A 288,358-nucleotide genomic window follows, 5' to 3' on the forward strand; every position below is an offset into this window, starting at 1 on the left:
TTGGGGTTTTGGTCCTCTTTGGGGCTTTGTTAATAGCCTCATAGTTGAGCCCTCCCAGAGCTAAGCTGGTTCAGCATCTGTGTTGTCAAGTGGGGGGGCTACTACACCAATTCTGTGGATTTTCTGGGTGAGACCAGACCGTTTTGGTCCAGCAAGACAGGGTAGTGGGGTGCACCAGAGGACAGGTAGACAGGCTCAGTGGTATGATCAGCACGTCAGGTGACAGTCTTAAGGGAACCCCGGTGATCAAACCCATTACATTCCCACTCAAATCAATAGGAACTGAGGACATTTGGTACCTTACAGCAGTGTGATTAACAACCTCTAGCACTGAGGCATAAGAACATGTTTTCCAGAAATGCTGAGCACTTAAAACTCCACTGGAAGTCAATGGCAGTTGCAAGTGCTCAATGCCTTTCAAAATTAGCAATTAATTTTGTAAGGGCTTCCTATTCTGCAGAAGAAAGGACATTTCTGACCTGGTATTAAGTAAGGTGAAGCCTCACTCGGGTGTGTGTGTGTGTGTGTGTGTGTGTGTGTTTGTAATTCACCAGTGTCTCTCTTTCCTGCTCCTGGAATGCTGGGGGGGAGGAAAACAGGACATCAGAAATATTTATGCCTGACCAAAATATACCAGCTTATGACAAGTCACAGCATTAAATTATTTTCTTCAGCGAAAGCTACAGGACAACTGTAAAAATGGGTTCCACCATTATTAGGGTAGTATGAGGCTTGCCGAAAATTGCAAAGCTCATTTAATAGATATACTTACATGTTAAAACATCAGTTTAAAACTCACATATTAAAAATGTTTCCTTGCCTGCTTGATGAACCCCATCTTAGATATTTAACACAAATTTGAAAGCAAACATACTTTTCACCATTCACCGTTTATTTATTTATTACACTTTGGACTTAAAATGAAAACAGCTTATCAGTTTTTTGTTTGGTTTTTTTTTGTCTTTTTGTTTGTTTGTTTCTAGTCAATTTTGAAGCATCAGTAAATTCTCCAGTGTTTGGGTTGCAAACCTCCTTTTCTTTAAATTAAAAGTTTGAACATTTCTTCACTAAATCTTCCTGTAAAACCAGTGCCTCTGAAAAAAATGAAGCCAAGGTGCAAGATCCAGGCCTAAATTAGAAGCCCAAGGCTCCTGACACCATAACAAAACAAACAGAAGAAAAGATTTATATCAGATATTTAAAAAAAAAAATGAAATATTCTGAATTCTATGCTCCAATGTAAGCACAAATTTAAACTTTGACTCTTACTTATGAACTGTTCCCTACAATAGCACCAAAGATTAAGGTGTTTTCTAGGGAATTAGCAAAATGTCTGATAATTTGCAACTGAGTTTGAGATAGAACTTACCAGTCATGAACTTACCATGGGATGCATTGATTTTTTTTTTTAAAAAAAAAGTAGAATATATAGAGAATTTAAAAGGAATATCTATCTAGTCTATGTGAAAAATAACTTCCAGAAAGGTCCAGTCTTTGCTAAAAGAAAATTATTAGCAAATTAGAAATCCTCTGCCACCCTAGATAACATATCTTGTTGTAAAGGAATAAATGTATAATTAATGCTAAGTCAGGTCACCTACCAGATGAATAATAAATCCAGCACATTTCAGTACATATACTCTAACCTTAGAGGGGTAACAAACAATAAGGCTGTGTCTACACTTCTTCCTGAAATTGCATGGTAATGAGCCATCCGGAAGATGCTAATGAGGCATGGATGTAAATTTCCTGCACCTCATTAGCATAGGGGCACGTGGTTCGGAGTCCAGAAGCAGCTCTTCCGGCTTCCGAAATACACGTGTGGATGTGTGGCCTGCAAGGATCTTCTGGAAGGAAACCCTCCTTCTGGAAGCCCCTTCTTTCCCAAAATTTTGGCCTCTCCCTCCTGCTACATGGCATGCTGGCGCTTCAAAGTATCACACTTTGAAGTTGCCGTGGGGAGTATCAACCCCTAATTAGCCCCCCAGTATTAGCCTCCATTAGCATTCTCCAATCAGGCTGATTCCCTTGCCCCCTTCAAAGAAGGGAGCTAGTGTAGACATAGCCTCAGTGAGCATCATCCTTCTGTGCACTGAATGGGGTGAGGTGCTCTGGAAAAAAACTACAAGGTGAAGCGTGTTTGCAAAGACTGTACAGCTGAAGGCAAGGCAACTTTAATTCTGACATTTGCCACTTTTTGAGTGCTTCATTTTGCAATGTGAATAACATCATTAATTAAAGGAAGGTTAATATAACTGCAACAAGGACAGAGCCTTTACATATGTATGACCAATGCGATGTTCAAAATTCACATTGATGATTATTTTCTTCATGGGACAGTTGCTTGTGCTCATTACTGTCGTGTCTGCGTGCTTCACAAACACATTAACTTTTATACTGGGCTATAAGGAGATTATGGCCAAAAAAAGTCCCAATAAGTGTTGGGTTTCTCACAGAGTGGGTACCCAATTTGACAAATTTAAGGACTGATTTTTAAACGTAGTTAGCATTTGCTTACAACATTTTGTTCGGTCAAAGGAAGATGCATGTTACCTGACTTTCACAGCTGTGGTTTTTTTTTTTTTTAATGGTTTTGTAATTTCTACCTTCAGTGTAAGTATTCCATACAAGTGGGTGGGAGCAGGAGAGGCAAGAAGTCTGTGTACGTCTCTTTACTGTGAGGAAGAGATTGAACCAAAGCTTACCTTGTATAAGACTTGCTATAGAGTAAGACAGCTTTATCTGGAATTCAGATGATATTCAGGCTGTGCATTTGGATGCTGAAGCAAGTCCCTTTGACTGAGCCTTCCCAGAGCTGATCTGATCTCAGTGACTGTATTACACTGGATAGGGCTCTGATCCTCTATCTGCGTCAGTGCTGGAAGAATCCCGAGGGCCTGGCTAAGCAGGAAGGAGTTGTGGGAGCATTCCAGGAGTACAGGAAAGTAGGGTCAGTGGTATTTCAGTACATCAAGTGACAGTCACAAGCATTCCCTTTAATTTTTTCCATCTGTGCACAGGATAAATTTTGTGGTGTGCACTGAGGTGTGTGTGGATGTGCACCACCAACAGAAACACATGCTGCCAGCTGTGGACACTATGGGCAGCATCTGAATCTCTCCTGGATGGCTGCCCAAGCACTGAGCTTACAGGGAACCCTGGTCACAAGAGCCGTTTCTACATAGGCCACTTCCTTCAGAAGTGGCATGCTAATATATGAAGTGAAAGGTGCTAATGAGGCATGGATGCAAATTCCCCGGGCCTCATTAGCATAACATCACGTGATTTGGAGTCTGGAAGACTGTTTTTCTGGACTCCAAAATGCCGTGTAGAAGCGTGGCCCCAAGGGGGCTTCTGGAAGGAAGTCCTTCCTCCGGAGGCCCCTTCTTCCCAAAAACTTTTGGGAAGAAGGGGCCTCTGGAAGGAGAACTTTCTTCGGAACGCCCAGGGCCGCGCTTCTACACAGCATTTTGGAGTCCAGAAGAACGGTCTTCCAGACTCCAAATCACGTGACATTATGCTAATGAGGCATGGGGAATTTGTATCCATGACTCATTAGCATCTTTTGCTCCGTGTATTAGCATGCCACTTCTGAAGGAAGTGGCCTGTGTAGAAATGGCCAAGGTGGTCTCTTTCTTTGTCATCAAACCTTTTACACCTCCCATGATTGTTTACCACTCCATTTGCAGATTCAGTCAGAAACAATCAGGATATTGAATAATACCAGGCCAAGAACTGATCAATACAGGACCCTAGTAGAAATACTCTCTTTGTATTACTCCTCCGCATTTGCAATTACTTTTTGAAATGAGACAGCGAGAGCGAGAGAGCATATTCCTTGTTTCATAAAAAAAACTCACAATAGTTCATTGCTTTTTAGTAGGTATACAAAACAGCTCCATCTTATTTAAAACTTGATGCAAAATTACTGGCCAGAACTGAATCAGGTCAGCCCAGTACACCAGGTTTGCCTTTTATGCTGTCTCTCAGGCAAATCTTTAGTATTTTCCCTGTTATTCACAAGGATGTGAAAAGGGTCTTGTTCTTCTTATCTCAGGGGTTTATTCTTGCCATATGCAGATCGTGTCATTCTTTAGGTGTTGGTTAATTTAATTCTCTAGCAATCAGGTTAAAATCTTGACAAAATCACTTTCATTAATTAACACTAGGAAAATTGTCTTTGTGAATTTGATTTTACCAAGAGATCTGAAAGACTACTACAGTTACTCTTAAGATAGATTCTTTTAATCCAGCTTCAGTGCTCCAGGACATGTCCAGAAAAACAGGCAATCCGTTTAGAATGAATACGTGACAACTTGGTGGGGGAGGGTTATTAAACCAGTTTCTGGAGAATCCAAGTTACTAGAGGAAAGTGACCTGACAAGAGAAGAGCTATTTATACATAAGAATGTGTCCTATTCTGCCAGCAATGCCAAGTGCATTGTGTACAACTGCAGAATTATGCTAAATGAAAGGGCAGACCTCTAGAAAACAGGCTAACACATATTTTGGAGCATAAGCTTTCATGGGCAAAGACCCGCTTCCTCAGATGCATCTGACAAAGTGGGTCTTTGCCCACAAAAGCTTATGCTCCGAAATATCTGTTAGTCTATAAGGTGCCACACGACTTCTTGTTGTTTTTGAAGATACAGACTACCTCGGCTACACCTCTGATACTAGAAAATAAGGTTTTGATTAAACAAAGCTATTCTTTTTTAAATATCTGCTTTAACATAGACTTAAAACAGGACAGAATTTGTTGTTGTCCTTTGAACTCTTCTTAGGCCCAGCTGTGCCCACACTAAGCTAAATATAGGGACTGGCTATGGGGCTGCTGAGGTAGAATATTGGTAAAGGGGTTAGTCAGATGTCTAACATGTCAAGGACTGGGCTACAAATTCCAATTCATCACCTCGAACTGGCACCAGGCTTAATGGGGCCATAGTTTGGACCTATGTGTGTTTCACTGATATTGTGTTTAAATATTTTTGGCCTGCCTGTGCAGCCGCCTCTTACTGTTACAATCTGGTGGAGTTACTTCTATGAAGTTCTTGCAGCTGTCTTCCGTTTCCCTTCCTGGTCAGAACATCACCTGTTCTGTGCTTAACTTTGCTCACATGAGTAGCCTCAGTGAAAATAAATACGATAATCAAGTTAAGCACTGGAGTCTGGTCTCTAAAACAGGCCCACCAAGAGCTTCACTGAACACTATAGGCAAAAGAGAATACTTCAAAAAACTGGAGCTGTCATCTGCCCTATTTTTCAGCCTTTTATAGATGGCTGAGTGTCACACCAGTCCAGAAACCCGACGACACTGATAAATATTAGATTTAGAACAATTTGGTCTTGTCCAAATAATCCCTTTCCAAAAGGAGAATTTTACATTACAAAACAGGCCTTTTAAAAAGTTTATCACTGTATTTCCTAAATGTTTGTGTTGGATGCACAAAATTACAGAGACTACTTTCTAATGTTACCTTTTTAAGGAGACAATTCCCCTACATTGTTTAATCTTGCCACAAAATTTACTATCCTATTTACTTACAAAGGCATTCGGGAAAAATGCAGAAGCTCCAAGTACTTTGTCTACGCAAAAGAGCAAACCTCAGACAGATCCTGTACTGTAATGAAACCAAAAAGACTTGTGTATGTGTTGAATTTTTTCTAAATTAATCCTTGCATTTTAAACAAAGACTTCCATATTTTCAATAGGGAAACCTATTGGAAAAATTCTACACCTTACATAAATTAACAGTCACAGTATGCATGGTCAAATAAAATATTTCTTTTGTATCAAAGATTATAATGTTTGCTTCCCTAACTGCCACTTAGCTGCTGATATTATGTCATTCTCACTACATCTCCCAGCCGTGCTATCATACCAGTCATCATAATTAATACATACGCACAATCATTCTTCCAGGTGATGAAAACAACAATTTCTAATACAGTCACTATTAGCTAAGAGTGGTGCAACACCTCCCATATCGTATGCCCAACTTTTTTGCAAATTTCTTCCTATTCAGTATTTATTTACATATGGGGGGAAAGGGTCTGCCCTTTAGCAACTCCATGTCACACAGCTTGACACAAATTATTTCTTTTTCTAGAAAGTGCTGACACACAGTTACACCATTTATAAACCCACGTATAAGTATAGTTATGCCATATATGTTGAAAATCCAGCAAGACATTCCCTCAGGAAAACTCTTACCTTATGCAAAAGAGCAGAATTAACCTCCACTGTGCAAGGTGAGAATTTGTTTTTCTTTTAAGGAAAAATTTATATCCCTTATGTCTCTTTTTAGTTTGGAACCTCTATGTTCTCTTCCAACCTAATTTTGTCTTGATAAATGCCACACTTCCAGCAGAGTCGCCTGAGCTGTGGTAAAGGAGGAACTGAAGTTAAAAAAAAAAAAAAAGAGTGCACTCAGTCCTCCCTTGACAGATTGCTTGTCAGGATACTAAAAGCCTTGAAAGCCTATAGGTGAGGTAAAGCCTTAGAACAGCCATTCTTTAGATTAAATTGGATTCTAGTTTTTTTTTTTAAACTAATTATTCTGTTCTACGAAAATAAAGTTAAAGCTCATTCAGACTAAATAATTCTGTAAATTACACAGGTCTGATATACACTATATCTTACAGATACATTCCCAGAGGTACTGAGTGACTAAAGGACATACACAAGCCCAACATTTTGTGTAATTCTAAATTAAAAATACATGCATTCTGCTGAAAGGTGCTACAAAGCGAGCAGGTCCAAAGATATTTCCTATTTTTGCTAGTTTCCATACTTTCTTAAGCCCATTACTCTATCCTACTGGATATGTCTCCTCTTCACCATTGAAGACTCAGTTTATGCACAAAGGAGCACTTCCACTCCTGTTTCTGCCAAAACAGTGGGGCAGGCAAACTGCATTCACAGAATCATAGGGTTGGAAGAGACATGGAGAGGTCATCAAGTCCAACCCCCTGCTCAAAGCAGAACCAATCCCAACTAAATCATCCCAGTCAAGGCTTTGTCAAGCCTGGTCTTAAAAACCTCGAGGGATGGAGTTTCCATGACCTCTCTAGGTAACCTAATCCAGTGCTTTGCCACCCTGCTCAGGAAATAGTCCAGTAACATTTTAAAGACTAACAAAATAATTGATTAGGTCATGAGCTTACGTGGGACAGACCCACTTCTTCAGATTTTCGTGGGTCTGTCCCACAAAAACTCATCACCTAATCAATTATTTTGTTAGTCTTTAAAGTGCTACTGGACTGCTTTTTTGTTTTGATAGTATATAGACTAGCACGGCTTTCTCTCTGTTACTGCTCGGGAAATAGTTTTTCCTAATATCCAAAACTAGACCCCCTCCCACTTCAACTTGAGATCATAGATAACAGAACAAGAAACAGCCAACACCGAAAATATCCTCTCTCCAAAAGCTACCAAAGACCTGCAGTGGGTAGATGCAGGTTTCTCCTTAGAAAGCTTCCAGAAGGTCAGCATGGAGTTGTCGCCCCTTGGTTGTCCCTATAAGATCTAGAAAGAAATAGAAAAAAAAGAGAGCTAGCCAATCATGTACTAAACTATGAACACAGCCAAGAATGGGGATGGGACGGTAGCTAAGAAGAAAGCAGATATAGAAAATCAGATACTCATGTGAAATTTTATATTTAAATAATTTGATTCCAGAGAACATCATATGGTCCATAAACAAGCCAACAATGAAAATGAACTGCTGGCGGAGCATGTGCCTTTATGTATTGTTTCAATCTTAAGAAAATTTTAAAGATCTTTAATAGACTTTTCGAAGACTAGCTCATAATAGAATTTGCCAACAGATCCTGATCTCCAGCTGTGTTAATTTATCATGATTAACAGTCTTAGCATTGTACAAACCACTCCAGATATCAGAAGATAGAAGTCATGCCGAGGAGGAGAGGGGTATAACCAGCAGTCTGTGGTCTCAACGGGCGAAACTAGCAAGCATTTATGCAGCTGGGAGCTAAAAATGGCACCCACTGAAGTATTTGTTCACTTGATTTTCTCACTCAGGTTTGGACTCAGGTGCCCTACTTGTACCAAATAAGTTTGAAAATTGGGTTGCCTGCATTACTGGTAAACACTCATTTTGACACAGCTTATTAACAGAACAAACAAGCCATCATGTAGCACCTTAAAGGCTAACAAAATAATTTTTAGGATTCAGACTAACACGGCTACCTCTCTGTTACTTATGAAGGGATGTTTTCAGTAAAACACCGGGCTAGCTTCAACTCCTTTGTCTGCTGCAAATGGCCTGTTTCCCCAACAATCCTTCAGCTTACAGAGTTCTAAGGAAAGGTCACATTTCTTAAAAGCAACAGCCATGCCGCTTAGTGAACTCAGACCCAAATACCTCACAGAACACAGGGCAGTTTCTGAAGCCTACTTAACAAAATTCCACCAACTCTTAAAAGCGCCCTCATGGCGCCTTTGAAATGCCAATATTTAATAATACATATTAAGCCTGACTGTCAGTTAGTCAAGTGCTCATTTCTTACCAAAAAATCAATATTTAAATGTATTATACAGACAGTAAGTTATGACTCCCTGGCCTTTCCTTAATGCTATGAAGAGAGCTAAACAAAGTGTTTCCATTAAACTGTGCACATCCATTAATAATAAGACACCAGACAAAAGTCAGCAGACCCACAAAATAGAGGTATGTTTGGAGTTAACCTAAGTTTACACAGTTCATGTACTTGTTTGGTGTAGAGGAAGAATTTAGTGTTTAGGTTCTTGGTTGGTTTATTGCTCCCCCAGACCCCAAATCATTTGTCTGTTAAGATATTTTGGTTAGAATTTTCAAAGTGCTTAAAGATATTAGGTGTCCCTGCTGTTAATGAATTTCAGTGAGATTTTCATGTTTAACTCCCTTAAGCTCCTCTGAAAAAAACAAGCCTAAACTAGCAAGGAAATACAAACTATTTTGTAGGCCGACACCACAGTCAATACTCTCTCTCATCCTCCATTCCTTTACAACAATTCACAAAGGGTCACATTTTCAAATGTGCCCAAAATCACTTAGGGTTTTGAGTCCTATTTACAAAAGCAGCTAGACAACTTAGTAGGTCAGTCCATCTTAACCACTTTGGAAAAGGGAAGAAAAGGGGCTTTTGAAAATATTACCCTATGGTGCATTTCAAAGGTGACTTAGGCACATATGAGCCTAAGTCACTGAAATTCAATGGACCCCAAATCCCAGAGTGACTAAATTACTTCTGAAAATGGCACGGGGGGTGGGGGGGGTTGAAAAGTTTGCCCAATTGTTTATTTTCTCATTGTCACTTTCCTAAAAGAAATCATAAGATTAAACAAAGGATTAGTGATTATGAGAAACAAAAACACTTGAAATATATCTTCTAAACCTCACATGGATCCTTCTGATGCTGCATTATATTAAACATCTTAAAAATCCTTTCCAATATTCATTCTTTAAAAACTTATCAGCACTGAATCATATGTGCACTGCGGAAGGGGTCAGCATATGAGAAGGCTCTCAGGGGAATGGAGTTTTCTAGGAGAAGAAAGACACTAATCAGCATGGTACACAAATGGTCGGCACCCTCCCCCACTTCCCTATTGATCTTTTGGAATAGGAGAACAAATCTGAAGCTCCCGAGACATTGCCCCTCAATGTCATGTAATTTTAAACTCAGGGAGGAACCAAAAAAGGGTGGGCAGAGTATGTCCAGGACAAGACAAAGAGGAAGCATCAAGCAAACATCTATCCTATCCATAATAAAGCTTCTCTTTTAAGCTAGTGGGAGCAATTAGTTTAGCATCATGTTAATGGCGGTGAAGGCAGCAGAAATGTCGCTTCATAGTATCTCAGCACCACGGCAGCAATCTAGTCATGAGAGCACGCTGGGTACTGCATGTAGTATTGCCATAGATGCAAGGCAGGAAATCCATTTATGCAAGTTCCTGCAATATAGAATTCCAAGAATCTACAAAGCACTCTCCAGCAGATCCTTCCTCCTTCCTCTGTTCAGATCTCCTCTAGCACCAATCTTACTCTCAACATAGCAAGACAGCAGTGACCCAACTTCAAATCTGCCGTTATTCCACACCTTTTAAAGCTTAAAGGAAGAATTAAGCTCAGTATAGTTATATTTTTTCGTCCAAGGATTGCTTTGAATTGTACTGTGTTGTTGTGATCTGTATGGTCATGAAAGACACACTTTCCACTGACTGCAAAAGGGAGAAGGTTTGTCTGCGTGAAACGAAATAAGGGCCCAAAAAGTTTGGTCCTTTAAATAGCAGTCACCATCAAATGCTTATCATTTACCCAAAGGTATGAATGTATTGGTATTTGACATACTAGTTATTCATGTAAAAAGTGATATAGATATAGAGCTGTCCTGGAAAGAAACAGGGTTGAATCCAGCTATGACACATTTTAGATGTGCAGATTTTAATAAAGAATGTGAGTGTACAGCTTGTTGTTATTCCACACTCTCTCGCTGAGTCTGGACAGAGTCGTGGCCGCTTTTCCGATCCTCCTATTTAGCTCAGTGTCCAACGACAGGGTGTCAATGATGGTGGACCCGAGGTACATCAACTCGTGGACGACCTCTAATGTATAGTTGTCAATGCTGATTGATGGGGATTCAGCAACATCCTGACAGAGTACATTTGTCTTCTTTAGGCTGATGGTAAGCCCAAAGTCCTTGCATGCTTTGGAGAACTGATCCAGCAGTTTTCGAAGCTGGTCTTCTGTGTGAGACACTACAGCAGCATCGTCTGCGAACAGCATGTCTCTGATGAGGACTTTTCCCACACCTTAGACTTAGCGTTCAGCCTTGCAAGGTTAAAAAGTTTCCCATCAGATCTTGTGTGCAGCAAGATGCCCTCTGTTGAAGATCCAAAGGCATGCGTCAGGAGGAGTGCGAAGAAGATCCCAAACAATGTCGGAGCAAGCACGCATCCTTGTTTGACGCTGCTCCTGATTCTGAAAGCAACCGATAATGCACCATCATATTGGATGGTTCCTCTCATGTCTTCATGGAACGACTGGATCATCTTGAGTAACTGTGGAGGACAGCCTATCTTGTGGAGCAGTTTGAACAGACCATCCCTGCTGACCAAGTCAAAGGCCTTGGTCAAGTCAATGAAGGCTATGTAGAGTGGCTTCCTCTGCTCCCTGCACTTCTCCTGCAGCTGCATTAGAGAGAAGACCATGTCAACGGTAGACCTTTCTGCATGGAACCCTCACTGCAATTCGGGGTACATCCTCTCATCAATCTTCTGGAGTCTGCCAAGGATGACGCGAGCCAACAGTTTACCAGTGACGCTTAGGAGGGAGATTCCACGGTAGTTGTTGCAGTCGCTTCTGTCTCCTTTGTTCTTATACGTTACAATGTTAGCGTCGCACATATCCTGTGGAACCTCACCCTCTTTCCAGCACAGGCACAGTAGCTCATGTAGGGGTACCAGGAGTGTGTCTGCGGCACACTTGATTACCTGTGGTGGTATACCATCCTGGCCAGGGGCCTTTCCTGCTGCAATGCTGTCAATGGCTCTCTTCAGTTCATCCACAGTCGGTTCTTGATCCAGTTCATCCATTACAGAGCCTGCATCCTCAGCACCCTCCTTTATGGCAGCGAGACTTGGACCCTGTATGCCCGCCAGGAAAAGCAGCTGAACGCCTTCCACTTGCGCTGCCTCAGGCGCATCCTTGGAATATCATGGAAGGACAAAATGACCAACACTGCCGTCCTCGAGCAAGCTGGAATCCCAACCATGCACACCCTCCCCAGGCAGCGTCGGCTCCGCTGGCTTGGCCACGTCCACAGGATGAATGATGGAAGGATTCCAAAAGACATCCTGTATGGTGAGCTAGCCTCTGGCAAAAGACCTCCCGGACACCCCCAGTTGCGTTACAAAGATGTCTGCAAGAGAGACCTCAGAGAGGTAGACATCGAGCTGGACAACTGGGAAGAACTAGCAGACGACCGTGGCAGATGGAGGCAGGGGTTACACAAGGGCCTTCAGAAGGGCGAGATGAGGATCAGACAGCTAGCAGAGGAGAAGCGAGCGCACAGAAAGCACACTAAGGACTTGCCAGACACCCACCACATCTGCAAAAGATGCAGCAAGGACTGTCAATCTCGTGTGGGTCTTCATAGTCACAGTAGACGCTGTAAATGAAGTCCTCAACTGAAACTAGAAAGGGTGCGATCCATAGTCTATGCAGACTGAAGGATGCCTACTACTACTAATAAAGAACGGCAGAGATTGAAGACACAGACTTCCACACAGTTTGAGTTCCACTTTTGTCTTTTTTCTTTACTGGGGCCACACCCTACCTGGAATTATGTACAGCAGACACACAGTTAGTGGCTGAAAAATATACGGTAGGTAAACATATAATTATACTTAAAATGCAATAGCAACATAAGTATGAATTTTCAACAATACATATAGTATACTGCACAGAGCAAACATCTCCTTACAATACCTGTTTTTAAAATGAAACTGCAGAAACACTAAACATTTAGTTATTTACATTCTAGGAGCTCTCAGGCCAAATAGAAGGGCATCGCTACATTGTGCTGTTTGCTTTCACTACATATAACTGAAGTTGTTGCACGTGATCCTTACTTAAATAAATGTCTTATTTTATACTTGTCATTTTTCTAATTTAATTTTCAAGTAAGGAACTTAAAAACTCCATCAGCATTATTTTAGAAATTAAAAAAAAAAAAAAATCCAACCAACCCAGGATCTTGGAAAACTTCCTTTTACTCATTCTTTGGGTGATACTGTTTGTAAAAGACCACACATTTTGAGCCAGACAGCCTGGTAACTAGCTTTCAGAGGAACAAAATACTTATCATCCAGACTCAGCCAGCAACCCACAGGCATGAGGTAATGTTCAAAGCGTATTGACAAGTCTGTAAAGCTTTTCTTCTTCCACTGGATATATAGTGCAATTGATTTTTTCCTTTGCGGATCAGACATCAGTTTATAAATGATGGGCATGAATCACTAGGAGAGTGAAGTATCAGAGGGGTAGCCATGTTAGTCTGGATCTGTAACAGCAACGAAGGGTCCTGTGGCACCTTATAGACTAACAGAAAAGTTTTGAGCATGAGCTTTCGTGAGCACAGACTCACTTCATCAGATGCTGGTCTTGGAAATATGCAGGGCCACGTATAAATAAGCCAGAGCAAGGGTGGGGATAACCAGGTTAGCTCAGTCAGCAAGGGTGAGGCCCTGACATATCACCCTGATGAATTCCCTCATTGAGCCTGAGGCAATACAACCTTTGTGCTGTTCCAGTGTTCCTTGTAATGCCTTGTAAACAAAGGCAGGTGAAGCAATGAGATTTCATCTACTGCAAGCAACCTGTTGTTGTAAAGTTACAGTTTATGCTCTCACACAGTGTAAGAATTGTGGAGTCTCACCAATGCTTGAAGTTGTTGTGGGTGTACAGGGCAGTCACCACTGCTGTGTAAGACATGGATTACACGGGGCTCCCTCCATCTAAGCATTGTGAGGTGGAACAGGGAGGGGTAGTGGTTGAACCAGCTGGCTGGGAGCCTTTTAGCCATACAGCTGTAAAAGAGTGGTTTGACCAGGTCTTCCCTGCTCCCCCTTCAAAGATAGATCTCAAGCTATTTGTGAGAATCCACCGTGGTGGACACTGAGGTTCTGTGGCTAGGCCCAGACCTGAATACAATGTGAGCTGAAATCACTGAGAGCTGAAGCCACAGAGTGCTGGAATAATAGGGTTTTGCCTACAGCTAAACATACAAGACAGCGGGCAAACAGCTCGCAGAGCACAGCAGACAGGCAGCTGGCAGGAGCAAGCGGTGGGTGGCTGGTGAGAGAAGCCGCAGGTGGCTGGCAGGAGAAGCAGTGGGCAGCCAGCAGTGTGGCTGGCATGAACGACTGGTGGGGCAGCTGGCAGGGGCAAGTGGAATGCCGGAACAGCACAAAGGTGGTATTGCCTCAGGTTCAATGAGGGAATTCATCAGGGTGATGTGTCAGGGCCTGCACAGACTAGACAGAGTTGTAGGTGGGGCACTTAAAGGGGGCTTACACAGAAAATCTGAGTGTGTGGATTGGATCTTTACCGTACAGGACTGGTGAGCCTGTGAAGCAAAGGGCACCACTCAAGCCATTTGAGTTGGGACAGTTACTTGAGGGTTGATTATGAACTCTTGGTGCCGTATTTTCCCAAGCTTGTGCGATACGATTTTGCTGCCTCTTTCATTACAAGGTTTTTTTCTACACTCAGACTGTGCTTGCAAGTGGGGAAGCATTGCCTCTCTGAGGCATTCAGGGGAGTGTGAATTTCCCAGACTACTGGGATGGGGCTCAAGCTGGTTATATGAGAGACGGATGAAAAGGAACCCCTAGATGTTGAACTCAGCCCTGGTTGCTGCCGACTTCTTCCGGCAGCAGGGTTACAGTCTTTATTGTATGTGGACACTGTTTTGAAATAGCTGAGTGCTATTTCTAAATACACTTTGTGTGTAGCTGCACTATTTCAGAATAAGCTATCCAGGAACACCTCTTTGGCCACATCTACACTAGCATGTGCTTTTGAAATAGTTTTCAAAAGGAAGGCTTTCCCAAAAGTTCACACAGAGTGTCTAGACAAAACGCTCTTTCAAAATGAATTTCAAAAGAACGCAGCACTCCTTTCAAAATCGCTCCGCCCCTCCCATATCAGGAAGACCACCTTCTTTCGAAAGGATCTCTTGAAAGAGAATGTGTGTAGATACTCTGTGGGTCACTCTTTTGAATGAGAGGATCTTCCATGGCGTTGGCCAGCTGGCACACAGAGACGCCCCTGCCTTCACAAGCGGGGCTCTGTAGTCTGTGTGTCTGGCTGTGCTTAAAGATGCAGGGACCCAGAAATCCCAAGGCAGAAAGCTGACAGTGTGCTGGCAGCAGGGACAGCATGAGCTCCCACCAGCACACCCTTCAGTGCACCCTACAGCTCCCTGAGCCAATCTAGCAGCCTCATGGCCAGTGCCTAAGACCCCCACACCTCCCACGGTCCCCCCTCCAACCCATCTGAGAGGTTCCAGGGGCTGAAGAAGAGGACCCCCCCTCTTGGAGCAAGGCCAAGGTGAAGGACTTACTGGCTCTCTGGGGGGATGAGGAACTGCTGCTCCACGTCACCAGCTGGTACCAGAATGCCACAGCCTTCAGCCACCTATTGACTGACCTGAGCTCCTGGGGTCACCCCGCCCTGCCCACACAGCAGACCAAGTGTGGAACCAGGTTAAGGAACTGCAGCAGGCTGACTGCCAGGCCTGTGATGCAGCCAGTCAATTTGGGGCAGTAGTCACCATGTGCCCCCACTTCCAGGAGCTCAACTGCCTCCTGGGGCCCAAGAAGGTGGCACTGCCCACTCACATGTGGGACACCAGCCAGGCCAGACACTGAGCCCAACCCTGGGCCTGTGGAGATGCTGGGAACAGTGGCAGACAGTAGCCCCTGCCCAACAGGTACTTACACCGAAGCCCAGAGTGATAATGGGGGTTTCAGCGATGGGTCCCTCATCATCGTTCTTCCTCAGAGTTTCCAGCTGGGTCTCCTCCACCTCAGCCTCTCCCAGGTTCCTGGAGGGACACCCAGGTAGGTCTCATGAGTGTCAGATGCCATAGCGCATGGGGAAGGGGCACCTGCCTCTGCCACAGCTGGCAACAGGCCACTCACATGGCTGCCAGCTCCATTCTGGATGTGCCCTGGACGGCTGCACTCCCTGGGCCGTGGCGGTGGCTGCACATGGCATTCAGCACCTGCCCCCATGGACAGCAGGGCAGGTTGCACAACGAGGGTGGGGAGGAGCTGACCAAGGCTTGTGCATGCTCCACCCACTGGGGGTACCCCCAGTACTCAGGATCCCACAGGGCCCCCACACCATTGGAAAGGGGTGGAGGGAACAGAAGAGGGGAGACACGGTCCCTGTGGCCAGGTTGTGGTACTGATGGCCCATCCCTCTGTCCCCTTTTGTCTCCACAGCTCCTCCTTTTGGGGGCTAGCTGAGCACCATGCACAGGTCTGGGAGCCCTGCAATGGAGGGTGAGGGGATCTGGACTGCACTCCTACCAGCACCTATGTGGGGATGCCATCGAGGCATGCGACAATGCCACCATGGGGAGGAGGAGGAGGAGGCTGCTGCTGCTGCCACCCATGCCACCACCCTGTGGGACATGACCACTGTCATGCAGAGGTGGCTGGTGATGGAGCAGGAGCCCTTGGATTGGGTAGCAGGCAGCCTGGACACACTCACCCAGTCTGTGACCACCCACCTGACCCAGCCTCCTACTCTCTCATCAGCCACTCCTGCACACCCCCCACAGCTATTCCCACAACCCCCTCCCCTGCCACACAGTCACTGACCTTGCTGCCCTGCTTCTGCCCAAACTCCCTCCAGACTGGTGCTGGCCCAGTGAGTAACAGATCGTGCTGGCCAGGGCAAGTTTGTCCCCCATTCTCCCCTGCCTGTCCCTCCCTCCCTGTAGTCCCTGGGGATCCTGAGCCTGAACCTCCCAGGCTCCTATCTCCCCATGGTCCTGGCCCCATCCCACCCCTGATGGGGACCCCAGACCCAGGGCAGTAGGGCGTCCCACACCCAGTGCAGACCCTGGCCCTCCACTGTGGTGGAGGAGTAAGGCTCCCCACGCCTGCCCCAGGATCTTCTCTGACTTCCATTGCCCCCATCCTCACCCCAGGACCCAGTTGTATATAATTCCCAGCCCCCACCACCTTTGTAAATAGTTTACTGTTCTGTTTATGCAGTTTGGAATCTTTTGCCATGTTTTGAGAAGCTTATTTGTCACCCTTCCCATTCCCTAGTGTATGTTGGCAGGGCAGTGGGGTATGGGGGTGTTGGAGGGGGTTCATGGTGGGGGAGTGGAGAGGGATGGGTGTGCAGAAGGGGGTTGTGGTTGCACATATATGAAAGGGTCACAGGGGCCCCCAGGTGAAGGCTTCCCAGAGGGCTTCCCTGACCCATACCCCATTCCACTGTGTCTGGTTGCACAGGGCAGCAGCTGGCTGTTCATAGCCATGGCCAACCTCAGCAGCCCACCCCTGCACAAAGGGCATGTGCTTCATTTCCACAATACTGTGGAGTGTGCAGCATGCATCCACCACAGCTGGCACAATGGGGAGGCCAACCTCTAGCGTCGTGAGGAGGCAGCAAAAGCACTCCTTCAGCCACCCAAATGCCCACTTGACAGTGTTGTGAGCCCAGTTCAGGTGCTCATTAAAAATGTCCTGTGTGGGCTTAGTATATCCCATGTAAGGCCGCATCAGCCATGCGTGCAGGGGGTACATGGGGTTGGCCACAGTGCAGGGGGGCATGGTGGTGTCCCCTATTGGGTGCTCCCACAGAGGGGTGTAGGTACCTTCCTGCATCCTGTGGCTGAGCCATGAATTCTGAAAGATACAGACATTGTAGGCTCACCCTGATCACCCCCCACACACATCTGTAAACCACTTCTTGGGTTGTCCATGAGGGCCTGGAACACTAGGAACTGGTACCCCTTGGAGTGTACGAAGGCACCTGTACTGCGCCATCCAGACTGCTGAAGAAGTTGGGGGATTCAAGCTCCTGGAACCACACAAAGGCAACATCGGAAGTTCCCGATGTGGATGAGCTGGGGAAGTAGGACATCATTGATCACCCAGGTGACCTGCATGGGGTGGAAGGAGAACACGCCTGTGAGTGTGTGGCAGGGTGTTGCACACATCCCTGTCCCCTCCCCCACCACCTGGTCTTGGCCCCCACCCCACTGTCCCCCCTCCCTCTCCTCTCTTCCTGTCCCTGGGTCCTGAGAGTCCCCCTTGCCCAGGAGCCCCCTCTCCATGGTGGGTGACCCAAGAATGCCTTACCTCCATGAGGTTGGCCCCAACAGTGGCCTTGCCCATCCCAAACTGGTGGCCAACTGACTGGTGGCTGTCTGGTGTGGCCAGCTTCAGTATGGCAATCACTACCCTCTTCTTCAGGGGAAGTGTGGGCCACATCTGGGTGTTGTGGTGCTGGAGAGCTGTGACTAGCCAGTGACATGGCCCAGAAACATCTGCTGGGTTATGCATAAGTTCTGGAGCCAGCGGTCATGGTCTTAGTCCCACTGCACTAGCCAGTCCCACCACTCAGTGCTAGTAGGGTAGCCCTACAGACACTGGATGACTGGGGGGATGGGGTGCAAGCATTACCCCTCAAGGGCAGCCTGTACCAGGGCAGCCATCAGGGTGGCCCCCCAGAGCCCCTGAAGGATGACATCTAGCAGTGTGGCCAGCGGGCTGACCACAGCCTGAGAGGTAGGGCTTCAGGGAACTGCTGCTGCTCCAAAGTGGCTCCTCCATGTGGCTGAGGTCTGTGGTGCTCTGCCTGGCCAACTGGTCCTCAGCGTGTACAGGACAAGGGTGTTGGGGAGGGGAACTTTAAAGGAGTGACAGGCTGCAGCCTCCAGAAGGACTTGCTCATCATGTGACCCCATCCACAGCGTTTTCTGGCCCTTTCTTTCAAAAGAGCATCCTGGAAGATGTGGATGCTCCCTTTCAAGAGAGGGGACAGGTCCTTTGAAAGAGTGGATCATAATCTCAATCTGCTTTTTATGTGTTGGATGTGTGCTTTCGAAAGGTGGCTTTTGCAAATTCACCTTTCAAAATTAAGTTGTAGGAATAATGCTCTTGTCTAGAAATAGCTTTACAGTGTACACTCACCAGTGATGCTCCCTTTGTGTCAAGAAGCACCACTGTAGGGACTCCTCCTATTTAGGAACCTCATGTGTCCTGGCTCCCCACTAGCCTGTAGCTTCCATGGCCTAGCTCTGCACTCAATTCAAAATAACCATTGGGGCATGGAAGTCAATAATCAAAACACTAGGCCTTTGTACAGGTCTAAAGCTAGTAATGTTTAGATTAAGTGAGGACCACTTTTGGTGGGTTGCCAGCTCATTGTGTGCCATATTCAGACAAATGCAAACCCTCAAAATGAAACTTGGGCAAAATAATTACATTTTGTTTCCACCAAAACAACGCTGGGTCAGCATTTCTCATCCGCTTGCACAGGCACCAGTCAATTTGCTCAAAACTCTGGGAGCCAAGCTAAGGTTGAGGTGTATTAGCAAGCTATAGGCTTCACAAAAATAATTTTCACAATTCTAATTAGATGCTCTTCCTGCAGGTAAATAAATAAGGGATCACTGGGGAAGAGAGAAGTCAAAGCACTGGATGTAAGGAGATTTGAGATCCAGTTCCACTTTGCATATCCTGTTTGAGTTTTGCTGTGCTGGTTCTCTCTAGAGGCTTTGACATGCCCGTGTATAAATAATGGGATCAATGCTGCTAGTATATTTTGGGAAAACACTGAGATATTGGAGTGACAAATGCTAAATATGCCAGTAGCTATAGAGTGATACTACCTTCTAACACAGTGGTGTGAATGGGGCTGGAACATGCCTTGAACTGAAGGCTGTTGTAAAGATTTCAATTTTCCATGAATCTAAGGGGCAGAGTACGACAGCAGGCCCCAGAAGGCATGCAGTCTCTATTAGTAAGTTCAGGAGTTCAGAGGATTATAGCATGTGGAAGATCAAGAAGGTGGTAGAAAATATAGTAAAATCAAAACATGAGCTTATTTTCAAATACTTGTTTCTGTGTCTGCCATGAAAAGCATCAAAGTGCTGTGTGAGTTCAAAATGCTCATCATGCCAGTCACTAAGTAATTGACTTGACTTATCAATGGCACAGCCATGGCAGGCCATTTACTACCGCAGAATATAAACACTCCCCAAGGTGCAGCACTCCACATCTACAGATACAGGATTTCAACAGCAAAAGGATTCAGTGTCAGCAATTCAGGGCACGTTTTTATTTGTTTAATTATTTTCTCAGTGGTGCATGAAAAACTGACCCTGAGAAGTGCAGGTCCATTTGAATGAAATGATAGAAGAGGGCTGTTTGGGAGGTGCATGGCGTTAAAATACAGGCAGGCAAATTTTGTTTCTGCTTATTTTAAAAAAACTGCTAAGGACAGGAAGAGAGTTTCACCAAATAGCTTGAGGTGGCGGTGGCAAATAGTCATTGGGCTAGAGAGAGAGAGAGACATGACTACAGTAAATTCTTTCACGCCTGGCAGCCCTGGGACCGAGAGGTTGATGGATACTCATACATTCTGGATAATAGAGAGGTATATCTAGCAATGCACGATAGCACCAAATCAAAACAATATTAGATATTAAGAATCAAACAAAAATGTATGCTGAGTGCTTTATTTACCAACTAGAGTAGTAGTATACACTGTAACCGTATACTGTATCTGCTGTATTTATTTCTATTTACTCTTACTTCACTGTACTTATAGAAAACATAATTAACATTTACTGATGGCTAAAATGCTGGTTATTTGAGAGTTCCGGATGACAGAATGCCGGATATGAAAGATTTTACTGTATTATGACTCTATAGCCTCGTAGATAAGGGCACTCACCCGGTAGATGAGAGACCCAAATCCCTGGTCAAATAACTGTCTAATTTATACAAAATGAAACACCTTCAAAAGGAGAGAGACAGACCCACACCAGATTGGCCCACAGACAGGGGTTATGGCTCCCACTCTCCCACAGCCCTAATGCTTGTGAGGAAATCAGACAGTAGGGCAATAGTGGCCACAGAAAAGCCAAGTCACAAAATGAAATAGCAAAACCAAAGGGAGCACATCAGGCAAATAAGTGCAGTGGGGAGAGACTGCAGGGAGAAGGGGGTATCATTACTTTCTTCCTTCACCCCATGTCCTGTACTGGAAAGCTAGGCCGTCTCCTTAGCAACAAGCAAACCAGCAGGTGGGTACCATTGTAGGAGAGAGACTTTATTGCCCAACGTTACTTGCTCTAGCTCTGGAGCTAGAGTGTCAATTGCCTGATCCCAGCTTGCTTTCCTGAGCCTTGGATGCCATAACAAATGTCCTAAAACGTCACCCTCCTTTTCGATTTCCACTCATCAGGGAGTAAATCACCCTTATCTTCTGCTTCCCACCCTAGTGTCTGAAAATAACAGTCAGCTGAAATTAGCTCAGCAGCTGCAGAAGTACCATTTTAAAGAGCCTACTTAAAATATTAATAACTTTCATCACCTAATTAAATAGTCTAATTAACTAGCTAATCTTCAGTCTCTGCACTAAGTTTTAAAACCTTAATGAATTCAGAAAAGTAAGTGCTAACTTTTGCCATAAAAGGAATGAAAACCACCCTCCCGCTTCCGAAAAAGAGAGGGAAGTTGTGTTGATCACCCTTATTTTTCAGCTGCTGTGTGTCATGAACGCCAGGGAGAACTAACTCAAATTCTATTGAAAAGCATTACTTCCACCACAGACCCCATGTACTGCATGTGAGGGTGATGGCATGTTATGTGTGGATTCTAGAAGGGACAGGAAAAGAGGGAATCCATACTTTATGGACTACAATTGGAACTTATTTGCAGCCTTAACTTTGATGCCACCATCACTGGTCAGACCTAGTAGATCACATTTCCTCCAAATGGTGAACATTAAAATGCAGTAGAACCCTCAGTTACGCGAGGGTTACATTCCTGGGCAACCTCGCATAACTCAAATTTTGCACAAGTCAAGAGGGGAGCTGGGAACCAGGTGGCAGCTACCTGGCTCCTGGCTCTCCTGGGCATTCAGGAGCCAGAAAACTGACCAGTGCACTAGCATCGGTCAGTTTCCTAGATCCCACAGTAGCTGGGAGCAGGGGAGAAGGCACGGCAGAGCAGCTGTCTGTCCCCCGGCTCGGGGAAGCCCAGAAGAAGCCTTGCTGCCATGGCTGTCTGCCCGCCAAGCTTCCCCAGCTGGGGGAGCTTGGTGGGCACACAGCTGCAGCAGAGCAGCTTCTCTCTGGTTTTCTCCAGCTGGGAGAGCTGCTGGAGCAGAGACCTGGCAAAGGAGATGCCCTCCCGTCAGCCCCCAAGCCCTTGGGAACCCCAGGATTTCAACTCATGTTAACGCAAGTTAAGCGTGAGTCAAAATCAGGTATAGTGCAGGGTTACCATATTGTGTGAATAACAAACTGCAGCATTTTCACTCCTTCACTCCCATTTGTGCAGGGAACTTTTCCTTCGTTGTTTTAAAATAACTATGCCTGTGTGGTAATATAAACATCTGACTGGATTTTCCTGGACAGTAGCAAAGGCCTGACATTGCAAGGATCTGACTGCCTGTGGCACTCTCTATTGTCGATGAAAGTGAGTAAGTCTCTCCGTCTACCAATATTAGGTCCAAACTGTCCTGTGGCTGATGTTCTCATTCACAGTACATTACATTCTGATTTGCCGTCTCCTGTAGCGACAACTTGCACAAATCTGTCAAAATCCTTTCCTAGATCTGAAACAGCCTCCTACACAGGGCTTTCTTGCCCAGTTGGAATGTACCAGAATGGAATTCTGGCATCTTTATTCTATTAGAACACCAGGAAAAAATTTTCACTGACAGTCTAGCAGCAGCACAAAAACCAGGGCAGGAGCCCCCAGTGGTCCTGCAGCAGCACGGGCACCGCAGCATTAAAATGAACCACCATAACTCCTATGAGGAATCATCAAACTTGCCTTCTGGCACCCTTTTTTCCTAGGAAAAAAGCACTGCTTCTACCCAGCAGCTATTCCTGAGCCCCATTTAGTCCCAAACCTCAGGGTGCGCTGAGTACAGAACAAAACATAGCAGATCTACCTTGAGAATTATTCTCCAATGTGCAAGAACTCTCCCAGTGGGCGATCCGTAGTTCCAAGAGGCTGAATCAACTTCCTGGGAGCTCGGTTCATGAATTCGATTTTCCTTTACAGATTTTCTATCCACTGGCAAATCAAGGCAGGAAGTGAGTTTCAAAGCCAACACTCCTTCATTAAAAACGCCAAGTTACCAACCTCCTTCTTTAAATCAGAGAACTATTTGAGGGCTTCCAATCATCACAATTGCAACAGTACAACTCTGAGACAGAAGTGGTCTGTCATACCCTTAACCCATGAACCACTTAGGACTTTGCAGCTTAAAACCAACGACTTAAACTGTACAGTTAGTTTCCAATCTATTCTATTGTTGCATGAAAAAAGAGAGAAACTGTGCATGAAAAAATTATTTTTAACAAATGGAGTAAAATCCTGATTAACTTGAGTATGGCTAGATACAGAATTGACAAATCAGAACCCAAAGTACATTGTTGTCCTTGAGATTCTGAGTCTTTTCTCTATCATATGTATTAGCTAGTAAGAGGTTAAATGATGAATAAGTAAAAATTCGTGGAAAGGTGCACTAGATTTTATTTCATCAAAGACTTTGCTATTCATTCATTAAACATTAGTACATTAAAAGCACCCATGTGTCACTCCCATTAATTTGGAAAGAACAGGCAGTGCATCATCAGCTTTCTGCAACTAGGCAGACAGCAACACAGCAGAACAGAGCTCTGCATTACACATCTACTTAAGATGTAAGTTTTTTGTTATCTAGAATAGTTTTCTGATCTTGAAATACCCTAAAAAGTAACTGCCGCATTTTGTGTATCTCCTGGTGGAAAACTAACATGTTAGCCCCACTGGATGTCACTCTTGCTGCACAGATGTGCAACTGGGAGATGATCTCTTCAGAAGTGCTAGGGATGGGAGCTCCTGGATGCTCAGTGTTTTTGAGAATTGAGCCTATACTTGGGTATCTAAATGGGAGTGGACATCTTTGAAAAACCTGCTCCCAGTTGTGGGTGCTGAACACTTAAAACAAAACAAAACAAAAACAAAAACACGCATCCCTGGAAATTGTCACTGTTTAAACAGATCCCCTTGGAGACCTTCCAAAGAAATAATTGTGTGGATTCCAGACTCACAGCACAGCACTTCATGTGCACACTGAAAAAGGAGAGGCTGAGGTATCACAGGGTGTGCAGAATTTCTCCAGTGCAGTCCACAGTCCAGAACAAGCTCCCCCCTTGCCTGGATCTGGACCCCAAGGCTTGGGGCTCCCCTCTCCAGCATATGGCTGAAGTGGAGGAAGCCCCGAGCCTGCAGGCCAGATCAGGCAAACCAGGGCTGGATCTAGCCCATGGGCTCTGATAGGACACATGGGTGGGCACAAAGTGGCAACACTGCTGCTCCTCCTTCCCTCCCCTGGCTGGGGGAACGGCAGCATAGTACTGCCAGCAGCAAGGCTTTCCCCACCACTGATTGGCTGGAATTCCAGCCCATCAGAGCTGCATGGGGTGGAGGGGATGCCTGGCAGCAGATGGAGAAAAAACTCCCTAGGGAGGCTGTGCTCTGCCACAGCCATTTCCCCAGCTGGGGAGGGGTGGGGGTGGCACCAGCGCTGTGCAGAAATAAAGCAACCTCACCCCAGCTCACTTTTGCCCTCCTCCTTCTGCCCACCCCCAACACCACCCTGTTTCTGCTCCCCCCTCGCTGCCCAGAACCCCAGCCTGAGACCACTCTTGCAGCCCATTCCTTCCCAGATCCTCCTGTCCACCCTCAGCCTATTTCTGCACCCTCCCTTCTGCCCAGACCCCTCACCTCCTGACCCCCCCAACTGATGCCCCCAGCCCACTTAAACACCATACCTCACACCCAGACCTTCCAAACCAAACCCACCCCTGCACCTTCCCTCCCACCCAGATTGCCACCCCTGAACTCTACCTCCCACTCCGACCCCAAACACCCACCCCTAGTCCTCTCCTGCAACCTTCCTCCCACCCAGACACCACACCTGCTCCCCAGCAGCCCCCTTCCACACACTGAACCCTGGACCCCTCATTTTTGCTCCCATCGTGAACCCCCAAAAGGGAATCTGGCTTGTGAGAAACCCTAGACCTCAATCCCACCCACACGCTTCTCTGTACTCCTGCCTGGGGTGCTGGAGTGTGCAGTGTCTCAATCAGGAGCCACAACAGTGAGGGTTTTGTGGTGTTTTGTCTAATTTTTATATGGCCCTTGACTGATTTTTCTGTGGGTCAGTAACCCCCCCCAACTGAAAAAAGGTTCCCCGTCCTTTAGCTATTCCCAGAGCAATAACTAAGTTTCAGCAGCAGAGGTCCCAGATGAGGAATCACAAACTCATGATTAGAAACAAGAAACTACCTAAATGAGTCATCAAACAGCTTCAGACTTCTAGGTGGGGGCAGAAATAATACGGCATTACCCATTCTCAAGCATTAGCGGATTTTTAGAACTTCCAGAAAGGATAACAAAAACCAATAGCTACTTTCTTCTGCATTGTATAAAATACACAGATCAAGTTGCAAATTGTGATATTTGGAAGTAAGGAAGAATGGTAAATGATACATCACAACAGTTTTATATGTTTGCACAAGAAAAGCAGCCCACAATATGCTCAGTTTTAAATAATTTTACTCATAGGCCTTTTGAAATGCTCAAAGAAATGCGTAATGCAGGTGCTAAGTATTACTGAGCCTCACTCTGATAGCCAGTTGTCAGGAATGAGTGGAGGGAAGGGGTTAATCTTCCTGAGGTAACCTGAATCTCAGGTGAGCCAATGGGAGTGAAGTAATTCTATTTAAACTGAGAACAATTGCAGTTCCCAGGGCTTTTTCCCCTCTGCAGAAAGGAGGGAGAAAGACCCAGAGGGAAATGTTGCCCAGGTAATTGGAGTAAAAATCAGAAAAATACTGACCACAGCAGAATCAACCAGAGAGGTGTAAGTACAAGGAAAATCTATAGTTGGACACATTCAGGTTTCTGGGTATTTTAAATTTGGATGAACTGTTGGCTTGTTACCTTGTTTTGTTCTGTTTTTTTTTCTCTTTTGTGGTGTTGTTTGACTGGAGATCTTCCCCCCTAACTTTTAAGCTGGATCCCAGGGAAATATTTTTCTCTGAATGCAACTCATGATTTACTAGTCTCCTACTTTGTGAAAAAATTACTGTTGTAAGCAACTGATGTGATTTCTGTGTCCTAAGAAGAGTCTGTGCCTCAGACCAAACAGTCAGCTACTGAATTACGTTTTTGTGTTCAAGCTCTCTCTTGAAGGGGGCTTAAGGTCTTGGGGTACCCCCACAAGAAGACGTATGAGTGCATCTTCTTGGGGTAGGTGGTCTTTTCTCATTTGGTGGTGGCAGCGAACTAACCCCAGGGCTAAGGAATCTGTGACCCTGGGAAGTTTTAAGGTAAAGCCTGTTTACAGGCCAGGTGTTTTTAAGTCTCTGTGGGGCCCCACTTTCTGCACTTGCAGCATGGAGTGGGGAGGAGCCCCTGACACCAGAATATTGGGACACATGCCAAAACAAAACAGAAATGGGATCAATTTGGGGTAACTGCCTTACTCAGATTTTTTCCACATTTGGAGAAGTGAGTGAAGTTATTGGAAAAAATGTCCTATATTCCTTTCTTATAATGAAGGTGCTCATAGCAAATGGAAGCAACATTTCACGAACTGGCTACACAAATGCAATTTGGATAATTTCCAAAGAGATAGGACTTACTGTGTACGTTTCCTGGCCCTGATTACTTGAGTGACCTGGCAAGGTCTTTATGGAATATATTTTCGACCCTACCAAATATTCCACTTGTGAATCAGTGGAGTGACTTTGACACCATGAAAGAGAGGTATTGGGACCATCACAAGACTATGTGTATATCCTGAACGTTACGAAGAAGAGAAGATTGACAGGATAATTGTATTAGATGTTTATAAGGTCTACAAAAATTGCGTAATTAATAATTGTGAGTGTGTTTTTCTGAAATTTGTTAATACCTGTGTTTTCAACTTACTGACGTTGGGCACTGGATCACCAGGACATAAAGAGTTGAATTACTTTGTACAAAGTTTTAGGAGTAAAATTTTCTCCACTAAAGATGATGGGAGAACTTCTGCTGACTTCAGCAGGACCACAATTCCATCTCCAATATTTTATCAAAAGACAAAACAAGCGTACAAGATACAGTGATGAGAGGCTAGTCAGACTCTGAAATCTTACCAAAACCAGATATTCTCACACTGACCACCACAGAATGAAAGTGGTGCCAGCAAACTCAATACTATTTACAGCCACCCCAAAATGACACATGGATCTTATGCCTTCTAACAGTGTAATTCCTCTTCACTCGCTTTTGCTGATACAACCACCAGCCACTTCTCACCAGTAATTGCTGGCAAACTACAGCACCAAACGAAAACCTTAACAACTCACTCTGAGAGGTGTACAGGCATCTGCAGTAGGAGAAGCAATAGAATTTCTTCCAGGGATCCACTTGGGGTAGGAAGGTTTCAGTCCCAAACTGTTATTGCAGGGCAACAGAATTAAAAGCATTCGCATTCCTGTTGCAGATGCAGCCTGGCTATTAATTATGTAAGTGCATCACTTAGTTTCTGAATATTCCACTCTAACCCTTGAAGAATATTGGCACACTGCGTCCAACGTGGGACAACTTACATTTACCCCGACAAGAGATCCACTTTTGGTACTGTGATAGCCAGAATGTAAGCAGCTGGACTGGGGTATTAAGGAAAGAGAAGTTACTCACCTGTAGTAATGATGGTTCTTCAAGATGTGTCCCCGTGGGTGCTCCACAATAGTTTCTCCTGGATCGCACATGCGCCGGAGCGCGCCACTCCCCCGCGCGCCCCCGGCCACGTGCGCGATCCGGTCCCTGCCAGTTCCTTGACCAACCGCCTCGAATGCTCCTGAAAAACACTAGACAGATATCCGAAGCGGGGAGGATGGGCGGGTGGTGGAGCATCCACGGGGACACATCTCGAAGAACCATCATTACTACAGGTGAGTAACTTCTCCTTCTTCTTCGAGTGGTCCCCATGGGTGCTCCACAATAGGTGACTACCCAGCAGTAACCCAAATAAGGAGGTGGGTAATCGGTTTATGTACAGCTTGCCCCCAAGAGGACTGCTGTCGACAGACGGGTATCCTCTTCGAATACCAGATGCAAGGCATAATGCTTGGCGAAGGTGTCGTAGGCCGACCAGGTCGCCGCTCTACAGATGTCTTTTAACGTGATGCCCTTGAAGAAGGCTGTTGACGCCGCCACCGCCCTGGTGGAGTGAGCCCCGGGCGGGGCCAGCAAAGAAGTCTTTCGAAGCTCGTAGCACATTTTTATACAGGACACAATGTGCTTTGAGATTCTCTGTAAAGAGAGACCTTCTCCTTTGATCTGGGAGTGAGAGAAACTAGAAGCCTGTCCGTTTTCCGGAACGACTTAGTTCTGTCTATGTAGAAGGCCAACGCCCTCCTCACATCCAGGAGATGCAGGCATGCCTCCCTGCTGGAGCTGTGAGGCTTTGGGTAAAACAAGGGTAAAACTATTGGTTCGTTAAGATTGGACTCCGAAGAAACTTTTGGAACAAAGGCTGGGTGCAGCCTTAAGGTTACTGCCTCCTTTGAGAATACTGTGCAGGGCAGCGTTGGCATCACTGCTGCGAGCTCACTCACCCTGCGGGCTGACGTAATTGCAAGGAGGAAGGTTGTTTTCATCGTAAGGAAACGTAGGGGAACTGTGGCTAATGGTTCGAAAGGTGGACCCGATAGCGTGCTGAGCACCAAGTCCAAATTCCACGATGGTGGAAGCAGTTTTCGAGGACGGTACAGGTTTACCAGCCCCTTCAAGAACCTTGTAACGATAGGATGGGCAAATACAGTGGGCCTTTCCTCTGTATGCCGAAAGACTGATATAGCGGCGAGGTGGACCTTTAGCGAGGATAGAGAAAGCCCGCCTCTTTTGAGGTCCAGTAAGTATTCTAGTATTACAGGTATAGGAACATCAAGGGGCGTTAACTGCTTGGCGGAACACCAGGCTGTAAATAGAGTCCACTTCTGCTTGTAAGTCCTCCTGGTGGAGGTTCTTTGGCTACATTCCAGGACTTGTTGTACTCCCTCTGTACACATGCTCTCTAAGGAGCTGAGCCATGGATTAGCCATGCTTGTAGATGCAGACCCTGAGGGTGCGGGTGCACTATGGACCCCTGAGCCTGCGTGAGTAAGTACGGCGCCACTGGTAGAGGAAGCGGTGGGCAGTCCGACATGCACAGAAGCAAGGGAAACCATTGCTGCTGATCCCAAGTTGGGACTAGGAGTATCATGCGAGCTCTCTCCCTTCTGGCTTTCTGCAGAACATTGTGGATAAGCGCTGCGGGGGGGAAACGCGTAAAGTAGGGGGCCCCTCCATGAAATCAGGAATGCGTCCCCCAGGGACCCCCACCCCACTCCTGCCCTGGAGCAGTACGGGGGACACTTCTTGTTGTACTGGGTGGCAAACAGATCCATCTGGGGAAACCCCCATGTACGAAAAACGCACCGTAGCAGATCGGAGCGGATCTGCCATTTGTGCGTGAGTGCGAAGCATCTGTTCAGCTGACCTGCTTTCATGTTGTGAGCGCCCGGCAAATACGAGGCTTTCAACGTTATGTTGTTGGCGATGCACCAGTTCCACAATCGGACTGCTTCCGCACATAGGGCACGGGATCGTGCTCCTCCTTGTCGATTGATGTAAAACATAGTGGAGGTATTGGTGGTATTGATCCCGACTACTTTGCCATGTAGGTAATCTCGAAAATGTTTGCAGGCGTTGAACACTGCTCTGAGCTCCAGTATGGTTATGTGCAGTGTCTGTTCCGCAGGGGACCATAGCCCTTGCGTCACCTTGTCGCTGATGTGCGCTCTCCATCCTATGTGGGAGGCATCGGTAGTAAGAAAAATAGAAATTTGTGGTTGGTGAAAGGGCACCCCCACTAGCAGATTCCTGGGGTTTTCCCACCACGCCAGGGATCTGCGCATCTCTGTCGTGGGCGACACCACCCTGTGGACAGTGTGGGATGCCGGTTTGTAAACGCTCGCCAGCCAATGCTGCAGGCTTCGCATGTGTAACCTGGCATTCTGTACCACAAATGTCGCTGCCACCATGTGGCCCAGCAGCTGTAAGCACATTAAGACCGGCACCGTGGGGCTGTATGTGATGACTTGCACCAGCGAACTGATGGTGCGGAAGCGGGCGTTGGGTAGGTACACCCTTGCTGTGATAGAGTTTATGCGTGCCCCTATGAACTCTATATCATGTGTGGGTTCGGTCTTTGACTTTGCGAGGTTGATAACTAGGCCCAGTGAAGAAAACGTGTCAGCTGTGATGCGTATCATGCGTAAGGCCTCTGCCTTCGGGGCCCCTTTCAGCAGGCAGTCATCCAGATATGGGAAAATAAACACCCCCTGTCTGTGCAGGTAGGCTGACACCACTGCCAGGGTTTTGGTAAAGACTCTGGGGGCCAAGGAGAGGCCGAATGGAAAAACCCTGTACTGGAAGTTCTCCTGGCCGACCGTGAAGCGGAGGAAGCGTCTGTGTGCCGGGTGGATTATTATATGAAAGTAAGCATCTTGTAAGTTGAGGGCTGCAAACCAGTCTCCATCGTCCAGTGCCGTGAGTATCGGGGCAACTGTGATCATCCGAAAACGTTGCTTGCGCAAGTAACGGTTGAGGCCCTGAAAATCTAAGATGGGCCTCCAGCCTCCTCTTTTCTTCTCTGTTAGGAAATAGCAGGTGGTCCACCTCCTGCTTGAGCCTCGCCTCATGGGCAGCGTCCCTGAGGTGAGGCCTGGCGGGAGGCTACGTCGGTGGGAGTGACTGGAAGGGGATCATGTAATCCATGGCTATGATCTCCAGCACCCTGGCGCCCTTGGTCGTAGCCCTGTTGATACTGAGCACGCTGTGGTTGGTAAGTGTAGTGTCTTTGCTGAGGATAATTTTTTTTTTTTTTTTTTTGTATGGGGGAGTATAAATGCCCAAGGTTCTAAGTGTAGCTCTCGAGTCCTTACTGGAGTGGAGGACCGAGTCGGTTGAGTCTGCACACAGCTTTGCGTATCAAAGGGAAGATCCACAATCTTTGCCTGTAGGTCCCTAGGGATACCAGACGTCTGGAGCCAGGATTCTCTACGCATGACCACTGCTGTAGCCATTGAATGTGCCGCCGTGTCTGCCACGTCCAGGGCAATCTGGGCTCCCGTCTGCGATGCTCCGTAGCCCTCTTGAACAATCGCCTTTAACACCGGCTTTTTGTCTTTCGGAGGTGAATCCATGAGGGGAGTAAGTCTGGAGTAATTATCAAAATTATGGTTTGCTAGGTGTGCCGCATAATTTGCCATTGTCAATAGCAGGGTAGAAGAGGAATATACCTTCCTGCCAAACAGCTCTAGCTTCTTAGCATCTTTGTCCGATCCCCCCGATTTGTACTGAGAAGCCTTCGACCTCTGCTGCGACGATTTGACCACCAAAGAATTTGGTTGTGGGTGACTAAAGAGGAACTCCATGCTCTTTGCCGGGACGAAGTACTTCTTATCCACTCTCTTGTTCGTAGGCAGGATAGAGGCCCGAGTCTGCCATATGGTAGTGGCTGACTCCATAATGGCTTCATCCAGCGGAATAGCAATTTTGGATGAAGCTGGGGGTTTCAAATTTTTCAGGAGTTTGTGATGTTTCTCCTGCACCTCTGCCGTTTGAATGTCTTGCATGGAAGCCACCCTTTTAAACAGCTCCTGAAACTGTTTAAGGTCATCCGGGGGGGAGACATCCCCGGGGGCCATGGCCTCATCTGGGGAGGATGAGGAGAAACCACTGGGGTAAACCTCCCTCGAACCCTCAGGCTCCTGCGGTCGATGATACACTTGCTCCCTGGAGGATTGTGAAGGAAAGTCTCGGGGTTCTAAAACTAACTCCCCTTGAGACAGCTGTGTTTCCGTCCCCGATCGAGAGCGTCCACGGGGGTAATGAGCAGCCGGCGGGGACCTGCCCCTGGATGTAGGCCTGCAGTGTCTGTGTCCAGCATGATGAGGACGACCATAGCAGCATGGGCAAGGGTCCAGTGGAGACCTGGACCACCCATGGAGTGTGTACCCCCGATGTCTGGGATAGCGAGACCTCCGCGACGACACAGATAGAAGTGAAACTGGCTTGTGATAGTACTCCAGGGGATCCACTCCCAGAAATGGTGAAGGTGGCCCAAGCCATGGTGACATTGGTTGGAGGAACGGAGAAGGAGGTTCCGGATGGGCCGGTGGAGACACAGGCCTTCAGTGCGGCGTGTGTATCACAGGGGGAGGGTTTGGTGCTAACAGCAGAGCATCCCTGTCTGGAGATGGGCTGCGGTGCCAGGTTCTTGATTTCGCCTTGCCCCTCCCCTGCGAGGCCAGCACCGCCCCCTCCCGTGCCGGGGATCTCGGCCCCACTGTCGGCGCCGCGCTCGGCACAATCAGCTGCAGTGCCACGCGCGTAGCTTCCTCCGGCGCCTGCAGGCTCCGTGCCTTGGTGCCCCTGCACCATTGGTGCCGCCAGGTCCGGCGCTTGCCTCGCTTACGCTCTGGGCGCCGCGTGTGCCGGCTGTTGTGTAACCAGAGGCTCAGCCTCTGCCACGTGCGCTGCCGCTTGCCTGAGTATGCGGCTGGGGGCTGTGTGCTCCGCTCATCCTGCTCGCTGAACCCACCGGCAAGGATTGAGCCGGGGAGAGTTTCCTCCATTTCTGCACCGAGGGGGTCAGAGAAGCTGCCTTCCTCTTATACAACCCAGAGGGCCCTTCTGGGTGAGGCTTCCCCAGCAAGTCTGGCTAGAGAGCCTTATAGGACAAGAGCATTTTAAGCCTCATCTCTCTGTTCTTCCTGGCCCTGGCTGTGAGCTTAGCACAGTGAGATCACTTCTGGGTAACGTGTAATTCCCCCAGGCAGCGGATGCATTTGCTATGCCCATCGGAGGCCGGCATAGCTTCGAGGCATGACTCACACTTTTTAAAACCTGAAGAGGCCATTGCGGTGAGTCCTTTACTGTTAATAGGGTACTTAGCACTTAATCCGTGCCTTTCCACCCCAAATAGCGATCACCGGCCTGCGGGGCAGTGGGCAGCCTAAATAGCCTTCATGTCCGCTCTTCTCTTCTCCGCTCCTCTCTTTTTTTTTTTGCTGATATTCTCTTTGTCTTTGCTTTCTCTCTCTCTTTTTTTTTTTTTAAGTAACCAAAAACAACAAATTACACGTAGAAAACAACTATCTAATCTGACTCTGGCCTTAGCCTGAGCAGATTCCATCTGCAGCCGATGGCGGTTGAGAAGGAACTGGCGGAGACCGGATTGCGCATGTGGCCAGGGGTGTGTGGGGGAGCGGCGCACGCCAGCGCATGCGCGATCCAGGAGAAACTATTGTGGAACACCCACGGGGACCACTCGAAGAAGAACCACAATATATGCAAGACACAGCATTAGCAATAGCATTTCATATTTGGCATGTCTTGGGAAAAATGATTCAGTGGCTGAACAGTGATATCTTGCTGCCTGTACTAAAATAGGTTTAAATGCTTTATTTAATTGGAATTCAATGGGTTCTATTTGGCATAACAGAAACTAAGCTAGTCCTCACTGGACAAGGAAAGATGGAAGGAAAAGGTGAGAGAGGGATCAGACACCAACGGGCGCTGAGCCCACGTTTGTTGATGCTGATGATGACAACAACAATATTTGGCACAATATAAAAGAAAATTTTGGTTTTGCTTTCGCAACCCTCCAAACTCATTATGAAATTTTGCTTATAATCGATGTAAGCACCCTTTTCAGCTAACAGGACTTCACAGTGATTTGCACACACAAAACAAAGAACAGAGTCCACAAACGACACAATGGACTGCACAAGGAAAGCTACGAACTGGTCACACTAATGATATTAAAACGTTAGTGCAGCCTTGCTAGATGCAAGACCAACAATAATGCCCTAGAGAGCAATGTTCCATTTGTTTTTTCCATGGGCACAATAAATAGTTATGTGCCGTGAGGAATGTATGGATGGGCACTACCATGCTGATGGCTGTGGGTGCTCTGCCAATCGTTTGGGTGGCATTTGAACCTTTCATGAGCAGCAGCTTACAGGGAACACTGCTGTTGAGTAGCGTTGCTTCTGCATGTTTGCCTAATTAGGAAGTAGCCATTTTGAAGCTTGTTAAGCACTGATTAATCCTAATTAATTACATCCTGATTAATAACATCCAGTTATTTTTTTCACCCAACAAATCTGACATTACAGTCGTTATATGGAATTACAGTGACAATTGACAACGTGGGAGGCAAACAATTTCTTTTTAATTTCCCTGCCAAGATCCTAAAGTTCTGCTTATTGAGATAACATTCGGTTTTGTGTCAGCCTCGTTTATTGACTTGATTGATTTCCAGTGTATAAGACAGAATTACAATGCTCCGGCTAAAGAGAAGACAAACATATTGTAACAGGGAGGCCAGCAGACCCTGCTAGGAAGTAGCAAAAGGCAGCTCAGGCCTGCAGCCTGAGCTAGGGAAGCAGCTTGTGCCGCAACACAGGTGAGAGCAATTGGAATTAACTAAGGAGAGCCAACTGACCTGACTGCTGGCAGGCTGAAAAGTAGCTCCGTCAAGCAAGGAGGGGAAGAGTGAGGGGAGGTGGAGGAGTTTGGAGAGCAGTTGTGAAGGAGATAAGGACAAGGCAAAACAGATAAGGAGTCCAGGAAGTGCCTTTAAGGACAGCTAGGTAGGGAAGTTATGGGGCTCCCCCCACCCCCCAGCAAGGCCGACAGTCCTGGCTGTGAGTAGGGAAGGCAAAGAAACAGACCAACCAGCCTCAGCAGTAGAGGTAGATGCAGCCTAAACCTTACGGATAGGGGTAGAGGTGTGGACCTGAAGCAGACAAGTGGACACCTTGCCACAGTATGAAAAGTCAACGAGGTACAAAAGAAAAAATGGCAGTTATTTCTTCCACAAAATGAATAAAAAGTCCTCATGGGCCCATTTTTCATTGCTATGGGGAAAACAGCAAACTAATGGCCAATTAAAAGAACAACAGTTCCTCTAGGGGGTTGCAGACAATGTCTAGCTGAAGGCTAGTGCAGTAAGGTAAGACAGCAGATTTTATCAAGAAGGAATAGCACCAAGGGAAGATTAAATAAAGCAGAGGCTTATAGTTTTGTATTCAAGTATTCCAAGACATCCTTGTTTATTGGCAATATAAGCTAAGACAAATGATTAAGCATAAAAGGGATCACACAGGTTATAGGAGGCCACTAAAAACAATGTGGCCAACTAAGGGTTGGTATGTACAGCAGTGAAGTGTTTCCAACGTGTTGTAGACAGCCGTAAAACCAGTGTCTCTGAGTCCATCATTATTGGTGTCGAGCAGAACTGTGAATTTACATTTCCAGGCTCACCTTCTGAAAGCGTTGGGCAGTTTTCCCTTGAGGACCATGTCACCATTGACATCTGAATTAGAACCCACTAAAAGGAATGGAAGTCTCGGGCAGATGTTGCTGCATCAGTTACGTTCAGATCACACTGTTGAGGTTGTCTTCATTGTCATAAGAACGAAAGGCTTATTTGAAAAAGAAAGCCAGCAAGCTGAGATCCCGGAGGACAACTGAGAAGGAACAGTCCTTGTCTATTGATCCATGAGCATGTCCTACAAATAACAGTTTAAAATATATTATATTTAAGCTTACTTGCTCTGATTACCTTCCTTAGACCTGAAGAGATTTGTGACACTTGCGAGCTTGTACCGTCCACCAACAAACATTAGTTCAATACGAACAACAATACATTACTTCACCTACCTTACCTCTCCCAGTCATGAAACTGCCAATTCTGCAGGGCTAGCTATAGGGCTAGCTGAATGCCGGATCTCTTTGATGTATTGGGTCTTCTGCCTTCACTTCTCCTGAGATGAAATCGCACAGTTCTTCTACTCATGTAGTCCAGGGTTTAGACTACAGCAGCCTGTGATCAGCTGCATCTCTCTCTGCAGGACTGAACAGGACAAACACAGTGGCCGGGTAAGGGGAAGCAGCGGGTCGGGGGGGCTGTGGATGTTGGTGGCCACTACCCGCAGGTAAAGTTCCTGTGCTGGTGCTGTGCATGGCTGCCCCACCCCACACGCTGGCCTCCATGCCCCACAGCAACAACTCAATCCGTTCCCTCTGTGCCAGCCCTCAGCCCCAGACATGGGGCCAGGGAGCATGGGCAGGCAGTAGAGCCCCCACTGCTTCTGCTGGCTCTGGGGAGCCACTGACCACCCAGCCACTGCAGTCTCCACCTCCACTTGGCTATTGCAGTGACCAGACAGTCTTCTTAAACCAAAGGTCTGTGTAACGTGAAGCTGTCATTTTTATCCAGCCAGAAGTCCTTTGTGTCAGGACTTACTTATGCATAAAATGCTGCAGCTGTGCTGCTGTAGGATGCCCATGGACATACTTACATCAAAGGGACTACTGCCTGCATAAGTACTTCACCTCCACAAGAGGCCACAGCTATTGCTTGCAACCATGGATTTTTCACACCCTGAGCAGGGTAGTTATTCCAGCCTAATTTCTTCGTGTATGTCTACACTACAAAAGTTATTCCAGAATAGCTTATTCTGGAGCTGCTATTCCAAAATAAGCTATTCCAGAAAAACACATTTACACTACAGGGAAGCCCCATGATAAGCGAAACCTATTCCAAAAATGTGCCCTCATAGAACAGAGCCTATTTTGGATTAGAGCCCATGGAAGAACTGCTTCCAGAGGCTCTATTCCAAAACACTATGTCTAAACAACAGCTTTATTTCCAGAATGGCTTATTTTGAAATATACCCCATTCCCTGTCTACACAGCTCCTATTTTGAAATAGGTGATATTCCGTGTACAATGAGGTTTACCAAATTCAAAATAAGGCATCTGCTAAAATTTCAAAAGTTATTTCAATATAGCAGCCATTATTTCAAAATAACTTTGCTGTGTGAACGGACGCCCCATTTGTGACCAGGGCTCAGTTTCGCAGTCCTTTTGGGCCTGCTATCCCAAGCCAGCCCAGTAAGTTAAATGGGTATTGGAGGTATAACATCAAAGTGGTAGCTCTGGTATTGTTCCCTAAGTGTGGTTTTGCAGGGACTGTGACTTGCAATTCTCACTTACTGAAGTCCAGGCTGGGGGGACCATCCCATGTGGAAGGTGCCTTCTTGTGGAATCTCTCAGGAAGCAGGTGGGACAGCTACAGGAGGAGGTGGTTAGGCTAAGGAGTATCTGAATCCACAAGCAATTCCTGGACATTATTCATATGGAGACAGCTGCGGGTAAGATAACTGTCCCACCACAAAAGGCAGCTGACACACCATCGTTGGCGGAGGACACTGGCAGCTGGTCACTTCTGGCAGCAGGCAATGCTCCACTCCTGTTCTCAACCCTCCCACCATGGTACTGGGAAACCTTTATATGGTTCTGGGTATGGGAGATACAAGAGATAAGGAATCACCTCCCTACACCAGATGCAAAAATGCCTTGTACCTCCCAAGCTGGGAGGTCTGCTGCCACCACTACAAGGAGGAAACATACGTTAGTGGTGGTCAGAGACTCTCTTCTGAGGGGGATGAAAGTAGCCACATATCACCCTGACATGTCCTTTTGGGACCCCGTATCCAAGACCTGCTGACTGCTATCCCATGCTGCTCATCCATGTGGGCATGAATGATACAGAAAGGTGTAACCTTAAGCAGGTAAAACATTACTACAGGACTCTGCCATTATGGGTGAAGGAGTTGGGAGTGCAGACGGTGTTCTCCTCAACCCTTCCTGTCAAAGGTCGGGGCCCAGGCAGGTACAGGTGAGTAGTTTCCAGAAGACTGAAAAAGAGAAATATAATGCCCATCTATAAAAAAGTTAAAAAGAGCAACCCAGGAAAATACAGACCAGTCAGTTCAACTTCTGTGCAGGGAAATAAACTGGAGCAAGTACTTAAAGAATTTATCTGCAAACGTCTGGAAGAAAATAAGGTGATAGTTAACTGCCAGCATGGATGTATGAAGAACAAATCATGCCAGACCAATCTGATCACTTTCTTTGACATGATAGCAAATTTTGTGGATAAGGGAGAAGCAGTAGATGTGGTATACCTAGACTTTAATAAGGCATTTGATGTGGTCTCACATGATTTTCTTACCAATAAGCTAAGCAAATAAAACTTAGATTTGGCGACTATAAGGTGGGTGCATAACTGGCTGGATAAATGTTCTCAGAGAGTAATTATCAATCGTTCACAGTCATGCTGAACGGGCATAACAAGTGGCGTTCCACAGGCATCTGTTTTGGGACCAGTTCTATTCAGTATCTTCATCAATGATTTAGATATTGGCATAGAGAGTCTGCAGATGATACCAAGCTGGGAGGGGTTATAAGTGCTTTGGAAGAGAAGGTCATAATTCAAAATGATCTGGACAAACTGGAGAAATGGTCTGAGGTAAAGAGGATGAAGTCTAATAAGGACAAATGCAAAATACTCCACTTAGGAAGGAACAATCAGCTTCATACATACAAAATGGGAAATGACTGTCTAGAAAGCAGTAATGCGGAAAGGGGTTTAACCTTGCAAGGCTGAAAGCTAAGTCTAAGGTGCGGGAAGTCCTCATCAGAGACATGCTGTTCGCAGACGATGCTGCTGTAGTGTCTCACACAGTAGACCAGCTTCAAAAACTGCTGGATCAGTTCTCCAAAGCGTGCAAGGACTTTGGGCTTACCATCATCCTAAAGAAGACAAACGTACTCAGTCAGGATGTTGCTGAATCCCCATCAATCAGCATTGACAACTACACGTTAGAGGTTGTCCACGAGTTCGTGTACCTCGGGTCCACCATCACTGACACCCTGTCGTTGGACACTGAGCTAAATAGGAGGATCAGAAAAGCGGCCACAACTCTGTCCAGACTCAGCAAGAGAGTGTGGAATAACAACAAGCTGTACACTCACACCAAAATGCAAGTCTATAGAGCCTGCATCCTCAGCCCCCTCCTTTATGACAGCGAGACTTGGAGCCTGTATGCCCGCCAGGAAAAGAGGCTGAACGTCTTCCACTTGCGCTGCCTCAGGCGCATCCTTGGAATATCATGGAAGGACAGAGTGACCAACACTGCCGTTCTCGAGCAAGCTGGAATCCCAACCATGCACACCCTCCTCAGGCAGCGTCCGCTCCCCTGGCTTGGCCACGTCCACAGGATGAATGATGGAAGGATTCCAAAAGACATCCTGTATGGTGAGCTAGCCTCTGGCAAAAGACCTCCCGGACACCCCCAGTTGCGCTACAAAGATGCCTGCAAGAGAGACCTGAGAGAGGTAGACATCGAGCTGGACAACTGGGAAGAACTAGCAGACGACCGTGGCAGATGGAGGCAGGGGTTACACAAGGGCCTTCAGAAGGGCGAGATGAGGATCAGACAGCTAGCAGAGGAGAAGCGAGCGCACAGAAAGCACACTAAGGACTTGCCAGACACCCACCACATCTGCAAGAGATGCAGCAAGGACTGTCACTCTCGTGTGGGTCTTCATAGTCACAGTAGACGCTATAAATGAAGTCCTCAATTGAAACTAGAAAGGTTGCGATCCAGATTGAAGGATGCCTACTACTACTACTACTATATATAAATTCATTTCTAAACTAGGTTGGAGACACACAACCATGGGCTAATTAGATTTTTTTTTAAATGCAAAATGGGGCGGGGAGACAACTGTATTTGTTCAAACACACAGTACTAGGAAGCAGTGTCTGGTGGAGTCCCCAGCTCTTCAAAACCTTGAATTACTATTTAGGACACCCTACACAAATGGTTTTCTCAATTAGCACAGGAGATGGAGCCAGGAATCATAAAACAGCTTAAAAATATAGATACTTCCATTCCCTCTCCGGAATCCCAAATGGAAGGAGATGGAGGGGAATGGTCACCCCAGAATCAGATAGTTGGTTGGCAGTTGGTACCTTTTTCTCTACTGACACAATGTTTTCCCTGAGCTTAAGTTCCTCAAGCTACATGGTTACTTGTGCTCCATGCCACTTGCAGGAAGTGGGTGGCCATACATGTTATAGTTTGACTGAATTCCGTGGGACAAATTCAGTGTTAAGACTAGAAGGAGTCTAAACTGGAATAATATACTTTTTCTTCCGGCATCTCTCTCTCTCTCTCGCACTCGCACTCACACACACAAATGTAAATGGAGTTTTTGCCATTTCATATCGACTCTGAATTTGGCCTACATGCTGGAAGGGAGCCTACGCTCATGTAATACATGTATTGAGGAGCCAGAAGAGAGGAAATTAGCAAGTAATACAATGGCATTCGCAGGTGTAATTTACATCTTCCTCTGGATCCCATTGTGGATATTAAACTAATACCAGCTTACTGATGTGTTGGAGATCTAACTTATATGTCCCTTTGCAATTGTACCAAAGGGTCCTGGGAAGTTTTATTTGCACAAGAAATAAAACAACCATGCTGTTAGTTGGAACAAGAACATAACATAACACTAGGGTTGGAACAAGAACATAACATAACACTAGGACTGGAAGGGACCTCGAGAGGCCATCGAGTCCAGCCCCCTGCCCCAATGGCAGGACCAAGTACTATCTAAACCATCTCTGATAGACATCTATCTAACCTGTTCTTAAATATCTCCAGCGATGGAAATTCCACGACCTCCCTTGGCAATTTATTCCACTGTTTGACTGCCCTGACAGTTAGGAACTTTTTTCTAATGTCCACCCTAAACCTCCCTTGCTGCAGTTTAAGCCCATTGCCTCTCGTTCTATCCTCAGAGGCCAAGAAGAACAAGTTTTCTCCTTCCTCCTTATGACTCCCTTTTAGATACCTGAAAACTGCTATCATGTCTCCCCTCAAACTTCTTTTCCAAACGAAACAAGGCCAATTCTTTTAGCCTTTCTTCATAGGTCACATTCTCTAGACCTTTAATCATTCTTGTCACTCTTTTCTAGACCCTCTCCAGTTTCTTCACATCTCTTTTGAACTGCGGTGACCAGAACTGGACACAATATTCAGCTGAGGCCTAACCAGCGCAGAATAGAGCAGAAGAATGACTTCTCGTGTCTTGTTCACAACACACCTGTTAATGAATCCCAGAATCATGCTTGCTTTTTTTGCAACAGCATCACACTGTTGACTCATATTTAGCTTGTGGTCCACTATAATCCCTAGATCCCTTTCTGCTGTAGTCGTTCCTAGAAAGTCTCTCCCCATTCTGTATGTGTGAAACTGATTGTTCCTTCCCAAGTGGAGCACTTTGCATTTGTCCTTATTAAACTTCATCCTGTTTACCTCAGACCATTTCTCCAATTTATCCAGATCATTTTGAATTATGACCCTATCCTCCAAAGCAGTTGCAACCCCTCCCAACTTGGTATCATCTGAAACTTAATAAGTGTACTTGCCATGCCAATATCTAAATCATTGAGGAAGACATTGAAAAGAACCGGTCCTAACACAGACCCCTGAGGAACCCCACTTTTTATACTTTTCCAGCAGGATTGAGAACCATTAAGAACTACTCTCTGGGTATGGTTATCCAGCCAGTTATGCACCCACCTTATAGTAGCCTCATCTAAATTGTATTTGCCTAGTTTTTTGATAAGAATATCATGAGAGACAGAATCAAATGCTTTACTAAAGTCTAGGTATACCACATCTACCGCTTCTCCCCTATCCATAAAGAAGTCCATAAAGAGCCACATGCGGCTCCAGAGCTGCAGGTTGCAGACCCCTGCCCATATTAAAAGCAATCATGAGTGGGCTTCTTTCCAACCTTCCAAGTCCTGTAACAGGGACAGGTTAGTGAATCTGCATGTAGGGCAGCAGTAGTTAGATGGCCATCTAGCAAGTGGACAAAGATGTGTGCAATTTAGTAGTGCTCTTTAGTAACCCTTCTGCCCACCTCACACAGGGAGAAGGCTAGAAAAGGTGCCCTAAATTTAGGCTGTCTCATACACTCCTGGATGGATTAACACTTCCCAGTAAGATCACTTGGTCTGTGGTCAAAGCTATAAAAAAAACAAGTGACTTCTGCTACATGGAATGTTCACTCCAGAATGGATTTGAAATAGAGATCCTTTGCCAATTGTCACGGCTTCAGATACAAAAATGATACACGTTGAACCTCTCTTATCCAGCACCTTCAGGACCTGACTGGGTGCTGGACAAGAGAACCCGCCAGACCATGGGATGTCAATATTGTCTAATACATTACCAACACTTCCACCTATAAACCGGGCTCCCAGAAGACATGTGGGGGCAAACCACAGCCAAACAACAGCACAAAACACTGAGAGCCAGGACAGGTAATGTTTCAGTTTACACAGAAAATTTTAAGTCTTCTAGTGAAAAAGGAAATCTGATGTACTTCCTGCTCTTATTGGTCAAGTTCCTTTCAACAGCCAAGCAAATAAGAAAGGATAGTCAGAGGTTGATAGTTTTGTATGGTGACTATAATTGGACTTTATACACTTGAACTGCTTTAAACCAGCAACCTTGGGAAACAGTCCTTATTTTTATATGAGAGCGGAGGAAAAACAGGGTTACGTTTAATTATAGCTATAGGTACTCTGGTAAAGAGCTTGGGTTCACTTCCTTTACCCCTTTCTATGCATACGTAGTTATAAATTGAGATGATTCGATGACAGTCCAATGATTAATGTAGAACAGTGTAGCCAGACAAAGTCTCCCCCTTACAAGCCAGCTTGCTCGCTGCCCCCCGCCACTGAGAAGCACACAGGGCACGGAAACGGCTGCTGACAGCACAGTCTTTGATGCCCTCATTGAGGCCCAGATGTGCTAGCTCATTGTGACCCTGAGAAGCAGAAAGTACAGATAGAAGGCTAACAGGCCAAACTGTCAACAAGTGGGGGGGGGGACCCCCAAGAAATCACCCCAGCTGGCATTGATGAATTTGATGACCACACAACCATCCCAGAAGGGGAAATCTCCGCCCACACAAAAAGAATGTCCTGTACTCCTAAATTGCTTATCTCCTGTCTTACAAGTGCAAATTAAGTAAGAATTGCCCTTGTAACAAGCTGGCGTCACAAAGACAGACCAGTACGATCTGGCACCATAGATAAGAAAGAGAATACGTAACCTAAAAGGGGTATAAACGATGGGCCCAGCAGAACTCTAACTTTGAGTGCATTCCACCAACTACCTGCTGGTCGGGTCAGGTGATTGCCTCCCGAGGTCCGCAACTGGGGACGCCCAACCTCGTATTCGTCTTTCCGTGGAATTGAGTGACCGATCCGGCTTGGCTACACTGGTATCAAGAGACGCAGAGAAGGTAAGATATACCCATGTTAGGTCTCCGTTCTTTTTTGTGCACAGCTAAAGTATTAGAGCTCTGTAACTAGACGTCGTTGTGTCAAGATATCATTATGTTAGATGGCAACAGATATCTTTGTATTGGATTGTAACGTAACTTGTTAACACCTGTACTTTGCTAGCATATAAGAAGTAGACAATAGCCTTTTGTAACCACACGCTTCTAACTGTAGCTTAATAAACTTGTAATTAGTTAAGATCTAAGCCTGACCCAGTTATCCTTTTGTCACTGCAACACAGCCGGCACAACAAAAAGAACTTTAACCGTTTGGTTACTACAGCCTGGCCGTAGGAGTGCTAGCAGCTCCCTGCTCTAACAGTAAGAAACTGGATTGTTTAGGACCCAGGGGGGATACTTCACCGCACATTACCCAGCCACCGGCTAACAAACAGTGAGAATGCCTCACTATTTCTGTCTCTATCATTTACGATAATAGTATTACAGTGCTGATTTTTTAATAATATTTTAGGGCTTACCTAAGGTCTGTGAAACCAACAGCACGCAACTCCCAACATCAGTTCTCTTGACCTTACAGATTTGTCAGTGCAGTTTCACATTTTCCTCACATCTCCTGTAACTGCTAAAGCTTTAAATTCACATAAGGATGAAAAAATGCTTTTGACGACATGATCTTCTGGATCTAGATTCCAAAATGCTTTACAGATTGAACTTCTCTAGTCCAGCAAACTCTCCTCTGGCAATGTCTGTAATACAGCATGATTTTAGTTAGCCAAATAACCAATTATCATGGGTGTGACCAAGTTTCCCCGGATCCCATAAAGTTTGTTTACAGTCACCAGCCCTGCTTCTAGGTTTTTTGTGCCATTATTTAGCTGTAATTTATCCCAAATGTCTTCTCAGAGCTCAGTAAGCAGTTTAAGTGTTGGTTATGTGCTAGACGATATTGACCTCCCACGGTCCGGCCAATTCTCTCATTCAGTAGTGGGCAGGTCCCAAGAGTGCTGGATGACAGAGGTTTTACCTGTGTTAACTCAGCAAGTACCCAAAGGATTTTTTTTTCCAATAACATAAAGGTATTGTGTTTCAAAACTTTCCTCAGTGAAAATGAAACCCGCAGTACTGACTATGATAGGTGAAAAAGCATAAGATATTTCAGTGAACAGATGGCCAAGTGAGTGAGGAAATATTGTAGATAATTCACCAAATAAACAATTGTGTTTTACCTCTGTTTGCTCCTTTTAATGTATAAAAGGATCTTGAAATTCATCTCTTCTCCCAAAGAGAGGGATTTTCCCACTTTTTCATTTGAAAAACTTGGAATGTCTTGTCTTCTATATTTCATCCAAAGTGGATGAAAAATTCAGAGGGAATAAAAACAATCAATCACATTCAGGCCCTTTTTATATACTATAAAGGCAACTTACCATTTTGAAAATGGAACTATACAATCCGTGATTCACTTTCATCTATGTTATTGACAAGAAAGCTTTTCAGTTTTGCTTAAATCTGTCAGGTAGAAAGAACAGCATAACAATGGCCATACTGGGTCAGACCAAAGGTCCATCTAGCCCAGTATCCTGTCTCCTGACAGTGGCTGATGCCAGATGCCCCAGAGAGAATGAACAGAACAGGTGATCATCAAGTGATCCATCCCGTCAGCCATTCCCAGCTTCTGACGCACAGAGAGTCTAGGGACATCATTCCTGTTCATCCCAGCTAATAGCCATTGATGGACCTATCTTCCATAAATGTATAGGCTTGGACTTCACAACAGCCTCTAGCAAGGAGTCCAAGAGATTGACTGGGCATCGTCTGAAATGCTTCCTTCTGTTTGAAACCTGTTACCCATTAATTTCATGTGGTGACCCCTGTTGTTGTGTTATGGGAAGAAGTAAATAACTCTTCTTAATTCACTTTTTTCCACTCCTGTCATGATTTTATAGATCACTATCATAACTGCCCTTAGTCATCTCTTTTCCAAGCTAAAAAGTTCAAGTCTTATAACTCTCTGTTCATACGGAAGCTGTTTCATAACCCTAATTATTTCTATTGTCTTTTTCTGAACTGTTCTCAGTGCCAACGCTTTTTATAGATATGAGCGCCCCATATGTCCACAATATTCAAGATGTGGGTGTACTATGGATTTTTATAAAGGCATTGGCTACATCTACACTTACCAAAGTCTTTGAAATGGCCATGCTCGTGGCCAGATCAAAGAATACTAATGAGGTGCTGAAATGCATATTCAATGCTTCATTAGCATGCTGCCGGCCACTAATGAGCTCATAGGAATAAGGGGATTTCGATGTTTGTGGGGTCCTTTCAAAAAGGACCCGTGTAGACGAGCCATGCGGGAGTGAAATGTGGCAATTTTGAAGTGCTGTGGCCAGTGGCAGGCTAATGAGGCGCTGAATATGCATTTCAGCGCCTCATTAGTATTCTTTGATCTGGCCACTAGCACAGCCATTTCAAAGTTTTTGGTAAGTGTAGATGTAGCCATTATGACATTTTCTGCCACATTCACTCTCTTTCTCAATGATTCCTAATGGTTTGTTTGCTTTTCTCAACTACTGTTGCACACTGAGTGGATGTTTTCTAAGAATTACCCACAAAGACTTCCAAGCACTCTCGAGTGGTAACAGCTAATTTAGTCCCCATCATTTTATACATATAATTGGGATTATGTTTTACAATACGCATTACTTTGCATTGGGCAACATTAAAATTAATCTGTTATTTTGTTGCCCAGTCACTTAGTTTTGTGAGCTCCTTTAGAAGCTCTTCATGGTTTGCTTTGGACGTAACTGTCTTAATTAGTTTTGTATCATCTGCAATTTTTGCCACTTCACCGTTTACCCCTTCCTCAGGATCATTTATGAATCTGTAGAATAGGTGTGGACCCCTGGGGAACACAACTAGTTACCCCTCTCCACTCTGAAAACTGACCTTTTATTCCTAGCTCTTGTTTCCTTTCCACCAGTTATCAATCCATGAGAGGACTTTCCTTCTTATCCCATGACATCTTATTTTGCTAATGAGACCTGGTGAGGGACCTTGTCAAAGGCTTCCTGGAAATCTAAGTACATTATATCAACTGGACCCCCTTTGTCCACATGCTTGTTGACCCCCTCAAATACGTCTAATGAGATAAGATTGGTGAGGCAGGATTTCCCTTTACAGAAACCATGTTGATGTTTCCCCAATATATTATGTGCATGTATGTGCCTGACAATTCTGTTCTTTACTATTGTTTCAACAAGTTTGCCTGATACTGAAGTTAGACTTACCAGCCTGAAATTGCAAAATCTATCCTAGCTCTTTAAAAATTGGCATCACATTAGCTATCCTCAAAGGATAGGTTACAAACCACAGTTAGTAATTCTGCAATTTCACATTTGAGTTCTTTCAGAGCTCTTCAATGAATGTTACCTGGTTTTGGTGACTTACTACTCTTTAGTTTATCAAATTGTTGCAAAACTTCCTTTAATGACACTTCAATCTGGGAAAGTTCCTCAGATTTGTCACCTAAAAAAAACAGAGCAGGTCTGGGAATCTCCCTCATGTCCTCAGCTGTGAATATTGATGCAAAGAATTAATTTAGTTTATCTGAAATGACTATACTGTCCTTGAATGCTTCTGTTCACGTCTTTATCATCCAGCATCCCCAGTGATTGTTTGGCAGGCTTCCTGATTTTAAGTACTTGGAAAAAAAAATGCTATTAGCTTTTTGAGGTTTTTGGCTAGCTGTTCTAATTCCTTTTTAGCCTTCCTAATTATACTTTTAGTCTTCATTTGACAGAATTTATGCTTCTTTCTGTCTTCCTCACAAGGGCTATATCTACACTACAGTATAATTTCGAAAGGCAAATTTCTGGAAGGTATCTTCTGGAAGATCAGCTTTTGAAAGAGAGCATGTAAAAAGAGTGCATCTACACACCAAAAGCAGATCGAGCCTTTGATCTGCTCTTTCAAAAGACCAGGACACTCTTTTGAAAGAGCGTCCACACAGGAACAGGTGCTCTTTCGAAAGTATGGGCATGGAAACACTGCACACAGGGTCATGTGGCAGACAAGCCCTTCTGGGCCCCGCAGCCAGCCACTCCCTTAAAGGGCCCCTCTCGAGTACGCCTGCCCCGTACATGCTAAGGGATGCTTCACAACACACAATACTGCAGACCCGATGCATGGAGTGAAGCATGGATCCCCTGCAGCTCCCCAACAGGGACATCCCTGACGCCGTGGTTTGAGTGCTGGCCACGATGGTCCTTGCCATCCTGTACCTACTCAAGAACCCCTCCCACTGTAGTCCTGAAGGCCCTTGCCCTGGGGCACCTGTGGAGCTACCCCATCAGCACCGAGTGATGGGACCAGTTCATGATGGGTGAGTGAGATGACAAGCACTGGCTCCAGAGCTTCTGGATGACGAAATAGACTTTTCTGGAGCTACATCACTAGCTCATCCACTCTTAAGCATCACAACAACTGTATGCAGCCCATGCTCCCCCTGGAGAAGCTGGATACCATTGTGATCTGGAAGCTGGCCACCCCGGACAGCCACCAGTTCGGGGTAAGCAAGGCAACCGTCGGGGCCATCCTCATGGAGGTAAGGCATGCTCGGGTCACACACCCACCACAGGAATGAGAAAGGGGGTTCCCAGGCCAGGTGGACATTTGGGGACTAGGGGCCAGGGCCCTGGAGGAGAAAGGGGATGGGGGGCTCTGAGGCACCCCGCCACGCACTCACAAGTGTGCACACCCTCCATCCCATGCAAGTTGTCAGGATGATCAACACCACCCTCCTGAGGAAGGTTGTTCACATCGGGGACCTCAACACTGCCGTCACGGGATTCACAGCCCTGGGCTTCCCCAACTGCTTCATCACACAAGATGGAACCCACACTGACATCTGGGCCCTGGACCACAGCAGAGGGAAATACATCAAAAGAAAGGACTACCACTCCATGTTCCTCAAGGCCCTCATGGATTCCAAGGGCCGGTTCATGGACGTCTGCATGGGCTGGTCCAGCTGAGTCCACGATGCCTAGGTCTTTCAGAACTCTTGGCTCAGGAGCAGGATTCAGGAGGGGACCTACATCCCCCCTTGGGAGCTCCTGGTCGAGGACCTGACCATGCCCCCCTCCATCATGGCCCCCCCCTGTATTGTACCCTCTGCACCCATGGTTCAGGCACCCGTACACAGGACATACCGATCCGACCCAGGACCTTTTTAATGAGCTCCTGAACAAGGCTCACAACATAGTGGCGCAGGCATTTTGGTGCTTGTACGAATGCTTTCGGTGCCTCCTAATGCGGCTGAGGGTTGGCCTCCACAAAGAGAAGCACCAGGTGCTTGTGTAGAGGGGGGCTGCTCAGCCTGGCCCCAGCTGTGAGCAGCCAGCCCATGCCCTATGCTGCCAGGCACACTGGGATGGAGTGTGGGTCAGGGATGCCCTTTGGAGGCTTTCGCTCAAGGGCCCCTAGGACCCTCCCCCAGCTTCCCCTACCACAACCCACCAGGCACACCCACCTCTCACTGCTCCCACACCAATCACAAGGGACACAGGGTTGGCTGAAAACAAATTGTTGAATTATATAATGGAATTACAGACTATACAAGGGACTATGAACAGGGGAAAACGAGGGACTATGTAAAATGTGGTGGGCGGGGTTGTCAGCAACTAACTTGAAAAGGGATCCTGGAGTGGGGGAAGGGGAGGCTTAGTCATCCATGTGGGTGGATGGCAGTGAGCCATGCACGCTGCATGAGCCCTTACCATCTCAGGTCCCCTGGAAGGACTGGGATGGAGGGCGGAGCCGGTTCCACATGGTCTGCCCTGGCCATGAGCAACTGGGCCAGTTCCATCAAGGTGGCTGGGGGGAGGTCAGGCAGGGTGAGGGAGGAGGCCAGGAGCTTCGGCAGGAAGCAAGGGGGTGGGGTGGTCACCAAACCATGTCTACCTCCTCAAGCTCCAGCCAGTGCTGGAGCATGGTAGTCTGTGCCCAGATGGGTGTGGTGCAGGCAGCTGCTTTCTCCTCCTCCCCGTGGCAGCGGTCTCTGGGCAGGGTCTTGCTTGGGCATTGGAGATGGGGGCGCCCTGGCCTCTGGTGCAGGGCTCCCCTGGCCCTGGATGGGACTCGCCCAGCCCTAAGGTGGCAGAACTGTGGAGACAGAAGGGGAGAGAGATGTGACCCATCAGTCCCATGACTTGGCCCCGAGGGCTGTGCCCCCCACCCCCTGTGGCCAGCTATCTCCACCCCCGCTGTCCCTTGGCCCAGCTGTGCTATGAGATCCCAGACACCTGAGGGTCCCTGCACTGGTGGGGCACATGCTGGGTGCAGTCTGCTCCTCTTCTCTTTCCCTGGGCATGTGGGTTATAGTGCTGTCCACAGGAGCAGGTGCTGAGTGCCATGCACAGCCCACTCTGCGGCCTGGGGGATGCAGCAGGCCAGGATGTATCTGGACGGAGGCTGGTGGCCATGTGGCCAACCCACTGCTGGGTGGAGCCAGTGCAGGCTCCCCTCCCCCCCCAACAGCTCAAGGTGTCCAAATCCCCAGTTACATACCAGAGGGTCCCTTGAGGAACTGGGGGGAGGTCCAGGTGGAAGGTGACTGGCTTGAGAATCCAGACGCTATTGCTGTGACCAGGGCCCCTTTCTCCTCAGATGAGGGCTCTGGCTCCTGGTCCCAGGTCCTGCCTAAGGGTCCTGGCTGTTCCTCAGGCTCCAGCTGGGGCCCTGCCTCGGGCACCGCTGTGTCCAGTGCCGCATCTGAGCCAGATACGTACTTTGGCCTCAGGAGGTGATGTAATTCCTTGTAGTGGGGGCAGCCAGTGGGTGCTGCCCCCAAGCAGCTGCCACATGCCAGGCCCGGTAGTATGCCTGCTGCAGCACTTTCTTGCATACCTGGTCAGGAGTGCGAGGACATGGCCCCAGGAGGTCAGTCCAGTTGAGAGGCACTTGAATGCTGCAGTGTTCCAGTGCTGACTGTTGGCATGGAAGAGGACCACCTCATCCACTCACAGTCCCAGGTCTTTTAACTCTGTCTCGCTTCAGGCTGGGCTACTGGGAGCCTTCAGGTAGGTCAGAGGGGGACTCCTAGGGGCTGCAGGGGTCCTGGCACTAGCCATGGAGGTGATGGAGTGCCTGGTGCCACTCAAATGTTGCTGGGAGGCCATGTTGGAGGAGGCTCGTGTTCTCCATGTTGCCCACATGCTCTCAGCTTCCTGCCACAGGGTTTCTGGCTCCCTGTGTCTTTAAACGTAGCTGGACACAGAGACCATAAAGCCCCACTGGCATTGGCAGAGGCATCTTTGCGCTCCAGCTGTCAGGTGCCATGGAGAACCCACTTTTTCGAAAGAGCAGCCCGCAGAGCAGCTACACATTTTCTTTTGAAAGTCTTTCAAAGGGGGGCACTCTTCCTGAAACAGGAATAGAAGAGCGATTTCAAATCTTGGGCCGCATTCTTTTGAAATTCCTTTCAAAAGGATGCGTTTTGTGTGTAGACACTCCACGGGGTATTTCAAAAGAAGACGTCCTTTTGAAAAATACTTTGAAAGAACTTTCTGTTGTAGACACAGCCTACAATTTAACTTCCACTTTTTAAAACAATGCCTTTTTTATCCATCACTGCTTCTTTTACATGGTTGTAAAGCCACAGTGACAGTTGTTTATTCTCTTACCTTTTTTTTTTTTTTTTTTTTAAATTTAAGCCTTTATAATGTTCTCTTTGAAAAGTTTTCATACAGCTTGCAAGGGATTTCACTTTTGGCACTACACCTTCAATTTCTGTTTAAGATCCTAAGTTTTATGTTGCTCCCCTTTCCGAAATTAAATGCCATCGTTTTGGGCTTCTGTGGTGTTCTTCCTACCACAGGGATGTTAAATTTAGTTATGTTATGGTCACTATTTCCAAGCGGTTCAGTTATATTCACTTCTTGGACCAAGTACAGTGCTCCACTTAGGACTAAATCAAGAATGGCTCTCCTTGTTTGCATTCCAGAAACAGCTGCTTCAAGAAGCAGTCATTCAAGGTGTCAAGAAACTCTCTCTGCATTCCATCCAGAGGTGATGTATACCCAGTCAATATGAGGATAGTTGAAATCCCCCATTATTTTGAGTTTTTTATATTTATTGCCTCTATAATCTCCTTTAGCATTTTAGTTACTATCACCATCCTGATCAGGTTGTCAGTAATATATCCCTACTGCTATTCTTACCTATAGCTAGTCAATACTGTATATCTTCAGACTTTTATATTTGTTCTTTCCTGGAAGAAGAATTTGTGTGGATTCCAGGCACTATTGTAGTATATTATTTTGCATATTTTTGCAAATGGTTAATATTAATTTTCATATATTTTGAAGACAGCAAATAAATATTCTTTAATAGATTGAAAAACTGTGTGCCAGCGCTTTATATATTTCAGTCGAATACATAGTAACAGGGCATCCCAAAACATAATAAATAAGAAGTTAGAAGGTTGTTGAAGTGATTTAAAGATAAATTAAGCCACTTATTTTTGTGAGATCCAAAGTCAGACCCATTGTACTGCCAGATGTGCAGTGTTTGAGCTTTATGCACTTTTTCCTCCTCTGTTCACTATTTTACTCGTAATAAAAGGAAGAAAAAAAAGGACAGAACCAAACAGCACTAATGAGTGTCGCTCCAATAAACACATACACAAATATTTACATCATTTACTGTTCTACCATAAAATGTTCTTTATAAAGATGAGGAATCAAAATATTTTCAGGTAACAGGATTACCTAAGGATGCATTAACTCCTTTTCACAAAATAATCAAATTTCTTCATTAAAATCATTCTTTCAGTTCTACAAAACAAATTCTAGAGAGTTCTTCATTTACTTCTGAGATGAAGTAAATTAGGCCAGCTATATTGTTTCTGAAATCTTTTACTGTAACAGTACTAGCAATGAATTTCACAGCAAAAGTTAGTGGGAGCTGACATTTCTGAGCTAAACTAATGTTTAATTTAAATAATTAAAACACAAACTTTATAAAACAAAAAATGTGTATTTAATCTGTGATGGAGTCTAGTCTTACATATTTCACAGTTACAAAGCCCCCATTTAATTTACTCTACTCAATTAAATCTTTTTCTTTTTTAAATAAATCTGAGAGCTTGCTGTATATAATATAGCTTCTAGTCCTATGGAAAATAATGTATTTTTTTTAAAAAAGGTCTTCTATGAATAGAAGAAAGGTGCAATTAATTTTTGTTTCAGAAGCAAGCCTATAACTTCACTTGAAACCCAATGTAGCTTCAAAATAAATGTGTTCAGATGTATTATTATACAGATCAGTAAGGAATATACAACAAGTAGGGTGTGTAGTAATACTGTGACAGATTTCCAATGTGCTGACATACAGTAATCAGTGACCATCTCTAAAGAAACTAGCCATATCCTGAAACACCATGCCTATCAACTTTATGACCAACATATTGCATCCATACCTTGTCTAAAAAAATAGCTATATAATACACTAATATACAATGTATCTTCTTGCAAACATGTGAATAGCCATAAATAAATCTTTATTCTTCCATTTCATTTACAAGCTACCAAGTACCATGTATTTACACAGCACTGGACACTTAAAATAGCTGCAGTCACAGATGATCCAGACTGAATAGGAAAGCTGTTGATAAAGTAAAGGATCTTAAGATAAAAGCAAAGTAATGCTGTAACAGACAATGGCAAAAAAGCGGTTCTGTAATGTTGCATCAATGCTGGTTGAAACAAAAACCGAGCCCCATGCGATTCTCAGCTTTAATTGTTTGTAGTCTGGCTAAAGTCTGTACAGTCATTTTGTCTTTTGCAATTATTAAAATAAAAAAAGTTAAAAACTATAGCAGCAACAAGCAAACCTTGTGACAGGTAGGTGAGGGTTAAGAACTAAAAAAGGTTTATATCATGTGCTTAGGAAGGTTTGCAGAGTTTATCTTCCATCAGCTGGCGTTCGACTGAGAGACAACATGATTCGGGCAAATCGCTCACACAGTTCATGTGTTGAATAGGAAGGTAACTTTGGTGGGTCATTGAAACCTTTAATCTCCGTAGAGCAATCTAGAAGTTTTGGCAGGAAGTCTGTCAGCTTTTCTTGCAAGTTAGCTGCAAATATGAAAAATAAATATAAGCACTTACTGCCTCTGGCTGCAATAAAGCAAAAATTGGCTTCACAGCATCAACCTTTTTTTTTTTCCCAGTTAGTTTCATTGTTATAAAAATCTTTCCTTAGTACTTTATACTTCAACTAGGAGTAAATAAATGAGTCATTCAGGAGGAAAGGAACAGGAATACACTGCAACAAAGATTAATTATGCAACTGTATTAATTTGAAAGCTTTTCCCCTTTTCAATAGACTTCATACAATACTTGGCCCTTTTAGGGCCCAATAAAAAGACCTAATGACATTTGCGATTTGTGGATTTCAAAGCATATTTCAAAGGAACAAAAGAATTATCTCTAACTTGAAGATAAGATACAAGCAATTACTGACTAAAAATCAGAATCATATTGTCTACAAGCTTTGTGTGTACAAAGAAGCTTTTAATTCAAGAAATACATGTGACTTACATTCCATTTCTTGTCCAAGATACGAACACCAGCGGTTTCTCATATCTTCCACAGCAGCAATATCTTTTTCTTCCATTTCATCAACCAGTAGTAATGGCAAACATGGAACTATAAGCTCATTCATAATGATCAACCCATTATTTACTTCCTGATCATCTCCAGATTCAAAGAGTGCCGCAGCATGTTCATTTAATTTCTTCACACAACATAAGAAAGGAAAGCCTATAAGTATATAGCATTTCACATTTCTCCAAATACCAGCTTTTTTAATATGTTTTTTTAAAGATTTATGTCACATTAAAAAAAGGCCATTTTGAAAATCAGCAGTGACCATATCACAAGTCATAAGTCAGGACAATCCTTGAAAATGTTTTTACTAAAGATGTCAGGTCTTTGGTTACTCTCCCCCTAACAGGTCCTTGAATGCGTACCTGGCAGCTTGTAATTTCTGTAGCTATCCCTGCCAAAGGCTAGATCCTCACTCTGTTCTCTTTTCTTTTTATGACTGATTAAAATCAAATGGCGGGTGGGGGGAGAATCTATTTCTACTACTGCCCTTGCTAGAATTAGTCCTCTTGTCGACTAGTCCTACTGTGGAAATATGGCAGCTTGTTGTCCAAAACTAGGCTGTGCTTCTATTCTTTGCCAGGCTACGTGAAGCAGAGGACATGCCACAGTAAAACAGGCAGGTACACATTCTGTAGGAACAACAAAAGGAATTATACCTTTTTTTCCCCCTTTTAATCCTTATATTTTACATTGCTACAATCCTACTCCACTTCTGGCCCTGTTCTTACAGAAGGGTGAGGATCAGCCCTTATCTTGTTACACTGATACACAAAGGGATTTTCAGTTGTAACTGTATAAAAACAACCTCAAGTTTTCCACTATTTCACACATACAACAGCTCCAAAATTATGGTCGTATTACACTTACTAGCAAACATTCTCTTCTGTAATGGGATATCAGCTCATCATCATGCCCTCTATACAGGCCTTTGGACAAGAGTTCTTTGTTAGTCTGATAAGCATAGATAAGGTAAAGCAAGGCTTCCATATAACTAAAAAACACACAAGAAAAGCATATATACACATTAGATTTATAATGCCCCTTATTCAGTAGGTATCATTTGTTTCTGTATCTTTTCTAAAGGTCAAATCAATAAAAAAAGCATGCAAACACTCACACCTAATTTTGTGTCTCTGTGTAGAAGTTAGGACATTTTCTTCTCAATTCACCTCAGTACAACTTTCTTGTGCAACCATAAACCAGATCCAAAGCTGAAATCAATGGGAAGTTTTCCATCGACTTCAAATGGCTGTGAATTAGGTCTTATACACACAAGAAAATTTCCTATGTATCTGTGTTACATTGGGTCTGATTCCCCACTATACAGCAACTTGTGGAGTTGTGTACCTTTGCCAACTGTGAGTGGAACATATTCCATTTCTCAAGTGCAAACTTCTGAGAGAACTTATTTTCATTGTACATTAATTATAGATTCCCCAAATTACCACTAGTATTTAGACAGATGTAATTATTCACAGATATGTGACTGGCATGACCTCCTCAAAAGCAAATATTTGTGGTATCAGTCTACTTCCAATTTTCACCTCCACAGACACATGTACACAACTGTTGGAGGACAAGTAACAAAGAACCCAACAATAAAATGTGATGATAGACAAAACGGACCTCCAAGTTCTGACACTGGTTGTCCAAAAGGATTAGTGTTATATCCTTTAGTGAACACATTAGGAAATCTCAGCATAGTATGGAGTAACAGAAGGAGAAAATGAAGGCAAACATCTTCTGAAGAGTCCTTGAAAATGAGTGCATATTTAAAGAAAAATACTGTTTTGTGCAAGCCAACAGCTTAAGGTGTATGCCCTAATTTACAAAGTTTTATTGCAATATAGCACCAAAGTATATTACTGTAGGTACATCAGTGAGAATAGGAAGCTTGATCATATTTGGACCTTTTGTCATGAATCAATGCCTGTAAAAGGTGAGTAGAAGGCTCTCAGCAGGGAGTGGTTAACTAAGCCAACGTGAGGAAGAAAATCTTTTTTGAACTGAGAACAATTGCATTCTGAAGAGGTCTTTGTCTGTGTAGCTGCAGGAGAAATGGTTACTCCTAAGCAGCTGGAATGAATCCTGGCCTTCTCATAATCAGCCACAGATATGTAAGTAGAAGGGAAATGTGTAGTTAGACATGATCAGGATATGGTTATTTTGAATGTAGTGAGGATTGTTTTTTCCAGGGGATCCGGTTAATGACCTGATGCTTTCCCCTGAATTCTCTACCTTCTAAGCTGAATCCTAGAGAAGTAATTCTCTGTGCTGCAACCAGTATGACTGCGTTACTCTCTTGGTTTGTGAATAAATCACATTTTCTTTTAGCAAATTATCTGATTCCTGTGTCCTGAGAAGAGTCTGTGTATATTCATGCCTTAGACTGACAGGCCAGCTATCGGAGTACAGCTCTTTGTTCCCAAGCTCTCTCTGAAGGAAAGGATAAGAGCTGGGTCTTATCCCACAGGGAGAAATTCCAAGACTGTCTTCCTGAGTTAAAGTTATTGTTTTTAATGTGGGTAGTGCCAGCTACCTCCAAACTCCCAACTCAGGAAATCTGAGACCTTGGGGAGTTATTAAAGCAAAGACTTTTACAGGCAAGGTTTGTTTTTTGTTTTTGTTTTTTTTTTTAAAGGTTTTGTGGGCTCCCACTTTCTGCACTTGGAATGTCAAAATGGAGAGGCACCCCGATGATTATTTTTTAACAGTCCATGGACATGAAAAGATGTATCAGGGATTTCACAACAAAGCAACACACAAATTTGCATGTCACAGCAACAGTTATTTTCATTAATCCCTAAAGGCATGACCTTGCACTATTACATGTCATTTCATATCATACAAGGCCATTCAGAACTTCTTGTCTGATACTCTGGTCCTCTTCCATATTGGGAATACTTCCAAATTTTGTGTTGTCTGCAAAGATAGTGGAGTTCCTCAGGGATCAGTCTTGGGACCAATCTTGTTTAACATTTCTTATACTGACGTTGGCACAAAAACTAGGCATGCGGTAGTTTGCAGATGACATAAAGCTGGGAGGTATCAATATGTAGGAGGACTGGGATATTATACAAGACTATATGTATGAACCTTGAAAACTAGAATAATAGAAATGGGATGAAATTTAATAGTGGGAAATCATGCATTTAGGGACTAAAAACAAAAACTTTTGCTGTACATTGGGGACTTATCAGTTGGAAGTGACAGAGAAGACAAACCTATACATATTGACTGATCATGGGATGACTATGAGCTGCCAAAGTGAGGTGGCCTTCAAATAGGTCAATGCAGTCTGAGGATGGATGAAATGATGTATTTAGACAAGAGACAGGGAAGTGGGCTAACAAGACCAAAAATGCTAGCAGCAATGACTGATGACTTCAGTTCTTTCAAGGCCAGTTCTCAATCAGTTCTCAACTACCTTATGGCTGGTAGCTGCCACTGACACACACATGAAATGCCTCCAACCTCTCCTGTCTTCTTCTAAGCACCCTCCATGTATCAGAACCATAAGATAAAGTTTTACTTTTGTATATACTTTCACCTTCTTTTGGCTCCATACTCTATGCAGCTCTTTTATGGGTCAGACTGTTAAACTGACTCTCCTCAGGATGTCTCGATGGCTGTGACCATGTGATGAAAAACTACTGCTGAGCTAAAAGAAACAGTCTGCTACTTCTGTCAGCACAGATATCTTGTATCACAGCTTTTGCCCTGTGAATTTTGTATTTTGCCCAAGAGACCAGCCTGGTAAACAAAGTGAGAATCATATTGGTATTTATGGAGACTTGCTCAAGGAGCCAATCTATTGCAGTACATCAGTGGGGTGAAGACACATCCCAGTATCACTTGGGATTTAGTATAAAATCTGTTGGATATATGGGTCCTCTACTGCAGCTGTGTCCCTGAGTTATGAAGATCTTTAATTCACCTCAAGAAGTTACAAGAAAGAACAGTGCTTTGGAAGGCCCTTGACACACAAGCTCCATTAAACAGAGCTGAATGCAGAATTTAAATGTCCACATGCTGCTATCAAAGGCTGAATGAATTCTTGATGGATCTCACATAAAAGATGAAGAGCAAGTACAATGTCCATTGTAAATCATCCAGAAGTGAAGCCTGACTGGTCAGGGTGATAGCACTTTGCAAGTTTAGGCTGGATCTGGGTGATTAGAACAAGTATAACTACTTTTCTGGTATCAAAGTTATTGGCCCATGTTTGCACACTGAGCTAGGAGGTCTTTTCCCGTAAACAGTAGGATGGTTCTCTCTTTCTTCTACCCAGACAGTACAATCGCTGTACAGACTTGGAAAAAAGAGTTGGTTTAATGCTACAATTATGGACTGCATGAAGCACCCGAGAAGTTTGGGATTATGCCATCAGGTCCAGCATAAGACCTCTTTGTAGTTTCTTTATGGCAGAGTAGGCCTCACACAAATTAGGTACTCTACAAGGGTTTGGGGTGCTATAACTGCATCTACTACTGCTCTTACCAGAACTGAGCTTGGAGCCACTTCAGAATGGCTAAGGGCATGCTCATAATATTCTTTTAATCTTTGCAAGACTTGTTTGTGGGCTGAGCATGTTTTACTTTCAGACATATTTATCCACATAAACACTGCACAAAGTCCAGTTTTGCATCAATGTGATAGAATAGCTTTGTATGAAGGTTGTAATGTTAGACTTTATTTCTACCTCTTTTGCCAAGTTCTCAAAGTAAGCTTAAGCGCACCCCTCCCCCCATACAAGAGGAGGAGGTTACTGGCAGGTCATTCTTACTGAAAGGCTTTTGACTTTGGAAAATTCTCTTCATTTTGGTCTTCAGAGTTGAGATTTATTAACCTACCGAGCATTTTGGACAAACCATTCCATCCTCCTTGCCCAGATAAAACCACTGAAGATAGTGGAGGTGATTACATTTATGGGTTGTTCTTCTGCATTGTCTTATTTCAATTTATGCAATGTTTTCAAATACTTCCATCTGCTCATTTTAATGGATTCCAAGCAATATCAATCATTCTTAGAAAATAATGGTGTATTTTCAATATACTTACCAATTATTTTTTTCTTTTGCATTAATCCAGTTTCCATTGCTTTTTTTCCTCCCTCAGAAACCATCTGTTTAATTAATTTAAAATAACTCCACTCTTAATTGCATGTCATTTCTTACCTCTTTTTTTGAAAAAGTTCCAATCCTACTATGAGATACATGGTTGTTTCTCTGAAATTTCTATATTCCTGATGCCATCTCTGCACATAAGAAAATATATTTAGAATGTTCATTGATAGAAATGAGATCTACATTTTAAATTCTTCACACAACACTGCATACACATAATAAGGGCTGATGAATTATTTGACTGGGGGGATAAGTCAAAACATTCCAAAAGTATTTTTCACGTAAAAGAAAATATCTTAAATTGTCTAAGTATTTATCATGTAGGAAAAAAAATATGTTTAAAGTGTGTACAATGACAAAACAACAATTAGATAGGAATACAGTTACAGAATTTGCTCCCATCTGAAAAAGAACAAACAGTATTTTAAAGGGAGCTCCAGGCAACATAATAAAACACCCTTGTTTATCTCCTGGAAGTGAGAAGGAGAACAACAAAAATGGGATTAGCCATTTTTTGGACAGAGACAGATAAGATGATATAAATAGATATAAATATCAGGCTCCAAATTTCAACAGGGGAAAGGGGATAGCAAAAAGGTAAATGGGAAGGGATAACCATTGTGTTATACTGGAGGCTGAAAATGATAACCCTGATCCTGAAGCAAAAAATGTTACAACACTGAAGACCAAAAGCAATATAGCTTGTACAGGAGTTACTTATATTTAATAGGTAAATTAGTGTTTTACTTTAAGTCTGCAGTATATTTCTAATCCAGTTGGTTAGAATGGCAGTTCTTAGTTGCTTGCAAATGACAGAACTTAAACCCCAACACAGCTTGCCAGATATCCATTTATGGTAAAATTCACCACACCACAGAGAGCCTGTATGAGCTTCCATAAGACAATTATTGATAAATCCTGACATCTTTGTAGATGGTGATGTCTCACCCCCATGTACAAGAAAACCCTGTTTTCCGCGGGGGAGGTGGCATGCATGAATAGTGACAGAGCCAAGATGCATACCACATACCTACATAAAGTTATGCAGGAATGGGAAGGAACTTGAACCCATAACAGAAAATAAGTATGGCAGAGAATCTGCCACTCTGACAATCTTCCCTCGGACTAGAGAAGCAGCACACACTGTAAGCCCACTGATTCTATTTCAGGTTGGTGAAGAGGTACAGAGCGTTTCTGTCTTAATTTGCTGGGGGAGGAGGAGCAGAGTTGGGGGTGAGGATCACTTTCTCTTAGACCTCATCAGAGTTAAAAAAAAGATGAGGTTCAAGTAATGCATAGAAATCTGTGTGGGAATTAACAGCCCATGAAGGATTTAGGACCCAGTTCATTTAAAGCACATGCTTTAATTTCAAATGTGTGACTAAAAGCTTTGCTAAACAGAGACTCTTGATATTAAATTAGGATGTGACCAGTTTCTCCAAATCAACTTGTCCAAGTTTAATCCCCGAATAGTATTTGTAAAATAAAGATGCATCAATCAAATACTCCAAAACCTCAAGGAGAGCACAGAGCACTGAGGGAGCAGGGGTGTCTCCTGAAATAAGGTCGTTTTGCTACCTATGCTTGTGTACTTAGAATTTATGTGGCAGGCTGACATGAAACATAGCAGCTCTGTGACTGCATGCTGAGGAAGTGCATACTTCTTACAGTCAATTTTAACAAAAACAACAAGAAATCACGTGGCACCTTGTAGACAAACAGATGTTTTTGGAACATAAGCTTTCGTGGGCAAAGACCCAGTTTGTCAGATGCACCCATGCATCTGACAAAGCGGGTCTTTCTCCACAAAAGCTTATGCTCCAAAATCTCTGTTTGTTTATAAGGTGCCACAGGACTTCTTGTTGTTCTTGCAGATACAGACTAACATGGCTACCCTTTGATACCGCCAATTTAAGTGCATCCAGCACATGCCTCACTTCATGTGCATGTCCCTTTAGTAATACCAGTAGAAAAAATACCCACACAGATGAAAACCACTGGAATCTGGCAACCCTGCATGTGGGCAGCCATAAATAAAATGTCTTGTGGGCCACAAAGAGAAGCCTGATGGGTCAACATGTGGTCCATGGACTATAGGTTGCTCACCAATGAACTATGCATTGTAAATGAACACAAGATCTCTTCTGAATTATTTTAGTAGATCATTATTATGTTACAATTTATAAGAACAAAAAGAAGACTGGCCTCATACTCTTCCATGTTTACTTCATCAGGCTTTATCATTTCAAGTTTGGCTTGAGCCACTTTCATTATGTTACGGCATCTTAAAAACAAAGAAAGAAAAGTTACAAAAAGAAATTAATTGGAGGTAACAGAAAACTCAGACTCATGTTAACATTGCAGAAACAACTAGCCCAAAATACTTCAAGTAAATACCATTAGAAAACTACAACACTGTACAAACAGGAAGCATGGTTTTCTGTATACGTATTGACTTCTCTGCCATGTATTCACAGGCAGAGGGTATTATAAGACCTACTTTAAAAACTTACTATTTAAATTCACTAACTTTCATCCTTTGCCAAAATACTTATTTTTTCAAGTTAAAAAATCAGTTAAAAACAGGTGTCTCATATCTCTCAGAACTTTTAAAATATTTTTAATTGTAATTTTGGAGAATGAGGATCTGAAGCTTCAAGAGGTGATATTGCGAGGGGGTCAGGATGCAGTTTTATTGTTTTTGTTTCCATATAGGTGAACAAGTGGAAATAGTTGGGGTGGAGCACAGAAGTTGCCATACTGAATTAGACATGTTGTCCATTTAGTCTGCTGTGCTGCTTTTTATACTGACCCCAGCAAACTATTTCTCAGAAAGGAACAAGAATATGTAATGGTACATTATGAATAATATTACACCCATAGTGAACACGTCTTTCTAATACTCTGATTATTTACACCATCAAACATAAGGATTTCATGCTGATTTAACTGTGAATGTTCCTATTATCCATATTAATATTTAATTCTATCCTGAATGCTACTAAGCTCTTGGATGCACTGGTATTTTGCAGCCCCCAGTTCCACAACTTTATTTTTTAAAGTAGTATTTCATATTGAAAATTGCGAGATTGTACAAAGAGAAATGGTACTAAAGTGCTGGCTAGACAAATCATATTGTTCGTAGTGGATATCTAATATCCAGGTTATTCATACAATATATACAATAGTTAACTAACATTTGAGTAACTAATTTGATTAATAAGATTAGCAAGTCTCATTTTCATATTACCTTTCATCAAAGCTCAGATTGTGATCTCCAAACTGTTCCAGTAATGTTCTCTCAATTATTTTCTTTGGTGCCTCATTCTGCACGAAGTACACAATTGCATGATGCAAACGATAATCACATTCAGGTGGTGGATCATCCTGAGCCAATTTTAGTAGCCGTGCATATTCCAATTTAATTGCCTACATAATTTAACAAACGTGTCCGTTATTTTTTCTAGTTAATGCTTCACAAGTGAATTACTTTTCTGAAGTTAACATCTTCATATTGCAAGCCATGCTACAAAATACTCAGTAATCCCACAGATCTATCCTTCTTAAAATCATATCCCCAAAGTACCCTTGTACTGAGAGTCATTCAACATTTTAAAAACAAAACTGAGGAAGTTCCTCTCTCTCTGATCAGCTAACCCTGGCAATAAGATAATACTCTGGTACCCACATGGATAGATCTTCAACACTATTTTCTCACCTGTGTTAAAACCCCCTCAGGGAAGATTCAGCTTTCTGCTAACCAACCACTTCTCCAACTCTCCTATCTTTTTACCTAAGGTAAGGATATCTGGGGCCATCAGAAATACAGAACAACTGCAGCTATTTTAGCTGTGAATTATTTTGAAAATGTACATGTTGAAATATAATCCTTGCCTGGGTTAAAATGCAAAACTTATTTTAAGAAAATTTAATGAAGGTGAAAAACTATATATTTAAGTATGACAAATGGTTTAAACTAAAAACCTAATTAGCTGATTTCTACTGAAAACAAATACTTTAAAACAAGTTTCTATGCTGCCTTACAAGGCTTTAACAGCATAAACATTTACTATTTTACAAAGTTTTTCTTTTATGCTGGTGTCATAAAAATACTTTTCTCTCTATGCAGGCATTTTTTTTAAAAACAGAAATTCTAATTTTCCATGAAAACACTGACTGTGCTCCTTAATTATTAACTCTGACCACTGGGTGGAAAAGAGACAAAGAGCTTAGAGAAATGGTGACAGATCTTAATACATTACAACTTGTTTCCTAAAAAGGTACAAAAATGGTCAGACACTAGGATAAAATAAATGTCGACTTGAACTAAGTGAACGTATACAATGTCTCTGCACAGAATAAAGAATATACACCTATATACTATAGCAACTCTTGAACACAACAGAAAAACAACATTCAGTTTTAAAGCATTGAGTAATAAACATTCAGTTCAATATTCCAAATTCCTTTCTTCCCAAACATGTGGCAGTGGTACGCATCTCCCCAAAACTTATTGCTTTTTCCTTCACTTATCAAAATTGTAACTAGCATTTAACAAACATAACAGTATGTTTCACTAAATAAACTGGATGAGACAGGGGTTCCTCTTTCTACTTAGGAAATGAAGGGTTTTCTTCTCATCCTTTCCAAGATACTCAGGCTGTGTCTACACTATAAAAATAACTTCAAAGTTGCTTACTTTGAAGTTGAGTGTCTACACTCACCCTACTTTGACGTTAAACTTTGAAGAAGGCCACTTCTCCATTACCGGGAACGGAGTAAAGACTTCGAAGTTGAGCTCCCTACTTCGAAGTTAACTTCAAAGTAAGGGAAAATGTGTGTCGACTCTCTGCTGGCTACTTTGAAGTAGTGCTTAACTTCGAAGTTAGTTCCTAGTGTAGATGCACCCTCAATGCACAGATGAAATGCCACATGAGTGACGTGAAGAAACCTTCATTGTGTTTTGAAGGATCGGAGTTTAAGTAGCCCAATGGAAATTGCATGTGAATGTGTTCATTTCTATTCTTTTCCTTTGACATACCAAAATGCTACTGACATGCTTTGCATGATCTTGTAATTCAAAGGATCAATTATTGCAAGCAAAGAAAGGGTCTAGTTAAGTCGAGGTAATGATAATAGCAGAAGAGTATCCCCAGTAGTGGTCTTTGCTGGTCCAAATCATATTAGTATATCTACATTGCCAGAACCCTGTCTAGCATGGACATGTTCCATAGACAGGAGGGAGGGGAAGCATTTGACTGTTCCAACAGTGGGAAGAAATTTTTACATATACTTTTTGACTTGACCTAGTACGGCAACAGGCATCTTATCTCAGTTCTAAGATTTTTAAATGCTCAGCAAAATAAGAGTTTTCTTTTTCTTTATACAGTATACTGAAATTGGTATTATGAGACGACCAATATACCAGAGAAAGAATTTGTCATAGAAAACAATATATAAAAATCCTGAAGAATAGGTTTTAGTAAGCTCTGGAAGCTAAGGAAACTACACTTTAAAGGCTTCAGGGTTTACTAAAGAAAGGTTGACACATTTTAAGTATGTTTTCAAGAAGAACAATAGCAAAGCAAACATACCCTGAGGAAAAAAACAAGAAAAACTGATTATCTAAGCACTCATTTCCAAAATTCCAAGCAAAATAAAAAGGGAATAAAATTTTATTAAGATTATGGCAAACTAAACTGAACTATCATGAAGTTATATCTAATGTTCAAGTTAAGAAATTCACTACCGAGTCAGCAACTTCACAGCAAAACAAAAAAAAGTATAACATTTTATTAAAACTATGGCAAACTATACTGTATTATCATGAAGTTATACCTAATGTTCAAGTTAAGAAAATCACTACAAAGTCAGCCACTTCACTGTCAAATTGTTCACTTGTTAAGAGTTAACTCAAAAATATTGTACATAGGGTTTTTATTTACAAGTATGACCTTATCAACAGCAGAAAGGTGAGTACAGTAGATCTGAAATCCCATGGAATTTTTTTGAAATTTAGAATACCTTCCCAATCTCAAATCCAAATAAAAATGATAATCTCTAAAGTTTGTGTGAACTGAACAAAACTTCAAAATCAGGTCACAATGTTTAGTTTCCATCTTATCTTTTCCATGTATGTTTCTTACAATATATTAATTTGAACTTCAAAACTGAAAGTTATTTCAAACCAAAAAGTGGAACTTTTCATACGAATTTAGGAAAAAAAATTACTCCCTCCAAGAACTGCATTGAAATTTCCCATAAAAAAGGATTTGAGTCTGTGTTTTCCAATGAAAAATGTCTAATTGAAAACTTCCTGACCAGCTCTATAAATAAGGAATAAGCAAACTCCCACCACACTTTCTAACCAAACCAATTTGCTATAAATGGAAAGATTACAAAACGTCCTCTCTGTCTCACAAGAAAATATGCATTTTTAAAAAGGTAAAAAATATACATGCCACAAAATAAAAACTATTTTAAATTTTTTTTCTTTTAAAATAACAAATATACATTCTGACTGGAAAAAAAGAGAGAGAGAGAGAGACAGAGATTTTGCACTACATCATACTGGCTCTTCCACTGGCACACAAAAGATTGAAAAATTTATGTTCTAACCAGGCAGAAAGTTTACATATTAAGGAAAAGTAGTAAAATCTGAGTATGTTTTTTTATTTTCATGTTACTTTGACAAGTCAAAGCATGGGCACACAAAACAATTGCTCCTAATAAATAAAGAACACTGTACAATAGGGATAAAGCAGACACTAATAGAAACAAAAGAAAACAAAAAACTTTCAGCTTGTTGTTTCTGAACAACAAGGAAGACAAGCATCAGAGCAGTATTGCTCTAAAAAACCTTTAATGAACAATACACAGAACTTAACAGTAATGTTTGTATGTGAAAATGCTGCAATTCTTGGAGACGTGATAGCAGAAGTTTCCATTCAGGCTTGGTCTACACTAGGAACATATGCCAGTATAACTACAGTGGCTCAAGGGTTTGGATTATCCCTGCCCCCTATCCAAGTGATGTAGTTATACTAACCTAACCCGCAGTGTTGACAGAAGGGGCTTCTCTCATAGACATAGGACACAGACATGGCCTCTCGGGGAGGTTGAGTACCTATGCCAACAGATGGTTTATCATCAATATGGCCCTAGCAAATGCACAGTCCATTTCATGGTCATGTGGTTTTAAATATGGTAAATTTCATGATTTCAGGTATTTAAATCTGAAGCTTGAGTGTTGTAAGGGTCCTGAACCACAAAGATGTTGTATGGAGGTTGCAAGGTTATTGTATGGCAGTTGTGCCACATTTACTTCTGTGCAGATGTTGGAAGCAGTATTGTCTCCAGAGCTGGGATGCTGCAGAGCAGTAGGTGTTGGCCAAGGGCCCAGCTCTGAAAGCAGAGCTACTGCCAGCAACTGAGCAGAGGAAAGGATGAAATGGTATGGTATGGCCAACCCTTAATTCTGAGCTGCTGCCTGCCGAGCTGCGCCCTTGGTTAGCAGCTACCACTCTCTGGCCACGCAACTCTGAAAGCAGCAGTATAGAAGTAAAGGCAGCGCAGGTATGGTATTATCATCATTAGTTCAGTGCTGCTGCTGGTAGGGTGCTGACACCACTCTCTGGCTGCCCTGTTCTAAAGGCAGCAATGCAGGATGGCAATACCATGCCTCTCCTAAAATAACCTTGGGACATGCCCCCCACTCCACCCCCGCAGCTCCCTTGTGTGTTAAGACTCCCAATTTGAGAAACACTGGTATTCCCCCCTGTACCTGCTCAGCCAAAATCTGTATAATATGGGGTAAAAGCACATACAAGGCCAGATTTCCTAGGAGGACACTATACTTCTGGAACTAGGGGAGTGGTGAGGCCGTGCTACAGTGACCCTTAAATTCAAGGGGTTTCCATTATATGCAAGAGATAGTTTGTTTAGTGACTTTCAACACCTCCGCTTTAAAAACTGTTCCCGTGGAGGACATCAGACACCATGCTCTGTGATACATTTTGCATGGCTATGAATTTGGCAGGGCCCTACCCATCAGCATTGGTAGTGTCTTCACTGAAGCACTACAGTGGAGCTGCCTCAGTGTTGTAGGTATAGACCATCCCTTAGTTACGAAAAAGTACACAAATACCATCCTTACCCAACCTCACACAGAAAGTCTTAGAAAACGTAGAAAACTGACTAGTGGTGTCAGAAAGTATTCCTGTTAAAACATACCCCCTATAAAAACAAAACAAAAAAAAACAAAAACACACACACAGTACGATTTCTATATGCTTCTGTCCGGACAAGAATATCACTGAGGACTGAATCCAAGAAAAATAAAACAGACAAATACCAGAACAATCATAATATGCATTAAAGGGAAAAATATTCCAATACTGAAAAAATTAGAGAAGTAAATATTGAAGTATTAGTTGTACCTTAAAGAACCCTGCTTCTGGCCCACACCTGTCATAAACATTCCTGGCTTTACCTATAGCCATGATAATACCTTGCATGTTCGGGGTCAGCATGACCTGCCACAAGGGATTTAAGGTAAAAGTTTTGAATGATTAACATTTTACTGATTCAAGTCAATATGCCTTTAAACTCATGCAAAGTAAAGAACAATCTACTGCATGCATACATTAGAATGGCAAATGCCTCAGGATTAAGAGCTTGCGTTCTGCACATGAAAAGCATTTTCCCCCACATGTACCAAAGCAACAGATGTAAGCACCTGTTCGAAAAAAAGTAAGTACTAATAGTTATGCCAAATTCACTGACTGTAATTGAATAATTATATGGGCAAAACGTTGAAAAAGAAAAGAAAAGAAAAGGAAAAAGAAAGACTGTTCAACATCGCAACAGAAGTGAGTCTTTATGAAGAGAGGTCATAGAGCTTTAGGGATAGTTCACAGAAGGTAATCCATATGTCAGGGCAGCATCAAAAGGCACAAATACATTATGAAAGAAGCAGACAAATGGACACATGTTTAGCACCACTGGGAAAAAGGGATATGGAATGGCATTGCTGTAAGATAAAGGCAAATAGGCAGGAGGGCCTGAGTTGTGAATGTTCTTAGAATTTGAACTTTAAAAATAATTCCCTTGGAGCTAGTCAGGATACCATAAGCACTTTCTTTAGAGCTGTGTTATGTACAAGTAAGAATCAAACTAACAGAACCGCAGGAGGTCATCAAGCCCAGTCCCCTGCCCTTACAGCAGGATGAGGCACCATCTAGATAATTTCTTACAGATGTTTACCTAACCTGCTCTTAAATATTTCCAAAGATAGCGGTTCTACAACCTCACTAGGCAATTTATTTCAGTGCTTAACCACCCTGACACGGTTTTCCCTAATGTCCAACTGAAACCTCCCTTCGGTAATTTAAGTCTGTTGCTTCTTGCAAAACCATCAGAGGTCAAGAAGAACATATTTTTCCCTCCTTCCCCTTGGTCATCAGAGCACAGATATATAACTGTTGTATTCAGATCACAGCGGGTCTGACTTCGCACAAATGCAACAGTACCAATTTAAGATTTGTTTTCTATCCCATTCTTCCAATTAAAGTTTTTTTCACAATTCATGGACAGATTATGACCTGACCTACTCACTGCTGCAGAGAGATAACCTCCAATACATGGCTCCATGAGTTATTCAGAGTATAAGTCCAGATGCCTTGCATAAGTGTGCACCAGGCCCCACCTATATTCCCTCTCTGAGCAAAGAGGCAGGAAGTAATAAGGAATAGGGTAGAGTCTTGGCTTTGTGTTCCCACACACCAGCCAGAAAATCTAAACTAAGTGTGGGAGCTTTGTAGGTTGCGGCTGATCTAGGCCAGCAGGAAACTACTATAATTCTGGAGGAAGGGGAAAACAGGAAGGAAGGTCTCTCGTATGGGTGGCTCTGAGGTTCCATGCCACTCTTGCCTACCCCTCCAGAGGTGAAACTGAAGTTGTGCCACAAGGAGTATCAACCTTTAATTTCACATTTCTAATAGTGGTGTCATAGGAATGCAATGATGAAATAAATCAAAATTTTTAACAATCTTTCTATATGCCTTTGTGTTACACTTTTTCCTTACCTATTACCATAAGTTGGCACTCAAGCACAAAAGGAAATACAAGAGCCAGGTAACACAGTTGGCTGCTATGCAATCTTCTGTGTCTAAATATTTCAGCTTGTATCTAGGAAAATTTGGTTCCCTAAATCTAAAATGTCTAAGTTTGGCAAATAAGATATGCAGTTTGAACGTTCACTTTATTCAACTGACAAAAACAAGGAAATTCAGAATGTCAATCGTTATTCTCACAGTTTTCTAAAATGATATGGCTGTTCACAAATATCTTACACAGACTACACATGGCATAAGATAATTTTCAACTTCCAATAGCTTAAAGGCATAGGCGCCTTCTGATAATCATTTCACATCACACAGAAAGTATCCAGTTAGGGTAACTGCTCCTATCTTTTTCTACTTTTGTGGTAAATTTCAAGAGGTCATTATCATCATAAATTGCTAATCTTTTAGTTATGTTGGGGTCTGTTAAGCGTCACATTGAGCAAACATGCCAAAATATTCTCACAGCAGGCAGCAAAGAAAACACCAGTGCAGAAACTGCACACAAGGCTGCAATCGAAGGTACCTCATCATCATAACCACCCTCCTCTGACTCAATCACAAAAGTCCCTACATCAGGAATCGCCACCTCTACAACTCGCTGGTTAGGAGCTGGTTGAGCTGGGGCAATATCAGAGCTCTGCAGGAGAAAATCATCATCAGTACGAAAGAAATTAGTTAAAACAAGACAAACGAAAAAAATAATAAAATGACAGATTGATAAGTAAAATGACCTGTGTTGCTGGGATTTGCTAAAGCTTATGTTAATAGACCACCGTCATTTTCTCACTATTGGGATTTTTAATGGACCACCATCATTTTCTCACTATTGGGATTTTAGAAAGAAATTCAAAGCTATGAAAAATCACAAGCAGTGAATTCTACACTCTGAAAGCTTCCACTTCAATTTGTCTTAATACCTTCCTAGCAAAGTGACTTTCCTTTTTGCTGTAGTATTATCTGACATTGTAATTTTCACACCTTTTCTGTTATTGTACCACTACAGTAATCTAAAATGTTTATGTGGCAATTTTTTTGACAGATCTTCAGTTGGTGTAAAATGTCATAGTCCCACTGAAATTAAACTGTAAGGGCTCCATTGACTTGAAAAGAGCTATCACAGTTTATGCCAGCTGATTATCTACCACATGACTAATGCAAGCAATCATGTGGCAGAGAAACAAAATCCTGTAACATCTAGATTCGGTTGGAACCACTTTAATAATCATTTACATTCTATTAGCACCTAGTAGACCCAGTAAGAAACAGGCCCCATTGTCCCAGAGACTGTATAAACATTAGACAACAGAGTTCTTGTCCTGAAGAGCTTACCATTGGAAACACAGAAACAGATGAAGTGTAGGGAATATGAATAGAACAAGTAAATGATTGTGGTGATGACTGGCACATGGCTTGTCAAAGGAGGAAGTGCTTGGGTGAGAAGGTTAATATGGGAAATGGAGCAGAATAACAAAGGAAGGGGCAGATGGCTGTGAGGAGAAGGGAAACTGAAAAAAGGAAAAAACGACAGCATAGATCTGTCTGAAGTGTACATGCTCATGTAGCAGATTATTGAAACCAGTTGATAAAAATATGTTTGGACAAATTAAAAGCTGTTTCTAGGACCTAATTTTTTGAAACTACAGTACATTTAAACTAGGCATTTAAACTGAAAAGTTTCTTAATTTGTGGTAGAAAAGGTTCAAAAATATTACCAAATACTTAATAATCTCCCAATGCTTTTATAAGGGAGGGGAGGGGGCACAAGAAGCTGCCACTTTGCCTGTTTATGCACACAGAGAGGTTACTCACCTCATGCCGTTACCAGAGTTCTCAAAAGCGTGTCCTTAACTGTGCTCTACTTCAGGTACATATTCATCCCTATACGTCTGACCGGAGATTTCTAGTAGCATTGTTTGTCCAGCTCATGCATGCGTCCTACAACATCCTTGTGCCCCATACTGAGGGCATACAAAGTTGAACAGGTAAAACATACAGGGAAGAGAAGGACGTGTAGGGGGGACATATCTTTAGGTCAGTTACTGCACTAGGTGAGTAAACTCTCTCCCTTTGTACAATAATATCCCTATGGGTGCTCCACTTCAGGTGACTCTCAGGTAGTATTCTGAGAAGGAGAAGGGAGCTTAGAACAAAGTCTAATATTAATGACAAAACTGAACTGACAACTACACTAACACAACAGTAACTAACTCAGGAACCAATCCCAGCAACAAACCTCGGTGCCAACTCTACCCACATATCTACACCAGCGACACCATCACAGGACCTAGACACATCAACCACACCATCACAGGCTCATTAAACTGCACATCTATTAATGTAATATATGCCATCATTTGTCAGCAATGCCCTTCTGCCATATACATTGGCCAAACTGGACAGTCTCTACATAAATGAATACAAATCAGATATCAGGGATAGCCTCATACAAAAACCTGCAGCAGAACACTTCTATCTCCCTGGAACTCAGTAACAGATTTAAAAGTAGCCATCCTGCAACAAAACACAAAAAACCCTTCAAAAACAGACGCTAAAGAGAAACTGCAGAGCTACAATACGTTTGCAAATTTGACACCATCAATAAAGGACTGAACAGAGACTGGGAGTGGCTGGCCAACTACAAAAGCAATTTCTCCTCTCTTGGTGTTCACACCTCCACATTAACTGCTCAAAGAGGGCTATGCCCTCCCTGACTGAATTGACTTCATCAGCTCTGGACTCCCTCCTTTTCATGAGCCTGTATAATTAGACCTCACGAACCTCTACTGTGTTGCATCTGATGAAACAGGTCTTTGCCCACGAAAGCTTATGCTCCAAAATATGTCAGTTTATAAGGTGCCACAGGACTTCTTGTTGTTTTTTGTGGATACAGACTAACATGGCTACCCCTCTGATACACCTTCATTACCTGAGCTAGAGGTATGAACCAAAGTACAGTGGTTAGAGAAAGTAGGTACTGAAATCCTGACTGCAGTTCTGCACTCTTGGTCCACTGGAAGATTCTCGAACAATGTCATGAAAGAAAGACTGCGTCCTTGTAAAATGAGATAATGCTCTAGAAGAAGGCTGAATGCTGGCTAAGTTAGAATATAAAATAATACACATATCTGCATCTTGAGTGTAGACCCTTTAGACAGGTCTGCAATTGAAAATAAAAAAAAAAAACTAAATAGATGGCATATTCCTTTCTGACATCCAAGGTACGCAAGGAAAACCTGACGATACGCTACCCTGAGTGGCAGTGTCACAGAGGAGTAGCTTTTGCTACTAAACAGATGAAGATGCTTTTGTTCCTTGCTGAATGGGATAGCCTTGATGTTGTGTGGCAGCCTACGCTTCAACTACATCCATCATGAAGGAATTCGGTGTCACGTGGAAAATAAAAGTTTTGAATCCTTGGTGAGAACATATGGTATTTTTGTTACCACATTTGCATGCAAGGAGTACTGAGGCAGGAATCTGTCAGACTGACTTGGTTGGCTCTAGACCAGCCTCATTATTGGAAGTGCCACACGTGTTGAAGACGAGGAACACAAAATATACAGTTTATGATGGGAGACCTGCAATTGAAGAGTATCTGCCATTTGTTCACTGGCTCCTGGAACTGTCTGAAGTCATAGTGATGGAAGCATTACCCATCAGGAATTATTTATGCAAGGTACTATATCGGCATGAGCCCTGGTCTCCTGCCCGTCCAGCTGTAGAAAGATGGTTTCATCTTTTGTCTCTTCTCACTAAATGAGGAATAGAGTAATCTCTCCCTGGGTAAACATAAGACACTTAAAAAGAAAACCGTGAAAGGAATCACACTGCTCTTGCATACGCTGTAATGGAGACGAAAATTGTTCCTCTTGGATAGGGTTAAGTCCGAGAAGTAGAGGGTCCCAGTTAGAAGTGACTCGGCAGTGACCCAGAAGACGTGTACACTAAGAGATGTGAGGTACTTGTATCTAAGTATCCGAACTTCTATGTTGTTGGAGGAATTCTGGAGTGCCTGACCCATCTGAACCGAGAGATAAGGACGCCCAAGCATTTACTCAACTGTAAAAGTCTGGGGCAATTAATGAAGTACAGAGTGTACCAAAGATTCTGATGCCACCATCTGCTTGCATGGATGTAACCACCAGGAGGAGAGATTTTCTGTACTGGAGCCTTCTTGGCAGAGGGAAGACTTTTAGAATCAGTCAAACATCTTCATGATACCAGAAGTACATGGAGGCTCAGCAGCCCCCTCCTTGGTGCCTGAGGCATCCAGTGACTGAGACATCTTTGAAAATCTACCACACACACTCTTTGTCAATACCATGCATTTAGAGTGCACAGCTTTCAGTACTGCAGACACAGAACAGGTGTCTCAGTCCCAGAGACTTTCTGTTTACCAGAATCTCAAGGTAGCCAAGATAGCATAAATCTTCTCTCCTTTGTCTGGGGATCCTGGCATACCTCAGAAAATATAAGTCCAAAATGCCCCTGCAAGTTGGGAAAACACACACAAAAGGGAAAAAGACAAAAACCCTAAACCAAACTATGTATTACAAGTAAGTATGTAACTATGCTAAGGCAGTCTGTGGAAGCAGGTGTGTGCAGCATTCCATCTCAGGGCAAAAGCAACTGAGACAGAACCGAGAGCAGCTCGCCTGTGCAGCCCTACATTCCTTTGGTATGGGGCATGAGTATGTGTACAGAGCCTAAAGGTCAAATGCACACTGCTACCAAAAATCTCTACCCAAGCGTGCTGGGGTACCTAAATTGGTGCACCCATAGGGCCACTACTTGAAGAAGAACATGTTACAAACCTAGCATAAAGACAAAAGGTTTCTCAAACATTCACATGATTTCTGCCTCTCCTGCAATAAACTCCTTCCCCCAGCCACAATCTTGTAAACCACTGGGACTGTTAACTCCAAGCAATAAACCTGAACTCAAGTCTTTTGTTCTCTGCAACCAGGCTGGAATGCGTGTATCTGGAGGAAAGCCATCAGACTCATTGCACAGGCCAAGAGTAAGCAGGGTCTCATTCAGGACTAGAGGAGTTTCACATCCTCCTTTTGGGAGAAACATAAAGAGGTACAAGCACAACATATAATTTTCCCATTCTGTTTTGCTATGTTGCCACTGATTTTTTCTAATTCAGGCTCTAATTTGTGAAACATGAGATTATTTTTTCAGAATACAGAAGGCTCTCTGAACATTAGAATAGGAATATCAGTGTCAGTGTGTCTTCATGTCAAGAGTTAGATTAGCTTCTCTATTGATTTTAACCACAAATTGGCAGTCTCTCTGCTCTCTTGACATCACAATAGTTGAGAGATAGGAAAAAAGCACTTCTGCTTTGATTACCTAACAATCCAGGATTCCGTTTCCATGTGGAATCAATCCACAGAAGTATCCTAATTCTTGGTAGTCCCACGAAAACCCATCACCGAACAGATCATTTTGTTAGTCTTTAAAGTGCTACATTTCTGCTGCTTTGTTTTGTTGGAGTACAGACTAACGTGGCTATCTCCCTCTTACTAATTCTTGGTGTGAAATATGAGTATTACTAGTGTACATGCTAGCATATTAGGTCCTGGGTCTAGGTGGGCAGGTTTAACTCTGGACAATTAAGACCAACGAAACTTTATTTTTAAGGAAAAATGCTTATGACCACCTTGTTCATACGCTGCTCCATGACAATTTAGCAAGCCACACTAAAGGAGAAAATCCCAAACCTGATACCTATTATTCTTTTGGTCTAAAAATTACCAATTATTATTCCAATAAGTGCTTCTACTTTCAAAACGCACTTCTATTCATGTAAGAGTATTTGATCAAATACTTGTACGCCAGCTGGTGAAAGAATATCTATTGAATGTAGAATTGATAGAATTTTAGCTTTATAAAGATAAAACAGCCTAATGATTTCCAATTCTATTCACTACTCAAAATTACCTGAAAATCTGAAGTGGAGTACTGAATGCCTTTGAAGGAGTCACAGAAAAATCATTACACAGTATACTGGCTGGGCTAATATATGTATTCTAATATATACATTTGATGAATCATGAAGACCCATTTCAAAGCTATGTGAATTCTAATACTGCATTCCAGAATAGGATCCTAGTTCAGACATAACTGAAGCACGAGTACGGCCAGGATATTCATGCTCCCTCCACCCCGTAATTCAATTAACTCTAAATGTACCCTCCTTAAATACAATCTTTAACCTTAAAAACTACTTTAACTGATGCAGCCTTTCAAGAATACTAACAACTCCAACTAGTTTCTCAAAATCCCCAAATAAAACAAAAAAACTTAATATTTTCTGGTGTTCTGGGAGGAATGCTACTGTATTTATTCCTGTAACTAGACTATTCACAATTTTAGAAAAGTACTAGTTGTAGGTGGATGAAGTTATCTGTGACCATTATTTAAGCAACAAAATACTGTTCTTTGTAAAATATCTGATAATTACATAAGTGTATGTATGGCACTAGTTTTATTCTATGATCAGCCTTTAGGTATACACACTCCTTTTCTTCTGGACACAGTATACATGCTGAACAGTGCCTAAGGAAAGGGCAAAGCTGTCTTGAAGAGAATAATTTGCTCTTTTATCAAATATTATACTGGTCACTTACAAGATGTGGGGGGTGAGAAGTGGTATTAAGAACGAGAAAATATCCTCACCGTTTGCATGACAGTTTCAGGACTTCTATCTTCTTGTTCAGCTAAAGCTTTAGTGATGGCTCGTACAGAATCTTCTTTCAAATGCTTTGAGAGATTGGTTCTTGATGGCTGATCTAAATACTCTGGTTCTCCTGCTTGAACTTAGTGACAAAAAACATGTAGGATAAGCAATTCCATATTCTTAACATAGCTAAATTTATCAGCATTATTTGGATTAACAAGTGACTGCTAAAGAAACTTGCACAAAAATGCAAGTAATGTCAACTAATTCACACATTGCTGCTTTAGACCCGTGTTCAAAGTTAGTTCCATTTTTTCTTGTCTAGGGAAGCATTCAAGTAGATTAGTGAATAATTTTAGGATTAGAAATGTTTAAAATCATATTTAATGTATCTGAATTGGCAGTAAGACCAGCTGAAGGAAAAGCAAGTATGCATGTTCAACCCGGGGCTTTGTGTGACTGTAACTGTGTTACTGAATCTCTTTGTGGGCCTGTGGCCTAAAATATCAAGCAACTTAAATCTAAAAACGATACTGTAAAACAAAAATGTATTTCAATTAATATATTTTACTTTTCAAACAACTAAGACAACACAGATCTCTTTCCATTTAAATGTAGAATCTTCACAAGGGAAAATAAAACAGACTTGTGTATTGCTTGGAGTTAGTAAAACCAAAACAAACCAAACAAAAATAGATGTAAAAGCTTGCTCATAAATGTCAAGAAAAACACATTAAATGTTTTGTATCACTAATGCTATGAACAAAAACTAGACTGTTTAACTGAAAAACAAGACATATAGAAGATGAAATACAATTTAACATTATCAGTACACTGATTTTTCTAGACACCCTTGGACAAATTATGATCTGTATGTCTGTTACTAAAAATGAACAACATATAAAGAGAAGTTACTCACCTGTAGTAACGATGGTTCGAGATGTGTCCCCGTGGGTGCTCCACAATAGGTGTCGAGCTCGCCTGGCGCTGCAGATCGGAATTCTTCCAGCAGTTTCTATTGGATCGCGCATGCGCCGACACGCGCCACTCCCTTGCGCGCCCCCGGCCATGTGCGCGATCCGGTCCCCGCCAGTTCCTTGACCAACTGCCTAGGATGCTCCTGAAAATCACCAGACAGAGATTCCGAAGCGGGGAGAATGGGCGGGTGGTGGAGCACCCACGGGGACCCATCTCGAAGAACCATCGTTACTACAGGTGAGTAACTTCTCTTTCTTCTTCGAGTGGTCCCCGTGGGTGCTCCACAATAGGTGACTACCCAGCAGTAACCCAAGTAAGGAGGTGGGTAATCGATTCATGTGCAGCTTGCCCCCGAGAGGACTGCTGTCGACAGACGGGTATCCTCCTCGAAAACCCGATGTAGGGCATAATGCTTGGCGAAGGTGTCATAGGATGACCAGGTCGCTGCTCTACAGATGTATTTTAATGCAATGCCCTTGAAGAAGGCTGTTGACGCCACCACCGCCCTGGTGGAGTGAGCCCTAGGCGGGGCCAGCAAAGGGGTCTGTCAAAGCTCGTAGCACATTTTTATACAGGACACGATGTGCTTTGAAATTCTCTGTGAAGAGAGACCTTCCCCTTTTGACCTGGGAGCGAGAGACACGAGAAGCCTGTCCATTTTCTGGAAGGACTTAGTTCTGTCTATGTAGAAGGCCAACACCCTTCTCATGTCTAGATGTAGGCGCGCCTCCTTGCTGGAGCTGTGAGGCTTCAGGTAAAACGAGGGTAAAACTATTGGTTTGTTAAGATGGAACTCCGAAGAAACTTTTGGAACGAAAGCTGGGTGTAATCATAGGGTTGCCGCCTCCTTTGAGAATACTGTGCAGGGCTGCGTTGCCATCACTGCTGCGAGCTCGCTCACCCTGTGGGCTGACATAATCACAAGGAGGAAGGTTGTTTTAAGGAATCGGAGGGGTACCGTGGCTAATGGTTCGAAGGGTGGTCCCGATAGCGTGCTGAGCACCAAGTCCAAACTCCATGATGGCGGAAGTGGTTTTTGAGAGGGGTAAAGGTTTACCAGCCCCTTCAAGAACCTTGCGACGATAGGGTGGGCAAATACAGTGGGCCCGTCCTCCGTATACCGAAAAGCTGATAGAGCAGCAAGGTGGACCTTTAGCGAGGATAGAGAAAGCCCGTCTCTCGTTTGAGGTCCAATAGGTATTCTAGTATTACGGTTATAGGAATGTCGAGCTAACTGCTTGGTGGAACACCAGGCTGTAAATCGAGTCCATTTCTGTTTATAAGTCCTCCTGGTGGAGGCCCTTCGGCTACACTCCAGGACTTGTTGTACTCCCTCTGTACAGGTGCTCTCTAAGGCCCTGAGCCATGGATGTAGCCTCATGCTTGTAGGCGCAGACCCTGAGGGTGCGGGTGCACTATGGACGCCTGAGCCTGCATGAGTAAGTCCGGCGCCACCGGTAGGGGAAGTGGTGGACGATCCAACATGTGCAGAAGCAAGGGAAACCATTGTTGACGGTCCCAAGTTGGGAATATGAGTATCATGCGAGCTCTCTCCCTTCTGGCTTTCTGCAGAACCTTGTGGATAAGTGTTGTGGGGGGGGGAACGTGCAGAGTAGAGGGCCCTTCCATGAAATCATGAATGCGTCCCCCAGGGACCACCACCCTATTCCTGCTCTGGAGCAGTACTGGGGGCACTTCTTGTTGTACTGGGTGGCAAACAAATCAACTTGGGGAAAACCCCCATGTACGAAATATGCGCCGTAGCAGGTTGGAGTGGATCTGCCATTCGTGCATGAGTGTGAAACACCTGCTCATCTGATCTGCCTTCACGTTGTGAGCGCCCAGCAAGTACAAGGCTTTCAACGTTATATTGTTGGTGATGCACCAGTTCCACAATCGGACTGCTTCTGCATATAACGCATGGGATCGTGCCCCTCCTTGTCGATTGATGTAGAACATAGTGGAGGTATTGTCGGTATTGATCCCGACTACTTTGCCATGCAGGTAATCTCGAAAATGTCTGCATGCGTTGAACACTGCTCTGAGCTCCAGTAGTTTATGTGCAATGTCTGTTCCGCAGGGGACCATAGCCCTTGCGTCACCTTGCTGCCAATGTGCGCTCCCCATCCTATGTGGGAGGCGTCGGTAGTAAGAAAAATAGAAATTTGTGGTTGGTGAAAAAGCACCCCCACTAAGCAGATTCTTGGGATTTTCCCACCACGCTAGGGATCTGTGCACCTCTGTTGTGGGCGACACTACCTTGTGGACAGTGTGGGATGCCGGTTTGTAAACACTCGCCAGCCAATGCTGCAGGCTTCGCATGTGTAACCTGACGCCATGTGCCCCAACAGCTGCAGGCACGTTAGGACCGGCACCGTGGGGCTGTATGTCATGACTTGCACCAGTGAGTTGATGGTGTGGAAGCGGGCGTCAGGCAGGTATACTCTTGCTGTGATAGAGTTTATGCGTACGCCTATGAACTCTATATCTTGTGTGGGTTCGGTCTTTGACTTTGTGAGGTTGATAACTAGGCCCAGTGAAGTAAACGTGTCCACGGTGACGCGTGTCATGCATAAGACCTCTGCCTTTGAGCCCCCTTTCAGCAGACAGTCATCCAGATATGGGAAAATAAACACCCCCTGTCTGTGCAGGTAGGCTGATACCACTGCCAGGGTTTTGGTAAAGACTCTGGGAGCCCAGGACAGGCTGAACGGAAGACCCCAGACTGAAAATATTCCCTGCCGACCGTGAAGCGGAGGAAGCGTCTGTGTGCTGGGTGGATTGTTATATGAAAGTAAGCATCTAGTAAGTCGAGGGCTGCAAACCAGTCTCCATCGTCCCGTGCCATAAGTATGGAGGCAACTGTGATCATCTGAAAGCATTGCTTGCGCAAGTAATGGTTGAGGACCCGTAGACCCAAGATCAGCCTCCAGCCTCCTGTTTTCTTCTCTGTTAGAAAGTAGCGTGAATAAAACCTTTCCCCTGGAATCGCTCCAGCACTCTTTCCACCGCCCCTATAAACATAAGGCGATCCACCTCCTGCTTGAGGCTCGCCTCGTGGGCAGCGTCCCTGAGATGAGGCCTGGCAGGAGGCTTCGTCGGTGGAAGTGACTGGAAAGGGATCGTGTAACCCGTGGCTATAATCTCTAGCACCCATTTGTCTGTGGTGATCTTTTGCCATTGGGAGTGGAACGGTTTGAGGTGATGATGGAACGTGAGATGAGAGTGGCATTGAGCGATGGTGTTGATAGTGCAGCCCCCAACATACCCGTAAAACTTGTTGTCTCTGGGCCTGCCCCGAGGGTGTACGGCTTTGTTGAGAACGTCGCCTGGGAGTCCTGTACTGCTGCTGCCGTTGACAGTGCCCTTGGTCGTAGCCTCGCTGATATTGAGCACGCTGTGGTTGGTAAGCATAGCGTCTTTGCTGAGGATAAAATTTCTTCTTTTTGTATGGGGGAGTATAAATACCCAAGGTTCTAAGTGTGGCCCTCGAGTCTTTGCTGGAGTGGAGGACTGAGTCAGTTGAGTCCGCACACAGCTTTTGTTTATCAAAGGAAAGATCCACGATCTTCGCCTGCAGGTCCCTGGGGATACCAGACATCTGGAGCCAGGATTCCCTACGCATTACCACTGCCGCAGCTGTTGAACGTGCTGTGTAATTTGCCATTCTTAATAATAGGGTAGAGGCGGAATATACCTTCCTGCCAAACAGCTCTAGCTTCTTAGCATCTTTATCCGACCCCCCCCCCCCCCCCGATTTGTACTGAGACGCCTTCGACCTCTGCTGGGACGATTCGAACACCAAAGAACTGGGTTGCAGGTGACTAAAGAGGAACTCCATGCCCTTGGCTGGGACGAAGTACTTCTTATCCGCTCTCTTGTTCATAGGCGGAATAGAGGCTGGGGTCTGCCATATGTTAGTGGCTGACTCCATAATAGCTTTGTCCAGTGGGATAGCAATTTTAGATGAAGCCGGGGGTCTCAAATTTTTCAGGAGTTTATGATGCTTCTCCTGCACCTCTGCTATTTGAATGTCCTGCGTGAAAGCTACTCTTTTGAGCAGCTCCTGGAATTGTTTAAGGTCATCCGGGGGGGGACACATCCCCGGGGGCCATGGCCTCATGTGGGGAGGATGAGGAGAAACCACTGCGGTAAACCTCCCTCAAATCCTCTGGCTCCCGAGGTCGATGATATACTTGCTCCCTGGAGGACTGTGAAGGAAAGTCTCGGGATTCTGGACCTAACTTCCCCTGAGACAACTGTGTTCCCGTCCCAGAGCGAGAGTGTACACGGGGGTATTGATGAGAAGCAGGGGAGGACCTGCCCCTGGATCTAAACCTGCGGTGTCTGTGTTCAGCGTGATGAGGACGACCATAGCAGCATGGGCAAGGGCCCGGTGATGGAGACCTGAACTACGATCGGGGAGTGTACCCATGATGTCTGGGAGAGCGGGACCTCCACGACGACATAGATAGTGGTGAAGCTGGTTTGTGATAGTACTCAAGGGGATCCATGCCCAGAAATGGTGAAGGTGGCCCAAGCCATGGCAAAATTGGTTGGAGGAACGGAGAGGGAGGTCCTAGATAAGCCGGTGGAGTTACAGCCCGTCGGTGCGGCGTGTGTATCTCGGGGGGGGGGCTAGGTGATAAGGGCAGCGCGGCCCTGCCTGGAGATGGACTGAGGTGCCGAGGTTTTGCTTTTGCCCTGCCCCTCCCCTGCGGGGTGGACGCCGCCCCTTCCCGTGCTGGGGATCTCAGCCCCGTTGTCAGCACTGTGCTCAGCACAGTCAGCTGTGGTGCTGCGCGGATAGCTTCCTCCGGCACCGGTAGGCTCCGTGCTGGGTGCCCCTGCGCCATCGGCGCTGCAGGGGCCGGTGCTGCCTGCGTCGGCGCCGCTGATTCCGGCGCTTGCCTCGCTGGCGCTTGCGGCGCCTTGCGTGCCGTCTGTTGTGTAATCGGAGGTTCAGCCTCTGCCACGTGCGCTGCTGCGCTGCCGCTTTCATGAGCTCGCAGCTGGGAGCTCTGCGTTCCACTCATCCTGCCCGCTGGCAAGGATCGAGCCGGGGAGAGTTTCCTCCTCTTCTGCACCGAGGTGGTCAAAGAGGCTGCCTTCCTCTTATGCAACCCAGAGGGCCCTTCTGCGTGAGGCTTCTCCGGCGGTTCCAGCTGCAGAGCCTTATCAAACAAGAGCATTTTGAGCCTCATCTCTCTGTCTTTCCTGGCCCTGGCTGTAAGCTTAGTGCAGTGGGAACACTTCTGGGTAACGTGTGACTCTCCCAGGCAGCGAATGCATTCACTATGCCCATCGGAGGCCGGCATAGCTTCGCGGCATGACTCACACGTCTTAAACCCCGAGGAGGCCATCGCGGTGAGTCTTTACTGTTAATAGGGTACTTAGCCACTAATCAGTGCTTTCTAACCCAAAATAACAATCACCGGCCTGCGGGGCAGTGGACGGCTTAACTAGCCTTCTTGTTCACCCCCTCTCTTTCGTTCCTCTTCTTTCTTTCTTTCTCTTTTTTTTTTTTTTTGATAGTAACAAAACAAACAAACTACACGTAAAAACAACTATCTTATCTGTCTCTGGCTTTAGCCTGAGCGGATTCCATCTGCAGTCGATGGCGGTTGAGAAGGAACTGGCGGGGACCGGATCGCGTACATGGCTGGGGGTGCGCAAGGGAGCGGCGCGCGTCGGCGCATGCGCGATCCAATAGAAACTGCTGGAAGAATTCCGATCTGCGGCACCGGGCAAGCCCGACACCTATCGTGGAGCACCCACGGGGACCACTCAAAGAAGAATTTGTTATTATCCACATAGGAGAACACGAACAACAGTGTTCTACGATACAAGTGTGTCCAGTCATCTTAATTAGAGCCATCAAAGCTAGAAATGACCTAGCTTATTAATTCTATTTAGTTTCTTTCTCTATCAGTGTGGGACTGTCTATACCAACTGTCTGTTCAGCTCAAGTCTTGAACAATGGTGTTTCTACCACCGCTCTTCGCAGTCCAGCAGACCACCTCCAACATTTATTCAACTGACGCGGTACTGAAACTTCACAAGGGCAGAAAAGTTCTCAACGTTAATAACATCATCCTGTAAAGCTTTTTCTTTTTTAATTTAAAAAAAAAAAAAAAGGTATTTCTGTGAGAAAAGAAAAAGCCCAACAGAAACCAATGGCTATTTAAAAGCCAAACGAACTCCAAATATGGTTTTGTAGAACTCACTGCCAAAAACAATTAAAATTTGAAGAAAGATAAAAGCAGCATCTTCACAGATGTGTACATTAATGCCAGGTGTAAATTAGCATATGGAGTTTTCCTCCGAACATAGAAACATGCATACCAACCTGGAGCAGAGGAGGGTGCTGGCATCCTGGATGTCTGAGATGCCAACAACTTTTCCTGTTGTGCTTTCTGAGCAAGTTCTGCATCCCATTCTTCTAGCTCTTTTTCAAAACGCTTATTATCTTCCTTTACGTAGTCCTTTAAATCAGGAGGTAACGTATCCATTCCAAGGAGCATCTGACCAGTTTCCTTATTAAACTCTTCTGTAAAACCACACAGTTTATGTTTCAAAGAATAATGAAAGGCAAGGGGCACATATATATATGGGTGAAGGGCATTCAACATGAGCATACTTGAAAGCGTGCAATGTAGCAGCGACATTAAAAGTTGCCTCACATTTATGAATCCTCTCCGTTTTCTTTTTGTCATATGCAGGAAGCTTACCTGGAGATGGAGTTCATGAATAGTATTGCTTCTACAATTTAAATGATGCACTTTGGCACCCTACACTCATTACCACTTAAAGAGACAAATCTCTGGGGCCATGTGCACCTTTACCAATTAAAATGTTCACAGCAAAGACATATACAGGGCTGTAGTCCAATTGCTTTTCATTCTACATGGTCATAATGTTAAGCGAGTCTCCAAAGAAATGGAGAAGAAGAGTGGGCCTGTGTGGATCTGCAAACATAAGGCATTATGAACCTATCAGCGACTGGGAGTAAAGAGAAGTTACTCACCATAATAACGATGGTTCTCCGAGATGTGTCCCCGTGGGTGCTCCACGATAGGTGTCGGGCTCGCCCCGGCGCCGCAGGTCGGATCTTTTCAGCAGTTTCTGCCGGACCGCGCATGCGCCGGTGCGCGCCGCTCCCTTGCGCGCTCCTGGCCGCGTGGGCGATCCGGTCCCCGCCAGTTCCTTGACCAACCGCCTCGGATGCTCCTGAAAAATACTAAACAGAGATCCGAAGCGGGGAGGATGGGCGAGTGGTGGAGCACCCATGGGGACACATCTCGAAGAACCATCGTTACTACGGTGAGTAACTTCTCTTTCTTCCTCGAGTGTCCCCGTGGGTGCTCCACGATAGGTGACTACCCAGCAGTAACCCAAGACAGGAGGTGGGTAATCGGTTTATGTGCAGCTTGTCCCCGAGAGGACCGCTGTCAAGAGACGGGTATCCTCTTGGAATACCCTATGAAGGGCATAATGCTTGGCGAAGGTGTCATAGGATGACCAGGTCGCCGCTCTGCAAATGTCTTTTAGCGCAATGCCCTTGAAAAAGGCTGTTGATGCCACCACTGCCCTAGTGGAGTGAGCCCTAGGCGGGGCCAGTAAAGGAGTCTTTCTAAGTTCGTAGCACATTTTTATGCAGGATACGATGTGCCTCGAGATTCTCTGCGAAGAGAGACCTTCTCCTTTTGATTTGGGAGCGAGAAAGACTAGGAGTCTATCCGTTTTCCGGAAGGACTTAGTCCTGTATATATAGAAAGCCAGTGCCCTCCTCACATCCAGGAGGTGTAGGCGCGCCTCTTTGTTGGAGTTATGAGGCTTTGGATAAACGAGGGTAAAACTATAGGTTTGTTAATATGAAACTCTAAAGAAACTTTGGGAACAAAGACTGGATGCAGCCTTAAGATTACCGCCTCCTTGGAAATTACTGTGCAGGGTGGCGTTGCCATAACTGCCGCAAGCTCGCTCACCCTGCGAGCTGACGTGATTGCAAGAAGGAAGGTCATCTTTATCGTAAGGAGATGGAGGGAAACCATGGTTAAGGGTTCAAACAGTGGTCCCGTTAGCGCATTAAGCACCAAGTCCAAGCTCCACGAAGGTGGAAGTGGTTTCCGAGGGGGGTATAGGTTTACCAGCCCTTTGAGGAACCTGGTAACCATGGGATGGGCAAACACCATGTGCCCTTCCTCTTCATGTCTGGAAGCCGATATAGTGGCAAGGTGGACCTTCAAGGAGAATAGGGAGAGTCCGCCTCTCTTGGGCTACGTCTACACGTGCAGCCAACATCGAAATAGTCTATTTCGATGAATAACGTCTACACGTCCTCCAGGGCCAGCAACGTCGATGTTCAACTTCGACGTTGCTCAGCCCAACATCGAAATAGGCGCAGCGAGGGAACGTCTACACGTCAAAGTAGCACACATCGAAATAGGGATGCCAGGCACAGCTGCAGACAGGGTCACAGGGCGGACTCAACAGCCAGCCGCTCCCTTAAAGGGCCCCTCCCAGACACAGTTGCACTAAACAACACAAGATACACAGAGCTGACAACTGGTTGCAGACCCTGTGTCTGCAGCATAGATCCCCAGCTGCCGCAGAAGCAGCCAGAAGCCCTGGGCTAAGGGCTGCTGCCCACGGTGACCATAGAGCCCCGCAGGGGCTGGAGAGAGAGCATCTCTCAACCCCGCAGCTGATGGCCGCCATGGAGGACCCAGCAATTTCGACGTTGCGGGACACGGATCGTCTACATGGTCCCTACTTCGACGTTGATCATCAAAGTAGGGCGCTATTCCTATCTCCTCATGAGGTTAGCGACTTCGACGTCTCGCCGCCTAACGTCGAAGTTAACTTCGAAATAGTGCCCGACGCGTGTAGACGCGACGGGCGCTATTTCGAAGTTGGTGCCGCTACTTCGAAGTAGCGTGCACGTGTAGACGCAGCTTTGGGGTCCAGTAAATACTCTAGTATTACAGGTACAGGCGCAGCAAGGGGGGCTAATTGCTTGGTAGAACACCATGCAGTGAATCGAGTCCATGTTTGCTTATAGGGCTTCCTGGTGGAAGACCTCCTGCTACTTTCTAGGACTTGTTGCACACCCTCCGTACACGTGCTCTCTAGGGACCTGAGCCATGGATTAACCATGCTTGCAGTCGCAGGCCTTGGGGGTGTGAATGCACTATGGACCCCTGGGCTTGCGTGAGCAGATCCGGCGCCACAGGGAGGGGCATCGGTGGACGGTCCGACATGCGCAGGAGTAAGTGGAACCATTCCTGTCGATCCCACCTTGGGACTACTAGGATCATTAGGGCTGTCTCTCTCCTGGCTTTCTGCAAGACTTTGTGGATAAGCACTGTGGGAGTAAAGGCGTAGAGCAGGGGGCCCCTCCACGAGATCGCGAATGCGTCCCCCAGGGACCCCGTCCCAGTCCTGCCCTGGAGCAGTATTGTGGGCACTTCTTGTTGTGTTGAGTGGCAAACAGATCTATCTGGGGAAATCCCCCTGCATGAAAAAATCGGTCATAGCAGATCGGAATGGATCTGCCACTCGTGTGTGAGTGCGAAGCGCCTGCTCAGCTGGTCTGCCTTCGCATTGTGAGCGCCTGGTAAATACGAGGCTTTCAAGGTTATATTGTTGGCGATGCACCAGTTACACAATCGGACTGCTTCCGCACATAAGGCACGGGACCGAGCTCCTCCTTGCTGATTTATATAAAACATGGTGGAGGTATTGTCTGTACTGATCCCAACTACTTGCCTTGTATATGGTCTCGAAAGTCTCTGCAGGCGTTGAACACTGCTCTGAGCTCCAGTATATTTATGTGCAGTGACTGTTCCGCGGAGGACCACAGTCCTTGCGTCACCTCTTCGCCCATGTGCGCTCCCCACCCTATGTGGGAGGCGTCTGTAGTGAGGAAAACCGATATTTGTGGTTGGTGAAAGGGCACCCCTGTTAGCATGTTCTTGGGGTTCACCCAGCATTGCAGGGATCTGCGCACCTCTGTCGTGGGCGACACCACCCTGTGGATGGTGTGTGCTGCCGGTTTGTAGACGCTCACCAGCCAGTGCTGCATGCTGCGCATATGCAATCTGGCATTCTGTACCACAAACATTGCTGCTGCCATGTGGCCCAGCAGCTGTAAGCACGTCAGAACCGGCACTGTAGGGCTGAAGGTGATGACTTGCACGAGGGAACCAATGGTGCAAAACTGGGCATCTGGTAGATAAACCCTTGCTGTGATGGAATTTATACGTGCCCCTATGAACTCTATGTCCTGTACGGGGTCTATCTTTGATTTGCCACACTGATGACCAGGCCCAGTGAAGAGAACGTGTCTGCTGTGACGCGTATCATGCGAAGTACCTCCTCCTTCGAGGCCCCTTTCAATAGGCAGTCGTCTTTTTTTTTTTTTTTTTTCCCCCAGATATGGGAATATAAACACCCCCTGTCTGTGCAGGTAGGCTGACACCACTGCCAAGGTCTTGGTGAAGACACTGGGGGCCGAGGAGAAGCTGAACGGCAGAACCTTGTACTGAAAATGTTCTTTGCCTACCATAAACCGGAGAAAACGCCCATAAGCCGGGTGAATAGTTGTGTGTAAATACGCGTCTTGTAAGTCGAGGGCTGCGAACCAATCTCCATTGTCCAGTGCCGTAAATATAGAGGCGACTGTGATCATCCGAAAGCGTTGCTTGCGCAAGTACCGGTTGAGGCCTCGAAGATCTAGGATGGGCCTCCAGCCTCCTGTCTTTTTCTCTGTGAGGAAGTATCTTGAGTAGAACCCTTTCCCTCGGAGTTGCTCTGGCACTCTTTCTACTGCCCCTATAAGCATAAGATGGTCTACCTCCCGCTTGAGTCTCGCTTCGTGGGAGGCGTCCTTTAGGTGGGGTCTGGGTGGAGGTCGTGGCGGTGGGAGTGACTGGAAGGGAATCGCGTAACCCGTGGCTATGATCTCCAGTACCCATTTGTCTGTGGTGATCTTTTGCCACTGGTCGTAGAATGGTCAGAGGCGATGGTGGAATAGGAGCTTCGGATGACACTGCGCGATGGTAGTGATAGTGCAGCCCTCGATCTGTGCGTCAAACTTGTGGCCTTTGGCCCTGCCCCGAGGACGCACGGCTCTGTTGAGAACATCGCCTGGGAGTTCTGTACTGTTGGTGCTGTTGATGTCGCCCTTGCTTGTAGCCCCTGTGGTACTGGGGATGCTGTGGTTGATACTGCAAACAGCTTCTGCGTGTCAAAGGGGAGATCAACGATCTTCACCTGCAGATCCCTCGGGATACCCGATGTCTGGAGCCAGGACTCCCTGCGCATGACCACTGCCGTAGCTGTTGAGCGTGCTGCTGTATCCGCTACGTCTAGGGCGATCTGAACTCCTGTCCTCGAGGCTGCGAAGCCTTCCTGCACGACGGCCTTGAGCACTGGCTTCGTGTCATCTGGAAGCGAGTCCATGAGGGAAGTCAGCCTGCAGTAGTTGTCGAAATTATGGTTCGCTAGATGCGCTGCATAATTCGCCATTCTCAACAGTAGGGTAGAGGAGGAATAGACCTTTCTGCCGAACACCTCTAGTTTCTTGGCATCTTGTCCGTTCCCCCTGTCTTGTACTGAGAAGTTTTTGACCTCTGTTGAGACAGTTCCACCACCAGAGAATTTGGTTGCAGGTGGCTGAACACAACTCCATGCCCTTTGTCGGGACGAAGTACTTCTTATCCGCTCTCTTGTTTATAGGCGGAAGGGACGCAGGGGTCTGCCATATTGTGGTGGCGGACTCCATGATTGCTTCATCAGCGGAATAGCTATTTTGGAAGAGGCCGGAGGTCTCAGGTTTTTAAGGAGCTTATGGTGTTTCTCCTGCACCTCTGCTGTTTGGATGCCTTGTGTGAAGGCCACCCTTTTAAACAGCTCTTGGAACTGTTTGAGATCGTCCGGAGGATGGACGTCTCCTGGGGCCGTGGCCTCGTCAGGGGAAGATAGCGAGGAACCGCTAGGGTAAACCTCTCTGGACCCCTCTGGGTCCTGTTGACGGTGATACATCCTCTCGCTAGATACTTGCGAGGGAAAATCTCGGGGTTCCAGAATCAACTCCCCCTGAGATATCTGCGTTTCCGCCCCCATCCGCGATTGCCCTCGGGGATATTGAACCGTCTGGGGGGATCTGTCCCTGGGAATATGCCTATGGTGTCTATGCCCTGCGTGATAGGGGTGACCATGGCAACACGGGCACTGTTCCGGAGGTGGAGACCCGGACCACTCTAGAGGCGCATACCCCCTGCGTCTGGGGGAGCGAGATCGTCTGAGTGATTGAGATAATGGAGAGACTGACTTGTGGCAGTACTCCAAGGGTTCAAAGCCCAGGAAGGGCGATGGTGGTCCGAGCCATGGTGATGCTGGCTGTAGGAACGGGGATGGGGGCTCAGGGTATACTGGAGGTGACCCCTGCCGCCTCGTTGGGGTCCGCAGCATGAGCGGAGGGCTTAGAGCGAGTAGCCCTGCAGCCCTGTCTGGAGAAGGGCTGCGGTGCCGGGTTTTCTGTGCTGCCCTTCCCCTCCCCTGTGGGGCTGGCTCCGCCCCTTTCCGCGTCGGGGATCTCAGCCCCGCTGTCTGCGCTGCGCTTGGCACGCTCCGCTGCGGTGCCGCGCGGGTGGTCTCCCCTGGTGCCTGCAGGCCACGTGCCTGCAAGCTCTGCACCGCCGGTTCCCCGGGGGTCGGTGCCGCTAGCTGCGGTGCCGCCGGTTCCGGCGCTTGCCTGGCCGCCGCCCTGCCCTCGGTGCGGGGCGGCTGTTTGATTGTCGGAGGCTCAGCCTCTGCCACGTGCGTCTCCGCGCCACCGCCGCTCAGCTGTGACTGTGGCTGGGGGCTATGCGCTCCACCCGTCCCGCTCGCTGTGGCTGCCGGCAGGGATCGGGTTGGTGGAAGCTTCCTCCGTTTTTGCGCTGATGGGGTTAGGGAAGCAGCTTTCCTTTTATGGGCCCCTGCGGGTCCCTCCTGCTGAGGCCGCTCCAGTGCGTCTGGCTGGAGGGCCTTTTCAAAGAGCAGCATTTTCAGCCGCATCTCTCTGTCCTTCCTTGCTCTGGCTGTGAGCTTTGCGCAGAAGGAGCATTTCTGTGCCCATCAGAGGCCGGCATCGCTTTGCTGCATGGCTCACACTTTTTGAATCCGGAAGAGGACATTGTGGTGAGTCTTTGAGTTGTTAATAGGGTACTTAGCACATTCTCTGTGCCTGTTCCCCTCTCGGACTCAGCCTGCCACGGCAGGAGGCCTAATGGCCTTACGTCCCCGGGCCTCCGCTGCTCTGCTTGCTACTAAGGCTGTAAAACTTTACTTTTTACTCTCTTTTCTTTCTTTCTCTCTTTTTTTTTTTTTTTGAAAACAACAACAAGCTAACTTAAGCTAAAGACTGAAAAAGAAGCTCTAAACACTTTAAAAACATTGAATACGCTAACTCTGGCCGTAGCCTGAGCGGATTCCGTCTGCAGCCAATGGCGGTTGAAGAGGAACTGGCGGGGACTGGATCGCACAAGGGAGCAGCACACGCTGGCGCATGCGCGGTCCGGCAGAAACTGCTGGAAAGATCCGACCTGCGGCGCCGGGGCGAGCCTGACACCTATCATGGAGCACCCACAGGGACACTCGAGGAAGAAGCTTGCTTCCTGCTTTGACAATGGTCTCTACTGTGGGGTTAATCAGCTGTAATTATGCCCTGAGCCAGAACCTAGAATTTATCCTCGCAGAGCCACATTTCAAGATCAATGAAGCCCATGTAGGTAGAGTGGAAAGGTTCCTATCAGTCCCCTCGGGGTTTCTGTGCTTCTCTTTGGTTTCTTGTTTGCCTCAGAGACTCATGGTGGCCCCTCTGCTGCCCTGGGTTTCCCACAGGCCTGGGCCCCTGCTCACTGAATCATTCTTACCACAGGCAAGTCCTATGTGAGGGGGACACAAACCCTTTTCAGCATGCTCTTGGGCTGCTCTTGCCCATAGGACAGTCCTCAAAGGGAAGGGTGGTGGGAGACCCACGCCCGCCCACTCCTCTGGGCTCCAGCCCAGGTACTCTAGGAGAGAGGCAGCTGGAGGGGCTTTTACCCCTGCCCTGGTGCAGTAACCTTTCCCTAGGCCTCTTCACTTACCCCTTCACACTGGAACCATTCCCCTGGTACCTCGCTGGTGGCCTGGTCTTTAGGCTTTCAGCCCTCCCACCCTTCCTCTTCATGCAACTTTGAATTCCTTCTGCCTGGGGGGAAGCATTTTTATAGTGAGCCAACAGACCTTCCTTGACAACGGGGGTATAATTGGCCCTTCCCTGCCAGCTGGTCCTTAACGAGCCACAGCTGCCTCAACTGGCTGCTGCACTGCTCTCTGAAAACCTAGCTGGTTAACAAGAAGGCATTAATCCAGTCCCAATACCACCCTTCTACCAGGCTCTTGCAGCCTGTCAGCTGTGGCCTGCCACACTAGGCCTCTTATGAATCTGAATCTGGGGCTCTAGAAAAGTCAAGACTAATCTTAGTTGTCGTTTACAAATAAATTGTATTTCTTTTTACCTTATGAAGATAGCCTTAAAAATGTAAAGCTTGGGAGCCTGTCACTAAGTTCTAAACAAAAGATTACAGTTCTTCCTCCTCATTCTATAAAGTGAGGTTTTGCAAATGCATGAAAACCATAACAAGTGGTACCAGAAATCAAGGGACTAATTCACTGATGTCTGCACGTGTAGAGAATAGTGAAGGCCCTATCTGCAGGTGATAATACTCCAAATGTAAGAAATTCTCTCCTCCTGTCTGTGAAATGAGCAGTCAACTTCCACTGAAAATTCAAGTGTATGTAATCTATGGCCACAAGAGAGGACAGCAAAGGAGAATATATGTTTGCTCTTAAAACACGTTTGAACTACAATTTAAGCTATTTATAAAAAAGGACGACTGAGGAATACATGGTCCATCACCACAATTTATTCAAAACATGGTGTAAGGTACACCTGTCTACCGTGGTCATGCAAGAACTGTGAACAGTGGGCCTGTACTCTGTTATGTATCTTTGCAGTGAACATTTGTATTTTGTGGGATAATATGGCTTATCTCCCCAGTAATTGACTTTTGGTTGGCCATGATTTAATGCGACAAGAGCTACACTCCCAAGGAACGTTATCTTGAGAGACAATTTTCAGACTAGTTAAGTTTTATCTGGTCTAATTGAGACTGACCAATTGGGGCAAAACAGACAACCAAAACTATGGATAAACTGGAAAAATAGAAAATACAGTGCTGCAGCACCATTTAACAGTCATTTCTGGCCCTGGAGCCATGGTTGTTTGGTAATGCAGAGAGCCAGTTAAGGGAGGGTTAAACAAACAGGTTGCTACTGCTTTCCTTTGTTTTGTTTTTCCATGAGAGAGAACTCAAACTGTAAGATACATAAGATGTACTTACATCAATAGTTCACAACCAGCCTCAGTTTTTCACACCCCATGAACTACATTAATTATATTAAGTAGAAGAAAGCAAGAAAATCATATTGCTAAGAACAATCTAAAAGAGACCTATTTTATATCTTTCAAAATTAAACTTTTTTGGTTTTACTGTCTGATAGTATGATAAACCTACACCGTCACCATGACAAATTTGGCAAATATTTTATTGTGCTATTTTAATAATACTGAAGCACTACATACTGTGACATTACATTGCTTACTACTCAGAAGATGGGTAGTATTATTTGCCATCTAGAAAAACAAGCACTGATACATAATTACACATTTCATGTACCACTCATGTTTTAAACACCAGTGATACTGATATCACTCCAACCAGTAACTCTGTCCTTCGCACTGTAACTTGGACAGTGCTTTATTTAACCACCTCCACTATTTTCTAGGTAGTATATAGTTAAAGCAACGTTCAGCTGTAAAACTGTATAAAAGCAGGATATCATTGCTAAATTCCTATTGAACTCCATAGGAATGTGGGGATTTGAATATTGTAACATATAGCCAATCGTAGGAATTAAAGCAACCTGACTACTACTTTGCTTGTAAATAAAGTATTAAGAGTTTAAATTTCAAGCTCTTACATTCTGGTAGAATACTATTAGCCACAGTTCAGATATTTCACAAAGCAACAGAATGTCTCAAAGAGTCACCAGCTTAAGCACAACTTCCACTTATTGTATTTCATGCTGAAAATATATCCCCAACATTACCTTGTATCAAGAATTGCTCCTTGTCATTGATGTACATTAAACAGTATGCACTGGCGTTCCTGTAACCGCCAAAAGAGTCACGTTCCAACTCCTCCCAAGTTGATTTTGTCACAGAAATATCATTATATTTCATCCATCTCCTCTGGTGGTGGTCATATATGTACGCCCAGTAGTGTCCTGCATTAGCTTGGCCTTCATGAACAAGTACAGCATGCAACCGATAAGGAACCTAAAAAGAGAAGGCATGCATAATTTAAAATGTTATTGACATTACAACTGGAGACTTCTTCCTGTCACTGGACATTCTTTGAGATGTGTGGTCCATTTTAGAATTCCAGACAGGATGTGCACGTGTGCCATGTGTTGGAGCCCTACACCTATTTATAAAGGTATCCACTGACACTTATTTTATGCATTGGCTGTGTGTCTTGTCCAAGGCTCTAACAGACTGTGAGGGTTGGCACTGGCCCCTCTTCACAGTAAGTGACATGCTTCCTCCAGCCCACCACATGGGAGACGGAGGACAGGTGCTGAAATCCAAATAGGTACCATACATCTCAAAGAACCTGCAGTTTCAGTAAGTAACTACCTCTTTGACAGCAATGAAGGGTCCTGTGGCACCTTATAGACTAACAGAAAAGTTTTGAGCATGAGCTTTTGTGAGCACAGACTCACTTCATCAGACTCTTTGAGTGATGATACTGCTGTCAGATGTGGGAAAGTAACAAGCAGTGCTCTGAATATTGATCTGGGCACAGGAAAAACATCAGATAAAAAATAACAAGGGTTATAAGGAGGTGGCAAATGTAGTCTCTTAACTAACAATTAACTGGGTCAACCTCTACTCAGATGGTTATTAAAAACTTTTCAGAAGCAATCAACTAAAGAAAACAGATGTCCTCCTCAAATATCTTTTTTTCATTTTTCTGTGTGAAGTACACACACAGAGACTATTTACATCAGCCCCACCCCAAAATGAACATTACTCATCATTCAAACATCACAATGATTCTACTACCAATGTCATGTTTAAATACCAAGTCTAGAATGTCAGGCAGTCAGCTAGCCACAAACTATGAATTTATCCTTCCTTTTCTCAATTCTGAAAGGCGTAAGCTTCAAACTCTGGATTATATCTGTTAAAAAGCTTTAAATTAAATATATATTCAGCTGAGTCCCATATGTTTCCTGGTTTAATCAACTCTTTCTAAAGCATAAATACAAGAGTGTTAAAGCAGAAATACATAAGACAATATTCTGACATTATGTTCCCATTGTATGATCATGTTAACTGCATCACCAAGCAATTACATAAAGCATTACCTGTTACATAACTGGTGCTCCTGAAGATGTGTTTCTTGGCACATGCACTGGAGCACACAGTTCTTCAGCCCAATGGTAACCATAGGGGACTGGGTCTGGCACCGTGTGGGCTGGTGCCTCTAAGGTGCAATATGAGAGGTTGCCATTGGCTCTCTCCACGCTAAGCTCCTTCTTGCCAGAAATCTGACAGGAGGGATGGAGAGAGGGTCATGGAATGGACATGAGCAACACATCTTAAAGGACATCAGTTACAGAACAGCTGTCTTGTCTTTTCTTCTTCTAGTGCTTAGTCATGTCTATTAAGTGTTAGGTGACTCTCAATCAGCATTACTGGAGGTAGGTAGGAGTTCTTGGACATGGAGCTTGAAGCACAGCTCTGCCAAAACCAGAGTCCTCTCTGGCCTGCTGGGTGACAACATATTTCACTATAAACATGTGGACCGATGCCACATCGCAGCTCTACAGACATCTTTGGGAGCTACATGTGCCAGGAAGGTCGTTGTAAAAGCCTTGGCTCTCATGGACTGCACTTTCAGCAGAGCAGAGGCAGTGTTGGAAACGAAGCTAACTCGTAACAGGTCTGAATCTAGGATGTAATGCAACTAGAGATCCTTTGGCAGGAGACTGGTAGGCCCTTCATTCAGTCCACTATGGCAAGGAAGAGCTGTGTAGACCTGCGGTAAAAGGTGAATGTTTGGCAGACTTTTAAGACATGCAGGTCCTGTCCATGCTAAAGATATGCATCTTATGAACAAATACCTGTAGGAAGATGTCCTGGTTAATGTGTGAAGATGAAATTACCTTCGGAAGAAAGGCTGGAGGAGGCTGTAATTGTACTTTGTCTTTATAAAGGATCACGTATGGAGGTTCCAAGATTAGCACTTTAAGTTCCAGCATGTGTCTGGCTGACACATAACTGCCAGCAGAAAAGGACGCCTTCCATGGCAGGTGGGACAGGGATCAAAAGCCCACACATTCAAACTATAAGCAGCGACAAGACCAAATTAAGGTCCCATTTAGGGAGAGGATCCCTTAGAGCTGGAAACATCCCCTCGAGTCCTCTGAGGAATTGAGCTGACATCTTGTGAGAAAATACTGAGGACCCTTGGATAGTGGGTTGAAAAGCTGAGGTGGTGGCTAAATGGATGCTGATGGAAGAAAGGGATAAACCCTGTGTCTTCAGTGAGAGACAATAATCCAGGATATCCTGTACAGATGAAGCTGATGGGGGTATGCTGCTCTCAGAAGCTCAGTGACAGAACCCATGTGGATACAAATTTTGCATTTGCGCAAGGCTCCAGAAATCAATCTTCAGTTGTAAACTTTTGAAGAACCACTCTATTTTTGTTCAGTTATGAACATTTCAGAGTTACTATCAGCCTCCATTCTAAAGGCAGTTATAACTCTGAGGTTCATCTGCAAAGCAGTTTCTTTGAGCTCTGAGGCTATTCAAACTCCTCCTAACTGCAAGGATGTTTCACAACTAACCAGCAACAGAAGCAGAAGAGGAGCAAAGGTGGCATTAAGCCCTGAGATAGGAACATTGGCCCCTCCAAAGCCACCAAATGCTGACAATGCCAGCTGAAAGAATTTTGACAGTCCTGTGACATGAGTGCCCTGGGCACATAAGACACTGTTCAAACACAGCTGAGTTTCTAAACCAGTTTCGAGGCATTTTTAAAAGGAACATAAGTACACAAATCAATCAGAAAGACTAATGGAGGGCCTTTGTATGCCTCTCTCACGACATTCTCTCCACAGCATAGCACAGTATAACCCACAGGGACTCCGGTTTTAATTGAGTTTTAAATAAATTTGTGCTAATTGGGTTAACTTCAATCCCTCTTACTCTACACCTCAGGCAAACTAGCAATCAGAACTGTTTAATCTGATCAAGGAATGTTAATTGCAACCTTCCATAAAAAGAGAGCTACATAGTGCTAACAAGTCAATTCTGTACCAGTAGCTCTATCTCACAATAAATCATTACATCAACTACAATTAATGCTACACACAACACACAAGGTATGTAATCAGCCTTAACCATTCATAAGGTAATGGTCAATGTGTGCAACAAGAATAGAGCATTCATAGAAAAAGAAACTTTCAGAACCATGTAAACCCCACCATCTGTCACCCTCTTGTTTCCTCCCAGCAGCAAACTGAGCTAACAAACAAAAAAAAATGAAAAATGTAATGGCATAATCTTGATAACTGAAAAGGCACGTGTGATCAAGATTTTCAGATATGACTAGGGATTTTGGATGCTCAGATTTGAGAAATCTTCTTACTACTCCTCTTTTCAACATACCAGTTAACTTAATGGTGGCATATGCAAGATGATAGACTCAAGTTCAGGTTGCACCTTCCTGGTCCAGCATGGTAGGGACTTGACAGGACTCAAACAAGAAAATTTGCTGAATGAGGGGAGGTCCAGAGCTTCTGCCCTACGTGGCCTCAGCTTCCTGTTCCCCTAGGACTCTAGTCCCGCCCAGGCTCTACAGACTGCCACAGGGCTCCAGCCTCCCGCTGCTGTGGGGCAGGTGGGGGCTCCCCACTGCCCTCCAGTATACTGCTGTGTGGCAAGCAGTGGTTCCAGCTCCAGCCCCATGAATGCTGGCCCCAGCCTCAGTCCTGCGTCATCTGATGGATGTTGCCAGATGAAAGAGTACCCAGTTTAAGAAGTGCAACCTGTACCAGTAATGAGCAGCTCTGCCTTTCATATATCACATATGAGCACACTGTGACTTTGCACTGCAAACTTTTATGGAAATATGCTTATGAACAGGAATATGCATAACTGGAAGATGCTTTAAGCAAAATGCAACTGGTAACATATGCAGCCAGAAAAGTTACAATCTGCTGAATATGTATACTCTATTTGTGTGCATGTATCATTCCTCAGAGGGGTAGCCGTGTTAGTCTGGATCCTGTAGAGCAACGAAGGGTCCTGTGGCACCTTATAGACTAACAGAAAAGTTTAGAGCATGAGCTTTCGTGAGTTAACTCACTTCTTCAGATGCTGGTCCTGGAAATCTGCAAGGCCAGGTATAAATAGGCCAGAGCAAGGCTGTAGCAGATTTAAAAGTAGCTATCCTGCAGCAAAGAAATTTCAAGAACAGACTCCAAAGAGAAATTGCTGAGCTACAATTCATCTGCAAATTCAATACCCTCAGCTCAGGATTAAACAAAGACTGTGAATGGCTGGCTAAATACAAAAGCAGCTTCCCCTCTCTTGGAGTTCACACCTCCAGATCTACTGATGACAATACAACTCAGCCTGCCTGACTGAGCTAACCTCGTTATCCCCAGCCTTGCTCTGGCCTATTTATACCTGGCCTTGCAGATTTCCAGGACCAGCATCTGAAGAAGTGAGTTAACCCACGAAAGCTCATGCTCTAAACTTTTCTGTTAGTCTATAAGGTGCCACAGGACCCTTTGTTGCTGTATCATTCCTGTATCTGAAGTAAGAAATATGAAGTACAAACTAATGTTCTGATTTAGACATACTAAGTGAGGGCCATATTAAGGGCGTTTCAGATATCTGATGACTCATGGATAAGGACAATTACTTGTAAATGGGTTTGTTTTCCCTACAATCCAGCCATTAAGAGGAGCTCAAATTCCCCACAAGGACATGTGTTTTAGTCACCTTATACTGGAACCCATTCTGGATGCTGTACTTTTCTAGTGGAAGCTGAGAAAAGTTTGAACTGAACACAGTGGATTTCCACCTTCGGCAAAATCTGTATAAAGGTAGGAAACCAAAGAAGTTGCTTCCAGATGCCAGGACACCTCTGCCTACCATCCAAAATAACTGCTGTTACCTGGCGGGGTTCGGAGGGCAACTGTGGATCTTTTTCACTGATGAAGGGGGAAAACAAATTTATGAGCTTGCTTTGTATAGAACTTCATACAGAGGCAGATGGATTTATCTGGTGTTCAGGTCGCACTGAGGCTGTGCTCCTGGATGCTGTGTCAAGTCCTTTAGACTGAACCTTCCATGTTGTTCTGCTGTGGACTGTGACCCCAATTCTGCCATCACTGGAGAAGACAAGAGGGTCTAGCTCAGCACGACAGGGTGCTGGGGCACCTCGGAAGGCTGGTAGGGAGGATCAGTGGTATGTGAGCACATCAGATCGTCTTAGAGGGACCTCTCTGACTGAACCTACCGCACACCCGCTTAGCGCCAAAACAATCCAATGCTTGAACAAGATTAGCTGATGGGTAAACAACAAATAACTGGAGCTGAACGTAAGCATGGCAGAGGTTATGTTGGTGGAAAGAAGAAAGCATTTTGAAATTTGCATCCATATTGCAGTCTCCTTTGGTTGAAATTCAAGAGGTTTAGCATTCCCACAGACATTAAGTTGTCATGTAGCTATGTCCACAAGCAATGCTTTCCACCACCTGTCTGTCTGTCTAGAAAATTCAATCAGAACATTGCACCCAATCATCTGGCCTCAGTTATGCACTACCCATCTGAACTATAGCAACATAGCACGTCTGAGCAAAAAGACATCAGCCGTTAGGAAATACTATCTAACACAAAATACCTCAATATGTCTGTTCAGCAGCATAGCTCCATAAACCCATCAAACTTTTACCATTCTCTACAACGCCATCCCATGAGGAATACTGGGACAAGTTCAAGGTCTCAGCCTCCACCTTCAAGGCACATAAAGAGCTGGAACCAGGATATCTAAAAGATCACCTAAAGAGCATGGCTCAACTCTTTTTAGGCAATGCAGCACTCTACAATAAAAGTGAAGTTCATCTGCACAGTAACTTTCTCAGAACCTAGGCCAACAGTGTGGAATGCACTTCCACAGGAACAAAGGACCATTACAAACTTCAGTTTCCAGTTTCCCAAAGTTCTTCACACTTGAAGAAATGTATTAAATATTGATAAATCCATTCATGGTAAAGGTGGTAAAGCAAGATAAGAATCAGCTACAAATATAACAAGATCATTTTGCTAGGGCTTTACGAATCACGGCAATTTCCCCATATGATATTTTGCCTTACAATAATGTTTCAGAAGGCTTATTTTTTATACATGCAGAGTACGTATTACAAAGTTCACTGGTCAGCAAAACATAAAACAAATACCATAGTTCCACCAATGCAAGGAAATTGGTTTTAACAAAAACCCAGTAATCATTCAAACTCTGTATGGTCTTCTGTTTAAGGATCTCATCAGGTTATACACCACTCTCTCATTTTTAAAAAATAACTAAGAATTAAAGGAAAATATGACCTAAAAAGGAATCACTGTGGCAACTGAAAAGTCACTATTAATAGTGCAAGATTATTATAAAAAGTACTCTCACAGAAGGAGTATACAAAAGAAAAATGAGATGTCTCTATACTCCCGTAACTCAGATGCAAACGTTGGTAGCTAATTAGCTATAAAGATTTGCCTCCTCCCAAGAACAGCAGCCTGAAGTGTTGTGGAGCAATCTCTACTCAAAATATCATACCAGGCTGCTTGGATGTTTGTGAAGTCTCCAGGACCTGAAGTTATCACTTTAAACCTTAATGCACAGACTACTGGTTTCAGATAAAGAAGTGGGTATAGTGTCACATCAGGTACCAACAAATCAAGTGGGCATCTTCATGTTCCTTGGTTTATGGGATGACATATATTCAGGAAGTAAAATGACATCTGGGACCAACTATATTGGCTAGATCTTGACTACAAAAAGCAGAACTCTTTCTCTGAATTACAATCCTTACTCCAGTTAAATATCAGCTAACAAAATTTAGGCATTTAGAACTAAATGATTGGGAAATTGTTTTTTCATGGTACATGTACATCAACAACTAGCAGATCGTTTAGGATTGCATTTGAAGTCTGAACGCCTTCTTAGCAGAGAACTTAGGTGTCTTTACTGCTCGTTGTCTCTCATTTTCAAAAAACGACTGCACCTACTAGTGAGCTTACAAATTACCTAATGTTATTACATGTGGAAAATCTCTCTCTGGCCCAGCATCCTCAGAACACTGTCTAGTCCCCAAGATAGGAAATTTGCTGTACCAGGTGAGGTCAATGCCAAGCCCTCTGCTGCCACCACATGCAGGCCTTCACAGCCACTTCACCTCTTTCTGCCCCCATCCCCACCTCCCTCCCTGAGCTTTAACACCACAAATCAATCATTTGCTGATTCTTCCCCTGACGACTCTAGCCCCAGAGCACCCACTGACCTACCCAGGGCAAACTATTAATGTGAACACAGTAAATCCTCAAGATGCGTGTAATCAAGCTGCAGGTGTCTTGGGTTAATGTGACTACTGCTCTTGTAAGGGGCAGCAGCCTTGAGTCTTGCTGCCATCCCTGACAGTAACAGTTTCCCATCCCCAGAATGGCAACCTGGCTCCCGGCTCCCCTCAGCTTGCAGAGCCAGGAAACTGAGAAGTATGCTTTTTGTGTTTTTATTCAAACTTGTTTTCCACATTTTAATATGGTATATCTTAATTGGACTATCTCACCCAACAGCCTATGTAGCTTCTACCGTGCAATGCTAAAATTACAATTCTGCACAGAGACAAAAGGTATTCTGGGTTTTGCCACCAACTTCTAGAATGACTTTAGTTAAGTCACTTCATTTCTAATGCCTGACTTCCCTATCAAAGAGGATTTACAGAGTAATACTTTATTTAATTTGGTGGGACTTAACTCAGTTCCACAAAACTCTGTATGGTCTTCTGTTTAAGGATCTCATCAGGTTATACACCATTCTCTCTTTTTTAAAAAATAACTAGGAATTAAAGGAACATCCTTCATTAAAAATGTTAAAATGACGTATTTTTGTATTATCTCATGTGGACATTTTCTTACCTGGACCATTGATTTGTCAGAGTACATCAATTCAATTGTCCGATGTATTCTAGATATGCTTTCCTGTAAGTCTAAGGAAATGAGAAACTAAGTCATATCCTTGTATACCATCATTGAGGTTCTACATCCTTCCAAAAATAAGATACAGCTTCACTTTTCTGACTTACATGTTTTAATAAGAATATTTCTAATGTTATTTAAATGTTATTTAAAACCCAATGTCAATCATTCACATGTCAGACACTGGAGTTTCTCAGGCCTGAATGCAAATCCACAATCCATGTTTGAATAGTTGGCTTCCTTCCTTGTATCCCACACCAAGGGATCAGGCCATACTCTCCCAAATGAAGGCCCTGTGATTGTAAGTAACTTTTGCAAAGAAGGTTACTGCACTCTCCCAAAAGAGTCCAGATTGTGTACCACAAAAGGGCCAGACACAATCTGGCATAACTCCTTAAACTGCCTGTCACACTGACAATGACAGAAGAATTTACCAGTGCAAGTACCACTTCTCTTTCGACCACCCTCTCCATATCACATAGCACAGCAATGCCTCCATAGGGTACAAACCCAATTCCACTGTGAAAATGCAAAGTCTGGGCCAGAGGTGGATGCTTTACCATCTGAGACAGACTGACATTTTTATTAGTACTAGATTTTCTCCCTTCCTCTTCCCCTACTGAAGACAAACCTAAGTCAAGTAAAAATTGTGAAAAATTATTGAAATGAAGCATAAAGATTTTTTTCCCCTAGAACAAAAACATTTTTAGTACTGCTTTTCAAAAACAACTGCAGGTCACAGCTTTCTCACAGTACCTCTAGTGTCATTTTCTACTTCAGTCCTCCAACGATGTAAACAGCCCTCTAACACTGAAAGCTCTTCTTCGGTTATGTGTCTTGGTGCTGGATGCATTGGCAGATCCGGAGGAATACGGGACTGTGTGAATGGTTTGTGTATTACTGATCTTTGTACAGGTGATGTGCTTGGTATGTCTGAAGATGAAGGCCCCTGTTGCTCTGCTGTGCTGTATTTGTTTAAAACATGAAACAAGACATTAAACTTCCTACACACAAGCTATAAACCAGCGAAATTGACTTCACAGATACAGTGATTAGAACTGCAATTTAAGGCAACCAATCCCTATATTTTTGTTCTTTTTAATGAGCCATTTTAAGTACTTTAAAGAGAGCAGTTACCAAGTTAAAACAATAAAAAACAGAGAGAATACTTTACACATGAAACAGAACCACTGTGTAACTTCTGTCCTCATAGAATGCCATGTGACAACCAGAATTACAAGAGACTCAACCACAATTAAACCTGTCAAGTCAGAATTTACTTCATTCAAAACTGATCAGAACTTCTCGGTAGTATTACAAAACTACTTAACAAATCACAGTGGGTCAATCTGTGCACTGTTCATCTCAAAGAGGAAACAGATACGTGATTTCTTCAAGGCAATTTTTTTTCCTAATGTAAATTAAAACTGCAAATTTTAAGTACTATTTTTTGTTTGTTTGTTTTTTGTTTTACACCTTGCTCATAATACACTTTTTCTTCAGATTTCCACCATTCCTACAGGTGATCTTAATCCAACAATGCTTGCAAGAATGAGAGCTTTGGTCACCACACCTTCTGGTACTTCATAGCTTCTTGGAGCAGAGTAAATACCTGCATTCACACTGCCACACTTTACTCCCAGAGGAACTATGCACCACTGTGCACACACACAATTTGCATTCCCCACAGATTCCACCATATAGCAGAATGTCACAGCAACTACATCTTTCTCCCAGCAATGACTGCTGTGGTACCAGAAGAGCAGCCAGCTCAGTACCTGAGCACTCAGCTGCAGAGAAGAAGGGAGCAGAGGCCACTTTCTCCACGGCATCTTGCCCACAGGGACAGCAACGAGGCGGAGTGGACAGGAACAGGGTATCAGGACAGGGTACCTGATGGGGTCCCACAGACTGAGGTTCAGAAGGACTAGTGGGGGGGAGGGGCAGACTGGGGTAGAAGCACAGGAACTAGTATTGAGCTAAGACTGATTGGCAGTGGAGGGTGATGGCGAGTACTCATAGGTAAAGTACTCATTAAATGAGGGATGAGTGTATTGTGCAAAAAATTCCCCCAGAAGATACTATGACTATTGCCACTGATAGCTATGGTGGGAAATTAAAAAAACAATCTAGTGTATACACAGACTCAGATACCACCTTTGCCCTTTTATCTCTGCATTTTGGCATCAGCTGCGAGGTTGATACCTTGTTTCCAGATCTGTATGTATGACAGAGCTCATATTTCCTCACCTTCACACCAAAACACACATCTATTTACTTGGGATTATGCCTTCTCAGGATACCTGAGGAAGGCTGGAGACTCCTGTGAGTTGGACAACACAGGAACCACTTATAGCCAACATTATGTTCATCTGTTTGTGTTATATTTCAACACATGGGCCTAAAAGTCACAATACTCACATCTCACAAAATTAATTCAGTACACAGCACAATTTTAAACAGCAAAGTACTTGCTGCTGTGTAATTTAGGAAAGCAGTGTTACCTTATTGGAGTCTATCATCTGTTTGGTTAAAAGGAAGTTTCTATATTCATGGTGATCACAGAAGTATCAGCAAAGCATTTGAGCACTTTTAAAAAACCTTCAATTCATTTACTTCAGCAATTTACGCAAGTCTTTAATTGCTTTGCTGGATGGGGACCTACTTTCATAATGAATCAGTTGGTATAAAAGCATTGATTCATTGTCACGGAGTTCATAGCGCTATGTCCGATCTAAGTGAGAAATCTTTCAACTCCGTTTACTTCAAAGGGGTACAAATAAGGGCAAAGTTTTACCTCTGCCAGCATAGGTATACCAATACATACATAAAATGAAGTAAAAAAGCAAATCTGTGTGAGTGACTAAAATGATCAAACAACAATTTTAAGTAATGCAGTACAAGAAGAGCAGAACGCACACAACAGACTTAGAAATGCAAAATGATTGCAACACTGGAGGCATGTGCAGGAGCAAAATTCTGGGATTCTGCTAATGTATTTTTCCAGTGGTGTATAATTTATTTACCTATAAAATCTTGTATATTGCCACTCTTAATAATCTACTTATAACTTTTTCCATTTTTAGGAAATTTTTGCTTTTACATTTAGACATATTAACAGAGAACATATGTGCTCATAAGATAACATTTTCTTACAAATAATTCATAACATATATACCAATATGGCTTCTAGTTTAAAATTGTCAAATCTCTACCAAAACAAAAATCTGAGAATAGGGTCTTATAAATACATAACAAAATATTCCATATATAGCAATTCTGAGTTACTGAAAAATGTTAATGAGTAGGAGCAGCAAATTCTAGGTCTTCACATGTTAGTCGCGAACTCTGGCTTTTAAGGGAGGAAAAGGTGTTATTTTTACTATTATTGATCAATACATATATATTTTAAAATTACACTCATAGCCTCCTCTTCCTACTCCTTCAGAGTGGAGGCACACTTCTTTCCTTAAAACAGATCCATAATTTGCCTAAAAATAAACTCTTAAAACCAGAAATGCTAAACAGAGAACACACAAATATGAGGTCTCATTTTTACCTTGGTATTGTCTGTGTTGTTACAGTACCACTAGATGGAGCAGTAGCATCAATATCATCAATTGGAGAAGTGCAAACCGGTTTACTTGAGGCAAACTCCAGTGCATACTGTAGGACGTCTACCAAGGGGAATCGTTTGGGACCAGAACCATAGCTTAAGTATCTGTTAACCATAGAAATGTATAAATACATAACGCTCAAACAAAATAGTGTTTCTGGCAGACTACAATGAAGTAAAATAAACCTGTCATAATAAATAACATGCACTTAACTATTTTGCTTAAATAAACTTTCCACAGAAACTGCAAGTGGAATGGAAAATAAGGTATGTGAGAAACTTCGGAACACTTACTTATATATAAAAAAAGACAATGAATTATTCTGCATAGCCTACAATTCTATGTCATTTTCATTTACGTATTGAAAAATCATCTATAGTACCGTTCTAATCTCTGCTGTAACACGGTCAGATACTCTTTTAGTCTCTTGATCTCATCCCGTTTAATTCTTGTGATTTCTCTGTTTTTGTGCATGTATCTGTTAGGAAAAATGGTAGACAAGGAGTCACCTTTCTGCATCTCTATAGTGACACTGAACTCTATAAAACTGTCATGCACATTCACTATCACCTACTAAGTTTCATTCACTACGACCATTTCTCTTCCACTTACAAGCCGTGTCTACACGTGCACGCTACTTCGAAGTAGTGGCACTAACTTCGAAATAGCGCCCGTCACGGCTACACGTGTCGGGCGCTATTTCGAAGTTAACATCGACGTTAGGCGGCGAGACGTCGAAGCCGCTAACCCCATGAGGGGACAGGAATAGCGCCCTACGTCGACGTTCAACGTCGAAGTAGGGACTGTATAGTCGTTGCGCGTCCCGCAACATCGAAATTGCGGGGTCTGCCATGGCGGCCATCAGCTGAGGGGTTGAGAGACGCCCTCTCTCCAGCCCCTGCGGGGCTCTATGGTCATCGTGTGCAGCAGCCCTTAGCCCAGGCCTTCTGGCTGCTGCTGCCGCAGCTAGGGATCCATGCTGCATGCGCAGGGTCTGCAACCAGTTGTCGGCTCTGTGGATCTTGTGTTGTTTAGTGCAACTGTGTCTGGGAGGGGCCCTTTAAGGGAGCGGCTTGCTGTTGAGTCCGCCCTGTGACCCTGTCTGCAGCTGTGCCTGGCACCCTTATTTCGATGTGTGCTACTTTGGCGTGTAGACGTTCCCTCGCTGCGTCTATGTCGATGTGGTGCTGCGCAACGTCGAAGTTGAACATCGACGTTGCCAGCCCTGGAGGACGTGTAGACGTTATTCATCGAAATAGCCTATTTCGATGTCACTATATCGAAATAAGCTACTTCGAAGTAGGCTTCACGTGTAGACGTAGCCACAATGTATTAAAAAACACATAACAAGAGACACTAATTATAAGGTCATGACTACACCATAAGTACTTCCAACAGCACGGCTACAATACTACAGGACTGTAATAGATACTCTCTACAGTTTTGGAAGGTTCCCCCCACCCCAACCACCAACTTAATGTTACTAATTTACCTCCTCAAGCAACGATATCTAGGCCAACAGAACAAATTTTGGAATCATCCTAACCATGTGCCTTCTGGACAGGTTTGGTCAGATTAACCACAGTACTCAGGAGTGTGAATTTTTCATCTTAAGAGCCTATATCCACTTAAGTTAAGCACAGACCAGGCCTAAGATAGTAACATTTGTGTATTCACTATTCAGAGGCATATTTTTAATTAATTTAAGTTTGACTTGAATTACTTCTACGAAATACAAATTTACGATAATCTTTGGCATTGTATTTGAAATTACAAATCTTTCAAAAAAGTGTGATTCCCAAGTTCTGTCTACACATGAAACACAAATACGTTAATATAACTACATCTCAGCATGCCTTTTGACAGGTACAAGAAGCACAGTTTTAGTTATGTTCAGACAGCAGCTCTTCTGAATTGCAAAAATGCCCTGTCCTCATAAACATAAGGTTGTTTTACACCATGTCAGCAGCAGTTTACAGTGTTTCACCCCTTCACCCTGTGAACTAGTAGAGCACCTTTATTGGCTGGGTGGATGTAGCACTCAAAGAACCACTAATTGGCTTACTAGTCAATGCAGTAAGGTATTCCACATGCATGTCTCAGGTCAGGTCTACCCTAAAGGGGAAGGTCAAATTTAGATGTGCCACTCCAGCTATATTGTTCACGTGGTTGGAGTCAACATACCTTAATTTGAGCTTCGTGACATCTCCACTTTGGGTGACTGACGGGAGCAAACACTCCAAGCAACTTCCCTCACACTTTGCGAGGAAGGAGCAGTCCTGCTGACAGAGGTGGGCAAAGAGGGCAACTGCATGGAGACCCATTGAATTTAAGGAGGCCTAGGGCTGCTTCTGCGCTGGTCCTTTTGAACAGCACTGCTGTAGCTGTGCAGTAGGACTGTGGGGAGCCCCATTGCTCAGATCCACAGAGCTGCAGGGAGGGAGGGAGGCCTGAATGTTGTAACCGTGTGAGTGAGCAGGGATGGGAGAGCCAAGCTGGGAAGAGAAGGAGGGAGCGAGGGCTGAAGGGTGTGGAGAAATCAGGATGGGAAGAGAAAAGCTTGATGGAGTAAGGGAGAAAGTAGGTAGAAGTGACTGGAAGAAAAGAGCTGAGCAAGGGTGGGGCGCAGGACCAGTGATGGGGTAGGAATGGGCTGGGCACAGGGCAGAGCGGGGAAAGGGGCCAATCTAGGCACAGAAGAACTGGAGGGCAGAGTTGGACTAAAGGGTGGCAGAGGAAGAAGCAGGCAAGCTTGGCACAGGAATACTGAGAGGCAGAGCTGGGAAAGGGGTTCTTGGGGGGCCAGAGAGGGGAAGGAGCTGGGAACAGGACCCTGGTGGGGGCAGCTCTCTCATTAAGGGTGGCAGAAAGTGGAAGCAGGGTGGAAGGGGCACCTCCAGCTAAGTGGGAGATAGGGTTGCAACCAACCAGGGGTCCTCTGATTGAGGGATGGAACTTGGGATTTCTCTGGGCAGGACATCTGGGGGGAGGCCTGGGGTTCTGTCCATGGGAGCAGGACAGGAGACCCATTGATTGTGCTGGGGCCCAGAATTACTGTCAGCAGGCCTGGTGAGGAACAAGAGTACCAGAGCCAAAGGGGACACCTTGTGAGTTTGATTTTCTATGTTCCTACCAGTATACAATTCTGTGGGGTAACACTGTTCAGAGTAATCATTTAGCTGACTAGTTATAAACGGGGTCAAAAACTAGAGCGAGTTGCAGTAATTTTAAAAGCAGCATACCTAAAAATTTTGTAGTGTATGTGAATCTAAAAAAAGGATCATAGCAAACCATTAACAGGTAAGCAATTCTCTCTAGAATGAACCATTATGATTTAACCCACGTAAGGAAAACCAACAGCTTAACCAATTCCACATGATTTCATCCATCAACCTGCTTTAACGCCCAACAGACTACATCATACTGTACCTGTCCAGATATAAAATGGGAGGAAATTCTAATTTGTTGTGGATCTTCTCTGGCCTTCCCAAAGCCTGATTAAACTCAAATCTTGAGAGCTCAAAAGTTAAGACAGGAGGAAGTTCAGTGAACCAATGCTGAATAAACAAACAGAAAAAGCATACAGTGAATTCTTTTCAACCATACAGTAACAGTTTGGTCATACGGTTCCAATGATATCGCCAACATTGTGAGGGAAAATATGATTTTGACAACAGACTAGTGTCACTTCCTACTTCACTTCACTGCTAGTTTAAATGAGACTATTTCTAGTGAAACTTCATATCATTAGAGCCATTTTGTCACCAAAAGAATTCACTGGGTTGACCACATAAGCTAAACAAGAATTCTCAGTATATTTCCTAACCCACCTGTTTAGTACAGAACTAATCATCATCAGAAACAATGTCACAGGGTAAATTATGAATCACCAGTGTTTGCAACCTCGTAAGTTTGTTACCTTCCAAGACCTCCCAGCTGCCAAAATTTGTTTCCTTACATCACCAACTAGGACAAATGTCAACATGAAGAAGTTTTAAAGCTATGAGATATTCAGCCTTCTGCAACATTTCCAAAGACTTCAGGATCTGTTGACTATGTCCCAAAGCAAATTATATGTGACTAATTTACCGTATGCCTGACGTCTTCTTGGATTGGCAAATGTGCAACGTTATTTTTCTTTGCTGGGACTTGTATATACTATCTTCCTGGTTTTACCAGGGTCAGTAGCTCTTTAGAGTTTAGTGTAGGGTTGTTTTGTTTCTGCCTTCATGAAGACAGGTTTATTAATTTACAACAGGTAAAAAGGGATACTCCAGAGCAGCATCTGGTTATTTTTCTGTTTGCTACAAATTATTATATAATGTGTTCACAACACACATGCATGCACGCACACACAAAAACAGATTACAACTTTCATTAAAAAACTGTGCTTCATATTGCACTGGGATATTTGAGTAAAAATCTTTGTTTGAATGTTTGTCTGCTTCAGGAAAGTTGTTACCCTAAAGCTTTATCATAAAAAACAAAAAACAATTTATGCTGAAGTTGTTTGAATGCAAATGACCAGAATCAAAACCAAAACCAAAACAAAAAACTAAACAAGGAATGCCAGCTGAAAAGAAAGCAGCCCAGATTTGGGATTGGTAGGCAAATCTGAAACTTAAACAGCTAATGGCAAAAGGAATTGGTGCAGAAGAAAAATTTTAAAACTTCTGTCAGCATTAGGAAATTGAAAATTACAGCTACGACTTGGAGGATGCTTGTATTATGTTTTGTAATTAAAAGATAATTTTTACATCACTTTAAAAGGAAACAACGTTTTATTATTTTAACATATTTATACACAAAAGGAAGATCTCCATCTGAACTTAGGGAGGCAACACAATCCTTTTAGGAACAAGTTCACATTCTTCAGATAGCTGTGATGTACAGTGAGCTTGTCTTTACTACCAGCCAGATCAACTGTTTCCACAGAGGTCAATTTACTGTGTCAAGTGTACACTCAATAAATCGACCGCTGATCACTCTTCCATGAATTTGGATATCCACCTCAATGAAAAATGAAAAGGGAGTCAACAGGAGAGTGTCAGTGGGACAGCGTCTCCTGTCAAGGAGCTGTGGCAAAGACACCATGGTAAGCAGATCTACCTATATCAAATTCAGCTACGCCCTTCACATAGCTGAAGCTGCTTAATAACCCCCTGTAGCACACACCTGCCCACTGAAAATACATAAACTGAAAGAATGTGGCATAAAAAAAATCATTCCCTTACCTTATACTTTTGCATGTGTATTGTATATTTAGATCCTAATTTATTCAAATAAAAACAAATTTCTAACTATAAATTCTTAAGTAATCCAGCCCACTCCAGAAAATGGAGTGTTAACTATATGTTAAAAAACAAACAAAAGAACCCTTAAATCAGAGTTAACATCTATAAGTGCGCTACAAAGAACATTGTGCATTTGTGTAATCTGTATGTTAAATTCAGTCCAGAACTGTTATCTGCAAAATGCCAGCTATTGTTATGCAGAAGCTTAAAGTCTGCAGAGGCAAATAGCAAGGCATCCATAGCCACTGTCTATATAGTCAGAGAACGCAGTCCATCATAGCCTATGCATTCTCTCTATGACAAAGTGGTTCAATATGCAAACAAGGCAGGGAGCAGTCATGCAAATGAGTACTGTGTTACAGCCTCCCCCACCTTTTACCATTACAATTGTCTATTGTCTACCCTACCAACTGTATGCAATAAAAGCAGAGAGGCCCACACAAAAAACGATGGTCGTGTGACCCTCACTGTCATCTCAGAAACAAAGAGATGGACCCATAATTCAGCAGTAGGACATCTCCAGCCACACTCTTCAGACACAATGCACAGTCAGGAGCATAAGAGGATGTTCACTTAGCAATTTTTTGCATCAGTGTACACATCTCCAGAGCCTGATGCTGAAACAACTCCTTTCACAGGATTTGTCAGATGCGCAGCAGCCATTTGCATTCCTTTCACAAATAAATGCATGCTACTCATGCATGAACTAGGATTGACTTTCACCACTACAGAAGCAGCCTGTGCGATTACCAGCACAACGCTGTGTGGGAATCTACCCTCTTGGTTAATAATCTTACTCCAGATCTACATCCTAATAAAAAGGCACTGTCAGCACCTACAGCTACCAAACGTTTAACTCACCTCCTGGCCAGACTTCCCAGAATTTTCTGAATGTAAAGATTCAATCTCCCCTTCAATCATGGCTGCTTCTAGGCATTCGTGCAGATCTTTAAAGCCATTAACCTGGAGCGGATACTGGCCGAACATTTCTGTGTTTTCAAATTTCTTACCTTAGCAGGAGAGAGGTGTTAACAATTATGGCCTCACACAAAAATATTTATCATTTACGCTTCTAGTCGGTCATGTGTTAGAATCAAATATGTAGAAACCTCGAGAGATCATCAAGTCCAACCCCCTATGCTTAGGCAGGACTGAAGAAAAGCTAGTCCATCCCTGGTAGATGTTTCTCTACCTTGTTAAAAGCCTCCAAGGGAGGTCGCAGAATCATCACTGCGCCCTCTTACTCCAGAGTTAACTACCACAACAGTTACATTTGTCCACATCATTCCTAAAGCATGAAACCCAAAACTAAAAACTGCTGACAAATTTTCCAGCACTGAAGACAGCAGCACAATTACTTCCTGCACATCATGTTATTCCTATTAACACACCCCAGACCAACAACAGTCTTTTGTACAGCTACATCACATTGCTGACTCATTCAATTTGAGATCCACTATAAACCCTAGATACTTTTCAGCAGCACGACTGTCTAATAAATTATTCTCCAATTGGTAGTTGCACATTGGAAAACAAAGGACATGTTGATGCAGGGATCAAAGTTAATTGGCAATATCCAGTCAAGGGGTCATTGTTTAGCACAGGCATGTCCAACCTGAGGCCCGCGGGCCGCATGCAGCCCTGGACAGCTAGTAATGCAGCCCCACAAGATCATAAACTTTTAACATTATTATGTGGTTTATATACATTAACTATATTATATATTTTGTACGCGGCCCAAGACTATCTTCACTCAATGCGGCCCAGGCAAGCCAAAAGGTTGGACACCCATGGTTTAAGAGTAAAGTGGGGACAGCACCAGATTGATTTTCATTGTAACAGACACCACTGAACCTCTTCCACCATAACATCCCAAGTCTACAGCATCATAGCTTGAAGGAAATTTATTTAGAAAGTAATCCTAATGAAAACGCATTTCAAAGGGTGATGAGACTATAAAATGAAAGGGCAAAAATCACTCAAAGAAATTGTTCTCTACCTTGCTCTTTCACTTGAGAAGACAAAGGAACCAGTCTTTGGACTTTGAGAGGGACTGTGGCCTGCTACTGGAAACTGTTAGCAAGTGTCCCCTTGAAATCTAAGTTTGTTAAATTTTAGTTTTTATAAAGTGTTCTCTATTTACTTTTCTTGTAAGTATTTCTGACTTTAATGCCTTATACCTATACTTCACTTAAAATCTCTTAGTATTTAATACAAAATCTTGTTTTTTCTTTAAATCAAAACTAATCTGGTTTTGTATTCAAAGAATAAACTAAACTCTCTGGTAACTCTAGTCTAAGTAGTGAATTGTACACTGACCTCTTTCAGGGGCAATGGAATGCTAATAACTGGAGAGGGCTAGAAGGTGGAGAACACTTTGGGGGTGGAGGGGTGACTTTAGGATTGGGAGTGTATTGGGGTCACCTTGCAAGTGGAAACCACGGACAGTTTGTGACAGAAGTCACTGGCCGGCAGCCTCTAAACATGGACTCTCGGGGTGTGACACGTATGCACTCTGGCTGTTCACAGAGGGGCGCCCAGTTGGCATTATAGCAACAAAGCACTATAAGGCACCCAAGGCTGCAGGGCAGATGACAACAAAACAATTCATTGCTCTGGACTGCACCCTGGAATGTGACTGCTTTTAAAATTTTCACCAACATGTTACCACACTACTAAACATGCTGAACAATAGGACTGATATGCTATGGGACCACATTAGGGAGGGTCGCCCAGTTTGAAACTGAGCCATTGATAACTGTTCTATGAGTATAATCTTCTAACCTGTTGTGTACTTAACATATGGTAATTTCACCTAGGACATGTTTCCCACTTTGCATATGAGAATGTCACGTGAGACTGGGTCACAAACCTTACTAAAATAAAGCTATCACTGTCCTGCTTTCCTCCTATCCATGAGAGGAAAGTAACCCTGCCAAGAAAAGAAATTAGGTTGGTTTGGCATGATTTGTTCTTGACAAATACATGCTAGTGATTCTTTAAAACCCTATTATTCTTTATGGGCTTAGAAACTGACTACTTAATAACAAGAACATCTTTTCCAGGTATCAGAGTTAGACTTACCAGTGCATAATTCTCCAGCTCTTTTTTAAAAAGTGAAACAAGATAGGAAACCTCTTGGAGAATTTTAAAAGAACATATCAACTGACTTTTTTTTTTTTCTAGTTCAAGTACAATAAAATGCTTACCTTCAAGCACACCCACTGCTAGAAATCTTCCATAAAACAATTCTACCATTGGGTTCTTTGGCTTTTCTCCATCCCTAAAAACATAAAATATTTGACTGTATGATCCAAACCAACAACGTGTCACATAAGTGAACAGTTACAAAATGTAGCAAGTGGTTGCATTTATTACATACATGTAGTAGCATTATACATTTTCTATTGTAATTCTCAAGTTTTGTACTTTCATCTATTCACTAACAGAAAAGTAGCTGTGCTAATCTGTATTCTAATAAAAAAAGCCAGGAGTCACGTGGCACTTTAAAGACTAACAAAATAATGTATTAGGTGATTAGCTTTTGTGGGGCAGACCCACTTCCTCACATCTGGAGATATTCTATTTACATATTCACAATGGTCAAGTAGATTCACAAAGCAAGTATATTTTATTTTGCAAATTTCCATGCATATCTAAACTCAGAATTGCAGTCAATACAAAACATTGCTTATACTCATACAAGCTCATTCCCTCCACCCTTCTAAAATATTCATTGTTCAAAAGAACGTACAGCTGTTGAGTGACACAGTGAATAGTCATCTTTTGTAAGAAGAAACTGAAGAGTTTCTGAACTACTCTATTTAAAAACAAATTTCTTTAAAGAGAAAACGCCTTGTTCCCCACATTTACCAAGATGAAAAAGATAAGATAGCAAAATATATAAAACTTACTGACAATACCAAGGAGGTATATGCTATTTAAAAAAAAAAAAAACAAAAAAACAACCACCAGCTTTTGTATGATCTCCTATAAGAGGGTGTGTTCCAGTAACAAAATAAATAAGTTTTGAGAAACAGGGGTGAGGGGCAATATTAACAAGAAAACAAATAAGACTACGTTAAGATCACATATAACTGTCACTGAGTTCAACAGAAGTCTTCACACAAGCAACTTGACAGGGCTGTTACTGTAGGTAAAACACGAAAATTCTCACGGATACATAGATTCAGTAAAATTTACGTTCAGTAAAATAGCCAATTAGCATTTATACCTGAAAGATTTAAAAAAAAAAAAAAAGTTCAATGAAAGATGAACAATACCTCCGAACAGGATTAGATAAGAAGTGATAAAATATCTGGAGCCATAAATTACACTACAGGCGCTACTGCACTAAATATTATCAGCCCCGTTTCTTTCCACATAGATAGGACCTAACCTATCTCCAGTCTTCAAAATTCTTTTTCATAATATGGACGATTGGTTGACTGAAAGGACAGAGGAATCAGTTATCTTTTAAAAATCAGTTTAAATGTTCATGGTGATAGAAACTAGATGATTTATATGAAGATCATTTTTGCATATTAAAACACGCTTACCTCTCCTCTTCAGCTTTAATTTGGAAGGCATCTTCTAACCAATCTAGTAGTTTATGAGTGAATTCACTCACATCTTGCTGTTAAGAAAATAAAAAATGATAATTACATATTTATGAGTATTCTTGAACAGTAAGTGCGAACAATGGCCGTTACACATACAAGAAGTCCAAAATCAGTGTTTCAAGGCCATAATGATTTTCCGATCTGGGCTTTCAGAACACATCATGTTCCTCAACAGTCAGTACTGGTCAGTCATCCCTATTGCCCTGGCAGATCTCATAGAGCAACTGCTCCAATACATCTCTAAGTACTTAGTTACGTGGCCTGTAGTGACTGATGGAATGCTGAAATCAGCGTATTCTAAACAAATGACTCAGACATCTAAGTCCACATAGATAAAATGACAGATTTAAGTAATACAAACAGTAAAATATAACAGCCATGCGTGGGCCAGATACAACCTCTGCCCCAGACCCAACACCTCCACCACAGAAAGGTGTAGACCTTAACAGCTTACCAAAATCTTGTAGTGGCTTGCCATCAAAATCTATTGCCCACCTCTGATTTAGACAAAACATAAAAGCCCCTTAAAAGAATAAGTATCTATCTTCTTCTCACAAATCTGGGAAACCAACATGTCAAGGTTAATAGAGCCAATGAGTTGTGAAGTCCTGCACAGCACTCATGAAGAGGCCTCAAATAGGACCACAGACGCACTGCCACAATAGTGGGAGTGGGGAGGGATGTGTATTGTGTGCTGTAATGAGGATGGGATTAAAACTAATCCCACTCAGGGCTCTAGTGCAGTGGTGAGCAAAGATGGGGGTGGGCCCTCTCGGGGGGCATGAAATTTCATTGGAGGAGGTAGCCCAATCGACTGCTGGGTCTCAAGCTCATCCATCTCATTAAAATGCTGAAATATGCTATTGTTTTTCTGTATGTGTATTCTCATTTATATACCCATTAATAAAGTTTTTACATTAGACACATTTCTTACACATGCCAAAAGAATTTTTTTATATATATATGAGCACAAAAATTTCCATCAGTTTGGATTATATTAGATTGGTTGGGGACCCTGTTAATTGCAGGGATGAAAAGTGGGGCCCGACATAAAAAGTTTGCTCACCCCTGCTCTAGTATATGCCACAGTAAGGCTCTGCCAAAGAGCACTAACTCTGTTTAACTTCTGAATCTTACACGTGAGGCTGGAACACAAGAATATGGATCTACTAATAATCATCATAAAGTAACAGTTACCATTGCTTTGAAGTTGTTGCTGTATTGTTTGGGAATGGGAGGACAGCACGGACTGTGTTAGCAACACTCAGCCACAAGCCTCTTTCCATTTGGAAAGTGGATTTATACCTTGTTTATGACAGCAGAACTCCAAAGACAACAGAAAATGTTGCATGTGGATAACAATCAGGTGAACAAGGGAGAATTAGCAATCTCATTATCAGCAAATGTAAGTAAGCACAGTATATTTTGCTTTTCATGTAAGTTAAATAGTTGCTACTATTCAGAGACCATAAGGAAGAGATCCAATTTTAAATATAAACCTTACGAATGTTACCTGCTGAGAGTCATTTGACTTGAATGCATCTTTAAGAATTTCAACTGCTCTAGATGGATCAACGTACTTTCTCTTTGAACCAACGAGAAGTGCAAACAGATACCTCAACTCACGCATGAAAGGCAAATTCCTATGTTCCTGAATTTAAAAAGAACATAAACAAACATTCAACAATTTTACATGAAGTACTTTGTCAGTCTTGTAACTATAAAGACAGTATGTGAACTGGAGAACATTTTCTAGTACATTACCAACACTTATGTTGCTTACTGGGCTCTAAGAAGACATTAAATAACAGCACAGAACACTAAGAACCAGGACTGGGGGGCTGGAAACAAACTTTATGGGACCATGGGAAACTTGGCCATAGCTGGATGACCACTTATCATAGGTAACTAAAATCATGCTGAATTACAGAGTTTGCTGGATGAGAGTGTTCCAGATTAGAGAGGGTCAACCTGTACCAACAGACTAATATTTAATGACAATAGATGTTAAGAATCACTTGTTAATACTTGAGATACTGTCCAAGCACAAAAGTGTCAATATCACGTAAAAATATACAAGATAAATATCGTTGCAGGAGCAAGCCGTATCTATTTTTCACTATTCATTCACTACTCCAGGTAGCCTTTTTTTCTTTTTCTCCCTTCCTCTCTTCTCTGTTTTTCCTTTCCATTTTTCAAGTGAGGAGGTAGGTTTTCCCTATGAAATATCTTGACCTAATAAATGTGTTTCTAAGGTGACTCAGGACTGCTTGTTATTTGTGAATCTTTAGACTAGCACGACTACCCCTCTGAGACTAATCCATTTGTGGTGAGCCTAATTTAAAAGTGCAGAGATTTAAAATTTTCAGGAAACATTTATTTTGCCTATCTCTAAACTTCTATGTTGATGGATGGAATTATTTTTCCCATAAACTTGGGTGTTTATGATGACACTGATGACATTTGTAAACAAAATTTAGGAATTTCATGCCTAACTATACAGGCTAAAGATACTTTTTGCTTACAATTAAAGACCAAGATATTACTACCTTTCAATACAATAGCATTTCACTTCATATAAAGTGGAAATCCTACATGAGATCAAATGTAATCCATGACTGCTTGAATATTAACTATTCCTGTATACAATTTGATTAACTATAATATTCACTTTGCAATGAGATTTAAAAAGATTTAAAATGTCCTGGATAACTCATAATGGGCTGTAGTGACAATATAATTGCCCAGAAATATTTAGTGCTTAGGCACACTGAGGAGAGGGAGGAATTGTTTAGAGCGGATTCAAGAAGAAACAAAGAACAAAAAAGATTAAATGTTAAGAAAAAGAATTTAAACAGATCAATCTCACTGCTGAAAGTTTTGAGTTATTGGTCTGTAAAAGTCACCCAAAGAAAGCAGAAACCCTATCAGCAGACATTTAAAACTGGTCTGCAAAAACCCTAAAAAATATATATAACAGAAACAATCTTTTCTACCCAGATTTTTAGCTTCTCTCCTGATGAGCTCACAGTTTCAGCAAACTCACTGGAATACCGTGTGCTTGAGGAGGGCAATACATTTGCAAAAATGGTGTCTAACATTATTGCTCCTTTGATGGGACTGGGGCAAGATCACCTAACAAAATGGCCGGCTCTACCTCCTCCAATCCTATTGAGAATGCCTGGTGGGTAATATGTAGTTCTCTAACTTCTAGAAGAGAAACAAAACTAATATGAGGATAGGGTACAAATACTTCTCACCTGCAAAATCAAAACCAACTAAACAACAAATGTTGAAGTTTAATTTAACCCATGCTACAGCCCATGTTTCAGCTAATCTTTTCTACCTCCATCCAGAACATCTACCTCCATCCAGAATGTACACAAGGCATGTGCAAACATGCACCACAAGGAGAAATAAAAACCTGTGAGCACTCTGCTAATCAGCTGGGTAGCATGTGAATCTCTCCTGAGTAACAAACAGCATGAAGGCAAAAAGCTTACAGGGAACATGGGAGGTACTGAACAACATCGACCATACCTCTCTGGCTGATCATCAATTATGTGCATTAAGACAGATGGAAACACTACTTATTCTGAACATAAATTAAATGTACCAGCACCCTAACATGGTATAGATGTCAAGTTTCTAGTTAAACTGGTATTGATTGCTCTGCAATCAACAACTGTATAATCTAATCAAACAGCAGACTAGTTTAGGCAGGTCTATGGAATGCTACCTGGTATGTTAGGATTCATTTGTATAAAAATTGACACACTTTTTTTTAAAACAGGAACTAGAACTGAGAATAAATTCTGCATGTGTATTAAGTATTTCCATATTCATATAGGTCTCCAGGCAGACATAACTTCTCTTCCAGCCTATATCACAAAAAGTCAAAAAGGTAAGAGCAAAGTTCACAGAGCATCATACTACAGTCTTCTTTCCAAACTTAATAAAAGTAATTATTTTTGAAGTTTAAAAACTGGCTTTTTGAAAATTAAATCAGATTTTTATTTAAGTATTCATAGCTCCTATTTTAGACTCTTAGACAGAAATTCAGATTTTAATGGTGTTCTTCTGGCAGGATACTTCCTTTTTAATGCTCATCTTTTATATGGTTTATATTGTAGACTAGCCTGCAGGTGCTATCTTTTGGGAAAGCATTGGGAAGGAGGGCATTGCTGTTTTACAGGCCCTCCAAAAAGAATTTTGCATTAGAAAAAGGTAGAAACAGTGAATGTCTACAAGACAAAGTTCATTTAGTACAGTGTAAACTCAGTTTTAACGAATTTGTGTCTACGACCAAAAGGGAATTGCAGGTATCAAAAAAACTAGTTAGAAAGAATTAATAGAAAAATAATTTATATGTTTTTGTCTATAACAATTCGTAAAATTCAAAATTATTTCAACATGACTCCTGGCACAGTAAATTAACTAGTTTTACACAAACAAAGCGAAGTTACTCACCATAGTAACGATGGTTTTTCGAGATGTGTCCCCATCGGTGCTCCACAATAGGTGTCGGGCTCCCCCGGCGCCACAGATCGGAAACTTTCCAGCAGTTTCTCCTGGATCACGCATGCGCCGGCGCATGCCGCTCCCTTGCGCGTCCCCGGCCACATGCGCGATCCGGTCCCCGCCAGTTCCTTGACCAACCACCTTGGATGCTCCTGAAAAATACTAAACAGAGATCCGAAGCAGGGAGAATGGGCGGGTGGTGGAGCACCCACGGGGACACATCTCGAAGAACCATCGTTACTACGGTGAGTAACTTCTCCTTCTTCTACGAGTGTCCCCGTGGGTGCTCCACATTAGGTGACTACCCAGCAGTAACCCAAGATAGGAGGTGGGTAATCGGATTTATGTGCAGCTTGCCCCCGAAAAGACTGCTGTCGACAGACGGGTGTCCTCTTGGTATACCCAATGTAGGGCATAATGCTTGGAGAAGGTGTCATAGGATGACCAGGTCGCCGCTCTACAGATGTCTTTTAATGCGATGCCCTTGAAAAGGGCTGTTGACACCGCCACCGCCCTGGTGGAGTGAGCCCTAGGCGGGGCCAGCAAAGGAGTCTTTTGAAGTTCGTAGTACATTTTTATACAGGACACAATGTGCTTCGAGATTCTCTGTGAAGAGAGACCCTCTCCTTTTGACCTGGGAGCGAGAGAGACTAGAAGTCTGTCCGTTTTCCAGAAGGACTTAATTCTGTCTATGTAGAAGGCCAACGCCCTCCTCACGTCCAGGAGATGTAGGCGTGCCTCCTTGCTGGAGCTGTGAGGCTTCGGGTAAAACGAGGGTAAAACTATGGGTTTGTTAAGGTGGAACTCTGAAGAAACCTTCGGAAGAAAGGCTGGGTGCAGCCGTAAAGTTACCGCCTCCTTTGAGAATACTGTGCAGGACGGCGTTGCCATAACTGCTGCGAGCTCACTCACCCTGCGAACTGACGTAATTGCAAGGAGGAAGGTTGTTTTTATCATAAGGAGACGTAGGGGAACTGTGGCTAATGGTTCAAAAGGGGGACCGGTTAGCCTGCTGAGCACCAAGTCCAAGCTCCACGATGGTGGAAGCGGTTTCCGAGGGGGGTGCAGGTTTACCAGCCCCTTCAGGAACCTGGTAACAATAGGATGGGCAAATACCGTGGGCCCTTCTTCTGCATGCCGAAAAGCAGATATAGCGGCGAGCTGGACTTTTAGCGAGGATAGGGAAAGCCCACCCCTCTTGAGGTCCAATAAGTATTCTAGTATTACAACTATAGGCACAGCAAGGGGAGCTAACTGCTTGGTGGAACACCATGCAGTGAATCGAGTCCATTTCTGCTTGTAGGTCTTCCTAGTGGAGGTCCTTCGGCTACTTTCCAGGACTTGTTGTACTCCCTCCGTACATGTGCTTTCAAGGGAGCTGAGCCATGGATTAGCCATGCTTCTAGGCGCAGACCTTGAGGGTGTGGGTGCATTATGGACCCCTGGGCCTGCATGAGTAGGTCCGGCGCCACCAGAAGGGGGAGCGGTGGGCGGTCCGATATGCGCAGAAGCAAGGGGAACCATTGCTGTCGATCCCACGTTGGGACTACTAGAATCATGCGGGCTCTCTCCCTTCTGGCTTTCTGCAAGACCTTGTGGATGAGCACTGTGGGGGAAAACGCATAAAGTAGGGGGCCCTTCCATGAAATTGCAAATGCATCCCCCAGGGACCCCCGCCCCAATCCTGCCCTGGAGCAGTCCTGGGGGCACTTCTTGTTGTGCTGAGTGGCAAACAGGTCGATCTGGGGAAACCCCCATGTGTGAAAGATCAGTCGTAGCAGATCAGAGCGAATTTGCTATTCGTGCGTGAGTGCAAAGCGCCTGCTCAGCTGGTCTGCTTTCACGTTGTGAGTGCCCGGCAAATACGAGGCTTTCAACATTATATTGTTGGCGATGCACCAGATCCACAGTCAGACTGCTTCCGCACATAGGGCACGGGATCGGGCTCCTCCTTATCGATTTATATAAAACATGGTGGAGGTATTGTCTGTATTGATCCCGACTACTTTGCCCTGTATGTGGTCTCGAAAGTGTTTGCAGGCATTGAACACTGCTCTGAGCTCCAGTATATTTATGTGCAGTGACTGTTCCGCAGGGGACCATAGTCCTTGCGTCACCTTGTCGCCAATGTGTGCTCCCCATCCTATGTGGGAAGCGTCGGTAGTAAGAAAAATAGAGATTTGTGGTTGGTGAAAGGGTACCCCTGTTAGCAGGTTCTTGGGGTCTACCCACCACTGCAGGGATCTGCGCACCTCTGTCGTGGGTGACACCACCCTGTGGACAGTGTGGGATGCCGGCCTGTAGATGCTCGCCAGCCAATGTTGTAGGCTGCGCATATGCAATCTGGCATTCTGCACCACAAACGTCGCCGCCGCCATGTGGCCTAGCAGCTGCAAGCACGTTAAGACCGGCACCGTGGAGCTGTATGTAATAACTTGCACCAGCGAACTGATGGCGCAAAAGCGGGCGTCGGGCAGATACACCTTTGCTGTAATAGAGTTTATACATGCCCCTATAAACTCTATGTCTTGTGTGGGGTCGGTCTTTGACTTCGCGAGGTTGATGACTAGGCCCAGCGAAGAAAACGTGTCCGCTGTGACACGTATCATGCATAGGACCTCTGCCTTCAAGGCCCCTTTCAATAGGCAGTTGTCCAGGTATGGAAATATGAATACCCCGTCTGTGCAGGTAGGCTGACACCACTGCCAGGGTTTTGGTAAAGACTCTGGGGGCCGAGGAGAGGCCGAACGGAAGAACCTTGTACTGGAAATGCTCCCTGCCAACCATAAAACGGAGGAAGCACCTGTGTGCCGGGTGGATCGTTATATGAAAGTAAGCATCTTGTAAGTCGAGGGCTGCAAACAAATCTCCATCGTCCAGTGCCGTGAGTATGGAGGCGACTGTCATCATCTGAAAACGTTGTTTGCGCAAGTACCGGTTGAGGCCCCGAAGATCTAGGATAGGCCTCCAACCTCTTGTTTTCTTCTCTGTAAGGAAGTAGTGTGAATAAAGGCCTTTCCCCTGGAATTGCTGCGGCACTCTTTCCACCGCCCCATGAACATAAGATGGTCCACCTCCTGTTTAAGTCTTGCCTCGTGGGAAGCGTCCCTGAGGTGGGGCCTGGGCGGAGGTTTCGGCGGTGGGAGTGACTGGAAGGGGATCGCGTTACCCGTGGCTATGATCTCCAGTACCCATTTGTCTGCGGTGATCTTTTGCCATTGGGGGTGGAACGGTCAGAGGCGATGATGGAACATTAGCTGGGAATGGCATTGCGCGATGGTAGTGATAGTGCAGCCCTCGACCTGCCCGTCAAACTTGTTGCCTTTGGGCCTGCCCCGAGGATGCGCGGCTTTGTTGAGGACATCGCCTGGGAGTTCTATACTGTTGCTGCTGTTGACGTCGCCCTTGGTCGTAGCCCCGTTGGTACTGAGCACGCTGTGGTTGGTATGGGTATCGTGTTTGCTGAGGGTAATACTTTTTCTTCCTATATGGAGGGATATAAATACCCAGGGTTCTAAGTGTAGCTCTGGAGTCCTTACTGGAGTGGAGGACCAAGTCGGTTGAGTCTGCAAACAACTTCTGCATGTCCAAGGGAAGAAGATCCACAATCTTCGCCTGCAGATCCCTTGGGATACCCCATGTCTGGAGCCAGGATTCTCTATGCATGACCACTGCTGTAGCCGTTGAGCGTGCCGCCATGTCCACCACATCCAGGGCGATCTGGACTCCCGTCCTCGAAGCCGCGTAGCCCTCTTGCACAATCGCCTTTAGCACCGGCTTCTTATCTTCCGGAAGCGAATCCATGAGAGAAGTAAGCCTGGAGTAATTATCAAAATTATGGTTCGCTAGATGTGCTGCATAGTTTGCCATTCTCAATAGCAGGGTGGAGGAGGAATATACGTTCCTGCCAAACAGCTCTAGCTTCTTGGCATCTTTGTCTGAACCCCCCGATTTGTACTGAGAAGTCTTTGATCTCTGCTGAGACGATTCTACCACCAGTGAGTTTCATTGTGGGTGACTAAAAGAGCAACTCCATGTCCTTCGCCGGGACGAAGTACTTCTTATCCACTCTCTTGTTCATAGGCGGAGCGGAGGCCGGGGTCTGCCATATGGTAGTGGCTGACTCCATAATGGCTTCGTCGAGTGGGATAGCGATTTTGGATGCAGCCGTGGGTCTCAAATTTTTCAGGAGTTTGTGATGTTTCTCCTGTACCTCTGCCGTCTGGATGCCTTGCATGAAAGCCACCCTTTTAAACAGCTCCTGAAACTGTTTGAGGTCGTCAGGGGGAGCGAAGTCGTCCGGGGGAGCAACGTCCCCGGGGGCCATGGCCTCGTCAGGGGAGGACGAGGAGGAACCACTAGGGTAAACCTCCCTCGAACTCTCAGGTTCCTGCGGTCGATGGTACACCCACTCACTGTAGGCTTGCAAAGAAAAGTCTCGGGGTTCTACAATTAACTCCCCTTGAGATAGCTGTGTTTCCATGCCCGGCCAGGAGTGACCACGGGGTTATTGGACGGCCGGGGGGGACCTGCCCCTAGGTGTATGCCTGGGGTGTCTGTGTCCAGCATGATAAGAACGACCATGGCAGCGTGGGCACGGGTCCGGGGATGGAGACCTGGACCACTCTCGGGGTGCGTACCCCCGATGTCTGGGAGAGCGAGATCTCCACGACGATTCAGATAACGGTGAAGCTGGTTTGTGATAGTACTCCAAGGGATCCAATCCCAGAAAGGGCGAAGGTGGCCCAAGCCATGGTGACGTTGGTTGGAGGAACGGAGAAGGAGGCTCTGGATAGGCCGGTGGAGACCCAGATCTTCTGGGTGGCATGTGCAGCATAAGGGGAGGGCTTGTAGATAGCAGCATTGCAGCCCTGTCTGGAGAAGGGCTGTGGTGCCGGGTTTTCGCTCTCGCCTTTCCCCTCCCCTGCGGGGCTGGCACCGCCCCCTCCCGTGCTGGGGATCTCGGCCCCGCTGTCAGCGCCGCACTCAGCCTGCTCAGTTGCAGAGCCGCACGGATAACATCCTCCGGTGCCTGCAGGCTCCGTGCCTGTTGGCCCTGCACCGCTTGCACTGCAGGGGCCGGTGCCGCCTGTGGCGGTGCCGCTGGTTCCGGCGCTTGCCTGGCCGCCGCTCTGAGTGCTGCGCATGCTGGCTGTTTGGTAATCGGAGGCTCAGCCTCTGCCACGTGCACTGCTGCACTGCCGCTTGTTTGAGTATGCGGCTGGGGGCTGTGTGCTCCGCCCGTCCCGCTCGCTGAGACCGCCAGCAGGGATCGGGCTGGAGAGAGCTTCCTCCATTTCTGCAAAGAGGGGGTGAGGGAAGCCGTCTTCCTTTTGTGGAGCCCAGGGGGTCCCTCTGGTTGAGGCCTCTCCGGCAAGTCAGGCTGGAGAGCCTTATCAAACAGGAGCATTTTCAGCCGCATTTCTCTGTCTTTTCTGGCCCTGGCTGTGAGCTTAGCACAGTGGGAACACTTCTGGGTAACGTGTGATTCCCCCAGGCACCGAATGCATTTGCTATGCCCATTGGAGGCCGGCATAGCTTCAGGGCAGGACTCTCACTTTTTGAAGCCTGAAGAGGACATCGCGGTGAGTCTTTTTGCTGTTAATAGGGCACTTAGCACTTAATTCATGCCTGTTTACCCGTTGCAGACACCAGCCTGCAGCGGCGGGATGCCTTCTGGCCTTCACGTCCACGCGTCTTCTCCGCTCCTCTCTCCCTTTTTATTATGGCTTTTTTTTTTTTTTTTTTACTCTCTTGCTTTCTCTCTTCTCTTTTTTTTGAAAAGAAAAACAACAATTTACACGTAAAAACTCTATCTAATCTGACTCTGGTCGTAGCCTGAGCGGATTCCGTCTCCAGCCGATGGCGGTTGAGAAGGAACTGGCGGGGACTGGATTGCGCACGTGGCCAGGGATGTGCAAGGGAGCGGCGCGCGCCAGCGCATGCACGATCCAGGAGAAACTGCTGGAAAGTTTCCGATCTGCGGCGCCGGGTGAGCCCGACACCTATTGTGGAGCACCCATGGGGACACTCGTAGAAGAAACATATTTATAATGTAGGGCACTGTAAATTTTAGATTAAAATGGAAATACAGTAAGGTCTCAGAGCACACAACTCAGAGTACGTGTCCTTGCTCTTACGTGTCCGACCACGATTCCTATTGTAAACTGTACCATGATTTCCAGTTCTGCCTAACTCGCTCCCCCTTCCCTGGCTCAAACTGCTTCAGCTCCGCATGGCCCCAGATCAGCTCCCCGCCAGCTCCAGTCACCACATGCACAACCATGCCTGGCTCTGGCTTACCACTCTCACATGGCTGCAGCTCAGCCTCCAGCCCGGTTTAAACTGCCCGCAAGCGGCTCTGATTCAAGCTGCCGCCCCGTGCAGCTCCAGTACAACCCCCCTGCTGGCTCACAAGCCTCCCGCCTCCCCCACTCTCCCCACGCCTCCGGTGCAACCCCCTTGGCTTACAAGCTGCCCGCTTGTCCCCCCGCCCTGCATGGCTCTGGTGCAACCCCCCTGCCGGCTCACAAGCTGCCTGATTGCCTCCCTCCCCCTGAGGCTCCGGTGCAACTCCCCGGCTCACAAGCCACTCACTTGCTCTCCCCATGCCCCGCACAGCTCTGCTGCAAACCTCACTAGCTGCTTGCTCGCCTCTCCCTCCCACCCCATGCAGGTCCTCTCCAACCCCCTGCCGGCTCACTAGCCACCCACCTGCCTCCCCACCCCTGCGGCTCCAGTGCAAACCCTCGGCTCACAAGACGCCCGCCCGTCCAGCCAGCCAGCCCCGCCCCACCCCGGTGCAATCCCCTGCCAGCTTACCACCATGCACAGCTCTGGTTCCTGCTCAACTCCCCGCCCCCTGCGGCCCAGCTCACCACCTGTGCTCAACTCCACACCACACCCCCCTGCAGCCCTAACCAACCCCAGGCTTAACTGTCCCCAGCTGCCATCTCCAGCTCAGGGCTTACCTTTCTGTGGCTTCCCTAGCTGCAGAACATGTGTTCTGCCTGGAAAAAAGCTGGACCCCCACTTATGCGAAATCCAGCCCCCACTTACATGAAACCCAGATTATGCGAGGGTGCGTGGAATGGAACCCTTGCCTACTCTGAGACCTTACTGTACCACAAATTTTCATAATTATGGAGGTTTTTCAATGTATTAAGACATATTATTTAAATTCTGCCAGTGTGCTTCTTCCTAACATAATGTCGTTGAAAATGCGTACTTCGTGCAAATATGAAAATCAGTATCACTACCTTTTTTACATTAGTTTCAAACTCAAATATGTGCTCACACAAACATAGATTTAAGACTATAATAATGTCTCATTTATAATCCATAAGGCTGTGTCCTCTTCTACAGGCCAAAATACGGCACCATGTAATCACAGTAGACTCTGTTGCCTCCCCATCATGCCAGCAGCAAAACTATGACGATAATAGTGGATTGCACAACTCTTTGAGTAAGTGCAAGTGTCCTAAAGCCAACCTACTACTTAAAGCATTTGTTAAACTGAGCAAAGCTAGTTAAATAACTGGACTGGGGGACAGTGTTGAAGAAATGCTTCAGTGCTGCAAGAGATATGCTCTGTTGTACTATATAAAGGGAAGTTTATGTCAATCTGCACATCTCTTTCATCAGTGTTAAGAGTTAAAACCAAGGTTGAAATCACTTTCCCAACCACACCCATTCACAGAAAGTCAACAATAAAAACAAAATTAAAACATGGAGTGCCTACTACCCAAGCCTACTTTCAAACCATCAAAGCACAAGGATATATAGAAGAAAGATCTTCAAAATCTGTGGTAAGGCCTTGTCTGCAATAGGAGGAAAAAGATGCGCTCTTAACTCATGCTACCTAACAGATGATGGCTAACACAAGATACAATCCTAATGAAGACGAAGAGATTAGCTCCACTGCTAGCTGATGTTAAAAGTATACATACCATTCCATATTCCACGAAGACTGTATTTTGTTTTAGGTCATCTATACACTTACCACCTTACAGTGGCATCACTGTAGCAATGAATGCTGCAAAAATGCTCAGAGAGCTGAACTATGACAATGGGAGGGAGCTTGCCCACTGACATCATAAAACCAGCTTAAAGAGCAGAGGTAGCTAGGTCAACAGGAGAGTGCCTCCTGCTAGCAGCACTGCACTTAAGTGCTTATGCCAGCAAAACATATCACTCAGGGACGTGTTTTTTCCACAGGTGGAAAAAGTACCGAAAAAGTTACTTGAGATCAAGTGCAGCTGCTTTTGCTTCTAGATACTTGAGTACAATAAAGGGGTGGGTTGGTGCGTGCACACATACTTTTATTCAAGCAGTTTTCCAGAGGGGTGCCGGTGACTTGTACTCCCACTCCCAAAGCACCTGTATTGTTACTCAAGTAACTTTTTTGGGGCACCTTTTCCACTTAGTTTTTTCACGCCTTTGAATGACGAAATTTTTTCCAAATTAATTACTAGCATGAACATGGCTTTCATTATCATGTTAGCTAATACAAATTTAGAAAACACATGTTTCCTAGTGAGGATGCATCCTAAAAGGCAAGGTTCTTTGCTCTGACATTTGTCCAACTGCTAAACAGTAATTTTTCTGTTTCCTCCCTGCAGTTTCAGTTGAGCATGGCCCCTTCATTAGTCCATTGCTGAGAGAAGAAGAAAGAAGCATTTCAGCAAAGAGATGGCCACTTTTCAGTGATAAAGAGATGAATGTACATCAATTCGTTATTTATTTCCCTTGGAATGGTCTATAAAACAGGGTGGATAAATATATATTATTTTCAGAAATGCAAAAAAAAATTACTCATTTGAAAATAACAGTTACAAATCACATCACAAACATGATACGCATACACTTAAGCTGGGTCTACACTTGCCCCCAACTTCAAAGAGGGCATGTTAATCAGGGCAATGGGAGATTACTAATGAAGTGCTGGGGTGAATATGCAGCACTTCATTAGGCTAATTCCCTCCCCCCTCCGCCCTGGGTGACAACTTCAAAGTGTCAAACTTCAAAGTAGCCATGGGCACTTCTCAGTGCCTGCACTACTTCGAAGTGCCTTTACTCCCCACATCGAAGTTGCCACAGGGTAGAATTTGCCTCATGAAGTGCTGCACATCGCCCTGATTAACATGTGACTTTCAAAGGTGGGGGCATTGTGTAGACAAGCCCTTAGAGTCTCATAAAATATGAATTAATGGCTGTAGTCTGTCCAGCCTAACTCTAGCTCGTCTTTCTTGAAAGTTCCAGGCTTTCAGTAACATGTAAAGAAAGATGCAAGCTGGATGGGATCGGTTTTGTTCTTTGCGCATGTGGTGGTGTACCTTTGCCAAGCAGGGCAGAGTAGAGAGTTATGGCAATATACAGGAAAGGATGGAGGCAGCACAGAAAGGAACAGTGGAGTGGACTAAAAAGCCAAAGGGAAGGCATTATTCAGCACACACACATACAACTTCCTGTGTTCACCCCACACTTTTGCCACAGAAAAACTGTCATGGCTTCTGGGTGTAAGAAAGACCCTTCTGGAATATTATGAAGAAATTCATTCCTGGGGTAAACAAAGGAAACTGTGTCAAGTGTTAACAGTGCAAGATGATACTGCAGGGCCTCATTTCAAGAATGAAACATAAGGAAAACTGCTTACTAGAAGAAAATGATGCGGATGAAGATGTGGATATGGCTGAGTCAAGCAACTGGCTACTAACTGCTAGTATGAATGCAGAAAACCGAACTCTCAGGGGTCTCAGTCAACCCCCTGTACTCCTCGCGAGTTTAGACAGACAAGTTAGCCAACCACTGATACACTGATTTTAGCTACACAACTGGTGTAACTAGAATTGCATGTTTGCAGTTGACTTTCTTAATCTAGTATAGATATAGCCTGAGTAAGTTCCTACATGGTACCATCTTTGCACCATCTTGTGGTCTTACTGAAATGATTCATAGAGAGATATTGTGACCAGAGGTCCCTAACCTCTGGAAAAAAAAAATGAGACCATAAACAGCTCCAGGCTTCACTTGCCACCATTTTACATCGCTGCAAATCAATCTTCTCAACTTCTTCATTCATTGGTGTGTTTACTATTATCTCTATTTTGTCAAATTGTGGGCTGAGTCACAGAGAAATTAAGTAATTCATCCAAGATGACACAGGAAGTCTGAGGCAGAGCTCCGAATTCCACCTTGAGTTGCACTCTAGAGTTATAGGCACAAAACCAACCTTCCTCCGAATTACCTCCCAATTATGTTGTGAGAGGATGAGTCAGTTAATAGTACAGCACTCAACAACAAAAGAGTGGTAGAAACCTTTAACAAGTGCAATATTACTGCTATAAGGTGCATATATACTGGACTTATTTTGCCAGCACAGTATGCTAGCATAAATGAGCCATCTACGCCTTCCAAGTATAGAACTGTCAGCAAAAGCCAGATCTCCTTCCTCCCAGTACTACATTCTACCAGGAACTTACAATGTTTCCAAACAGCCCTTCTTACAAAAAGTAAATATATTTCGTGCCTTTGAAGTCAGTAAAAATTAGAAGTCAGCCAATATAATGAGTTAGTACAGAAATGCCATATTAGTCACGGGAAATGTATGTTTCTAATTTTACCTTTTGGTTTCGAGGCAAATCTTGAGCGCTGGCAGGTGGGTTGTAGTTCAAAACTAATCTTCGAAATTCCAGAAGGTTAAATAATGACTGAAAAAGAAAGAAAACAAAAAAAAAAAAATCAAGTGTTTTTGCAGGTGAAAGCAAAATCTTTCAAATGTACCTTAGCAAAATAAATTCATTGTTCAAAAATGCCATTTTGAAGTTCCTTTTATACACGTTACTAAGATTATTAAGATTGAAAACTTGGCTTTTTGATAAAATGGCATAGTTTAAAATGTCATTTGAATGATGTCTTTTAGAGGCTTCAGAATATAAATAAAAAAATTAAGATGATAGTAAAATAAAATTTCCTTTTAATAATTGATATTTAAGCTGACATTTCCAACATAAGAAATGGAATATCTTTCAGTCCTAAAGGAATCCTACCCTCTGTACCAAATATGCTAGGTTTCAACTTACAGCAAATGCCTTATGCCTCAAAATCTTTCAGGTACTTAGCTTCACAACATTATTGATGATAGAAAAGTACTATTATCCACAATTTCCAAAAACTCTTGCTGACTTGTCCAACATCACACACAAAGTCTGTGGTGAAGCTGGGAATTGACCTGAGGTCTCCCAAATCTTTTGCGCTGCTGCAACTTGAGCTCAAGTGTCAAGGCTCTCCAAAGTTAACACAGGGCAAGGCTCTGCTGCTCTTACTTATAGTGAGCAGTACTTTGCAAGCAGCCCCAGTCATTTCAGTAGGACTGCTTGTGCAATAAGCAACTATTAAATGTAAGAACAGCAAAATCTGAACCTGGATATATTAAAAATGATCAGCAAGAAGAGGAATGGTGGAGACTTCTTGTGCCCTTTGTGACTTTACGACAGATAAAGAATTACCTGAATGTTACGTTTTTCTGCTGGTATTTTTCTTAATTTTACAGAGTCACATTGTTTACCCAATAAACATCTGAGATATTGCAACTGATTCCATATGGGGTAAGTGACCTAAAACTGCATGGCCCACTGAGAATCAGTAGGCTTATAATCAAATCACAGGGGAAGGAAGTAAAACCTGATTGCAACAGCATTTTATTCTTATCCTGAATGTTTAAGACTCTGAAGTTTTTCAATATAAAAACAGCTGGAAGGAAAGATCATGGTATTCAAGTTCCAACAGTCTCTCTTTCAATAAAGGGTTAAAAGAGCTGTTTTAAATATTAAAATCCTTCCCACATCCTTAAGTACCTTAATAGAGGACATTCCTAGTATTTCTCAGACAGTGCAGAGGAAGAGATTGAGCTATTCTATAAAGACTTGACAAAGACACTGGAAGAGATACCAAAGAGAGATGTACTGCTCATCAGAGAAGATTGGAACATGAAGATCAGAAAAGATAACAAAGGTTAGGAGAGAGTCATGGGAAGGTTTGGATACAGAGAAAGAAATGAATGAGGTGAAAAACTACTAGAGTTTGCTGTGGAACATGAGATGGTGATCTGCAACACGAGATTCCAACAGAAGGACTGTAGGAAGTGGACAAGGCGATCGAATGATGGGAAGTCCAAGAACATGATAGACGTGATTTTGATAAGATGCGTAACATCAGTGCCGAACTTTCCAAGGACTGGATATCACCATCTAGTGATTCATCAAAATGAAACCCAAGAGAAAGTTTAAAGACACAGTTTAAGAAAAGAAGAGACATGGTGAGGAAGAAATAGGGAATGTGTACACAGCAGCACTCCAAGAGAAGATTAGGAATGCAGTCACAGAGAAAGACCTAGATAAGAAAGTTGAAGGGAGAGCCATAGTGATAGAAGAGGCAATTGAGCAGGCTGTTCCAGAAGAAGAGAAGATCACTTCGCATGATGTTATATATTTTGTTGACTGACTTTTCAAGTGAGATACAGCACTGCTATATGTACGCAGAAAATCATTTGACAGATAAAGTCCCAAGAGTGGCGTCTTGCCATAACTAACTGAAGTGCCATCATACAGCCAGGCCGATGAACTGGCCAAATTTCTCTCTCTCTCTCTCACCCACCCACCCACACAGATGTTTTGACAAATTTGAACACACCCCTTTCTAGGATTAACAAGCTCTTGGCAAACTAGTGTCTTGGGCATATCACCAGAGTACTTGCTACTTTACTAAGGTAAGCCTCGACTTCAAATCCAAGGCTATGTTTAGACTGCAGACTTCTGTCGACAGAGGTTTTGTTGACAGAGCACACGTCCAGAGATCTTCTCGTCAGAAGCATTCTGCCGGCATCCGTGCACACCTTGTTCCATGAGGAAATAGAGGGGGCTTGACACAGGGGGTATTTCCAACATTTGGCACCACGTGGATGGGCCAAATATTGGAAAAGCCTCTTGTGACAGAACTTGCATATCTTTTCTTGACCGTTCTTGCAAGAGTAATAAACATCTGTGTCTAAAAACTTATTTTATACACTTTATACACTTTTATGTTTTTAGAACAGATTTATCCAGGTTTGTCATCAATTTCTCATACAAGGTACCCAAGTCCAGAACCATCAACTTATTGTAATTTCACACCATATTTACAGCAGCCCATTCTCAGCATTTTACTGCCTGCAGAGTCTTATGGAAACCTGCACAGAGTAAAATACTAATGGCATGTGACTAAGAGAGACAGAAATTAAGTACCAAAAGACAAATAACAAAGAGCCAGAGTTTGTCATACTGACTCTTGCCTTGACTATTAGAACTAGTAAGCTAAGTAATGTCTGTGTTACCGTAGAATTTCTAACAGCAGAGAATTTGATTGCCTGTTTAGTATAAGAAATACATATCCTTCTAAGATGAGATCGTGTCATCAGCCTGTAATAAAATTCAGCTTGTTAAAACATACAAATTTTAACATATAAAGAACATGATGCCTAAAAAAACCCTAAGAGAACTCAGGCTGAATGAATGACTTCCTAAAATAGCACAGAGAATCAATCAGTATCCAAATTTTACTATTAATGAAAGTTTTCACTGATATCCTGAAATACAGAAACAATCACTCATGTTTGATTTGTACCAACTTTTTATACTTTTCATTAAATTTCCCATCTGTCTTTTCCTGGGGTCCTGACTCCAAAGCTGGAAGGAGCAGAGGTAACCGTGCATATTTCTATTTCTGACAGGCCTAAATAGACCTGCAACCTGTAAATGCAGAACAGGTGTCCTCAGAATGCAAAGAAATTTCAGACAGCCTTGTACTAGGTCTATAAGAAACTGGGGGGGGGGGGGGGAAAATCACCATAATTACGTCCCCTCTCTTTTCTGAAATGTTATTTTTAAAGACTTTTCTGTCCTTCAGCCAGCAGACTGAGTTCATCATTCGAAAGTGTGGTCTAAAAAGCCATGTCTTATCCTCTTCCCATTCATATGACAGATGTGTACATTTCCCTTTCAGTCCAATTGTATGCTCTATGGCTCCTCACACAAGCAGACAAAGTCCTTGAAAGCAAACATTCCTGAGGCCGTGGATTCTAGGGTGACCTTTCATGCCCTTCTGATCAGGAACAACCTGTGCACCATCATTTCTTACCAAGTGGTTTAGGGTGGCTTAGGCTAGCTCACACCACAGCCTCCTGTTGATGTCGCATAGTGCTAACATTTCAAATGGGTTGCCCCCTCCCTCCCCAGGAAAAAACACATACTTACTATGCGCTACTGTTTTCATGAAGAAAGGACATGAAGATGATCTACTATTGGTCTGTCTTCCCCTCTCACTGGGCACCAGCACAGGATAAGATTGAGTTTTCTCCTGTGAAGTTATATTTCCATTTTATGTGTTGATGAGTTGAAACCATGAAGATCATCACCATGATGCAGTGTTCTCTACAAGCTGTGTGCTTGTGTGTCTGCTCAGGAGAGATTTAAATGACACCCAGCTGATTGGCACAGCACCCTCAGTTTTTTGTTTTTTTTTTTAATTTCTACTGATGGTGCGCATTCACACAACTCAGTGCACATAACACTTATTTCTGCACACTGATGGAAAATATTTAAGGGAACATTTTTGTAATGCCATGAATATAATTTACAACATTATGATTTCCTGCCCAGACAGAAGATGAAGTACATATTTTCTGGGCTGTAGAAAATCCCAGTTGTTTAAGCAGCCATTTTATTTCTTAAAGTTAATTTCCAATTCTACTGTTGCTATTAAAAAGTTTTTAAAAACCTCATGTTTTAATATATATTTAATCACTCAAGCTCTTATGAAAAAAGTCACTATAAAGATTATTCACATCATTTGCCACAATTATTTTTCTTTGCCTGTATTAGCTAAGGGTCCCTACTCTAAATCCAAACAGTACACAAATGGAATGATTACTTGAATCTTTTCTTCCCCACACGCATTTTTGCCACATAAATTAGGGTAGGAGTGAGCTTCCTTTGTCGCCATGTTTTGCATTCGAATACTTGTCATGCATACTACATGAAGAGAATTAACTCCAAAGTCAAACTTGTAGGACAGGGGAGAAATAACCCCCAAAAAGCTAAACAAGCAATTAACGTGGATGAAAAGGAATCTTTAGTATACCCTGACTCATATCATGATAAGTAGTCATTAAAAACATTTTAACAGAAGGCAAGTATATTTGTTACTATATATAGCCCTAAACCTGTAACAATTAAATATTTGCTCTAAGAGAGATGAATCCTTGGTGAGAAAGCACGGGTCCAGGTGGTGGTCTTCCATGTCATAGGAGCTAAAGTTGCAGTGGCCAACAACCAGAAATAACTGTCCTTTTTAGGGACTTTAAAATCAAACAAACATTCTTACTAGTGAGTTTGTGTTCTTTACTGTATATTCAGAAACTTTTTGCAGTGATTTGTGATACACAGCACAAAACCATTTTAAGGAATACTGAAAAACCCATTCATTCAAAAAGGCCTTCACTATTACATTTTTACACATTTGTGGATTTTATTTTGTGAAGCAAGCACAGTATTCTAACTTTTTAGAAATTAATTTATTTCCAAACATCTGACAAATTACATCAGATGCACCAGAGAGCAATAATCCAGTCAGAAAGGGTCTTCTAGCTGCTGGGGAAACAAGGCAGGAGTCCTGTGGCGATCAAGTCTTGACCTATCCTGACACAGTCACCTCTCATCCCCATTGCTTGTTAATATAGTCTCCCTCAGGAACCAGCAAGAACAAAAAGTGACCAATGTTACAGAGATGAGAATTCTCAGGCAGGCAGGTAAGCCAATGCTCCCAGCTTGGGGAAAATGGGAAGAAAATGAGACATGTCATCCAGCTCTTCAGAAGGGAGCAAGATTTGACTATATTCACACAAACTATAAGATTACACTGCGTGTGCATGCGCGCGCGCACACACACACACACACACAGACTTACTGTATGACTCTACTTTGGGTAGGGATCACCTTTTGTTTTGTTTTTTTTTGGAAGTGGGAAGTAAAATGATGATCCTGAGTTTATGGATGGTTTCTAGGTGTTAAAGGATCATAAATAATATGACACATACAGCTTTCAGTGTATAGTAAACCCTTGATTTAATGGACTTATGGGGGGAAGGGATGTCCGTTAATGTAGAAAGTCTGTTATGTTCAAATGGTTGTACTGTATGATGGTGCACTGACCTTCCCAGAACATCACTCACTTCTGTCTTCTGCTCCGCCCTTCCCCTCACACCTCTGCTTCCCTCTCCCAATTACCAGGACAGGAGCTGAATGTCAGCGTGGACTCGTCTACCTTTTGCAGCTCTCAGCTCTGAGGCTTCTCCAGCCCCCAGCTCTGAGCCACCTGTGCAAAGGTAGAGCTTGGCCACCCCCAGCCTGCCAGCAGGCAGCAGTCTCCTACACCATGGTTGCTGCTCAGCATCATTGCAGGCAGCAGCCGCTGGGTGCCAACATGCTCCATGCACACAGGGGTCGGGGAGGAGAGCTACTGCTCCCCGCTGCAGCGCCTGCCAGGCTCCTCCGGCACTGGAGGCCACAGCCACTACGGTGGCCTCTCCAGCCTCAGTAACCGCAGCCACTTCGGCAGCTCCTCGAGCCCCAGCAGTGGCTCTGGTGAGTCTCCGGCATTTACTGTGGGGAGAGGGTGGGAGGGCTGGCAGACAGGGTCTATTATTTCCCAAATCCGTTATATCAGGGTCCGTTAAATCAAGGGTTTACTGCACAACACTAAACATCCATATCCTCCATACTCTAAGGACTAATAATTAACTACTTCAATATTGCACTATATTATTGACATGGACGAGACTGAAAACCGTTAAATCCAGCAAACTGAATCACCAGATTCTTCACTATTTTAAGTACCAGTTACCATTATAATACTAAAATAGTAAACAAAAACCCAGTAATTCTTCTGGATTACGAGCATTTTAACTTTGCTTCTAGATGCAGGACCATCAATGTGCCGTTTTATGTCATCTCAGACAGACACTTTCTGCAGCCTATCAGCATACAGTACTAAGAAACAGTTGCGTCAATGGCAAATGTATGAGGACGGTTTGAAAATATTATGCTGTGAATTGTTTTTAGTTGATTTCTAAGGCAAAAAGGGAAAAATAATTATATTTAGAAAAAGACTGGCAAAATTTAATTTTTTTGTTTCTCACATTGCAAGTTTCCCACATAACTTAGTAACTAATGTATTTTCAAAATTATTTTCACAGTACAGGTCAACCTCTCTAATCCAGAACTCTCTTGTCTATAAACATGCCTAATCCGGCATGATTTTAGCCAGCCAGATGACCGCTTATCATTGATGTGAACAAGTTTCCCACGGCCCCAGAGAGTTTGCTTACAGCCACTAGTCCTGGTTCTCAGTGTGCTGTTATTTAGTTCTATTTACCCCTAAATATTTTCTAAGGTTATGTCTACACTGGTGTTTTCTCAACAAAACCCAGGGAACATCCAGATTCCCAAGGCCTTCTGTCGACAGTAGATGGACAGAACACAGCACATTTATCGACAGCTGTATCAAACTCCCCACAACGCATAATGCCTCTGTTGAGAGAAAGCCGATCTTGACACAAGGCAGCCCTGTCTGCTGTGCTTCCAGTTGGCCATTTTGCCAGTAGAGCAGCCAGGCAATCTGGCCACTCTCTGCTCACAGATCAGATTGCATCTGTTATCCACTTGGCAGTTTGGTTGCGATCAGTCAACATAAGTTTTGTCAGAAGATGTCTTCCAACAAAAACTTGTCAACAAATTACTGTAATCTAGACATGGCCTAAGAGCCCATAAATCAGTGAAGTGTTGGTAATCTGACAGACGATATCAATTTCCCATGGTCCAGCATATTCTCTCGTTTGGCTCTGGTCAGGTCCCCAGGATGCCAGATTAGAGAGGTTCACCCTGTAGTAGCAATGAGGAAAGGTTAATTTAACTGTTAAGGGAACCCCTCACATTAGTCATATTCTTTCAAATTCAGAGGTCAAAGTGATTTTGAATTCTAGAGCTTGTCCAACTGGGGAAACACAAACTGATAGTCAGATTTTGGTGAAACATTCTTTGTGTGCCACAAATGCAAACATACCACCTATAAAACAATGGATCCTGGCAACATTAAAAGGCTGTAGAAAACCATTGTGCTTACTAAAGTGATGAAAACAGAAAATAATGAGACATTCATTCTTCCAATTATAAAGTGTAGCAATTAAAACAGCCGTTGCAGACAGATGGAATAAAATGGTCAGCATTTCATAAGATGCCTATTTTAATCCTAGAATCATTCAAGTTTTCATTTCCTGTATAAGAATAACTGTTGCTTTCTTCCCATGAGCTTATATACAGTCTGGATGAGTTTTCTGCCACACTGAATTCTGATTCCTAGAGCGATGATGAGTAGAAAAGCAGTGGTCAGAATGACACCACAGATTGAGCAGCTGTGCATGATCAGAACGTGTCAGCAGCACAAAACGGAATGAATGTTAATTTGCTGGAAAAAAATAAGAGTTAAGAGTCAGAGAGAGAAAAAACGCAAAACTAAGATGTATGCTGGGAGAAAATTTAGAAGAGTTTATCCCAGCTGACCCAGCCTCCCACTCCCCCCCCCCCCCCCCCCCCAAAAAATTCACTCTCTTCAAGTTGGCTTAATAAAGAGAGAAAGAGAACCATCACGGATTTCTACAAAGTTCTTCAGTTAGATTACAGAACTTAACTAATATGCAACATTTTCCATCGATTGCAAGGGCTTCTACATATTTAATAAAAGTATTTCAACACTGTAATATGCTTCCTCAGCTCTTCCAGCATAGTGTCTGTATAGTATTCACTATTTATATTTTAGTACCACAGAGTGGGGATCATGTCAGAGATTGTGTTTTCTGCATTATCAAATACACTGTTGAGTAGTATGCCCAAAAACACCTTTCAAAATCAGACGATATTGCTACTTGAAGAAAATAAATTATTACAGTTTGGATAGATTTTAGCTGATGCTGGTTATTATACATGTATTTAGTTTGTAACAAGTAATCCAATAAATTTAAATAAATTTAACGGGTGCAAAACTAATCTATCAAAATTTTCAACATGCCGAATAAAACTTTCAAAAAGCTTGGTTTTACTCTAGTTTGTTCATCCAGTAAACAAAAGGTGTGTTCCCTCATTTAAGTGAGTACTCGTAAATAAAGTACTCTAACAAGGGACGAGTATACCCTTTAAAGGGAAAGTAAGTAGCACAGAGAGACACATTCTACAAGTTTCCTACCCCAAATCCATGTTAAAAACTAAACTTATTTGGTTGCACAGTAACATTTAAAGTTCATAAATCTGGCATTTCTGGTGGCCAGGGCAAACATAATTCTGCCTCTTTCCACATCAATCCTGTACACCGAATGAGGCAGTGGCCTTAAGGAAAGAATACTATATCTACAACATAACATCTGTGGATATGGAGAACTAATTAAGGCTGGATAAATAGCATTTTTATTTGAGTGCTTGACTTGGCACAGTGTGACATAGCTTTTTAAAAAAAAAATCTTAGCATTAAAAACAAATTCTGTACTAACTACCCAAATATGCAGCATCAGGGATTCAAAATCCTGACATTTAAGCATGCAACACACATCTGCCATTTGAAATATACCACTGACAACAGGAGAAGGCCGTGCTACAGGCACCCTATGCTGAAGCTCGGGGAGAGCGGTGGCACGGAACCTGCTACACAGGGTGACCATTCAGCAAGTGTGAAAAATCAGGATGGGACTGGGAAAGGAATCAGCACCTATATAAGGCAATGTCCCAAATATCAGGACATCTGATCACCCCTACTATTGCAGCCCTCTCTACCACAGAGGCTGGGATAACTCCTCAGCTATGTAGTCATGTTGTTTTACTATTGTGGGTGGAGAAAAGAAGAGGGAGATGCTAAGGTCAAATTGTCAGGTTTGGAGTCCCACATTGCATGAGGCTCCTTTTTTGCAAAGCCCGGCTCTCTGGAATATTCATGTTCAAAAATTTTTGCATGCTGCAGAAGTTCCCCTGCGCCATGCAAACAAAAGGTGCTAAACAATTATTTTTACCAGTTTATTGCTCAGTTAAACCCGAACTGAATTTCAAGGGACAAAGAAAAGACTCTTCCCTAGCCAAAGCTCTCTAGCAGAAATTCAAAAAATGAAATGCACATAATGGAGTTTCTTTAAAAAAAAAAAAAAAAAACAAACAAAAAAAACCCAAGAATCTTTCACAGTGAAAAGCATTAGATGACCCACCTACAGTAGGGTTTCGACATTCGTGAGGGTTCTGTGCTCAGAACCCTCGCAAATGTTGATTTTCGTGAAGGGGGGACCTCAGAGCCCTGGGGAAAATGGCGGCAGCCACTGGCACTCCTAGTCCAGTAGCCCCGAGGAAGCAAGGCCACTAGCGAATAACTGAATTCGCAAATGTGGCACTTGCAAATGGCGAGACCCTATTGTACCTATATTGCTACAAGTAAAACTTTTCTATTTCCAACATCCTTGGAACCTAGCTGCCGAATTACGGGAGATCAATACCAACACTTCCACTGCTTACTGGGTTCTCAGAAGATGTTTAGGGGTAAATTAGAGCTAAATAACAGCACAAAATACTGAGAACCAGGACTGGTCACTGTAAACAAACTTTATGGGACCACAGGAATTTTGGCCACACCCATGATAAATAGTATCTGGCTAACTAAAATCATACAAGGCCAAGGATGTTGCCACCCAATGAGAGAGTGCCAGACAAGAAAGGTTCAGTCTGTACTATCAATCAAGATAAAACCAGGTTCTCCGAGTTCTCTCTCGCCACATTAACCCTAAATTCAGTCAATTCTTCTCTACCACATTTTGAAGCTAAAGAAACAAAGCACAGTGAGCAACTCAGTGTTGTAGGGCAAGTGGAAACACACCCCCTGAACGGTCTGGGTTGTGCCCCAAACCCCATGGCAAACATGCAGATCTTCAAGCTACCCAGTGTGTAAAGTACTAATTAGTTTGAAAATATGTATTACTTTACTGGGCTTGAAATTGTGGCTCTCTGCCAAGCATGAGAATCCTGACACAAACCACCATGACATCAAGTTGTGTATGAAACCTGAGGAAGAGAGAAGATGCTTCCTAGCAACTGGCAGCTAATCAGCACTGGAAGTTGGATCTGGGCACCAGGATTGTTTGATAGGAAAAAGAAATTAACATTGAAAGGAAATCTGGTGAATATCATGGACTAGGGAAACTGTCTCTTCATTCCTTCCTGACTGGGTTATTTCTCCTGACTATAGTGTGATCTCCACCAGCAAGACAGACTGTCTAAGCTGCACTTTTGTTTTCTCTTCAGAGACTAACAATGTAAATTGCTAGAATCATAAGTTACCAAACAGCTTCTTCTAATCAAGCGCTTTTATTCTCGAGGTAAAAGCATTCCACAGAAAACATCAAAAAACAATAAAAGGACCTGTAAGTATGCTAACAGGCTCACCAGAGATCACCTCCAAACTTCAACAGAGGTTCTGGTCAGTGATAAGTCCTCCAAATGCCACACCAGGTTTTCAACTGAGGTCACCAGATCATAACCATTTTTGCTTAGATCTAGCTCCTTCATAAATTAGTGAGTCCCTCCTGTATCTAATATTGCAGCTGCAGAGACTATGAATAGGTAAGCAGAGAGACAGCTTCAAAAGGATGGCTCCAGGAGTCAGTGACTCACATTCCTCTCTTCCCAAGTATTTCCTTTTAAAACCACTAAATGAAAAGTTATATCTGTTGTTCAGTGTGTCAAATCAGAAGTCCTTTGAAGAACATAAAACTTCCCAGTGTTTACATTAGTCTTAGCTTTCTGTATAAAAATCATATGCAATGACCTCTAAGTATTTTAACATAGTTCAATACATTTTGTCCAGACAAACGCTTGATACTGTAAAACCTGTCTCACTGAAAAATACAGACACACCTTTAAGTCTCTGAGCAGTAAAGAATATACTCAGTTCAAAGCAAGACGACATTGGGGGGACATAAAAAGAAGTTGAAAAGAAGCATAGTTGGTAAGGAAGTCTGAATCACTTCCACTTCTGTAAGAGGATGCACGAAATAAGTACAAAACAAGCTGAACCTGAGAACAACAACAAAAAAAAAAATCTAGCACAAAGTAGAGTCAAGGGTGCCCAGACCCAGGAGAAAGAGGACTTAACAGAGAGCACTATTACAAATGAGCATGATGAACAAACAAGATTGCTGGCAAAAGTCACTAACCAGGACACTCCATGCTGAAACATAATTAAAAGGCGGCATCCCAGCATCCTTCGCACATGCTCCAGTATGGGGAAACATAATTGTGCTATTACACAAATGTTTGCACAGGCAATATTAATTATTGTTTATAAGTAGTGATGTTGGGATAGTGGGAAGCCCCCTCACAAGATAAATAATTGCTCAGGGGCCCAAAAAATCTTCAGCTCAGATTTAAAAAAAAAAAAAAATTAATTTCTAGAGCATGTCACAAGATAGGGGGAAGAGCTGCTAAAGATGAAATAGTCCCATTTTAGGCATAAAGGAATGCATGTCCCTCATATAAAAACAATATCTCTCTTGAATGCTACAAACTAGAAAGGAGTAAGAATGGTAAAATTATGAACATATAAAGTAGACAGAAAGACTTGGAAAACATTCTAAACTCTCAGGTTTTTACACTTCTATCAAGTTAATACTTCTAAACTCATACAAGGGCAACCACATGTATTTCTTAATACTTCTCATGATAGTGATTCTCTCAAATGTACCTGAAGCGAAAAATACTCCAAGGGCTTGGCAGATAAGTAGAGAGAAAACACGTTTTAACAACTACTTGGTTTTAACATGGATTCATTTGTAGTATTCACAGCTTAAAGATATGTTCTATTTTGCTATTTGAGCCCTATATTAATTTGCCAAATTTATTTTAAAGCTATGGTACATCTAAATTAATTTGGTTGTTTTAATCTAGTTTATTTTTCACTGAAGTTTAGTCTTCAAATAAAAATTGAGAAAAGTCCTCTTCCTGACTCAAAGTAAAAAAGAAAAAATGCTTTCACACAATACAGAATAAATGCCATTTCTAGAAAAATTTGCTTCTTGTGCCACTCTGTAAACAATTGCTCAAAGTAACTTCACTCCTCCGATGAAACTGGAAAATGATCACATGTTCAAATCAAACTTGGCTGAGAAATTAACAAGTAGAAGCCAAGTAATACTGAAGAAGAGACCATACCTATTAAACTGCTAAATGCACATTTTTATAAGCTTGGTACATTACAAAACATTATATTCAGTATAAATCCAAAACGCATTGATTTTTGTATTTCTTTTTATTTTGTTTTGTACTACGTTGCATAGTATATTATTGTGACTCACACAGGCAAAACTAGATATTGCTGACCTCTAATCAAATGTCTTACGTTTCAAAATGATCCTAAAAAAAGCCTGAAATATTTTTATAGGTGATGCAACCTAACGAGTGTACCCATCCTGTGGTTTTGAATTAGATAATGTCCAAAATTAATCTACACATTACATTAGCCTGGTTGTCTGAAACATACCCTAGATAACCTGTAAAACCTACATTTTTACAAAAAAAGATGAAAACCATACAACTATAGTTTTATTTCAACGAAATATTCTATATATGAACAGTACATATAGTATTTATCAAGGGTGTAATATTATAAATGCTATAGAATTTCACAGTAAAAAACTGACCAGCTTTATAATCCAGCTTCAAGACGCAAAGTTGCATACTGAGTGCAATTAACATGAGATCATAGGTCTAGCATACATTTTTAAACTCTCGAGTCAGAGTCCAGCATTTCCACTGGCTGATGGATCAAAATCTAGACCTGTGGTTCTCAAACTGCAGGTCAGGACGTGGGTCATTACCCCATTTTAATGGAGTCACTCAAGTTGTATTGGCCCTGGAACCCAGCAAACGTAAATCTGAAGCCCAGGGCTAAGATTACATGCCCCCTGCCAAGGACAAAAGCTGTCGGGCTTCAGTTTTGGCTCCCCTGATCGGGGGACAGGGCTTGGCCAGGCTAAGTTTCTGGTCTCCCTTTCTGCGATCACGTAACAATTTTTGTCATAAGAAGTGGGTCAGGCCACAATGAAGTTTAAAAACCGCTGACCAAGACTATCCATAAAACTTTCTTGGAAATGTTTGATTTTTTCTTAAATCAAATTGGAAAATAAACCATTTTCAAGAATGACAGAATTTATTCTTCTTGGAAATCTCAAAGCATTCTGTGAATAGGAATGGTAAAGAAACCAAATCAAAGGATTACCAAGTCAAGCTTCTTTCTCAATTTAAGTTTTGGATAAAAAAAATAATCAAAAATATAAGTTTCCAAGAGTGGTGGGCTGTCTGATAACTTGTGGAACCTGATTGTAGAATTTTTGAATTCTGGTTGATATTATGAAGTTATTATAAAATTGTTGCTATGAAAAATGCTCTCGCTGAACCCGCTCCTATCTAAATGTACACTCCGCTATTGTTGGCAGGATCAGCAACAGGCACACACCAGAATGAGAACAGTGGGGTGTATTTAACCTTAATGGCTATATACTAATCATAAAAAAAAAAAAAAAAAACACCTCAGGGGGTTGCCCCCCTGCAAGCTGAACCCTGGATTCTATTTTTTTACTTCATTTTTCATCTGGAAAAGTGGGTCTTATTCATGAAAGCGCATGACATAGTAAACTGGTTAGACTCTTGAGGTGCTACAGGACTGCTATTTAATCATAAAATAAGTGTGGAACTTATGTTCTTTTCACCTTGTTACAAAAGAAAAGTGAAAAGTGTTTTGTATACGTAATTATATCAAGATAGTAAGGTTTTCATACCAGGTGTACATACTGTCACAATGGGTAAACAGATTGTATGCACCCATTTACTGGGCTATTGTAGCAACCGTGGATAGCAATGTATCTTTAGTGGAAATTTTGTATTACTATGTACCTTTGTATCACCCTATATCTTTTTAGCAGACCACAGACTTCTGTATTACTCTTTAGATTTGCTATTTTATACTACTTTGTACCTTTGTATTATCCTTTTTATTGGTTATTTTATATTTATAGACACTTTGTACCAGATTCCATACTGTATTTGAAACTCCATTTTAACTTTGTATTAAGCCTGTAAAGCTTGTGCTGTCTGTGTGGGAGCGCGTGTGTGAGAGAGCCACCTGCAAGTGTGAATGTGGATGCTTAGAGAGTTACCCTCTGGAACCAGCCTGTCTGGACAACAAAGACTTGGTGGCTGAAGAACAATAATAACTGGACTCTACAGCAGTGACCCACCCAGTGAGGAAGATTAAGTCCCATCTGTAAGTGATGAGTTATACAGAAACCTGGGGTAATGGGAAAGCATAAAACCCACCTGCCATTGATTGGTGACTCATAGTGCCTGGGGCAGTGGGACAGAACTAGGACTATGGACTGAGAGCTATAAAAGGTGTGTGCACCACTAAAGGATTGGGTTCCTCTTCTCATCTTGTCAACAACGGAGCATCGATCTGGATCTAAAGAACCTGGTTCCACACTCACCTCTAATACATCCAACCAATGGATTAAAGTGAGCAACCTGTGGTAATTATAAGCAACCACAAGACAGTCTGTGCAGGTGTGTATATGCCTCTGAGTAAACTATGTATGTTATATGCATATAATATAATGGTACTGTATTCTCAATAAAAGCAGCATTCTTGCCTTTCCCTCTAAAAAGATCCTGCGTGCTTCTTATAAGCATAATGTTATCCAGACTGACCCAAGACAGACATGACTTAGGCTGCACTGGACTTTTTTCTTCTCTTGCAAAGGTCTTCCCTCTGCCTCTGACCTATGAACAGTCCATTGTTAGGTGGTGGGATCGCAGCATCCTAACCAAAAGAGCTGCAGCATCAGAGGTCAGTCAGCCCCTGTCCTTTTCCCACCTCTAAGTCATCAGCACATAAAATTTTATTTAAAAGGTTTATTCCTTAACTTTCAAACAAACAGTTTGAGCACCAGCAGCTGCCAAAGAAGCAAGTATGATCTACTGGCATTTATAACCTTTGAAAAATTATGCCATTTCTTATTAAAAAGTTTTGTGACTTATGTTTAACCCGACTAATCTAAATGAGATCAGCAATTCACTATGCACTCATAAAAACCAGTATGACCATTTATAGGCACATGATAAACAGATAATATGTAGATGTCTTATTGCTTAGTTTTGAAAGTACAGAGTGAAAGTTAGTTAAGAAACTTTCCATCATTGCCAATGAATTTTGCACAGCTTTTAATACAAAGGCACATACAGCTAATCAGCAAATGTACTTACCTGAATAACAGCACTAAACCAACATGTGTTTCCAACATTCTTTAAGCCAACCGGACAACTGTCTTGCCTTTTTCGATCATAAGGGTTTGGAGAATCACTCCACACTTCTGGATGTGTCCGTTTCAAACTTGCTTTATTTTCTGCTATACTGGCTTCTAGGACTCTTAGAAAGCAGAAAGAGAAATGGAAAAATTAAAAGTAAAGCAACGATAAGACAACAGTGTAATATGTAATTTACACTTCAAAATATTACTACATAAAATAACTTTAATGATTTGGTAACTGTTTAGTCAAGAATACATCTGATAATAGTTACCAAACACTTTATGTGCCATGATACACACTGAAAAAAGACAGCACTTTACTTGCAAGATGCAGCACTGTAGCTGAATTTCTGCAATAAATGGCATTACATACGCATGTTTATAAATAGAGAAAGCTTTCATGACTGAAGGATATCTACTTTTAATTCTGCTATGTAATGGAAAGTAACAAGTTAGCTGAGACTAATAATTTAAAACTGGGCCCTAAATGGATCAAGTAGACAATGAAGGGCCTGTGGGAGAGGTGGGGGGGGAAAGGGAGAAGCAGACTGAGAATCTACCAGTAGTCACTTTTCATCCACAAATATCACAGTGCTTTAGGAAGATCGTCATCACCAGTTTACTAATCAAACTGTAATGAAGGAAATTTAGCTCGCTCAAGATCATGCAGCATACCAGTGACAAGCAGATAATGGAAACCATGATTCTGGATTCCCATACCTACATCCTCTGTGTTGGACTCACTGCCTTACATAGTTCAACTTTGCCTTTTGGATTAGGAAAAACATTCTCTCCTACGCAAAAAAATCTTAAATGGCTCCCACACAGAGGAGTTAGAATACTCAAGACTTAACATTATTTGTTAAAAACTGTATTGCTCACATGCAAGGCATTCATTCTTTACCTAAAAGTGTAACACACACTGAAACAAAAGCTCATAAATCCTACTGAGTTCACACCCCTGAGATCAGTCTATCTAGAGCACTGTTGGGTAGGCGTTTTACTTTTAATTTTGCTAATAACTCAAACAAATTGCTCCCCATATTAGCAAACATCAGTGTTGCTTATTGAGAAAGCCTGAAAGATAAAAGTAACAAAAAAATACATGTTTTTAAAATTCACTTTCACAATCACTGACATTTGTTTGACAGTTTTAGGTGACAGCTACAATTTGGGAGAAGAGCAACTATTTGATTATGGCTTTTAAAGGGGACTTCAATAAAGTGCTTTAAATGTATGTTATATTTTTATTGAACAGCAACTATAATTTAAACTCTGGCTTACAAGTCATTTTGGTTAACACTTGTCAGAATGGGTTATACTGTTATATAGTTCATGTGAGATATGCTAGGCCAAATCAAAAAAAAAAAGCGGGGGTGGGGGAGACAGTCCAGATGACCCTGGAGTAAATTTCTTAGGAGGCCTTTGCAAGCAGGGTTCCTATGGAGAGCCTGCTGGACTGTAAAACTGGTCACAGAGTGATTCAGCGGGGCAGAAAGACATCTTTATTTTAAAACAATAGAACCAATCAATACTCCTCAATAGCAACAGTTTGGGCACATGCAAGGCCATTATAGTTGCACTTCTCTCAAAAATATGTTATTGACCAGATCTATGAAACATGGTATCTTAATGCCAAAAATTACTGTAACGTTTCAAGAACATAGTGATCACGCAAACCAATAAATTCGTGATGTAAAAATCTTAAGTCCTCCCCAGCAAACTTATTAGGCTCCTGTAATTTGTGCCTTTGAAAATTTTCCCCACAGTGAGAACACCAAATTAAGAGATACATATGTCCTTCAATTATTAAAACTGAGTTTTCCAGTTTTGCTTTTGCCACTTGAGTTTGTATTTGACTTGTGCATTTCAGTCAGCCTGATAAACAAAAACAGGTGGTAACATCTGACGTTGTTTCCATTTTCTTTTTTTTTTTTTTTTTTTTTTTTTTAAATAAATAAGTTTCCCTTTCTGGTTTTCAGAACAGAGCAAAACTTCCAAAACACAGCAAAGGAATGATGTTAGCATCCAACAAGAAAAAAAAAGTCTATTTGTATGAAGCTTTATATATACAAAAATAAAGCCTAAAATCCCATAAGAAACTGACATAGTGTATCTGTAAACCTTAAGTTTGAAATTTCTGTATATGGCTTGTGGTTCAGATCTAACATTATATGAATAATACACCCATCTATAATTGAAAGATAAGCCTGTCCCTAGCACAAACTCTGGTTTTTTTTTTTGTTTGTTTGTTTTTTAAATTTTGGTGAGACTGTATGGGGTTGACCAGAGAGATCCAATATGTTACTTGTATAAGTCAGATACGTAAAACAGGATATCGTTAAAACATTCACAGTACTTATGTATAGATTAGAAGATTTAAAAGGCCACTTTTGGCAATTTTTGTGGAGTGGAAAAGTGACTATGAGGAAAAATAAAAAGATCTAAACTCAGAAGATCCTGAAGACTGAATAGAGGCCAAAGCACAAAGAACAAAATAGGAAGTCATCCTGCAAGATGCACCTAACCCTTGGGCACAACTACGAGAACAGTCTCAACAAAAAGATACACTTCAGAAGAGCTGAACTCTTTGAATGAAATATGAGAAGACAGTGAAAGCTATGTTTCTCTTTAAAAAAGAGCACTATTTTAGTGCAAATTATGCCAGAATATACACATTCTGAAACTTGAAGAACAGTATCACTAGCCAACTAAAGTAACTACTAGGAGAAAATTTCCCTCCTGTCTCAGCCCCACCTGCCTGCTTAAGGCATGTAAGACATTTTTAATTAGTCTACTAATGAAAGGACCCTGGCCACCACACAGTTCTTGGCACACATCTGGAAGATTATATTTCATGGACATATTTACTTTTGCAATTAGCACAGATTATATTAAAAAAATAATGTAGTGGAAGGTGGGAAATTTACCCTTTAGAGAAGAAGACTTTTCATTCTATCTCTGACTTTGCTAAACAATACAGGTTTTTGGTGGATCTCCTAACTATAACTTGTCTCAGGCTAAAGGGACTTTATGGAGGATAAAGCAACAGCTTGAGCACCTTAGCTTCTGTAGGCATCATAGGAATGCACAGCACACCACCAACTGAGGGCAGACATAAGATTACTAAAGATGGTTTCCCATTTAAAAAATTTTTTTCTAAAAAACAAAAACAACCCCCTTGTCCAAGCTGCTGAAACATAGGCAGGTCTGCCAACAGGGACAAGAAGGACAAGGGGCAGCTGCCCTCTGGGGCCCAGAGATTCTAAAGGGCTCAAGGCTCCCAGCCTCTGCCACCACTACTGCAGCAACAGCAGCAGCAGCTGGAGTCCCAAATCCTTTAAATCGCTGCCAGAGTCCCAAAGGGCATGGTCCAGGCGGTGTTGAAGGGTTGTTTTGAGGGAGGCTAGCCCTTCTGCCCGAGATTCTGCCCCATGTAGGCCAGCCCCCACCTTGTCCAGGGCCTGGCAAGTTTGTCAGCCCTTACGCAAAATCAAATCTAGAAAATTTCAGTCCAAAAGGTGAATGTTTGCCAGAGTTCTAACCATTGGAAACAAATGTTTTCCACTGAAAAACGGGGCCATCTGTAATGCGCTACTTGTTGTTTCTGCTAAAATTTCAGAAGACTAACAAAATCTTTATGCTTCCAGGTCACAGAAGTGAGAAGGTTTTATCAAAATAATGAACATTGCACACACATGCAGAAGTGGTTAGCTTCTTTATCCTATTTTGGTTTCAACTCTTTTCCAATACACAATAGAAATACCGTTCAGTTTTACGTCTGATTTCAGAAAACAGTGACCAAAGGTAGTTAAGCAAATGTGCATCCATGTAATATACTATTAATTTCTACTCTCACAATAAAGGGCTGGTTTTTCAACAGAAAGCATACAATGCAGTAAAGCAAAACTCCTAAAGCCAGACACGGCAGCAGCACACCAGATAACAATTAACGATTTCTTCTTTATTAGATTTTTTTTCAAATCAACACAGGCCAATCTCTGATTCTTTTAAAATTTTATTTCTGGTTTATATAAGTTGTTTGTTTACCTGCTAATGGCTTGCTCCTCATCTGTTATTCCAGTCTCCCTGAATGCCCTGTTTGATTCCTCCAAACTCAAGGCAATTGCCCTCTGAAGATCATCTTTATCATCTCCAGTGAGATCAATCACATCTGAAAAGCAAAACTATCTTTCTCAAATTAAAAGTGAAACAGAATGAAAAATAAGTCTTACTGCAGAGGATACAAAACCAGTGTGGACAGCTAAACCACGTAAATTCCTCCTCAAAATTCACTTTTTTTTTTTTTTTTGGTTTGCTTGCCAAGGCTAATCTTAATGTCTTCACTGCTTACTTCCTCTCCTACCTGATAATTAAAATAAGAAAGAAAAAGAAAAACACTTGCGCTTTGGAAAGTATTAGTTACAAAGGGAAATTTCGCACTTTTCCAAAACCTTTCTGTTTCCAAAGTGGTTTCCATCAAGTTACCCATGAATATAGGACTGGTTCGGCAAACTGATAGCTTCCTGCAAGCTTCCCTTTTCCACTGCTGATTTTAAATACAGGGGTGTAACCATCTTTATCAGGGCCAAGATACTAATCTTTCCATATACACATATAGCCTTTCCTTAAAGGATACCTTCGCTATCTCCTCATATGGAGCAGTGTGCACCGAATGTCAACAAAGCACAAGCACAAACCCAATCTTGCAAACATTTGTGTGTGTATTCTACAGTAAACTCTTTCATACCTGCCAGCCCTGGGACTGGAAGGTTATTGGATATTCAAATATTCTAGATAATAGAAGGCTATGTTCACACTACTATGATCTATCAACAGAAGTTTACTGTTGGAAGAGATCTTCCAGAAAAACTTCTGTCAACAGATGACATCCACACACAAAAGTGGATCGAAAGAGCAATCCGCTCTGCCAACAGAGTTGCCAGACAGCCCAGCCATCGGAACGGCCAACCAGAAGCTCAGCAAACAGGGCTGCCCAGTGAACCAGAAGCCCAGTATGTCAACAGAAGGCCCCCCCGGAGCATCTACACAGCTTTTTGGTCAACAGAAACGGTCGACAAAGGCATTGTACCCCATCACAGAGAGGCAGAATGCTGTCAGTGGAAGTGCAACAGTAGTACTATACACAGCAAACTAAAATTTACTTCTGGTTAAAATGTCAAGTTATTTGAGAGTTCCAGATATGGAAGAGTTTACTGTATACAGACATAATTGTGCGTGCACGCACGCACGCACGCACGCACGCACAGAGTCAATGAGATTGCTGATATGGGCAAGGTAATTACATACATGAGCATTTGCAGCATTAAGACCTAAGGGAGGAGCCAGCCTATTATTACACTAAATAGTCCTTTCCCTCCTTCTTGCCTCCCATTCTGCTCCTCATACTGCTTTTTCAGTTTGAAAATAAACAACACAGCGAATTTCCTTCAGTCTTAGTGAAAGGATCCAACACAATATTCAATTACCAAAATATCAAAAGAAAAATTGTACAGATAATGACGTTTAAAATAAGAATCCCCACTTTGGCAATCCATCTAAACCCCTTCTGTTTATCAAATGAATAAAAATCACACGCAAGCCTACTTTTTACTTTTCGTACCATCCCAATCATCACCAAAAACTAGAAAACAAAAAAACTCACAAAAACAACAGCAAACCCCTCAGTTGCCAGCAAATAAAACTTACATGAAGCTTCCCAGCCTACTGTGTACAGCAGCAGAAACTACTCTTTACTCTGAGAAGGAAATACACTTTTTCTCTCTAGCTGCTAAATTATGCATTCCACACTCAAGCAGAGAACTCTTACCAGAAAAACACTTGCGTTTTGGAAAGTATTAGTTACAAAGAGCAGTCAGGCTAATGAGAACAACTGCCAGATGTGCAAGACTGCTAGTAGGAGAAGACTGAAGATATCAGACTTCCCATGGCCGATATGCAAGTCAGCCATGGAGAGGTGATGAGGAAGGTGTTATGCTGTACAAAGATGACCATCATGTGTACTTCACATATGTCATCAAACCAGTGTCAGTACACTGCCATTTTAACTTTGTTTCTTGTTCTGAAGGGCTAGAACAAAGCCAAATAAAGAAGCTAGGCCCAGGGACTGTTCCAGCCTAAAAACTGTTAAAAGCAGATACAGCATGGGTGACAGAAGGAAAAGATAAAAAGCTGGGTATTATAGAGGAGAGAGAGTGAGGTAACTTATTTATATTTCCCCTTTTACTGGCTAACCTCTGTACCTTGTTCCCAAGAACCTCTCTTTTTAGCCTTCTTCTGACAGATTGGCCCGTGATGAACTAAGTAGCCCTTATTTTCCCGGCCTTACGTGGCGGTGGATACTTTCTGTTGAATCAAAATAACACATGGAATGTCTGATGTTAATCATTTCCATAGCTACACAGCAATAGCAAACATAAACTGAAGCTAGGGAAGGACTGATGATATGAAAAAAGACAGTTCTTTTCTGATGCTTTCAGAAATTAGGCATAGTACTAACACTTCTCCCACTACATTCCTCCTCTCCAGCTTCTACCAGAGTCTGTGTTATTTGTCAAAATTCAGTTTAATTTAGATTGTAAACCGTTAGAAGCAACAGCCATGCCTTCTTGCCTGTAAAGCAATATATACAGCTACAGCACAACTATAAAACAGCAATAAACAGCAGCAAGAATAACGAAGTAACTGATTTTACTTAAAATATCTTTGTGATGCTAGGAAAAGGTTCCTGATTATTCTTCTTTAAAAGAACTTTGAGTCTCAGTCTTGCAAACCTCACTCCAGAGGCAGCTACATCAATTATGACAATAAGGCGCTTGGTTGAGAAAGAAACTAACACCTGTTATGTTATGGATTTTAATATTCCGTAAATACCAATTCAGACAAAACATCTGGCAAGCTCCAAATATGGAACCATGCCTGCAGACAGAGACTTGGGCATTCCAAGCTGGATTAGGAACCTTTCAATGATGGCAAATAAAAACATAAAAAACACAAAGAAGAGGCCAGCAGTGAAGTTGTTGGGAGTGCTATCCAATGAGCAGCATACTGATTTGGAGACCTGCTCGTGTTATTCAAAAATTTCAAATGTAACAAAAAATGTTATTTTCTGTCATCACCAAAACCATTCAATGGATTTACAGCTCTGAATTTCATAACTAATCTGTTGTTCTACATTTTCTACCCATTTTCAGGTAGTCACTGGGCACCCTTGCAGACTCACTGGAAGTTTAATGTATTTCCGGTTAGAATGCTTGTTGTGATCACAACTAATAAGGATGGGAAAGGTTAGTTTGGGGTATGTTGGGAAAAAGCAGGTTGGAGTAAATGAGTATACCCATGAATTAGATAAATCTAGGATTACATTATTCACGCCTTCAGAGAGGTGGCCATTCCTGCAGCAATGTCTTTTTCATTAGGGTTGGTAAGATGCAGATAACTGAAAGATCTGCTTATCCACAAATTAAAAGGAAGCGACAGCATTATAGTGAAAAATAAAAAAATTAAATCTTTTCTTTACACACACCCAAAGGTCCAACACAGTAATATTTTCACTGCAAACTACCCTTCATTCAGTTCAGACACAAATTCCCATTGTTTAAACAAAATAAAAACAAAACAAAAAAAAGCACATTCCAAAATATTTTGAGGTCAAAGTCAACTAGCACTTTGCCAAAACTGTAATATTTTCCTTGATCATATGAGGCACATATTTTAATACTATAAATGTTTGCTAATGGACTAAATGCTAAGAACATCACCAAAATTTACTGGTGTACTCAAAACTCCCTTCTGACACTTTGTTTCTAAAAATTTTGCAAGTGAGAAGTATTGTAAATGTGCTATGTAATTATACACCACCATTCAAATAGTTTTACTTTATATATGCTGTGTCTACACTAGCCAAAAACTTCAAAATGGCCATGCAAATGGCCATTTCGAAGTTTACTAATGAAGCGCTGAAATACATATTCAGTGCCTCATAAGCATGTGGGTGGCTGCGGCACTTCAAAATTGACGTGGCTCGTCCAGACTGGGTGCCTTTTCGAAAGGATCCCAGCTACTTCAAAGTCCCTTTATTCCTATGAGCAGATAGGAATAAGGGGATTTCGAAATAGCCGGGGTCCTTTCAAAAAGGAGCCCCGTCTGCACGAGCTGTGCGGCGGCGAGCCGCATCAATTTCAAAGTGCCACGGCCACCCGTATGCTAATGAGGCGCTGAATATGTATTTCAGCACTTCATTAGTAAACTTCGAAATGGCCATTTGCATGGCCATTTTGAAGATTTTGGCTAGTGCAGACATAGCCATAGTGTTTGGTACCATGCCCACAGACGTCAACAGAAATTCCTCAATTGGTTTCAAAGGGCTTTAGCTCGGGTACCATATGATTTTCTTTTATAAATTGTACTTCTCTTCTCAGGTGTTCATACGTATTTTTCTCTAAGCAAACCACCTATCATCCCTTTCCTCACCTACACACACATTATAATTAATCAGTGTCATTTAATATCTAAATGAGATTAACTGAACTCCTACTTGCAAACTGATGCTGTCTGAACTTCCCTTTTTCTCTTGCATTCCAAGGACATCTGCCTGTTCTGGTAGTTCTCTAAATAAGGGGTGAGCAAACTTTTGAGGAGTAAAAGGACTTCAAAGGAGTGCGGGCACTTCGAAGTACCCGCGGCTACATGCGAGCTGGCACTTTGAAGTCTCACACTTCGAAGTTGCCGTGGGGGAGATTTAGCCTAACGAAGTGCTATGTATGCACCGCAGCACTTCATTAGCAATCTCCCAACACCCTAATTATCATGCCCCCTTCGAAGTTGGGGACTAGTCTAGACACAGCCCAGGAGTTTACTGGGAAAAAAGAAGAATGAAAGGAACCCCTGGGGTGTGCAACAAACTCAGCCTACAAAAGTAAAAGAGCCAGTGACCCTCTAATTCAGGGATAGGAAACCTTTTTCCTGCCATGGCCTACTGAACCCAGGGGGAAGGGACGTGGGGAAGACAGACTCACAGGCCACATGTAGGCCCATGGGATGTGGCGGTGCAGCAATGAGTAGAGGCTTGAGGATTCCCCAAGGCTTTGGAATTAGAGTTGCCATCTGTCCAACCAGGTGGACCAGACCCGTATCACGAACGGTGATGGCGTCCAGTCAGGAAAGCTGGCATCCCTGTAATTGGGATGCGGCCAAAAATGACAGGTTCAGGGTGCAGTAGAGGGCTCCAGGCCGGAGCAACAGGTTGGAGTGTAGGAGGGAGAGGAGGGCACCACCTGGAGTGCAATGGGACCTGGGATGAGGCATTTGGGGTGCAAGAGAAGGCCCAGGTGAAGGCAAAGGGATTTGGAATGTGGGAGAGGGGTCAGGGCAGGAGGTCTGGCTGGAAGTTAAGATACTGTGCTCAGGGTTGGGTTAGTGGAAGGACTTCTTGCTCTCGGAGAGAGTTTGAGTGTGTGAGGGGGCTCAGGACTCGGGCAGCAGGTTGGGGTGCAGAGCACTCATTTCCAGCAGCTCCCAAATTCAGAAGCAGCTGGCACATGTCTTTGCGGCTCCTGTGGGGGAAAATTGTAAATTCATGCACTGCCCTAGCCTGCAAATACCACCCCGATAGTTCCCACTGCCTGCGGTTCCCAGATAATGAGAGCTGTTGGGGCAGCCCTGGGAGGCAAGGACAGCATGTAGAGCTTCCCGGATTGCCACAAGGCAGCATTCCAGCTCCCCGTACTGTGTGGGTGCACCCTGTCGCAGGGCTTTCAGCTCACTGAACAGAGACTTGTCGAGGTCTACATAAAATTAAGTAGGAGGCACTGAACCCAATCCATAGGCCAGAGGTTCCCCATTTCTGCTCTAATTAATATAGCTCCATAAATGTGCAAGGTATGTTTACATTCATGTAAGATGGTCTCTGCAAGAAGAGCTTAACAGTTACACAGAAGAATAATTTCAATGCATGAAATATTTCAGGACTTGTATTTCAGTGGCTTCAACTTCAGAACAGAGGAACATGTCACTATTTCTAAAAAGGCTTGGCTGCAGACAATATTTTTCTAAAATGAATATCTTCTCTTTTTGGTGCTTCTTCCTTCTGTAACCCTAAATTCTTTAAATTTCTTAAATAAAATGGAGAAAATACTATGTTTAGCAAAGTAACAGTTCTGACTAACGACCCCAGACAAAAATGAACTGAGGTGACCTGTTTTAAATCGTGGTCCTAAGAGCATTGAACTTCAGGTGGAAGTGCTTCAAGTTCTCTAATAACACCAGATTATTGAACTATACTTCACTGGCTTTTTGTGTTGCAGTTCTCTTTTTTTCAGAAAAGGACCACTGTACCTATAGTAAGGTTTCATTCTCATTAACAATAAAAACTATTCATATTTCTAAAAATAGAGAAGTTACTCACCGTAGTAACGGTGGTTCTTCGAGATGTGTCCCCGTGGGTGCTCCACAATAGGTGACGGCTTGGCTGGCGCCGCAGATCGGATCTTCCAAGCAGTTTCTGCCGGACCGCACATGCGCCGGCGCGCGCCGCTCCCTGGCGCGCTCCTGGCCATGTGCGCGATCCGGTCCCCGCCAGTTCCTCGACCAACCGCCTCGGGTGCCCCTGCAAAACACTAACAGAGATCCGAAGCGGGGAGGACGGGCGGGAAGTGGAGCACCCACGGGGACACATCTCGAAGAACCACCGTTACTACGGTGAGTAACTTCTCTTTCTTCTTCGAGTGTCCCCGTGGGTGCTCCACAATAGGTGACTACCCAGCAGTAACCCAAGATAGGTGGTGGGTAATCGGACTAAGTGCAGCTGGTCCCCGAGAGGACCGCTGCGGAGAGACGGGTATCCTCTTGGAATACCCTGTGAAGGGCGTAATGTTTGGCGAAGGTGTCGTAGGATGACCAGGTCGCCGCTCTGCAAATGTCTTTCAATGCAACGCCCTTGAAAAAGGCTGTTGATGCTGCCACTGCCCTGGTGGAGTAAGCCCTGGGAGTGGCCGACAAAGGAGTCTTTTTGAGCTCGTAGCACATTTTTATGCAGGATACAATGTGCTTTGAAATTCTCTGCGATGAGAGACCTTCTCCTTTTGATTTGGGAGCGAGGGAGACTAGGAGTCTATCCGTTTTCCGGAAGGACTTGGTCCTGTCTACGTAGAAGGCTAGCGCCCTCCTCACGTCCAGGAGGTGTAGGCGCGCCTCTTCGCTGGAGGTATGAGGCTTTGGATAAAACGAGGGTAGAACAATAGGTTCATTGATGTGAAACTCGGAAGAAACTTTGGGAACAAAGGCTGGATGCAGCTGTATGGTTACCGCCTCCTTGGAAAAGACAGTGCAGGGTGGCGTTGCCATGACTGCCGCAAGCTCGCTCACCCGACGAGCCGACGTAATTGCAAGAAGAAAGGTCGTCTTTATTGTAAGGAGGCGAAAGGGAACCGTGGCCAAGGGCTCGAACGGTGGTCCCATGAGTGTGGTAAGCACCAGGTCCAAGCTCCACGAGGGTGGAATCGGTTTCCGAGGGGGGTAGAGGTTTACCAACCCTTTGAGGAACCTGGTAACCATAGGGTGGGCGAACACCATGTGCCCCCCATCCTCATGTCTGAACGCCGAGATGGCGGCAAGGTGGACCTTTAACGAGGATAGCGAGAGTCCTGCTCTCTTGAGGTCCAGTAAATACTCTGAATTGTAGGTATAGGCACCGAAAGGGGGGCCAGCTGCTTGGTAGAACACCAAGCCATGAAGCGAGTCCATTTTTGTTTGTAGGTTTTCCTAGTGGAAGTCCTCCTGCTACTTTCTAGGACTTGCTGTACTTCCACTGTGCATGTGCTCTCTAGGGAGCTGAGCCATGGATTAGCCACGCTTGCAGTCGCAGGCTTTGGGGGTGCGGATGCACTATGGACCCCTGGGCTTGCATGAGCAGATCCGGCGCCACCGGAAGAGGCATCGGTGGGCGGTCCGACATGCGCAGGAGTAGGGGGAACCATTGTTGGCGATCCCACGTTGGGACTATCAGGATCATCCGAGCCTTTTCTCTCCTGGCTTTTTGCAGAACCTTGTGGATCAGCACTGCGGGGGGAAACGCGTAAAGCAGGGGGCCCCCCCATGGGATCGCGAACGTGTCCCCCAGGGATCCCCGGCCCAGCCCTGCTCTGGAGGAGAATCGTGGGCACTGTTTGTTGTGCTGAGTGGCAAACAGATCTATTTGGGGAAACCCCCATGCGTGGAAAATCGGCCGTAGTAGATCGGGACGGATCTGCCACTCGTGGGTGAGCGCAAAACGCCTGCTCAACTGGTCTGCCTTCACGTTGTGCGCGCCCGGCAAGTATGAGGCTCTCAGGATTATATCGTGGGCGATGCACCAGTTCCATAGGCGGATTGCTTCCGCGCATAAGGTACGGGATCGAGCTCCTCCTTGCCTGTTTATGTAAAACATGGTGGAGGTATTGTCCGTACTGATCCCGACGACTTTGCCTCGTATACGGTCTCGAAAGTGTTTGCAGGCGTTGAACACTGCTCTGAGCTCTAGAACATTGATATGTAGAGACTGTTCCGTGGGTGACCACAGTCCTTGAGCCACCTCTTCGCCCATGTGCACTCCCCACCCTATGAGGGAGGCATCCATAGTGAGGAAAACCGATATTTGCGGCTGATGGAAGGGTACCCCTGTTAGCAAGTTCCCGGGGTTTACCCACCATTGCAGGGGTTCGCGCACCCCAGGTGAGGGCGACACCACCCTGTGAACGGTGTGTACTGCCGGCTTGTATACACTTGCCAGCCAGTGTTGCATGCTGCGCATGTGCAACCTGGCGTTCTGTACCACAAACGTCGCCGCTGCCATGTGGCCCAGGAGCTGCAAGCACGTCAAGACCGGCACTGTAGGGCTGAAGGTGATGACCTGCACGAGGGAACCGATGGCTCGAAAGCGAGCCTCTGGTAGGTATACTCTCGCCGAGACCGAGTTTATGCGAGCCCCTATGAACTCTATGTCCTGTGAGGGGTCTATCTTTGATTTTGCCAGATTGATAACCAGGCCAAGTGAGGAGAACGTGTTTGCTGTGACGCGTATCATGCGGAGGACCTCCCTTTTCGAGGTCCCTTTGAGCAGGCAGTCGTCCAGATACGGGAAGATAAACACCCCCTGTCTGTGCAGGTAGGCTGACACCACTGCCAAGGTCTTGGTGAAGACTCTGGGGGCTGAGGAAAGGCCAAACGGTAGGACCTTGTATTGGAAGTGTTCGTTGCCCACCATGAACCGGAGAAAACGCCGGTGAGCCGGATGGATGGTTATGTGGAAGTACGCGTCTTGTAGATCGAGGGCTGCGAACCAGTCTCCATCGTCCAGTGCTGTAAGGATGGAGGCAATCGTGATCATCCGAAAACGTTGCTTGCGTAGATACCTGTTGAGGCCACGAAGGTCTAAGATGGGCCTCCAGCCTCCTGTCTTTTTCTCCGTCAGGAAATACCGAGAGTAGAACCCTTTCCCTTGCAGTTGCTCCGGCACCTTCTCCACCGCCCCTAAGAACTCGAGGTGGGCCACCTCCTGCCTGAGCCTGGCTACATGGGAGGCCTCCTGAGGGTGGGGCTTGGGCCCGGGTCGCGGCGGCGGGAGCGACTGGAAGGGGATGGCGTACCCCGTGGCTATGATCTCCAGCACCCATTTGTCTGTGGTGATCCTTTGCCACTGGTCGTAGAATGGTCGGAGGCGATGGTGAAAAAGCCGTTTCGGATGATCTTGTGCAATGGTGGTGATGGCACAGCCCTGGATCTGTATGTCAAACTTGTGGCCTTTGGCCCCGCCCCGAGGACGGACGGCCCTGTTGTGAGCGTCGCCTGGGGGTTCTGTACTGCTGGTGCTGCTGATGCCGCCCTTGCTCGTAACCCCTGTGATACTGGGGGCGCTGTTGCTGGTATTGGTACCGCCTTTGCTGTGGGTAGTACCTTTTCTTTGAGTATGGAGGGGTGTAAATCCCCAGGGTCCTGAGTGTGGCTCTTGAATCTTTACTGGAATGAAGGACCGAGTCAGTTGATTCAGCAAACAGCTTCTGCAAGTCGAAGGGAAGGTCAACTATCTTCGCTTGCAGATCTCTTGGTATACCCGAGGTCTGGAGCCAGGACTCCCGTCGCATCACCACTGCAGTTGCTGTGGAACGTGCTGCCGTGTCCGCAACGTCCAAAGCAATCTGGACTTCCATCCTCGCAGCCGCGTAGCCCTCTTGCACTATGGCCTTGAGGACCGGCTTTTTGTCCTCTGGAAGCGAGTCCATGAGGGAAGTTAATCTGGCATAGTTGTCAAAATTATGGTTCGCCAAGTGCGCTGCGTAATTTGCCATGCGCAACGTTAAGGTGGAGGAGGAGTAGACCTTTCTGCCGAACAGCTCTAGCTTCTTGGCATCTCTGTCCGTTCCCCCTGTTTTAAATTGAGATGTTTTTAGTCTTTGTTGCGAGGACTCCACCACCAAGGAGTTTGGCTGGGGGTGACTAAACAAGAACTCCATGCCCTTCGCCGGCACGAAGTATTTCTTATCCGCTCTCTTTTGAACAGGCGGAATAGTTGCAGGGGTCTGCCATATGGTAGTGGCGGACTCCAAGATCGCTTCATCAAGCGGTATTGCTACTCTGGAGGAGGCCGGGGAGCTCAAATTTTTTAAGGAGCTTATGATGTTTCTCTTGCACTTGTGCTGTCTGGATGCCTTGCGTGAAAGCTACCCTCTTAAACAGCTCCTGAAACTGTTTGAGATCGTCCTTAGGATGGATGTCCCCTAAGGCCGTGGCCTCATCCGGGGAGGAAAACAAGGAACCGCTGGGGTACATTTCTTTGGACCCTTCCGGTTCTTGATGGTGATGGTGCGCCCTCTCGCTGGAGGTATGCGAGGGAAAATCTCGTGGGTCTACGGCCAGTCCCCCCTGGGACGTTTGAGTCTCTGTCCCCGATCGCGATTGCCCTCGGGGGTATGAGGTAGTATGTGGGGATCTTTCCCTGGTAGATTGCCGATGGTGTCCATGCCCCGCGTGGTAGGGACGACCATGGCAGTATAGGCACTGTTCCTGGGAAGGTGACCTTGACCATTCCCTTTGCACGTACCCTCTGTGTCTGGGAGAGGGGGATCGTCGAGACACTGGAGAGAGCGATTTTGCATAACAGTCCAGCGTTTCAAATCCCAGGAAGGGTGAGGGTGGTGCCAGCCATGGGGAGGCTGATTGCAGGAAAGGAGAAGGGGGCTCCGGGTAGGCTAGGGGGGACCCCTGCCTTCTGGTTGGAGTCTGCAACATGAGCGGAGGGCTGTGAGAAAAGAGCTCCACAGCCCTGTCTGGAGAGGGGCTGCAGTGCCTTCTCTTGTGTGCAGCCTTTCCCCTCCCTAAGGGAGGTAACTCCGCCCCCTGATGGGCGGGGGATCCCGGCCCCGTCGGCACCGTGCTAGGCACGCTCGAAGGCGGTGCCGCACGTGCGGAGTCCTTCTGCGCCTGCAGGCTACGTGCCTGCGCGCTCTGCACCGCCGGTTCCCCGGGGGTCGGTGCCGCTGCCTGCGGTGCCGCCGGTACCGGCGCTTGCTTAGCCGCCGCCCTGCCTGCGGTGCGGGGCGGCTGGCTGATCATCGGAGGCTGAGCCGCTTCCACGTGGCTCTCCGTGCCGCCGCCGATCAGCTGTTGCTGCGGCTGGGGGCTGCTTGCTCCTCCCGTCCCGCTCACCGTTGCTGCCGGCAAGGATCGGGTTGGAGAAACTCTCCTCCGTTTTTGCGCTGATGGAGTGAGGGAGGCAGCTTTTCTTCTAAGGGCCCCGGAGGGTCCCTCCTGCTGCGGCTGCTCCAGCACGTCTGGCTGGAGGGCCTTGTCAAGAAGCAGCAGTTTAATCCTCATCTCCCTGTCTCTCCGTGCTCTTGTTGTTAATTTTGCACAGAAGGCGCATTTTTGTGCCACATGGGACTCCCCCAGGCACCTTATGCAGAGACTGTGCCCATCGGACACTGGCATTGCCTCTCGGCAGGACTCACATTTTTTAAAGCCTGAGGAGGACATTGTTGGTGAGTCTTTGAGTTTGTTTATGGGTACTTAGCACCCTCTTTGTGCTGTTTCCCCGTCCGATGGCCTGCCTCAGCAGGAGGGCTGATGGCCCTAGCTCCCGGCCTCCGGCGCTTGTTACTGGGACTGGCTTGAGCTGTCCCTCCGTAGCTTGTTTGTTGTTTGTTTTTTTGTTTTTTTGTTTTTTACAAAATAACAACTGGCTACTTATGGTAGCCTAAATAACTGAAAACTTTAAAGAGAAAACAATTAAAGTCGTTGAATACGCTATGTGGCTTTAGCCTAGTCGGATTCCGTCTGCAGCCGACGGCGGTTGAGAGGAACTGGCGGGGACCGGATCGCGCACATGGCCAGGAGCGCGCCAGGGAGCGGCGTGCGCCGGCGCATGCGCGGTCCGGCAGAAACTGCTTGGAAGATCCGATCTGCGGCGCCGGCCAAGCCGTCACCTATTGTGGAGCACCCACGGGGACACTCGAAGAAGAACTAAGCATTTCAACAATCGATTAATAGCTTTTCCAACTCGTGACAAGCCTGTAATTTGCTATAAATAGGTACTTGACAGAAAACTAACTCCTAAGGAATAGTTTTCTGACACTCAAACTGGCTCAGCCGGATATTTTACTCTTTACTAAGTAAGCATATTTCACCAATATAGAGCCAGCCAAGCCAATAGCCTTAAGAACAAGCCAACTATGCCTTTTGGCTTGGCACATAAATAAAAGCTTCAATAAGTAGACATTTGTGTTGCTCGGTATGGGACTGAGTTTCCGGAATTTATCTGTTGACCTCACCTCCCTCATCTGGATGGCTGAGAAACGATAGCATTCTGCATCTAGATGACTCATGACATCTTGAATTTCAAGTAAGTTTGTATGATTAAGGAGAAAGACTTGATGTGATCGGTTATCATGAGATAATATTACCTTTGTGAGATTATTAACAGGGTTCAACAATTTTACAGTGGTACAGATATAAAGTGGACTCAAGATTACTCTTCACTAAATGTTTAAGTAACCATGTTATCTTAGTTTCATATATTCCCTTATCCCACATCTCTTCTTCCATTCCGCTATCAAATCAGCAACTACCTTACTTCCCGCCCATTGTCTGATTGCAGTGGAGCGTCCCAGAGATTTGTGTTGAGTTTTTTCTCTAAAGGTACTTTGCAGAGAATGGACTGAGCAGAGGATAGCATAGATTACAAAGTTTCTCCAAAATCTGCAAAGGCCCCTTTCTTCTACTATGCAAAAGCATGGCTATCTCAGCGAAGGATTCCTCTTCAAACATCCAAAGCACACTGAAATGTTTAGTGGTTTTCTAATGTGCGAAAATAATTAGGATGAAGTTACAGATTGAACCTCTCTAATCCACAACTCTCTTGTCCGACAAACTCCGTATTCCAGCATGATTTTTGTTAGCTAGATGACCACTTATCATGGGTGTGGCCAAGTTTCCCCTTTTGCCATAAACTTTGTTTCTAGCCACCAGTCCTGGCTCTCAGAGTTCTGTGCTGTTATTCAGCTGTAATTTACCTCTAAATGTCTTCTAAGAGACCAGCAAGCAGTGGAAGCATTGGTAATGCTGTTAGACAATATGACCTCCTGTGGTCCAGCAAATTCTTTCACCCAGCACCAATCAAGTCCTAAGGGTGCCAGATTGGAGAGGTTCAACCTGCACCAAATACATTCTTCCTGTGACCCAAAGTTAGACTGCAGAGAACTAAGGTCTCTCTCAGCTTTGATCCCAATGATCTTGAACAGACATGAGTAGATAATATGAGATACTATGAATCAGTCTCCAAAATGTCTTTGGCTGCAGCTACCCTATATCCCCTTTTGGAAGGGGAATGCAAATGCAGCCGATCAGAAATGCAAATGAGGTGCTGATTTACATATTACACCTTATTTGTATAATGGCAGCTACTCGCTGTTCCAGAAGTGCTGTTTTTGGAGGGAGAAACAAACAGTGTAGATGGGGGTTCATTCAAAAACAAACCCCATTTTTGAAAGAACCCTGCTCTCTGAAATATAGGAAGAAGGGTGCTTTCAAAAAAAGGGTTTCCTTTTGAATGAACCCCGTCTACACTGCTTGGTTATTTTTTCCCCCGAAAAGGGCACTTCAAGAACAGCGAGTGGCCACTATTATGCAAATAAGGCATATGATATATAAATCAGTGCCTCATCTGCATTTCTGATTGGCTGCATTTGCATTCCTCTTCCAAAAGGGGAATGTAGCGTAGCCACAGCTTTAGTGTTTTTACTGTACTACAGTCACTACTTCTTGATGATCTTTCAAGGTTTAATCAGTTAGTTTTTATAATGATCAGTGCTACAAATTAAGCCTGGATATCAAACTCACAAATGTGCCTTCTGTAGCCCAAACTCTATTCTCTATTAAATCTCTACATCCCTCTTGTCTGCACTAAGGTTACATGGGATATAAATGAGGGCAGAACACGGTTCTGCAACCAGAAAGTTTTCATCACAGAAGTTAATAAAAATGTGTGTGACAACAGACTCCAACTTGCTATCCAGCAGCTGTATTTCCTCTGGAATAACAGTAATAATACTGCAGTAGCAAAATCTATATCTCAGAAAAGTATGAATCTATGATTCTGGATCCACAGACCAAGCAAATACATTAAGCATGCACCATGTTAGTACAGAAACTTTTCTGACCTTATGCAGACCTAAATTTCTTTAAAATAAAAATAATCTATTTTTGCAAAATTCTAATTTTCCACAATGTATCTGATAAGTTCTATGAAGGGAGACCAGAAACATGGAGAGTTAAATACTTCTCAGCTATTCAAAAATGTAAATAAGCTTTAAAATGCTATAATTCTATTCTTTCACCTGCAAGTAGTTAAGAGACAAAATTAGATTTTATTAAGAATATTGTCACAAGGGATATGAAGCCCTAACCCTGCACAAAATGTCTTCACTTATGTTACCATCACCTCCTGAAATAAAAGCTATGACCAAAACCAGCATAATTACATTAACTTTATGAACGTATGCAGATTTGCACTGCATGGGGGTCTGGTGCAAAGGATTTTAAAAATTCAGACTTCTGTATTTGTTTAACACCGATTAGAAACACAAGCAAACAATATTAAAAACACATTAAGAAGCTATTATAGAGCACAAATGTACAGAACACATCTTCCAACACACACTGTTTCTTCCATGATACTTCTCTTACCTCTTTAGAAAAAAATCACAGAATCAGAATTCACAGCATGGAATTATGCTTTTAAATAATTTTTATTTCAGGGTATAAACGCTCAAACATATAAACAAAGCATTTATAACAAGACTAGTTTCCTCTCAATGAAAATATATTGTACACTCTTACCATAAGAAAAATGTCCACACAATAGATGTACAGTCTGTAAATAATGCCTACTGTATGATACTATCATAATCATTTTAATGGTTTCTTATTTTTTTCCCCATGAGACATAACTACACACTTCTCAACAAACTTGGGAGTTAATCCTGAGAGACATGCTTACCACCTGCTGTTATCAGTTTAGCTTGTGGACAGCACATCCTCTATTGAGTCAGGATCCTTAAAATGCCTATGTGGAAATGTTAGTTCTGTAACACCATATATACAGCTTCAATATTTCTTTTTATTAAGGTCTTAAGTAGTCCTATGTTAGTGCACGTTTGCCTCTCTTTAAAATTACTTATCTTTCCTGAACTGGTATGCCCCACACAGGAACCCCACAATGGGCAAAAATATGTTCTAGGTCCAGTTCAATGTCTAACTAATACCAAAAAACAACATGTTAAAAATATCAAGAGAGGGAGCTGAAGAAAATGCAGTTTATCATGAAAGTAACAAATCCAGCTAAAAATCTAGGAAGTGTGAACTTAAGGATTTACAAGTAGAATTGATAGTAATCCCTTACAGCCAAGCTCTTGGTTCCTTTGCTTCAGAAGTAGTTTAAACAGAGAAAGAAATACCTACTTGTGTCTGCCTGGCTGCCCACACTGATGTATCTGTCATTGCCAGGAAGCGCTGTTTGATAGTAAGTCGCCTCCTCCTGCTGAGGAACTTTGGCATTCTTTGCAGTAAGGAAAGTCACGGCTAATTCCAAGTTCCCATTGCTGTCCTTTAAATGTTAACAGAGAAAGAGAGGTCACTTCTTAAGAAAAAGAAAATTGTAGGCTAGAATGAGTTTGTTACAATCAACTTCAGCTGTCATACAACTGCACTTGATTTTTCCAAGTCAGATTCTGGTTATAAAGCCACAACCTAAAACGGGGGTCTCAGACAATTCACAGCCCATGGCCATTTACAGCCACAGCATATTTGCTATCCGGACCAGGAGTTCCAGAGGCCTGTCGGGGGGAGCAGTCCCTACCCCATCAACAAGCTCTCCCCATTCCTGTCACCACCCTGTCATGGCACCCAGCCCCCCCGAGGGATACATCCTTCTGGATTACAAGGAAAAGGGGGACCTGGTACAGGGGCCCCAGAACTCCCAATAGTGGCAGAAGACACAGGGATGCAGAGCGCGCACACACGCACACCCACCCACCCCCGCCCCAAAATTCTGGCCTGGTTCACACTGCGGGAATTGAAGACAACTGAAGGACTAATGACATGTTATCAGAAGAATTAAGAGAGAGCGAATGAAGCAAATGACAGGAAGAGATAATTATTCTCTCCCCTCAAATGTGTCGTCTCCATTAGAAAAGTTGGATTTCTTTAAATACACCAACCTGACTAATGACCACAGGAGATGTTGGGGGGCGGCTTGGAAAGGGGGCATGCAGGAGGCTCAAGGGGTGCTCCAAAGGAGGAGGGACACATGGGGTAACTTCAAGGGCAAATGGATGCTGGGGGAACAGACAGGGGACTCCAGGGGCTCATCTGCATCACCACCTCCACCTTTTAGGTGTTGCCCTTGCTGTTCTATTTTCCAAAGAACTTGGCGCTGCTGTAGAACAGGGAGGCGGCGATCCCAGACTGTGCCATCTCTGCACCAACATCTCAGGGGGACGGGGGGGGGGGGGGTCAGCACACTGTAGGGACCAGACTGAACACCTTACCCAGCCAGGAGCTCACAGGCTGCCCCTGTCACCTGATGCAGGGCCTCCAGGCAATGCCTCCAAACATTCTGATTGATCCAGAGGATGCTGCGGTGGGCAGAGCATCATTCCCATTGGTCACTGCACTCCAGAGGCAACAGTAGCAGTGGAGGCCATGGGGGGGGGCAATGGAGGGAGGAGAAGGCCAATCACACTGCACCCCCCTACAAAATGTCACACACCCCCATGGGCGTGCACCCCTGCTTTATACTCCTTTATACTATACACCTCATATATATGGTTCTAATGTGAGACACCCAGGGGAAATAAACATATTTGTACACTCTACAGATTTATATTATATATAAAATAAAATCTCAGGATAACAGTGATATGAGAATGGTTAGGGAATATTTTCCTTCTTTTTCAATACTCCACCGTCACCACATCAACTGAGATTAATATCTAACCAAGTATCAGTTTGGTACAGTTGGGTCTCGACTTTTGCAAGGGTTTGTGTTGAGAACCTTTGTGAATGTTGAATTTCGCAAGTAGCATTTTACCCCATGGGGGAGACGCAAATTTTGATTGCTGAGCCGTTCCCTTCTTCCCCCTTGACAAGGGGATCACCTGGCCCCGCTGCAGCAGCAACAGCTGGAGCTGAGCTGCTCCTTCCCTGCCCCTAACAGGCACAGCACCATCCTGAGGTTGGGGGAGGCTGCCTCAGCGCTCAGGGTCCCTGCAGAGAGCAGCCCAAGACATCTGAGGCACCCGCCCCACTTCTGCTCATGCTCCGAAGCCCCAGGAGGTTCTAGCGAGCATGTGCTGGGCACTCACATGTGTCATGGGCTGTGGAAGCTGCTGCCCTCTGCCTGGCTCCAGAGCTCGCTCATTCACAGTCAGCAGGCAATTCCCTGTCAAGGGGGAGGGAAGGAGTGGTTCAGCTCCAGCTGCTGCTACTGTTGTGGGACCAAGAATCCCCCTGCCAAGTGGGAGGGAAGGAGCAGTTCAGCTCCAGATGCCACTGCCGCGGTGGAGCCAAGTGATTCTCCCTGCTTGCAAATATTTAAATTTGTGAATGTTAAAGTGTGAATGTTGTGACTTTATTGTATTTTCAAATTATCCAAGAAGCCATTAACAGATAATAGGCCACTCTTCTACTGAAATGAAAATGTCATTGGAGGGAATCAGGATGGTACCTTTCTTAGTCCTTTCTGATAGATAAATGCAGCATGCAAGTACTACCTCCTCCACTTCCCCTCCCCCCAAAGAAGTTCCAACTTTTCTTTCACATTATGAATATCTGGTTTTGCCTCCTTACACTGGAGAACATTGCTAAAATCTTTAGTAAAGCTAGATGCTGACATCCCAGGATGTTAACTTACAGCACCTACCTCCCCTCAGTTAGATAATCGATTAAAAATACACCATACCTTCAAGGCCTGTTGCAGGACCTGGAGGTCATTGATACCAGTGATCTCCCTCAGCTGATTCAAAAACGTTTGCTGGTGCTGTGAACACAAACAGAAATGATCAGAATAATGTCTACGCAATGGCAAAATAATTGTGTAATTTTACTTTGCTCTAAATACAGCATAAGCTTGTACATTACAGAAAGATGCACACTGGTACGTGCCCAGAAAGGTAGCAGAGTTACTGTGTGGGCAATCCTATACTTCAGTTTTCCCTATGATTTATGCACTTGTATTCTTACCCTTTATACTTTAACAATAAGTTGTCTGTATATATATTTATTTATTTGTATTTCTTTTAGAGATAAAAAGACACTCCCAATATTTTTTTAAAAATGCATAAAGACAGGTTGTACATTCCTTTAACCATGTTCCTGCTGTCACACTATGCACTTCAGAAAGCTTGGCAGCGCATGTGTCATTTCAGATTGCATCCACGGAGGCCTGACAGAAAACCCCAACTCCCCTCAGTGACCCTTTCTGTGCTACTTATAAGGGTGCTGAGTAGTAAGTAACAGAGGGAGTAACTGGCTGGCTAACTGGAAATGGTCTTAGCAGTGATAATCTCTTTGCTTTAAAAACCCAATTGTCTACTTTCTGTGTTCAGTGTTAACCTCTCCGTTGCCAATCCTGCAACTGGATCCATGTGAGCAGATGCTTACACATGTCTAGAGCCCCACTGGCTTCAAAGGGGCTCCACAGGGCTGCCATGTGTATGGAGACAGTTGCATAACGGGTTTAAAGTATGTAAGGAGAACATGCTCAGAAACTAATTTTAACTAAATTGTAACTTTATTTCCTAACCAGTTTCCTCAAACAGGCTCATCACTCAAGCATTTACTTTTCACATGCACCAGTTTTAAATCCTAACCTTTTAAATCACAGTTTAGGAATTCACCTATTTTTCTCCAAGTGTGGAATATACCATCCAACCTCTCTAGTCTGGCACCCTTGGAAAGTGACTTGTGCCAAACAAGACAACTGGTTGGGCCATGGGAGTTCAAGATTGTCTAGCAGCATTACCGACACCTCTACCACTTACTGGACTCTTAGAAGGCATTTAGGGGCAATATTACACTTAAGAACAGCACAGAACACAGAGCCAATACTGGTGCTGTAAACATAGTTTATGGGACCACAGGAAATTTGGCCACACCCATGATAAATGGTCATCCGGCTAATTAAAATCATGCTGGACCACAGATGTTGCCAGATGACAGGAGGATCAACCTGTGCTTGTTTTCATTAGAATAAATAAAACATATCTTAATCCTTCCTCAAGTATGCTACGCTCATGAAGTAACTTCTAACCACTTAGTATACACTTAATTTTGGGATAGCACAAGCTTGTACATTTAAAAATGTATGTTTTTTGCATAACTTTAAAAAAAACCTGTTCTCTTGTTTTCCCCTCATTCAAAAAACATTAATTCTGATGGAATGGAAAAACAGGAACATAACAGCTCTTAAAGTTTCACTAAATTATCACAATGAAATTTCAAAGTTATTGGCCTCCGCTCCAAACTAATTACATTTCTGATCTGGGAGATGGAAAAGGAAGGAAACATTTACTGGCATTTGCAAGACATTTTTGTTTCTAATTTTGTTGACCACATCCTGAAATCAAAACATTGATAATATATGTAAGAGAAGGTCTAGTAAAATATAGGGTGGGTGGGGTACACTTCCTATCAATAAAAATTAAAAGCAGTTATGTTCAAAATGTATCACTACGGCTGTGTCCACACTAGCCAAAACTTCGAAATGGCCATGCAAATGGCCATTTCGAAGTTTATTAATGAAGTGCTGAAACGCATATTCAGCGTCTCGTTAGCATGCGGGCGGCCGTGGCACTTCGAAATTGACGCAGCTCACCATCACGTGGCTCGTCCAGACGGGGCTCCTTTTTGAAAAGACCCCAGCTACTTCGAAGTCCCCTTATTCCTATAAGCAGATCAAAATAAGGGGACTTCGAAGTAGCTGGGGTCCTTTTGAAAAGGAGCCCCATCTGGACGAGCTGCGTCAATTTCCAAGCACCGCGGCCGCCTGCATGCTAATGAGGCACTGAGTATGTATTTCAGCACTTTATTAGTAAACTTTGAAATGGCCATTTCGAAGTCTGTGGCTAGTGTAGCTGTAGCCTACGTGAACAGCGAGTGTCTTCCAAGTAATTCCAAAAATATTTTTTCTGTAACAATAAATACTGGAGATACAGTTAAATATTCCCTTTTCCAGTGGCCTCTTACTAGTGCTGATTTTTAAAATTTCACAAGATGTAGATAGGATTAAAAAACCCATCCAGGTATTTCAATCATCCAGTACAAATCTGTATCTGCAGTACACACACTGATACAAGGATGTACATATTATTATCTCATCTTTGTAAACAGCTGTATCCAGGAAATCAAAAACCATTTGGATAGACAATTCTAAACTATTGAATACCCAAAGTAACACCTTACTGAAAAAAACTGTTTCATGCTCTAATGAGAGAGAGAGAAGGCCTGTGGTTTGGAATAATGGCATAATAGGTATAGTGAGTCAGACCAATGGTCTAACACAGACAGCTCTCTTCCAACAGCGGCCTATACCAGATGCTTCAGAGGGAATTGACAGAACACTGCAATTACTGAAGCGATTCACTCCGTTATCCTGTCCCTTTTTTGGTAATCAGATGTCTAAGGATTCCCATACCATGGGTTGCATCCAGAGTTGCCTGTAAGCTGAGCGCTTGCCTGGGCACCCAAGAGAGATTCAGGAGCCATCCCACTCCTTAGCAGAGTGCCCACAGCCATCTGCAGCAGACAGCATATGTTTCTATTGGCAGTGCACGTCTGCATATGCCTAGGTGTGCTAACAAAATTTATTCCAAGCAGGGATGAAAAATAATTAGATAGAACACTCACTGTGCCCTGACCATTGAGGGTAACAACCTCTGATGTACCTACCTTCCATGAACTTGTCTAATTCTTTTTTGAACCCTGTTATAGTTTTGGCCTTCTCAATACCATCAGCACAGAGTTCCACAGACTGACTGCACTGTGTGAAGAAGTACTTCCTTCTGTTTGTTTAAAACTACCTGCCTATTAATTTACCTTAGGAAACACCCTGCTTAGTGAATTATGTGAAGGGGTAAACATCACTTCCTTGTTTGCTTTCTTTGCACCATTTAGGATTTTATAAATCTCCCTCATATCAACCCCACCTCTCCAGTCATCTCCTTTCTAAGTTGTACAGTCTCAATCTTTTTAATCTCTCCTCATAGAGAATCTGTTCCATAATCAATCCTTTCTGTTGCCCTTCTCCGTACTTTTTCTAATAAAGTAGTGCCTGCATTTACGCAAGGGTTGCATTCCCACACACCCTTGCATATCTCAAATTTCACATAAGTCAGGGGGCGGCTTTTTCCCCAGTGGCACACACATCCTGCAGCCAGGGAAGCAGCAGGAGCACCAGGAGCTCCTTTTGCAAAGTCAGTGCTGGGGTTGTGGAGGGGTTAAGCCTGGGGTGGGTTAGGGCTGCAGGTGGATGGGGGCACAGTTGAATCAGAGCCACGTGCAGGGTGTGGTTGAACTGGGAGTGGGGGTGGGGGGGGTTGAGCTAGAGCCACACAAAGGGGTGGTGAGCTGGCCTGGGGCGGGGGGGGTCAAACCTGGGCCACGCAGGGCTGGGAGGAATGGGATTTCGAGTTGCACTTAACTCGCATTAATGTGAGTTAAGCACAACTCAAAATGGTGCATTTCAAGGGTTTACTGTACATCTTTTTTTCTGAGTTGGGGCAATCAGAACTGCATGCAGTGTTCAAGGCATGGGCATGTATCTGTACAGCGGCATTATGATTATGTCTTATTCAGTATCCCTTTCCTAATGGTTCCTAACATGGTTCGCATTTTTTTTTTTAAGACTGCTGCTGCACATTGTCAGCTATCCATGATTACCCCCAAAACCTCTGAGTGATAACAGCTACTTAAGACTGCATCATTTTGTCTTGATACCTGGTATTACATTATCTATTTGTGCATTATTGTATTTATCAATACTGAAATTTCATCTGCCACTTCATTGCCTAGTCAGTTTCCTGAGATCCTTTTGTAACTCTTTATAGTCAGCTAATTTTAAACTTATCTGGAATAGTTTTACACCATTTCACTTCTAACCTTTTTTTTCCCCCTCCAAATCATTTACAAATATATTGAAAAGCACTGACCCCAGTACAGATCCTTGGGGGTCCCTGCTATTATCTTGCTCTCATATAAAATTACCCACTTACTCCTAACCTATGTTTCTTATCTTTTAAATAAGTTGCTGAGACAGAAGAGGAGTGCCCGTGAATGCTTACTCTGCAGAAGAGCCTTTGGGCTCTCAGGGACGTCTGCAATCAGCCATGTCAAACTCACGTCAGGCGATGGGTGGGCATGAGTCCTGAACAAATTTTTTTTTTTTTTTTTTTATAAAAAGCCTGCAAATAGATAAAACATCTAAGTGCAGCCCACCCATGCACAAGGGGCAAGAGGTGGGACAAACACCAACCCTGGATCTTCGGGCTGTCCACGTCTGGCACATGCATACTACCGCCCCAAGGAGCCAAGGGGGTTTTAATACACATGCGCCCAACATGCACAGCCCAAAGAGGTGGGAGTGGTGTTTGTCCTGCCCCCTGCCACTCGTGCGTGCCACAGAAGGACGTGTAACTGCTCTAAGGAGAGGAACAATGAAGCCCATGTTGACTGAGGAGGAGAGGGGTGCCTATTTGGGGCAGATGCAGGTAAGGAACCGCAGGGGGTGGACCAAAGGCCAGCCGAGGAGTGCGAGGCAGAGTAATATTGGGAAGGAGTGCAGGGGAAGAGGAAGTGAAACTCATGTTGGCTAAGGCAGAGAAGGGCACCTGCCCGAGGAAGCACAGGTAGATAGTGAGCTCAGAGGGGCGGAGCAAGGTGCAGCCAAGAAGCACGAGGCAGAGTAATATGGAGAGGGGATATGGGGTAGGTCCAGTGCAAGCTTCATGAAGCCTAGGGTAGTGCTTTAGGGGGCAGTGCTAACCTCAAGAGGCCTGGGGTTGGTTCATTGGTGGGGGGGCAATGCAAGCCACAAGGGGTCTGCGGGGCAGTCCACGGAGGTGGGGCAGAGCAAACCTCAAGGGACCTGGGGTTGGTGCATTGGGTGGCAGTTCAATGAGGGTTGCATTGTAATGGGGAGCAGTGCAGGACTCTCAGCTTCAGGGAGCGGTGCAATGGGGGGGAGAACACAGCGTAATGTGGGATTGCAATGTAAACCCCAGAATGTCTGAGAATAAAATGCAGAGAAACTGAAGGAGGGGTGGTTGCTATGTAAACTGGAGGGGAGGAGGGTCTAATATTTTGTTATTTATTTATTCTCAAATAAAATCACAAAATGTATTAAGTTTATATCAATAAATATGAACATTTTTGCAATCACAGGAATAAATTACATTCATGCAAAATCTCAAACTTACGAATTTCCACAGAAGCCTGTTCTATTGTCTATGTTTGGCTTTACTGCAACAAAACAAGTTCCATATCATAAAATATTTAAAAGTACCTTAAATTTATATTAAAATTAAAAATTATATGTTAGCAAATAATTTTACACATCAAATTTTATGAACTATTCATAAACTTAATAAAATTCATATTAAGCATTAAATTCTCAATTAAAATTATTGAATTATATTCAAACAAGACCTGAAAAATATCATAAAATATACCTACAACATAATCTATAATAATATTTAATTATGACTTTCTGATAGAAGTACATTTTCTTCAGTGGCCCTGAAAGCTATCAGTTTTTATTTGTGCTGCCCTCCAAAGGCTTTGAATTTGACATGCCTGTCTTAAATGCTTTCTAAAAGTTCACGTACATTATATCTATTGAATTACCCTTGTTCACATGTCAAGCCCCTCAAAGAATACTAGCAGATTACTACGGCATGATTTCCGTTTTTCAAAAGGCATGCTGTCACTTCCCCCAACATATTGGGTTCATTTAGGTGTCCGGTAATTCTGTGCTTTACTACCAACACAAAAAAATTGTCTGGTGCTAAATATAGGCTGGTAAGCCTAACAAGGCCAGGATTCACCTCCAAAGCTTCTTTTTTTTTTTTTTTTTTAAATAAAGGCATTCTATTAGTCATCCTTCAGTCATGTGGTAGAGGCTGATTTAAACGGTAAGACCTGTGGTGTTGTCCTTCTGTATTGGCCACAGCACTGCCCCGCTCCCACCCACCACTCTAACAATGACCTTCCCCAAAGCCAGGTACCCCCAGCTCCCTATGCAACCAATGCAGCAACTCAGCAGAACCCCCATCACCACCTCAGGAGCTGCATTAAAAGACTCCAAGAGCCACACGTGGCTCCAGAGCCAATCGCCACACTGAGGTGTCCCGTTCGCCACATGCGGCAAGTGGGGAACATATTGGACATCATGGGGTGAGAGAAATCACACTTCTTAGCTCTCCAATTTCACTCTGAACTGTTCAAAACTCTTAGATGAATACCATCTGCTCCTGTGACTTATTCTTACTTAATTTATCAATTTGTTTCAAAAACCATCTCCACTGACAACACAAGCCGAAACAGTTCTTCAGGTCTGTCACCTACAAAAACTGCTCGGGGGGCGAGGGGAGACAGAATATCCCTCACAAACTCTGCAGTGAAGGTGCAAAGAATTTGTTTAGCTTCTCTGCAGTGGCCTTCTCATCTTTGAGTGCTTCTTTAGTGCCTGAATCATTCAGTGGCCCCACTGACTATTTGACAAGCTTCCTGCTTCTGATGTATTTAGCAAAAAAAAAACCTGTTATTTTGCCTTGTTTGCTTACTGCTCTTCAATGCCATTTTGGCCTACCTAATTCTACTTTTACATGAACTCTGGAAAGTTCAGTGAACTAAGATATCAAGCCAGGAGGGCAGGCAACTGCTTTGTAGGATATGATTAAAACTCAAAAACAATCTATACAAGCTGGGATGCTTTCAACACTCCTATTATGACAAAACATATGAAGTAATTCTGTCCTATCCTTTGCATTCATTAGGACATAACCATAGTCCTGTGACCAGTTCTGGGTGCCACATTAAAGGAAAGTTGTGGAAAAACTGAAAAAAGTCCGAAGAACAATAAAAAAACCATTAAAGATCTAGAAAACATGACTTATGAGAGAAGATTGAAAACACCTGGATTTCTTTAATCTGGAAGTCAATGGACTTGCCAACAGTTTTCAAGTACATAAAAAGTTGCTGCACAGAGTGAAAAATTGTTCTTGTTTATATCTGAGGATAGGGAAAGCATCTGTGGGCTTAAATTGCAGGACAGATAGTTTGAACAGGGAAAAACTTTCTATCAAAGGAATAATTTGCCATGAGAGGCTGTGGAATCTCCATCACTGGAAACTTCTAAGACCAGGTGAGACAAACACCTGGGTAAGATGGTCTAAGAGTCTAGAGTAATACATAATCCTGCCATGAGTGCATGGGACTGGACTAGATGACCTCTTTAGGTCCCTTCCAGTCATACAAGTCTATGACAGTCCCATGTATTTTGCAAAACAAAACAAAAAGGAACATAAAATTGAATCCTGTCTCACAAGGCTAGGCCGAGCTCTCTGCTCCGAGTGTTGTGACCTAACATTTGGTGTGTCTCCACCAGTCATTCAAATCTGGCTCGGCTACTCTCTGTCCTCAGGGAGGGGCTGTCAGGCTATAACTCAACACCAGTGCAACACCCACAAGAGGAAGCTGAGGACAGCTCCACAGGACAGGAAATGTTGCAGCAAAGTGAAATAAGGGAGGGCTCACTCTGTGAACTCCCTGGGACATAAGACCTCCCTGAAGGATTTCTGAGCTCACCAAGTGTAGCCAGACATGAACCCCCCCATTTGGGCTTTTCTTCTTCTTACCCCCCCACTGGGAGAGACAGAGAGAGAGACAGAGAGGGAGACAGGCAGCCTTTGATGTCCTGGGAAAGCAGGTGTGCTGTCTCACTCAGACTCTCCACCACACACAGAAACCAGACAGTGAATGGGCTAGCTAATGGCTGCCCTTCTGGCTGACCTCGGTGATTGACACACCCGATCACTGCCCGCGGAAGAACGGGGAACCCTCGCCCATCACCTCCAAAGGTGCCCAATTGTCCACAATTCACAGGTGCAAATTGAGCCTTGCACCTTCCCTGGGAAACCTGGGGTTCAAACACATTCCTCCCCGATTGGCCATTTGAGACCAGGAAGAAGCCTGCGTGACCAAAGGGGGTATAAAAGGGGTTTGGCAGCCCACCCCCTTTGAGTTCCAATCACCTACACCTGCTGGCCAGGTCTGGAATTGACTCCCGAGACTGGGGACACCTGGGTCGTATCTACTTCTTCCCGAGGGATTGAGAGAAAGATTCTGGGTCACACCGGATCTAGGAGGCAGGGGTAAGAATTACACCTGTATTACACTTCTTTCCTATAGGAATTGAGGGAAAGACACTGGTTCCACCAGGTCTAAGAGGCAGGAGTGAAAATCACACCTGCAATGTGCCTTTCTTGTGCACACATTACTTGTATTACTTTAAGCTAGCTAGTTTGTCTAAAACTTTTCTTAAGTTAAATTGTTTCTAATTGTTAAAACCTCTAATAAGTGTAATTTTTCCTCTTGCTGCTGTACCCGAACTAAACGCAAACGAAAGAACGCAGCCTGCCCTGGCTGCTTAGCGTAGCTGCTGGTGTGGCATCATCCCCTTTGCCCCACCGGACCTTTAGCTGGCACCTGGGCATTGGCTCACACCAAGTAAGGGACAATAGCAGGGGAAATCCTTGGCACTAACAATAGGGGCAATATTTAAGAGGAATAGGAGTGGCAGGGGATATTGGGGAATTAGAATGTGCGGGGGGGAGCCTGAAGAAGAAAGCAAGAGAACCATCATGGGGCCCCTGGGGCTTGTGTCACTAAGCGGGGATGGAGAAGTGCTTATTTGGAAGCTGAAGTATGGGGCAAATTTCAAGAAGGGAACCCTAAGCACTATCGAGGAAATGCTGGGAAGGCTAACTGTGGTGGTGATGGATAAATGTATCAAGACAGGCCTGTCCGTATGCAAATGTATTTATACAGAGTTACTCAACACCTCTTGGAAGTTTACAGGTTTTACACTCAGACATGTTTTAAAATCCTACGCCACTTGTCGTAAGTAAACATCACAGAAAAATATTTGAGCACGAAGGGGCATCTGTTGCTGTTAGCAACATCATGTGCAGATTTTCTGTCAGTTGGAATGGGAATAAAAAGACTTTTTACAGACTGTTGATCAGTCAGTCACATGGGAGAAAAATCATACAGCCATTGACACAAGCCTAAGAGCCTGTCAAACTATAAATGGTGAAACACTGCAACGTGCCAAGAAAGCCAGAGAAGAAAAGACTGCATTAGTGGAGGATGCAGTTCAAATATGTGCTAGCAATAACATCCCACTACAGAAGCTTGACCATCCTTCAGTCCAAGAGAACTTGAATCGTTACATATTGGGTGAGTTAACTTCACAGCATATTTTTCCAGAAACTTTTAAACTAATTATTAAACTAACACAAAGACATCTGGAAAGGGTGTTGACTTAAGTATTTTCCAACATATTTTTTTTTCCAGATAAGTGTACTTTTGTCCTGTCTTAGCAAGTGCTGAGTGCTTGAGGCTGGAATCTCTTCCACTAGTTGAACAGGTTACAAAGGTAACAAAGGATGAGGTGCCGGCACAGGCAAGCATCTGGCTGCGATTTGTGACAAAGTGTCAAACAATACAGGAAGATGGGTCTTTGTAGTTTTATTTATTTAGTTTTATTTAAGACACTTGGTGCTACAGACAGAGAACACACGAACCAGGCTGCAGTCTCATTTCTTGAACCTGCTAATGCAACCAAATGCTTGCAGGCATTTACGAATATGTTGAACAGCAAAAACATCTAACATTCTGATTTGCTTGCCACCAAATGACTCAGCAGTGTATATAATAGCATTTCAGTGCCTTCAATGTTTTGCACATGCCATGTTGGGCACACAAACTCTGACAAACAACAGCTTCAAGAGTGAGTTTTCATTCTCAAGAAACTGAAGTCTGCCTATCTACAATTGCTAAAGGCAAACTACCCTAAGCAGTATGCTTTCTTATATCCCCAGCCAGCAATAATCAGATGGAACTCCTGGTTCTGTTCTGTGCTTCATTAAGTCTTCCTTGATCTGAAGAAGACAGTCACCATGAAAGCCCTACTAACAATCCTGAAAGACGTAAGTTTCTATTCGATGGTAAAGTTTCAGCGTAACTTTACCAAAGGCACATTGTGCACAAATACCAGACTGAATTACACAAAACCAAAAAGCCTTGGGCACTCTTGCTAATAGAAAAGTTCTGATGTTCACGTGAAGCGTTGTGCTACTAAGCATTACTGTAGAGACCACAAAATGAAAATAGGGTGGCTGCTTATGAAGCCATACACCGAAGAACAAGCGTCCATCAGTGAAATGGCCATTCAAAACTCACTTGACAAGGTGGTCAAACAAGTAACAGAAAATGCAGCAATTAAATTACTACTTCATTTAGCCTCTTATGTAATCCACTGGAGATGTTCGCATGACCCTCATAAACAAAACTATCATCATCGACTATTGAAAACGTCACTGCTAAAAGATGCCAAAAAGCATTTTTATTATGCTTCTTAAAACCCAGCAAAAAACAACGTATAACACACATTTAAGAAAAACGGATGGCTCTAGGCTGGGACGGACAAGATCTAGCTAATGGGACAGATCTGGCCTGCCAAGCCTTTTAATCTGGCCCACCCGTTTACAGAGCAGCACCACTCAAGTGGCTCCCTGCCCTGGGGGAAGGAGCAGAGAGGCTTTGCACACTGTTGCCACCCCCCAGCAAAATCTCTCTGCTGCCACTGGCCAGTTTACTTCCAACAGGACTGAAAGATTTTGCTGGGGGCAGGGACAGCATGCAAAATAATAAAATAATTAAATAAAATTATTATTATTCCTTATAGATCTAGTATAGCCTGAACCTATTTCCCTAACCAAAGCATATACTGACTGTAATGCACCGTACCATTCTGTGCTTGGTTTTCATTTCCAAAACTTTTCAATATCCTGGAATGACAGAATACCTAAACTTGCATCTATGCTTCTTTTATTTGCATACCATCATCTGAGGTATTAATGTAATAAAAAGAACTCAAAATGTTTTATGTATAAAACAAAAATTCCTAAAAAATAAAATGAAAAATTATTTAAAAAAATAAATAAATTTCAGAGGGCTACTTGTATTGAGATTTAGGGACAAATTAATTTTTTCTCAATTGTTTTTAAACGTACTATTGTTACGAGACCTATGCTTGACTGAAATATTGGAGGGGAAATTTTTCTCCCAATTTTTTTTGTTTTACTTTGCACATCTGACAGCACCATGTATACAGTGGAGTTAGTTGCTCTCCCCTATATAATCACTTTCCCCTATTTGTGTTTCACCCACACAGCAGCGGACAGAAAAAAAAAATGAAAGTGTGATTATGAAACCATTCAAACTGGGGAGGAGGTTCCAGGATAGTGTGTAGTAGTAGAACCACTTTTAACTCAATTTAAGTAGGCTAGCAAAGTGTCGGATCAAAAACATTGGTAGTAATTACAACATAAACCATTCCTAAACATTGCTGTTACATTAACTTGGGGATGTTTGTAAAGCACATCTGGGAGAGGAGGACTGGTCCTTGGTCACTGATATTCTGGGAAGGATATGATATTAGCTGATCTAAGTGCATTGCTCCTATAAGTAAAAGCCTTTACAAAAATGGATTCCTATAACTCATCTTAAATCCACATTTAGTCACCTACATTGAAAACAATGTATTGTTTAGTTATTGAAAGCTCAGAAATCCTGCAGAAAGCAATAGAAACAAGACATTCTGAGTACTGTTTGTCTGAGGGATGGAGGGAAGAGTGGAGGGAATCCTAGACAGGATTTAATAACCTAAGTTTACATCTATACTACAAAATAAAGTTGAAATTATTAAAGTCAACTTTAAAACTCTAGTGTTAAAGTCAACATTGAGTGTCCGTACCTTCTCATAAATTTGACTTAATGTGTCCCAACTAAATTGCCAAAGTTCAACTACTGCAGCAACACGTTGTGGGAATCTATCGCACAGTTCCTTCAGTTCCATTGCGTTCTGGGATTTTTTTGCAGGTGAGTTATGGGGAGGAAAAATGTCCCACAAATGGTTGTGGGTGTCTGATGTGATCTTCCCAGACTGCACTGCCCTCATTCCCCCTACTGTTGGAAATAAACAGACCTTTTTCCGAAGTTTTTTTCCCTGATGAGAGAAATTGAGCCGTCCACATTACGGAATGAGGAAGCTTTTTTTTTTTTAAATTAAATATATAAACAGAAAATCATCTTAAGCTTTTACAAGAGAGTTTTTTCAAGAGACTTCAAATTGGCATTAAGTACTAGTGAAGAGAGAGGCTGAAGGAGACATGTATGAACACGAGAGAGAGAGAGAGAGCAAAAGAAAAAGAAAGAAATTTATGAGCTGCCACCAAATAGAAGTGAAGAACAGCCATTTTCTAGAAGTCTCTTCCCCTGGTCAGAATGCGCCAGACAGGTAGGCTTCAGAAGGTGAAGCCCATGATACCTAAATGGAAAAAAGTGAGTCTATGCAACTAGTGAAAGCCTTCATATTATTATCAAGGAAAGACAGAAAAGTACAGAATCCCAAAAAGCACTGGTGTACAGTGGTTACCATTACTCAAAAGAAAAAGAGAAGGAAAGTCAGAGGGCATTGGTTTCTAGTGGTTAGTGTCTCTTCCCCAGGTGAAAAAACATGAAACAGGGTCCATGTGACTTGGGAAAGACTTCATAATATTTGCAAAGAAAGATACAATGAAAAAGTGGCAATGTAGTGGTAGTGTAGCTGGGTGAAGGAGCCAGGTATGAAGCTGAGAGAGAGAGAGAAAAATCACCACACAGAAGTGAAGAACACTCTAGGGAGGCCACTGCACTCACATCTCCAACATGAGGCGAGGAGACAGTTAAAATTATCAGCTCCACTCATTATGAATCCCCAAGACTAAAAAAGGAGAAGGACAGAATCCCAGAGGGTGCTGGTATCTAGTGACAGCTGGAAGAAGCCATTACCATGTCAGAAGTATTAGTGGCTCATGAACAGAAGGAAAAGTTAAGTAAGCATTAGAAGACAAAAGATGAAAAAAGTACAAAGGGATTCCATTGCCGCCTCTAGTAAAGAAGCCCCAGCCCTAGCAACGGCCTGTGTGAGAGAGAGAAAGGGAGAAAGAGACCCCCACAAGCACCATTCCATTAGAGGAAATCCTCCCCCAAGCCTCACAGTTTGGGATGGGAGAGTACTCTGCATGTCCCCCAATCACATTCTGCTTCCATCTCAATGAGTGTAAGCCCTCTCAAGCAGTGAAGCCACGCACAGCGCAGAATGTGGAACTGTCTGCAGGCATGGTCCGCGCTGCCCAGCCACCACATGCTGTGGTGGCACAGGGGCTAGCCTCAAGTGGTGATGGTGCGGGCAGTGGACTAGCCCACCAGGTGCATGGTACCTGTGGGGGAGGGACAGCCCCTGTAAAATGTGAAGCAGAGAAAACAAGCTTCTCTCCATCCAGCAAACTCTTTATGATCATGTTGCTTTCATGCCAGAAGTGCACTCTATCAATTATACCAGCGGTTCCCAAACTATGTTCCGCGAGCTATGGCAAAGTGTTCCACCATTGAAATTGAGTAATGGTGGCGTCTTCCCATTCTCAGGTGATGACATTATTATGATGATGTAAAAAAGATAAAATGTTCCGCAGAGAGCGCCTTGATGTCCAAGTGTTCCGTGTCTTGAAAAAGTTTGGGAACCGCTGAATTACAAATAATTCTCTGCAGCACTTCATAAAGGGCATGGAGTAATTAACAACCAGAAAAAGGATATATGGGTCCACAAAAGGCAGGAAGAGTCAGCCGAGACTGGGGGTACACACCACTTTCCTCAGGCTTCCCTGCTAAATCCCATGCAGGAAAAGACCTCTCTCAAGCACTGAAACCCTGCATAGGACAGGACATACTGTTGTCTAAAGGCATGATCTGCCAAACCACCACATCATGCAGTGGCAGAGGGCTAGCCCACAGGCGCATGGTGCCTTGGCGGGGCCAGCCTTTTACAATGTCCACCCACAAACATTTTATATTCCAGATATTGAAGCTTTTAAGATGATTTGCAAACTCTTTATGATTATGTTGCCTTCTCTAGCACTGAAACCCCACACAGGGCAGGACATACCACTGTCTGGAAGTATGGTCCATGCTGCCTGGCAGCCACGTGGGCGGGGCAAGCCATATGGGAGGGGGAGGAGGCTAGCCTGCCAGCCACATGGTGCCTTGGTGATGGAGGGGAAGGGAGCCCCATAAACATGTGAAGTGCAGAAGTTTCTCAGCCTCTCTTGCTAAATCCTGGGCAGGGAAGAAGTCCTCTCAAGCACTGAAACCTCACGCAGGACAGAGCACGCTGCTCTCTGAAGACATGGTTTGCACAGCCTTGCAACCATGTGGTGTGTGCAGGGATTGATTTTCACTCAACACTGCTGAACATCCATTGTGTTTACGCAGCACAGATTCATCCACTCACACAGAAATGAGATCCTGGATCTCCTGATGACTCCTGCTGGGGCTCTTTTGCGACCCTAAGAAATCATGGCTAGATGTGATTGCTATGCTGGCCAGGAAGAAAATGAATTCAAATTGCTGGGCTTCCTGTTTCCTGCCTCCTGCACACCTGGAGAGCAGCAGAGGTGAAAGCGGCCACAATGGACAAAATTGGGGCATTGTGGGATATCCCTGGAGGCCATTAAAATCAATTTAAAGCTGTTTCCGCACTATCCTTAATTCAACCTTGTAAATTCAGACGTGGTGTTACACCACATCAGAGGAGCAGGATGAGAAAAATCGACCTTAACATCTCTTAAAATCAACCTAATGGAATTTGCAGTGAAGACAGTCACATTGTAAAATTGAGTTAAGTTCCTTAAAATTGACTTCATGGTCTAGTGCACATATAGATGTATTTATGTTTTCACCTAAGTCAAAAGGTTTTCACCTTTAGGTATACCAGACAAAACAGCTAGAACGAGTAACATCCTGCTTATTGATAAAAGGATAAAAAAAATCCTTAACAACATCCCCTGTACCTACAACTGAGGCCCTATCAAATTAATGGACTGGAAAATCTGATCCCTCCCATGAAATCAGGCTATTGTGAGGGGCAGTGCTGCAAGTGCTTCAACCAGGGGTTTTTATGTGTACTGGATCCAGCTGCCAGTCCAGCCCAGCCCAGGCTGAGGAGGGCTGAGACTTCCAGCTCCAGGAGCAGCCCACGCAAGGGAAGGTCAGAACCACTCCTGGGAAACTCCAACGGGTGCTGACTGGGTGCCCAGCCCTGATGGCAGTGAAGAAGTGAGGGACGGTATCAGTCCCTGATACAGCAGGAGGCAGTCGGAGAAGCTGGGAAATACTCACACCCGCATGCCCTGCAAGTCTCAATTACTATGCTGCTACTGGAGGTGGCAATGTCTTTAGAGCTAGGCCAGCCAGCAGATGTTGCTCTCCAGCTGCATAGCTCTGAAGGCAATGCCCCAGCCTGCAGCAACACAAAAGAAAAGGGTGGCAACCCCATAATCCACAGGCAAATAGCCTTCCAACACCACCTTCCACTTTTGGATATGCATCCCCCTGGTTACAGTACCATGATATTTCAGGTATAAACTTCTGACATCATGAAAATGACCATTTTTTAAAATCCTGTGACTATGAAATTGACCATAATGGACTGCAAATTTGATAGGACCCTAGTTATACATCAGCTCCTACTATACATATCCGTGATTTACACGTTTCCAACTTTTGCTCTAAAAAGGGGTCTCATAAATGGTGAGGTTTTGACTACAATCTGAACTTTAAACACCCTGTATCAAAAAGTTCACAGTGTAATTAATATTTAACCACAAATTTACAAAGCACTTTCAGGAATGAGAAAAGTCTGATTCAGTGACAGCTGAGCGGAAAGAATACTCAATTATCTTCAGGACTGACAGTTTGTCAGACAGCCTCATAACTGGACAGGACAATGGTACTGAGGGTAGCAAAGGGGGAAATTCTTACACAAACCAATTTGACATTATAGTAGTATTAGCACATCATCATACTTCCTAGTTCCTCATATTCAATCCCTGTTGAGTTAGGGAGTAAATTGGGCAAAACTAAAACTTTCAAAAATCACTTTTCTTTTTAGTCTCAAAATATTATTGTTTTTGAGGAAGAGCATAACATATTCAGCAATTAATACGCAAACGGCTTTTTGGGTCACCCACTAGAATTTACTACAAGAAAGCCATTCTGTTCAGGCTAAAATGGGAAGATAAGGGAAGAGAGGTTCCCCCTGAGCTGCATGTACTGATTCATTTCTTATTTTTCCATAGTCACTTTACTATAGAGCTACTCTCCTCTATGTAAAAGTAGCAAAATTACCTGCGTTCATGTGCTTTTTGCTACAAACACAATGTGTTCCTCTATCAAATAATTCAAAGAGATAATTTACTTGGGTGGTTTTGCTCCATTCGCTGTAGTACAAATTATAAATCTGAACAAATACTTTGCTGTGTTTTTTTCCTTTTACTTGATAAACTGCATGAGACAGTAAGGTACAACCTTACCTACACCCATGCTCCTTTTGGTCTCAACCTAGCTTTCCATTGCAGTATTGATCATTTACCAACATTTAAGCAGGAAAACTCACTTGTTCTTGAATTTCGGTATTTTTGAGTACTCCACCACCATATATAAAGTACAGTTTCAAAAAGCTACAATACAGAAACAACAAAAAGTAACAGATGCATCCTTCTCATATGTTTTGTTAATCGGTTGAAGTATGCTGCTGTGTCAATCTCAAAAATGAATTTGCAGATTGATTTGATTACCAGCTGCTCCATCAGAACACCTAGTTTACTCCACCACATTAACATTTTCAATACTACTTACCAAATACTTTGAAACGTGCTTTCCATAGACGTTAAGTACTACCTTGACTGTGACATTTTCACAAGGATTTTTCTTTTGGGTATGTCCATACTAGAATTTTTGGTCATACAAACATCATGGCATATTTTAGTGCAAGCACCCAAACTTTTTAAATGCTACTATGGATGCCGTTGTTGCCTCCAGGTCACAGTGCATGTTCAGAGAAAGCTAGCATTCAGAGTAGAGTAAAACATGAACTCCAAAGAACATTGTCGAGTGTCCATATTAAGGTTGGTCTACTCCAGGAACATACACTGGCACAACTGCATCTCTCAGAAGTGTGAAAAATCCCACACTCATGAGTGACATAGTTTAGTCGACCTAGTCCCCCGTGAGAACAGCACAAAATCAACAAAAGTAGTGCTGGAACCTCCCGGCTGTGTCTAGACTAGCTCCAACTTCGAAGCGGGCATGGTAATTAGGGTGTTGAAAGATTACTAATTAAGTGCTGCAGTGCATATGCAGCACTTCCTTAGGCTAAATCTCCCCCATGGCAACTTCGAAGTGCTGGCCTGCTTGTAGCCGCAAGTACTTCCAAGTGCCCATGCTCCTTCCAAGTCCCTTTACTTAAAGGGACTTGGAAGGAGCATGGGCACTTGGAAGTACTCGCAGCCACATGCAAGTCAGCACTTCGAAGTTGCCATGGGGGAGATTTAGCCTAAGCAGCTGTGCTGCTGTACCCTTCAAGTATAGGCAAGCCCTTAGCATTCACAAATTTTTGAGGGGCATCTACACTGAAATACCTTCAGTTAAGTTGAATTACCATATACCTAAAAATGGTAGTACAAACAAGCTGTTTATCACCTCCTCCTACAAAGCAATCTGTGTCTTTCCTCCCTGATGCCTGCACACTACAAGACTCATTGTAATCCTTCAAAACCCTAATCAAAATTCACTTCGTTTTTATTAGCTCTTCATGACTGACCTCCATCCTGGACACCACCCTAACACACATATATACTAAACTGGAGCCAACAGTAATTACAGACCTACTCTATTTCTTAACCTTCCCATCATCTCATATTCACACATCACTCCACGTGTTTGTCGTCACCGCAGACTACATATGTCAAATTAGACTGACAGCTCTTCAGAGGCAGAGCCTGTAATTTTATTTAGTGGTAGAGCATCACATATACCTAATAGTGCTATCTATCCACATACACACACACACACGATTCACAGCAGTGAGTTTAAAAGTAGGAAGTAGCACTCAACTCAGAAGTTCTTAATGTTCCTGGCCTATTGCCAACTATCTTCCTTTATAAATTCCTTATGCCCATAATCTCCATTTTTGGCTTTCCAGCCAACCAGCTATCCCTCCATGTAAGGAAACAGCTAATTAACATTATCTGTGTTGTCCAGTCTGACTAGCTGATCCACACTTCACTTAGTTTCACATTGCTAAGAAAGATACTAAAATCTACTGTGCAGAAGCTAATCTCAAACAGTGCTATAAACTCATATAACTTCACCACCATCAGGTGCCAAAACTAAATTTTAATTTACAACACCATAGTGACAGAGAGGTAGCTGTTTTAGTCTGTATTCTATCAAACCAAATAATTTGTTTGTCTTTAAAGTGCTACATGACTGCTTTTTGTTTTGTTACAACATCATAGTTCAGGACACATCCTGTATGTATGCTTTCCTTCTGAGATACTGTACCAGTTCACAAAAAAAAATACATTTCACCACTTTTTTTTCCAGTTTTACTTCCAATTCTTTCATGTATTCCTACATTATACCCTAACTGTGCTTTACTCATGATACCTCTAATTTTAAGATTAAGATTTTCACATTCCAAATGCAAACTGGACATTGAAGATACCTCAGGTGCCTTTATTTCAAATGACCAAAAAGGCACCCTTATTTTCCTGCTGATGAACCAGATGACCCCAAACATCAGTAATATGAAATAGGGCCTAACATAAAATATCACATTCAACACTTTTAAGATTCAACATTTCATTCAAACACAAGTAAGCATTCAAAATAGAGGACAGCAATCTCTTCCCTCTCTTGAATCTCTTGCATCTGATGAAGTGAGTCTGTGCTCACGAAAGCTCACGCTCAGAACTTTTCTGTTAGTCTATAAGGTGGCACAGGACCCTTCGTTGCTGTTACAGATCCAGACTAACACGGCTACCCCTCCAATACTTGACTTCCCTCTCTTGGGGAATATGCCTGAGCATTTATTGGTGCTAGAAATTTTGTTTACTGCTCAGATTCCAGACAGGTAGCTTGCTTACACAACAGATAAATGAAATATTTCCATGAAGATAGTAGGTGAAGATATTTGGACAAATCAAAATGTTTTCCTTGATGACACTTGTTTTATTACCACTTGTGTTTTAAGACTATTTTCAATATTAAAAACACAGTTCTTGCAATGGCATGAAGTCAATTTTTAAACACATTTGCCTTTCATACTCTGAGAGTCCTCATAACATAAAGGTGTCCATTCCCCACTTTAAGAGAAATCCTTTATTTAAGGCCATAAAATTTACCTAATAAGGAACCACTAAAGCAGCATCTGATCAGATTTTTTAAAAAAAAACAAAACAAAAAAAAAAAAAAACACATTTGCTCTCTCAATGTGCCTCAAAATTCTCTCTAAAAAGCATCACCTGCTACAGGAGAGTTCCAGCCTCGGCTTCTCAGCTAAAGCTGCCAAAAATGCCAACTACAGTTGTGGTTTGTGAGAGGTGAATATGTATCCACTTGAAACTAAACAGACACCAAACTTATTTCAAAGAGACAGACAGAGAAACCGGAACTGACAGTCAACATCATCATGGGCTGAATTTAAATTGAAGATGGAGGAAGAAAAAGAAAAAAAATCTTGAAAGGCATTATCAGTGTCTGGAGTCAAACAGTTATTTATACATTTTAAAGGGAAATTACCCTTCTAAAAGACTGTTTTTAACCTGTATTAATGAAAGGGCAGATTCATAATACGCATACTGAAATCATTTACTTTTCCACATTTAACAACCATGACCAGTGCCCTTCATCCTCTTGCAATACATGATCTCCCCACACAACAATCATTTTCTCTTTGTGATTTCCTTTTGTGAAGAAATGATTATTACTATTGAATCTGATTTCTCCCCCACTCCCCGTTTCACTACTGTTTCTATAATGGCATACTAAATATTTCGGGCTTCATCCGTTTTGCATGATTTCTCATTTACTAACTTAAAAACAAATCAAAATGTGATTGCTTTTGTAAACTTTAACTCACTTACCAGTACATTAAATAGTTGTAAACAACAACATGTCAGAAGGCATGACATAGGAAGCAAATAATTACATAGCTATATGGGGAAGAAGTCAACTGCTACCTTAATTTGTAAGCCAAATCATTCTCTATATGAGAAATACCTGTACAAGGAACAGAAAGCCTACATGTTCACTAATGCAGACTTTCTTCCAAGCCATTTTGGGAGGGGTTTTTTTTTTTGATGGGGGCAGTCTTGTATTCACTTTGCTTCACAAAACCACACACAAGGGGAAGGAAGTTTGAGCCCCTAAAGATACTTGATGACCAAAGTTCTACAGAGAGCTGGAGATACACGTCAGACCATCTAAGCCTCAGACTCAACTACAGGATGACTCTGTCATACTTCCAGAGCCTAGTAACATAGATTACACGTACACAGTCAAAAAAAAACAAAAACAAACACAGCCGCAAGTCTACAGAGTCAGGGTAGCACTACAACACTAAAAATAAGTGTATTCATTTCCACAAGGGCTTTGGATCATGGCAGGTGGGTCTCAGAGCCCAAGCCACAGCCTAAGAATGAATACCTACACTTCTATTTACAGCCCGAGTCTGTAGACCAACACGTTGAGATTTCTACCTCATGAGGGGTTTATTTCGGTTTGGTTTTAGCACTGTGGACATACCTTTAGAGCTACCCTTCAACACCTTGAGGTAAAAAGGAAAGACTCTTGCAGAGGAAAGAGGGAGAAACAGCAATCTCTTGCATGTGTAACGTATGAGTTTTTAGGAGGTGAACTGGGGCAGATGCTGCATGCAGCAGTCCCTTCTCACAACCCCATGATTCTTGAGTCACAGAACCACCATCAAACTATTCTCTTTTCTATCTTATTTTGCTTACTTCTACACATTAGACAACATGAATATAGAGTTTTCAAAAGAACAGGGACTGCATACACATAAGCATGACGATTACATTCAGTCATTTGCTAGGTCTGTGGCCTGTTAAAATCAACATCAGTGTTGAGACAGACTTCCATGGCACCAATATTGAGCCCATTGTCAAGAAGGTTCTACCCACATGATATTCTTTAATATGCAAAATGTGTTGGGTAAAATAAAAGACTTACCGTCAGTCTCATTTAATTTGTTCTAAAATGAATTTCTATTCTCATTCAACTGATTCAAGCAAAGCTTTGCTTCTGGGGAAGTTCCTCTATGTTTTATATTCCTAGGTAACTTATGATTAACCATTCGCAAAAATAACTTTGTTCCATTCAACAGAGGATGTTCTTATGAAGTCACACTTCCATAGCCTAATAACTTAGTTACATATATGCTGCCAGGATTTTAGATTGTTTTATATTCAAAGGATAATATAATTTTACAGAAGCGCACTAAGTTAAATTCAGGCATGTAAATAATCTATACCAGTATATAGATGGAATATGAGCTGCCCCATGCTCAATTCTGACTCACTGAATGGGAAGGGTTTTTTTATGCCGACACAGTCACACATTAAGAATGAGAAAATTATGATTAGTGATTGAAGGAACAGTTTAAATTCGGTAGTGTCAAAGATAGGTGATGTTATGGGGACTGGAACCAGACTAAAATATGGCACCTTTTCTCCTTCAAATTGCCCCTTCTCCCAAAGTGGCAAGCCATCTTTTCAGAAGGAGCTTGTTATCCTTTCCACCACTTTTAATCCATTCACCAGTGTAAACAGGTAAGATGATTTTGTTCCTATTTTTCCTTTTTTGTTAAAGAAAAGAAAAGAAAGAAAAGTTGAAAGTGGCTGATCAGAAAACCTGCTTCTGAAAGGTCAGCTGGATTTCTCCAAGGGTACAAGAAAATTTGCCAAGAAAGAGTGAGCATGCGTTGACAGAAGCATATTCAAAAGAGTCACATAAAGATATTTTAGCACCCTTTCCCTACTTCTGTTATTTTCTCGTAAGTCCTACAATCATTTTTTTTAATTAACTGTAAAAGTAACAGGCCTAACTAACAGCAATAAGCCACTCCAGCCACTGAGTAGTGCAACACTAGGTTACTAATACACTCTCAAGACTGAACTACACACTCAAAAGGTATATATGCCCAAAGAGCTTCCTAGTGTAAACCCTGGAGTGGCTTATTGACCTATTACTCCACAGAGTTTTAAATGTGGAGATCTCTTACAATATCATATTCAATGCAACTGTCAACAATGAGAAACTTTAAAGACTCTACTGTATTGACCTCACCTCAGCTTGCTGTGACTTCCTCACGTAAGCAAACCTTTTCTATGAGCATGCAATAAAATGAAATATTCCCATTTAAGCAGTGTTTCATGAAAGAGAATGTACTAAACTCAGAATTCTACTACAGGAAAAAAAAACCCTACACACTATGAAGAATAAATTTAACTTTAAGCAGGTTTTGTACTCTATTTCATAAATATGTTGCAAAGAGGTAACATTTTTCTCATTTTGTGTAAATGTGATTTTGACTACTGTAACTTGAAGCTCTCTGGAAAAGTATTAAAGACGGTCTTTTTCTAGACAATGTTTATCACTTTGCTGGACCAAATGATTATTATTCCCACTTAATCCCTGTGGTAGTACTTTTAACCTTTTCAGGTGTTTTTAAAAATGTCTTAACAAGCAGCCACTGCCTCCAGAGAACAACTCTGTAACAGAAGGTAAGAATGGACTACATTATGTTGCTTAACAGGTTGGGTTGTCATTAGTTAGTGTTGTTCTTTATTTTTATTCTTTTTTCTCTGAGGGGTAGGTGGGGAGAATGTTAAAACCAATGATCATTTCTTTGGTTTGGAAAAGAATCTACTGCCAAACAGCACGACATCACTGACACATGTGACATCTCTGCAGGAAGAGTACTGAAACATTACAGACTATCTACAGGAGGCTTTTTCTGTGAAGGTCATTGAATAGTTTTCATCAGGTAAAAAACTTAACATATGTAATGACATTAGATTATCTGGAGGCACTGGTAGTATCTCCATTAAGGAACCACTGTGAGTTGTACCTAAAGCTAGAATAAAAACTCCACCCCTCACAGATTTTTTTTAATGGGTTTATAACACTCGCAAAATGGTGATGAAAGGACAATTGCACTTTCCAAGTCATTTTATTAATGATTTTTTCCTTAATTTTTAATGGAATCATATGGATATTTCTAATTTTCCATCCATTCACTGAAACCTTGAGCATATACATTTGACATTATTAGTTTGTCACCAAGCTAAACTGTTAAAAAATGTTCATTATTATTAACATTATAATCAGGACCATGTTGATAGCTCAAGTCACTCCTCACTTGCACTATAATATCTGAGATAATAGCCTATTGTCATCTTTCCTCTCCAGGCAATTTGCATGCTGCAATTCTATTGACTGAGATGAACCAGTGGTGTGTGGAAGACACTGTATGTCAGAAGAATTCTCATTTCACAAGTGACTGACCATGTAAACAAACAGAAGGTAATGTCCTCCTCCTATCCCCAACAGCCTTCTTCCAACAGGGTCCACACAGAAGCCACAAAACAGAGATCCTCCTTCGGTGATAGCTTTTTTAATCGCTTTCACTCTCACAGGGCATAATGCAATACAATCTTCAGCATCCTGAATGGAAAAGTTAATAGACAGCAGAATCCGTTTTCTACTTTTCCATGCAGGTAAATAACGAAACCGTCACCCCCTTCTACACACACTATGCTTACACTAAAGCAGGTGGAAGAATTATCACACTCCCAGAGGACACAAATCATACCTTACCTCTTGATAACACAACCTCTATCATCCTAGGGAAGAGAAAATAACAGTTTGAGATGGATAAATCATGGAAATATGTAACTTCAAATAGCACCATTACAATGTGCCATTTTGTGCACAAAAAATTCAAAATTGAGAACCACTGGTCTACAGTTTCCATTAACTTGCTAAGGTCTGCAGACCCTGTAATCTTTGCATTCCTTTGGGATTTCAAAGATGGAAAGAAAAGCAGAAATCTAAGTGTTGACTCAGAGAGCAGGAAGACAGCAAGAAGCTAGTTTATGAAAAGGGTGACCAGGAGCCAGGACCAGGCAGAGCTCCTAAATGCCACAACAGTTCCTAGTGACCTAGCTCAACTGGTCAAAATATTGTACAGAATGCTGTGGCCTACACAAGGATTCCCTGACCCATTCTTCAGTAACTCCATAGGCAGGTTTCAAACATTTCTAACTCAGAAAAAGAGCCCAAGAAAGTCTCCAACCAAAAATCTTCTGTTAAAAAGGTTGAGAAAAACATACCTCTAACTTAATGATAAAACTCTTACAAAACCCTTGTAAAGAGCAAGCAGTGCAAAACTAGTAAATGTGAAACTGAGGTGCTCAAAAACGAATAAACGCTGAGACAACTCAATTCTTCGACAGCAATCAATAGCCACAAGCACTACAATGTTTTTATCCTTCATTGTACAGGTCTTTCTAGGACTGAGTGATAGATCAGTACTGCAAGCTGGTGCACTGTAGTCAATAAAGACACTCTTTAGCCTGCAGAATTGGGTCCAACAAAAAGAAAAATCAGCAGAGAGCCCCCTTTAAAACTCACCAATGGAAAGTTGATTACTAAAGTTTCACCAATAGTCAAGGGAAGAAAAGACAAAGGGCCTCAAGGATGAGGAGGCTCTTTTAATTATAGGGGTTTTTTGTTTGTTTTTCTGAAGAGGAAAAGAGATTTAAGATGCCAGAATCCAAGAACTTCTGCTGACAGAGGCAACAGAAGCGAGGGAAAAGCTGTGGGGGAAGAAAACAAAAGAAAGAAATGCAGGCAAACAGAAACATGCACATGTGGGCAAAAAATAAGGTCCTTCAAGAACAAATCAAGCAGCCTCAGAAGTTACAGAGAAAACTAACAAAGGAGAAGCTCTGGAGACATGAAAAAAAGAAACTAGAAATACGAAATGGGACTCTACAGAGAGGGAAAGTATGATGTTTTAAATTTTTCAAAGAATGCCTAAGCTATTTGAAAACATTTATAAACTACTTGCTCATGAAACAAGGAAAAACACTTTATTTAGTAATTAAAAACTGTAGGTGCACTTACTAGGAAAAACATGCGCAGACCTCAGAATTAAGACTGCTATCATGTGTTGAAACACAAAATAGTCTCTCCTTCACCATGCTATTTACACCTAATGCTTCCAACAGTACAGATTTCATAAAGAAGCAACAGCACATCACATAGAAGAAATGCACCAATGCCTTCAGGAGCTGAGCAAGGAAGCAAAAACCTTAGTGTTATTTCCCAGATGAATTGAGAGAGGCCAAAGAGTACACTCGGGACTATCTTCTGCGGCTGAAAAGACTAGAGGACTTCACAGGTCACCCTCAGCTGAGGAGGAGAGTGAAAAAAATGTTATGGGCAACTGAACATTTGAAATGTGTGTACTTCTCAAACTCTGCATTTATGCACTATGCATCACTTCCTGATTTAAAAAGAGATCACTTCCTGAATAAGCCACAGAAATACAAAAACTTTTTTCTTCCAACACATTATAGCAAAAAAACCTAATTTTAACCTTCAAACTGGTAACTATAAAATAACACAGCCAAAAAGGATATTGTTGAAATTTAAAAAAATGAAAAATAAAACATTTAGATAGAAAACAAGCATGGAAAGTTCTGTCCAAAGAGCCGAACTTTTCATAAAATCATATGCTTGTGCAAAAAAAGATCATAACAAACCACAAGCAAACTTAACTACAGCACTTGTTACACATCAAAAAGAAGATTGCATATAAATTAGATTTTTCATAATATAATTCAGCAAGACAAATTAATCCAGCGGGACTCCCTGTATGTCACAAGAATATTAATTATTCTTATACTATTTTCCTGCAACAAACTATATGTATTGAATATGTACAGAAGGAGCCAAAGAAACACATGCATGGTATCACATCACATCACAAGGATTACCTTGCACAAACTGCACCAACTCAAGATGACAGAAGTCTGATTCTCAGGTCTCCCAACTCCAAAGGGCTTTGGATCAAGCTCCTAAAACTATGTAGTCTCTGAAAACCATTTGCCAAATTAATTGTTCTGCTCCCAAACATAAAAACCTGACATACTTCTTGAAAATGCAATGAGGATTACTAGTTTGACCACCACCTAGACAGTAAAGCCCTGCATCTTAATTTATTTATTAATGAAGCTGCTGTAAGTAGGACTATTTAGGCTACATTAACAAATTAGTGTTATTTTAAAACAAGCCACTCTGAAATAGCTATTCTAAAATAGCATATTTTGAAATAACACAGCTATACATGAGAATGCATTGCAAAACAGCAGCTGGCTACTTTGAAACAGCACATCTGGACACATAGTGGCTATTTTAAAATAATGCCATTGGACATCATTATGGCTTATTTCAATATTCCATGTCTGTCTGAACAGCACCTATTTCAAAACAGCTTTTTCTAAATAGATGTTATTCCTCCTGCAATGAGGTATACGAAATTCAAAATCATGCACCTGTTATTTTGAATGTATTTCAAAATAGCATGTGTATAGTGTAGATGCTCACGAAGTTAGTTTAAACTAACACCTGTCATCTCAAAATAACTTTGCTGTGTGCCCACAGCCTTAGTGACTTCAAAAATTATCACCTGCACTGGGACCGTACATAAAGGTCAAATTTCAGCACTCTACCTCAGACAGCTTATCAACCCCTGCTCTAGTCACTATGCCGAGCCCCTATTTATTTTTTCAACAATCTTAAGATCTGACCCTTCTGCCATTGCAGTTGGGATTTGGAGTAATCTAAAAATGTAATTTAACAAGGTTTGGTTGGTCTTAGCATGGCATGGTTGTTGTGGGGTCCCACTTATTTTTAGCTGAAGACGACTGGACTTAAAGCAAATTTTAGTACAAAATGACTGTAGCTTCCCAATGCGAAAAAGAAAAAAGAAAAAAATTACAGATAAGCTATTACCAACATTTATAGTATCGGAAATTAAGAATCTGAGCTAACACTAAGAAATCTGGGATGTAACTCTTCATAAGGGAGTACTGAAACTATTCATAATTACTATCCTACCAACGAGCGTAGAGAAAAGAGGGAGACAGAACTAAGATTTTGTCAAGAAAAAAAGGGTGTGCTCCCAATTACTGATTACTGTTCAGTCGCTAAACATGCAATTGTATTCTTATTTCAGTTTCACAGCTATAAATCATTTTGAGACCAGTCTTTTTAAAAGTCTGAAAAGGTAGTGATGAAAAAAGCTACATGTTTCTTGAGCAACCAATCACTTCCACTTCTACTATATGTAAAAAACAAAGTGCAGTTAATGCTCCTATTGCACCAACAGCCTTTCATGATCAATTCTGCTCCATTCTATTTGATCTGGAATTTGAAGACTATAAACACATGTACATTAACTGAATCGGATTAAAATCTACCATATATATTTTTTACTTAAACTTCTGAAAAGATCTCCAGTAAATCAGTTTTCACTCAATGAGCATTTTAACAAAATAGAGTTCAATATTTCATACCATTAAAAGAGTGGCTTATTTATTTTGTAGTGCATCAAGCGGCAGTTTAACGGGAATAGGCATATATTAATAATGTAATCTAATGGCAAATAATGAAGAAAAACTGTCTAACATTTCCAATTCATTTTGGAATTTTATTATTCTTACAGTAACTTTTCTGCACTGAGACATATCAATACTACTCTGACATCTTCCTGATGACATGGCTATCCTTCATATCGTGTTGCAGGAATAATATCCTTGAACATAAAGTTAGGAATAGATTCTCTGAGGTCCTAATGCCCTCAAGTCACTCAATAAGAAACACAAGAAACAGTGGCTGCTGGTGCAATAGCTTAGTTTTGTAAAACTAATTTTTAAAAACAAAACAATCTTAAAATTTCATTGTCAAGGAAACACTTTTGTTTAAACCTCTCCCAGCACCGCATAACTGTACTTATGAGTGCAGGAGAATAGAAAGTGAAACTAACTAGCATATCCCACCCAGCAAACATTTACTTCTCACTGTTGACTATTAATGAAAGTCTAATGACCAATTCTAGCAAAAACAGAACTCCTAGTCATAATAACTATATGACCTGTAGGAAGTGAAATGCAAAAACTAAACTACGAAAACAAAAGTAGATTAAGGTATTTAAAACAAAAAAAGGTTTTGTTCTTAGGGCACAGATAAAGAGGACTTTTTAAGAAGTGCAGACACTGTGCCCTTTTAACTTTTTGTTTTGCTTCGTTTAACTGAAGCTATACTAGCAATGTCAAGTCTACTCTTCTCTATTTTTTTTCCAGTGAGCCATGTAATGTCTCAAAGTACAGTAAGGTCTCAACATTTGCGAGTGCGACATTCACAAGTTTAATTATTTGCGAATGCTGCTTCCCCTGGGCTCTGGAGCCTGGAGCTCCAGCAGCCACCACTTCCCCGGGGCCCCCGTATTCACAAAAATCAACATTCGCAAGGGTTCTGAACACGAAACCCTCATGAATGCCGCGACTCTACTCTATGTTCATTACATGCTGTGTGTGAGATTTCTATCCACTACTTAAGTCCCTTTAATCCACATAAGGGCCAGAGCAGCAGAAAGGAGCTCTAAAAGCTTGAGTTGTAGCTGGAGAATTTTCCCCACTCATCACAGAAACAGCAGAAGATGCTATGAGGACTGTCTTATTAGGAACTCCTAATGAACCCTGGAATCTGGGATGTGTTGGTGGAGAGAGAGATTGTGTTAGGCACATGTCACAGCACTGCAAAGATTTCAGGCCCTCCAGAGAGGCTACTAGAATGAAAGCCCCAGGGTTCTTCACAAGTACCACAACCGAATTTCAGACAATGGCAAAGGTTGCTTATTGCCACGTAAGACTACGTCTATACTAGGGACGTAAGTTGATTTCAGATACGTTGGCACTTGCACAACTAGAATCGACGTATCAGAATTGACTTACTCCCCTAGTGAAGTCTGAGTCTCTATAGTCTTGCGTTGAGGTCCCTTACTCCACGTGATAGCATGGAGTACAGGGGTCAATGGCCGAACCCAGAGAAGTTCATTTTGCCACATCTTCACAGACATGCAAAAATCGAACTCCAGAAGATTGACCACCAGCATGTCGATCTTCTGGTAAGTACAGACAAGCCATAAGCCACACAAACACCCTCCGTCAACTCCCAGCTACAAGCGTCATGAGGTATCTCAGACTCAAAACACAGAATCTGACTCTTTATAACCAAACAGGCAAGAATGTTGAATCTTAAACATGTCCCACATACAAAATCAGTTTAGATTATTAGTCAAATGCAGAACACTTTTCCAAATGTCCCTTCCACTCACACTTATTCAGCACTTGCACTTTCATAATGACATTACTTCACCAGTTCTTCAGCTGTCACAGAGTCTCTATGACAAACAAGAAGTAAGTTAATTCCACCCCCCAACCCAAAAGGAACATCGCTGCCCTTTGGGGCTCATTGTATATTACACACAAGCTCAGTTGTCCCACATGCACCTTTGAAGATAATTTTTAATGGTCCAAGACGTATTGATATTTAGGAGCAGTTAAAACCAGGTTTTTGAAACTAGGATTTAACCTTTTAATGCAGAGTTGTGTGGTTCTTTTATAAATCTTTGTGAATGTTATTTAACATAGCCATAAAGCCTTTTTGTTCTGTTTTTAAACAAATCAAGCCATTTTGGAGTTACAAAAAATAAATTACATTTATTAATTAAAGACAGCTTCTGTGTGTGTATTTTAAGTAGCTTTGACCTTTTGGGAATTAATTCACAAACCATTCATGTAAGCTCTCTGAGGCAGGAACTGTCTTTGTTATGTGCTTGAACATTTCCTAGTCCAATGGGGTCCTGCGTCATCACCCTACCTCCTAGATGCTACCAAAACACAAGCAACACAGCATAGTCACTGCAGGCATTTTCAATTACTTCAAAAAATTATACGTTAGGTCCTTAAAACATTTATTTAATACACTTGAGTCTCTAATCTGGCAAATTTGGGAAACAGGTTATAGAATTTTTGAGACCATGCGCGTTGGCCATAAATAAAGGTGAAACAAAGTCTATTACTAAAGCTTTTGTACATACAAATCTTTAGAGTACTGTACATGTATAACATGTCAGAAGACAAATCCTTAATGCCGCATACTTAAACTGTTACTTTGTGTTTATCATCACATATAATTAAGCACAAAACCACTAAGTGTACAGTACAATGCCATGTAATTTCTCATATTTACAAGTTAAATTTGGACCAAGCAGTATAATATATATACACGCTTCGTTTTGTTGCACTGTATTTAAACTTGGTCTGTTTAATTATCATTATGTAGGCACAGTAATTAAACAGAAAACGAATCCCGTAAAGTACATTACAGTGCTCTGCATACCACTTAATTTGTGTGGGTTCTGGGAAGAAGGGAACAGCAGCACATTGTGGGTGAGGGTGCCTGAAGGGGATGGGGCTATGGCACTTAGCTGGCAACCCATCCCGTGACCGCATATGGTTCCACGCCTCCCACTGCTCCCAGGCACTGCCCACTCATCAAGATGGGAGTGGTGGAGGAAAAGCCTCCAGACAAGCACTTCTCTGCACTGCCATTCCTGCTGCTGGGAGCTGCTTCCTCCACCTCCCAGGGTCTGAAAGATGGGTATTCCCAGATCACAGTCACCCAGATTAAGGACATTCAAGTGTAGTAAAGTCATAACGTGATCCACTGACTTAATATAGAAAAATCCCAATTTCACAAAGGCAGAAATGACCATAAAATCCAGAACATAATTTGATTAGACTGGGACAAGGAGGAGATGGGCAAAGTATGTTTTGTACTGGGCAGACTTACAAGAAATTGAGTTTTGTCTGCTGTTGTAATACTAAAAAATGAGCAGGGTCCATATTCAAGAAGAAGTTACATATATGAAGGCTTTACACACACACACTTTCAAAATACTCTCAACACCAATGCAATACATAATATTCCCTAATTATCTTCATTAATACACTTGTATCTAAACATCGACATTACAGATGACCTGATATATAGCAAACAAAGTTATAGATTCCCAAGTTAGATTCAGCTACAAGACTGATAATACAATCGTGGCTATTCTTTGACTAGAGAGAGCGAGCGAGCGTGCAAAACACAGTAACACAAACGTTAACATGCTCAGTAAACATAAAAGAAATAAAGATCCAGGTTTAAACGGACCTAGGTTCTCTGACCAAGCAAGGAAAATATGAGGCCTTGTCTATACCAGAAGAGATTTTCCAGTATTGCTACACCAACAAAGGCTCTGAGCACAGATGCATCTACACTAGTGTTTCTCCCAAGACAGCTCCATCAGTAAGGGGTTAGATTTTTTCCACATTCCTAAATGAACAGTTACGCCAGTAAACTTTTAAGTTAATTCACCAGCATCATTTCAAAAATAAGCCCGTATCTGAAAGCGTTATAAAAGCTGCTAAATACTTCCTGAGTAATAGAAAGAAATCCTAATTACTGGAAAAGCTGTTATGATGAGTGAGGGTATTCTGCTGACTCAAACTCATCTCTTGTAATACACGTGTACTTTGCGATTTCTCTGCAGTTACAAAAGCCAGCCGTAAGACTTTCAGTCCTTGGTTACAAACAAAAAAGCCATACATCACTTCCCACTTTCTTTCCCAATAAATCAAACTCCCACCATTTTTAGCACCAATTGAACTAAATTAGTACAAGTTGAACCTCTCTTGCCCAGCACTCTCTCCATTTGGCAACATTCATAATATAGAACGATTTTAGTTAGCTGGATGGCCACTTACCAAGGGTGTGCCCAACTTTCGTGGGGTCCCATACACCTTGTTTACAGCCACCAGTCCTGGCTCTCAGCGTTCTGTGCTGTTTTTAGCTGTAATTTATCCCTAAATGTCTTCTAAGAACCTAGTAAGCAGTGGAAGTGTTGGTAATGCTGCTAGACAATACTGCCTCCCATGGTCCAGGCAATTCTCTTATTTGGCAAGAGTCAGGTCCTGAGGATGACAGACAAGAGAGGTTCAACCTGTAGTAATGTTATTCTAAATTTTTTCATTTCACTTTTGTTACATATTTTGTTTGCATATTTTTCTGTAACATCATTTGGTTTAATTAATTAAATCTATCAACAAGTCAATTCTTGATTGCATCCCTCAAGACAAAATTTGCAACCTGAACTAAAGTTTGTTTTTTCACATATAGTTCAGGAAAAATAAGGTACAGAAAATGTCAAACATGGAAGATCTCTAATGTTATATATAGCTGATAAATCATAAACCAATATGCTTTTGCATCAGTTTTTGGCTGGAAAAAATATCAATGAAATATCTATCTTCTGAACTGCCGAGGTTAATATTAATTCACTTACATGATACAATGCAAAGAGATATATTATAAGCTGTTCGGAGCAGTGCAGAAAATGAACTACACCAAGGGCAGCAAGATTTTAGTTTTAGAGTTCTTGCTAATTCAACTCTTTTTTCCAGGATGGGTCACTAATAGACATTTAAAACTGGTCACAACCAATCATCTTCCAAGTTTAAACTTCCCAATGCGAAAGAGAAAAGAGTCCTCAGTGATGGACCATCACCTGCTGGTCTGACAACCACAGCTAGGTCCGCACTAAAAGTGCTCCAGAAACACAGCTGCTGTGCTTCAGCACAGACTATTCTTAATCAGACAGGGCTCTTCCATTGCTGTAGTAAATCCACCTCTCCAGGGTCAATAGAATTCATCAATCAAACAAGCACTGGGACTTAGATTGGCTTTACTATGCCTCTCAAGCACTGGAATGTGTTGCCTAAAAAGGTGGTGGATTCTCCATCCCTAGATGTTTTTAAGTCCTAGCTTGACAAGGTCCTGGCTGGGATTACTTAGTTGGGGTTGATCCTGCTTGAAGCAGGGGGCTGGACTAGATGACCTCCTGAGGTTCATTCTAGCCCTATGATTCTGTGATTCAAAAGTAGCTAGATTGACTTAACTTTCTAACATAGACCAGCTCTATGATTACGGTCATTATTTGTCAGACCTAATTAAGAGAACAAAATGTAACCACACAGACCTACCAAATATTACATGTTTTTACCCAAACTCCAATACAATAATTAAGGGCTATTCAAGTACACCTCACCAGTAACAGCATCTTAAAATTAATTTATTGATCACGAAGTGTGTCATACCTCCAGTAATGGACAACAAAGGTCTCTATTATTCACAAAATACAGGCACTGGCAGCAAGACTTTGCAGCAGTAGCTTGTTAGCACACTTCAATTTAAATTGGTATTGAATACTTTAGGAATAGGAAGATAAATTTAGTCCATATCTATTCAGCCATTCCATCCCTGTTGAAACTGCCAACAAATGTGCAAATTACTGCTAATTGCAATAGCAATCTTTAGAAGTAGGCACCTCTCTTGAAGGGCTTATCTCAGGGATGAGCAAAAATTATGGATCAGATGGGAGGGGGAGGCACTCCAATGATTTATTAAGTGGTCAAGGGCCACACTTTTCTATGATATTAATGGACAGGGGGGTCTGGGACAGAAGTTCGATACAGGAAGGAGATGGGTAAGTGGTGGGGATGCAGGAACTGGGAGGATGGGGGTGCAAGAGAGGATTTTGACCTAGTGGCGAAGTGTAGGAGGGAGTACAGCATCTGGGAGGGAGTTGTAACCTGGGTCACACGTGGGGGTGCAGAAGATTTGTGTTGTCAACTGGGGCAGGGAACTGGGCTATGGGAAGGGTGCCAGATACAGGCTCCAGCCAGGAAGTGCTATCACAGGTGGTTCCTGACCAGCAGCACCCTTGGACAGGCTCCCTGCCTGCAGCACTCTCACAAGCCACTCAGAGTGGCTAGCTGCTGCAGCCAGCATGTGTGTCTGTGTAGAAAATTCCACAGAAGCAATCTCCACATGCTGCATGCGACTGCAAGCGTGGCCCAGGTAGCCCCAGCTGGCCAGTTCCTGGTCAATGGCAGGTGCAAGAACTGTGCTGGGGCATGGAACAGCACATAGAGACACTCCTGCAAGGGGCATACATGCAGCTACCATGCTGGCCCCAGCAGCAGGCCACTGTGTGTGGAGGCACAGCAAGCCCACCCAAGAGTCCCACTTGGCTGCAGGACATCAACAGCCCAGAGTATCACGGCAGGCTGGATCTGAATGTTTGGAAGGACCAACAAGGCCCACCAGCTGAATTTTGCCCACCCCTCGCTTATCTAAACTAATAAGTACCATACTAACTATACCAACAAAGCAAAAGCAGCACAACCTCCCACTAAGGACATACTGCTGTGGTTATTCCCATATAGGAAGGTAAATAACTATACCAGTACACACTTTTATACTGCTATAACCCCATCCATACCAGAGTTTTACCAATATGAAAAATTCATCACCTATATCCCTACCCCAAGAGATAAAGTTATACTGATAAAAGAAAATGTAGGTCTGGCCAAATAGGAAAGGCACTTAAGACAATGACTATATTAGCACTTTCATCAGTAAAATTTTGCTGGTCAGGGCTGTGAAACAGCCCTAAGTTTCACCAACAGAAACACCAGTGTGAATAGAGCTGTGCTGGCAGAAGATGTTCTCCCACCAATTTTGCTACTGCTGATCTTTGGGTGCAACGTTATTATGCCAGTGCCAGAGCTCTATCCTGTTGGCACAGAGACACAGGAAACCTTACAGCAGTACAGCTGAGCCACTGTAAGGTCTAGTGTTGACGGTCACCAACTCATTTCATGTTAGCCAAACAACAACAACAGACAGTATCAATTTCCACTAGTGACAGAGTTCAAAGTTTCCACATCACCACCATGATCTTAAATCCAACTGCAAAAATGCAACAGACAAGGTTATGCAATATACAATTTTTACATGTAATAAGATCTCCAAATAGATCTTACAATCATTGATCTATTGTTACATGCGCAGAATAGCTTCCGCTTTAAATTTCTGATAGAAATATTTGTGTTTTCCATTTAAGTAACACCTTTCATTTGGCATTATATATGGATACAAGATAGTATCATTCTCAGAGAATTACAAGGCACATTAGAAAGTATAGGCATTATCTTTGATGTGAATATTTTTTCTCAGATAAGTATTCCATAGTTCAACAGGAACAGTAATAAGGGAGTTTGAAAACTGGGCCCTGCATACCTGTACAACCATTTAAATATTGCCATCTTTGAAGGGAATGGAAGCAATATGACCTTGCACTCCAGAACATGCTGCACAATGGTGGCTGAAGGTGATTCTACTAGAGGCACAGCACCAGCTACTATTATTTTACATGTGTACCATAGGATATTTAGGGACTCTACTCATTACCTCTGAGCACATCCTGAGAGGGATCTGCGCCTTCTAACTACAGCTCCATAAAGGAATTCAAAAGTTAAAATCGTGCCGGTGGGGTCTCCATTTCACAGGCAGGACAAATGGTACCTTGGTTACTAGAAAAGTGTATTTCAACCAAACTGAGCCACTCACTGAAACACACTAATTTCACAACCTGAGGTCATCAGCCAGACATAGTTTTCGTTCCTAACTTTCAGGTTCAATCAACATGCAAAGGATAAAAAACCACACTCCAGAACTGCACAGGCCTGGGGGGAGTTTGGGTGGGGATCTGCTCTCGAGGTTCTCTCAAGGAAGCCCTGGAGGGAGCAGAGGGGGATGGTGATTGACGGGGGGGGCACAGAGAAAAGCGTGAGGTGGAAAGAGGAGGCGAGTTGTTTACCGCGGGCGCTGGGGGAATGGCTACACCCCGCGGAGGTCCTGGGCGAGAGACAATTTAACGCGGCTGGGCGGGGCGGGGCACAGCACCGAGCGAAGCAGAGGCAGCCCGCAGGGCACGGCCCTCACCCACCCGGCCCGGCTACGGTCACCGCGCGGAGCGGCCGAGAGCAACCCCGCCCGCCGGGCGCGCAGCCTCCAAAGCCGGGCCCTCGCGTAACCCGGCGGCCGCAGGAGGGCTTCCCCCCGGCGGCGCGGGCTGAGCCGGGCCGCTCCGCTCCGCTCCGTACCTTCTGCGCCTTGCTCTGCTGCAGCACGTTCTGCTCCACCGTCATGGCCCCGGCCCGGCGCCGCTGGCCGCCTCCCCCCGGCGCGGAGCGGGCAGCCCGGAGGCAGGTGCCGGGCGCGGAGGCAGGCGAGGGGGGCCCGGAGCGGCGCGGCGCGACTCAGGCCCGGCTGCTGCTGCTTCTGTCGCCGCCGCCGCCCAGCCCGGCCCGGGCCCTGGAATGTGGCGCCAGCTCCGCCCTCGGCTCGCAGCCCGGCCCGCCCAGCGCCACAGCAGCCACCGGCCTGCCCGGCTCCCGCCCACGCTCCCCGGCCCGGCCCGGTCCGGCCCAGCCCCGCTCCCCCTGCCGCCGCCGCCGCCCTCACAACCCCCTCACGCTCCTCCCTCTCCACAGCCAGTAACCAGCAGCGGCACCGTCTTCCCTCCGCCCAGCTCCTCACGCGCACTGCTGCGCACCGTCCCCGCTCCCCGTCCCCCTTCCTTACCCCTTACCGTACCACAGCAGCGACTTCCTCCTCGGGGCAAGGGCGGCTGTCCTTCCTTCCCACTCTGATCCCCTTCGTCTCGGCGTCCTGGAAACCTGTCCCCATGCAAGCACTGGTGATAATGTCTCATAGTGGTGCCACAGTGCCTGGGAGCTACAGGAATGGATCAGGACCTCACTGCCCTAGAAACTGTACCAGCGCAATGGACTACCCGCCCTCCCCCAGCTCATTCCTCTCCTCCTACTCCTCTAATCGCTAGGGGCCTTACCTTCCACCTTCTTCCAGGCCCCGACAGGTGTTTGTCTCAACCCCTAGTTACACTCTTGTCCCTTCCCTTCCCTTTCCACCACCTACTTACTCTGCCCAAGAGAAGCAGCAGGACTTCAGCTCTCTCCCCTCACTATCCAATCAACAGCATCAGTGTCTGCTTCACCCTTCTCTTCTAGGGCTGCAGATAAGCTTTTACCTAGGCTGTGTCTATGCTAGAACCCTTCTTCAAAGGGGGCAAGATAATCAGCCTGAGCCACAGCAACTTCAAAGTTGCAAATTTGGGGAGTAAGGGTACTTCAAAGTGCCTGTAGTTTGACACTTTGAAGTTGCCATGGAGAGGATTAGCCGAATGAGGTGCTGCATATTCATCTCAGCACCTCATTGCTATTCCCTGCTCGGGCTGATTACCATTCCCCCTTTGAAGAAGGGGGCTAGTGTAGACATAGCTGTAGTGTTATTACCCATCCTTTCCAGATTTTTCTGCAGAACAAGGGGAATTTCTGCTCAGTCATTCCTGCTACCTTCCTTCCTCTCTTCCACTAGTTCTCCCTTATACTCTTCAGCAGCAACCAACTCTCCTGTCATAGGCCTAGTCTACACTGCACAGCTAAGTTCACATAATTATGTCAATATACACACTAGACCATCGTCTCTTCCATGTAAGCTATGCAGAGTCTGTGTAAATAAGGTGTTAACTAACATCAGCTGTTGACTGTCTTGTCAATTTCTGGAGGCATGAAATTGACAAGGAAACTGGGCAGCTAAGATCCCTCTAAGCTGTATAAACATGCAACTAGGCCTATTAATTCCTGCACAGGGGTTCAGGGTTGTCATGGGGAGAGAAGCCTCTGACCACTCACTTGAGCACAGTGCTGCCATCAAAGCCAGCCCAATAGGGCCCAGCCAGTGGGCAGCGAATGCTATAGTCAATTGCAGCGCAACCAGGCCCTGGAAGTGCGGGCCCCAAGCTAACTGCCTTGCTTTCCTTGCCCTAGAGTCAGAGCTGGCTGCCATATATGAGGCTAGGTGCCTTTGCCTGCCAGTCCCAGGATGGACCTAACACAGCCAACGGACACATACTCCTTCCCCAGGCCCCACCCAGCCTAGCCTGGACATACCAGGACCCTGGAGTTGCACCACTCCCCAGCCAGATCCCTCTGGAACTGGTGCACATCCTCTTTCCCTGGAGAAACCAGCACCCCTCCCAAACCCTCATCCTCAGCCCCACCATAGAGCCCAAACCCTCACCTGGAGCACTCACTTTCCTTAGCATTCTAGTCCTGAGGAGCTTCCTGCACCTCAGACCCTGCATCTCTGGCTCCATCCCAGAACGAACACCTTCAATTAGAGTGCTCGTCTCCAAACACTCCCTGTCCCAGCTCTGAGCTCCTTCCAATGTTCCTTGTAAGATGAGTGCTTGGGCAGTCACCTAGGAGAAATTTAAATGCTGCCCAGCTGATTAACAGAGCACCCACAGACAGCAGCCAGTCCCTATACATACCTGCAAAAAATTGATTTAAATCAGTGTGAGACCCTGGGCCTTTGCCAATTTTTTGGTTACATACACATTTTCATCTGCATGAAGTGAGATTGGAGTAGCTTCTGTGATGAATGATTCTATGTTATGAAATGCTGTTTACAGTCTTTGTGGAGTTTAGAGGTTCTGAAAGTCATTAATTCTGGTACTGTAGAGTGATTTTGTTTGGTCTGAGGGTGCGTTAAACTTTTAAATTAGATATTTATCTCTACATAGGAAATATTCTTACTCCTGGGTCTTTTTTTTTAATGTGTCTTCGCATATAGTAACTGTATCAGGCTCAGATGTAAGCTACCTTTTGGCCTATTTAGATTCACATCTAAAGGCTTTTTTTTTTTTGGTGATAATAAATCTTTATTTCTAGTTGTTCAATAAACTATATATTTAATCTGGCAATCATCCTGTATTCATATTCATAATAATGCACCATTTATTAGAGGAATTTAATAATGGGAACAAGTTAGCAGATGAAATTTCAAGATTCTTAAATAAGGCTGTAAATGCTGTAATAAACAACACCCCAAACTGTTATGATGTCAAACTCATTGTAAAATATATATAATTAAAATTTTGTATAACCAATAGCCAAAGGTACTTGAGCCTGAAAATGCCATAACTCAGGTCCCACTGGGAAACCAACAAAGCTGTTGTTCATGCATTTCTGTTACTGTACTACCTATGAGTCCCACCAATGACCAGGGTCTCATTGTGCAATATGGTGTACACACTCATGAAGACAATTCCCTACTCTACAAAGGCTACAGTCTAAACAGACGAGGAAGGACAGCTCTTTCCATTTTACACATAGGAGATTGAGGCCCAGAGAGATCAAGTGATTTATCCAAGGTGGTATGCTGCCGCCCCATTCCCTCAATTTGAACCAAACCACAAGCAGCCAGAAGACATGGACACTGCATTCAAGGAACACAATATAATGCTGCTTAAAGGTTAAGGCAGTACACAAGTTTCTAGCTCTGTCTGTGTGACTGATTCATTGTGTTTCTTTCCTTAGGCAAGTTATTCAATCCCCTAGAGGCAAATTCACTGTGACATTGTGTTCCAGCTAATCCCCCCCATCCCTCTGCCAATTTCCCACCCTAGAACATGAAGGATAATCCCAACCAAAAGTCTGGCTGAAGCAAACAGACAACTGATAGATGGGAGAGGGAGGATCGCAACATTAATCAATTACTTAAATAAAGATTAAATACATCTACTGTATGCTAACTGGCTTTATAAACCCACAGCTGTCTGATGCTGTTGCAAAAATATCAAGCCTCATGCGTGGATGTATTTACAGGAAGTTTGTTAACAAACTATGAGAAGTAATTCTTCTGGAAGTGTATTGATCCTCTTCAAGATTTAATCCAACTCCACATCCACACTCATAGTTCTAGTATCTTATGTAAGGATATGTATATGGCTTATTTAAATATGTATCCAAAAGTTGGACAGATGAGAGCTGGGGAAACTTACAAGAGAAAGTTTGGTTCTGAAGAGGAGGCAGAGTAATTTTAGGGTTTGGGTTTTCATTTAGACTCAAAAATGTACACAGCAATAGCTGTGGGAAAGCAAACTTCCACCCCTCGTCACTGAGCCAATGTAGGCCTAGTTATTTTCTTTAGCATCTGATTATTTCAGAGTAATATTTTTGCTTGTTTGCTTTCCTTGTTTTATTTTAGCTTTTGTGGAGGTGTTTCTGCAATTTGTTAACATTTGGTCTTCTAAGATTTGTTGATCAGAGACGTATTAGTAGCAGTTTTAAATGTTTTGCCCGTCACTGCATGTGACCTAGGTAATTTACATATTTTAAAAATAGTATTTAACCTTTACTGTAGAACAGGCAGCAAGTACTATACAAACCAAATAATGAGATTTGGCAGTGATCTAAGGTGTCTTTTTATGGTTGAGAGCCATGATTCAGACTTCATGCTCCATCAGGGGTTGTCTCCCCACGAGCAGCAGAGGTTTGTTTCATGACAAAAAAAATGTTGTTTTGGCATGCCTAAAAGATAAGACCAGGCTCTTTGTCCTTCAATTCAGTACATAATTTCCCCATAAATCTATGTGTTTAAATATATTAGACTACCATGCATTACTTTCAATGAAGTTTAACAGCTTTCTTCCAAATCACACTTGTGTATTGGGATGGTGTATGATGTAATGAACATACTTTTCAATCACATATGTAAACTATTTTAAAAATTAAATGATAATGTAATAATTTTCAAACATCTACATTTCTGCATCTGCCTACCTCACCCTAACCTAGGGCCCCCGCACCCATACATTGTGTAATATGTCTACCAAGCTGCCTCTCCTGCCTGATGCACAGCTGCCACTACTCACAAAGCCCAATACCCCTTTACCCACAAACACACATGGGAGCACATCTGCCCTTATGTAAACCACATAACAAAAAGCTTCCCTCATGATCTAAGTGGGAATGGGACCCAAAAGAAAACATTTTTCATTAACTTTGATTTGTGCCCCCGTTTTAATTGCAGGAGCAGAATAACAATCTCGCATTTTGTAAAATAATTACAAAATTACAAATCCATATAGTAGGCTAATGATAATTTTATATACCCCTGACTAATACACTCCTGGAACAGAGATTTATAATTGAAATGCTGACTGTCTGCATCACAGCAATGCAAATTATGATTCTGTAACACATATGGCACTGCTGAAAAACAGATGGAACTGAATTTTATGTGCCATTTACAACAAGCGTTCTATATTAAGTGCATTTAATGCAAGAATGGAATTTACACTTAATCAAGAGAACAACAGGAATTACATCCAGTAACCACTTACTGAGAAATTTCATCATAATACAGTAAACCCTCAAAACACGCAGCTTCAAGTTGCGTGTAACTCACTTTAACGTGAGTTAAGTCCAATTTGAAGCTACTCTTTGGCCTCTTTCCCCTGCCTTCCTCCAGCAGCGCAGCTGTCAGCATGCTAAAAGCCCCTTCCCCTGTCTTCTCCTAGCTAAAAGCCTTCTCCCTACCCTCCTCCAGCAGCACAGCCGTCAGCATGGTGGGCTGGTCAGTTTCCTGTATCCTGCAAGCAGTGGGGGAAATGGGAACCAGGCTGCTCCTGGTTTCAGGCTCCCTGCCAATGTGGGAAGCTGGTGGGCTGGTCAGTTCCCTGGCTCCTCTCCCCCCAGCTTGCATGAAAATTCGAGTTATGCTGGAGTTGCAAGAATGCAACCCGTGCATAACTTAAGGATTTACCGTACTGCTTTTTAAGCAGGACTCCCTGACAAACACAAAACAAAACTCCAGCATATGAACTTCCACTGCTAGTTTGCAGTGATCATTTGGCTCCCACCTTCCAGTGCTGTGACTTGTAGCTGACCTAATTGAGAATGTTAGTGCACAGAAAGAGAACAACAAAGATAACCTTTTTTTTCTAATTGACAGCAAACAAATAGGACTGCAGCAGCAACACATTTGCTTACTGGTCTGAGCAACCACAAACATATTTCTCCTAATTGCGGTGAAAGTAACATACATTTCTTACCGGTACTGTGCTATCACAACTTTCTCCCCCTCGGTGGGGCTCAGGGCAGGGGTTGGGGTTGCGATACAACAATATCTGTAAGAAAATTTGAGCGTGGGTTGGAGTGCAGGGAGTCAGGGCAGGGGCTAGGGATATGGGGGATACAGAAGTCAGGGTTGAGGTGTCTGAGGGACTCAGGGAAGAGGGCTGGGGTATGAGAAGGTGCAGGAGTCAGGCAGAGGGAGCCTTGTCCCAGGATACGTTACCTGACTGGTGGATGGGTCCCTGCCCTAATGCTCCACTTTTCCGCTGCTGCTGTGGCCACAACTTGGAGCTGTCGGCCTGCTGTGTGTAGGATCAGGGCTGGGGCCAGGGCCAGGGCCAGGGCCAGACCAATGCAGCCAGATGGGGACCAGTCCTGGATTGAGCCTGCCAGGGCAAGCCCCTCCTGCAGCAAAAGTGGGATCTACACAACCAGATGGGGGCTTCCGCTAGCCCCTCCTACAACAGAGGAGGGCCATGTCACAGGATTGGACCTGGGGTCAGGCCACCACGGCCAGATGCGGGGGGGTGTTATTTCATTCTCCTCCCCTGCCATGGCAGAAGCAGTGTCAGGGCCAGGCCACTGCAGCCAAATGGCCAGGTCCAGATCAGGGGCCACAACGGCCAGGTAAGGACTGGGGCCAGTGACTTGCAGCAGGATTGGTGCCACAGCAGGAGCCAGGTTGGAGCTGCACTGCATGTGGCAGCATCTGGGCTGGAGCCCAGTGAACCCAACCAGGCAGAGGGCAGGGGAGTTTTAGGCTGAGGGTGAGGCACCCCTTCCCTGACTGCCACAGGTCCAGCCTCTTTAACCTGCCACACCTGGCTACTGTTGCAGCAGAACTTAGTGTCCCAGCTGGCTCCTTCCAGAGCAGCAGACCAGAGCGCACCACCTCACTTTCACCTCTGCTCCTAACACTTATGTTGCCTTCCAACACAGGAAATCAACAGAAAGTTAATGGAAGTTAGGCAGCTAATCATCATATGTACTGTTGAAAACTGTAAACTGGCATTCGTAAGAATTTAAAATCCTAAATCAGTGGTTACCAAGCTTTTCAGTGACACAGCACACTTCAGTGAGACAAACAATTCCATGGCATACCCACTGTTTTTCTGCTGAATTGATTGCTCATAAATGTTGCCCCTCCCTGCCAGTCTGTTGGAGCCAGGAAGCAGATTTTAAACCACATCCCAGTTCCAACAGGTTCTCGCCCTCCCTCTTTCTTTCTTCCCCACTGCCACAGCAAGGAGAGGGTGCGGGCTCCCTGCCAGCCCATTCAGGCTGTGAAGCAGCATTTCAGAAGCAGAATTTCAGCTACTTCCCAGTAGAAACAGGCTTCTGCAGGGTCAGCATTTCCCATCTATGTGGCTCTGCCAAAAGCCACCATGGGGGGTAAATGGACCGACCCCACACCAGTTGGGATTCAGGCAGCCTAGACGCTTGAGCCCTGTATGTCACAAGGTCATCCGTTTCCCCCAGGGTGTCTCTGCAAAGAGCCAGGGCAAGGGGAAACTGATGAAATTTCATGGCATACTTAGTTCTCACAGCACATCAGTGTGTCGTGGCACACTGGTTGAAAACTACTGGCCTAACCAGTACAATCCATTGCTATCTATGACACTACTGCCTGGACCCTCATCTGGAGCCCTAGCCAAAACAACTCCAAAACACCAGCACCTTAGCATACATTTCACGCTATACCAGGACCATCTCCAGCAAAAGCCCTCTGTGCTTAACAATCACATCAGCACTCCTCAAAAATTTCAACAGGATTGTTTCAACCTTTAATTGAACACAGCCCTGTTTAGCTGTTGCTTTATTTAGGTGATCTAATGGTTGAATGAGCGCTGAAGTTTTTGGGTTCTCTGGAATTTTTAATTCTCTGTATGACCTTGACCAGTAAATTCTTTAACTAAATAATCAAAATGTAGGATAACAAGAACAATCCATGTAGTTCAGATGATCTACCCTGTGCAAATAACTGCATTTCACTTTATCGTATAAACTCACCAATACGGTGTAGAAAAGTCTGATTGTCAGAGGATCTAAGCCCACACATCTTCAGTTAAAAGTTGCAGGTGCTTAGTATTCTGCAGACCTGGGCTGTAAGCTGAGTTTGAACAGTTTTACATTTGTTTATTTTCATAGAAATGTAGTATTGGAGGGAGCCTCAGGAGACCATTGGATGGTCCATTCCACACACGCACCAAGGCGGGATTAAGTGTACCTAGATGATACGTGACAGATGTTTGTCTAACCTGTTCTTAAATGTTGACGAGTCCCCAAGATGTAATCTGTTACAGTGTCTCGCTATCCTTATCCCTATATTTTTTTCCTAAACTGATTACTTCTTGTCCCACTTTCAGAGGACATGGAGAATAATTGCTCATCAGCCTCTTTATAACACCCTTTTACATGGAAAGTGTGCTGACACAAACTTGACCACTCTGTCATATTAATCTAATATTTTCTTTGAGCTATCCATAGGGCCATTCAGGCTTTTTTTCTGAGTGGCTAAAGTTAATTTAGAGCTCGACCAACTGTATTGGCCATTCAAAATAGTCCTTCCAATGCTCATTACTTGATGTTTGCCAACAGTACAGCCAGTTGAAAAATTTCTCACTGACTGCTTTTTCCACCAGAAAATGCCAGCTCACGAACAGCAAAACATGTCATAGAAATGTGTTGACTGTTTTGTTTGATTTCAAGATAAAGTGGAAAGTATTTAGATGGAGTTGGATTGCTATTTTGACATTTTTAGAATGTAATGTTTCAAAACAACTTTTGTGTATGAAATTTTACTTCATGAAAATGTTTTAAAAATTATATCAAAATCAAAACAAAATAGTTCAGTATTATCAAAACAAAATGTTTTGTTTGACTGAAAATGAACTTGTCAGAATTTTTGTTTGCGGGAAATGTTTTGCTGTTTTATAACAGTAAAAAGTTCAAGAAAATCACAAAATTTTCTATGACATGGAAAATGCAGTTTCTGCCCAGCTCTACTCAACACTCATTTTCCTTGTTTTCTTTTGAGTCCAATTGAATTAAATATAACAATGTTCAGTATTCCCCAATCAAGCCCCTGTGATACATGAAGGATTCGGATGGCTTACTTGAATAAATTATGAATGACAACAGCTTCATTAGCTAATAACTTTACATTTGACAGTATGAATGGATAAATAAAGTCACTATCCACAAATGCCCCCCCAATACTGAGATAAGACTTCAAGTAAGACCAATGTGCCTAGAATCCCCGTTCACAGATAAAAAACTCAGTCTGGCAGGCATGTGCAAACACTGCCATATTCTTTGCTTGAGACCACCCTTAATTTCTACTTGTATACTATCTCACAGCCCACTATGAAAAGGATCAAGGAATGACGTCTTTTCTACCATATGATGTCGTTATTAAGAAGTGTCAATGTATGTAGTTCATAAAGACATTACAAGTCAGAGTTACCCGCCTGCCTCAAATGTCTCTCCAGCAGAAAGATAATGTTAAATTTTATCTTTTTTATTTTAACTGTTGCCTGTTGCAGAACTTGATGCATGCTTTTCTGTAAGAAATGGAGAAAATAATTAGCTAATCTTAATGCCTCAAGACAAAGATAAATGTCAAAAAAACCCTGGACTGGACCATCAGCCCCTGTCACAAGGCTCCCAATCATTAGTCTTCCTCCTGTTAGGTTCCTAGCCTGGGACTGTCTGGCCAGCAACATCCGCGGTCCTACTGGACCGCGGATGTTGCTGGACCACAGAATCACCGTTTTCAGATGTACAACCTGTATTTTCTCAATTTTTCAGCATGTAATCTGAGATATCTCAGCAGCATTAACTGACAGATGCAACAAGAGCTTTGTGAGTCAGTAGGTATCAGAGGAAAAGAAAACCCACGTATTTCCATTTTTTCTGTTATGATTTGAACCAATAAGGTTGCCTCACTCCGACTTAACAGCAAAAAATATGAATTAGTTACAGATCACTTTCATTTCTGTGATTTGACATCTCAAAGCTAAGTAGTGTGTGCTCACCTCCCTCTTCGGGTGAACAAATATGCATTTCAGTTTAAAATAGAACAAAAAGAAAAAATATGAAATGACTCAAAGAAAAAAAAGAGTCAAATATTCTTCTAAGAGTCATATATTGTTCATGGTCCATGCGCAGAACTCCTGTTGGCACCCATGTTATTGATGTCAATGGGCATTCCATTCACTGACGTGGCTCAGCCTCTGATTGAATACACAGCTGCTTTCTGCATGCACACACCACTTATGGTATTTGACTCTAAGTGTACAGAAGGAGTCACAAGCTCTATTAGTTAAATTTTAACAACATTTCTCTCCACCATACAACTGAATACTCCAAATGAAAACAAATTAGATTAGTATGTGAGACACTTAGAGTGGATCTTATTGACAAACTACAATAACTATTCCTCATCAAATAAGATGTATAAAAAGAAAGCCACCTAACAGTAATCTCAGATTACTGCACTACTATAATATCAGATGTAGTGGAAGCCAGCATTTAAATGTTAAAACATGAACAGCTGAAGTGAAATATAAGACATAAAGGGTGACACATTAAACGAACTGGAGCCCAATGAGATGAGATCAAACTGTGATGTTAGTCATGTTGCTTGACAAATAATCTTCAGTGGCATTTGCTACTCAGTAAGGACCTTTCATTGATGATCTTTGGGAGCTTTAATACCCTGTTTGGAAGAGTGTTTTGCAGGGAACCTTTGCAGGCTTTATTTATACAGCGGGCACAACTATTACATATATGCTTGTTGTCATGGAAAGCTATTTTACAGAAAAAATTTGGTGGTACCAAATTCACCATTTAATTTCAAAGTCAATGTGTATGAAGAGATAACATAGATTGTTACATATCTGAGCTACAGTAGATAGGCCATTAGTATGGCACCATACGTGTGAAGGTCACTATTTAGTGAAGCCATTGGTGGGGACAAGGATCTATTTACCTGAAATGGGACCAGAACTAAACTGGCATTCTCTGTTCACTGGCAACTGGATCTAAGGTCATCAGCTACCAATGTATGTTTCATTAAGGCATGTAAAACTGATGTGACCATGCCTCTTAGAACAAGTTCAATATACCTCAGAGCTCAATGAGTAAAGCAGGAACAATATGAACAGAAAGAACATCACCTAATCCACTGCTACTGTTCAGAAGGTAGGAACAGCTTCTGCTTTGAATTATACCTTCTAATCTGCATCAGTGTCACCATGACCCATATAGGAATATTTGATAAGTACTAAGCGGCTGGAAGTGATATAGAAGTGGAGATGATTTGGAAGAATCACTAACACTAAACTTCATTCTCTGAGCTGAAAATGAGACATTAACATACAATTATACAGCTATACCACCAATGGAAAACAGCTTGCATAACATCTGACCTTGCTAACCTTGGCTTTCATATTTGCAGAAAATCATTGAGTGCTGCAATTTTTTTGGAGTTTAAAGCAGCTACAATTCTATTTTTTAAAATCTTACTGTAAAAGGTTCACTATCTTTTCATGGGGACCCCCTTTCTGTAGGGGGCATGTGTCTGCATGCTCTTGCTACTTCTTCCAGCTCCAGGATGGAGTGGTGTCACAGAGCTCCCTCCTCTGGATTGCATTAGGATCATGCTTCCTTCTTCCTCCCTTTTCCCCCAGCCCCAGCTGCCTTCCAGGTGAGAGGTGGAAGGGGACGCAGGCCCATCCACTACTCTGAATCCCAGCTCAGGGACCCTGTAAAAATAGCAGTTGTTCTGCTGTGTCCCATCCACCTAAGTTCTATGGCTATTCTCACTCCATGGGCCACTTTCCTACAGACCTCATCAAAGTCCCACAGGTACCCTGCCTAGGGTTCTGCAGTTCTTCCCACCAGCCAACTCCTGGTCTTCAGTAACTGACCCTAGGCATAAGTCCAATCTGCAATAAGCTCTCTACAGTGAGTGTCCACAGTACTGCTGATCTCTCAGCCTTTGAGTCACCCAATCTTCACTCCTTCAGCTCCCAAGTGTAACTGCCTGGCTCTGGGCCAAGAGTTTTCTTTATACTAGCTTGCTGGGCCCTGACTGGCTGCCTCTCACACTGCTGATCCAGGGAGTTTGGAGGATTTCTCTGCTGCTGTTTTTCCTGAGGTGGTGTGTGGCAAGGCCACAAGCCTGCAGCAGAGGATGCTGGGCCTCATCTTGCCCACTCCATCATACTTACATTTTAACTTTTGCCTTTTAATATTTAAATGTATAAGAACAAGAATATAGTTGTTAGTGGAAACCAATAACGTTACTTATTTGTTTAATAATATATTTAAGACTGACTGTTGAGAGAATTCAGGTCTGTTGTTTTTCTCATCATTAAATGGAAAGGCATTTGAATTGCTTAGATTTTTAAAAGATGTTAATGAAAATTGCTGTTTTCTTCTTCACCTCTCTCTCTCTCCATATAGACATATGTATAATGAATACGTTATATTGTAGTTGAACTACGTAGCTGTTTGAATAAAATGTATTTTAAATAATTACTTACAGGTTTGCAAAACAATATTTTTGCAGTGTTTGATGGTTCTGGGTAAAGGTACAATATGTTCTAATCTACTTTGATAAGGAGAATGATTGCAATAAACTGGAGTTAAATAACAAGAAGACTTTGATTTCTACACATACATGATTTCTCCATTCCAGTGTTTTGTAGACTCACAATGAAGGAGTAGCATAACTGCTTCATAAAGGTAGTGATCTTAAAAAAAGTATGTATAATACTGTACACAGGAAATAACATTTTTAAATTAAAAAGGGCAACTAAAATGATTAGGGGTTTGGAATGGGTCCCATATGAAGAGAGATTAAAGAGACTAGGATTCATCAACTTAGAAAAAGGGGGACTAAGGTGGGATCTGATAGAGGTATATAGAATTATGAGTGGTGTGGAGAAAGTGAACAAGGAAAAATTATTTATTTGTTCTCATAATATCAGAACTAGAGGACACCAAATGAAATTAATGGGCAGCAGGTTTAAAACAAATAAAAGGAAGTTCTTCACACAGCACAGTCAACCTGTGGGACTCCTTGCCAGAGGAGCCTGTGAAGGCTAGGACTATAAAAGGGTTTTAAAAGGAGCTAGATTAATTCATGGAGGTTAGCTCCATTCATTGCTATTAGCCAGGATAGGTAAGGAATGGTGTCCCTAGCCCCTGTTTGTTAGGAGTTGGGGATGGATAGCAGGAGAGAGATCACTCAATCAATACCTGTTTGGTCCATTTCCTCTGTGGCACCTGGTATTGGCCAATGTCGTCAGACAGGATACTGGGCTGGATGGACCTTTGATCTGACCCTGTATAACCATTCTTATGTTCTTAAATAAATTTGGTTGTCCTAAGTACCATAAATGATAAATAACAGAGAGAAAGCCATGCTAGTCTATATACTATCTTTTTTGTTTTAATAAATTATACATGTTATTCATTGATTCCTTACCGCTAACCTCTGCTTAATGCTCTGTTCCAAGATGGTAAGCATCTTGTGGCAAGGACTGATTTTAATTTTTCTTGTATATATATGTTATACACAATTTTAAATTGGCCTTTGCATATATACGGTTTAGAACAGTGGTGAGCAATTGTTCCAAGGCAGAGTGCCAAAATTTGATATGTTGACCTCTATGTACGGTCTGAGTGTTGGTGGTAGTTTTTAAAGATAACAATATCCCTGCTTACAACAGCTTCATTACTAAATAAATTAAGATGCAGAGCTTTACCATCTAGGTGGTGGTTGGTAACATTAGCTGGTCCTTTGTTAATCCACAGGTGGCATGGCTTTGAGCAAGCTCCTGGATGCATTTGATTTTAAAATGTTTCACATACAAAAAGCCTAAGTGGGACAAGTAGTACATAGTGTCCGTAAAAGGGTGAAGTCTATCAAAAGAGAAAGTCTATTATAGTGAGAAATGGGTTGGTTGTTTAAATAAGTGAGGGAAAGAGAGATACTATTAAGGTGACCTGGGTTTCTTAATTGTAAACTTGTACGAGTAAAAGTGGCTAAATTTAGTTTTAATGGTCAGATTATGAACCATTGCCTTTTTAATATGTTTTGATAGCTATCATAAGCTAAATTTTACAATTTATACCTTGTGCAACTTCATTGCTTACAATTAGTCTGCATTTGGTAGAAGGTAGGTGGAATGTGAACACATTTACATGACTGAGCTGGTCTGTCATTATCTTGGCTTTTAAAAAAGTTAAATATAGATTACACTTATACACACCCAGGTCTGCTTCACCCACAAGGAAATAAAGTAAAAATAAATAAAAACAAAAAATACCCAAATTATCTGGGAAAGGGGAATATTTAAGACATAGCTTGAAGGGCAATTCCGTACCAGTGTAAACATGTCCTTATTGTGACAAATAGCTTTTTCAGAGATGCACACTCTCATGCCGGCAAGAAATCCACCCCTTAACTATTTGATAATTAAAATTAAGGAGCCAGATTTTCCATGCAAGCTACAGAAAACTATCTGGGCAGGTGTGGGTGTGGAAGAAATACCAGATTCCCACAGAAGGAAAAAGGAGACAGGAGAGAAAGGGAGAAGAGAGGAGAGGAGATGGTTGCACTCCTACAGCAGTAGAGTACTCTAGTACTTCTGGACCTCTGGGCTGAGGAAGAGACCCTCTAGGGCCCTCATATCAGGTACCCAAATGCAGACATCTATGGCCAGATGGCTGAGGCCCTGGCTGAATATGGTCAGCCCTGCAAGTCAGGGCCAAAGTGAAAGTGCTGTGGCAGGGCTATGTCTAGGCCTGCAATGGCATGGGCCACTCAGGGGCAGAGCCACCCAGCTGCCCATATTACCACGAGCTCCGCCAAATCACGGGGACAGAGGGAGCACATCTTCCCCCAGTCTCAGACTGGACTCGGGGCTCAATGCACTCATCGTTGCCCAGGACAAGGACTAGCCAGAGGAGGAGGGCCAGCTGGATGAGGGGCAGCAGCAGGACCTGGATGAGACTGGCAGCCTCACCAGAATCCTCAAGCTGCTCCCAGCCAGCTAGGACACCTCCCAAGCCTCCTTGAATGCCAGAGAAGATTCCTCAGGTGAGTGCCCCATTCATCACACGCCCAGAGCGCAGGAGGCAGGCACGGATGAGGCAGGGTACAAGCATTGCTTGGCCGGCTCGGGTCGGACATCGCACTGTTGTCCCAGCACGTGGAACCACAGCTAGCAGTAGCTTGAGCCATGTGGACTCGGCAGACAGCTCCTGCGCATGCGTGACATTCTGCTGCCAGGCTCGCAGGAGGTCAGATGAGCGTCAGGCCCCAGGAGGGGACGGCTCTTCCAGCACATGCCGCAGCTGGAACCAGGCTCGCCATAAGGGTGCTAGCATGATGACTGGCACCTCAAGGGGTGCTGCAGGCAGCACATGTGCATGCCTGCTTGTGCACAGCAGCACCCTCTCCTGCAGGCAGTGCTTTGGGCCACGGGTGCATGACGGTCCCCATGGAGGGCCAGGCAGTGCCCAGCTCCCCCACCACCCACGAGGAGACCTCCCGTCTGTGACCGGACATCCCCCTCTTGGCCGCTAGCCTGTTCTCCAGGGTGTAGTGAAGGGCTGGCAGCGGGCAGCACGGTCCCGTCGGCACTTCAGAGTCCTTGTGCAGCTGGGTCCAATGTGCAGGCCACACAGGCCTTTGCTGCCAGGACATTCCCTTTCCCTGCCTCAAGGGGTGTTGGTTGCTGCTCACAGTGGAGGGCACGACCTCCGGGACTGTGTCTGCATGCAGGGCTGACCTTCTCTCCCCTCGTGTTCTGTACAGCTAGACCAGCACTGGGCAAGGGCCAAGCCACCCCGACATCACCATCAAACCACCCCCAAAGCCAGAGGAAGTGAGCCCCAACTCCATGAGGACACTATGCAGCAGCACATGGCCATGCTGAAAGAGACCCAGCACATGCTGGCTTACCGGGTCCACAAAGACATGGAGTGGTGGATATGGGCTTGGGATCAGCTTATGTCCCACTGTGACACTGTCACCATGCTATGGCAGGACATGCTGGCTCAATCACCCTTGCTGCCCCTGCAGCCCTATGCCCTCCTGCCCACCCACAAGGTGCCCTGGGTGATGGCCATCCCTCCTCCCCCTGCCCCCACCACCGACCCATACCTTGCCCCAGCCCCTCCTCATCTGTACCTCCTCTTGTTCCCAGCACCCAGCCAGCTCCAACAGTGGCCCTGAATGCATGGTAGGAGGGTATCCTGAGGCCAGTGCTACTCAAGGTCCCACTTCTGCCAGGTTTGCGGGCCCTTCTCCATGTTCTGAGGCCCTCCCACCCCATGTCCCACGCCCCCAACACCAAGTTGTGTGGCTCTCAATACTCCTCAGTCCAAGCCACCCTCCCCCACACACATTGTAAATAGCTCAATACACCAGTTCTTTCTCTGACACACAAATGAGTGGCCTTAATACTCAGGGGTTGGGGACGGGTAAAGGGGCAAAGGGAGGGGTCATGGTGGGGCTGGGTGTGGGCTGTGGGCCCAAGACGTCTGATGGGTTGGCCCTGAAGAGGGTTATTAAGGTCTGTGGGAGAAGGAAGCTCCTCTCCCTGAGGGCCTCCCAGATCTCCACCTCATCCCAATGGGCCTGGTGGTTGATCGCTGTACTCGGCTGCTTGTAGGCTCACCCTTTACAGCTGACATTTGCCCCCCCACCCAGGGAGGAAGGCCTCTTGCTTCCCCTCCAGGATGTTGTACAGAATGAACAAACTGCCACAACCTTAGGATGTTGTACTCCCCCACATCGAGGTGGGTCAGCAGGCACCTAAACTGTGTCATGAGGCAGCTGAAGGTGCACTCGGCCTGCATCCTGACGTGGTTCAGGCACTCATGAAATTGTTCCCTGTTGGGATCCACATGTCTGGTATATGGCATATGCCATGGCACAAGGGGATAGGCCATGTGCACCACAATGCAGACTGGCAGCTGCATATCTCCAACCACCAGCTCACAGCAAAGACAAATGTGCCTGCCTCCAGCTTCCAGCACAGGCTAGAATTGTGGAACATGTGGGCATTGTGAGCCCTGGCCAACCACCCGATGAAAATGTCCATGAAGTGTCCCCAGTGGTTGACCAGTGCGTGCAGCTGAAGTAGCCCTTCCTGTGATAAAGTTGGCCACACAATGCTCCAGGGCACTGATAGGGATGTAGCTCCCATTGATGGCTCCAGCACAGTTCAGGAACCTCAGGGCAGTGAATCTGGCCAACCTGGTCAAGATTTCTCAGACAGATGACCCTCTACAGCAGGATCAAGTCAGTGGCCCTCACCACCTGCAGAAGGAGGTGAACAAACACATATGACAGAGAATGAGGGCAGGAGTACCTGGGACCTTGGAAGGTGCCCATCCCCTTCCTGTCTCCTTCCCACCCAGCTCTCCAAGTGGCCCCTTGGGAGTCTGCCCCCCACACCAGCACGTATGGCTGTATGAGGGGAGGACAGCACAATGCCCCAGGGACAGTGTTTCCCCTCCACTTCCACTCCATCCCTCACACCTCCCAACCCTGTTTCCCAAGGGTCCCCCTTTAGCAGGATGCGCCCCCTCCCCCGTGTGGGACTGCTGCCCGAGACTGCCTTACCTTCATGAGGAGTGCCCTGACGCTGGACTTCCCCATGCCAAACTGTTTGCCAACAGAGCAGTAGCTGTCAGGGGTGGTAAGTTTCCACAGAGCAATTGCAACCTGCTTCTCCATGGGCATGATGAGCTGCAGCTGGGTGTCCCATCTCCAGAGGGCAGGGGCAAGCCATGCACAGAGATCCAACAAAGTGGCCTTCTACATGTGGAAGTTTTGGAAGCTCTGCTGATCGTCCCAGTGCTCCGTGGCTACACTGTCCCACCAGTCTGGACTGGTGTGGTGCCTCCAGAGCCACCTATGCAGCAACGATGGGGCAGTTGCAGCTGTGTGGCTCCTGCAGCCAGGAAGATGGTACCAAAGATGAGTTCAGGATTGACCTCACTGAGCAACAGGAAGGCAACTGCCAGAAAGTGCAGCACAAGCCACAGCATGTTTGGGTGGGCCATCATAAACCCAGGGGCAGCACTGGCAGCATTGCACCTAGGGACCAGCCGTGTTGCCTGCAAATGCAAAGGGAGCACAGTGGGCACTGCAAAAGCTTTATTGCTCCCCATAGGGGCAGACAAGCCTGCAGCAGGGGCAGCGTACGTCTGTCTGGAGGGGTCCTTTTACGTGCATGTCAATGCAGGACTCAGGCACCTACACTTGGACTGAACTGGTGACCTGCAACCCTGGCTGATGTGGTTCCAGGTGGCCATTTTGCCGAGAGAGCATCCCATCTGTCTGGCCACTCTGGTGGGAGAGTGGATTGCTTTTTCGATGCTCTTTGGTGTCAGAATGTGCTTTGTTGGATATCTTCTGGTAGAAGCTTCCTTTGACAGAAGCCTGCAGTCTAGACATAGCCGTACTGATGTATTTTCTATCTTTAAAAATATTTTGGAAAGGTTCAAGTTCCACTGAGAAAGCGACATTTTCAATCAAAGTTTCAAGTGATCAAGTGCATGGAAAGAGGCCCAAGGTTTATTTTAAATATGTTAAAACAGGATTAGACATTTAAGTGTAGACCTGTTTGAAAGTAGCAACATTCAGGTGATCACAGAAAAATAGTCTGTATCAGAGCTAGTTGGAAAAAAATTAATACGTGGGAGCTATAATCATTAGTTTAGCAGTTATTTTATCATCTGAAATGATAATTAAAAGGACAGAGAATCCAGAAAAGCAAAGTAATTGATATCCTTTCCTTAAGCCATGCTTTAAGACAGCACACACTATTGTAAGAAAGCTGCACCAGTCCTCAAAAATTTCAGATCTGCTGTAATTAAAATATAACATTTAATTATGTCATGATAATATCCACTTATCTTCTAACCAATACATGTTCTAGTATGAATCCCAATTTTGTAGTCAAAAAGAGACTAGAGGATTTCTCTCTTTCTAAATGAATGAGCATAAAACATTCCATAATTATAAGATGCAACTAAAAGAAATCCGCTATTCATGTAACACATTGAAAACAAACATCTATACTTATTTAAAGTGTTACAATTTCTAGATGGCCTCCATAAAGGGGAAAAACAAACCAGCAGTCATGTCGTACTTTAAAGACTAAAAAAATAATTTATCAGGTGATGTGCTTTTGTCGGGCAGATCCACTTCTTCAAATCTGGAAAAAAAAAACCCATAAAGAGACCTCAAGCTGCTTATTCTCCTGGCAAATGCATAATTAAAAACCTGATGTTAGAGACTAGCTTGTGAATGGTTATGCTGTCTACAGGTTCGAGTGGGATTTGCTAGCTGTGAATAAGATTTCAAGGTCAGAATTGGAGTCAGAGACCAGAGTCAAAGTAAGATGTCAGGAATCTGAGGTGAGAGACAGAGATGGATTATTGTGAGTGGAGTGGAATGGGTTAGGGTTGACTCCAAGTCCTGTACTATTACAGCCAGGAACTAAAAAACTGGAGAAGTTTTGGGTTTAAAAGCCGGTCTGCTGACTCCTCCCACCAGTCAGGTGATGTAGCCAGTAGAATAGTGTAGCGAATCAGTCAGACTAACACAGATCAAGTGCATTTATTACATTGCCTAGAGACTGGCTTTCATGCAATCCATGATTCCTGACACTTGATCATAAAAATCAGACAAAAATAAGCAGTCCTGCAGCATCTTAAAGACTAACAAATTTATTTGTTAGTTAATGAGCTTATGTGGGTAAGCTTATGTGGGTAAGTCAGGGATTTTTCATCCCTTGGGCATTCTCGTCCCCGTGGGCCAGGGAAAACAATCCTTTGGCTGTAAAACATCGATGCAGGCACATGAAAAATCCAAAGCCTCATAGGCTGCTATTTAGCAGCCCCCACCAGTCGTCATTCTGAGTCAGTTGGTGTCCCCGGTAACCTGAACTCATGAATTATTCATGATCACAGGTTTAAATTCCAGGCCTCTGATTGGCCCAAGGTAAGCTTTTCTAGCACCTTCGGCAACACAGAGGACCTGGTTGAAAACAGGTGCATGGAATTTTCATATTATAATTAACTAATGAATTATGTATGAGCTGACACTATAAATTCAGGGCTTGCAGCCCATTCTGCGGCCCTGGGGGACTCAGACAAGCCTGTGTTACCCTGTACAGGGAAGCGTGGCAGTTTTACTGCGTCCGCTGAGCCCTGAGGTCAGGCGCTAGCCGGAGAAAGAGCTAAAATCATAGCAGCGCTCGCCGTACCTGGCGGCGCTTGCCAAGAGCTGACTAAAAATCACTGCAGTGCCTGGCCTACCTGTGTGGCCTGACTGGCACAGAAGCGGCGCCAGTGCACCAGTGCCGCACCGGCCCCAAGCATCGCATTGCATCGAGGAGCGGCAAGCGGGTCCCTTGGCCAAACTGCCAGGTGGCGAACTGGCCCCCACTCCGGTGGGGATACTGCGTACCTGGCAGCGTAACCAGGGGCCCGCCATCGCGTGACATCACCAGCGCTCCCCAACACCGACGCTTGCTGCACTGGACGTGACTCCTTCTACCGGATTAGACAACACACGTAAAATTCCCAGTAGGCCCATGGCATAGCCCGGAGCCGCATTACTAATATTGGCTTTTACCACACATTTAAAGGAACATATACCATTTGGGTACCGGGACCCCTTACAGGGGGGCAGGGGTCATTCCTGTCGTTCCCTCTTCTGGGCCAAGGGAAGGGCAGTGCCCGGGGGCCTGACTTTAGGGCCGGGCCTGAATACCCATACTTAAATAATTTAAAGCTGTACATTTAATTAATATTTTATAGTTAATAGTTTAAATTAGTTAGCATAGTGGTTAGTATAAATAGCATAGGGCATTTAAATAGTTAAAGTTTAAACCTGTCGCTGTATGCCAGGGTTATTAAGGTGAAGGCACTGCCTCCCGACACCCAAACTTACCTTTCACCTTACCTATCCTTGAAAGCTTCAAGCACAGGCTGTGGGGCAATAGTATCCCAGTCTGTAGGTTGGCCTTGAGAGCAAATCCGGTGGGGGCTCCAAGGTTCATCCGTTTGGGCCAGAGTAGCGACCCGGTCAGGAATAGTGGGCAGGGAGTAGCGCCCCTGCCTCGTCCCAAAGAAGCATACAGATAAATATTGGCGGGTAGGGTCTAGCAACCCTTGCCCGCACCTCTACGGAGGCAGCCAGAAAGGCTCAAATACCTCTACCTCTCTCCCTCAAATCCTACCTTACTATACTTAACTGTTTTGCCTTCCGGTCTAATAAAGATCACAGAACAGGTCATCTTCATGGAACAGTTAATGATACTAGGAAGTCTTTAAGGGTTTTAGTTGATATAGGAAAGGTTTTATTTATTAGTTGTTGTTCTTTGTTATATCACTAAATAAACTGTTGCTTTGTTTTACCTTTTAATCAGTGCCCACTCAGTCTTCATTCTCCATGCCGGCCACTGCCTGCCAGGGGGAGCTAAGAGCAATCTAGGTGGAGGTCACGTGCATTACCCCTGTTTCTCTCACTGGTGGGGGGTGGGGCGGGGCTGCAACACACTCCCTCTTTGAGGGTGGGTCTCCGGGGATCCGGACAAATACCGTGGGGAGCCTCATTACCCGGTTGCGCTGGCTGTGCAGCCCAGAGTGGGTCAGAGAGGTTACCAATTCCTCACGACACATAAGAAGGGCCATACTGAATCAGACCAAAGATCCATCCAGCCCAGTATCCTTTCTGCTGACAGCGTCCACTACCAGGTGCCCCTGAGGGAGTGGACCAAACAGGTAGTGATCAAGCAATCTCTCTCCTGTCATCCATCTCCAACTTCTAACAAACAGAGGCTAGAGACACCATTCCTTACCTATCCTGGCTAATAGCCATTAATGGACCTAATCTCTATGAGTTTATCTAGCTCTTTTTTAAACCCTGTTATAGTCCTAGCCTTCACAGCCTCCTCTGGCAAGGAGTTCCACAGGTTGACTATGCTGTGTGAAAAACTTCCTTTTATTTGTTTTAAACCTGCTGCCCATTAATGACATTTGGTGTCCTCTAGTTCTGATATTATGGAAATATGTCATTAATTTTTCCTTGTTCACTTTCTCCACACCACTCATAATTTGATATACGTCTGTCAGATCACCCCTTACTCTTCTTTTTTCTAAGATGAAAAGTCCTAGTCTCTTTAATCTCTCTTCATATGGGACCCGTTCCAAACCCCTAATCATTTTAGTTTCCCTTTCTGAATATTTTCTAATGACAATGTATCTTTTCTGAAGTGAGGAGACCACATCTGTATGCAGTATTCAAGATGTGGGTGTGCCATGATTTTATACCTGGGTATTAAGATAGTCTCCATATTATTCTCTAATCCTTTTTTAATGATTCCTGACATCCTGTGTGCTTTGATTGCTGCTGCACACTGCATGCATGTTTTCAGAGAACTATCCACTGTGGCAGAGTCAGTCTTGTTCCTGGGCCCTAGTCCCTCTGGTCAGTCCACTGGCCCCACCATAGGAACCCCGTTACCCTTTCTGGGGCAGAGGGGTGGTCTGGGGGGAACCTGGTCCCACCCACTCATTCTGGGTTCCAGTCCAGGGACTCTGGGTGGCTGCTACTGGCGATGACTGACTCCCTTCACCCTTGTCCCTGCACCTCTTTTCTCTGGGCCTCTTCCCCAGACAATCCCCCCTGCTACCTCCTTGGGGTAACAGCAACAGCAGCAGCAGCAGCAGCAAGTCCCTTTCCTTGATCGGCTTCACCAGATGAGCAGTTCTCCATGGTCTCTAGTTGCGTCTCAGGGTCCTCCGGACTGGGGGCAGCCCAGTCCCTGCTTACTGAGTCTTTTCTCATCCTCTACTGTCTCTCCTGTTCCTTTGAGTCTCCTTTCCTCTCCTCACTCACCTCCTACACTCTCCTTGATCATCTCTCACAATTTCCCCTTGCCCTGAGTGGGAAATGTTTTATAAAGGTAGCGTTGAGTGGGATCATCTGGCCCTAATTGATTTAGGGCAGTCTACTCCTCAGCTGCTCCCACTCTATCTGATTGTCAGCTCCAAATCTGCCCCATTTTCACTCTTGTATTTCCTCTCCTAGCCTCACCTTGCCACAGCACGATGACTCCAAGATCATTTCCTGATGAGTTGTAGCTAAATTAGCCCACATCATACTATATGTTGCAGAATGAACGACGAACAAAAAATCAAGACCCTGGTTTTTGGCATAATGCATGGTTCAAATAGGAGAGGCAGACCCCACAGACAATGGATAGATGATATAGTAGCTTGGTGAGGAGCTAATCTACAGAAACTAAGCCACTCTGTGCTGGACAGGGAAAGATGGAAGGAAATAGTGAGAGAGGCATCAGACACCAACAGACGCTGAGCCCATGGTTCTTGGTCATGATGATGATACTGTATGTATAGTTGAGCTTATTTTTTTCCAATGTGCATTACTTTACATTTATCCACATTAAATTTCATTTGCCATTTTGTTGCCCAATCACTTTTTTGTGAGATCCTTTTGAAATTTTTCACAGTCTGCTTTGGTCTTAACTATCTTGAGCAGTATGGTGTCGTCTGCAAACTTTGCCACCACACAGTTCACCCCTTTCTCCAGATCATTTATGAATGAGTTGAATAGGATTGGTCCTAGGACTGACCCTTGGGGAATACCACTAGTTACCCCTCTCCATCCTGAAAATTTACCATTTATTCCTACCCCCTCTTTCCTGTTCTTTAACCAGTTCTCAATCCATGGAAGGATCTTCCCTCTTATTCCATGACAACTTAATTTACATAAGAGCCTTTGGTGAGAGACCTTGTCAAAGGCTTTCTGGTAATTCAAGTGCACCATATCTACTAGATCCCCATAATCTGCATGTTTGCTGACCCCTTCAAAAAAACTCTATTAGGCTAGTAAGACATGATTTCCCTTTACAGAAACCATGCTGACTTTCACCCAACAAATTATGCTCTTCTATGTGTCTGACTATTTTATACTTGACTATGGTTTCAACTAATTTACCTAGTACTGATGTTAGACTTACTGGTCTGTAATTGCTGGGATTGCCTTTAGAGCCCTTTTTAAATATTGGTGTTATATTAACTATCTTCCAGTCATTGGGTACATATGCTGATTTAAAGGGTAAGTTACAAATGACAGTTAACAATTCTACAGTTTCACATCTGAGTTCTTTCAGAACTCTTCAGTGAGTGCCATCTGGTCCCAGTGACTTCTTACTGTTAAGTTTATCAATCAGTTCCAAAATCTCCTCTAATGACACCTCAGTCTTGGACAATTCCTCAGATTTGTCACCTACAAAGGATGGCTGAGGTTTGGGAATCTCCCTAACATCCTCAGTCCTGAAGACCAAAGCAAAGAATTCATTGAGTTTCTCCATGATGACTTTGTCATCTTTGAGTGCCTCTTTTGTATCTCATTTGTCATGACACCCCACTGGTGGTTTAGCAGGCTTTCTGCTTCTGATGTATTTAAAAACATTTTGTTCCTGATTTTTGAGTTTTTGGCTAGCTGTTCTTCAAACTTCTTTTTGGCTTTTCTTATGGTATTTTTTACATTTAATTTGGCAGTGCTCATGCTCCTTTCTATTTTCCTCACTAGGATTTGACTTCCACTTTTTAAAAGATGCCTTTTCTCTCTCACTGCTTCTTTTACATGGTTGTTAAGCCATGGTGGCTCTTTGTTGGGTCTTTTACTATGTTTTTTTAATTTGGAGCATGCATTTAAAGTGGGCCTCTATTATGATGTCTTTGAAAAGTTTCCATGCTGCCTGCAGGGATTTTACTTTAGTCATTGTACCTGTTAATTTCTGTTTAACTAACCTTCTCACTTTTGCATAGTTCCCCTTTCTGAAATTAAATTCCACAGTGTTGGATTGCTGAGATGTTCTTCCCACCACAGGAATGTTAAATGTTATTATATTATGGTCACTGTTTCCAAGCAATCCTGTTACAGTCACCTCTTGGACAAATCCTGCATTCCACTCAGAACAAAACCCCCCTTGTGGGTTTCTGTACTAGCTGCTCTAAGAAGCAGTCATTTAAGGTATCAAGAAATTTTATCTCCGCATCTTGTCCTGACATGACATATACCCAGTCAATATGGGAATAACTGAAATCCCCTACTATTATTGAATGTTTTATTTTGATTGTTTCCCTAATCCTCCTTAGCATTTTATAATCACTATCACTGTCTTGGTCAGGTGGTTGATAGTATATCCCTACTGTTATATTTACTTGAGATTTGTCTTATCCACCCCACAAAAGCTAAATAAATAAACTTGTTAATCTTTAAGGTGTTACAGGACTGCTGGTGGTTTTTTTCAGTGCTTTTTTACATAGAGCATTAAATCACTAGATCTCAAGGTCAGGGAAAAAACAATTTCCCAATTAAACTTACTTAAAATGTTAAAATGGAACATGGTGATGGCCATCCAACATCCAGACAGATTAAAAGAAACATAAAGTCAGTCAGTCAATGGTGCTTGGTGCAGTCAATGGTGCTACAGGTTCACTCACCAGGTAGAAGTAGGAGCACTCTCCACTTCTTGGCTTACCTGTCGGCTTTAGCCTGGACTCTACATGATGATGGTGTCAGACATGACCTGGTTTCGCCAGACTGAGTGGTTGTGGGCGGAGTTCTCCCAGCTGTCCATGGAAGAGATGATTTGTTGAGACTTTGCTTTGTCCTGTCACCCTTTTGCAGACTTGTCCTTCCTCTGTGTCACAGACAGTTCTTGAGTTGGCCAGCAAGCAGAGCCTGTGGAAGATACTCGGGAGGTATACACTCCAGTGTCTCAGCTATTAAAGCCTGGGAGTGTCCAACATAATCTGCATAGACTATAAGACAGTTCTCTGACAGACCTCATCGTTAGAGATCAGTTGTTCCCAGATGACTCCAAGCTTTTCTCCTGAAACTGTGAAAGTGGAAGCAGTTGAACTTCCGCTCTCGCCTGGTATATGTGACCCACTTGCACAACCATAAAGGAAGGTGCTGAGGACTCAAGCCTAACATATGGACACATTTGTGTCCAGGCTTAGGAGCTTGTTGGAGAAAACAGATGAAGTAAGCTTGCCAAAGGTGACAGGGGCTTTGCCAATTCTCACTTCAAGTTCTCTGTCAAAGTAAGTGAGTTGGTTCCAGTGGAGCCAGAATAGCAGAAATAATCCACATTATCCAGAGCTTTATTATTGATATAGGAGATGTTAGGTGGAATGTTGGTGCCCTGTGATGTGACAATTGTTTTCTTGATAGTGATTGCCATGCCATACTTAATAATGTACCAGGGAACTTACTCATCACAATCTGCAATTCACCAGGTGAGTGAGCAACAAATGCAGTGTCATCTGCAAGGAGCAGACCCCAAATAATGGGTGATATGCCTTTTGCTCTCAAATCATCTAATGTTGAACAAGCCACCATCCATCCCTGATTGAGTTAGTACTATAAAATGATTATTTCAAAAACAAACAAACAAACAAACAAAAACTCTCAAGTGTAGGTGTAGCCACAATGTGCAATTGGCACTGCAGAATCCTCAAGTTAATTTTTGCTGCAACTCTGAATACCTCCATTAATTTGACTAAAAGGAGGCTTCAAGATCCTCCTAGAAGCCCAGGTTGACTGGAAGGGCCTCAGGTAACTTCATGGACTTAAATTTGCTAAAATCTACGTCATTCCCACCATACACAAGCACTGTTTTAGTCTACTGATGATTCTCATCTCAACTCAGGACCGATAATTCACCAGACTTTGCCAGTAATGATTATCACCCTCAGGGTCACCAGGACACTCTCTGGTTTGGATTAATCTGGGCCCCTATGCTCCTGTCATTTTTGGTATGCCATGGGATACTACTCTTTAATTCTTGGTGTTACCAGTGATCTTGCCACCCAGGATACGAGAATCAGAATGGCAAATTCTGTGCCTAACATTGCCCACTGGAAGCTCCAAAAACTCAGGCAGCACGATCTCCAGGTCCCTCAGCAGCTCGCTTGCTCTGGCCAAGATCTCCCACAAATACTGTGATTTTGCTGATATTTTTGAAAAGGATTAGGCAGGGATCCTGCCCCCCTGATAGGAATTATTAATGCCCGTTTGGTCTCCAGCCTGAAGCTGAGATCAGATATATGCCCTCTACCGACCTGAACTTCAGGCTTTTTGCTTGTACATGCACAAGAACTTTGAGAAGTAAGTAATCATCAGTGCCTGTGAGGAAACCATAGGCTACCAAACCAGAAAACATCAGGCCTGGTTTGATGAGAATGATGCTGAAATCACATAATTCATCAGTGAAAGAATGGTATTTTAAGACTGGCAGAATGACATAAATTGTAGTATGATGAGAGAAGTCCATGCTAAAATGAGGGGGGAAGTCCAACATAAAACCAGAGGACTCAAGAACTAATGGCAGACTGAGAAAGCACAACTCCAACATCTTGCAGACACTCACAATATATGTAGTTTCTTCGGTGCCATTAAACTGTCTGTAGGCCAGCTTACTAACGCATGAATCCCCTTCACTCTCAAACTCCTGTCAAACCTGTGAAGCTTTAGATCACAACCAGGACCAGACCCCTACAGACTTCATACTCCAGGATCATATCACATGTTACAAGGGATACCTCTAGATCAGTGGCCTTTTCAGTGACACAGCACACTTCAATGAGACAAAGAATTCCAAGGCACACCCACTTTTTCAGCTGAATCAATTGCTCACAAATTTTACATTTACTTACATTTGCTACAGTTACAGTCTCACTAGAGAGGTTTGAAACACAGGAGTGCATCCAAGCTAAACAAGGATCAAGTGTATTAATGTTTCAAATCCACCACAGAATACCTGGCTTAGACAGTGAATGCAAACTCATTCTGAAAATCTGCCCAATGCCATGCTAGGGACATTGAGTAAATGAGTAACCACTGATTGCAGGCTCCCCTCTCCACCAGCCCATTGGAGGCAGGACACAGCATTTAAACCATGTCCCAGGTCCAACAGGCTCCTGCCTTCCTTTGCTCCCCCTTGTCACGGCAGGAAATGGGGGTGGGCTCCCTGGCAGCTCATTCGAGACAGGAAATAGAATTTCAGGTGTCTCCGAGAGTGAATGGAGTCCTGCAGGGTTGGCATTTCACCACACAATGGATCTGCAAAGAGTCAGCAAGGAGAAATTAACAAAATTTCATGACACACTTGGACAGTTCTCATGGCAACCACTGCTCTATATGTCTGAAGGGACCAATCCACTTTGAAGTCTACAGCTTTGCCATGATACTCCCCTATCAGGCCATTTTGGCCTTTCCCAGACCCAAGATCTTGTTTCCCAGAACTTTTGGTGGCTTGCTATGAGCTCACCTCTTGTGTCCTACACAGAGTCTTGTGACATTTGTGCCCAGACCAAGAACCTCCCCACCCCGTTCAATATCTCTGGGTCATGAACAGTACTTTCCCACGCTGAGTTTGCTTACATAAATGCCATCCACGCTTCCAACAAGAAGACTCTCTTCTTCAAGAAGTATAGTTCACATCTTTGTGCCCATCCAGAAATCCCCTCTGAATCACTGATGCCTGATGGTTCTGAAGTCATAGACCATATCCATCAGGTACATAAAGAGTTCCCGAGGCAGTCAGAAATTGCCAAAGTAAGCTACAAGTGATATGTCAACTAGTCTCACCAGCCAACAACTGGCTTCAGTGTAGGCAATGAGTTAGATACAGATATAACTGGAGATACACACCTCCTAGAACTGGAAGGGACCTTGGGAGGTCATTAGTTCAGTCCCCTGCCCTCTTGGCACGACCAAGCATCATCCCTGACATCTATTTGCCCCGATCCCTAAATGGCCTCCTCCAGGATTGGACTCACAATCTCAGGTTTAGCAGGCCAATACTCAAACCGCTGGGCTATCCTTCCCCAAGTTATAGTGGTATGCCTGCAACCTGTGATCGACTTGCCCATCCGCAAAATGGACCATAATACTTGAAGCTTTTCCAGATTGTGAAAGAGATTAACCTAATTATGTTAAAGTTATAGCTACCAGATTCTTCCCTCTTCTGTCTCTCTCTTCTAAAACTATTAGTTAAGAACCCCCTTCCCACTTCTCTGCCAATAATGCTTCACAGCCAAGAAGACTCTGTGGTCTGGCAGATTCTAGACAGGGTAGTGTCCAAGGAAAGTTACAATATCTAATTCATCAGGATGGGTATGGCCTAGACAAACAGTCCTGGGAACCTACAGAACATGTTCATGCCTAGACGTCTTGTCTCCCTAGAGAGGTCTGCAACACAGGAATGCATCCAACAAGCTAAAGAAGGATCAAATGCATTAATGTTTCAAATCTAATTCATCAGGATGGGTTTGGCCTAGACAAACAGTCCCAGGAACCTACAGAGCATGTCCATGCCTAGATATCTAGATGCCTGTGCCTTTCAGTTCACATTACATACCCTGAGAAACCAGGTCCTGAAGCCTCCAGACAGAGACCTTAGCACAGGATGGGATGACATTGCCAGGAACCAAGGCCTGCAGCAGTGCCAATCTCCAGGCAGCCTCATCAGCACTGTTGGCCTACACCAAGTTGCCTGGTTAGCTATGCCACCTGGTTGGCTATAGGAGCCAATAGACTGGTTCTTGAGCCAGTGTCAGCTTGCTAACTTCCTTAATGCTCATACCCACACTGTGGTTGTTCCTGCCTCACACCCAGCCTTGCCACTGTCCTGACTTTGACTCTTCTGTTCACTTGCTTACTCCAGTTCCCTTGACTCTGGCATCCCATTCCTGCCATCTGGTTTGACCCTTGGCTTTGGCTGTGATCACCAGAGGTGGAAAAAGTACCCAAAATTACTTGAGTAAAAGTGTAACTGCTTTCATTTCTGGATACTTGAGTACAATAAAGATGTGATATGTGTGTGTGTGTGTCTACTTAAGTAGTTTTCCAGAGAGACATGAGTGACTTGTACCTCACTACACCCCTGACACCAAGCAGCTGTACTTTTACCCACGTAACTTTGTGGGTATTTTTTCCACCTCATCCGATGACTAGGTCAGATCATCCACACCCCCGTGGGCTAACAATGGCATTTATGGACCTAACCTGCAAAAATTTATCAAGCTCCTTTGAAGAACATAGGCTGTGAAGGCCAGGACTCTATTAGGGTTTAAAAAAGTTAATGACAATATCTAAAGCTGAGTCAGGTCATAACTGGTAGTTCTACAGTGGTGATGAATTTACTCATAAGTATTGCTCCATAGGAGAACTGCTTGATGGATACATGACCTCTTTTTCATCTCAGTGTAGTGACACTTTTCCCCTTGATCAACCTCTAAACTTTCTAGACAATCTACAAATCTTTGAACATGCTGGGTTCAATTTAAAAACATGTACGTGCAGCACTTATGCAGTGTTTTGGCAGACAATTTTATGCTTTTGTGATTCAGTTTATCATGGCTGTAAACAGCACTTTCTTTGTTGCATACAAAAGTAATGGCTCAAAAAGTGGAGTGGGTAAACAGACAAGCTGATATAGTCATTAAACAAGAAGTTTCTAATATTCTTAAAATCATAATCAGTAACACAAGCCAGTTTTAAGGCATTTTAAAAGTTTCTGTGAAGGCTGGCAAAGTGACTGGATATTCTGTTATTCAGGTATATTTATACAGCACTTTCACTGAGGGGATACATTGATGCCAGAACCCACCAATAGGTATAACCTAAGGACCTAATTAAGTTTCAAACTCACATAAGTTTTTCATGTTGTTGTTCTAGGTCACACTGAGTAATCTTGTAGAATTGCAACCATTTAACAGACAGCTAGGTCCAGGCTCTTACAATACCCTATCTGAACAAAGAAAAAAACCACATCTATGTTAAGTAGAAGAAATGGACTCACAAGGCAATACACTAAAGTGACAGTGTTGTGGGAGTTGAGAACGTTTCTCTGACTGGCAAAAAGCAGCAGAACATCTGTGCGTAGCTGGACAATAGGGTAAGATAAACTCAAAATGCGTGCAATAAGAATATGAACACAATCATCTACAACGAAGGTTCAGCAGTGGGACAGAACCTTCTACTCAGAACTTACTATCAGAGCATGGGATGAAGATAAGCCTGCACAGAAGGGTAGCTTGGCCCAGAGTGTCAAACAAGGATTTTCATAGCCTTCTTAAAAATCAAACATCAAAGGCAGGGTGTGGAGGAGAAGGGAGGGAAAGATGGTTTTGCAGCAGTTAGTAAAGTCACTGGGACTGAAGAGATCTGTGTTCTCACTATCGGCTGTGCCGTGCATTTATTGTGGGATCTAGGGGAAATTTCTGAGGTCATTGTTTTCAAAAGTGTATAAAAGTTTTGATGCATCGGTGAGTGTCTAATGGGACACCCTTTAGACCCAATTTCAAGAAGCGCCGAGCACTCTCAATTTCTGTTGATATTAATGGGAGTGGCAGGAGCTCATCCACTCTAAAAATCAGGGCCAAGGATGTGGAACCTGAACACTGAGGTGTCCCATTACTGACCGTTTTTGAACGCATTGCCATACTGGTTATTTATCTTGGAGATGGCATGAGATTTAACCCATTCAGTTTGGTAAGACACTGCATGCACAGACGATAATTTGAATTTCAATTTATTGTTAGGCTAATGGGAAATATAGGAACTCCAGTCATTGTAGACCTCATTGTGCTAGGTGCTGTACAAGCATAGATGAATGAGATGTTCCCCATCCAAAAGTGTTTGCCTTTTAAGGAAAGTATGATAAAAGTGCAAAGCACTATTGTACTTATTTGGTTCTCTAACACTAGCAACTCTGTTGCATAGATGCTATAGCAACACAGCTGTGAATTGTTTCTATTAACCACTGAACTGAACAGTGGGACAGGTCATGTTTTGAAACAAAGCATGGAGGGGGAAATCTAGGGTTTTTTTCCTCCTTCTGTAATACAGATTATTATACAAATACCAGATGATGCTCTTTTTTTCATATTACCTTTTTATAGTGTGAAGACAAGGAGCTGCTGCAATCAGATACCTCTGTTCCATGTTGCACAGTAAACATTTATGAAAGATTCAACGTTAAAAAGGAACACCACACTAGAAACATAGAATAGACTTGGACTAGAACAAAAACAGAGAGAAACATAACATAACCCATTAAAATTTTTTCAGGGATCAGTTTTGGCCAGTATCTCTAGGTGTTCCTACAGATGCTGCTCTGGTTAAACGGAGCCTTTCCATCTTACAGTGGTGGTAGCACTTGTGACTCGTAGTTGCCACAAGGAGGGACTTGATTCTGAAAATCACGACAACATCAATTTACAAGCCTGAGCCCTCTGCAGCACTTCATTCAGAGAAGGGAGATAACAGTGTGGGGTCTCATTACAATAGTGTCTTTCATAACCAGCACTCCACAAAGAGATAAATCAGTCAATGAAAAAGGGACTGTCCTGCTGAAGGAGAAAACTTGATACATGGTGTAGAGCACTGGCTCTCAAACATTCCATACTACTGTTCCCATTTCAGAGTCAGATTTGTCTTGCATTCCCCAAAGTTACACCTCACAGCAGATTAACAAGATTAAAAGCTTATTGCTTACAAAATCAGACATAAAAATACAAGTATCATAGCAGGCAATTACTGAAAAACTGCTGACTTTATATTTTTTTGTAAAATAAAGCAAGTGGAATATAAAATTTGTAGTTATATTTCAATTTACAGTATATTGAGCGGTAAATACTGGTCACTTCCTGTAGGGAATTTTACATGGAACTGACTTTGTGAGTGTTTTTTATGCAGCTTGTTGGAAAACTAAGGAAATACCTAGATGAATTGATGGGTACCTCGGAGGATCTCTACAATGTTTTTAGAATTCTGTTAGCATCTCCCTCTACTTGGGAACATATATAACATATATTTTTGTCTCCAATGGTGGACAAATCATGTTCTCATTATAGCTGAAAGGTTCAATATACTCTTTTTAGCAGTGAGAAGATAAATCATTTTGGCCAAGACATTTGAAAATATTTTGGTACTGTTTTTCAACAAGCTTTCCTACAGTCATGCGGTGTTTGGGGTAGAACTTGCTCTGACTCCACTGCCAGTTGCTCTTGAGAATAGAGAGATGAAAATTCACACGTACAAGCTTGTGAAATCTTTCCTCTTTTTGAGCAAGGCCTAGACATGTATCACAATATTGCACTGCAAAAGTAATCCTATCTTCGGGTGACTTTTATCCAGATACTGGGCCACATGCTACTCTCCAGTACACAGAAATACATATGTTATGGCTATTTTTGTAAAAGAGATATACAGTAAACTCTTTCATATCTGGCAGCCCTGGGACTTGGAGGTTTCCAGAAATTCAAATATTTTGCATAATAGGTATACCTAGCAATGCATAACACTAAAGAAAAACAATATTAGATATTAAGAAAGAAACAACAATGTCTGCACAGTACTTTATCTACCAACAACAGTAGTATTGTACAATGTGAACTTATACTGTATTTGCTGTATTTATTTGTATTTACTTTCACTATACTGTACTTATGGAAACTGTAACTACAGTTTACTTATAGTTACTTGATAGTTCTGGATGACAGACTGCCAGATATGAAAGAGTTTACTATATGTAGTTACTGGTCAAATATGATAAATAAGTAAATTATAATTAAGGTAGACAAAGCTGTGTATTTTCATCTTGCTGAAAATGAATGTTAAATTAATTCTGTTCATACAGTTTCACAAACATGAACAGATGTCACATTCCATTTCACATACGAAATACTTTTGAACCTTTAAAGGAACATGACTAAAGTTCTGAAAATAGATAATTTTCAGGTAAAAAATGGTCTCATCAGACTTATCAACAGACTAACATTATGCTTTAAAAACTGACTAAAAGGTGTTGAAACCAGAATTGCCAGTGGGAGTCGATAAACAGGTTATCAGCACACAAAGGAAAGAGGCCAAGACTTCCAAGTAGGTCCAAATTCAATGGACTATTCATTGATATTGGAGATATAGGAAGAGAACATTTACATCATAAAATTGCAGTAGGAAATATCACATTTAACACTGCAGCACACAATAGCCGCGTCTACTCCAGCCGGCTACTTCGAAGTAGCTGGGCCAACTTCAAAATAGCGCCCGCTGCATCTATACGTGCCGAGTGCTATTTCAAAGTTGAAATCGACATAAGGCGGCGAGACGGCGGAATTGCTATACTTATCAGGAGATGGGACCAGCGCCCTACTTCGATGTTGAACATTGAAGTAGGGCACATGTAGATGATCCATGTCCCGCAGCATCGAAATAATGGAATCCTCCATGACGGCCATCAGCTGTGGCGTTGAGAGATGCTCTGTCCAGCCCCTGAGCTCTATGGTCACCACGTGCAGCAGCCCCTTAAAGCTCCCCGTCCGCTTATTTCCTGTGCAGGAAGCTGAGAGCGTGCAGGCAGCAGCACAGACACGTGCCCAGCCTGCATGTCCTCCACAAGCCCCAGCCCACCACCTAGAACCCATGGCAGCTAGCCAGCCCCCCAAGCACCCACAAGGTACCCCATCAAGGGGACCCAGGGCTCCCAGCCAGCCAGCCAGCGGGGGAAGAGGCAGCAGGTTCCCTCCTGGTCGGAGGCCAAGATCCGGGACCTGCTGGGGCTCTGGGGCGAGGAGGTGGTGCTACAGGTAATGGGGAGCAAGCAGCGGAACGCAGATGCATTTGCTCATCTGGCCGAGGGCCTGGCTGCCTGGGGTCACCCTGTCTGCACTCCTGACCACGTCAGGAGTAAGGTGAAGAAAGTGCGGCAGGGTTACGCCCAGGACTGGGACACGGCCAGCTGATCTGGAGCCACCCCCGCCGCTTGCCCCTTTTACAGGGAGCTCAGGGAAATCCTGGGCCCCCAGTACACCACCTCCCCCCAGCCACCCTTGACACTTCAGCCAATGAGCCCCAGCAGGCCCCAGAGATGGAGTCCGGCCTGGAGGCCAGGCCTGCACCCCAGGGGCCCCCACAGGAGTCCACCCCTGGGACAGCACAGGAGGAGGAGGCCTCCAGCAACGGGAGGCTGTTCATAGCCCTCCCCTCCCGCAGCTACAGTGGGGTGTCTGCCCGATGGGTGTCCCCCGACCGTGGGAGCAGACCGTCAGGTATGTACCCCTCTGGTGCACACCCCCGGGGTTAAGGGGCGGGGACAAGGGACATGACCAGGGCCCTCCACACACCCAGATGACCATGGCCCCGAGGACAGCAGTGGCATGTCCCTCAGAAGAGTGCATCAGCCCCTGCCCCCCAGCAGCACAGCGTCATGCCCCATCCCTGAGGATGGGGGGAGCGGAACCTAAAGGTTCCCCCCCGGGGGGGATAGCACACCCATCAGCAGCAGCAGCAGCATCTCTGGGGGATGGGGATGGGGAACCAGCAGCAGAGGGATGGGGGGACATGGGCCATGGGTCAGGTCCCAGACTAACGGCTGTCTCTGCTCTTCCCCCTCTGTTCCACAGCTGCACCATCTGAGGGCCCCAAGAGCGCAGGCGCTGTGTCCGTCGTGCTGGACAGCCCACCGGGACCATCGCAGCAGGCCAGCCCAGCAGCGGAGCAGGGACTGGCCCCAGGACGAGCCCGACAGTGCCGGAGACATCCCCAGGCGTCTGCTGACCCCCAGCTCCTCGCCACCCTCTGGCGTCAGGTGGAGGTCTCTGAGCACCGCCCGCATGTGGAGGAGCGGCGGCTCCACCTGCAGGAGCGAGTGCTGGCCTGGTGCCAGGAGGCTTGGGGGGCCTTCATGCAGACCTTCAAGCGGATTGCGGAACAGTTGGCTCCCCCCACCATCTCTTCGAGCCACCCTCCACCAGCAGCTTTCCTGGAGCCTGCCACCGAGGGGGACCACGCGCCTCAGGAACCAGCCCGGCCATGTCTGCCAGTTCTCCTGGCCCCCACCCAGCCTCGATGGGGCCTCTGGCCCAGACGTGAGTCGCACCCCCCGACGCCAGGCACTGGACAATAGAGGTGAAGGGCCAAGGACGTAGCTCTCCCAGACCCCACCTCCTTTGTACATATTCCCCCCCATAATTGTAAATAGTTTATTTGTTCCACCCCGCTTTAGTAGCTGCCCCCCATGTACATAGTTCCCCCCTTCTTAATGTAATGAGTTCATTGTTTTGTTTAAAAAAAAGGTTTTGGTTTATTTACAAAAGAAATTGTGGGTGGTGTGTGCTCCCTGGTGCTCAGTGGTGTGGGTGTGGGTGTGCGTGTGGGGGCAGGTAGTGTTGTGGGGAATGTGGAGGGGCAGTGGGTGGTTCACCAGCAGCTGGCCCTGCCAGCGTTCACCCTGCAGCTTGCTCGAAATGGGCCCGCAAGCCCTCCCGGACCTGGATCCCCTCGGGTAGACCTGGCGACTGGGGGCAGTGGGTGGCTGGGCATTGGCCCTGCCGGCCTCCACAGCCCAGCCCTGGAAGAAGGCCTCTCCCTTGCTCTCCACCAGGTTGTGAAGTGTGCAGCACGCGCCCACAGCCTGGGGTATGTTGGCAAGCCCTGCATCCAGGCGGGTGAGGAGACACCTCCAGCAGCCTTTGAGGTGGCCAAAAGTCTGCTCGACCACGTGGCATGCATGGTTCAAGCGGGTGTTGAACCGTTCCTGGGTGGCACTGACATGGCCTGTGTAGGGGCGCATGAGCCAGGGCCGGAGGGCGTACGCTGCGTCTGCAACGAGGCAGAGGGGCATGGTGGTGTCCCCAGAGGGATCTCCCACTGGGGGATGTAGGTCTCCGCCTCCAGCCGGCGGCACAGGCCCGAATTTCTGAACACCTGGGCGTCATGGGTGCTGCCAGGCCAGCCAACATAAATGTCCAAGAAGCAGCCCCGGCTGTCCACCAAGGCCTGGAGGACCACGGAATGGTATCCCTTCCTATTCAGGAAGTGTCCTCCGGGGCACAGATGGGGATATGGGTCCCATCTAGAGCCCCAAAGCAATTAGGGAAGCCCAGGCTGGCAAACCCCACAATGGCGGCATCCGGGTCCCCAAGCCGCATGAGCCTGTGGAGGAGCAGGGCATTGATTGCGCGGATCACCTGCAGGGGAAGGACATGAGAGAGCACCTGTGAGGGGCATGCAGGGTGTATCTGGCCCTCTCCTCGGGCTCCCCCTTCCCGCAGGGCTCCCCCCTAGGCTCCCCCTCTTCTCCGAGCTCCCTCTCCTCTCCGAGCTCCCCCTCCCCCCCAGGGCACCCGCTCCCCCCGGGCTCCCCCCTCCCCCTGGGTCCTCTTACCTCCATGAGGACAGCCCCGACCGTGGCCTTGCCCACACCGAACTGCTGTCCTATGGCTCAGTAGCTGTCTGGAGTGGCCAGCTTCCATACAGCAATGCTGACCAGTTTCTCAATGGTGAGGGCACGTCGCATGGGGGTGTCCTGGTGCCGTAAGGCAGGGGTGAGCCACTGGCAGAGCTCGAGGAATGTTTGCTGGCTCATCTGGAAATGCCAGGCCCAGCGCTTGTTGTCCCACTCGCCAAGCACCAGCTGCTCCCACCAGTCTGTGCTAGTGGGGTACCTTCATAGCCAGCGGCGTGTCCAGTGGGGGGAGGCTGGGAGGGCAGCAAGGTCTGGGGCTGCTTCTTCATCCCCCGAGGACAGCTCATCTTCCTCAAATAGAAGATGCTGAGCTGCCTCCTCCATGGTACTGAGCAGGGCGGTCACTGCTCCAGGGGCAGGTGTGTGTGCCTCTGGCGGCTGCGGCTGCTGCTGCTGCTGCTGCTGCTGGGGGTCCATGCTGCTTACATGGGGTGTGCGTGCTTGTGGCTCTGGAGGCTGCATGCTGTGCAGGCTGAGTGTGTCTGGGAGGGGCTCCTGAAGGGAGCAGCTTGCTGTTGCCCCGGAAGTGCTAGTCTGCCCTGTGACCCTGTCCGCAGCTTCTCCTGGCACCCTTATTTCGATTTGGGCTGCTTTGGTGTGTAGACACTCCCCTGCAGAGCCTATTTTGATGTACTGCTCTCCTACATTGACGGCACCAGCCCTGGAGTATGTGTAGATGCTACTCGCGGAAATAGCTTATTTCGATTTTGCTACATCAAAATAAGCTACTTCGATGTAGCGTCCCAGTGTAGACGTAGCTAATTTAATCTTTATGGCATTAGCCCTCAATCAGGAGATAGAATAGTGAACTTCAGAGGTTCAATTAGACCCTCAGAACAAAGGCAGACTGCGAACTATAAGGACACACAGGAAGTTTTTAGATGATCTTTTGTCCGAGGAGACAGGAAAAACAGCACCTTGGACTGTGGAAATTCTAGCTAAGAGTTAGCCAGCTATTGCTGGGCAAGGAAGGTCGGCAAAGAAACTACCTTGAACAAAGATTGTTGTTCTGTTAAGTTACGTTTTGTTCATTAGAAAGCAAATTTTTACTTTAGTCTGTCTTCCTTCTATTTGCTGTCACTTAACCTATGCCCTTTTGTTTAATTAACTTATTTTATTTCTGCTAAAACCCAAGTCAGTGGTGTGGTTGAAGGGAATGGTTTGTTTACCTCAATTAAATTAGTATGTCATAATGCGTTGACTCTGGACCACAGATCTGGGTTACCCCAGCAGACTGTTACAATGGCATGAATTACACACAGATTTCCTCAAGTCTGGTCACTTTTCATCTTAGCCGGTTATGAGGAGTAATAAATCCATTTTGGTCATATGCTTCTTTTATATCTACACTATTAAACCGAGGAAGAATTTTGAAATGCCTTATTTTGATTCACTGAATGAAAAGACAAACTAGTTACAAACTGAAAACAAAAAGGCATCCAGTAGCACTTTAAAGACTAACAGAATAATTTATTAGGTGATGAGCTTTCATGGGACAGACCCACTACCTCAAATCATAGCCACACCAGGACAGCACTATTCAGTCTTTCTCTAGATCTGAAGAAGTCGGTCTGCTCCACGATTGCTCATCACCTAACTTATTTTGTTAGTCTTTAAAGTGTTACAGGACCACATTTTTGTTTTGTGCAGCTACAAAATGGAAACATTAAAAAATCTCAGATACTGTGACCAGTTCTCCTTCTGTTTGTATCTTGTTTGAAACAGTATGTCCTTGCCTTTCCAAGGTTACAGTATTAACATAACCTTTAAACAATCAAAGGGCCTCATAACAGTGCCAAAATTTTTTTTTATTAAGATGCAAAGGCAAATTGCCTCATAGCTCCTAGCAAACCCTCAGAGAACATTATTAATTAGGTTTCATCTGACAAGCTTCCCCCCTCTTTCTTAGGGTAACTTATTTTAATTGTATCTTTTGAATTTACATTTACAGTCAGCAGTAGGAAGCCACCAAATCAAAATCACATACTACCTCTCAATTGATGTTCAAAATTACTCTGTGCTCTTTAAAAATGGCTAACATAAGGACAGCAAAATAGTTGCTATTAAGATTTCATAAGCTAATTTTTACACTAGGCTTTAAAATTACTTAGCTAATCTACTATATATTTGAGTGAGTCTGTCTGTCTGTCAGTCCATCCATCTGTTTGTTCAGGAACTCCTCCTAAATGATAAGAGCTAGGACCACCAACTTTGGTATATAACTTCCTCTTATCATAACTTACATTAATGTAAGGGTTTGGTTGTGCCAAGAAAATGGGATGGGCTTTGAATGGGATTGCGTCTCATAAAACCATACAGAAAAGAGTCAGACTCAGTAGGCAGGTGAAAGGGGCTGTCTGGGGGTGTGTCCCCTCCCATCTAGGACTGCCATCCCTGAGCCTTGGGGTCCTTTAAGGAGGGAGGAAGGGTGGTTGAAGCTGACTCATACATGGACATTGCTCTCTGTTCCCCTTCATTGAGGAGTTTGGGGAAAGCGCACAGTTTGCTGCATTCCTAACTCTAGCTGGGCAGATGAATCTGGACCTGTCCTAGCTGGAGACATACACCCCTTTCCTGATTGTGCCTGCTAGAGCTACAGCAGCCATTGAGAGGTACTTCTTACCTGGCCCCAAGCTGCTGTGGTGAGAGAGGGCTGGGGTAGTCCTCTCTCCCTGGGGCAGAATGTATACTGAACCCAGCCCTGCCCCAAAGCAATAATTTAAATGAAGTATGTGCAATTTTACTGTATTTTCCAAAAACCAAAATGAATAACTGGAAAAGTATAACAAGTGGGGTTCTGCAGGAGTCTGTGTTAGGACCGGTTCTGTTCAATGTCTTCACCAATGATTTAGATATTGGCATAGAAAGTACGCTTATTAAGTTTGCTGATGATACCAAGTTGAGAGGGGTTGCAACTGCTTGGAGGATAGGGTCATAATTCAAAATGATCTGGATAAATTGGAGAAATGGTCTGAGGTAAACAGGATGAAGTTTAATAAGGACAAATGCAAAGTGCTCCACTTGGAAAGGAACAATCAGTTTCACACATACAGAATGGAGAGATACTGTCTAGGAATGACTACAGCAGAAAGGGATCTAGGGATTATAGTGGACCACAAGCTAAATATGAGTCAACAGTGTGATGCTGTTGCAAAAAAAGCAAGCATGATTCTGGGATTCATTAACAGGTGTGTTGTGAACAAGACACGAGAAGTCATTCTTCCGCTCTACTCTGTGCTGGTTAGGCCTCAGCTAGAGTATTGTGTCCAGTTCTGGGCACCACAGTTCAAAAAAGATGTGGAGAAACTAGAGAGGGTCCAGGAAAGAGTGACAAGAAAGATTAAAGGTCTAGAGAATGTGACCTATGAAAAATAGTTGAAAGAATTGGGCTTGTTTAGTCTGGAAAAGAGAAGATTGAGGGGAGACATGATAGCGGTTTTCAGGTATCTAAAAGGGAGTCATAAGGAGGAAGAAGAGAACTTGTTCTTCTTGGCCTCTGAGGATAGAAGAAGAGGCAACGGGCTTAAACTGCAGCAAGAGAGGTTTAGGTTGGACATTAGGAAAAAGTTCCTAACTGTCAGGGCGGTCAAACAGTGGAATAAATTGCCACAGGAGGTTGTGGAATCTCCATCGTTGGAGGTATTTAAGAATAGGTTAGATAGATGTCTATCAGGGATGGTTTAGATAGTACTTGGTCCTGCCACTGGGGCAGGGGGCTGGACTCGATGGCCTCTCGAGGTCCCTTCCAGTCCTAGTGTTCTATGATTCTATGATTCTAAGGACCCAACCAACACTGGGTAAATCTTCTAGGGCGTAATACATGAGAAAACACTCTTAGTCCATCCAGGCTTTCTTTCTACCCCTTTTCTGGGCATTCTTTCCCCAGCTCGTCTCTTTATGTTGTCTTTCTTTTGCTGGGAAGCGTCCCCCTCTTTTACTGCATCATATAACCACCTTTACCTCTTAATCCATTCTGCCTTAAAAAAGCACTTCCACAAACCGTATTATCATGAATGGACATTGCAACATTACACCCAGCACCATCTTATGCAGGCACCGGAGGCATAATATATCTGTCATGTGTCAGATCCCTCTCTCAGATAGTTTAATAAAATCCTTTCGGCAAGGACTGTGTCTGACTTCTGCGTTTTTGAAGTGCTCAGAATCTGCCAGTGATTAATAAATCATTCATGAATAATAAAGTCTGGTGATGTCATTTGTGATAAAATGCCTGTTAACAGGGCTACATGTTCATCACCGTCTATCAGCACAGAACTCCCTTATCTAAAGCACTCAAGCCGCCAGCGTTTGAACAAAAGAAGAATTTCCTCTAACTAAAGGAATGTTAGTCCCTGTGTCACATCCTTCAACAATTTTGGCATTACGTAAGCACTCAGACACCACAGGCACAAACAAAGCAGATTAAGGTTTTGTGGGGCCTTGGATCAGAGCAAGTGAGGAGGGCTCCCCATCCACTTTCATCTGTGGTCCCATGCCCCTTCTGTTGCTTCCTGCTGCAGCCCCATCCCTGTTCCCTCCTTAGTCCTACTCCATTCTGCTCCTCCTCTGTGGCACCACAGTCTGTTTGCTCCTTTCTGCAACCACCCACAGAGACCCCAACAATGAAGAAGCTTTGTCTCATCCTCCCCCGACACACCCTCTCTCAGTGGGGGATTAAAGCTCCCCAGCACTGAGGGCAGAACACAGAGCCAGAACTCCTCCAGTTCTACAGCCACAGAGTTCAGCTGCTGGGGCTTCTCCCACTCCACTCAGTACTTCTGCCAGGGTGCAGGGTCAGGGCACAGGAGCTTCTTTTGCTGCGTAGAGAATCTGGGCTTTCTCCACCCCACTCACCCAGTTGGTGCATCTGTCAGGGCTGCAGGCTTCTACTGGCCTGCAGTGGAAGTCTGCTTGGAGTGGGACACCCATCCTAGCTCATACTGGATTCTCCAGGGACCAAAAGAAAGATCTTTTGGATAAATAGCCTGAGTTTAAACTGAGACTTCTTCCTAACCCTACAAATGGACAGGAGGGTGTGCTGTGTTTGGCTGTACCCAGTCCTTCCTTAGAAAGGTTGGGTAGATGGACTTTGTCTTAAGAAGGCCACATCAGACTGTGGGGTGATCTCTGGTAAGTTTTTAGCAACATTGATTGTTTTAATGTGCTTTTTCTTAAATCTTTCACCTTAAAAAGGAGTGTGCTTGCTTACACAGAACTCTGTGGTAACTTGTGATTGCTGACAACTACAGCTGTTCTTAGCCTTTGCAGAGAAAGCAAAGCACAAATGCAACTCTGTTTAGGTAGTCTAGCTTGCTGTGGGTATCATGGTATAGGCCAATGGTGCTCAATGTGGCTCATCAGGGTAAGTAACTGGTGAGATGCCAGACAGTTTGTTGACATTGTATCCACAGGTATGGCTGCCCACAGCTCCCATGGGTTGAGGTTCACGGTTCCCGGCCAATGGAAGCTGCAGAAAGCAGTGGCCAGCAATTCCCTGTGGCCTGTGCTGCTTCCCACAACTCCCATTGGCCAGGAATGGTGAACAGTGGCCAATGGCAGCTGTAGGCAGTCGTATCTGTAGTCTCAAGGCAACAAATCTACATATGGCCCACAGGCTGCAAGTTGCCCATCCCGATATAGGTGATAAACTATGCAGCCTTTGATAGGAGAGAGGGGCAGTTCCTACTCAAGAGATGTGACATTTCAAGAGCTAGGAGCCAAATTGTCAGTTACACATGCCAACACTAAACTACTTATTTGTAAAAATTTAGAGAAATCATCTCTTGAGGCAAAAAAAAAAAAAAAAAATCAAAGTCTGAGTGTGAGTAGTAGAGCTAGTAAAAAATCAACTTTTTTGTGGAGGTGCATAAAAATGACAATTCATTAAAATGTTTGGCTTTTAATTTCAAAAAAAGAATTGACAAAATAATATTTTTCATTTTGAAAGCATGGGAAAATTCGTACTTGTTGGTTCAGGTTTTTTTATTCTCCTCCCCTTTCTCCTGTATTTTTTTTTTTCAGTTTAAAATTTAGGTGCGGTTTTGTAGGTGTGGTAACACTTGAATCTTTCCAATTTTTTCTCCTGTTTTTCAAGTGTAAAGAGGAAAAATGAAAAAATGGGGGATGGGTGTATACCTGTTATTTTCTCTCTACTTGTCTCTCCCATTTTCACACCACTAAAGGAGGAAACAAAATACAATTGAGAGGTAGGAAGAAAAATCTTGTTTTGTTTTTGCCCACTATCTGGCTGCATGTACATTAGCAAGTGCTTCTGAAAAAAACCGTGTCTTTTCCAAATGAACCCGCAGAATGTCTACACACAAAATGTGCTCCTTCGATCTGAAATCGGAAGCACTTAGCACTTTTTTAAGCAGCCCTCTTCCTCTCCCACATAAGGAAGAGTGCCTTTTTCTGAAAGATTCTTTCAAGAAAAAAATTGTGTAGACACCCTGGGGGCCCTTTCTTTTTTTTTTGAAAGAGCAGTCTTCATAGCACCAGATTTTTCAGTCCTCAGACAATTCCTTTGAAAGAATTGGGGCTGTGTGCATGCTCTCTTTCAAAAGAGCAGATCGATTTTTTGATCCACTTTTTTGTCTGCGGATGTGCTTTTTCAGAAGTTTTTTTGGAAGAGATCTTTGGGAAGAACTTCTTTCAAAACATCTCTGCATTGTAGATGTAGCCTCTGTGTTTTCAACTTTTTTCCTTATTTGGCAGTGGAAAAGAATGGGGAAGTTAAAAAATAAACAAAGTTAGTGTATCTTCAAATTCCCTTTCTTTTATAACACTAAAACATTTCAATTTCAAATAAAATGAAATAAACTTTTTAATTTAACTTTGAATTATTTTGCCAAAATATCTTTAATGAAATTATTTTGTTCAGAATTTCTTGTAGAAGACAGATTTTTTCAACCTGTTCTAATATCTGTCAAAATACTTAATTTCCAAGCCAATTTTCCCATCAGATTTCAGTAATGTCAATTATATTAAGTTCTTCTATGAAAAAAAATCAGTTATTCTTGCTTATTATTAAGACTCTGAGCACTGACATAGACAATTGAAAAAATTCTTCTCTTCACATACCACCTATGGACAATATGTTCATGACATCTAGAGTATGAGTAATGTGTAAACATCTATACCCACCTTTGCCCCTTTACAATACTATCTAGTTAGTTTAGTGCCTTTCCACTTGCTCCAGCTTGTCTCCAATGCAGATTAGCTTCCTTATTTCTGAGGCGCAGTCAGTTCAGACAGTCCACTCATGTAGGAGAAAGTGGCCTGGAGTTACACAAAACCTAAATGTAAACCTTCAAGCTTCATCCCAGTTGCATAACCAGATGCTCATCCCCAGTATTTTCAGCCTTCTGCCTCCTCTCAGTAGTGGGACTGGAAAGATTTCTGAGAAGATTATTTGGACTTCTTTCTTCTTCAAGTCACTCCCTACTGAAATTCCTGACTTGCTCAGTAATTTGGGTATTTCACATAATGCCATATTGCTGCTTTCAAATTTTTGTTCTTACCATGCATTCAAAGCACACATGTATAATATCTTATTTTTCCATAGATAATAGATCTTGAGAATACTATTAGTTGATATAATAAGAAAAAAAACCCTGAAATTAACTATGCTTTCAGTTAATAATGACCCACTATCTACAAAACCGGTACTGCCTCTTTATAACTGCTTTAGCAGAAAAACCAAAGGCTCTACATGGAGACTGAACAGTACTCTCTAGAAGATACATCTCTAAAAAAGAGTTGAGGTGCAATGATCAGCACAGTTTGGATAAACTAGCAAAGCAATCAGCCATTGATCGTAGCCTATTCTGGGGACAAAAAAGACATCAGTTTCCAATACTGTCACTCTGGCAAAGGAATTAGGAAAAAAAAGTTCTTTGAAAAGCTAAAAGTGTATGGAATATGATTTTGTATACTTACCTAGCATTCTTTTATTTCTATGGTGATATTTTATACACAATATCATCTCTAAGGAATAACTAAAGATTCATGTTGCTACAATAATGAACAATAGTAACAGAGAGAAAGCCGTGCTAGTCTATACATTATTAAAACAAAAAAGCGGTCCAGTAGCACTTTAAAGACTAACAAAATAATTTATTAGGTGATGAGCTTTCGTGGGACAGACCCACTTCTTCAGATCATAGCCATACCAGAACAGACTCAATATTTAAGGCACAGAGAACCAAAAATAGTAATCAAGGTCAACAAATCAGAAAAATATTATCAAGGTGAGTGAATATTTTTCTGATTTGTCAACCTTGATTACTATTTTTGGTTCTCTGTGCCTTAAATACTGAGTCTGTTCTGGTATGGCTATGGTCTGAAGAAGTGGGTCTGTCCCACGAAAGCTCATCAGCTAATAAATTATTTTATTAGTCTTGAAAGTGCTACTGAAATGCTTTTTTGTTTTAATAATGAACAAGTTTTACTGTCCAATAGCTTTAATAAAAGTTTATTCTGATCACTTAGGAGCTTCCTGAAATTTAAACATAACACACAGAATTTCCATGTGACTTTTTAAGGGCACACTTTGTAAATTTAGGAAAAATTCCACTTTTTGTTATGCCCCTTTCCTAGTCTGCAGCCAGATGTAAAGTTCTGTTCTGGAGCATTTTGCATTGAGCTACTCTGAGGAAGACAGGGAGCTATGTCTCAGCAATGCCATCTGCTGGGGACTTTCAAAAGACTTTCCAAGTGAATTATGCTGCAATAACATTTATCAGATCTCTCCTTTCAGCTAATTTTTCAAAAATAAGTATTTAAAGTTAGGTTCTTCTTCGAGTGGTCCCCGTGGGTGCTCCACAATAGGTGACGGGCTCGCCCGGCGCCGCAGATCGGAAATCTTCCAGCAGTTTCTCCTGGATCGCACATGCGCCGGTGCGCGCCACCCCCCTGTGCGCCCCTGGCTGCGCACGCGATCCAGTCCTTGCCAGTTCCTTCTCAACTGCCATCGGCTGCAGACGGAATATACTTAGGCTAAGGCCAGAGTCAGATTAAATAGTGTTTTTTCTATGTGGCATTTGTTGGTTTTGGTTATTAAACAAAAAAAAAAAAGAGAGAAAGCAAAGATAAAGAGAATATCAGCAAAAAAAAAAAAAAAAAAAGAGAGGAGCGCAGAAGAGAAGAGCGGACGTGAAGGCCATTTAGGCCGCCCGCTGCCCCCAGGCCAGTGATCACTATTTGGGGTGGAAAGGCACGGATTAAGTGCTAAGTACCCTATTGACAGTAAAGGACTCACCGCAATGACCTCTTCAGGTTTTAAAAAGCGGGAGTCATGCCGTGAAGCTATGCCAGCCTCCGTGGGGCATAGCGAATGCATCCAATGCCTGGGGGAATCACAGGCTACCCAGAAGTGTTCTCACTGTGCTAAGCTCACAGCCAGGGCCAGGAAGGACAGAGCGATGAGGCGTAAAATGCTCTTGTTGACAAGGCTCTCCAGCCGGACTTGCCGGAAAAGCCTCACCCAGAAGGGTCCTCTGGGTTGCATAAGAGGAGGGCAGCTTTCTCTGACCCCCTCGGTGCAGAAATGGAGGAAACTCTCCCTGGCTTGATCCTTGCCGGCGTTTGCAGCGAGCAGGACGAGCGGAGCACACAGCCCCCAGCTGCATACTCAGGCAAGTGGCAGCGCATGTGGTAGAGGCTAAGCCTCCGGTTATACAACAGCCGGCACGTGCGGCACCTAGAGCGTCAGCGAGGCAAGCGCCGGACCCACCAGCACTGCCACAGGTGGCACCGGCCCCCGCAGCACCAACGATGCAGGGGCGCCAGGCACGGAGCCTGCAGGCACCGGAGGAGGATACCCGTGCAGCACTGCAGCTGACAGTGCTGAGCGCGGTGCTGACAGCGGGGCCGAGATCCCCGGCATGGAAGGGGGCGGTGCCGGCCCCGCAGGGGAGGGGCAAGGCAAAATCAAAAGCCTGGCACCGCAGTCCATCTCCGGACAGGGCTGCGCTGCTGTTAACACCAAGCCCTCCCCCTGTGATACACACGCCACACTGAAGGCTGGTGTCTCCACCGGCCCATCCGGAACCTCCTTCTCCGTTCCTCCAACCAATGTCACCATGGCTTGGACTCTCCCAGACATCGGGGGTACACACCCCGTGAGTGGTCTAGGTCTCCATCCCCGGACCCTTGCCCATGCTGCCATGGTCGTCCTTATCATGCTGGACACAGACACCACAGGCCTACACCCAGGGGCAGGTCCCCCCCGGCCGCTCAATACCCCCGTGGGCACTCCCGATCAGGGACAGAAACACAGTTGTCTCAAGGGGAGTTAATTTTAGAACCCCGAGAATTTCCTTCACAATCCTCCAGCGAGCAAGTGTATCATCGACCGCAGGAGCCCAAGGGTTCGAGGGGGGTTTACCCTAGTGGTTCCTCCTCATCCTCCCCAGATGAGGCCATGGCCCCCGGGGAGGTCTCTTCTCCGGATGACCTTAAACAGTTTCAGGAGCTGTTTAAAAGGGTGGCTTTCACGCAAGACATTCAAACGGCACAGGTGCAGGAGTAACATCACAAACTCCTGGAAAATTTGAGACCCCCGGCTTCGTCCAAAATTGCTATTCCGCTGGACAAAGCCATTTCTGGAGTCAGCCACTACTATATGGCACACTCTGGCCTCTGTTCCGCCTACGAACAAGATAGAGGATAAGAAGTACTTCGTCCCGGCAAAGGGCATGGAGCTCCTCTTCAGTCGCCCACAACCAAATTCTTTGGTGGTTGAGTCGTGCCAGCAGAGGTCAAAGGCTTCTCAGTACAAACTGGGGGGATCGGACAAAGATGCTAAGAAGCTAGAACTGTTTGGCAGGAAGGTATACTCCTCTTCTACCCTGCTATTGAGAATGGCAAATTATGGGCACACCTAGCACACCATAATTTTGATAATTGCTCCAGGCTTACTCCCCTCATGGCTTCTCTTCCGGAAGACAAAAAGCCGGTGTTAAAGGCGATTATTCAAGAGGGCTACGCAGCATCGCAGATGGGAGTCCAGATTGCCCTGGACGTGGCAGACAAGGAGGCACGTTCAACGGCTACAGCAGTGGTCATGCGTAGAGAATCCTGGCCACAGATGTCGGGTATCCCGAGGGACCTACAGGCGAAGATCGTGGACCTTCCCTTTGATACACAAAAGCTGTTTGCAGACTCAACCGACTCGGTCCCTCACTCCAGTAAGGACTCGAGAGCTACACTTAGAACCTTGGGCATTTATACTCCCCCATACAGGAGGGAAACATTTATCCTCAGCAAAGATGCTACGCTTACAACCACAGCGTGCTCAATATCAACGGGGCTACAGCCAAGGGCGCTATCAACAGCAGCAACAGTACAGAACTCCTAGGCGACGTTCTCAACAAAGCCATACATCCTCGGGTCAGGCCCAAAGGCAACAAGTTTGACAGGTATGTCAGGGGCTGCACTATCAATACCCTCACTCAATGCCACTCTCATCTCATGTTCCATCATCGCCTCAGACTGTTCCACTCCCAATGGCAAAAGATGACCACAGACAAATGGGTGTTGGAGATCATAGCCACGGGTTACGCGATCCCCTTCCAGTCGCTTCCACCGACGAAGCCTCCCACCAGGCCTCACCTCAGGGACGCTGCCATGAGGTGAGGCTCAAGCAGAAGGTGAATCACCTTATGTTCATAGGGGAGGTGGAAAGAGTGCCGGAATAATTCCAGGGGAAGGTTTTTATTCACGCTACTTCCTACCAGAGAAGAAAACAGGAGACTGGAGGCCCATCTTAGATCTTCGGGGCCTCAACCGTTACTTGTGCAAGCAACATTTACGGATGATCACAGTTGCCTTGATACTCAGGCACTGGACGATGGAGACTGGGTTGCAGCACTTGACTTAGAAGATGCGTACTTTCATATAACAATCCACCCAGCACACAGATGCTTCCTCCGCTTCACGGTCGGCCAGGAGCGCTTCCAGCACAGGGTTCTTCCGTTTGGCCTCTCCTCGGCCCCCAGAGTCTTTACCAAAACCCTGGCAGTGGTGTCAGCCTACCTGCACAGACAGGGGGTGTTTATTTTTCCCATATCTGGGCGACTGCCTGCTGAAAGGGGCCTCAAAGGCAGAGGTCTCACGCATGATATGCGTCACAGAGGACACGTTTTCTTCGCTGGGCCTAGTCATCAACCTCGCAAAGTCAAAGTCCGAACCCACACAACATATAGAGTTCATACGGGCACGCATAAACTCTATCACAGCGAGGGTGTACCTACCCGACGCCTGCTTCCGCGCCATCAGTTCGCTGGTGCAAGTCATCACATACAGCCCCATGGTGCCAGTCTTAACGTGCTTACAGCTGCTGGGCCACATGGCGGCAGCGACGTTTGTGGTACCGAATGCCAGGTTGCACATGTGAAGCCTGCAGCATTGGCTGGCGAGCGTTTACAAACCGGCATCCCACACTGTCCACAGGGTGGTGTTGCCCACAACAGAGGTGCGCAGATCCCTGGCGTGGTGGGAAAACCCCGAGAATCTGCTAGTGGGCGTGCCTTTTCACCAACCACAAATTTCTATTTTTCTTACTACCTGTGCCTCCCACATAGGATGGGGAGCGCACATCAGTGACAAGGTAACGCAAGGGCTATGGTCACCTGCAGAACAGACACTGCACATAACCATACTGGAGCTCAGAGCAGTGTTCAGTGCCTGTAAACATTTTCGAGATTACCTACATGGCAAAGTAGTCGGGATTCAATACTGACAATACCTCCACTATGTTTTACATCAATCGACAAGGAGGAGCATGATCTCGTGCCCTATGTGCGGAAGCAGTCCGATTGTAGAATTGGTGCATCGCCAACAACATAACGTTGAAAGCCTCATACTTGCCGGGCGCTCACACCGTGAAAGCAGATCAGCTGAGCAGGCGCTTCGCAATCACACACGAATGGCAGATCCGCTCCGATCTGCTACGGCGCATTTTTCATACATGGGGGTTTCCCCAGATCAATCTGTTTGCCACCCAGTACAACAAAAAGTGTCCCCAGTACTGCTCCAGGGCAGGAGTGGGATGGGTGTCCCTGGGGGACGCATTCATGTTTTCATGGAGGGGCTCCCTACTTTACGTGTTTCCCCCGCAGCGCTTATCCACAAGGTCGTGCACAAAGCCAGAAGGGAGAGAGCTCGCATGATACTCATAGTCCCGCTTGGGATTGGCAGCAATGGCTTCCCTTGCTTCTGCGCATGTCGGACCGCCCACCGCTCCCTCTACCGGTGGCACCGGACTTACTCACGCAGGATCAGGGGTCCATAGTGCACCCGCACCCTCAGGGTCTGCACCTACAAGCATGGCTAATCCATGGCTCAGCTCCTTAAAGAGCACATGTACGGAGGGAGTACAACAAGTCCTGGAATGTAGCCGAAGGACCTCCACCAGGAGGACTTACAAGCAGAAGTGGACTCGATTCACAGCCTGGTGTTCCGCCAAGCAGTTAGCTCCCCTTGACGTTCCTATACCTGTAATACTAGAATACTTATTGGACCTCAAGAGAGGCAGGCTTTCTCTATCCTCGCTAAAGGTCCACCTCGCTGCTATATCAGCCTTTCGGCATACAGAGGAAGGCCCACGGTATTCGCCCATCCTATCGTTACCAGGTTCTTGAAGGGGCTGGTAAACCTGTACCCCCCTCGGAAACCACTTCCACCATCGTGGAATTTGGACTTGGTGCTCAGCACGCTATTGGGTCCACCTTTTGAACCATTAGCCACAGTTCCCATACATCTCCTTACGATAAAAAAAAAACAAAACAAAACAACCTTCCTCCTTGCAACTACGTCAGCCCGCAGGGTTACTGAGCTCGTGGCAGTGATGGCAACGCCGCACTGCACAGTATTCTCAAAGGAGGCAGTAACCTTAAGGCTGCACCCAGCCTTTGTTCTAAAAGTCTCTTCAGAGTCCAATCTTAACGAGCAAATAGTTTTACCCTCGTTTTACCCGAAGCCTCACAGCTCCAGCAAAGAGGCACGCCTGAATCTCCTGGATGTGAGGAGGGCGTTGGCCTTCTACATAGACAGACCTAAGTCCTTCCGGAAAACGGACAGGCTTCTAGTCTCTCTCACTCCCAGGTGAAAAGGAGAAGGTCTCTCTTCACAGAGAATCTCAAAGCACATTGTGTCCTGTATAAAAAATGTGTTACGAGCTTCAAAATGCTCCTTTGCTGGCCCCGCCCAGGGCTCACTCCACCAGGGTGGTGGTGGTGTTAACAGCCTTCTTCAAGGGCATCGCGTTAAAAGACATCTGTACAGCGGCGACCTGGTCATCCTACGACTCCTTCGCCGAGCATTATGCCCTGCCTTGGGTATTCGAAGAGGATACCCGTCTGTCGACAGCAGTCCTCTCGGGGGCAAGCTGCACATAAACCGATTACCTACTTGGGTTACTGCTGGGTAGTCACCTATTGTGGAGCACCCACGGGGACCACTCGAAGAAGAAAGAGAAGTTACTCACCTGTAGTAATGATGGCTCTTCGAGATGTGTCCCCGTGGGTGCTCCACCACCCACCCATCCTCCCCGCTTCGGATCTCTGTCTAGTGTTTTTCAGGAGCATCCGAGGCGGTTGGTCAAGGAACTGGTGGGGACCGGATTGTGCGCACAGCTGGGGGTGCGCAGGGGGGGCGGCGTGTGCCGGTGCATGAGCGATCCAGGAGAAACTGCTGGAAGATTTCCGATTTGCGGTGCCGGGCGAGCCCGACACCTATTGTGGAGCACCCACGGGGACACATCTCGAAGAACCATTGTTACTACAGGTGAGTAACTTCTCTTTTCTAAGTCCATAGATCGGCACAACTTGTTCATGCAGCAGCTCCCATGGATTTCATTGTGAGGCAAACTTGATTTCCAAACTACAATGCTTGGCAGTATTCTTTCAATATTCCATTATTCTCTCAGAATTAGAACTGGCAAATGATTTTTCTTTGACTAGCTATATTGTTGAGGTCAAAGTAATAGTTTCCATTTTTAAACCAGCTATTCTTTTCAAAATCTTTGAGCTGCATCATAGGCATGGCTAAACCACCAGAGATGGGGAGATCAAATCAAAATTCACCAAGAGGCACTATATATTACTGCACATGGTAAAATGCAGAGACAAAAAAATACCCAACAATACAAATATTGCATTGCTTATCTAAAGCAATTTTTTAGATGAAGCATTGTTTAAGAAGAACTGAAAACACAGACAAAAGAAGAAAAAATTAATGAAATATCTATGTTAGGGTTCATTAAATCTTTAGGAGCTGAAACTAGATTTCTTTTCTCATGAGCAACTATTCTCTGCTATTTCATGTTTTTTTTTCCCTTAAGCTTTTTGATTGATAGCATACGGTAAAACCAGCAACAATTTCAATTATTTATGGAATGCTGCAGAAAAATATAGATCAAATAAGATGTGGAAGACAAGAAGCAGGATGATGAAATTAGAGCTGAAATTAGGGAAATGATTCTTCAGATTTTTTCTGGAATATGGTTCTAAAAGGAGGGTTTTACTTAGGAGAGCTAAGGGGGATCAATAAGCAAATTAGAATCTTTAAAAGACCTGCAAATGGATAGCTGGTGTTCAAAGTAACTGTTAATTTTTTCACTTAGTAGCAATTGTATTCAACCTTTGATGGGAGTGAGGGCACGCTAATAGCACAGTTTAAATGTATTCTTATTTTAACTGCCTCTCCAAAGTCAACTTTGCGAATTTATACTGTTTTTGTTTTAATGCCTCTTTGAGTATGAGATCCCTGACAGGGTGTAAATCAGCAAAACAAAGCTGTAGAAATGTACTACTTCGAAGACTAACAAACTGATTTATTCCATAATGAGCTTTTGTGGGACAGACCCCCTTCATCAAATCAATTTCATTTCCAATACGGACTGACACTAATAAGTACAGAGGACCAAAAAGAAAAAAAATTTGCAATACAAACTGACAAATCAAATAGGATTGAAGGAAAGGGGTGAGTGGTCGGGGGGGTGGGGGATGTTAATTGTCCTGTCTGAGATAATTACGAGCATCAAAGGAGAGGAAGCAGTCCTTGTAATACGTGAGGTAGTTGATGTCTCTGTATTAGAAATGAAATTGATCAGAAGAAGTGGGTCTGTCCCATGAAAGCTCATCACCGAATAAATCATTTTGTTAGTCTTTTAAGTGCTACATTTTTGCTGCTTTGTTTTGTTGGATTACAGACTAACACAGCTACCTCCCTGTTACTATTCAGGGTGTAAATCGGTGTGACAAAATCTCATTCTCTTTTCTCTCACTTTTGTTTATTGTAGAGTGGCCACACTACAGAGTAACAGTTAAATTCTGGGGCATTGCTGTCATACTCTACATTCACATTTACACTCTACTCATTCATGTATGGTATTTTTGGGAGCACATCCCATGGTTCATATTTCTTTGGTGTACTGTGTCCTTCTGTTAGTGCGCTTGGAGTATATCATAGGAGAACTTGGCTGATACTTCTGGAGAGCCTTCATAGAAATGACAACTCATTGAAGTATAAAAAGCTGTAGTCTGGCATGCTACAGATTTCTGTCTATGACTCTTATTCCAATCAGTAAGAAGGCATGGATCCAATTTGAAGGAGATCTAACAATTTGCTAGTTTCACAGGAGAGGTTGTGTAACCCATGGGTCAGTAGTCTCAGAGAGCTTCACAAATAACATGCACCTTAAAGACTTACAAATTTGACAATGTTATTAGGTCAGAAACTTTTGTGGATAAGACTGAAGAAGTGGGTCTTTCCCATGAAAGCTCATGACCTAATAAATTTGTTCATCTTTAAGGTGTTACAGGACTGCTTGCCACTGGTCAGTGTGAGATAGATGACCACTGGCCCTAATCTACAGTGAATGAGAGTCTGTTTCAATTGGCAGCTAGGAAGCCTGTATTTTTTGTATAAGCTTCTAATTCTGGAAGTCACCACTGCAGTTGCTAGAATTAGCGAAGATAGTGGCTGCCATACTAAGCGGTGCTCAGATTTAAATGACAACCACCATCTTAGTTGAGCCCCAAGATCCAACTGGGGACCACCAGAATAAAAAGCATGAACTTGCAGTTCCTCAAGTACTCTGAGGATCAGGAACAGAAAGGTGGCATAACACGCACTGACAAGTGCAGTGTGTATTGAAACACAGTTCATAACAAAATTTAAAATAAACAAACACTGGCCAAGGCTTTCAGAAATGGTTCCCACATTTAAATAACAGGTCTGATGTTCTCACAAATGCTGAGCACTTAGCAGTTCCTCCAGAAGAGCTACTCTGTGTTCCCTTCTTTTCAAAATCAGGTCACTTATTTACGTACCTAAATATGGACTTTGGTTCCTAAATTTAGACTTTCATATTTAAAAACAGTATTGACAATCAGCTACATTTGTCATAAGTTACAAATTTATTCAGATACCAAAATAGCTATTTCACAAATGAGCTAAAGCATCAAAGCAAACCCTTTCATTTACTGACTTCTATCGCATATACAGAGTTGACCCATTTCTTCTCAAATGTGCCCTCCCCACCCCCAGGCTTAACCCCTCCCAACCCCAAATCTACCCACCCCCCTCCTCAGGCTTAACCCCACTCAGCCCCAAACTGGCTCCTGGGACTAATCCATCCATGGTGCTGGCTGGGGAGCCTACACTGGGCAGCCACATGTGCCCAGTGGAAGGAAGGCTGGAGTGGAGCTGTTCTGCTGGTAAGGGTGACCTGAGCCATGCCCACCAGAAAGGTGTGGCTGCTCTAGTGGGGTGAGTGAGAGGCTCTCTGCATCTCCCTGCCCTGCTGCCACTGAAATAACAGAACTAAATTCAGTGGGTTCAACAGCTGGATCCCTCTTGCTATCCTGACAGCTGTTAAACCAACTAAATTTAGTTCTACTGTTTCAGTGGTGGCAGGGCAGGGTGCCAGAGAGAATCAGCTATTGTAATGGAATTTTCTCATGGAACCCTCACTTTCACCCTGAGGCTCTGCAAAAAACCATTTGGGAAACACTGATACAGGCAATTTCTTCCAACTAACCAGTTATGAATAAGTTGTTTAAGCAAATTCATAGCAATGGCAGAAAAAAAATTCTGTGTCTCAAATTGTGGGTACTGGGGGTACTTATACATATGTTTGAAAAAGGAGTACTTTTTAAAAAAGGGCAAGAAACACTGGTTTAGACTAGTTCTAAGAAACTAGTATTTTGTTTTGCATTCAGAGAAGCAAGACTTCGCATATTCCTTTCACAAAAGTAAGATTGGATGAAGGAAAATACCAGATTCCATCATCAACTTTTACCCTCATTGGAATATCTCCTGGGGACTCAAAACTTTGACTATATCCCCAGTCTGAAAAGGGGAAACAATGCAGTTGGCTTGGAAAAAATTCTCAAAGGGAGTTTTAGCTGACTCAATAGATTGACAGAGATATCGTGTTTATCGGAATGATGTGAATAAAGACAAAATCTCTTTTCTCAATATCTATTGCCAAAATATTTCTGTACAACATGTGCAAAGCACATAACGTCATGCAGAACAGTGGCTGCATTGTATGAGGCCACAGCTCCACCTAAGTTAAACTACCTCTCCCCTTTCTTCTCTCTCAGCTTGTGCAGACTACATGCAGCCTGTGACCTGTGGAAACTGCCCAAGCACAATACTGCATGGATGATGCAATGCTGATTACTCCTTATTCTCTTTGCCCATATGGAATCAATTGCTTGATAAGTGGTAACTGTCTCTGTCATTTCCCCAGGTGCCAAAATCCCCAGGGGCCAGATACTCCAGCTTTTTCCCAACAAGGTATGCAATGCAGTCAAAACCTGTGGCATATCAACTACTGAAAATGCGACGATACCAATAATAAATGGAATCCAATATCAAAATCGGTGCCTGGGCAGCTGGTTGATTGTACTAATTTTTGATATTCGTGTTTAAAATGTACATGTTTCAGAACTTCAGTTTAGCTTGCCATGAAGTACAGAGGATAATGCACACAGTAAGGTATCTAATGGAAATGAGAAGTTATTAAGGGTGACAAACATGTAGGGTCTATTGTATGTACTCTATTGTATATATCTCAGGCTGGCTACGTCTACACGTGAAGCCTACATCGAAATAGCTTATATCGATGTAGCGACATCGAAATAGTCTATTTCGATGAATAACGTCTACACGTCCTCCAGGGCCGGCAACGTCGATGTTCAACTTCGACGTTGCGCAGCACCACATCGAAATAGGCGCAGCGAGGGAACGTCTACACGCCAAAGTAGCAGACATCGAAATAGGGATGCCAGGCACAGCTGCAGACAGGGTCACAGGGTGGACTAGCGCTTCCGGGGCAACAGCTAGCCGCTCCCTTAAAGGGCCCCTCCCAGGCACACTCAGCCTGCACAGCACGCGGTCTGAGGAGCCATAGGCACACAGACCCCGGGCGATGCAGTCATGGACCCCCAGCAGCAGCAGCAGCAGCAGCAGCAGCAGCCAGAGGTCCACCCAGCCCTCCCGGCAGAAGCAGGGCTTGCCCTGCTCCATGCCATGCGGGAGGCAGCTGAGCACCTCCTTGCTACCCCGGAGGAGGAGCTGCCCCCAGGGCAGCAGGGCTCAACCCCCAACCCTGCAGCACCCCGCCCCCCCCCGCCTCACATGCCGGTGGCTGTGGAGCTACCCCACCAGCACCGACTGGTGGGAGCGGCTGGTGCTTGGGGAGTGGGACGACGACCGCTGGCTCAGGAACTTCAGGATGAGCCAGCAGACATTTATGGAGCTGTGCCAGTGGCTCACCCCCCGCACTCAGGCACCAGGACACCGCCATGCGGCTTGCCCTCACAGTGCAGAAACGGGTCTGCATCGCTGTCTGGAAGCTGGCCACTCCCGACAGCTACCGATCCGTGGGGCAGCAGTTTGGTGTCGGTAAGGCCACCGTCAGGGCTGTCCTCATGGAGGTAAGAGGACCCACGGGGGGAGGGCAGGGCAGGGGAGGGGGGCCCGGGCAGAGGAGGTCAGGGGAGGGGAGGGGAGGCCAGGGCAGGGGAGGGGAGGGGAGGGGAGGCCAGGGCGGGGGAGGGGAGGGGAGGGGAGGGCGGGGGAGGCCAGGGCGGGGGAGGGCAGAGGAGGGCCGGGCAGGGGAGGGGGGCCCGGGCAGAGGAGGGCAGGGCAGGGCAGGGCCACGCACACCCTGCTCACCCCTCATTGGTGCTGTCCCATGTGCTTTCTCTGCAGGTTGTGCGTGCCATCAACGCCATGCTCCTGCACAGGCTCGTGAGGCTGGGGGACCCACATGCCACCATCGCGGCCTTTGCCACCCTGGGCTTCCCCAACTGCTTCGGGGCTCTGGATGGGACTCACATCCCCATCCACGCCCCGCATCACAGTGGAGGACGATACCTGAATCACAAGGGCTACCATTCTGTCGTCCTCCAAGCCTTGGTGGACAGCTGGGGATGTTTCCAGGACATTTATGTGGGCTGGCCTGGCAGCACCCATGACGCCCGGGTTTTCCGGAACTTGGGCCTGTGCCGCCGGCTGGAGGCGGGGACCTACATCCCCCAGCGGGAGATCCCACCCGCTCCGGCCGTGGCTCATGCACCCGTACACGGGCCATCTCTCCGCTAGCCAGGAGTGCTTCAACCAGCGCCTGAACCACGCGCGCCAGGTGGTGGAGCGCTCATTTGGCCGCCTGAAAGGACGTTGGAGATCTCTCCTGACCCGCCTGGATGCGGGCCCCAACAACATCCCCCTGATTGTGGGTGCCTGCTGAGCCCTGCACAATTTGGTGGAGAGCAAGGGGGAGACCTTTTTCCAGGGCTGGGCTGTGGAGGCTGGCAGGGCCAACGTCCAGCCACCTGCTGCCCCCAGTCGGCAGGTGGACCCCGAAGGGACCCGGGTCCGGGAGGCCCTGCGGGCCCACTTCGATGAAGAGGCCGCAGGGTGAACTCTGCCCAGGCCCCCCACTGCCCGCCCCTTCCTCCACCACACTCCTGCCCCAACACCCACACCATGGAGCACCCAACCGCACCCCCCTCCCACTTTTCCTGGACAAATGACAGCACGCACTTGTGGCTGAACTTAAACTTCTTTTTCTTTGAGAACTTTTTTTTTTAACTGTAAATATATAAAACAAGAACAAATTATATACAACATGTGGAAACAAAGTCATATGTACAAATAAAACAATCGTCACAAACAAGTGTCCTCATTAATAAAAAGAAAACCAGGGAGGATAAAGGGGAGAACTATTTACATGGGGGGGACGGGGCAAACGGGGGGCACAAACAAATAAGTTTAAACTATATACAAGGGGGGGGCCACATCCCGGGCCCCTCGCCCCTACAGTCCGGCACTGGGCGTGGGCGGACGGGAGCCCCGCCGCGGCCGCAGCCCTGTCCTGGGCTGGCTGGGGGCGGGCAGGACCGGAAGATATGCCCGGCAAGTCTCAGCTGGCTCCAGGGGTCCCTCGGCGCTCCGGCCCTCGGCGGTGGGTGGCAGGGCGACGGCGGAAGGGACGGCGAAGGGCGGAGCAGCTGGTGGTGCAGCTGGTGGAGCAGGCACGGCGGGCACTGCGGCGGCTGGCGAGGCATGGGGGGGCCAGGTAGTCCACCAGGCGGTTGAAAGTCTCCATGCAGGCCCCCCATGCCTCTTGGCACCAGGCCAGCGCCCGCTCCTGCAGCTGCAGGTGCTGCTCCGCGACCTCCAGCTGCCGTCGGTGGATGGCCAGCAGCTGGGGGTCTGTCGCCGTCGGCTGGTGGTGGCGCGGGGTCCGCCGTCTAGCCCACCGTGGGGCTGGTCGGTCCTCGGCCGAGGGGCTGGCCTGGAGCGATGGTCCCGGAGGGCTCTCTGGGACCACTGATGCCTCACCGGTGCTCTCTTCCGGTCCTTCTGATGGTGCAGGTGCGGGACACAGGAGAGGAGCGGGGGAAGAAGAATGGAGACAGGCGTTAGTGTGGGCCCTGAGCCGTGGCCTTTGCCCCCCCAGCCCTGTCCTGCAGGTTCCCCATCCCCGTCCCCGGGAGATGCTGCTGTGATGGATGGGGTTCAGGGGTCCCCCTGCCCTGCACCCCGTCCCCTGGTGGGAGCGACTCTCACTTCACCCCACAGGGTCTGACAGCAGGAGAGGTTTCTTAGGCCACAGATGCCCAGTTTCTCCCAGGAGTGACAGCACCAGCTGTTGGAAGAGACAGTCCTTCCAACCCGTCATGGGGAGAAGACCCCAAGGGGGGCCCCTCTGGGATGCAGCTTTCCCCCTCCTCAGGCTGGCTGCCTTCCAGCTCTCCCTTCCCCTAGCCTCTACCTGTGGCCCCCTCCCTCCCCCCCCAATTCCAAGCCAGCTCGGCTCCTCCCTCCTCTTTGTTCAGGGCAGAGGTGTCACCTGCCAGCTGTAGCCCCAGGATCATCCTTTGCCCCTAGGAGCTATTCGGCTCTTGTTGCTCATATGTAGCCTGAGTCTCCCTTTTGCACTCCCCCCACTCCATCACATGCTGCTGCTGCTGCTGTTGCTGCTGCTGCTGCTGTGGGGTGTCCCACCCCCTCCTCCCGGGTGCCCCTCGAGGTTCCGCTCCCCCCTGCCCTGGGGACGGGGCATGGCACTGTCGTGCGGGGTGGGTGAGGGCAGGGGCTGATGCACTGCTGTGAGGGCCATGGCCCTGCTGTCCTTGGGGCCATGGCCATGTGAGCATGTGGGGGGCCCTGGACACATATCTATTACCCCCCACCCCTCAAGCCCAGGGGTGTACACCAGAGGGGGGTACATACCTGTCGGTCCACTCCCACGGTCTGGAGATCCCCGGGGGGCGGAGGCCCGGCTGCTGCTCCGGGATGGCAGGAGGAGGATCTGCAGCCCGGATTCTGCAGAGGAGGAGCCCCCCTCCTCCTCCTGCCGCGATGTCCTGGGGGTGGGCTCCGGGGGGGGGGGCCCCGGGGTGTGGGGTTTACCTCCGGGGCGGATTCCGGCTGCAGGGCCTGCTGGGGCTCGTCGGCTGAGGTATCAAGGGTGGCCGGAGGGGAGGAGGTGTGTCGGGGGCCCAGGATGTCCCTGAGCTCCCTGTAAAAGGGGCAAGTGACGGGGGCGGCCCCAGATCGGCTGGCTGCGTCCCGAGCCCGGGAGTAACCCTGCCGCAGCTCCTTCACCTTACTCCTGACGTGATCAGGAGTGCGGGCAGGGTGACCCCGGGCAGCCAGGCCGTCGGCCAGCCGAGCGAACGCATCCGCGTTCCGCCTCTTGCTCCCCATTACCTGGAGCACCTCCTCCTCGCTCCGGAGCCCCAGCAGGTCCCGCAGCTCGGCCTCCGTCCAGGAGGGGCCCCGCTGCCGCTTGCCAGCCTGGCTGCCCGCCTGGCTGGGCTGGCTGCCCTGGCTCCCCTTGGGGGGGGTCCCCTGGGGGCGCTGGGGGGGACTGCCAGGCAGCCATCGCAGCTGGGTGGGTGGCTGAGGAACGTGCAGGCTGGCCGCGTGTCTGGGCTGCCGCCTGCACGTTCCCTCAGCTTCCTGCACAGGAAGGGAGGGGGAGGGGATCTTTAAGGGGCCGCTCCATGCGGCCACCATTGAGCTGAGGGGCTGGAGAGAGCGTCTCTCAACCCCTCAGCTGATGGCTGCCATGGAGGACCTGGCAATTTCGACGTTGCGGGACACTCAACGACTACACGGTCCTTACTTCGACGTTGAACGTCGAAGTAGGGCGCTATTCCTATCCCCTCATGGTGTTAGCAACTTCGACGTCTCACCACCTAACGTCGAAGTTAACTTCGAAATAGCGCCCGATGTGTGTAGCCGTGACAGGCGCTATTTCGAAGTTAGTGCCGCTACTTCGAAGTAGCGTGCATGTGTAGACACGGCTGCTATGACCCACATTCACCAATGGGTGCTTTCTTCAAACCAAGAACTTTTGAACCCAAATCTCTATGCAGAATTTAATTTGAAGAAGGATCATTCATAAGGACTATAGACATGGTATTTGATGTGCTTCCTCAAATACAGTATAATTCTGCCTTGATGCTGCTGGATAATTGATGAATGTTTTGGTTTTACTTTCCATTTTGCAGCCAACAAACTTCAAACACAGTAGAAAAATCACCTAAAAATTGATTTATATGTCAATCAAATGTTATCGATGTGACAAAGTCCCTTGTCAGCCTCTGTGGGTCCCTGCACTTCCTGGCGGATCTGTGCTGCCTCAGAGACTCACAGAGGTCCCCCTTTTTGCCCAGGCCCTTCCAAAGGCAGGGGTCTCCGCTTAGCGAGCCATCCTCATCATAGGCAGGACCAGTACAGGGAGAATAATACCAGTCCCTTTGCAGGCCTGCGTCTGCTCCAGTAATGTGATCCCTCGGGGGAAGGGTGGTGGGGAAGTCCAGACCCACCCTCTACCCTGGAGTCTGGCCCAGGGTCCCTATGAGAACAAGAGGCAACCGGCAGGACCTTTACCCCTGCCGCAAAGTAATAGCCTCACCCTGGGCCACTTCGCCCACCACTTCCCCGTGGTACCTTTTCGCTGTGCTCCTGCTCCTCTGGTGCACCTCCCAAAACCTTCCCCCCTGCTACCAGATGGGGAGCCTTTTATAAGGAGCACAGGGCCTCTCTGACCAATGAGGGCTAATACCTAATAAGGCCCCAGCTGCCTGTCCTAACTGGGCCTATTCAGGGAACAAGAATGCATTAGCCCAACAGCCGACATACGTTCCTTCTAGAAGGCTCCTGCAGCTACCAGGCAGCGGTCTACCACATAGAGTAGTAAATAGTTCCATATGCACAAAAGATCTAAACTAGGTTTTCAGCAAAAAGATATTTTATTAACAGAAATATGTTGTCCTCTGAATTTCTTTTAATATGACAATTGTACTTCTGTTTTTCAGAAAAGACACTAAATCATTCTATGATGCCTGAATGCTTTCATGAATAACTGTGCCCTTACAGAGGTTTCTTCCATGTCCAGCAGCAGGAGCGCTTAACTAGGTGAAAAGAAAGACACAATTTATGCAATAATATAGAACCACCTTTGAACTGAGGAAATATGTCCCTTTACAAAAAATGAGGGATCATCAATTTAAATCATTTGTTATAGAAACACTTCACTTCTAATACTTTTTATTTGATAACCTTCAGGCTCAAAGACATTTTGCAACAACACTCTCAAGTACAGAATTATTAACTATGCATTTCTTTTGTCTCTTTCAAGGCAAATCATTTATATTTTCCCTAAAGTTTAGGAACATCAAGCTTTTTGTCTTTCGCTATCCTACGGGTAACTCATAACCGATCCTGAACACCCAGGTAGAACTGAAAGCTGCAAAGTGTTTTTTTTTTCCCCTTACCCCTCAAACATTCAAACTTCATGGTAGTTTTGTGAAATATGTGTGATTTCTTCCTTTGTACAGTTGTCCATGACCAAATGATGCAGTTTCTTTAATTAGATGGAAGTATTTTCAGAGTAAAAATGTTTCCATTTGACACAAACCAAAAGACTTTTCATTGGCATCATTTTTCTCTTTATATAAGAAATGTGCCATCATTTTAAATGTTTCATCCCAGGGGAATGTGGTTATTTATTCATAATAATGCAGTAACCCATAGGAGATTCAGCCATACATTGAATGGCAAAATTGTGTTAGTCATGGTACAAACAGAACCAAAAAGAATGACTGACTTAAAGAATTTACTATCTAGGTATAAGCAGTGTTTTTTTTTTCCCCAAGAAAAAAAGATGCTGGAACTCAAGCCCCAGACCGCCCACCTCCAGGTTAATCCACCCCCTCAGCCCCAAACCACCCCCAGGCTTAACCCCCTGCAACCCCAAACGGCCCCACTTCCCACCCCACATTTATTTCCCCTGTGCCCCCACAGTTCCAAACTGCAAAAACAGCAGCTTCAGGGGATCTTCTTCCCCCAGCTTCCTGTCTCTCCTGCACTCAGCACTCACAAAATGGTGTTCCACCACACCGTCCTGGCCTGCTGAGCCCTGCTTCTCCACAGGTGGCTGGATCTCCAGCTGCCCCCCAGGGAAGCGGAGCCAGTGGGCTGGTGGTGAAGCACTGTGTGCTGGGGAACAGGAGGAAGCCAAGGGGAGGTGATTCCCTGTAGTGGCTGCTGCTGCCTGCCTGCCTCGCCTGTGCCTTGCCCCAAGTAATTCTCTTCCTCTTACCCATAGGATAGTTGAGGTGGCCATCTTGGGGAATGCAAAAGTGTGGTGCCTAGAACAGCCACCCAACCTCATCCTATAGAGTTGGACTGCCCTGCAAACGTGCTCAAATTCACAGATACACTATCTTGCACTTTGAGGCATCCTTGAAGCATCTTGGTCAGTATTCTAAATTTGAATTCAGAGACAAGATCATTGCTAGGCACTAATCATTTCTAAACTGCAGTCTAATAATTACCAAAGGAAACTAAGGGCCCATCCTTCTGCTTTGAGTTCCGTTCCCACCTCTGTTCTACTGTCTATTTGTCTGACCTCAGACAAGTCACACTAAACTGCATTTCTCAGTTTCTCCCTTGATAAAATGGGGATATCAACACCCCACAGGAGTATTGAGGGACTCAAAATTATGTTCCCAAAAGCTCTTGGAAATTTCAGGAGGTGAGCCACTGTATGAGTGCAAGAGATTATTTTGTAAAGCAAAGGATACAAAAAAAAAAAGGGGAAGGACAACAAGGCAAAGGACCATCTTTGCCCATAAGCAGTTGCATAGGGCACTTACAAATTTGAGGTACCACTGGGTTTTACTGTCTACCGACCTGTCTCTTTCTATCCCCAGTCTGTGATTCTGCTTCCTCTGGAGAGGAGCTAGTTAACATTAAAACAAAAACAAACAAACAAACAAAAAAACCTTCTATCTCTATTAGCAGGACACTGAACCTGTGGAAGAGTCATTCAAGTGGCAATGAAGCTATTTCACAGGCATTTGTGTACTGCAGGTATATCCTGCCACTTTCTGAATTTACTGTTTTATGCTACAGCCATGTACCTACTATCTACAGGCATCTACTTGGCTGGTTCAATGTGCTTAGTTGGCTTGAACCATAAACAGATTTTCAGAACGAAGTGGTTAGTTCACTATAACAGTAGCCACTGCTCCTGATCTGGTTGGAAACCACAGGTCTGTAGGACTCTGGTTTAAAATTGGCTTTAAGCATATTTCATTAGTGTGTTGCTGAAGATTATAAAATTGTAGTTCTAAAAAAATCATCACCTGCCATTGGGCATAGGGTCACCAGTTTAATAGTACTGCCTAGGGCCCCATACATCTTAAGGAGGCCCCTAGATACAAGAACTCTCCAGTTCTACTAATAACTTCTATCTCAGTGGCTGTAGCTTACACCCCAAATGATCTTATGTCACCTAGGGAGTGTGCTACATAACCACATGTTCCAACTGAGAAGGTAACTTACCTCTCCCCGACCCCTTCACTTTCCAATATTATATATTTCTTTGCTTTCAGGGTTTTGGTAACAACTGTGTGTTTCATTCCCTGGTGCTGGGATTACAACTTCAGTACATTCTCTTGTAAAATAATAACAACTTTGATTGTCTCCTCTCCTCTCTTTCTTACTTAGAATGAAACTTGCCCTTTAACAAAGCAGTGGTTTCAGATCAAATTTAGCAGGTTCATCTACAGCCGCTTCGTCATTGCTCTTCACCCCCAGAGATCAAGATGATTTAAACTGAACAAACTGGGCAGGGGACAGAAGGAAAAATTGCACGTCTCGCTGGTTGCTGTTGCAATGATCAACATGTTGTGCAATTCCTCTCAGGAGTTTCACCTACCACCACCTGGCCCCAACCCTGGTTCTGTGTGCGAGCGTGAGGTGGTTTTCCCTACAAGGGGGGAAACCCATCAATGAATGCCAGGAAAGGTGAGGAAGACTCTGCCCTTATCCTCTGTGGCTGGCACCTACCATCTTCAGAAAAAGCAAGGCATCTCCCTGTACCACAGGGGAAGGTGCTCTGAGAGTGTTAAGTTTGGTGCCCTGGGTTGGCATGAGGATAAAGCCCCAGCGCTGCCCCCAGCCTGCTCCCCTTGCACCAGGTAGGAGAATGCATGCCAGCGGCTGGCAGGTGAGTGGGTACGGCTGGGTCCAACATCTCCTGCCATGCCACAGGCCGGGGGAGAAGGGGGCGAGGGATGCAGAAACCCCTCACAGTCAGCGGTGGCACATATGCAAGGCATGGGAGCCTGGCATGCAACAGGAACAGGTGGTGGGTGCACAGCACCGCAAACTTGATTGGAAGATGAGGAAGAAGGGGTGGAGCATGAGCCAGGTTGAGGGCAGCTCCTCAGAGCAGGAGGATGTGGGCTGAAGATGGAGCTGCACTGCCAGCTGGGGGCACTTTGCTGACTTCTGGAAAAGGTTAAGCTCCAGGCAGGTGCCCACCAAGAGGGCAGGGCTCACCTCCCAGCAGGAGCCAGTAGATGCCAGGCCCCGGCCAGGGCGCCCTCCCTCTTCACTGCTCAGCCCCTGACATGGGGACCCCAGAGGGAGGGGCTGTCAGTAGGGGGCAGCTGGGCAGAGCCGCTGGGCTGCAATGCCGAGCCCCTTCCCCTGCAGAGCACTGCTGGCAGGTGCGCTCCAGGAGGCTGCTCAGGGTAGTGTCTGGCTGATGCCTGACTGGCTGGGACCCATCCCCTGTTCCCCATGGCTGGCAGAGCCATAAGGCAGCCTACCTGGGAAGCGCTGCCAACCTCTTGCTCCTCCCACCCTTGCAGCTCCAAACAGCCCTCCCCTGCAAAGTCAGGATATACTCACCTTATCCAGGGGTTCCACATGGTGCTGCTCCTTTGCTGGGCCATCTGCTTTTCAGCCTTCCAGCTCCCCCACCTATAGCACAGCAGGGGCAGCTGCCAGTGCCCTCCTGTGATGAAATAAAAGGAAAGGCTAAATGTAATTGGTTTAATGGCCATTAAACCAATTAAATTGAGTCCTCTTTCAGCATGGTAGGGCACCGGGAACTGCAAGAAAGTGGCAGAGGCAGCAGCGGGAGTCGCAGATGGCTCCTTAATGAGCCACATGAAGCTGGGAGCTGCTCAGTCACCTTTTAAAAATGGTGGCACAGGAAAAAAGGTGCCAGAATGCCGTTACGTAGTGTTCCAGCAGAAAAAAGCCCTGGGTATGAGACAAGAGCAATAGATGAATACATGACAGACAGACTGACTGGAGAGCACAAAGAAACAATGAGATAAGATTGATTAGCATGACGAGCAAGAGGCTCATGCTTAGAGCCAAATATATACTATTAATTTTTGAAAACCCTTCCTTTCCTTGTTCTTAAAAGTTAGAAGTTTTCTTTCTACCCAGGATTTGCAAAGATCCTCACAAGTCAAGAGCATCCAGTTTGCCACAGGAGAACCTTCCATATCTTGGTGCAACCACTAAAAATAGATGGGAAAAAAATTGATACTGCTTCAGAATCCCTTATGTTACTGAAGAGGGATTCTGAGATAATAGATCTTCCCAGAACAAAGAACAGAGGCATACACAGACCATTTAATATTTTGTGAGCAAGTGACTTACAAGGAAAGATGAAAAAGAACTAAATATACATAGCTGGCAAAAAATAACTCATACGGCTATATATTTACAATCCAGAAGTATCAGGGAGAAGAAAACTGAACAAAAGGGAGACTTATTACTCGGAAATTCTGTGTTACAAATAAATTAACCTTTGTTACTGCCACTTTTATGAAAATGCTATGCTATACAACACTGCATAGTATTGCAAATTACTTTAGAGGATGTAAAATTGAATATACACTCAATAATTTTCCTAAGCCTTTGGTTTTCAACAGTTAAAAATTAGATTTTGTGTCCTGATACCAAAATAGATTGAAGCCTGAAAGTCAGCAGCAGTGGAAAAAAAGAGTCTTGAGAAAAGTATGTGTAAATGGAACACTTTTGACAGTTAACCCTCACAGCAGATTAATTTAGAATTTTAGAAAGGAACTGTGTGGTTTTGTGGTTGAGAAGAACAGACAGAGCCAAAACGAACATTTTCCCCAGGATCTCTCATTTCAAGATCTCCCTGCAATCCTCTCAGACAAATCTGTACCAGGAATATACAAGATACTGTTAGACCTTTTACAGATTAAGAAAAGACCAAAAGAAAGTGTAGATATTTTGCACAGGCCCATTAACAGCTCTAAATATTCCACAGTACTATCAAACCAGTCAGCAAGAAGTAGTAGAGTGCTAACCCAAACAAACAAGAATAAGAAAAAATGGGGCAATGTAAACATTGATAGGCTGCAATGGATTATAAAAAAAATCACACCCTCCAGAAATTCGCATACATCCTTTACTGTGGGGCTACTCCGGGTGTAAGATGGAGCTAAAGAGAAAATAAATTTATTTTCCCTCACCAATGACACCCACTGTAAATACTACAGGTCATAATCCAAATCACAAACCTGAGAACTTCAAAGCTCAGGAATACAACATGTTGGTAAGATATCCAGCATATTAACTTTTCTGAAATAGACTATGTCTACTCTACCACTTTTGTTGGTAGAAGTGATGTTGCTTAGGGGTGTGAAAAAACACCCCTCTGAGTGATGCACACCAACGAAAGTGCTGGTCTGGACAGGACTATGTCGGTCGGAGACATTCTCCTATGGACATAATTACTGCTACTTTTCTGGGGTCGTGTAATTATGTAAACAGGAGAGCTCTCTCCCATCAGCACAGTGCAGCTACACAGAAGATCTTACAGCATCACAGCTGAATTGGTTCAGCTGTGCCACTTTAAGATCTTCCCTGTAGCTGCCCTTACACTGGGGTATTACTGTGTTAAGGTGCATCCCTAGGGTGGTGGATTGAGGAAGCCTTCCATGGAATGACCTCCAGGGGTTGCGCCAAACAATACAGAATAAGGTGCCGTGGATCAACAGCACCCAGGAGAAGGAAAACTCTGATTCCAAACCAGGGAACACTGAGCTCGCTAACCTTTAGGCGCATCAGTCTAGGAGAAGGGAAACGATGATCTCAAACCTGCACTTTCTCCCTCCAGTGCACATGTCGCAGTTCTTGTGCCTGTGCACGATGGTCAGTGTGAGGAGAGAGAGTGGGATTAGAACTTACAAGCCAGCCTCACTTAAATCCATTTGTATGTGAAGGTGTCTCTTGTGATGGTAAAGATTTACCTCTTGATGCAAGTGCTATGGCGAAGGGCAATTGATGTCGGATGTAGGTGGAGGATGCCACTGGAAGCATTTAGTCACAAACCTGCATGTAGGTGGCCCACGTGTGATGGTCATCTGCCTGCTGAACTGGAACAGCAGCAGCTCCCGTGTCCTGCATAGGTATCATAGCAGCCCTACTTAGGGACAGTGCTGCTTTCTTCAAAAGAAGAGGGGGAGGGAAAACAATCCCTAAACACAGCTTGCTCCAAGTGCTCCCTGTCAGTGAACCACGACCAACTGGATATCAAATTTTTGCAGTCACAAGGGAAAATGAACAACTAGCCAGAAACTGTGCTTTGCATCTTGGAATGTACACACATTTCTTGATCGTGATGATTGCTGTGAACACAGGACAGCAGTCATTGGTAGAGAACTTGCACGTTATCAAACTGCTGTTGCAGCTTTAAGTGAAACACATACTTCTGGTACCAGCCAGTTCACAGGGGTTGGAGCAGGCTATTCATATGACTGTGTGGGCTACCCAGAGGTTCATCCAAGGCAAATAGGAGTTGGCTTTGCCATCAGGACACCACTACCACCCCCGCCCGCAGCTTGCATCCAAGCCACATGCCATCCAGTCCTCTCCTTATGACTATAAAGGTTAGACTGAGGCAGGGACACTGCCCTGTACCTGTTAGTGCACATGCACCCACTTTGACTGCTGCGGATGATAAAAAGGAGGCTTTCTATGCTAGCCTGAATTCAGTGATCTCTTCGGTACCTCTTAAATCCAAGCTATATATACACTCAGTGATTTTAGTGCTAGAGTTGTCCAGGACTACACCACGTGGCCAAAGGTTCTTGGATATCATGGTACTGGAAGTGAGAACTCAAATGGTGTTCTTCTTCTTAAAACTTATGCACAGCATGAACTTGCTATTGTAAGCACATTCTTCCAACTGGCAAATAAACACAAAGCAGCTTGGCTGCACCCTCGATCAAAGCATAGGCATATGATTAACTACTTTATCACAAAACATAGAGATCTTCTTGATGTCAAGTTGACTCACGCAATGCATGGCACTGGCTCCTGGTCTGACCACTACATGATATGCAGTGTTGTCTCCGTGAACCTTTGTCCACCAAAACATTATCATTCTGCTGTATGCTGAAAAAAGCTGGATGTAGGTAAACTAGAAATATTCAAGACATAAGCACTGTTTTAATTCAGTCTTAACACCTCCTTAGTCATCAGTAATTGAGGTCCAGAACGGTCACACACTTTTGAGGAAGATTGGATTAACATCAAATAAACCACCTACAGAACTGCTGTCGAGATCTTTAGTTTCCAAAAATGCAGGCACAAGGACTGGTTTGACAACAAGGATGGAAATGCCCAAGCTCTTCTTGATAAGATGCATGTGACACACCTGGCTTGGATCAACAATAAAGAGAATGTCTCCAGGAAGTTGGCATATATTTGAGCTAAGCAGGAGATACAAGTCAAATGATGGCAAATGAAAGAGGACTGGTGGCAATATCAAGCAGTTAAACTCCATATGTGGCTGATAGACATGCTTTTAAAGCATTCTGTGATGGGCTGAGGATAGTCTATGGGCCATGCATTGCTGGCTGTACACCAGTGTGCTCTGCCGATGGCCTCACTTTGGTCACAGATAGTGCTAAAATCCTTGACCTCTGGGCTGAACATTTTCACAATGTATTGAGCCAAAATTCAACTTTTGACAGCAGTCTTCTTGAAGAGATTTACAGCTGGTCATACCACCAACTCTTACGAGGTACAAAAAGCTGTTAAACAGATGAAATATGGAAAGGCACCTAGCAGTGATGCAATTCCATCAGAAATTTATACAGCTGCTGGGGGGCAGCTGATGTACCATCTCACCCATTTATTTATTGCCATTTGAGAGAAGGAGCTACTGCCCCAGGACTTCAAAGATGCCCTGACTGTACACATACACAAGAGAAAAGGTGACTGTGTGTGTCGTGATGACCATTGGGGCATCTCTCTACTCTCTACAGCTGGTTAGGTCCTGGCCGGCACCGTTTATAACTGGCTTTGACTACGTGTGTTCAAAAATGGCATTATTCCTGAAAGCCAGCGTGGATTCCATGCTGGTTGAGGCACTGCTGATATGATACTTATAGACAGACAAATACAAGAGGAATGTACAGAAAAGCATCAGGACCTGTATGTGATTTTCATTGATTTGACCAAAGCGATCAATGCAGTCAACAGAAATGGGCTCTGGAAAATACTTGGGCAAATTGGCTGTCCTAAAAAATTTATCAACATTGTTCAGTCTTTTCATGGTGGCATGTTCGATCACGTCCTTAACAATGGAGAAACTTCAGCACCTTTTGAAATGTCAAACAGTACAAAGCAAGGATGTGTCCTTGCTCCTCTCCTGTTCAACATCTACTTTTCATTGATGCTCTTAGTTGCTTTTAAGGACTGCCCCTTGGGCATACTTATTCAGTTCCAAACAGATGGCAGTATCTTCAGTCTCCGGAGACTTCAGGCTTGCACTAAAGTGGTTACTACAACTGTCTGTGACCTTCTGTTTGCTGATGACTGTGCATTGTTGGCTCATTTAGTGAAGGATGCACAGGAGCTTTCTGGTCACTTTGTTACTTCAGCTCATCACTTTGGACTCACAGTGAGCCTCAAGAAGAGAGAAGTTATGCCTCAGCCTGTTTGGAAAGAGCCCACCACTCAAGTGATCAGTGCTGCTGGTACTGTCCTTAAGGCTGTTGACAAGTTCTGCTATCTTGGAAGTGTACTGTCCTCTAGTGTAAATGTAGATCATGACATATTGGCTCAATTAGCCAAGGCCAGTGCTGCTTTTGCAAAAATTGACTAAATGTTTATGGAGTGACCATGGTATTAAACTCCACACCAAGGCAGCCGTTTATGAGGCAGTTGTCCTGAATATCCTGCTGTAGGACTTGGAGTCATGGAGACTATATTGCCACCACATTTTAAAAACTCAGTCGGTTCCATATGTGCTGTCTGAGGAAGAATGCCCAGCTGAACTGATGGGCCAAAATTCCTAACATGGAGGTTCTTAAGCTACGTGCTGTCATGGGCATGGAAGAAATGCTTATGAACAAACAGTTTCACTGGATTGGTCATGTTATGAGGATAGACGATACATGGATACCAAAGATATTCTTCTGTGGCAGGCTTTCTCATGGCGAGCTCTCTGTTGGTGGTCAGCATAAGTTCTATAAAGACATCTTAACGTTCAACATGAAGTCACATGGCATATCTCCCAATGATCAGGAAAATCTTGTTCAGGGCAGATTGTGCTGGTGGCAAACCACTTACAGGCTCTTAATTGCTTTAAGAGTCAGCATATCCAGGCACTACAGGAAAAGTGTAAGATCTGAAAAGAATGTACAATGCCAGCAGTTGGTGGGTTTTTATGTGACATCTCTAATCGGCTCTGCCAATCACAGATTGGTTTAGTTGCTCACCAACAGTGTCACAGAAGATGAGATTCATCAATCGATGGCTCAGTTCAAGAAGAAGACAACTCTAGACATAGCCTTACTTAGAAATCAAAATTATCTTCAGCTGATCCATTCTTGCCCAGTAGCTGCATTTCCAATTTAGGCATTGTGTTTCACAACCTTCCAGAAAATCTGTTTTAGAGAAAGCTATCTTTAATAGAAGTAATGTCTTCTGGTCAGCTAGGAAACAAAAAATAACTACTTTGTATCAATGTTTGCAGACAGCTTTCCTCACAAAACTTGCCATGGCATGCTGGCATAAGGGCCTGGACATATAAATTACTCCAGAGTGGCAGGGTTTGATCAGGAAGAGAGAATCAGCAATTTTACCTTGTAGTACTGTTGAGGGATCAGTGAGAATCCAAGCAGGATCTGTTTACTACTGCAGAAGCATTGCCTAGCAGTGACAGTCCAAAAAGGGTGCTCTTCAGCAGCCTATTGCCCTGCAGGCAAGAGTATATGAGTTCATCCTTCATTATTGCAGTATTGCTTGATAGCAAGAGACTCAGAGAAGGCCAAGTCTTCTGGTGGCTGGGATGCCTGGTGGTGACAGTGTTGGGGGACTTCCTCCCTTGGCAGCAGTATCACCTAGTTGCAAGGGTCTTTGTGGTGCTCTTATCTGGTGGCAATATTGCCTGGTGGCAAATGCAGAGCTCTTAGAAGAACCTGGCTCATCCCACTCCACCAAATTCTGACCCAGGGCCCTTCAGAACAAGTTATCCTACTACAGGGCTCAGATGGCATGGTCAGCATGCTTGATCTCAGCAGTCTGGAGCCCTGGTAGCTTCTAAGCAAACACATGCAGTATACATCCATTCTTCTCCTAAGCCAGACCAGACTGAACTGAGCTGCTTCCTTTTAGATGTTCCGTTTTATGGGGATGCATCCACCCAGCCCTCTCTGAAACAAAAGCAGCTGGTTAATCCTTGCATTGCAAGGTAGGGTTGGCACAGCCCATCACAGGCATAATAAAAGATAAATGCTTTAAAGTATTGTTTCAATTGTACCTCACACTAGATAGGTTAAAACCAATATAGATTACATAGGGATACATTCTGGAGAAATTGTGATGAAAGCAATTTGTGCATAGGTTGTAGACATGTCCAGTGATAAAAGGGTACTGGAATGCAGTTTGTAATCCCATATTACAGATTATTGAATATTTATTGCCTCATATTCCTTAGGTAATCCTTCTGGGGCTTTCTAGTGGAAATGGTCCTGCAAATATGAAAGAAGAATTAATCTCTCATCAGCTAATAGCTGCTAGGTGACTGATAGCATCCCACTGAAAAAAAGAAAAATAGCCCTAATACAAAAGAATGGCTCAAAAACATGGGAGTTGGTTGTATCTCAGAGTAACATCCTGGAACCCCCGTATTTACCACTGTCATATAATTATGAGATGTTTTGTACAAAGTATACCTTGTACCACCCCACTACACAAATCCTTTCTGACCTTTAAGGCTCACCAGGCTGAACGTCTCTAATCAGGAACTCCCTTATTTGGCACACTCTGTAATCCAGCATGATTTTTGTTAACTTGATGACCACTTATCATGGATGTGGCTGAGTTTTCCATCCCATAAAGTTTGTTTACAGCACCAGTCCTGGCTCTCAGTGTTCTCTGCTGTTATTTAGCTGTAATTTACTCCTAAAGGTCTTCTAAGAGGCCAGTAAGCAGTGGAAGTGTTGGTAATGCTGCTAGACAATATTGACCTCCTGTCAGCTGGCAAATTCTCTCATCTGGCACTGGTCAGGTCCCGAGGGTGCTGGAGGACAGAAGTTCAGCCTGTACTTATAATCATTTAAAAGCTATCTTTCTATGCTTAATTAGCTTATTTCAGTTCTTCATCCTGACTGTGAGTTTGTCTAAAATGGTTGGGAAATGTGCTGTAGTCACAAAGGCTAGTTCATGTCCACTTTCTGTTGATGAAGTGGCAAACTAGGCAATGACTTTCACTGAGCAGGTTTCTGACCAGTGCAAGGCAGTGCAGTTCTGGGGTACAGGACGGAGAGTTGGTGGAAATAAGATGAACCCTCTTTATTGATCATTCGTGAGTGGCTGTGAGATCATTCCTGTAACTCAGTTGGGTGTGTCCCTGCCTGTGGACGTCTGTCAGTGCAGTGCCTGTCAGAGGCTTGTAGTAGTTTGATATCAGCATCAAAGTATTAGAGTCAGCCCAGGTTAATGGGACAGAACAGTGCAGGCACAGTACCCTCCTCCCTAAGTCCCTTTAGAAGGCAGGCCCATCAGCCCCACCAGCCTGGGCCAGCCAAGGCAGAATCGTCATCATCATCATCATCATCAGCCTTCTCCTCAAACAACCATGGGCTCAGTGTCTATTGGTGTCCAATACCTCCCTCACTATTTCCTTCCATCTTTCCCTGTCCAGTGTAGAGTGGCTTAGTTTCTGTAGAAGAGCTTCGCATCTACCTACTATACCATCTACCCGTTCTTTGTGGGGTCTGCCTCTCCTATTTGACCCATCCATTTTGCCGAATACCAGGGTCTTGATTTTTCACTCATCGTTCATTCTGCAAATATGCTTGAATAGCCATGCCTTTCATTTCACAATCTTCTGGAGTAGGTTCTCTTTCGGGTGTATCTTCCTATAGAATTCCCTGTTGGTGACCTTCTGCATCCATCCTGTTCTCAGGATCTTTCCATAACAACTCCTCTTGAACGCCAGTGTTCTTCTCTTCGAATCTTTCATTACCACCCATGTCTCACATCTGTACAACATGCTGCTGAATACACACATTTTCAAGATCCTCAGCTTCATTCCTAAGCTAATCACTTTGCTTTTCCAGATCTTATCCATATTCTAGTTCCTATTTCCTTCTTACAGTCTAGATCATATGTCATGATGCTTGAATGGTAGGAGGGGCTTGGTCTGGGAGCAGGATGGCCAAATAACTGAAGTGAACTCTAGGTGAGGTGGTAAGGGGAATCTGGCTTAGGGCACCCAGAAGGAATGGGATCATAGGCAGAAGGGGTGGGGCTGGGGGCCAGCCTTCCCCATCTAGATCTTCAGTTCCACTTGGCGCATGCGGCCCAGGACTCTAGTGATGATTTGAAGGGCCTGGCCACTGCCATTGTTGATGTAATGGTGGCAGCAGCCAGGAACCCTGAGCCCTATTAGATTGCTGGGACCCCACAATCTGAAATGGGTCCTGTGGCAGGGCCAGGGTGGAGGGCCCCTAAGAAGGAGCCCAAACAAACAGAAGGGCCAGCAGGACAATCACAGACAGCTGGGTGGGAGATGGTCAGCCTAATTGGGGCCAGCTGGCCCCAGTGACTGGGCCAATAAGAGGCCTTTAAAAACCCTTCACAGTGGGAAGGTCAGGGGGAGAGAGTGAGGTGAGCAGAGAGACGCAAGGGGACAGGAGCAGAGAGAACAGGTTTGAGAGGAGCAGAGGAGAGCAGCAGGAGCACTGGAGATCACAGAAGGAGAGCGGGAGCTTCTACAGATCAAGAGTGGGAACCCATGACTGCTACAGCCTGGAGAAGGTTCCAGGGGAATCGTCTGGGGAAGTGGCCCCCGGAATAGATCTGTTGTGCCAAGGGCTAAGGGAGTCAGCCCTTCCCACTGGCAGCTGCACAGGGTCCCTGGGCCGGAACCCAGCATGCGTAGGTGGGGGCTGGGTTCCCCCCAGACCACCCCTTGCCCCAGCGAGGGCAAGTGGGCCCTTAAGTGGTCCTAATGAACTTAATAGGACTGACTTTGTCACAGTCCAGAGAGAGTGAAAAACAAACTGAAAAAGCAAAAAGGAGGAGCGTTATTCATAAATGAAAAAGTCAAATATTCTGAAAAGTTAGGAACAAAAAGCTGAGACACACTCAGGGCTGCTTATAACTACTTAATTGTTTGTGTGCAGCTAATAATATAACCAAACAAATGTCATCACATAACATCTTGTTATATAAATGTTCCTCTGGAGCACACTGTGTTCCTTCAAGTTGTGTTACACCATGAGCTGGTCAAATACTTCATTCTAACTAACATTCACTGCTTATTTTTTTTTTTTTACTGGGAAATTATACATGAACTGATCCTCATTTTTGCAAATGTATTCCTTATTTATAAATATTTGGTTGTTAGTTTTGAATTAACCGTTTCAGAAGCTAGCCATTGATGTTTGATTTGTTACATAAGCCACCTGATATTACTTCTCCTTGCTAAAGTGGAAATTTTCTTTTCAGAAAGAGAATAAGGTTTACCAAATGGCACTGCTCTTTGTCACTCCTAAATAACTGCTTTTCCTAAAAATCAGAAATCTCCCAAATCTTTGTGAGAACAAAATCCGTACACACAAAAGTTAGAGACAAACTTTTCCTTGCAACAAAGCCTGTTGCCAACTTTGTCCATGTATCTATTCTGGAGATACCATCACTGGACCTAACCAGGTTATTCACAGAATCACGGGCATGTTCTCATCTTCCTCAACTAACATCATATATGCCATCATGTGCCAACAATGCCCAGATGCTTTGTATATTGGACAGACTTCAAACTCTCTTAGACAAAGAATTAATGGGCATAAAACAGGCACAAAAACACTCCTGATCTACAAACTGGTCAGTCGGCACTTTAATGGAGTGGGCCGTTCTGTTAATGACCTGAAAGTCTGTGTCTTAATGAAGAGAAATTTTCACAGCACTTTGGAAAGAGAGGCTGCTGAACTCTCTTTTATATTCAAATTTAACACATTAGCACGTGGTTTGAACTGGGATGGGAATTTTTAGGTCATTATAGGTGCTCTTTTGCATACTTGGCTTAATCTAGTTCTTGACTCCCCCACCCACCCCCTTCTGCCCCTCTACTCTCGCATTTGCTCACCTTGATAATGTTTTTCTGATTTGTCAACCTTGATTACTATTTTTGGTTGTCTATGCCTTAAATATTGAGTCTGTTCTGGTATGACTATGGTCCGAAAAAGTGGGTCTGTCCCATGAAAGCTCATCACCTAATAAATAATTTTTTGTTTTAATTGTATTAATGTGAGTATGCTGAACAATGGATTACAGTTTCAATGCATAAGTAACAAGCAGTCCAGTAGCACTTTAAAGACTAACCAATTTATTAGGTCATGAGCTTTCATGGATAAGACCTACTTCTTCAGATGATTGGAGTAGACAATCAGGGACAATTAGAAACCCAGGGTTTATATAGCAGGGAGTGATGTGGGAGTGAAGGAAGGAGGAATAAACAGGAGTTATGTGTCACTAATAGCACCAGCAGATGAAGCAAATTAAGTCGGATATGTGCCGCTCCTGAGCATATCGACTGTGGGGAAATTCCCCTTGTAATGTAAAAGATAGTTAAGATCTGTTAAGGCTTAATTTAAACGTGTCAGATTTGCAAATGACTTCCAGTTCAGATATCGCCCTCTGTAATCTTGTGGTAAAATTCTTTTGTAGAAGAATGGCTGCTTTTAAATCCATCATTGAATGTCCATGGAAGGTAAAGTTTTCCCCTATAAGCTTATGTATATTCCGATTCCTGGTATCGGATTTATGTCCATTCATCCTTTGACGTGGAGACTGTTCAGTTTGATCAATGCATATGGCAGAGGGGCATTGCTGGCACAATTCTTCAACTCTCAGCCAGCCAGAGTCACATGTTCTAAGGTTTTGCATCTTATGGGTAAAGCTTGTAGCTCACCACTAGAGGACCCCCTCTTCTTTTAAATGAGAACAGCAACTGAATGAGAAAAAAAATTATAATTGTTTGCACATAAAAATGTGTAAATGTGGCCAGTGCTTAGAGACTTGAGCATGGTCAGAAAGATTCAGAGCTTGTTTAAAGATACAAATAATTTTTGAAGCAGTTTCTGGTTCAAATAACTAACCTGGGTAATTATTATTATTATAATTATTATTATTATTTTAATGTATAGGAAATTTCATGCCTTATGTTTTATAAGATTGAACCAAACATGAAAGCATTACACATCCAAACAAACATTTCAGCCTGTTATTGTTGCAACCTCATCAAATTCTCACCTTCTCTCCCCTCAAAATCAAACATTACCCTTCTACATCACTGAGACTCCTTGACATCTTAGGACCAGATTCCAGTCTCATTCATATCTCAACTTCAATACATTTGTAGGAGCGCAACAAAGCACTAAATTTAAATCTGTATTATAGAGGCAGAATTGGAGGCTGTGGAGGAATTGGGGGTTCTATGCAGTTGACTGAAGCGGTCATCCAAAAAGCAAATAAATAAATAAATAAATAGAAAGGAGGTATAGTGGAAAAGAAATTATAGATCTTGTACCCGCAGGGTAATCAGTAAGGGCAGACTCATATGCCTGTGTAGAGGCCCATTAAGCTGAGTGCTCCATAGGGTGCAATATCTACCCACACTGAAGCAATTGCAGGATTGTGATCCTAAACAGAATTAAATTCACCACTGAGAAATGAGGGAGGTAAAATTTAGTCCTAAAATGAAGAAGCCAGTGAACATTTTAGTGAGGTGCTATTTCTTTCTCTGACTCTCAAAGACTATTTGCCTGTGAGTGGCGGGCAACTGGAAGCCAGGCACCAGCTCCCCCCTACTCAGGTTTTCTGTTCATGGTCTGTTGAAGCACTAGCTTACAGTATGTCACTGAACATAATCTTCTGAATCATCTTCTTTCTCCTTCTCCTCAAGATGAGGAACTGAGTGTGTTTGGAGGGACACCCCTCAGAGGCAGCAGATACAAATAAAAGACACAGATGTACAATTGCATTTATTGTCATAATGGGATGTGTAAGACATTGAAAAAAACTCCTTTCTTACTCCCCTAAAAGTTTTTTTTTGAAATAAGACTTGTTTATTGGCACTTCAGCTTTGGAGAACCTCTGCACAGCACAGGCCTTGCATCCCAAACCTGGCGAGTATCGCCCATGAGAGCGGGATGGGGAGAATGAGAACAGAGTTGCTTGATTGCATAAAACAATAACGTTAGCCCCTATTTCCACAGGTATGAGTGTAGAGCCACAGCACTGAACGTGGGCACTATATTTCACAGACTTGGTGATTAAAGCCCGTGGGGGGGGGGCGGGGAAGACCAGCCAATGGGAGTTCCGGGGGTGGTGCTTGTGGGTGTATGCACTATGCACAGACCTGCTGCCCACCTACCGAGAATGACATGCAGAAACAAGCTTTGAATGGTGTGGGGCCAGCTTGGAATGCAGGCAGTCTACTTGCCTGAGTGCCCTGCTACACCTCTGACCAGGAGCTGCCTCTGCTGGTAAGTGTATCCTGGAGACAGCCTACACCTGGCACCTCCTCCCACACTCCAACCACAGCCCCAGGGCACAATCCTCACCACCACTCAGACTCCCTCCCAGATCATGCACCTCCTCCTACATCCCTGTCCCAGCTCACAACTGCCTCCTGTTCCTAAACTCTCTCACAGACACTGGGCTCTCTTACACCCTGCCCTGAACTCCTTCTGGTGATCAAACTCAGCCCCAGACCCCACTCCCTCTCTACTGGTGTAATAGAAAAGTGCAGCGTGTTACCATTTACCAAACTTGTTGGAAAGGCAGCCCTGCAAAAAATTATTGTCAGGTGAGGGTGGGGAGCATAAACTTGGAGAGGGGGGTACTGATACATTAGAGATTTTCACTTCTATAGTAAACTGCCAGTGTGAATCCAATCCAGGTTCATGGTGAATGAACTGTGGTGCTAATGGCTGTTCAGTAGTCCGGGTGAAATGAATTCACTGGTCTTATTTGAGTGGTGAGCACTCTGCACATCACAGAAACTGCTACACCTTTACCGGTAACAGCAAGGATTGAGTGGGGCCTTGGGATGCTTGTATTGTTGGCATCCATGCTGTACCTGTTCTCAGATCAAATGGAAGACCTCATTCCACAAGGAAGATGATATGGAACCATTCACAAGTATTAAAAAATCCAAACACAATTTTTCTTTTTAAAAAAGCTACCTCAGCCTGTACAGTTAATGAATTCAAGAAAAAATATCCAACTTATTCCAGGCCTGTTGGTAAGCCTAGGACTAGGCATTCATCTGATCAGTATCTTTTAAAGGGCATATCTATACCACAAAGTAAGATGTGATTGTAATATGTATCCATGGCCCCCTTTGGACTTGTATTGAGGTGGCTAGCCCAGCATGAAGCTAAAGACATCTTCACTGCTATTGCTACCTGCACTGACTAAATAGGTATGCCTGTCAAGGCTACAGTTACACCTTAATTTGTTGAAACAAAAAAGCAGTCAAATAGCACTTTAAAGACTAGCAAAATAATTTATTAGGTGAACTTTCGTGGGACAGACCCACTTCTTCAGACCTTAATTTGTGTGTAGGTGAGCTATGAAACTTATACTGTCTCTCAAACAGAAGTTATGGGCGTGATACAGAAATTACTGGCTGAGATTATGTGGCCTGTTTTATGCAGGCAGTAAGAATAAATGATCATAATGGTCCCTTCAGGCCTTATATATAGATACATAGATAAAACTATGAGCAGCCTATGGAAATCAAACTGTCTTCACCACTAGACAACACATTCCTCTGTTTTGCCCATGCAGCAGCAAATGCACGTCATGTTTTTGTGCTGTAAAATATACAGAGGTTAATGTGGTACATTGAAAAAGAGGATGTAATACCCATGTTTGTTAAAGAAAGCCTTTTGCATCACTCATAAGGCATCTTGTCCTACTTTGTATTTCATCCCACCTTATTCAAGAATTTAACTCTTCCCCCCGGGTTCTGATTCAGCAAAGCAGTTAATCTTGTGAATAATCCCACTGTTAGTTAAAACAAAGCAGTTACATGCCAGGCAGATTCTAGGTTAGAAACAGGAGTGTAAGAGAAAATGCAATGCAAAAGCCTAAACCTCTGCTCTGACTGAAGTCAAAAGAAGGTTTGCCATTGACTTTGAGGGGAATAGGAGCAGATCCTTGATGACGCACAGGACAATTCTCCAACTTTAGCACTGCTTAGTTCAAAGGACAGTGGAATCAATTAGCGATCACTTCTCCAAATATAAAATCAATTGAAGAAGTATAGTAAAATTGCCTAAACTCCCCATTAGCTCTGATTGTGATATTGTGATACTGACCACAATGGAGCAGTCTTGGAAGGTAACTGTCAACTTCATTTTGTTCAGGTATTGTGGCTGATGATCAGTTTTATCAAATGAGAAAAATCCATATAAAAAGCCATGGCATTGTCATTTGTATAGAAGATGGTGTTACAAATAGAATAGGAACAGGGTATCAAAATGAAGCATACTATTAAGTCTGAATATCTTTCCATCAAAAATGTTCAAATAATTGCCCGTCTTATTCATCTGAATTTGAAATTGCCAGGATGACATAGTTCTTTTGACTGACACAATTTATCAAAAAGCCAGCTTCTTTGCAAATAGCAGAATTGAGTATTTGTGAATTGCCAGTTTTCTGTGCAAAAAGAAAATGATTGAGAATTTCAAAGTGTACCATAACAATCTACATCACCGGGCAAGCACCACAAGACCAGAGAACCTGCAATATTTTTACCCTCAGCAGCACGTGTGACCACAGGTCAACTATGAGTACACTTTCTCTTCGAAGCTGATGGTTGGTGACCATAGTAAGTTAAATTCGGTCTCCATAATATGGCAGGTCAAAGGTGCACCCATCTCCACATTCCAGTCTTTGTGCTCCCTTCTTTGTATGCAACAGGTAGCTTGCTACAAAAAGATATGGAAATTGTCACTGGAATTATTCATCTTGAACCTCATCATTCTAGTAAAAATATATTGATTCATCTTCAAAACAGCAGTAAGATGCACACAATGAGCTTGATCCTTTGTCAAGCCCCCTCCTCCTTTGGAGCCAGCAACAAAGCTCTTATTAATGTCAACAGCACAGCATCCAGTTCTTTGTCTCTTCAACTCTGGCACTGTGTCTTATGGAAGCTTTGGAAAGGAATACAACAGTGAGAAGCTCTGATTCCAACAGGAACAGTTCCTCTGAGGAAGAGTTTTCATGATCCAGCCCTTGTCTGTTTTTTCCTCTTTTCTAACAAGCTGTCACATAATACCCTATATAACATAGTTTTTAAAAAAAGGTCTTTACAGCCTATTTTCATCCTTCTCCCTTGTTATCACCTCATTGTTTTAACACTTAGAATGATAAAAGTGGTAATGAGTAATTATACCTATTCATGGAATATGTGAAAGTAGGTCTGAAATTCTAGCACTTTGCATCAGGAAAATGTATCTCAAGCAAGGTCAGCTGCATTGACTGCCTTAACTCATTCCTTATTAAAACCCAAGCTGAATTTCTTATAAACCTGGTTCTCTCCTCCTAAGCAGGCAGCTTTTAAATGGTGCTGGATAGTCAGTTGAAGGAATTTTTCAGACTCGTATTGTTTCCCATTAAAATGCTAATTCTGCTTGTATTTCCTATTGTGCAATTCCCTCATGGGTATTAGGACATCTAACACAGAGTAGCCATTCTCTGGGGGGTTGTCTATACTTAAAATGCTACAACTATATAACTGTGTAGCTGTAACGCAGGGTCAGCAACCCTCGGCATTGGTACCAAGAGCAGCACGTGAGCCACTTTTCATTCGCATGCGAGGCAGTTCAGCCTCACTCTCCTTCCCCCTAGCCAGGAGCTTGTTCAATGCTCAAAGCCATGCTGCCTGTGGATTAACAAAAGGCCACCTAATGCTACCAACCACCACCTAAATGGTAAAGCTCTGCATGTGAATTTATTTATTAATGAAGCTGTTGTAAATAGGACTATAAGTGACTTTAAAAAGTATCACCAGCTCTTGGACCATACACAGAGGACAAAAGGTCAAATTTCAGAACTCCACCTCAGAAAGGTTGCTGGGCTCAGCTGTAACATTTCAGTTTAGACACTACCTAATCCATCTTCCCAAGAGGCAGTATATATGTCAATGAAGAATTCTTCCATTGCCCTGGTGCTGTCTACATGGGGAATATGGTCAGCTTAACTGCATCATTCAGAGACTTCACATCTCTAACTGATGTAGTTAAACTGATCTAGTTTTCTAGTGTAGACCAGGCTTGAAAAAGAACTTACTTTGTGTGTCTCTGCACTCTGCTGTTAACAGAGGGACAAAACAAGTGATATGACCTAGCACGTCACACTAATGTCCTTAACAACATGTAGAAATGAAATTGCATGGAGCCTGTATCCACTGTGTTTTTATATGTTCCGTGGAACAGATCCTCTCCTTGGAATGATGCTTTAAGTTTTTGTCTGTGTATTCATATTTCACACGTTAATTTTTGGGAGGTGCATATAATAAAAATGTCAGTGAGGATTTTACCTGGTGGTTCCCCTTTCTCTATGGGACCAGTAAGAATAATGAGTAAAATGCACTAGCTTATGGCTCAGGGCCTCTGCATCTTTCTTTCTTCAATTTTTCCCAGCCGTTTTTGGATCTCCTCCGTATTTTAATGTCAGGGGAGGTAGACTTTCTAGTGGGTAGCATGCTAGACTGCAGTGCAAGAGTGCAAGACTGCAAGAGACGCGACTCGCAGATTCAGGATCTCTAAAGGAAAAGGACTACACCTTTTTCTGGCACGGTAAAGCCCAAGAAGAACCCAGAGAGCATAGTGTTGGCTTTGCTGTCAGAAACACCCTTCTACAAATGGTGGATTTAGTGATGGGCGGATCAGAAAGACTTCTTCGGATCACGCTTCAAACTTGCGCCGGTCCTGTCCGCCTGATCAGCGCTTATGCCCCAACCCTGTACGCCACACCAGAAGTAAAAGACAAGTTCTATGACGTGCTTAGTGCTGCTGTAGTGCAAATACCTGCTCGTGAACAACTGTACATCTTGGGTGACTTCA

At 44.2% G+C, this 288,358-nt stretch overlaps 1 protein-coding gene across 5 annotated transcripts; it reads right to left on the reverse strand.

Moving 5' to 3' along the window:
* Window positions 1-51,805: 51,805 nt before the first annotated feature.
* On the reverse strand, window positions 51,806-204,933 carry USP25 (ubiquitin specific peptidase 25). 5 transcript variants are annotated; one of them, XM_074997567.1, is made up of 26 exons: window positions 204,634-204,933; window positions 168,168-168,245; window positions 165,668-165,812; window positions 149,711-149,834; window positions 145,617-145,779; window positions 129,813-129,899; window positions 116,183-116,320; window positions 114,607-114,683; window positions 113,257-113,330; window positions 110,909-111,057; window positions 108,183-108,310; window positions 105,136-105,231; window positions 104,696-104,857; window positions 101,893-102,101; window positions 101,077-101,147; window positions 92,913-93,141; window positions 83,056-83,256; window positions 75,728-75,867; window positions 69,564-69,677; window positions 67,355-67,450; window positions 62,167-62,345; window positions 61,122-61,200; window positions 58,968-59,047; window positions 54,658-54,781; window positions 53,722-53,917; window positions 51,806-53,256 (listed from the first exon to the last, which is right to left on the reverse strand). In XM_074997567.1, exons 1-26 carry the CDS (start codon window positions 204,676-204,678, stop codon window positions 53,084-53,086), a joined length of 3,357 nt encoding a protein of 1,118 aa, XP_074853668.1. In that variant the 5' UTR covers window positions 204,679-204,933; the 3' UTR covers window positions 51,806-53,083. The 5 variants fall into 5 exon arrangements, with proteins under 5 accessions (XP_074853668.1, XP_074853698.1, XP_074853678.1 ...); XM_074997597.1 differs by lacking the exon at window positions 204,634-204,933 and adding an exon at window positions 200,392-200,410; XM_074997577.1 differs by lacking the exons at window positions 69,564-69,677; window positions 204,634-204,933.
* Between the last annotated feature and the right edge of the window lie 83,425 nt (window positions 204,934-288,358).

The sequence above is a fragment of the Carettochelys insculpta genome, chromosome 1 (genome assembly GCF_033958435.1).
Source record: "Carettochelys insculpta isolate YL-2023 chromosome 1, ASM3395843v1, whole genome shotgun sequence".
NCBI lineage: Eukaryota > Metazoa > Chordata > Testudines > Carettochelyidae > Carettochelys > Carettochelys insculpta.

Coding starts and splice junctions, on each gene's coding strand:
- USP25 (XM_074997567.1), bottom strand. CDS start 204,678: ATGACGGTGGAGCAGAACGTGCTGCAGCAGAGCAAGGCGCAGAAG. Junction 67,451..69,563: donor AGGGTGGTTATGATGATGAG/GTACCTTCGATT, acceptor CCCTTGTGGCAG/GTCATGCTGACCCCGAACAT. Junction 53,257..53,721: donor TCTTGGACAAGAAATGGAAT/GTAAGTCACATG, acceptor TCATATTTGCAG/CTAACTTGCAAGAAAAGCTG.